The 219,223-nt window shown below is 41.2% G+C and overlaps 4 protein-coding genes and 1 long non-coding RNA gene across 12 annotated transcripts; 2 read left to right on the top strand and 3 right to left on the bottom strand.

Moving 5' to 3' along the window:
- The first annotated feature begins 2,996 nt into the window (after positions 1–2,996).
- Positions 2,997–19,182, top strand: STYXL2 (serine/threonine/tyrosine interacting like 2). The gene is made up of 6 exons (XM_059872196.1): positions 2,997–3,135; positions 3,844–3,981; positions 6,814–6,908; positions 7,757–7,988; positions 8,747–8,964; positions 10,907–19,182. The coding sequence occupies exons 2-6, from the start codon at positions 3,863–3,865 to the stop codon at positions 13,732–13,734; spliced, it is 3,492 nt and encodes a 1,163-aa protein (XP_059728179.1). The 5' UTR covers positions 2,997–3,135; positions 3,844–3,862; the 3' UTR covers positions 13,735–19,182.
- A 19,951-nt stretch (positions 19,183–39,133) lies between these two features.
- POU2F1 (POU class 2 homeobox 1) lies at positions 39,134–152,005 on the top strand. 8 transcript variants are annotated; one of them, XM_059872144.1, is made up of 16 exons: positions 39,134–39,216; positions 99,164–99,229; positions 105,841–105,941; positions 108,760–108,813; positions 110,450–110,605; positions 112,253–112,432; positions 118,249–118,375; positions 125,595–125,689; positions 127,934–128,107; positions 131,815–131,956; positions 134,066–134,211; positions 134,737–134,916; positions 137,706–137,811; positions 138,230–138,575; positions 139,268–139,356; positions 140,520–152,005. In XM_059872144.1, the coding sequence occupies exons 1-16, from the start codon at positions 39,153–39,155 to the stop codon at positions 140,828–140,830; spliced, it is 2,337 nt and encodes a 778-aa protein (XP_059728127.1). In that variant the 5' UTR covers positions 39,134–39,152; the 3' UTR covers positions 140,831–152,005. The 8 variants fall into 8 exon arrangements, with proteins under 8 accessions (XP_059728127.1, XP_059728119.1, XP_059728108.1 ...); XM_059872136.1 differs by lacking the exon at positions 39,134–39,216 and adding an exon at positions 94,193–94,448 and having other exon boundaries at positions 110,450–110,569; positions 118,258–118,375; XM_059872125.1 differs by lacking the exon at positions 39,134–39,216 and adding an exon at positions 94,193–94,448 and having other exon boundaries at positions 110,450–110,569.
- Positions 152,006–152,620: 615 nt separating this feature from the next.
- On the bottom strand, positions 152,621–199,792 carry CD247 (CD247 molecule). The gene is given in 9 exon segments (XM_059872181.1): positions 152,621–154,116; positions 154,820–154,861; positions 156,077–156,133; positions 156,781–156,816; positions 157,469–157,552; positions 158,807–158,860; positions 160,071–160,177; positions 199,515–199,737; positions 199,739–199,792. Coding segments are annotated over 9 exon segments (723 nt in total). The 3' UTR covers positions 152,621–154,050.
- A 10,142-nt stretch (positions 199,793–209,934) lies between these two features.
- CREG1 (cellular repressor of E1A stimulated genes 1) lies at positions 209,935–213,954 on the bottom strand. The gene is made up of 3 exons (XM_059872032.1): positions 213,608–213,954; positions 211,451–211,570; positions 209,935–210,120 (listed from the first exon to the last, which is right to left on the bottom strand). The coding sequence occupies exons 1-3, from the start codon at positions 213,929–213,931 to the stop codon at positions 209,935–209,937; spliced, it is 630 nt and encodes a 209-aa protein (XP_059728015.1). The 5' UTR covers positions 213,932–213,954.
- Positions 213,955–215,893: 1,939 nt separating this feature from the next.
- On the bottom strand, positions 215,894–216,916 carry LOC132340868 (uncharacterized). The gene is made up of 2 exons (XR_009490023.1): positions 216,318–216,916; positions 215,894–216,055 (listed from the first exon to the last, which is right to left on the bottom strand). It is a non-coding gene; the product is annotated as an uncharacterized LOC132340868 (long non-coding RNA).
- Between the last annotated feature and the right edge of the window lie 2,307 nt (positions 216,917–219,223).

Here is a 219,223-nt window from a genome sequence, read left to right as displayed (position 1 = left end):
TATATCATTTATACAACTTCTCTTTCCTCTCTTCTTCCCAGTAACTTCAAAACCTACTTGGCTGATTTCAGTTGAATTTGATGGACAGATGGCAGTCTTAAAGATGGGAAGTTCTTTCTGTCTCATAAAATTCAGTAATCCCAATCAGTTGGGGTAAGAGAGAAATCTGAATGGTACCTCTTGGGCATCAATACTTGTCTTCCATTCCAAGAATCTGTAGTTTCACAACATGATGAGTCTCAGCTTTTGTTCAGCCAGGCAGACAGGGAAATATGGTAGAGTGAATAGTCACAGGGACTGCCTCATCTCGTGTTGGTATGAAAGTGATTCACTGGTGGGGAGATTTTTACTCTGCCTCTATCAGCCACTCTGATGCATCACAAGTAAATAAGTTGGCACTGAGATGGATTATGTTCTGTTGTTTTGGAGGCTTGGCTAAGACTGGTTTCCTAGGTGTTGTGGAGAGCGTATGCTTCAGCACCTGATACTTACAGAAATCTGATATTAAGATGCTTGTTAAGATGCTCTACATTTACAGCTTTTGTTAGTTATTTAAGCCTAGATTGGGAAAGGTATTTAGGCACTTTTATCCTGTCACTTTTCCCTGACAGCTCTTATTGGGGGTCTCAGGAGCTGACTGCTTTAATGTGGGCAATTTTAAGAGATTTTATATTTGTTTCTAGGTTGATTTTCTTTCCCTTTTTCTTATGAGCTGCCAAAGCTCACAAGCATTGGCACCACAGCTAAAAGAGATGCCATTGGTACCAGCAACACTGCCAAAGCTTTGCATATCAACTTCTTCATCCCTCACCTGTGGGCAATGCAAACGTTTGAAGTATTATTTTTGCTGATGGCTGCAGCTCTGGGGAATCCTTTTGCAGATATATAGGATTTTTAGGGGATATTATTATGTTATTTAAATAAAACTGCCATTGACATGAAAAGCTTCAGTACAAAACCAGGGTGACTTCATGGTGTTGCCAAAAGTACACACTCTGATAAGGCCTGCCTGTGAAAGCCTATGAGGAATATGCACAGGTGACAGCGTGCTAGCACTATAAATCTTTGTAACTCCTGCTAGTAAAGAGAAGGAGGAACATCAAGATCCCACCTTTCCCTCTTAAGAGGACAGCACCTGTTTGTGTTCAGTTCAGGGTCATCTATGAATGAATACATTAATTACCAGTGACAGATACCCAGCCACTTACAGCTCTTTTTGCTACATTTGCACTTGCAAACGGTCGTTGGCAAAGATTTCTGTCATCCTTGCCTCTGCCTCTGCTCTGTATGGTCACCTTGATCCCAAAACCCAACAACCTGTGGCCAGCAGTGAGGAAGAGCTGCCAGGTTGCCTGCTTTGAGTATTCTCCACAAGTCTGTAACCTACAGGGTCCTCTCACCATCTCTATATCTGAGGGGTTGCAGTGAGTATGGCAGAGCCTTCGCCATCCTTGGCTGCACTTGTATCCAAAGATTCACTAACAGGATTTTCAGAAGCAGCTCAGTGACTTTTAAAAGTGTCTGCTTTTATTGGATGCCAGTGGTATATGTGCTCCCACAACATTTAGGTCCTTTGAAAGCTCTGTTCTCTAATATAAGGCAGTCTATAAGCAAATATCTTGAGACCACTTCTTGCCACAATTAGCAGTAATTAACAAGAACACATGGTCATTGCATTGCAGAAGCAGCTAGAAATTGCATTACCCAGAGGAGGCATCTGCAGGATCGACACAATTCACCCTCTTTTTGTACATGAAACTGTTGGGATCTCTTCAATCAGCCATCCCTTCCTCCCCTTGCTATGACACCCAAGATTCAGTATACCACCTTCTCCTTTCCCTGCTCACTCATCTCTCTACCTGCATTAACACAAGTCTGGGCTGTGAGCACACCAAGGCTTGAGTGGCTGTGTCACAGCTCTTCCTTGCCATGATGTGGCATCCCTACAGACACAGCTCCCATCCCCATGTGGGGAAGCAGCACTCAAGCAAGAAGGAAGGAGGTGTGCAGGCCCAGCTTGATACAGCACCAAAGGTATCTGTGGTATGAGGTAGGTGAGTTTCATTTTCCACTTCCTTTCTGGTTTGCTTGTTTGTTTGCAAAGGGAATCGACAGTGGGATGTTTCTGCATGACTCACAACTGGAGCCCCCAGTACAGATAAACAACACTCAGACTTTCATCTGGTTCTGTCCTGGGCCAGCCTGGCCCGTGAGCTTTCCTGGGGGGTCAGAAGTTGGGAACTAGAGGCTTCCTTTTTGAAGCCTGTACTCATATTGAGGGCTGCCCCAACCCAGATGTAGGATCTTGCACTTGGCCCTGTTGAATTTCGTGAGGTTCACATGGGCCCACTTCTACTCTGCCCCTATTGAATCCAGGGCACCACTCAGCCTGGTGTCCTCTGAGGAATTCCTGAGTGTGACTCAGTCTCACTGTCTGTGTCATTATTAAAGATACTGAGCAGTACTGGTCCCAGTGCAGGATCCTGAGGGACACCACTTGTTGGCAATCCCCATTGGGATGCTGAGCCATTGCCTGTGTTTGGATTCCATCCAGCCACTTCTTTACTCATCAGATAATCTATCAATCAAATCCACCTCTCTCCAAATGAGAGGTAAGAATATTGTGTGGGACCATGCCAAAGTCAATACAGAAGTCCAGGTAGTTGACAGGTAGCTTACTTTCCGTTAGGTTGGAGTGGGTTCAGCCTGCACTGCATTTCCCAAGGATATCAGAGGTCATACCTGCATTCCAGTTTGTGCCTGGTGGGATCCCCCTTGCCTGGAGGCTCTCTGCAGGCAGAGGTCCAGCCTCACTGCCTCTGGACTCTTTCCTGCAACTGAGAAATGATCCAGCCTACAGCAGGGAAGGAGTTAAGTGCTTGACCAGCTGCTGTCTGTGAGGCACTGAATTCCTTCCCTGTGCAATCCAGCAGCCAGTGTCAGGACAGCTATATTTAGAAAGCTGATAAAGGTTTGGTGCCAACAGTTGTCCTGCCCCTCGATGAAGAAGCAGTAGAGAGAGTGAGAGGGGGGCAGCTGGTTGCTTTCCCCCCCAATACTGCTCCTTGCTGTCTTCAGTGGACTCCTTTGCTGTGTTGCCAGCAGGGACCCCCAGTGGAGCCATCAGGCACAGGGGTAAGTTCCCTTTCCTTGCTCACCCTTCTCCCTGCTCGCTGCCCTGCAAGTGACCACGCGGCTGCCATCCTCTGGCCTGAGCCTGGCTGCTGGGCCCATGGGAGCTGTCACTGCCTCTTGTGGCTCTGAGGCAAGAGTCCCTCTGCCTGGGCCAGGGCAAGTGTTGGCTGCTGTGTTTCCATGTTCCTAACTGAGCTGTGGTGGCCTCACTCTCCCACACCCAGTGTGAGAACAGCAGCCTCCACACAAAGGATTACAAGGACAAAGTCCCAAACCTTCAAGCTCCTTTGGCCTTAAGCTTTAGGAGCATTTAATTTTGGGGACACGAGATCTCATGTTTCTTGCCCCTGACTCTCCTTCCATCCCGCCTCTGGCTGAGTACAGCTCCTTCCAGCCACCACGTGCGGTCAGGCGAGTATAGAGTTTCTGCCCTGCCACCCCTTCCTTCCTGGCCTTCCAGCACCCTTACTCACAGGCAAAAGAGCATTGGTGCTCGCTGGGCAGCAGCCAGGGAGCTGCGTGAGGCCCTGGGAATGGCAGGTGCCCTGGAAGAGGAGCCAGTGCAGCCCTTGTGGAAAGGGCTCCTCACAGGAGCAGAGCGTGGGAGCCCTTCTGCTGTACCCCCCTGTCACTTGTGCCCCAGAGCCAGGGAATGGCCTCCTGCGCAGCCCTGTGTAATGGCTCTCCGTGCTGCCCTGCTCCTCGTAGCGGATCCCCAGCAGCCGCCATGGCCAGCGGCAGAGATTCGGACAGCGAGCCGGCGGTGCCCCAGGAGGAGGAGGAGGTGGAGGGCCCGGATGTGAAGGCTGTGCAAGCCCATTACCTGCGCAGCCCCTCGCCCAGCCGGTGAGTCCACAGGCACTGCCACAGCTCCTGGCAGCAGAGGGGAGCTGCTGCCCTTCCCTGCTTTCCTTCCTTCCTCTCCTCTACCCTGGCACTTGGGCCAAGCTGAGCCCGGGGATTCCCTGCCCTCCCTGAGGTGGGGTCAGTGTGCCAGCTCAGACAGAGCCTGCAGAGACAGGGCTCCTGCACTAATTAATCCACCCTGCTGGGAGAGTGCACAGCAGGGATAAACTGCAGGAAGGATTACTATGGGCTGGTGGTGTCCCTCTTTCCTGTCTCACCCTCTCATACCCCTGTGCTGAAACTTCTGATCCTATTTCAACTCTTCACAAATTCAACTTCATCTTTATGTCCATTATAAGGACTTGATGGATTTATTGAATGTTGATGTTAGGCTTTACCAGTCACAGAAAGACCAAGGGTCTTGGGATTTGGGTTTGATTCAGACCCAACTTTAGCTACAGGCTTCAGGCACTGAACAGGAGGCTGTCACAGCGCAAGCAGAAATTGAGTTACCTCAAGCAAAACAAGCATGATTAGATGTGTTTTCTCCTAACACAAGGAAAAATACATCCCTTTGTTCTCTTTTCCTAAAGCAAAATGCTCTGCAGGGCTTTCTGTAACCTTTGAGATGCTTTAGCTGAAAGCAAGGAGTAAGGATAGTTTGAAAAGAACCTTCCCCAGTGCCCCTCAACAAGTAGGAGGTTATGAAATGTTTCCTGCTAACTGTGGGACACTGCAGAAAAATTGAGTACTTATTTCATTTAACCACATGTATTTCAAAATTGTTTAGGAAGATCACTGAGCTCACATAAAGTAAAATTATGTATTGTAAAATTATGTATTGAGCTTTCTCCTACTGCTCATCAGTCACTCAAAATGAACAGAAACATCTTGCCAGTTCCTTCCCTTCCCTTCCCTTCCCTTCCCTTCCCTTCCCTTCCCTTCCCTTCCCTTCCCTTCCCTTCCCTTCCCTTCCCTTCCCTTCCCTTCCCTTCCCTTCCCTTCCCTTCCCTTCCCTTCCCTTCCCTTCCCTTCCCTTCCCGAAACCTTCCCGAAACCTTCCCGAAACCTTCCCGAAACCTTCCCGAAACCTTCCCTTCCCTTCCCGAAACCTTCCCTTCCCGAAACCTTCCCTTCCCGAAACCTTCCCTTCCCGAAACCTTCCCTTCCCGAAACCTTCCCTTCCCGAAACCTTCCCGAAACCTTCCCGAAACCTTCCCTTCCCGAAACCTTCCCGAAACCTTCCCGAAACCTTCCCTTCCCTTCCCGAAACCTTCCCTTCCCTTCCCGAAACCTTCCCTTCCCTTCCCTTCCCTTCCCTTCCCGAAACCTTCCCTTCCCTTCCCGAAACCTTCCCTTCCCGAAACCTTCCCTTCCCTTCCCGAAACCTTCCCTTCCCTTTTCCTTTTTTTCCTCCCTTTTTTCTTGCTGTCAGTGGCAAAACACAGTGATGAAAATGGCAAGATCCTTCCCACCCAGAAGGGGGTCCTTGAAAGACCCAGGCTTGGGCAGCCTGCGTTTCACAGATGCTCAGGGCAGCTACAGGTAAAACGTGTTGAAGCTGTGGTGGCAGATTTTTGCCATCTGTTACCTTTTTATTGAGCTTGGAGGCAAAAGGAATCAAAGGCAGGGCATAGCTGCAAATTTGTGTCAGCTCCTGTAAATGAGACTGAGACTCCCCTTGCTCATCTCGTAAACTCCTTTGAAGAACTAGAAAAGGATTACTTTCAGTCACGGTTGACAAGTGCTGGAACTCAACTAAATGACCTGGATGAGCCTGTTAAGTGGTTTCCAATGGCTGTGCCCTCTGTTTTGATTCTGGAGCCTGAAAGCAGTTCAGCTCTCCAGACACTGCTGCACCCTGACTGCATATTAATCACCTTCCCTCTCCTGCTTTAATTAAACAAAAACAGTCTGCAAGCCTTGCATTGCCAGAGAGCTTCTGTGATGGCAGCAAACTTGTCCTAGTGATTTGTACCATCTATTTGGAAGGCAGTGTAGAGGGTGTAGATCAGGGAAAAAGCTCTGTGAAATATTTTAAGATGGTCTAACTGAGAGACTGAATCTTCTTGGACTGTATAGGTGGACTCAGAGAGAAATATACTTGTTTTTAAGGTTGTGGCCTTTTTTTGCTAAACAAAAACTTATTACACTATGTCAAATAACACTTCAAATGTGTTTGTGGGTGTCATAGTGGTTTCTGACCCACAATTACACAACACTGAGTGGAGAGACTGACCACAGGTTCATACTCTGAAGTGCCCAAGGTACAAAGTACTGAGGGAGAGATTCATGGGCTTCAATCTCAGTGCACTGCAGCTTGTGGTAATTCAAAGGATGCTTGCAGGCAATTAACTGGTAGAAAGAAAGCCCAACAGTTTTCTAGCACAATCTGTTTTGAATTACTCAATAAATTCTAGTTAGAGCCATGTTTATGTCTGTCTGTCTAAATGGGAGTTACTTGTGAGACTATTTCTTGTCATCCATCCCCCTCCCAGTCTCAAACCAGAAACTGATCTTCCCTGCCCATAAACTCCTCCATCAGGCAATTTGATTGTACTCCCAGCCCACTGCAGCTTCTCCCCATGGGACCTGTCTGCATCCTGCAAACACTGCATGCCAAGGCATCTTTGAAGCCTGTAGTACCATGCTAGAGATTGGGGTGGGAATGAGATGTGGGAGAAGAGCTGGGACTTCCCTTCTACAATCAAGGAATCTTCCCTGCTCCAGTTCCCTGCTGTTCTTTTTTGGAATGGGTGAAGAGGGCTAAAGTCCTGGGGATGGGATCCCAGTGGAGGGCATTTGCTTAACTGGCAGTGTGGTTGTTGGCAGGTATTCAGTGATATCAGAGACAGACACAGAGAGCATCTTCATGGAGCCAATCCACCTGTCATCTGCTGTGGCTGCCAAACAAATCATCAGTGAAGGTAAGAGACTATGTAAGTTACAGAGACCTGAAGTTGCACTTGTTTTGCCTTTCTCATCTACAGATCCTAAATGATAAAAAAACCCTTATGAGAAAACTCCATTTGAAGTAGAGAAAGAAAGAACAACTTACAGAAACGTTTGGTGAACTCCCTTAAAGCTGTGCAATGAATCTGTGGCAGAATTGTGTACTGCAGGGGTAAAAGTTTGAGTGCTGGTTGCTTGCTGCAGCAAACTAAATTAGAGTAGAATGGAATAGAACAGAACAAAATGGAGTATTTCAGTTTAAAGGACAAACGTGATCATCTAAGTCCAACTATCAGGGCTGACCAAAAGTTAAATCATGTTATTAAGGCACTGTCCAATATCTCTTAAACACTGTCAAGGATGGGGCATTAGCCACCTCCCTAGGAAGCCTGTTCCAGTGTTTGACCACCCTCTTAGAGAAAAAGTGGTTCTCTATGTCGAGTCTGAATCTCCCCAGCTCAGCTTTGAACCATTCCCATATGTCTGATCACTGGATACCAGGGAGAAGAGCCCAGCAGCTCCCTCTCCACATCCCCTCTTGAGGAAGGCACAGGCAGCAGCTGCACTCTTCCGGGCCTGGAATAAGGTGCCCTTAACTCCCAGGCCTTTGGCCAATGTGGGGCTGAGTGCAATGTGCCCTTCTCATTGCTGATTACCCTGAGGCAGTTCCTAGGTGAACAAGTACCTGCCCACATTGCAGACAGAACAGGGTGGTATTTCTGGGGAAGAAAAGCCACAAGGCTTGTCCCAGGCACAAGTTATGATTGCTCATACATTTGCATTGTTTTTGTGTGCTTTTAGTTACAATGTCGGTTTATTCCAGAGCTGAAGACAAAGGACATCAGGGTGGACTCGGTGTGTCCCAGGATGTTGGAGTCTGCACAGCAGCTGATGGTGGAGGACCTGTACAACCGAGTTAAGGAGAAGATTGATGACACCAGCTTGTTTAACACGCCGTGTGTGATGGACTTGCAGAGGGCACTCATGAAGGACAGGCTGGAGACCCCCAGGGACGCTGTGGATGAAGTCTGGCCTAATGTCTTCATAGCAGAAAAGTGAGTGTTGGCTTCTGTCATCAAGTTGCACGAGATTCCCAGTAAAGGGTCAAATGGAACCATTGAAGGCATAACATGTATTACATGCATCTAATACCTTTCATCCCTAGAGAGCCCTAAAGTGTTTTTCAGACTGTGCTCACAGAAATCTCTATGCACTGGAAAGTAAATACTTCTGGAATAGAATCCGCAGCTTTCCTATGCCGTTTAGATGCTTCAACAGTTTAAGAGAGGAAAAGACAAATAAGCCCAAATTCCACTGTTCTGATTGGAATTTGGCCCTAAAAATGGAACTAAAGTCTTTGTTATGTGAAAGGGACTTAAAAAGGTAATGTCAAAGCAAATGTCAAGTAAACATGATTAGGTCTCCTGTACCACTGTTCAGCTGTATGAGATACCTGTGTAAGTGACCAGACAGAATTAGAAGGGGATATAGAGTAAAGCATCAATTATGGAGTGGCAAAAATTGATAAATAAGTACATGGCCTGAACCTAGGATGGCAGTATGAATTTCAAACCAAGCTGGAGTGGAAACACAGCATATGGCTCACAGGCGAATGAATGCTTCTTGTTTTCTTCTCGCAGTGGGTATTGGAAAGGGATACCTGTAGAACTCTCAAAGGACATTAAGGTCTGAGTAGTGCCTCATGCTGAATGAGTTGCATGGACTGGGAGTTATGTAGACCTTGTAGCATGCAACTGTTTTCCCACCTGAAATAGGAGCACTGATATCTAACATGTTTTTTCCTTTTCTGCAGAAGCGTTGCAGTGAACAAAAGCCGTTTGAAGAGACTGGGGATCACCCATGTCCTGAATGCAGCTCATGGCACAGGTGTCTACACAGGAGCAAGTTTCTACAATGGTCTCAATATCCAGTACCTGGGCATTGAAGTGGATGATTTTCCAGATACAGATATCTCCAAACATTTCCGCCCAGCTGCAGAATTCCTTGATGAAGCCCTGCTGACTTACAGAGGTAAGAGGAGAAGATTGAAGTGGTTCCAGGTTGCTTGGGAATTAACAGGGAGAAACCTTACTCTGATAAACAGCTGATATGCCACATTTGTAATGGGGTAGAAGGCAGAGCCTTTGCCCTCTGCATGACAGTGAACCTCCTTCTCATTTCTGCCCAGTCTCATTCAAAACAGGAAGGAGCAAACTGGTAAGGGGAGGCAGCCCAGCAGCCCCATGGCTTCAGGTTCAAAGTGGCTGCAAGTCAGCTCCTGCAGCTGATTTGTAAAAACCTGACTAATAGCAAAGAGTAGAATCCCTGCTCTAATACATGTTTTTAAAATATTGATACTTTATAATACTATATATATAGAGAGATATAGGTATATTCCTGTACCCTGCACGTTTCAGTTTCATCATGATGCAAAAAACCAGGCTGATTTACTAGAACAATCCAAGTGGCTGAGTTGAACCTCCGGGTGTCTAGACCCAGGCTGCTGTCAGATTTGCTGGACTTCAATTCCATGGCAACTGTTATTCTGTGGACTTCCAGTGCACACTGGTTATTTTGTTGCAAATTCAGTGGACCTTTAGAAATATCTTTTTGCAGTTCAGTATTGAAAGAAGCACCAGGGTCTGTGATATCACTGATATTCTTCATATAAATTGTCAATTAATCTCATTTCTGTAGAGAGGCAACAGATCACCTCCTAGCAGTAGTGAAAGTAAGAAAAGTGTAAAGTTTTGTAAGTATGCAAGGAACGTTGAGCCAGTTTTAATAGCTCAACAACATGAGGAGGATGCACCAAGGCAGACAAGCCTTGGAAGAAATGAAAGGAAGGAGATCTCCCCCTCTTTGTGAGCTATTAGATTGGCTTAGCTGGCTGGTAAAGCACTTGGAAGGCAACCAAGACTTTTGATGCTAAGGTATTAAAGAGATTTCAGGATTGTTGGAAGAGGTTCATTAGGTAAACCTCTTGTGGTAACATATCAGCAGTTAGAAAGATGATGCTTAAATTGGCTTCCTTAAGTTTCAGTGCAAACAGATTGATTAAACTGGAGTTTATCACACATTTAGAAACAGTAATTTCAGTTGTTTGCAAGCTAGCAAAGCCTCATTTACACTCTCTTCATATTTACAAGCTTTTCTTTTGCTGTAATTTGCCATACAAGTAACTTAAACCCCAAACAATTTGTCTGTGCCAAAGCTTGGTTTTCTGCAAGAGGTAGTAAATGCTATAAAATAAAGCAGATCCTCAGTTTTGATTCTTGCTTATACAGTTACTGGTGCAGGACAGTGGTCCCTGTAGTTTGAAGCATCTGAATCAGTTTGTCAGAGTCAAAATCAGCTCTTTTCTGATAGTTACTTGGTTCTGTTCTTGGAGGACTTGGCCTCCAGCCAGTCTTCAATGTAATTTTTTGAGGGTACCTTGCAAAACCGATCTAGATTCTGGCAAAAATACTATTAGATTAATATAAATTTGTTATTTAAGTCCTATAATGTTTCTTATAGAAAAAATAAGTTTCTTCCTTATCTTCCCATTACCCTCCTGGAGGCTAATGCTAATATCTCACTTTTCACATATTGAGAAAAAAGCATGGAAAGCTTAAATGTCTGACCCTATGTCAGCCAGCAAGTCAAGAATATCTCACTTGCCTTTCTAGTACCTATTATAAGCTTTTTGACTATTTGAGTAAGTGAAGTATGTAGACGAAAATACAAATACTATTTAGATTGTTTAGAAATGTGCCTGCCCACAGTTTTTGAGACTAATGTGCTTTTTATTCATATGCATCCAGATTTTTATTAAGGTAAAACTAGTGAATATTTATTGTTGGTTTCAGTCTCTGAAACATACAATCGGTGTAGTTTTTAACACTATGCAGAGAATGCTTTTGTGCTACATACCAGAGCATCCTGTCTGTTATTGGAGATAGCTGATGCCTTTCATATTCACTGTCTGTAGGCAAAATCCTTGTCAGCAGTGAGATGGGGATCAGCCGCTCAGCTGTGCTAGTGGCTGCCTACCTGATGATCTACCACCACATGACTGTTCTGGAGGCTCTGATGACCCTGAGGAAGAAGCGTGCCATCTATCCCAACGATGGCTTCCTGAAGCAGCTGCGGGAGCTCAATGAGCAGCTCTTGGAGGAGCGAGAGCTGGAGCGTTCTGGAGAGGAGGACGTGACTCCAAGCCAAAGTCCTCTTCCCTGTGCAGGGACTTCTTCACGGCTGTCTGGAGATGGGGACTCAGGGAGCATCAAGGGAGCCAAAGCCCACTCCATCACAGTAGAAGAAGAGGACACCAGCAGCATTCTAGGTAGTTTTATGAGCTCTTCATCTGTGGAAAAAACTAGTTGGGTTTCCAAACACTCTACCCTGATCACTGAGGAGGAAGAGGAACAATTGTATGAGGAATGGAGGAGGAAACAAGGCCTATCTGCAAAGGAAGCAGGAGTTCACCATGAAAGAAGAACATCTCCAAAGCATCTGGATCAGGAAGAGGAACAATCTGATGAGGATGTGGAACGGAGGATCCATGATTGGCAGCGCAGAAATGAGAAATATCAGATGGCAGGTAGAGCCAGGGAGGAGGATGGTGAATGCAGCATGGGAGGAAGACCTTACCCATCAGGTGAATTCAGTGATGTTGAGAGTGTGAGCAGTTTTGAGATCCGAACCCTAAAAAAGCAGCTGGAAGCCAGTAGCTTTAGCAGGATGAGGAGGAGCCGCACAGACTCCATGTCTTCTGAGAGCACCTGGGACATGTGGAATCAGAGGCTTCTGGAGATTGAGAAAGAAGCTGCTCAGAGGTATCATTCTAGGAATAAAACCTGTGGGGAGAGACAATCCCCAGAAACAGGAAGAAAGGAGAGGGATGTGGATGAGGAGAGTGTGTTTTCAGACTCCTCCTGTAGCTCCTTCTACAATTTCTGCCAAAAGAACAAGGACAAGTTGACTCCTCTAGAAAGGTGGAAGGTCAAGAGGATCCAGTTTGGCTTTCACAAGAAGGATTTAGAACCATCATCTGCACCATCTCCAGCAGAGAATGGCAGCCAGGCAGGTCAGGAGGAAACAGAAGGGAAGAGTTTGTCAGATATTGATCTGACTGCTTACCAGGCTTGGAAAATGAAGCGGCAGAAGAAGGTGGGCAGTGAAAGCAGCAAGGAGGAATTTGTGGAATTTGCCAAAACTGAGGATTCAGCTTCAGCTAAAAAGAAGCAGAGGCGTGTAGAGCTCCTTGAACGTTCAAAGAAAATTTTAGAAGAAAGCCAGTCCATGTGCAGCTGGGAGACAGAGAGTACAATGAGTGGGAGTATTCCCCTGTCAGCTTTCTGGCCTTCAGCACCTTCTGCAAGCGCTGCCGACGATGCAGCTTCTGCCCTGAGCATGCAGACAAATCATTCATCTTTGTCGCAGGCCAGGAGTTGTACTGGAGCAATGCAGCTGCCAAATATACCCCTTCCCAATCTCCCAGTTGGCCCAGGTGACACAATATCCATGGCAAGCATTCAGAACTGGATTGCTAACGTGGTCAGTGAAACCATTGCTCAAAAGCAGAATGAGATCCTGATGCTGTCCCGTCCATCGTCCGCCATGGCCTCCCTGTCAGGAGACCTTGGCAGGCGAGCAGATGATGACAAGGTTTCTCTTCTCAGTGCTCAGAGTGGCTCATCCCTCGCTGCCTCTCAGCTCCACCAGCAGGACCTGCGCAGGGCTGAGTCTCAGTCTGTGCTGTCTTGCAACACCTCTGTGAGCGCAAGGACTGAAGGGACTACTTCAAACATGAGCATGACCCAGACAAGCAAACCACTGTACAGCCTCTTTGCTGATGATGTTGACCTAAAGAAACTCAGGAGGAAGGAGAAGGAGATGCAAATGGAAATGAGAGAAAAAATGTCAGACTATCAAATTGAAAAGGTGATCAGAGACAATAAACGCAGCACTTTGTTTAAAAAAAAGGTGACCAAAGCAGAGGAAAATGAAACAGAAGAGGATAGAGAGAGTACAACAAACAACCACAGGCGTCCCTTGCAAGCAGATTTTGACAGAACTGATGCAGTCTTTGATCTGTCCAGTCAACCTGCAACCTCAGGTGCGCCAAAGTCAGAGGTAGATACTGATATTACCAAGTGGCTCAATGGCCTGAAAGCAGAAAGAGAACCACCGTCATATTATGATCAGACTGAGAAAGCTAGAGAGAAATATAGATCATCCAAAGTTAGACAGATGGATTCTGAGACATCCAGTTACAGATTCTGCAGATCCCAAAGAAAAGAGCTAGATAGCTGTTCTTCCTACGAGTCAACAGGAGATTCACTGAGAACCATGTCAAGGTTTTCCTCTGCTTCTGCAAAAGAGGACAAAAAGATGTACAAGTTCACTAGGTCCAGGGTCAGTGAGACAAGTTCCAGAGGAAACAGCCCAGAGCTGCATGTTTTCAGCCAGTCACCTGAACCACCCTTTGACTCTGAATCCCCTGAACCATCTACACAGAGCCGAGTAAGAGCTCATCATGTGGAGGCATGTGAAGAGGAGGCCAGGTCAGACGTGTCAGAATGTGGAGCAAAGAGAAAGTTCACCCAAAGCTTTTCAAAGTCTGAAGAGGATGGAAAGAAGGAGGCAAAAGTGGAGCAAAGTGAAGAAAGGTTTGCATCTAGGCAGGTCTCTCAGTACAGGCGAAGCACGCGTAAAGAAGAGGAAGAAGAGATGGATGATGATGCCATTATTGCTGCTTGGAGAAGCCGACTAGAAGAAACTACAGCAAAGCTCCAGCGGAGAAGGGAAGAGTGACCAAGATCAGACTACAGGAACACAAGCAGAGCCACAGAGTCCCTGAATCACTCACTCATTATATTTTTGATAATCCTTTGTGGTTTGTAGGGCATTTCCTGCAGATAGTTCTCTTCTTAATCAAAAGCAATGAAGGGAAGAGGTCAAGTTCTGCAAGTGTTTGTGGTTTGTCAGAAAGAAGATGCTAGTATTAAATGATCAATGTAGGTAGGAACACAATGTTAGAAGCCATTAGGAGCCAGACGATGTTTCAGCAGCAAAAGCAGGTAACGGTGACACCTCAAGTCAAAAGACCAATCACATCCCATTTTGGTTATTTCAATTTCCTAGTGTCGTTAAAGACTGGACATGTTTTTTCTAGGATCTTTTTGATCATAAATGGAAGAAGCCAACAGCCTTTTCTAGGAACTTAAAGAATGTTTTTCTCTTAATCAGCTTTACTTTATATGACTGAGAAGATATTACCAGGTAGGCTCCATTTTCTGCACCAGCCTTACGAATGTCTAGAGAAATAAGACAGTTCAGGGGAATACATGTTCTACTTTACTAAGTAGCAGAAGCAAAGTGGAATGCTAGAACAAAGAAGATGCCTCCTGTTTAGAAGTTAAGTGCAGTAATGAATGTATTCATTGTTTTCCATTAGATAGAGTCATCTCTGCTCCAGTATGGTTGGTTCCTCCTAATAACTTCAGGTCAACAAAGGAAAAACACAGTAATATTAGCAGCCATCCAAAAATCTTTTTTTGATGTAGTTAAAGAGATAGAGTTAGGATTAGTATTAGTGTAGGCTGGGTTTCTGAGTATTGACTTCTCTTTGGTTTATGTATGCAGCTCAGCTAAATTGGTGCTTTCATGTTTATAGTCAGATTAATTTTCAACATGATTGCTTGAAAGAAAAGAGCAATACACAAACTGACCTCATAATAAAATTGCTTAATTAGACCATAGGTGTAAGGTATTGTGCACCTAAGGAGAAATTGTGTGTCTGTGAAGGCGGCACCTGGAAGCTTGTTTTTAGGAAGTGGTGGTAGGTTCAAATGGCATCTTACAGTTAAAGTGTTCTTTGTATCCTGAGCTACACAGGAAGAAGCCCAGCCTCCATGGTAACTGAGTACTCCAGGTTAAGAGCCTCGGGTCTTTCCATGCCCTACAGAGCCTTGTGAGCTTGTGTGACACAACCCACCAGCTTGCCACAGCATCACTTGTGTGTCTTTCCACACCACAGCACCCAACCCTTACCAGTCAACATCCTCCACCTCTCTTATAAGCACATAGGCCGGTTTCTACTGACTTTGGCTCTGGAATTATCAGTTCCCTCTTCTGTACAGACTGTATTTTGAACCAAGAAAGCCCTCTGGCAGAGCTGAATCTAAAACAACAATGGAGGGATGATGCAGTAGCACTTTCTCACAGGAAGTTTGTCTTTTTCTTGTAATCTCTTCTCCCTCCCACTGTGATGCTTAGAGCTCACCATTACCATTATGCTAGTACCTCTCCCTATTTTAATTGTGTAATACAGACAGCAAGCTCCACAGGGCAAGGGCCTGCTCTTTGTCCCTGTCTGTATGGCGCTACACACATCAGCAATGCTATCTAAATAATGGTTACTGATAACAAAATGCAGCTGGCAATTTTCCTAAACTTAGAATCATTTCTCTCAACTATAACTCACTGATCAGACATTATCCCTGCTTCTCTGAAGATAAAGATGATTCTTTCTGGCAGCCAGGACTGGGGTAAATGATAGCTACTTATTGTCAGGTGAATGGAGTCTCACAATCAGGTGATTAACCAGTAACAAAGGTAGAAAAATAAGAGAAATCACTTACTTGTGTGGGTTGTTTTGGTGGTTTTTTTTTTTTTTTTTAGTAAACTCAGATTACATTTCTGAAATACATAAGGAACATGGTTGTGCTAATGTTTCAGGCATGCAGAGATGCTCTATGGTTTATAATGCTCTTCTACTATAAAATAATATATAATACAATGCATCCCTTTTTCTGCATATTTCTGTGAGTTGCTATTTTTAAAGTAGTGAAATTCCAGGCCTTGAGCCACATTCTGAGAATTTATATTGAATTTCTGCAGTGTGTGTTAGGATAGGCATTTTCTTCTTTCCTTCATCCCTGGTCAAGTTGCTCCGCAGAAAACAGCTCTGCATAGACATATTTGGAGCTTGCTTTAATTTCATCCTAGAAAAGGTCTTAAGTTTTGATGGATCAAAGTGGAAGTGTGCAATACCTTCTGGCACTGAATTTACTTTTTTATCAAAGGCTGATTCCCTCTGAAAAATCCCTCTCCTGCTTCCTGTGCCTGGATGTTCCCAGCAGACAAGCCTGTCCTCTGCAGTACTGCAGGGGGCATCTCTCGCTGTAAAAGACGAGCAGTAGATGATGTAGTAATTGGTTTCATTTTGCACTGTACAGCACAGCCTTTGTTTGGGCAGCATTTTGATTTAAACACTAATCTAGGTCTGCTGCACAAATAAATTATTCAAGACCAAGGGGCAGAATATGGTTCTGTAACAAGTCTGAGCCAGACCATCCTGATAGCGAGTTTTGACCCTTGTGAGAAAGGGTTAAGTGGGTTCTGCTGACTCATTGAGGTAGGTGGCTTATTAGTTCACTTGTGTAAAAGGGAGATAAAAATGGTTTGCTGGGGAGAGGCCATCTAAGATGCTGGCTGAGCAGCCATGAGGGAGAAGCCTTAGAAATAGCTGAACTTTATTTTCTTATTGCTTATATCCTTGTTAATAAAGCCAAACCCCCAAAGCAATAAGGGGGTGGGGATCATTTTGGACTCCATGCAGTATATGGCCAGTGCTTGAAAGCAAGATGGGAAAGGCTCCAGCTCACAGGTATAAATTACATGCAACAGTGACATAAAGACCTTGCATGGTGAAAATATTAAAGCATTCAGTCATAAGACCAATAACCAGGAGAGACAGAAATGGAGGGGTTGAAGGCAGGCTAGAAAGTCAGGTTTTAAGATGAGAATTTAGAAGGAGATAAGGAATTGCTGAAAGGGGAGAGGTCTGCACAGATTGTTTCAGGTGACCAGAGCTGCAGAGTGAATGGTTTCTCAGCAATGACACCAGTCTGACAGTAGATTAAAAGAGTAAATAAGTACCTAAATTTATCTATGAAGGATTTTTCAGCAAAGATGTGCTGGGACTGATATTTTTTCTCCCTCTCAGTTTGCTGCTGTAGGGAGGAGGGGTTTTTTGGCATTGTATAGTGGAAGGTGAAAGTGAAAGGAACATCCGTACGGTCAGTTAAGAATATAAACACAAGAACATAAGAAAGGCTGTATGGGGTCAGACCAAAGGTCCATCTGGCTCAATATCCTGTCTCTGATAGAGAACAACAGCGAATACCTAGGGAAGAATATATACAGTGATAAAAGTGTTATTTCCCCAGCATGATCTTCCAGCTTCTAATCATTTGCAACTCAAGGATTTCCTAAGCCAGGTGTGATATTTTTGTATTTAATAGCCCTTAATAGGTTTTCCTTCTATGTAAGCGCCTAGTAATTTTTGAGTTATAACCACTATAGCCTCGTACCCACTAGCCTCTGTGACCTCTTGTAGCAAGAAGTCCCACAAGTTACTGCACACAAAATGCTAAGCCATCTTCTTTCTGCCTGTTCTGATCCCTCTGCCCACTAGCCTTCAATGCCAATCTAGTGTCTGTTTAGTATCTACATGTCCCACGAGATTTTAGCCCCCCTTCAGTCATTCTGTCCCATCCTTAATTCTCTGGTTTTTCACCTGAATTACTTATTCCTCATATAGGGGCTGCCCCATGTCTCTTCCTTGTCCTGGCCATTTTTCTCTGAACCCTTTCTAGTGCTGCTTTGTCATGTTTGAGATGAGGGACCAAATCCTCATGCAGTATCCAGGGTGCAGGTGTGGCAGGGATTTATCCTAAAGCATATTGACCTTTCTTTTCTCTTTTCTATTCCTTCTCTATTGACTGCTAACAGTCTACATGTTCTTTTGGCTGTTGCTGAGCACCAGAGTGATGTTTTCATAGAACTACTTGTTTTATACACCAAATCTTGTTGGATGGCAATGGTCAGCTGTGAGATCATCATTTTATATGTTAAGTTTTCTTATTTGTAATGTTTTACATTTATTAGCCTTGAATTTCATCTGTCATCTTAGTTCTCAATCTCTCTGTCACATTAAGTCCTTCTGCATTTTTCCACAGCCATCCTCCCATTTCTACTGCTCTGTTTCCTTAATGTCCTTTGAACAAGGTAGAAACTCAAAGGATGTAGGAAGCAAAGAAGTTAAGGAGGAATAGATGAGAGAGAAACCCACTTGATGTTGATCTGCTTGAAGTAAGAAATAAGAAAGTGATGAAAGTCAGAGAGCTAGGAGATAAATGTTCAAAAACAGATCTGAAGACAATAGACAAATTGAGAAGGGAACCTACAGTGGTCAAAGACAGGAAGATACAAATGTAAACCAAAGAAGCCAATGCAAAAGTATTAATTTGTTTAGATGTATCAATGTCTGGGAAAAGGTTAGGAGGCAACATCTGTGGGAAGAAAGGAGATACAAAGAAGTTAAAAGTCTGTGAAAAATGTGAAAGGGACTGGTAGAAATGGAAAGAGTGAGAGACATTAGTGGGACACCGATGATAAAATGACATCGGTGCTGGATTGGGAATTCAGTGTGGTACAAGCAAGTTTGAAGTGGAAATGTGCCAGAAATATGTTATTCCTACTGTAAGAGCTGCATTTTGCATTGTAATACTGATAGCTCTGGGGCCATGGCCCATTTCCCCCATCTAGGAATTTCAGGACAATGTGATTTATTGCATGCAGCACTAGCTTAGACTGGATAATTTTAAAAAGAGTTTAGCACCATTTCCTTCCTTTACAGCTCCTTGAGAAATGCTTACACATTAGCTGTGGTGGAGAGCTAAGTGAATTATGAGACAAAAAGTTTTATTTGGGAAGGTTATGTTGCATTGCCTGCCTTTCCTTAAAGGGTGTAGCTGGAATACATTCAATATAGACATTATAATGTGAAAACACAATATCCATGACCTTTTAAAATTTATAGACAATCCAACAAAGGTACTGAAAGCATGTGATTAATATAGTCTAGGGCTTGGAAACAGACACTGCATACTCATGTAATCCTGCAAAATCTCTTTGAGAGCTACCTACCTATTCTCTGGAATTTCACTTGTCATGTAGAAAAATGAAAGTGGGTCTGATCTCTGGCTGTTCTAATTCTGAAGAAAACTTCCAGAATGGGAAGTATGAGTAACAAATAAACTGTTCTCTAGAGAGGTGAGAGCATAGGTCTAAATGGTGTGTGAATTGCCCCAGTCATTTCAGCAAGGTTCTAACTTATTTGCCCAGAAGTAATAATTTAAATGCCAATATATTTGTCACCCTGTACTTCATGTAATAAATTGAAAAAGGTTGAAAGTGCATGTATTTAGCTTGTGTACTGCCAATACCAGCATAATCTGCTTGAATGAGCACCCTGTCATTGTGGTTGGTTTTGTTGTTTTCTGGTTTGTTTGTTTTTTTGGTTTTTTTTGCTTAGGCTGCCTTTTGTTCTTTGGTACATTTCAACATATTTAGGAGCTGATTTCATGTTGTTTCTAGCTATCCTCCTGTTACAACCACTCAGTAGCTTCTGAGCTTGGTGTTTTCATGTGACTGCTGTACCTCTGCCGCAGGGTGCACACACACACAAAACCACACACAGATATAAAGAGAAAACATTATTTGTGACTTATAAAAGCAGGCAACAATATGAATTCAGTTCTTCCCAGGACTATCCAAGTGTGGTGATGTGAAAACTGTCTTATAGAACTGGAGGAGGGACATCCTGTTTGTGCTTTGAACCTTCCCCTCTGGATTGCATTTCATTTTTATTTGCATGTATCTTTAAAACAGACAATTTTAATCCTTACACAAGAACATAACTGCTTCCACATCTGATTCATATCTGCAGGTAGACTGGTTTACTTTTAGTTAAGATCTGTGTGCCCAGGAAGACACAAATGTGTGTGATAGAAAACTAACTTAATTGTTAACTATAAAGAGAACATTGTCTCTACTTAATCAATCAATCAATCAATCAATCAATCACTTATTTCTTTCCAGTGCACCCTTCATGCTAACATGCCTGAATGCTTTATGGTCATTAAATTAAATCAAAGAACACACCACAGAATGGACAAGGCCAGATCAATAAATCTTAAAACCTGATTCAAACTTACCAAGGACTCTGCACAAGTAACCATGACAGGAAGGATGACTCCAGTCAGGAGGGCATATGTGTTGGCATAAAACTGAAACAAGACTTAGGTGATACTAATTAGAAGACAGAAACATTTAAAGGAACTGTAATTTTTGTAGGATCACCCAGCTGCCAACACCATCAACCTGCAGCTTAATGTCTTAAGAGTATTTTCAGGTTTATGAGTGATATAAGAAAATAACAATGGCTGCAAGAACTTTTTATAACTTTTTACAGCTGTACACTTCAGGGCACCTCTTGCCTCATTTTAAAGATTTGTGATCTCTCCATTTGATTATTGCAAATTTGATTATTTGATTATTTTTATATGAAAGAAAGATGCAGTAAACACCAGTTGGCAATTACTACAGTATGACTTCTCTGTCTTCATGGACCGTCCCATCAATTTGATCTTTGCAATGACTCCATGCTGAACTCAGATCCAGTCAGAAGTCATCCATTAGTTGGGCAGAACATTTCTCCCTCCTTGCTTGAGAGAAGAGCTTTATGAAACTGCAATACCTTTTATGAAACTGCCAATTAATGGGGAGCTTTGTACATTTTGCTCATAGAAATATCCCAGTAGCTGTCACAACCTATGGAGGTTCATTCCCAAAGCAGATAAAATGACCACAGGCCTAACTACGTTCAAAACTAAAAGCAAACCCCAGTTCTTCAACTTAAACTTCCCTCTCTCAATAATGTCGAGGCATGTGCTCCTCAGTCTGTGAATTGGATCAAAAATATTGCCTAGAGGCAAAGGGTCAGAGGAGATTCCACTTATGAAAAACAGGAGGCCCTCAAAAGGGTGCAACCTCAGTTGCTGAACAGACACCACAAATAGGATGGATAAAAGCCCACATGAGACTGGTATGTGAGCAAGCAGAAGCTGACAGTTGCCCCTCAGGAATAGAGTATAAAGCTTTCAGTTCTGCAGGAGATATGATCTGAAAGTCTGCTTCCTGGAAGCAATCGCACCTGAACTGTTGCATGGTGCTGCAGTTGCATAATTTAACAGTTGTCATGTTTCATTCCAAGGTGAGTGTTCTTGGTGGTAGTGTACATAAAAAATTAGTATGTCATTACGGATAAAAGGGTCTATGCCAGACAAGGTCAGATATTATCCTCATGAGTGGCAGAAGAGGTCCATATTAAAACAAAGAAGGTGTTTGATTTCTTTTTGAATGTGGGCAGATGATTCAGACCCACGTGCCCTTCATATGCTCTGTCTCTCCCCTTCCTATCTCCTTTCTTTTGAAACAGATTTAAGTCCATCTACTTTTATATTTTCAAACAAAACCCATAAAAGGGCCATAAATATCATGACTCGCTAAAATGAAAGCTGTTTTCTTCTTCTCCCAGGAGACTCCTGCCTGAGAGAGAGACAGAAAGAGTTCACCTCTTTGAAAATTTCCTCCTCTGTCGAAGTAAAGCTGGTATCTAAAAGCAGCCTTCAAGGCTTTGTTCTTATCATCTTGACCTGGCTTTGTACTGGCTTCTCTCTGTATTGCTTGTGGAAGTGTGAAGGACGGGGCTAGGGGAAGGAGTTTTGGCTATCACTGGCAGAGCAAGGGTCATGCTTGGAAAGGGATTTCATTGTGGTTTCAGAAAACATTATAACTCAGTGCAGTGGCAGAAAGAATGAAGAAACTCATTCCCCTCCTGGATCAGACCAGTGATCCACCCTTTGTGTCTCTGATGTTGGCCAGAACCAGATTCACCTCAGAAGATATAAAGAAAGTTTAAGTGGGTAATTATGGAATAACCTGCCCTGAGTAAAATTTTCTCCCCTTCTGGCCCAAAGCCCTCCTTCATCTCTCCTCCTTGGTTAGAGTTCAACTCTATGCCCTGAAGCATGACGGCTTCTTTCCCTTCCAAACCACTTTTCATCCTGGCCTGTCTCATGTAACTGCCTGTGACAGTGATGGGATGTATAGGTCTTGTCCACTGAGAGTCTGTGACAGATCATAGCCTTATTGGAAAGAGAGGCAGAGAGTCTGAAGAGAAGGCGAGGGAGGAGAGCATAAACTCAGATGAAATATCCATCAGGAAGATGGAAAGAAGAGTGAGTGTCCGGGAAACTAATTGCTGCCTTCTGATCTGGGCTGTGGAGATAGCTTGCAAGTGAGCATTTTTGGTTTTCAGAGATTTCAGCCTGGAGCATACTAGGAACATCAACTCTTGGTTGAAACTACTGTTCCTCAATATTTCCCCTTTTATATATATATATATATTTTTTTTTTTTTTAAGCTGTAGAAGTATGACAGTAGTCCTGAGAAAACAATTCCATTATAATCTAAGGGAGCTTTTTCTTCCACTCAAGTTCACTACTCATTTCTGAAAAGGTATTGGCATAATTTGGGGCTCTTAGACACTGAGCATGGATGAAAATCAGGCTATTTTTCTACTGCCCAAAAACTATTTAGGAATCCAAAGTTAGATATTCCTGCTTAGGTCCTTATCCCTATCACACAGAGATGGCTGCTCATAATCCTGAGTAGAGCAAAGCCCAGCTTCTGTGGATTTGTTTGGCCATTGCATAGGGCATCAAAATTTATGTGACATAATGCCAGATGCCCCAAGGTAAGGATTAGAACTGTCCAGCACATGAAGGCTCTTGACTTTTTGGATACTGTCAACATTATCGCAGGTAGTAGCACTATACCACAAAAAGCAGTAACAAAGTTCCAGGGATTGCTTAGGTGTACTTTCTAGATGGACACTTTCCAGTTATATGCAGGTTGAATGACAGCTTTCACTTACTTGTCCAGGAGCTCAACAATTCCTAGGGAGAGGGAAAGAAGAGCTAGGTTTTGGATCATATCCAAGTCTCAGTAATGATTAATTTCACTCCCACAGTATCCCTTTGCCTCAAAAGTGTGGCAAAGGGATCTGGAGTTTTCCGAGTGATGGGTGTTGAAATCACACCTGATCTCCTGGATACCACGCTGAGGTGTTCAAAGCATCCTGCTGGTGTTGGCTGAGCACAGGAGATTGTTCATTAAGAAAAATGACTGTATCATTCATACTGGGCACAGCTGCAATGAGCAGCTCAGTGGCAGTGTTCAAGGCTCTGTAATCTCCTGTTAGTTGCCACTTGCCATTACATTTTTTTACTGGCCATAAAGGAGAATTGTAGGGGAAATGAGACGTGACGATAATTCCCTGTTCTTCCAGCTCCTTTATCAATTCAGTAACAGGACAAATAGCAGCAGAAGGTAATGTGTATTGTGGAATATTAACTGCCTTACTATGGGGTAAAGGAGCAGCTGTTTGCAACAGATTAGCAGTCAGAGATGCATCTGTAGGAGATAAACTCGGGGACAGAAAGGGTGATGTCCCTATTTCCCATTTTCCCCACGACTGACCCTCCAATACATCTATGCCCACTATATTAAGGGCACCCAAAAGTAAGGTCAGGTGGATTGTCTGTCCTTCAGAATCAGCTTTGCCCTGACCAGAGGGTGGTTGGTGAGTTTCCCATTATGGCCTGCCATAGAAACTTGACTGCTTGCAAAGCAGAGGCTGCGCTTTGTAAGTGTCCTTACATACCTGATTCCGGATATCCTGATTCCTGTGTCAGTGAGGAATGTTGTGAGATAGGGATGCATCATTAATTTGGGACCATCATCTTGGGACTGAGATCCTCAGCAGTGGGAGTAGCACCCACCTTAGTTTCCTAAATATCTAGTCTAGGTTTAGTGCTGGTAGGTTTGGATATATCCCTGAGCTTACAGCACTTGCTTGCTCTATCCCTTTGAACCATATGGTGTCACCCCATCTCCAAACACAGATCCCAGAGGGTTGTGAGAAGTAAATGAGGAAAACTTGACCATTGCCACGAAAGGAAAGTTGGCATCTCAGACACAACTCCTGCTCCTTCCCTAAACATATTTTCCATCATCCTTTACACTCAGTAGTAACTGACCACATTTCTCAATTTCTGCTTTTGTCTTTCACACGGAGGCAGGCTCGCTCTTTTACATTTTCTCTAGCTGAGGATCTCCCTAGGTTTTTACCCTCTGGGATGTATAGCGGTATATCTGCCAGCCTACACTGAAGGACATCCTGGAGAGTAATACCATTTAAGCTTGTCTTAGTGGCCAATGCTAAAGATTCCCACACCCCCTCAGCTTTCATTAGACATACATCAGAAGAGCAGGCTCCAAAATCACCACCCAAGGATGCAGTTCTGCTGGGAGGGGTTGTCAGGCTCCTGGAGCAAGGGGTGCTGGTCCTTCTAATTCAGCTAAAAATCGCTGTTTTCACTATGGCTGCATAAAGGTCCTTTAGTTCTTCCTGGTAGCTGTCCTGCCTACCTGGCTCTGCTTCAATCCAATGCTGCTGCTTCCAGCACACATCAGGCCTTAGCATGAGCTGGATTGGCCAAACCAGGAGCCTGAGTCACAAGAAGGCCAGGGTCTCAAGCAAACAAACAAAAACAAACAAAAGGGCTTGTTTTTATTATTATTTATCAGGAAATGTAGTGATGGGAAGTGAGGTAACAATTTTAAACTGATAAAGTGTAGATTTATATTAAATAGTGGGGTAGATTTATATTAAATATTGGGAAGAAATTCCTTACTGTGAGGGTGGTGAGGCCCTGGCAGAGGTTGCCCAGGGAAGTTGTGGATGTGCCATATCTGGAAGTGTTCAAGGCCAGGTTGGATGGGGCTCTGAGCAACCTGGTCTAATGGAAAGTGTCCCTGCCCATGGTGGGGTGGTTGGAACTGGATGATCTTTATGATCGCATCCAACCCAAAACATTCTGTGGGTCTATAACTGTTTTCTTTTAATCCACTTGCACACTGCCACTGCCTGGTAAGGTAAATATAGGGTAATAAGAATATTTCACTGAACTCACCTTATACATGTGTCCACAGCTTGGTCTGATGATGCTTACACACTGTAAAATAATCCCTTATTTCTGTGGCAAATCTCTCTTGTGTTGACAATTAAGTAACCTTTATAATTCCATTTTTTTGGCTATATTTACAGCAACATAGCTATAACAAATGTATAGAAAATGTAAATAACTCACCTGATATTTTTCCTAGCCACCTTTCTCCTTGGCTCTCCTTTGGTTATGAATGCCTTGGAGAAGAGATCATTCTTGCTTAGTGCCTGAAAATGCCTTAGCTTCTAGGGGGAGCTACAGTAAATTAAAAAAAAAAATAAAAAAATGCTGGATTCTGTTTTCACTAAAAGAAAAAAAGAAAGGCATGTTATAACCCTGATTTGGTGTGATTATACTGTAAATAGGCCATAAACAGTCAAAGGGAAAATAACCCACAATATTCACACCTTTGAGAGACTGTGAGGTGGTAATCACTATTCTTCCCTGCTGTTCAAAATATTTTCCAAGTGTCCTCGAAACTGCATTGGCAGCAGAATGTGGCCCAATTCAAGGGCTTTAATGCTACTGCTAAGTAGAAATGATTTTTGTCCTCGAAATTTTCAGGGAAATAGTCTGTATTTTGCAAAAGAAAAAGCACAGCTATTCACTGCAAAAGCACTAAGAAAAAAGGCAGAGACAATCAGAAATCTTTCTGACAAGACAATTCCATGTTTAAAAAAAAAATTGTCCAATTAAGGAAAAAGTACAAATGTTGAATTTCAAAAATAGGCATTTTCTATATGAAGATGACAGAGAATTTCAGTGTTGCTTGCTGAAGTTAATAGGGAGTATAATGTCCCCTTTATACATGGGGAAACAGGAACAAGATATTTGCCTTCAGCTCATTTTTTCACTTTTCCCCAAGAACTGTTGCACTTTCCATGCCACACACAAAACTGGCATTTTAAACAGGTGGTGTAGCTTACCTGTAAGACCACAACCGTTCTTTACAAGCAGCATGGCTACCTCTGCCTGTCACAACGCCACAGAAGAGCTCTGCAGAAGAGAATCATTCCAAAACCTTGCAGGGAGATGCTGTGCTTTTCCTGCCCTTTGTGGTGAGAATCCTTTTCATCTTATATCCATGCCCATACTCAACACTTTAAAATCTTTCACCTTTATGACCTGTTATTTCTCAGCATCTTTTTGGGCTTATAGATAGCTAAGGATATAGATATTTACTGTCACTACATTAATATCCAGAGGTCTTAACTAGCACCAGGACCCCACTGCAGCACATACAGCATGCAGCACAATTCTAGATGTTCTTGCCCTAAAAGACTTGCAAGTTAAATGAATGAAACAGACACAGGCTGGGAGAAGGAGATTGCATCTGTAAGTGTGTTTGAAACCCAGAAACTGAGCCTCGTGTTGTACATGGATACTGCAGCAGCAGAAGCCTGCAGGAAATTTCAAAAGACAGGGCTAAATTCATCTTGCTAACAAATATTCTCCATCAGCAATCACTCACCTCTCTGTAGCGCAATTAAACACTCACTGGCCTCCAGAGAACACAAGCACAACTTTCTAAACTGGTGATTAAGGCCTTTGTCTGTGAGGGGCAGACATATGTTTCAGGCCTTTTTTCACAGAGTGTGTGATGTGAAAGAGTATAGCACTTATCAGTACAGACTTTTCCCCTCCCAAGTCATGGCTCCTGGCTGCTACCTTGCAAAGCAGCAGTGCTGTGCCTTTTTGGCCCATAGAATACTTAAATAATCATTTCAAAAGGAAATAGTTGATTTGGGACTCTAACAGAATAATCAACAGCACAGGGAAAGAACATGATGCTTCCTTGCACTCAGATTCAGGTTCTCTGAGTGAATTAAAATGCTGTCTTCTGAGATGGCCTGAATACTGAGCTACTGAGTTGGAAAAGGCTCCTCTCTGCCTTTTGTCACCTGCTGCTTATGGGCTGTGCCTTGTCTGTGGATAAGGTTGGCATTAGAAGTGAAGGTATCCTCAGGTCTCTGAGCACAGGCCAGGGAGAAATTCCTCATTGCAGTTTCATGTTTATCCATCATAACCCAGTGTAATTGCAGACTGTCCCTAAAATATGCTGCACTGAATTTTGCAGTGCTTCAATCATCTTTCACATCTGGGTCACACTGATGGTACAGGTGGTTTCAAATTTAAATACAGGCCATCACATGGATGGGACATACACTCCTGGCAAAACCAGAAGCTTTATCTATGTTTTTCTGTTTGAGAAGTAATTCAGAAACAATCAGATTGGTTCTGGCTCTGTGTGGCAGATTGCACTTGAGCATGCAGCAGCCTCCTAGCCAGCAGAAAGCCGGGCTAAATCACCCACTGGAAGTACAAGCCTGCTTTAGCATTTAACACTTCCTTAGCATTTAACAGTGAAACTCAGCAAAACGTCAGCTTTTATTTTTGCATTGTCCTAGGCTCAAAGGCTCCCAAGGCTCAAAAGATTGCAAATGCCTCTGGAGTATCAAAGCTTCAAATCCAATATAGCCTGGCTATTATTCCCTTCAGCATGGGCAGTTACAGAGATGGGATGAATGCTCCCCATCTAGATAATTTAAAACCTGTGTTTAGCATGAATTCTGTCAGTTTGGAAAGCAAGCAGCTAACAACACAGGGCAATGCAATGCCCTGGTCTTCTGCTGGACTTGCGTATGGTAAGAGACCATCGTGTATGCTTGCTGGAATGGGAGGGGTTTAGGTGAGATTAGTGAATGGGTAGAAGAACTTGCTCTGAGGGAGAGGTCTTGCCAAGATTCACGCAGAAAGGTGCTGCATGTGGCACATTACAATGGACACACTAAAACTCTTCCTATTCCCTTATTCTACCATAAGGACTGAGTTACTGTGAAAATCATGTTCCCTGCGTGAAGGGGCAGAATAAAATACTGTTTGGCTTAAACCTATTCCTGCTTGTGAATGTAAATTAAATCTGTTCTCCTTCAAATTTCTTTTGTTCTGCTGCTTTTATCTTTGTGGAAATTTTCTTTGGTGACTCCTCTGTTGTTGTCAGCCTCACCCTTACAGGTGAAAATCATGAACCCTTCTGAAGTTACAAGCTCTAGGAACATGTCCTAGAGGCAACATGGAGTTACAGAACCCCAATGAGAGTGCACTGGTACACTGGCTATTCCTGCCTTCCTGTGCAATTATTTGGGGGAAGGTTCTCTAGGCCAGAGAAACTATATTCATAACATCCACTATTTAAGCCTCTCACTTGGATTCTTTCCTTGCAGTCAGAACTGACATACAGTCAAAGTTGACAGCACTACGCCAGTTTATTGCACCAGAAGACCTGGCTTTTCCTTTCCTCCCATCTGCAGAGCTTGGCTGCTCCCATTATAGGAAGCCTTTCTCATTCCTGCCCCTAATAAAATCTCCATGCTTCACATGCTCCCTCAGCCTCCCTTTGATTCGTGCTCCCAGAGTCTTCCTCGCTGCTGACGTCGGGAGCCTGCACAGCTCTGTAATTTCCCGACAGCCCTTTTCAAACACTGCCTTTTAATCAGGTGCTGTTTTACCAGCACTTCCTTCTCTCACTGAACGCCTTTGAAGCGAGGCTGCCAACACTGGTGGGGTCCCTTCTCCACTGGCCTTTTTCGTTGTTTCCATACAGAATTCTAGGACAGAATTTTGTAGCTTTTTAGATGTTCTGATAATTTTTTAATTTTTTTTTTCTGTGTTGTGATCCTAATTTCCTGCAGGATTTCTTCTTCCTCTCCTGGGAAATTTGTCTCTATTTCTGGCATCTGTCCTTCCTAACCCTTCCCACGTTTCTTCCCTTCTAAAGACAGGGGAAAAAGAATCCATTTAATATTTTTCTGTAGTAACGTCTATCTCATCTGTCAATAAATTACCCTTTGCCATCTCTGGGAGACCCCTTTGTCTCCCTTCACTGACCTTATTCTGTACCTTGCCTGTTTTTTTTTTAAGGGAGGATGCAATATCCCTGGGCTGTCATTCCATGAAGAACAGCTGTCATTCCTCCCATAGTGTATGCGAATGTGTTTGAGGAGGGAGGGGAAAGGGAGGGGGGAATTAGGGGAGGATGGGGTTCTGCTGTTGGGAAATATGATGGTACTATTCAGTGGTAAATGTTTTTTCATTCATGATATTCCACTGCAATTCTGTCTTTTTCTTCAGTGGTTTTAGACATTCATTTTCTTATTAATCTAACACTCATCTATCTGACATATAACTACAAGAATATTTATTAAACATCTTTTTAAAACTCATTATGCATGCATTTTATAAATGTCTAATTTCTTCACAGTCTCTGCAACTGTGAATGCTATCTCACCGTCAGAGCTGCAGTCTAATACTACAGAGGTGGATTCAGAAAGCATTATCTGTGCCTTAAAAACATGGGTTTGCCATATATTTTCAGTGTTACAAATGGAAATGCTCACTGAGAGGGTTAAAGAACATGGTATAGTCCTGCATGTAACTGGCTAGCTGTGCAAACCTGCAGAAGGAAGAGACAGATCCATGAATCCAGCAATTCCTGTCCTGTTCTTATTCCTCCTTGTGTTTTTGAAGCACTGCAGACTCCCAGATAACTCATCACAGAGCATTCCCTGCGTTTCTCATGGTCCAAGGGCTTTGTGCATAGCACAGGAACAAGTTCATTTCTACCTGCTCCTGCTCCCACACACAATCTAACTATAAATTAGTACAGTTTGAAAAAGCAAATATTAGTTTTGATCAAATTCTACCAATGTATTTTAAGAAACAAAGGAAGTAAATCCACCAAAGATGCTCTCACCTCTGAACCTTCTGGCAATTACACTCCTTAATGCATTTATTTTCACAATATGGGCGTGAAATAAGGAAATGCAATTATTATCTATGGTGTGCATAGAAACACACCAAAGCAACCTCAAGGCACAAGACACAGCACCTGCTGGGGCCCTTAATCTCTGAGTACCTGAATCAAAAACCTGGTGAAACACACTGTGGGTCTTGTTTGATCCAGCCTTGGGGTTTCCTTTCTTTGGAAGCCAGCAACAGGCACCATGTTTGTGTCACAGGCCAGGTTGAGGCATGGCCTCTGGATCTGTGGGCTCAGAGGTGTTCCAAAGGCCCAGATTAGCAACACTAGAGAGAGACTGAAGAACTTAAGACTAAGTCAAAAAGAATGTCTCGATACAACATACCTGCCAAGCTCCTCACTTCCTTGTCCTGTGCTAGCAGGACATCAGCAGAACATCTTTTCTCTTAAAAGCACTATAGTAGTTCTTTTACAACTGTTTTGTGATTGATGTCCACTCTGGCTCTTTCTCTCTCATTTGATGGCTCTGGCAGTCCCTGCTTGATTTAGCCATCCCAGCTGAAAAGGTAACCCATCTCCACAGCTAGAAGTAATAAATTCTTTAGCGACCACAGCAAAATACATTGATATGATCTTGAATTATTAAATCACTCATGTCTGCAGTTCTCAGTCCAGGATATCACAGTAAATTGGTATCAGCTGAAATCAGATTTACATTAGTAAATGTATCAGGCTATGAGCTGAACAGTTTGCACTGGCCACACCACTCGTTCAGCCACCTCTTCTTTGGGATAACTACTTCCAGCACCTTAGTAATGCAGCCAGCTGAACAGTGATATCAAGCTTCTCCAGGGAGAATCACTGAGGCTTGGGAACCAGAGCCTTTACTTCCCTAGAAACAATCTGTGCCTTCAAGGACTAAGGCTCTGTCTGCATATGGAAATTGAGTTTTTAAATGTATTCAAATGTTGGTAATACCAACCCTGCTCCAGCACCAGTAAGAAGGTGTGGAGTCTACTGAAGAATGGCTCTTGGCTACTGCCATCTTCAGGACTATCCCATGTTAATTATTCTCTTGTAAAAAGACACCTGTGGCAACTGGCAGAGTATCTGCACAAACATTAGCAGCCTTGAGGCTGAGAAACTGTTAAATAGCCTTAGTAATAGAATATTAAAACCTTGATGATGAGCAAGCTAGCGTGGGTGGAATAATTGTCTGCTCAGAAAGAGGTGCCTTTTTCTCATTCTATTCCTGTTGTTGAATCCTTATCTCCTGGATAAATAAAAACAAACTCCCCAGTTATTGTTCTCATTCACCTTTTGACTCCTGATTAGATTTACTGCAGATACATCTCTTTGGCAATGAAAATGGAATCAACACATTTCTGATGCACTCCAGTGGAATTCTCAGCCCCTGCTCCACCCTCAGACCACCAAGGTCCTCGTTTTCTGAATGGCAGTTAATTACCTGTCCTTCTAGCACATGGATGAGATACAACTTTCAGAGAGATCACTTGCCCTGATTAACAGACTGTTCTGTTTCACTTTGAATCTTTATCTTATTTTTAATCCTCAGCACTTGGAGCCAAACCTGATACCTTTCTGAAGCGAGAAACTCACGGTGATACAAGGTGCCTTGCTCGGGCTGCTTCTCCTTTCTATATTTTTTAGTGTTTTCCCAGATGAGGCCCCAGGATTATTGCAAACGAGTCCCAGGAAGAAATGCTGCTCAATTAGGCGAAAAGAAACTCGAAGGAAAAAAGGAGTAGAGCCAGCAAATTGCTTGAGATAACAATCTCCCCCCACCCGTGTGTCTCTGTAACTAAGAGGATTAGCTGAACTTTCTGTGTCACACCAAAACTGACAATAAGCAACAGTGACTTCCCCCCGCTGGCACTTGTACCTTCACATGTTTCATTTTCTTGCCCACACTACTGCCTTGCCCCTTGCTGATTGTATGACAAACTTGGGGATGAACATGATGGCTCTTTCCTTTCCTTTAAGATTTATGACTCAAAGCCAAATAAAACCCAACTCAAGTTATTACATGCTCTGTTTCCTCCTAACAACAACTCACTTTTAACAGTGTAAGCTAAGCAAGGAAACATGGAAATATGGTCTCCTTGATCTCACCTGATCTATCTGCTGCTAGAGATGCAAACAGCAGCCTCGGGTCTGCCAACACGGGAGCAGGCATAAAGACGTCCCTTGGGAGCAGGACCAAACGTCTGGAATATATATGGAAGAAGTCCCATCAAAATTCAAAGTAACTGGGGTTCTGTGTAGATACAGCACTGCCAGCAAGGAGCTGGATGTTTATTTCAAGTTAAGATTTATCATTCTGTGGTAGGAGGACTACCTAGGGTAGTCTTGCAGTGAAAGGAAATAAACTTTGTTAAAGGACTCTGTCACCAGTTATGGAATCAGCCCCATGTTCCTCTAACAGTGGTGTACACATGATGAAAAGAATATGGCTTGTGGCTGAAGATGATAAAACATCAAATTATTCCGGTTTCTAAGGTAAACTAATTCCTTTTGCTAATGTAGACCTGTGCCCTGTGTAGAACATCACTCTAAACCTGGAGAACAGCTCCTTTCCCTGAGCTTGCCAGAGAATGTGTACAGAGAGACAAAGTTCTGTGAGACCAGGCAAAGGAAGGAGCATTCTCCCAACCCGCACATGCTCTCTCCCTTCTCTTCCCTGAGTTTCCACAGAAGACCACAGCAGAAGGTGGTGAAAAATCTGAGAGATTAATGTCTCTGCTACCTGAAGGGCTACACACAGGCACAATGACTAAGTAAATACCTGTGCCACAGTGAAGAAGGAAGTTGAAAGCAAGAAGGAGGCAGGAGAATTAGAAATGATTTCACACTGATGTAAAGCAGATACCAGCACACAAAAATGGAATGTTGTGATAAAACGAGTTGGGATGTGGGACTCAGGTGATCACCACCAGTGTAAGGATTGAAGGGAAATGCTGACACAGCAAAATCTGCAACAAGTATTAGGGTTGAGTCATAAAATGCATGGGACTTGCCAGTTCTTGTAAAGCATTTTACTGAACTAGGCATCTGTGCTGTGTGCCCTCTCATTGCTACACAACTCCCTGGACCTAAATTAAATCACTATGGCACTTCTGCCATGTTAAACGGTCCGAGCAGGTACTCTCAGGCCACATAAATTCAGTGAAGTAGTGTTTTGGGCGTCCCTGTACAGCTTTATTTGTGATCAAAGGGTATGGTGTTGTGGGGGAGAAATACTTCCAGACAGATTTAGACTTTTACTCCAAAAATCTGTTCAGACTGAGGCATTGAGAAAACTGCCCGGTGTATTGCCACGGGGCAAGACTGCCTTGTCACTCTGTAGCAACCCCTGTCTCGCCTATATGGAGCAGCAGTTTTAGTTCAAAGGGATCCAGGTCCATTCTCTTTCCCCATTTACATGAAATGGGACTAGAGTGGAGCGTGGCAGCCTATTAACAGTGCCCCACAGCACTGCAAGAGTTCTGCCTAGAGAGTGAAGGACACCGTGTCCAATTGAAATTACAGAGGAATTTGGGGTAGGCAGAATGTAATTACACAATTGGAATTTAAACTGTGAAATTAAAAGGAAATATTCAAGGATGAAGGGGCAGAGAGAATCCCTAATCTCCAGCCAGGCTGGGCTGTGTGACAGAAAAGTCCCTTTCTGAAGAGGGAATAAGCAAAGAGCTGTCCTGGAAGAAAGGGAGGTAGAGAATAAAGACAATGTTTTCAAAAGCACCCTAACTCCAGCTGTGTGTTTGTTTCATAGGCTATGTCTATTCTACAGAAAACCTTGCGGTTGCTAAAAGGCATCAGATGTGTCCCTCTTGGCCCCCTCTTCACTGAGGTCAAAAACAATTTGGTTCCTCATGTAAGCAGCACCAAAGCATTCCCAAGGTCTACAGCAGAAAGCGTGCTGTACAACTGGTCAAAAAAGGAGTTCAGCCCTGGTTTTCGTATAGGTACAAACCAGAATTTGCCCTTCTGCCTGAGTTTGTCACACTGCTGGCACTCTTGCTTTAGTATCTGAGTTTTTCCCAAGTCTTAGTTAGTAATCATCCTAACAAAAACCAGGTATTTTTAAGGGTTTTGCTGTAGCAAGGGGAGGAAGAGAAAAACGCTGAAATCAGATCTGTGACAGTTTTGAGTGGCAACTCGAATCAGGCAGTTGCAAATGCCACTCCTTAGAGATCTGAATCAAGTTGTAGGACCTCATTGTTGTCCCTCTCAGAGCAGAGAAACAGGTAAAGATGCAGCCAGCCTTGTGGGTCTCTGAGAGAGGAACAATAACTGCTGAATAGGATCCTTCAATCAAGGCACAACAGAGAGAATTGGGGGCTCATCTTCTTGGGCTGCCCAGCTACACATGCAACTGAAGACAAGTTTCTTAAATTCTCTGCTTTAGTTTGCCATTGCTAAAAAAGCACAACAATAATTTTCTAAATCCTCAAAGCTGGTGATTTTTAAGATGTAACTGGTTAAAATCGGAAGGTTTCGAAGCTGCATTGATGACAACTATTGAAATGCATACAAAAAACTGAGCTAGAGCTAAAGTAAGTGCAGGCAAAGCAGCAGAGAGTGAGAAATAGATTGAAAAACCCACCTGAAAAGATAAGTGTCCTTTTAGTAATTACCTCTCCCTTTCCTGAGGATGTGTGAAGGTTCTGAATTACAGGGTTTTTTAAAAATATGAAAATGAAAAACATGCTTCTTTTTGTTCATGCTCCATTTCTTATCTCCAAAAAAGCAGTTAGCTGCACTTGGGAGGGGCAGAGTATTATGAGGTGGTACAACTTTCCTGCTATAATTTTATTATTTTTAAGATTCAGAGGAGTGGCAACCACTCTCAGAAATAAAAGATTCAGGGTTATCCTTTCTCCAGTCCAGAGACAACAGAATAGAGTCAGAGCCGAAGGCAGAAAGCAATCTGGTCAAAGGCAGCCAGAGGAGTGTGCAAGGGGAAAAGAAACAGCCAATATATGCAGTGGACAGTCTCCATTTCTCTTCTGCTGTTCGTGCTCAGCACTCACAAGGTGCGTAGGAAGGAGATCTGAAGAGGGGGAAAAGTATAATAATGGAAAGACACAGTTCTGGTGGGTCCCAAGCCTTGGGGATAAGGGTGGACTCTTTTCCATGCTTGGGAACAGGAGGAGGGCGGGGAACAATGCAGGAGAGAAAGAAAAAACACCTTTGTGGTTAAAGTACTGAACTGCACAGCCTCCGAGCACCCAGGTGCGAGTCTGTGTCCCACTAATGTCGGCTGTGACACCGGAGGGACTATGCACAGTCTTTACATTGCTTTTCTTCACTTCTCCTTCTCAATAAAGAAGGTACTAATCCTATTTTTCCCTTGTTTTTTCCTGCCAGCTCTCTAAATTGCAAGCTTTTTGAGACGCAGTGTCTTTTGCTATCGATAGCGTGTTCAAAAAATAACACTGTAGCAAGGAGGCTGCCAGTTCCTCTGTCAGGTTGTGTATGACGATGAGAAATAGGAAACAGACAGAAGCACACAGATAAGTTTAATTAAATGTGAGACAATCTGTACAGTCCCCAAGTGAAAGGAATACAGAGGTTTCTGAGGACCTATGTATGAAAACATAACGGGCAAAGAATGACTGTTTTGAGGCAGAAGCCTCTAATTATCTGGATGACCAAAGGGAAAGCAGAAGTAAACGTGATTCTAGTAACAGGCCCTTCTGTAGGAGAGAAATCTCATGTGAAGAAAACAGGATAGAGAGAAGGGGGACATCGTGTGAGAAAAGCAGCATCTGGGATTCACATCTGAGTGGCACGGTGGAACTGGAGCAGAGCAGATAAGTTTGCTCTTAATTTCCCTATACACTAGAGCTGTTTCATGAAAAGGATAATTTCCTTCCCAATGTGCTTTTTGCTTAAACACTGTGATTTGTGTTTCTTTTGCTCCCTGCTTTCCTGCTTCATGTTTCTTTTGTCCTCTGCCTCCCTACCTTAAAAAAAAAAAAAGATCTGTGAAACACTACTGAATTAATTCTAGCAGGAGATAGAAAATTCAGAAGGTCACATAGTAATCATAGAAAATTTGAGGTTATGGGCACAAGTCAAGCAGGCCAATAGGGTTAGGAATTAAGAGGTATCTGGTTCGACATCAAAACAATGGACGCAGATACGCTGCAGAGCTTTAAAAGATCCTCAGATACCATTTCTTCCCTTTACATGTGGTGTTGATTTTGAACACTGTATTGTTTTTCACCACCAGAAAACCTTTTTAAAGCAAAATCCCTGTGAGAGGTAATTCTGTGTGGCTGACAAGTCCAGCCAGAGTACAGAATCACAGGGTGCTGCTTGCTGCTCACTGCTTTGGGCTCTGTTTCAGCGCATACTTCACCACCAGTGTGAGCCCAGTCTTACTGACTGCAGCTGAACAACCAACTTTCTTACTTATGTCTTTTTGTGAAATGAATCCAGGGTGCTCAGCTCCTCATAGGACTAAGCCTTGTATCATCTTTGTGTCCAATTATCTCAAATTTCAAGTATTTCCAGCAAGTTGCTCATGAGTAAGACACCAATCAGGCACTATGTGGCACTCACAATTGAAAGAGAGGTAAAATTTATCTGATAAATTATTCATCACTAATGATTTGGCCAGCTTTCCTGGATATATAGCCACAGGGATGTATGACACCTTGGGGAAGGCATCAGATAGAGATGCATTCAAAGAAAACTAGAGGAGAGGATGCAGACATAGATCCAGACTAATCTTTACAGGGAGAGGGAAAGCACCTATGTGGCTTGAGTGAATTAAGTTCTCTTTATAGGTGGTCAATTAGAAAACACAGAGCAGATTAATAACTCCCAGAAAATGACAAATACTCCCAACAAACAAACAAACAAAAAAAGCCCACCAAAAATAAAAACACCAAGCCACTAGCAACTACTTGTTTTCAGACATCTTTTTTGCGGTAGCTGTGGGTTCCAGCTAAGTGTGCAGAAGCTGAGCGAGAGCAAAGGCTAAATCAGGTGTGGTAATGGGAGCAAATTCTCCCCAGCAAGAAGCTGCTGGGATAAGGGAAGAGGTTACTGGGAAGTGGCATGCCGGACTGAGAAGAGTCTTTGGGTGAGATAGGGAGATAACGGGAGAGAATATTCAGCGTAGGCAGGATTAGAGCTGTGCAGAGTCTTAATCTAGGCAGCCCTTTCTCTACACGTTTATCTGTCCTGGTGCAGCCCCTGCGTGCTGCAGTGCTGGTATAACCTGGCCATAAAACTGGATTAACTGGCCCGCGAGGATCATGGCTGAACTGAAGAGGAGCACGACAATATGCCTTTGTTTACATGTTCGCTCCTGTGAGTGCAACACAGATCTTCAGGAGACAAAGTGCTTAATTGCTGGTTTAGGGTGTCAGCAAATGAATGTGCATGAGTAGGACTGGGAAGGTTTTTGGTCTTTCACAGTGCAGTCCATTTCTGCTAGTGTTTTCTGCAATAACAAGAGGTTATTCTATAGGATGGCAAGAAAAAAAAATCCCATTACCAGAGGACCTTATTTTTAAATAAAAATGACAAAATTACCTTTCTGATTCACCCCTTGGAGATACACCCTGCTGTCTCCTTCATTCAGCCTTCCCTTTTTGGCTCTCTCCTACCAATGAAAAAAATCTAGTGGCTGTCTCTGATACGACTCCTAATTTCTTCAGCAACAGCATGCAAGAACAGATCCCTGACAGCTCCTCTTACTCCACGATGTTTTGCACCCCAGAAGAAAATCCAGCTTGGACTCTGACCCATCTGAGTTAATGACTCTTGGAAAACGTTAAGACCGAGTCCTTAATGAACGCCATTCTACACCAGCCTCCCTTTCTTTTTCTGGAAGTACATTACAAAGCTCAGGGATAAAGTGTATTTACACAATATTAAAATGTGAGTAAGTTTTATTTTTACTCTGCCAAATCTGTCAGGAATTAACAAAGTTTTGCCACTCTGGCTAATTGTTCATCCTGATTGAGAAGCTTTGAATCTCAAGCTAATTTTATTTGTTGGTCCCTCTGGTCTCATATTTACTCCCCTTTAACGAGGGAGGCATGAAACCCGACTCCCCTTCCAGGACAATTTGACGCGGGAAGTGTAAGAAGATAAAGTATTTGAGAAAAGCACCCCAGGAGCATTGGACTGCCCAGAACGAGGGAACGTTGGGGTGGGTTTTTTTGAACAGAGGAGAATCGCTTCCGTGCAATCGCTCTTTTCTGGAGGAAAACCAGACCCTTGCTCAGGCATCCTCCTCCATGGGAACCACAAGTTCTGCGATTCCATTTTCCCTGGATGCAATTCCTCTTTACTCACAGGGGCTTAGTCCTGCCCAGGGCTGGGGTAGTACCTGGGCACAGGTGCAGTCCAGACAGGTATTTCCACACCACCACTCTCAGACACAGCGGCCGTTCACCGGGAGGCTCCTGACAGGCACCTGTCCCTCACCGATTATTCCATGCTTTACCCCCCAAAAATCTCCCTACCTGATTACCTCAGTTTACCTCAAAATCTTCCTTCTCTCCCCTATAGATTACCTCAGGTTTTACCTCCAAAATATGAATTTCACCCCTGATAATTACCTAGATGACCCAGCATGAAAATCCAATCGTACATTTACCTTATCCCCAAATTTTTAATTCTGGCCCTAAAGATTCAATCAGATTTTTCCTGCAAAATACTTATATTTCCTTTCAGATGGCCTCAAGTTTTCCCCCCAGATCTTTCACTGTCAGTAATGATGACCTCATTTTTACCTTAATATGTCCATTCTCTCCACTAGAGATCATCTCAAGCTTTAGCCCCACAATTTTCCTTTCCCTTCCACTACTGACATACAGCTTTGATTTTACCTCAATATGTCACTTCCCTCCCCTACAGATTAAATGACATTTTACCCACCAAATTTCCTCTTCCTCTCCACTCCTGATTACCTCAATTTTACCACAAAATGTTCATTCTCTCCCCTCAAGTTTTATCCCCAAAACCTTTCCTTCCTGCCCACTACAGATAAGCTTGTTTTTACCCCAGCACGTCCATTCTCTCCCTCCTACCTCATTTTTCCCCCAAAACATTCAATTTGTCCCCGTAAATTACCTAGATTTTACAACCATAAAAAAAAAACTAATGACCACGGGGAGGACCTTTTCGGGGGGGGGGGGGGGTCGGACCGCCCCGTGCCCTGAGGGGGCGCGCGGGGGGCGCCTCAGTGCGCACGCGCCTCCCCCCATCGCCCGCCGGCGGCTGAGGGGGAGCGAGACGGTCCGGCTGCGCTGCGCATGCGCGGCGCCGCTCCGCGCCCTCGCCGGGAAAGCGGCCGAGGAGAAGGGAGGGGAGGGGGAAGCTCAGAGTCCGGAGCGCATGCGCAGAGCGGCGGCGGCGGCGCGGGCAGGGAGGGAGGAGAGAGGGAGGGGAAGGGGAGGGGGGAGGGTTTATCGCGCGGCCGATTTTTGGTTAAAATATTCAAAATGGCGGACGGAGGAGCAGCGAGTCAAGATGAGAGTTCGGCGGCGGCGGTGGCGGCGGCGGCAGGTAATCATTACTGCGTTTTACATATTCATATTCATACTCGCGCGCGCGGGGCGCACCCCCCCCCCCGCCCGCCCGCCCGGCCCCGCTTAGCATAATTTATTAGTACTCAGGATTATTATAATTAACGGCACAGGAGGGAGCGGGGGGGGGGAAGGAGAAGGAGAAGCAGAGCAGCCTCCCCGCGCTGGGGAGACACACACACACACGCACACACCGTCCCTCCCGCACACGGAGCCCGCACGCCGGGGCACCGGCCATGGGGGCGATGGGCGGCGGCGGCGCGGCGAGGCGGAGGGGTCGGGGCGGGAGGGAGGGGGGACACACACGCCGGGAGGGAGGGGGGAGGCAGCCCCACACCCAAAAGCGTTCGGGGGTGGCTTGGCCGCCACCCGGCCCGCACGCCCACAATAAACCCGCTTTACATATTCATGGAGTGGGGGGGGAAGGGAGGGATGCTGGAGGAGCGATCCTGGCGGGTCGCCCCAGTGGGGCAGGGTCCCCCCGGCGGCGGGGCGGAGGGGGCCGGGGGTGCTGGCCCCTGGCTAGGGCCTGGGGAGACAGATAGACTCGGTTTCCTTAACACTCTCCTCGTTTCCCCCCTTCCCCGCAGCACACCCCCCCCCGCCCCCCCCAAGCCGGGGTTTATTTCCCCAGAGCCTGGGCCTTGCAGCGTGGGGTGGGGTGGGTGCGGGGAGGGGGGCAGGAGGAGAGCGTGGTTCGGCTTTTTCATTTAAAGCTTCCCCCCTCCCCTCGCAGGGGGCGGGTTCGGTGGGGGGTGACTGCGGGGTGCACGGGCAGAGCCCCCCCGAGCCTTTCTCCGGCACCCCCGGAGGGCCGGGTTTGCCCCCCACCCCCCAGGGTCGGGTCCGCACGCCTCGAGGGCCGGATCTGCCCCGGCGGTGTTTGCCCCGCTCCCCCTTTGCCCCAGGGCACGGCGGTGCCGGTCCCGTCCCTCTCCCCCGCGCTCTCCCTCTCTTCCCTCTCTCTCCTTCTCATTTGAATAATGTCTAATTCGGGGAGGTTTATATTATTGAAATGGCCGCCCGGCTTTCCCCGCCTCTCATGTTTAGTAATTCAGACCTTTAATAACAGCCACTCAGAGCCCAACGCCGTGTTTATATTTTACATTCGCCCCATGTGCTTTTGTGGTTCAATATGATTCTTCTTTCTCGCTCTCTCGCTTTTTTTTTTAAATTTTCTTGGCAAACCCACAGGGCCCCGAGATCAAACCCAGGCTGTGTGAGGAGAGGAGGGGGAGAGCCAGGCCCCGGCTCCTCTGGCAAGCGCCTAGGCCTCACTCTGCTGCTTGATTTATTTACTAATAACCAAAATGACCCCCCCATCTCCACTCCACCCCTGCCAGCAAAAACAAAACCCTCCTGGGGCCTGAGCAGCATCAGATCTGCTCATAGATTCTCAAACACTCATGTCTTTTAAATAAGGAGCTTATTTTTAATTTATAGCAACTCAAGACTGTAAAGCTGTTCCTTTCATATCTGCTTTTCAGAGGCTTGGGCATTTTTGGTCCCTTTGTCCTTGATTCTTTTCCTTAAAGGAGAGTTGCTTCTAATTTACGTTTCCTGGCACTGAGAGGGCTATAGAAGACACACTCAAAATCTAAACAGCTTTCCTCCTCCCTCTGAACACAAACAGAATTGAATACATTGAAGATAATCTTATTCACCTTCTTTTTGCTTAATGTGGATGAGGTCTAACAGTGCACTGTGTCAGATGCTTTTGTCACTGCTTGTATCTTTGACTGTTCTGGGTTGAGGTTTTTTTTTTTTTTTCCTCTCTCTTTCATTTAGATTTTGCTTTCAAGACAGAAGATACCACTAGGCAGTACAGGGTCTAGAAAGGAAGATAAGTTTTCTGTGATTGTGTCATAAGAACGCCGAGTGAAAATTGAAATTAATCCTCTTAAATTGTCTGGAGTAATTCAGTTTTAAACCAGATATTAGTCTACTTAGAAATAAAACAAATGGGCTACTTGATTAGGGGGCAGCAGTAATTTAAAATAGAAAATATTTATGCAGGGATGGGTTTCAAATAAAACTGTGTAGGTTTTCATTAGTGACCATTGTTTTCACCCTGTGGAGAAAAAGGACTGAACAGCAGGGTACTTCAGGGTAGCAGTGCCAGATTAGCATGTAAACATCTTTGAAACACTACTAGGAAGAGCGTTCACGTGCAAGTGCAGATGGCGTATTTCGTAGTTTGGTTCTAAATTTAATTTGTCACAAAATACTGCACTGCAGCTAATGAAAAGCATTTTGATTTAAAAAATAACGACTCAGATTATTTATCCTTTTTTCTTCACCCTCGGCCAAGACAGGCCTTGAATACAAGAGGAAAAAAAAAGCTGTAGAAGCTGTAATGAGACTGTTCAGGTGACTGACTGTTTCACAGACCAACAGCACAAGGCTGGCTGGACAAAAAGCAGTAATATGATTTCATGCCTTAAATAGCATATGTTTTTGCACTCGCTTCACAAGATGTGGTCAAGCCGATGATGTCATTGGCCAGAGGACAAGGTGCAGTTAATTTGATTTATTGACCTGGGGTGAGGTGTAGCACTGAAACCTTCTCATAGGGAAACCATTTATCTGAGGACAATTTCCTTTATAGCAGCAATTTAACCACTGCTGAGACTGTAGATATTTTATCCAGCATGATAAAAATGTACATTGCATCTTGCAAGCAAAATTTCTTTGTCACTGACGTTTTAGTAATTTTTATAGAATGGAGTACTGGACAGTGGCCTTGTGCAGTCTTGTGGCTGAGCTGGGGTTTGTAACACTGAATTCAGGTACTTACATGCTAAAATACAGATGTATTTCTCTTACACATGTATTGTGTACCCGTGTTGCAGCTTAAAATTTTACTGGCATGTGCTGGGGATAGAAATGTGTCTTCACCAGTGAAGCCTGTAGGTAACATGTTAGCATTATGCACCTTTTCCCAAACCTTGGCATCACCTTCACTTGTCAGAAGGTGCCCTGACTGCTGTATGGGTATTACTGCTCAGTCTTGAGTGTTTGTCTGAGTCTCAGACTTCTGTGTTAGTTTGTCACAGGCAGGTGTCAGATTTTAAGCTTCTCCTTGGACCATCTGTGTGTGTGTTGGATCAGAGAATAAGAGTAACTTTTTTTTCCTCTATTGTCTACCTGGCTGTTGTGAGAATGGAGGGTTGTGCTACTGTTACAGTGCTTCCTCTTTTTTATCAGGAGAATATACTCTATTTTGGCTGTCTTTTCAGCTTTTAATTTATTAGAGACAGAAGGAAGTGTCCTCCTGTGGAATAGTTCCACCGCCTGATTACATCTACTCAGTTATTAAGGTGATGCTGCATTTTTTTATCTTATGGGGTTTTTTTCTTCCCTTTTTGAAAACTGACCAAGACTTAGCAGTCTGACAGCTGGTTGGAAAGCAGGCCAAGCAATGCTAGTAGCCGTGCTGCTGCATGTGAAGCAGAATTGGGAAGGTGTGTGTCAGGATGGTTTTAAAACAGGAGAAGTTAGATTTTCCCTCTTGATTCCCAGAACGAAGAGGGGAAAATCTGAGCTTCGCACCCTGTTATTTAAATAGGAAAAAAAAATCTCAGGTTTGCTGTCACTATCAATTTCTCCAAGATTAGCCTGCAGCCGTAATTCAGGCAGTGAATTACTGGCTCCCTGATGCTGGATGTGGATACCTTGTGAATGCTTGTCTTGGCGAGCAACAGTCTGGAGGTGCCTCGTTTGACAGGATTGGTGAGGTTGCTTTCACCTTGGTCTGTCTCTTAAGCCCAAGGAAGCACCCGCATACTGTGTGTTGGGAGTCCCTTTTGTGTGAAGAACTGCTGTTCCTACATTGGCTTGATCATAATAATTTATTGGCCAGAAAAATAAGGTTTGTAATACCATTGTCACTGAAATAATAGTTGTCAGATTTCAAGTAGTAAATTCCACATTTAGACTAGCACACTTTTGCTGTTTTCTTTGTATCTAGATGTGTGAGGATGCAAAGAGTTCTGGAGTAAATGTTTTTCCCATGTTGCTTGGGATGTTTTTGTTGGGTTGATCTGTCATCCAGTTTCTAGCTGTTAAATAGGGTGCAAGTCCCTCTTAGGCAGGTTTGTTTACTCTCCTGGTTCTCTGGCAAATTAGCAGTAGCTTTTTGTAGCATGCACTGAGTTTTCATTTGCTTTCCTTAAATTTTTACTCCTGTGGAGTTCAAGATTTCAAAATAGGTTGCAGCATCATCTTCTATTCCTCTTAAACTCTTGTTGCCCTCGGGACAATAATCTTGATATTTCTACTTTATACAGCTGACAATTAGGCAGCCTCTGCTCCTTGCACTTACAGCTTTATTATTTTTATCTTGAGAGAATCAGTGACAGTCCTGGCAAACGACTGTCTTTTTTGACACACGTATTTTGAGTCTTGGTGACATAGCTGTTGTCAAAAGAAGGTGTTGAACAAAATTAAGTATGACTTGAGTGTCCCAAATGTGATGTGCTTGGCTGTGCTTAAGCTGGAATGTGAATGAAAGACTATCTCGTGTTGCTGGATAGACTTACAGTGCTAGCTGTTCACTGCTGCAGAGATTTGCTTCTGTGTTAACAAATTCCCCCCCTTTTCCAAATGTGCTTCATTGTTATACAGAGCAAGTGTGGGAATTGTTGGGCTAAGTGTAGGAGATAAATTTAAGGGAAGATACTGGTCTCAGGGTATATTAAATAATTGCTGGCATTTCACATGAAATGGTTTTACAATGGAAATCTGAAGGAAAAAGAATCTGTAGATGTATTTTCCTTTCTGTAGCTCTTTGCATTAAATTTCTTGAATTGTGTGAATAGGCCCTCATGCTGCTTCATGTGCACTTATTTTTCTCTATAGAAAAGGAAATAATTACTTAAGATCTCAGTATTATTCCTTTCCCTAGTTTCTTATTTCACAGCTATCTAAGAAATACCTACATTTGTTAACTGTATTATATATGTGAGCTTTATAGTTCTTTAGAAAGTCTTTGCAAAAGGAGTTTTTTTATGGACTGCTACTGACTAATTGAATTCATTTAGGGTTAATAACACAGTTGAGTGATGAAGTGTTGGTTTGGTGTAGAGGATTTACTGGGTTCCAATCCTGAGTTTGTCACCAATTTTGCTTGCTCTGCTGTTCTGGGCTAAATCTGTGTAATGGGAATTATAGAGCACATTTTCACAGGGGTGTTGCTGGGAGAAAAATTAGCTAATGTTTCCTAGTGTCTCTGAGGGTAAGAGAGCTGTGATTCTTCTGCTTTTACATGCAGTCATCCAGGCTGGTGCCCAGGTCGAACTTTGCTGAGGATGTTTCAGTGCTGGCACTGTTGGCACACTCCTGTCAGCGATGGAGGCCTCCCGTTGTACAGGCACAGATTACTGTCAGTTCTAACTATGGTGTGATGCAGATCTGCTCCAGGGTATGCGGTTCAGTGACAGCTTAAATCAGCCCCAGCCCGTCCTCATCTCCCTGTGTGTTCCTGCCTCCTTCCCTGCACTGGTACAGATGCTTGCTGGATTCCTTTGCTGAGCTAGTTCAGGGAATTAAATTGGCAGAAAACAAGCCTCGCCAAAAATAATGAATAGGTTTTTTGATAGTTTAGCTCTTTGAACTGGCTTACAGTAAGATTAGACTAATAGCAGTACCAATCAAGGAAGGGAACAAGAAGTACACATGTTGACCCAAGTCTTCTCATAATTTCATTCTCTCTGATGGCTTTCCTGTTGACATAAATGGGAACTCATGCTCTCAGCCATGTGATCCTACCATTTACTTGGGACCAGTCATAGGACTTAACTGGATTCCAGGATAATTTTACATCTTTGGTTTGTGAAATTGGTTCCAGAAAGACCTATAAGTGCAAGCAAGGGGGTAGGAAGAACCATTGAGTGAAAGTGGAGGAAAGGAAAAGAAGGAAGGAAAGGAAACTTCCTACTTTCAAAAGCAGCGGTTTTCTAGTTACCTTCATTATATAGCTTTGCTTTTAGATTGCTATAAACCACTGTGAAACCACAGTTGATTGAGTTGATGAGCTGCACTTGATTTAAAATGGTACTGGCCAAAGGGAAGTAGTGGGAATGTACAGCTTTGGGCACTATGCTGGACCTTCTCTTTTAGCAGTAGGCTATGTATAGATCATGGAAACCAGAGATGGAACTGCATCTAAGTAGAATAGCAGCTTGGAAACCAATAGATGCTGAAAATTTGGTGTGGTTTGTACTGTCATAGGTATGATTGCATTAATGGTAGCAAGGGCAGAAACTCCAATAAAAATAGTGGATGAGACCATTAAGTAGTTCCCATTATTTTAGTGCTGCTTATAGTGAGACATGTCTCTAGAAGGGACTGTGGCTTTAAAGGACATATTGACAAAAGTACTTGGGGGAAATTACGGACACCATTACTTCTGCTAGATTTTGGACTGACATCCTTGTAAAGCAACCTTAAAAAAATCCCCACCAAACCCAAGCATAAGTGCTTCAGTCATTTAATATGATCACTCTGAGGCAGATTTATCTTTTCTATAAATTGTAATATTGTGACAAGAAACCTTTTGCTCATCATTCCTTTTATTTTTTTCTTCCCAGAAATCTGATTTGGCTGTATAGAGATGAAGTAGCGTATATAGCATGTTTGACACTGTATGACAGGGCATGAAGCTTTGGAAAAGGAAGATATGAACATCTGAGTTACTAAAATAGTAAATACAGATCAAGACTTAAAAATAAGTGTAGAAAAACCTGTTGAATCAGGCTAGAGATGTAGCTTGCTTCTTTTTCCTCCTGCTTTTCGTTGAGGGCTGCTAGGAAGTCACCATCTTAGTTGCAGTGAGCTCCTTTGCTGTTTGTTCTCTTTGTCCTTTCGATGATTCAGTTTTATTTGAAAAATACCACGTGACTTAGTAATTTGTGCCTGACCATACCAGTGTGAAGTTGTGGCTTTATACTACTTGGCTGCAGCAGAGGGAGAGGAGTGTACAGTGAATACAGGTAGAAATGATTCACGTTTGAATCACTTGTTTCTGCATTATTAGTTAATACAGTCTACTGAATGGGAAATGAGATTCAAGTTTCTTTGAGGAATTCTGTTGGCAAAGATTTGTTTCTAAGTATTCATAATTTTGTTTCTTACCTGCTGATCTTTAGTAGGTTATTGCTTTTATTTGAATTTTCAAATGTAAGTTTAAATAGACACTTGAATTTTTCTAAGGCTGCAGAGAGATGGATATGCCAGTAAATGCTGCCTCCCCTCCCTGCTAGCTCCTTTGGGAGCATTTCCCATTTCCCACCCCATCTTCTGATGCATGTACACATACCTGCTTGCACATATGCTTTGGAAAAAGCAACAGAAAGCTTGGGCTGGGGTCAGCTTCTTCTTGCTCTGATTGGAGTAGTAGAAGACCTTACTGTTTCTGATTGTTGGTGTTTTCTCTGCACCTGTTAGTAGGTATTTCCATTTGGGTACTTTTCAATCCATTTCAATTAAAATCAGTTCAGTTATTAAAGGCTGTGATTTGAATTGCCTAAAGTAGCCCAGATCATTCAGATTGAAACTTATGAGGGATGCTTGGAGTTGCTTTGTCATCACACCTGAGGGTGCAGTTCATGTTACACTTAATCCAATTGAAGGGTGGGCTGCTGCCCAAAAGAGGGAACATAAACATGGTAAGTATTTGGCCATAACTCTGTGGACTGTTATCCCTTTTGATAGAGACTGTAAAACTCTGTCCTGGCTTCTTGCAGAAATGTGTTGGGATTGTATGAGGAGATGGGAGGTAGGAGTGCAGAGGGAACAGTAGCTTTCCACTTGTAACATTTGTTTCTGAATGAAGGTATCTGTTGGCACTGTTGGAAACGTGTGGCCCTTTTAAGGTATTACTGACTTTGAAATGATACTTATCTGTTTTTAATGAATTTATGTTGATCTGAACTACACAATTTAAATTGTTGTTTTTCCAGTATCCCAAGTGAAGCATGCAACTTAAAAGTAATTTCCCTTAAATGGATTTTATAATAAGAACATCTTTACCTGCTGTTCCATTTCAGTCCCATTATAGATATTTTAGACAGCTTATGGCAGTAAAGGTAGCTAAACTTGGGAGTTCTGAAGTATCTTTTGGAACAATGGACAACTTCTGCATATTTAGTGTGACATTTAGTAGCTTCTGACTTCAAATCAGTCACTCATCCCAGCTTGAATCTCTTCATCACTAACCTTAATTCAGCTCCTGGTTTCCTGCCAGGATGGCTTTGCTTTGGTTGGGATGGGTGTGCCAAGGTAAGGAAGAGAAGACATCAGCTGCCAGTCTGCACTGCTGCCCATGAACCCTGGGCAACTGCTGCCCTAGACAAACATGACCAAGTAGCCATGACTGTAAGACAGGCTTCTAGTAAAAGTTCTCATGTGAGAACATATCAGGTGGAAGAATGTAAGCTAGAAACCTGATTGGTTTTCTGTCAGTTTTGTAGAAAGTGAGTCTCCTAAAGTTGCAGAAATTTTTCATGTATCTGTTCATCCTGTTTCTTTTTTCAGTTTGTGCAAGGAGGTATAAAGAAGGGCTAAGCATGTTGTTCTTTACCTTTGTCTCAGCCATGTGCTGGCCTGCAACTTGGCATTTGGGAATGTAATCAAAGGTGCTAATCCCTGTGCTTGTCCTGTTTTTATAGTTTTTCTTAGTTGCCTGTTGTTGGACGGAAGTCAGGTAGATAGATTTCTGGTCAGAGCCAGGATGGTGATTTTAGTTCTCTTCCAAACAAAAAGAAAATACCTTCCCCATTTATTTCCCAGTGCATCCTAAATTTTGTACCTGACTCCTTTCCTAAATTGTTCAGGAGCACCAGAAAAGAGTTTAAGCAAGATGATGTTCCTTGTCTCCTCTGCACATTTTCAGCTCTGGGGAACAAGTTTGAGGTTGCTACAAGGGCTTTCCTAATAATTTTTGATTCCCTGCCAGGGAGTTGGGAAGCTGACAGCTCCTTTTGCTCTCAAAGTTTGTGCATATAAGAGGGTGTGTGTTAAAAATTCAGTGCCTCTGTTACTGATTCATGTAAGAAAGAGATCCATAACTGAGCAGATTCTCAACTCCTTAAGACAAGTTGAGGGTCTTGGGTATGAGAATTATCCTACAGACAGGGACTGCAGAAACCTGTAGATTTTGAGTTATTTTTATTTCCAGACTATTCCTTTACTCGTTACACTGGAAGATAGTGACATTGTAAAGAGCATCTCCTCTCAGTTCTAAGAAAGTAAAATGCTGTGTTTTATCGTTGTGTGATTCATTTTGGTTTGGAACCCAGTTGAAACGTGGGTGCATCTTACATGGTTCAGTTCAGTGGTGCATAAGGGACTGGTTCTAAATGTACCAAGGTGTGAATTAAGGCCAATGCCTCAAAACTTGCTGAGGTCATGCATTAGCCATGCCTGATTAGAAAAAAAAATTTCATTAATATCATTCTCAGCACAGTTAAAATTGAAAATGGATCCAGGCACATGTTGTAACCCATTTTAATGGTATCTAGAGTAAACATAACTATTTCTCAACTACCAGCTAAATTTAGTGTATATAGCATTGCATTTGAGTGCTTTTACACTCAAATTTCCTGTAATTGTGGAGGATGGACTCTCAACAGTGGAAAGAATTTGCTATATGGAAGTTTGAATAAAGGAGTTATAATAGTTGTTTGGCTTCTTAAATCACCTAGCCTTTCTCAACTGGATTTGCTGGGGGAGAGAGGAGGGATGGGTGGTGTTTCTTTGTGTTATGCTGTCTCTAGTTAGGTTTCCAAGTGGTTTGGGCTTCTCTACAGATCCTAGCAGAACATTTTTAGTTGTTTAATTATTCTGTTATAATAGTGATACATGGTAATAGTGACACAAGGAAAAATACCATGTACAGAGGTGAGCCAGCACCTACATCTTTGCATTCCCCTATCTAGTATTAACATAAAAGTTAGACTTAACAGAACGACTGTTGGGGAAGACCTAATTTAACAAGTTCATTTTAAAGTCATATTAAAAGCTTTGTAAAGTCTTGAGATAATCCATAATTTTCTGTGTGCACTCAGAGAAGACACATTAGTTGCTTAAGGGATCAATTAATCTGTCAATCTTTCAAACAGCAAAATCAGCTGCAGACATGGTGGGTTTTTTTATTACTTATTAAGCAGTGATTTCATATTGTGTAAGAGCTGGAAATGCAATGTGTACTAATGTGGAAGGGAATGTCATTGCCATTTGTTCTGTGTTTATATCACAGGTAGGTTTTTGTAATATGGACACTTCAGTTTATACTCAGTTGCAGAGAAGAGGATTCTGCATTTGTGATGTACCTTGCTTGAGGTTTTATCAACTTCCTTAGTTTTCTGCATTTGTGGCAGTTGATTTAACTGAATTGGTTGTATTAAGATGTGTGGTTGGAATCACAGTTGTATTCACCAAAGGCAGCATCTGTTCCTAAGACTTTTAAAAACCTATGAAAGACTGTTCATTTCCTTACATTTCTGTGGGAGGGAGCACATTGGCACACTCCATGGTTTCCTCAGAATGTGTTGTCAACTCTAATAATTTACAAAGTACACTTCATATTGTGGAACATGAGTTAAACTTGGGATTGTTGTGCTGTCATCATTCAAGCAGTAGTCATCATTCTTGATTGTGTGAAGTAATATTAAGAGAGCATTGAGGACAGAGGCATATGGGATACAGCTGTCTACTAATCCTCAGTATCTGAAACTCCTGATTTTATTGTTTGTGTTCTCTTTGTCCAGTGCTCATTTGTTGAGACAGTCCTTATAAAGAGGCTGGAGAGAGCAGGCTACTGCAGTAATTCTGGCCTTTCTTTTTGGTGTCATCAGTGTGCTTGATACCAGTGGAGAAAGTGTCCTACCAAGGCAATGTGGAAATGTGCTGTTAATTGGTAACTAGGGCAGTTTTGTTTTCTTAGAAGCTGAAAAAACCCCACCAGTGTGTACTGAAACTGTTTAGACACACTGACTAATTACATGTAGTTATGTGTAAGTATTCTTTGGTCCAGCAATAATTTATGGATTGCTCTTTAAGAACCATTGAGGTAGCAAATAAGTATACTTTACTATGCAGCGTGGTCTATTTGTTAAAATTTGTTTTGAAACAGTTTCTTTGGGGCTAATCAACCATAAGGTTGAGCCGTGAAACACTATCTGCTATTACTGACCTACAGCTCTTGACTTTTGTATTCAGCAGGTTAATTTGAAGAAGTTCATTTTCAGATGTGCTTTCCTTCATGTGCCTTTTTAATACTGATTTATTTCCACAGATATTTCAACTTGCAACATCAAATGGGGCACTTACACATTTTATATGTAAGTGCTACTCAAAAACGTAATTGTGACCTGATAAATTGGCAACCGCTTCTTTTTAGTTTTTGGAGTTTTTATATTTGTGAATGAGGAGGAGCTGGAAATAGCAGATCTGCCTCATGTGAAATAGGACTGTTCAGAGGAAAAGGGTTGAGGTTTTTTATTTACAAGGAAGCTGTTGTGGGAGCCCTGCAGATTGAAGCTCTGTGTTTAGTCAGTGCATGAAAAACAGTGACTGGGGTTTGAAGGCACTGCTGGTGCACTCCTTAAACAAAGGGAACCAGGGGCTTCAAAGGTGGAATATGTTCTTTATCAGTTAGTTCTGCTGCTGTGTGACAGTTCCAGTTTGGCTATCTCTTGCTTGTTGAAATAAGAACTGTAAAATATTGTTTACTGGAGGATTTTTGATTCTTTTTTCCCTCTGTTTCATGTCTAAACTGAGTTTTGTTGTATATGACTGCAGTCATATGCATAGGAGAGTAAAACACAAGAAGAACTACTGTTCTGGAAAAATTGAGGAACACTGGAAGAAAACCATCATTTTTTCAATTAGACTCTTTTTATCATGTATATCAGACCCCTTTATATGTGCCATTGTGTTAAAAAAGTCTTACACCAGGTGAACAAAACAAGAGGTATAGAAAAAGCAGTCCACTTGCAGTAATGTCTTATTTCCTGTGTTGTTAACTGGATTTTTGTTCAAATAAGAACATTTATTTTTGTGGCAGTACGGGTACTCCTTGATTCTGCAGTGAAGGCAGTATTCTGTGCTTGATACTAGCTAGTTGCCATGGCAACAATTATGATGTCATGAATTCAGTACAGTGACTTCACTGCAGTGTATTTTATCTCTATTCTCAGTTTTCTTCAGATCTTTCTAGCAAACCAAAAAGCACCTACATGTCATAGTGTGACTTGTTTATAATGTGATTCAGCCCAGAAAGTTTGCTGATAAGCAGGAAGAGGAGAATACATTTTTTAATCACTCAAATGTGGTTTTCATCTGAGAGAAATGTATTTTTAAAACTGAAAACATGAGAGTAGCAGTGTCCTGTTATGTCTCTTCTATCAGAATTGCTTGTTCAATCCTGGCTTGCCTTTCTTATTCCTGTATTCTATAGAAACAGGTGAAATGTTTTCTTAGTCTCTTTTCATGGGTTTGTTGACCAGGAAATTGTAGCTGGAAACTTCTTGCCCATCAGCTTTTGGAAATGGTCAGCTGCTTTCAGCCTTCTGTGCACTTCCATTTATCACCAGGTTGTGTATCTCCATTTCACAGGTAGCAGAGCTAGCTGTTGAGCACATACTCTGTCCTCTATTGCTTTCTGATAGTCAAAGAGAAGTATTTAGCATTTTTTCCTATTTCTGAAAATGATACAATTTCCAAATTTAGTCCCAATAAAAATGCCAGAAAAAACACTGAGTTTGACTAGCCTGCATTTCTTTTGTTGACTTAACTGTGTGTCTGTTTAGAGCTGGCTTATTGGCTTAACTCAAAGGTTGCCTGAGACTTCTGGGCCACCTGACTTTACGTTATCAGTGAATAATGCATAGTGTGTTAAAGTGGTATGCCAGGTATTTTTTGTACTTTTTTTTTTCCCCCTTTGGTATGTAAAAAGTTCTTCACCTTTGGCTTAGTTTGACAAAGATAGTTTCTTCATCTAGATGAGGAAATGTAGAAGAGGCCTCACTATGTTGTGAGTGTCCTGGAAAGCCTTTCTAGTAACAGGAGAAAAATGTGGGATGTGCTGATTTCTTCCCAAGCCTTCTTGCTGTAGTGCTGATTTGCATTAAATTATATTGAGCATAAAGCTGTTAAGCCAAGTTTAGAATTAAATGGCCTTTTCACTTTTTTCTTCCTCTGAAGAAAAATGAAGATTTGAAAAGCACCCAGTAGGAAGGATACTTCCACTGGGAGGGTGACAGGGACAGCATATAAGGGAGATGAAAAACATAATGGGAAAAACAAAGTTGCAGTTGTTTTTCTGCAGAAGAGAAATAGTACCCTGTATAGCCTGTCATTTGTGATAAACATATCACGGGAGTGGAGTTGACATGCTGCAACTGTAGTTAAGAATATGTGATTGAAATGTTTTTGTTAACGAGCTACTGATGGAGCAAACTACAAAGTAGTGTCACAGTGTTGTTCTCATCAGCTCAGTGCAGAGGTCTTGTACTTTAAGATTTCCTGGTTTTTGTTGCTAACAGCTATGCTTAGTAGCTTTTCTTTAATCAACATAAATGTGTGGGTGATGGGGTAACTTGTGTTAAATTCTCTAAATGCTTTTTCAAAATTATTATCTTGTTATAATGTCTGTGCACGTGGAGGTGTTTATTTACTTAAAGAATGTGCCATGATTTGATTTGTTGAAGTTTTTTTCTTTAGACTCCTTAGTCTAACCCTTTGTCATTCAGGTATTGGAGGTTTTTTTGCTTGTTTCTTTCTGTTAATTTCTTTTCTAGACATTAATGTTTTCAAGATATGATTGGACATGGAACTAGAGAATCTTATCTAGGCTTTCCTTCACACAGAAGGTTGGACCAGGTGATTTCTTGACATTCCTTCCAAGCTGGGCTAGTTTAGGATTCTAGGATTGAACTGATGGAAGGAAGAACATCTTTTTTTATGGCTAACTGACATAACCACGTGTGAAAAAACTGCTAACTCAAAACTAACTTTTTAGTCATGAGATGGAGATGAGATCATTTAGTTCTCAGCAGCATTTGCATGAATGAATGTTGCATTTAGAAATAGTACTATGGCAGTTAATAGCAGACTGAGTATATATGGAATTTAAAGCTCTGGACTATTGGCAATGGCAGTTTCTCTGAAGGGAAGTGTAAAAGTTTTTGGAGTACTTAGGAAAAGTGATCACATCTACAGTGCTTCAGTATGTGAAAATAAAAGGAAACTTGGAATGGAAAAAGCAAAACCAAGGTTTACTGCGTGAATCCCTTGTTCTGTTTTGTGAATGGATGGGCACATGGCCTGTCTATTCTAGATGAGGCAGAAAGGAGCCCGCTTCATTTTTTCAAACTCAGCATTGAGAGACTGGGATGATGATGTGATGGGGAATGACAACAAGAAGACACCCACCTCACCATTTTCTTTTAGAATTATTAAATGAAACAACGTAAACTTAAAGTGCTCTCTTTTATTCCACTCCAAATGCTTCTATGAGAACCAGCTATATTCTTGTCCACTGGGACTCAGAAAATAAATAAGCAAATTGGAATTGCCTCAGTTAGTGCTCTACTTCTACTTAAACATACAACATAAACCCAGTGTAGAGCATTGGCTCCAATTTCACATTACAGGCTTTTTACATGTTCTGTTTATACAGGGATGCTGAAACCGACCTTTTCAGTTATTACCAATACTGCTAGTGCATGGAAAAATGGCAATATTTGTGAAAGTATGGGAAAGTATTTGTCTTGCATTTCAGGATACAGTGACAGATAGTGGCTTGAGTTTGTGTTTAATCAGTCTCTAATGTTTTTAGTTGGGCACTTTTTTGGTTGCAGCTTTGAAGACCTTTTCTGCAGGTCAGTGAGGAGGAAACCTTTCCTCAGTTTCAAGAGGATTTCAGTGAAAAGCATTAAAATGCTTGGCTGGATCTTCTTGCAGTGCTTTCTTCATAGTTGGTAGCCAAATTTGATTCAGAGTTGGAGTGTGAAAGATTAGTCAGCTGAAGAAGTTGGAGACTTGAAGGGCTGCTTGCTGCTGCAAATAAGTTAGGAGGCTGGAAGTGCCAGAAAGGTGTTTCAGTGGCAGTACCTGGTGAAAAGCTGAGCTTCTAAACTTTGTCCTGATCAGGGGTCCCTTGTGACTTATTCACCTGTCTGTGGGTTTGTCTGTCATCTTTCTGGATATCATGTGACCTAACTCACCAATTCTTTGCTGCTTGCAATCTCCTGGGGAAGGCTGTGAACAGCATCACAGGTAGATGTGTCCTGTCTTCTAACAAAAACTCTGTCCTCTTTAGAGGACAGGGTTTTATTGAGTTCATAAATTGCTGCATCTGTTGCAAAGACTTGCATAGAAAATTCTACATATCACCTTCAAAGCAGATTTGAAATTTATTGTTTTGAAAGCAGTTGGGATAATCTTCATCAGTACAGAGGGACTGGTCTTAGCAAGCATTTGTTAAAATCATTAGAGGTGAACTTTGAATTAGAAATTCGTGTTAATTGGGAGTGATGCGAAAACCTCCATGACAAATTTGTAAATGGAGATGGGTGCTTCCCCCCACAGCCAGGTCTGTGACTGGGAGTGAGGTGGGATGGGGGTGACATGGTTATCTTGGCCTCAGCAGGCTGCCTGGTTCCCTTTTGCTGCAGCTCTGATTCAGATTACCCAGCAGTCCCCGTGCTTTGCTATGATCAAACGATACAGCCCTCACGGAAAAATGTGCTACTCAAAGCTCTGTGTGGCTCCTGTAGCCAACTTGATCTATACAATGGGAAATAGGAAAGCCTTCTTTATCTGATTAAACAGCCGACTTTGGCATGAAATCTCCTTTTTAAAATCAACTTACTGGAAGTGCTATGACAATAAAAATGCCTTTTTTTTTTTTTTTCCTCTTGTTGTGAAAGCAAAAAAATTGACTGACGCTTCCTCTTTTCATGTATTACTGCCAGAGCGTTCTCTGACATTCTTTGAGTTTAATCATCAGATACCCTGGTTGTACTTAAGCACAAAACTTTTCAGTGCTCAATTAACTGCCAGTATCTGTGCTACATGAGGGTTTCTTCATGGTGACCTCAACTATTGTTTCTTCTTGCTTGCTATATTGGTGTTAGATGGATCAATAACAAAATGAATTATGTCTCAATGGTAATCATTAAATTAGAGACATCAACTCAAATATAAATGATGTCAGGACGAACACATTTGTGTCCTGAATTTCTCTTTAAAACAAATGCAAATTTTGGGAAATAACTTTTGACACACAAATAACATTTTAAATGTAAAATATATACATGGTTAACAAGAAAAAGTTTCATAAAGCTGACTTTACGTAAAGAAAAAAGGAGCAAGTTAATTGTGTATCTTGTTTTTTTTAGAGAGCTCCATGAATGTGTGTATATAATTTGAACCTACTGGGTCTAGCCTACTGAAGCTCCCTCTGCAGTCAGTGTAGCTGATGATTCAGATGGTGAAGTTGGTCTTTACTTCCAAATAGCCATGAAACAGTGCTCCTTGTGTATCCAGATCACCCTGCATAATAAGTATTCATGAACTTTAAAGGATTAGCCTGGTTTCTGCTTCTGGTCTGGTTTCTAGGTTTGGTTCCTCTAGATAATTTTGATTATTGGGGACTCAGGAAAGGTGATATTGTTTGGGCACTTTTCTTTTTGATGTCTTGCATAAGGTTCTCTCCTTGCTTACCAAATATACACATTCTTGCTTCTCTGCAGTGGTAGAGGAAAGATTTGGGGGAAAGGGAGAGGAAACACCAAGGCAGAGAAATAAGCCTTTGGAAATGGTTTGGAGGAAAATACAAGAAGGAGAGAACAGCTCTGTAGGAAAAGAATACTCTGCATATTCTTTATAAATAATGCATCATGTGTGTGAGCTTCATGTCTGCATCTGTGCTGTATCAAATAGAGATACTTGCCTGGTTGTAAATGCCAAGTGTTGTTGGAGTAAATGAGAGAAAAGTCACAAACTGTGATGGAGAAGTCTTAGGATCAGTGAACTTTTTCTTTTGTCATTCAGTTATCTTTTAGTACCTGTAATTAAAAAAGAGTGGTTGGAGTAAGAGCAGTGTTCAAGTTATGCAACCTCAAGATTTTAGGCAGAGATTGGCATTTCTGGCTCCCTGGATTTGTGGGTTTTGCATTGGCTTCTGCTTCTCAGATAGCATTAATTCAGTAGAAAAAAAAAGATGTTTACAGTAAACACAGTCTTTCATATAGTGTTTGTGAGCACTGTCATTAATTCTAGGCACAATTAATTATAGGATGAGGATAATAAAGTTGATGATAAACAAGGTTGGTATCTAGTCAGGCTGGAGAAGAGTTTCTTTGAGATGTTATCTTGATAAAAGCAGTTGTCCACAGCTCTTACAGAGGAGGGGGTAGCATTTTTTGGGCTCTTGAGGGGATCACAAGGTTCCACGTAAGATTTCTGGGGACGATTTCAGTTTTTAGAGCGTGTAGAGCATTATATGTGGGACATACCTCTTCCAAGCTAAAGGAATTTACCATCATGTTTTACTAAACACACATACATTATAATAGTTTTGTTCTTTGACCCAGAATTAAATTAAAATCTAGAGACTATACAACTCAACTGGTTGTGCTCTGTTGGTGGGTTTGTATTTTTGTATTTTAATTTGGGCAGTCTCCCGTGGGGGAAAGACATACAAACTTTTTAGGAAGAACATGGATGTTTAATATTTCCTGTTCCAGAACCTTTGCTTGAGAAGCTGCATTGGATTTATTTCCCTTTTAGATTTATAAAAGCTATCCTGAACACTCAGCTGTTTAAATACTGGTGTGATGTGCCACTGCAGAGGCGTTTTACTTTCATATTGCTTTCATTCAATAAGATGCGCATTTTTTCTGTATAAATGAACTCATATTCAGTAGTGCAATTGATGAATTCTCCTCCTCTTTTTTTCCTGCTGTAACACTGGCAAACAGTTCAGTTCATCCAGGTGTCAGTGCTTTTAGTTGTGTGATCAGAATTTTCTAATGAGGGGAGGAAACAGTAAGAACTGGTTTGAAATCACTTTTCAAGGTCCAAAAAGAAAAAAGAAAGCAAAGCCATCTTAAAATTAACAGCTGGAGTATTATTCTTTATGGCCTTTCAGAAGGGAAAGAATAGAGGTGGTTTTTTTTGGTTCATATAAGTGCAACCTTACACAGTTTTCCTCTCATTTTTCTCTCATGTTCACCCCTCATTTTTATCCTAGAAATGTAATTCCTCTTCTGATGTCTTTCCTCTGAGGTTTGTCCTCTGTGACGCAGACTTAGTTCAGTTGACACAATCTCTGATTCTGTTCTGCTCTTTTTTTTTCATCATGTCTCACGTTATTTTTGGTCAATTAATTTTAATGATCTTTTTAGAGAAATTCTTTATTTCAGGGTCTTTTTTTTTCTGAAGCCCAAGTAAATTGAAAGCAAAAATAAAGCCATTCCAAGTGCTTTCAGGGTGCTTAGGACAGAGTAGTGTCTGCACAAGGGCACTCCACCCCATCTTGTAAATAAAAAACTTGAGTGAGACATGTATTTCTAGGCTCCAGTTTCTGTTGTCTCTTGGCAATGGAGGTGGGATTAACCACATTTAAATAATATAATAATATGTTGAATATTTTGGGGTGGACTCCTTTTTTTTTTTTTTTTTTTTTCTTCTGTGAAGATGTTTCTACAAGGAGAGTCAATAATTTTTTTTTTTCCTTTCCCTATCCCCAAACCTACAAGACAGAAATGAGGAAGTCCTTCACAATCCAGGCTTGCCAGATCATAGGTGAAATACTGTGCTACCTGAAGTGACTGGCTTCTGACCTTGCTTAGTGGTCATAAGAGCTTTTTTGTCCCTTGATACAGGATACTTGTATCCTGCTTGGAATGACTTCCTAGGCTTTGTTGGGGTCTACTTGGACAACGCTAGAATGTAACACTTCTGCTAGGCAGCTCTTGATTTTTATGCAGTTGAGTTGCTGAGTGGTTGAGGCAGATGATGTCTTTAATTTAACTAGTTTTTTCCCAAAGCCAGTGGTTTTGATGACTTGGAGCAGCAGCACTGATGAGTATATTAGCTATAACTGAGTAAGAAGTATGTTGAAGTGGGAATTGGGACAGGAAGCTGCATAATAGTTGAGTGTGATTTCTAGACACACACATGAGTTCTGCAGACACAGGTTGGTCAGATGAGGATATTTGGTACTGTTAGAGACTTAAGTGTGGTAGGAAAAGTGTTATTCAGGCTGCTTTGTAGCATTGATGCTTCCAGTGAGCAGAAACAAATGTTTGGCATGCAAACTCCTATGACTCTTTAATTTCAAAAGATAGTCCAAGTTTACAGTAATAAAAGCCTATTTTATATTTATAGTGTTCTAGGAAGGAAGTTTTTTTTCCTTTAGAAAGTCCCTGTAGGACTAGAGAGTCTGTAAATGCATTACAAGTTGTGTCTGTAAACTGGCAGCACAGTGCAAAGCTGCAGTTGAGTGCCAGAACTTGCATTTGTAGTAGAAACAGATTTTCATAGGCCTTTGCTGCAAAATGGCGTGTTTTGATATTTAAAACTGCTGCTATGAAGCGCCTTCTCTGGGTTTTCAGAGGATGGCAGTTGGATAACTTTTCAGTTGAGTAGCAATTTGAAGGCAACCTCTTCTTTCCTGAAGTCTTGAATGAGAAGTTAATACTGCAAGAATGTGCTCCACTTGTTAGAGTAGTCGTATCAGCAGGCTGGGCTTGAATTCAAGGTAATAGTGAATGGACAAATAGTCAGGAATTACATGACACTTCCAGGCTTTCTTCCTGAGAAGCCAGCTCTTGGTGCCTGCTGTACTGTCTCAAGGCTACCATAATCCGTGTTCTTCACATCAGAGAAGAAATGAGGACTCTCTCTGAACTTCTCTCTCATTTGGTCGAGTTTTAGCTGTTTCATAGAAAGACTGCTTGCTCTTATACAACAAATATCTTACTAATTGTGCTGTTTAACAACAACTATGGGGAAATTATATGGCAGGGTGAAGACTGGTCCTTTTATGAAGAAGCAAGTGTTTCAATTACTTTGTTTCATTTTAGAATAAGGATCTTGTCATTATAAAATCTAGGATTAGCTTTGGCTTCCTTCAGCACCATGCTATGAATATGTCTAATCCTGCAGAAATGTGGAGTACACACTTGATCTTCATATAAGAGGAGAAAGTATTTCTAGCTATAGTAGCTCTAATTAATTTAATGACATTGTGCCAGTAACAGAGGGTCTAAGAATGCTTTTATAATTTAGTCATATAATTCATGCTATTATAATTCAGTCATAGTTAAGAACTCATTTTTGCATGTAGATCTTGAGGCACAGCATGTCCATTCATCAGGATTCTGGTAAAACTTGAAGATCTGTAAGGATGAAAGAATAAGAGCTGGTGGAGGGATGAATAGGGATATTTAGAATTTCCTCTGTTGCACTGTACAGCAGTTCTAGCCAGGAAAATAGGCTGGATGTTAACTTCTTCAAACAAGAAATTTGGTGTGCTTGTGGAAATTTGTGGTAAAGTTCAGCTTTTCAAAACGACATAACAAACCAAAGGTCTCAGCATTGTCTTTCTGCATTTCAAGTCAGAGACTTCCAGGTCTCTGAGCTTTGATCTTGGAGCCAGCAGTGAGAGGCACTGCCTATTGCAGGATCATTGCAACTCTTGGCACCATCACCAAATTTTAATTTTATTGTTGGTTAGGGATTCTTTTGTCTCAACTGCAATTCCTTGAGGGCTGTTTTTTTCATAAGTATTAGCAGATCTTCCCTGTTTCCCTTGAACATAATTCTGCCCTGAGGTGTTGCTGTTTTCTTCCCTACATTAAGGTCGTGTGCATTTACTTTTAACATATTCAGCTCAAGATATTTCATATCCATAATGTACTTCCTATTTAAGGTTTTGGATGTTGTGAGATAGGAAATAGGACTACCTAGGAATTAATGTTGTTAACTGAGGAACAAAGAAATCAGATACAGAATATGTAGTAAAATAAATGGTTTGCAGTGTTGTTTTGTCAATGAATTTGTGTCTTGACAGAGAAACTTGGAGGCACTAGGTTCCATAACAAAGTAAAACCAAATGAAATCCAATCCTTAAAATAAGGGTTTATTGCCAAGTCAAGTATTAGGATGCTGCTTTCCAATATGCTGCTGTGGGTGAATTCAGACAGCTGAGGTTGGGACCTGAGAGATTTTCACTGGTTTATACTGCCTCCAAATGGTATCTTAAGCAAGTTTCCTTGCCTACATGTTCCTCAGTTTCTCAAGTTACAGTGATTTTGATTTGCTTCTGTTTCCTTCAAGTTAAAAAAACCCAAACAAACCAAATGTCAAACAAATAGAAACCAAGCAAAAAAACACGCCCAAACCAAAATCCTAAATAACTTTCCCTGTTTGATGCCTGAGGTTTTAACATTTGGGATGTATTTTGTGACCCTTGGCTAAAATATACATTCCTTTCTTTCCACTTTGTTTTAAGTATTGCTGGAGTAAATAATCCCTAATGTTGCCCCATTGATCAAAGATGCTTCAAACCAGATAGGGTGCCACAGACAAAGGAATGTTCTTTTACTTTTCCTGCCCAAGAAATGGCAAGTGGCGTGATTGCAGTTTTCAGATTCAGGTTCTTTTTCCTTGAAATCCTGTCTGCTCTATGTTGTTCAATATTCAATTTGTAGTTTTCACAGAGTGTTATTCAAGCCACAACCCTTTGCAGCAGTTGACTTATTTTGCACTGTCTGTTCAGGTTTTAGTCTTCTGATTGCTGTCAAATATCTGCATTGTGTTATTTGGTTAGATTTGGGATAGGTCTCTTGGATATCTTGGAGCTCACTTACACTTAAGAAGTCATAGATGTAGTAATCTAACACTGATCAAAAAAATTTTTATTTACATTCTCAAAAATAAGAATTTGTAAGACTCTTGTTACAAAGTATGGTTTCCAAGGAAGCTCTGGCTCTGTTACATCAAATTCTGAAAAGAAAAAGCCATACAGATAGAAAAGCAATTATAGTAGCTTTTCTGATTGAATTAGTAGTGAATGCACTTCCAAAAGCATCCTTCATTATTAACCCAAATCAGTTACTAATACATGGGGACAGCTGACTGTGGAGTCACCAACAGTGCACTGAAGAAGGTGAGTAATTGTAAGAAGGACTTAAGGAATGCTCTTCCTCACTGGCGTGGTATGAGCTGCTGCTTTGGTGAAGCAGTAACCATTTACCTGTGATATCTTCACCAGTTACTGTAAAAATGGGGAGGTGATGTCAAGTATTTGCTGTTGGCATGTATGGTAAAAGAAGGTTGAATAAGTTGAGAGGAAATGAGCCAGTCTTTGCTCAAAACTCCTGAGCCTGTGGTGCACAAAACCTTGTCATGGGGGAAGTTGGTTCCTCTACTTTGGTTTGCTTTATGAGTCTCTCAGCTTCTCTAAAAGAAGCATGATGAGTGGTTTTAGTTACCATGGAAGTTGTGTTGTGCCAAGGCAAGAGGAAGAACTCTTCTGGCAGAGTAATTTTAGTCAAGATACAAGGGAGATAATGTTCTTCTGGTGTAAAACATAGACTGTGGTGTTATCAAGACATAGTAGATCAACAGAGTTGTTAGAGCACCATTTAACTTAACTGAAGCCTTTGAATTACACTGAAGCCATAGGTCTCAGAGCTGCTCCTTTTATAAGTTTCATTTGACTGTGATAAGGATGGGGTTACTTGGTTTTACCAAATAAACCAGATTTGGGAAGCTTGTGATACCAAAATCAGCCAGGAAATAAACTTACACAATCTGAAGTATTAGAAAGCAGATATTCTTTATTATGGACACATCCAGAGGATATCTCCTCTAATCAGATGTGTATAGTGAGGTTTTACAACAGGGTATTTATTCCATCCTGATCAAACACTCATCACAAAGTATTTCCTAGCTAATACATAAACATCATTTTCTCCTAACACTAATTTCCACACATCCACCTCCATGGGAAGTCCTTTTATGGTCCTGGAGGGTCATCTAAAAGGTCTGTCGTGGTTGTACTCACTGAATTCTTCAATATTAAAGGTGACCTTTCCTTGAACTTCTTTGGGCATGTGCTGTTGCTTCTTGTTACAAAACTTGCCAAAACCCCCACTATATTCCTCATTATCTGTTTACCCACTGGCTCCAGCTATGTTTATCATCCTGTGTGCATACTTTTACCTTCTTTTATCTTGTTGGGGTTTTTTTGGTTGGTTGGTTGGTTGTTTTTTTGGGTTTTTTGGGTTTTTTTTTTTTTTGTTGTTGTTTTTTTGGGGTTTTTTTTGTGTTTTTTTTTTGCTACTTGGTCTCTAAGATCTATCTGGCAACCTCAGGAGAACTGAAAATGTCTGTTCTCTGTGTTATCACTTGTACAAACTCCTCCTCAGAGCATGAGGCTACTTCACAAGTTGTATGGACCAAACCTTACTTATTTGGGAGACAAGCTCTATCCATTTTCTGTATATGTGTAAGCAGTAGTGTGTCCATCTCCATCATTCAAACAATAGCTTCTCTTTTCCCAGCAGCCACAGCTGCTGTTGAGAGAAGGATGCAGAAGCCAAATAAAAGAGCATGCTTACAGCTCTCACAAATCTGAGGATGTGTGGCAGTGTTGGCTTAGGGAAAAATAATGCAGCAATTCCACAGTGTTTTCCTACTTCCTTGGTGTCAGGAACAAGTCTGTCTCAGGGTAAGAGTATTCATACAAGAAAGCTGAGCTGCCTGGACAGTGTTTCCTTCTTTAAGAGAAGGAGCAGTGGGAATAGCTTTTGAGCACTTGTTCCACCATACTGGCTTTATGTTGATTTTTGAACTAAAATAACTAAACTGCTTTAATATTGCTGCAGAACCTTATGATCATTCAGGACTTGCTAACTCACAGTGTCAGGGACAGAATTTGTTATGTTAAAGGGTCTTGTACCAACCAAATCAAGGGGTTTGTATTTTGGAATTTGATGATGATGTTGCCTTTTTTTTGGCTCTTAATACTCTTTTTTTCCTACTCTGCTCCTATAATCACATTGGCCTTAGATTTTGAATAAAAGTTACCTCTAGTGCAGTTTCATGTTAGTTTATCTGACGTTTGGCCCTTGATGAAGCAGATCCCCTTGCCTCTTTGACTGTTAGCTTTTATACCTTTCCACCCTGAATGCTTTATTTTGTAATTGAACAATAGAGATGTAGCTGTTTAATTTGTTAATTAAGTGAAAATCTGTCCCTCATTTCAGAGTTGATTTTTCACTGTATCAGGTGGGGGGACAAATTCTCGTGGTGCCACATAGTAACTGTTGGAAGGGAACTGTCAGAGGAAAGCAAGCAGTGGGAGCATTTGCTCTTTGGGATAATCTTCTCCCTTCACTTTGGTGCAGCCAACTCACACCCTGGCTTACCTGTTTTGGGGAACCTGTTTCACCAGTGTGATGGCCAGCTCTGTGGTGGGGTTGTTTTGGTTGTTTTTTGTTTTTTGTTTTTTTTGGGGGTTTGTTGTTGTTGATTTTTTTTTTCTTTAATACTGACATGAGAGTGGATTGCTGCTGGACAGAAAGGATCTCATGTTTCCCTACCCTTCCAGCATTCCTGTTGTTTGTATTGCCACATGACCATCGCCAGGCAAATTCCTGCTGCCACTGGGAGGCAAGTGCAGTGCTGAGGTCAAGTGTGCAGAGACCAAGGGAGGATGGAAAGTCAGGAACTCTGTGTAATAACCCATTTGTACTTTAGTTTAGAATGGTGCTGTTCCTGGCCTGCGTGAGGCTCTCTTTAAAGAGGCAATCTGATATAAGTAAAGTCTCTTAGCAACAAAGAAATGCTTTTGCCTGATTGCTTTCAGTTCTGGTTTGATTTTGTAGTCATGCTTTTTCTACAGACACCTATAGGAAGTGGGGCTGTGGTTTGACTAGGGAGGAATGCCAGAAAAGTAAAAAGAGGATGAGCATGTGGACGGATGATGATTGTTATGATTATTATCAAGTTTATTTTTGCTTCTTGCTGTGGATCTAGTATCGCCCTGAAATCTGATGTGTCGTAAAGTAAAATAAAAAAGTGAGAGCAATTACTTGGTTTTGGTAGCATGGCAACATTTCTGGAGAGATTCTCTGAAGTATTCCCTGTGGATATGCACAATTAAGGGAAGTAAGTAGTCTGGGATAGGATATATAATCTACATAGTGACTGCTAGAATAGAAAGCCTCTAAGTAGACAGGTGATTACTGTGTGCATCACAGGAGAAGGAGAACTGTATGAAAGCTATTTATGCAATATACATATTCCCTGTCTGAAAGCTAAGTGAGCCTATGCCTGGGAGCTGCAATAACAAAACAAACAGATGAAATTTCTTTTTAACTTCAAAATAATACAACTCCTGCCTCCAGTCAGCGTGAGGATGAATGACTTCTCTTTTGTGATCTGTATACTGGATTAATGCAGTATATTTTATTTGGGTTGCTTTTTGAACTCTTTCTTGATGACTGGTTCAAGTGTGGTATATGACTATACTCTGCTTGTTACCCCAAATACTAAGGGATAGCTGCGCTCTGGAAGTCTTTTCTTAAGAAGCTGTGCTTAACACCTTGTTCTCCTGTGTGGATGTGAAAAAATTATTCAGGACCTGTCTACTGAAGGAGTGATGACTCTTATGTCAGTCAGTAACATCATGATAAGTGTTGCTTGCCAAGTATTTGGTGTTTTCTTTCCACGTACTTGAAATCTTCTGCTGCCTAAAACTTGTTTTTCAATCTTTTGGTTGAGAATTGTCAGAAGTCAGTTGTTAGAATTATTAGGCTTAAGCCAGAGGAAAGGTCTTGTACAAATTGAATCTCTTTTTACAGGAAACAACTAATTTTCTATTTTAGAAAGTTAGTGGTGGTTTGTGTTTCTAGTTCCCTGACTGACTTTCTAATTTTGGTTGTTTTTGAGCAATTTGTCAAAAAGGCAGATGTGCTTTTTCTCTAAGCTCCATGAAACTGAGCTGGAGCAGGAGAGGGATCTTAGGTATGCTCAGAGAAGACAGTGAAATGGACTCATGTTACAGGCATTGAAGAGTTAACACCAATAAATCTGTCTTTAAAAATGTCCCAATGATAAGCTGTGGTCAAATGTAATATATGAAAATCCAGCATTCAAGCCAGTGTTCTCAGAATGAGATGTTGAGATGGTCAAAGCTCTGCATTTTGCCAAAATAGAAGTAATTTTAACAGGTTTCTGTGGGTTTTTTAAAAAATATATGAGAATTCTCCTTAGCAGCAGTAAGCCTCTGTAGTCATTCATGTGTTTGCTTTGCCAGCTGTAGGAGCTTAGGTGCTGTCCAGTATCACCAGGGACTTGTGTCTGTATTTCTCTTCAGGTAGATGTTCCAAGAGAAGACAGTAGAATCTTTGAATTCAACTGTTTCATGCAAAGTTATGTTAGTAGTTGTCTCAAGTATTTTACATTTCTACCATTAGTTCCTCAGAAATACTCCACTGCTGTTGGCTTCATGTGGCTGTAGTACTGTCAGTATTCAAAGTGTTTTATAGATTTAATTAATCTCAAAGACACTCCTGTACACAAAACAGATGGACCTTTTTTTTTTTTTTTTTCAGTTATTTTAATTGCTCTGTAAGTTCTCTACTTCCATCTTTTTTTGTTTCTGTTCAGTATCTACTATGTGAAATACATTCAGTCTGGTTTGTAAAACTGACATAATAGGTTCAGGTTCTGTAGTATTTTCTAGTGGAATTTCCCCAATTTATTACTACTAAAAACCCAAACAAAACCCACATTATTACTTCAGAAACACAGTTCTTAATCATGAACAAGCTCTTGAAAAGGGAATGTTTTTGCCAATTTTGTTTCACGGTGTTTCCCAGGTTACCTTACAGGTGTTGTAACAGAATATAAATATGCTGCCAATGTGAGACAGAAACCTCCCTTAAAAACAGAACTGGAATCTGCTGTGTCAGTGGCAATCTGCTGGAGATGTATTTGTCTGTCAGTTTATGACCTTGCATTTTTTGGTAGAATTTTCATAGTCTAACTGTGCATTGGACTTTTAAAGAAAATTAACCCTGTGCCGGCTAATAAGGATTCATGTCCTTAAAACTGGGTGTACTTTATATACCTGTTTGGAAAAGAAAGAGAAATTAAGTTACAGAATTAATTTGAAACTTTTGAATTTGGATACTGCCTTTGTTCAGATGAAGAAAAGATCTGTCCTCAGAATAGTCAAGAGAGCATTATCAAGTAGCAAAGTTGGATTATTTAATGTTCCTTTCTGCACTCTGGAAATAGTATGCTCTAGGTAGATGCTTATGGTTGTCAGAAGATGTAAATCAGGATGGAGATGGGTTAATTGTTGATAAGGGACAACTTAAGATCATTATGCATTAAAAATCTATTATTGAATTAAGTTAAAGCTATTCACTATTAATAATTTATTGTGGTATTGACAAAAATCTGCACATTTTCCAATCTCATGCTTTATTACAAATACTATTGGCAAACATTTTCAGCATATACATCACAGCTAAAAACCCACAAAGGAATATATAAATTATGTGCAAGTAGTTGATGCACAGTATCAAGGGGAGGAAGTGGTCTAGAGGACAAAAAATGCTTGAGAGAAGCAGTCTGCAGTTATGAATTATTTCATATAAATATTGCCTATGGCATGGATATTTAAAGGGGGCGAAAAGCCGAATATATTACACGGAGCTCATATCAGCCGCTGTGGGAGCGATTCCGAGAGGAGGGACGCAACTTGGGAGCCTCAGATACAGCCGAATGTTTTGTCTTCAGCTGACCAAATCCTCAGGGCAGGCTCCGTCTGGTGCAGGATGGGAAGGCGTGTGTTGCTCGGCGGTGCAGAGCCGCTCGGGCCCGGGCGCTGCGGGCACGGCTCGGGCGCAGCCCCGCAGATGGCGCTGGCCCCGGCGCCGCTCTCCCGGCGCTGTCCGGGCAGGAATCGCTGTGCCGGGAATTCTGATGGGCTCCGTGCAGAACGCGTGCCTTTCAGGTGACTGCTGGAAACCAGATGTTTTTGATAAGATTTTGATAAATGTATTGGGATCCACTGAGAATAAGATTTAACATGAAAATAAATAAAAAGCACCCAAGGGAGTAATTCTATTTTATTTATATTCCTTAGCTCGGATAGATTTATTTTTTAAAATTTTTGTTCCGTTCCTTTCTTCGAGCCTTCTTAATAAGAGCATTGGACAATTTATTCCCACCATGAAATTATATGAAATGTTTTTTGCCCTTTTTTTTTGAATCTAAAACCTTCAGCAATGCATACAGCACAACTGAATTTTCAAAAGAAAACTCTTTGAAGTCCTTTTTTCTTTTTTCTTTCTTTGTGTCTCTGTCTCCCCCTTTCTCCATCTCTCCCCCCTCCTTCTCTCTGTCTGTCAAGTTCAAGAGCAGCTCAGATGCCATGAATTAAGTGAAGCACAAAAGGGGAAAAGGAGACCCTTTTGAAGAACAAAGGCCTCCCATTAGGCTGCCGTGTTCTTTCTCTGACCAAAATTGCTCCCTACATGGTTTTTATTGCTGTCCACATGCTTGGCACATAAGGTAAATACAGTAGGACCCTCGTTACCTCACACTCTCTCTTCCTCTTCCCCCTTCAATAAATGTTTTGTCTCTTTGATGTCCCTAGTAATTCTTATACTGATTGTTCCCACCCTCATAAAAGCCCCAGGGGTAGTCATGGTGGTGGATAGCATTAGATACTGTGTAAATGCTTCCAGAAAAGAAGACAAACTGCAGCCAAAGAATTTATTTCAGGTGGAAGAGAATGGGAAGGAAATACAGATGTTTTCTTTTCAACATGTTGCCTCTTTGCCCCAGCTACGCTTATATTTCCCAGGGAAGTTCATAATTTCTTCCTGCGTCTTTCAAAAACAAACAAGGAAATAGGACTAAGTCAGAAATATGAGAAAATGCATGCCACAAGAATTTAAAGTGATAGGAAACTTCTCTTAAGCCTTCTTGATGATTTTTCTTTGGTTTGGGCAGCTCTCTGTTGCAGAGCTCTATTGAAAAGTACCCGCTAAGATTCAGACTGTGGTGGATTTCAAAAGGTGAACTGTGCAGTGTGTGCCTTTTAAAAATAAATCAGTCAGGCCCTTCCTACTGAAGAGAAATTTAAAAATAGCACTGATATGTATGCATGCATACAAAATACTGGAACCACTGTAAAACGCTATCTTAAACCTATAATTGCAATGGAATTTTTAGTACTTGAATGACAAAATTTGCTAATGGTTTCAAAGACATCTTTTGGTGAGTTAATTTTTATGGCAGAATCCTGAAAAGTGAGAATAATTGATGTGAGATAGCATAATTCATGCTGAAGTTGTCTGGAAATCGTAAAGTATACAAGTATTTCTTGGAATTTGAAATTATGTTCTTCCCAAATAAATTGCATTCAGAGATACTTGTTTTGTTATTTGTACTTGTTTTCATCTTCTGGTTCTGCATTTTCAGTGACATGAAGTAGTTTTATTAGGTTGTCTAACACAATTTAATATGTAATGATTAACAGAATATGTAACTGTTTTTATTTTTGGCACTGCTTCTTACAGCTACCACCTCATCTCCTGGAGTATATGGTTTTATGAGCATCTGCTGTTATGAACACAGTAATTCCACAGAAAATGTCAACAAGGCTACTTAAAGAAATAACAATGACTCTTATCAGTCTATTTTGTAGATTACAAGGCAAGGAAAATCCACCTTGAAATCTGACTTTTCATGGCAAGTTTGTTTTTTTTTTTTTTTAAAGCTTCTTTTTTTTCCCCCATGTTGCATAATAAATTTTAAAATAAATTATTGGTTGTAATCAGTTGAATATTTCCTCACTCTGTGTGAGCAAGGTTTTACATACACATCTCTGCAAAGGAATTAAATTTGCTTCCCCATCCCCTTGTAATTAGCCTACTTAGCTTCCTGCTGTGTGTGGTGTGGGGGGGGAGGTGATGCTGGCACTTACTGAACTTTCAGTATGTAATTGGCATATTTTGATCCATATTTCATGCAAGGATGGTTCGTCTAAAGTGGCATCTGCACCTTCAGGTGTTGTGGTAGAACGCCCCATAGGTAGCAGTGGTGCATCTGCTTTGGTGGATGTGGGTGCTGTGATTAATGGCAGTGGCTATAGCTGCCTGAGTATGGAAGATGAACCTTTGTTCTACCTTCCCCCTCCCTCTTGCCATGCCCCATTTGTCATGTAGCCTCTCCTGTTGTCGTTTAACCTATGTCCCCTTGCTCCGTGGAGCTGTACCTGCACTCATCTTCCCCAGCCTCACAAATCTGTGCCAGACCCTCCCTTCCCCTCTGCCTGCGGGCATGGTTCTGTTCACAGGTCAGAGCAGATGCTCAGCCCGGTCCTGAGCAGCAGATGCAGGGCCATGCTGTGCCAGGATGCTCATGGCTGGAAGTCGAGCCAAGGGAGAGGAGACACAGCTGCTGCAGCCATAGTTTAGCCACAGCAGTGGCTGGTTTGTGTTGCTTACCCACCAAGAGCACTGGGATGCTTTTGTGGGGAGCTGGCACAAGTCTGGGAACAACTGGATTCAAAGGCTTCATGTTGGGCAGAGTAAGAGGAGGACTTTCCGAGGAAGGTGGGGCTGTGTTGCACAGAATCACAGAACTAACAAGGCTGTAAAAACCTTTGAGATCGTTGAGTCCCACCTATGGCCTATCACCCCCATGGCACTGAATGCCATATCCAGTCTTTTCTTAAGTACCTCCAGGCATGGTGACTCCAACACCTCCAGCAGCCCACTCCAATGCCCAGTCCCTCTTTCTGTCAGGAACTACTTTGTTATGTCCAGCCGAAACTCCCCCTGGTGCAGCTCAAGGCCATCCCCCCTAGTCTGGCTGCTGGTTTTCTGGGAGAAGAGAACAATGTCATGCAATTAAGTAACATGATTTTAATACTACTTGGAATTTCTATGAGGATGAATAAAAACTAAAATATAAATCAACTTTACCAACACAATAAAAAGTGAGTGTCAGCTTCTAAGTATTCCTTTCAGCAGTAGTAAAATGATTTTTCTGGGCATGTCTTGTAGGTAACTTTTATTGAATTCCATCAGATTATTCATCCTTATACTTTTTCTTTAAAAATATGTAATATACACCCGAAAGAGAACATTGGGAATTTTCAATTGTATGTCTGCACAAAACAGACTCACAGCCTGAGTTTTGAGTTTTACTTGACAATTTCTGTATAAAGACCAGTGACATAGTAGACATAAAAATTTGATGGCTTCCATTGAAGACTTGTTGAAATGAGTAATGAAAGAATGTGTTAGCAAGAGGCTTAGTTTTAATTATTCAAAACTCTGTTCCTTCCTTACATAGGAGCTGCAAATTTGTGAGAGTAGTACCTAGTGCCTTGGAAACACTGCACAATGAAAACCACTTAGATTGCTACTCTCGAAATAAGCTGAACATCTTAAAGAAATGATGATGTCTTCAGAATGATTTTATTTCTTTGGCACTGATGCTGCTGGAATTTTCTCAGGTTTGTCTTAATTTTGAACACCTAGATGTTGAGGAAAGGCTTAGCAGAGCGCTGAAATGCAAGGCTGGTTATTGTAGTCATTGAATAGTCATATTCACAGTGTAAATCCAGGATAAAGGGTTCAGTGCATCATCTGTTTCTTCCCAAAGGACTAATATTTCTTATTAGATTCTTAGTAGAGCCTTGAAGCTGTGTAACTACTCTCATCTTCATCACACAAAATGTAAAATCTCTTGAGGTAAATAAAATTTTCAGCTCTTATATTCTTTCATTTGCAGACAACAGTAAGCAAGACTCCTTGTACTTCAGGTTGTAGCGTGCATTCTGAGTTCTCTGCCACTGGCACATGCTCTTTTTCACTAGCTTGCTTTAGGTTATAATACAGAGATTATTCTTTTTATGTTTACGTTGCTTGTTTCTTGTATTTAGCATTTTTTTTCAGGCAGCAACATAAAATGGAAACTTGTGCAAAAAAGATTGTGTTGCATGTTGAATTTTGAACACTGAGTAAAACTTTGAAAATGTATTACCCTTCCTCTGCAGAAGGAGATTTTGCATACTGACACTTGATGTTTTCTTTTCTAGGGGCTAAACAAAATGTTAAATAAATCAGAAATTGGTGTAGCAAAATCCATTCAACCACATTCAGTAACGAGTGTTCTCTGGTGGGTGAATTTCTCAGGCTGTAGTGGTTTAGAAAATGATGACCTGTTTTGCCATGATGTTGTGGCCTACCCTGACTGGCCATTAGAGAAGAGGAGACAGGAATTTACATGCAAGTGACCTTATGGTAGCCACTTACTCTGACAGACATCTAAATTATTCTGAAGGCTAATCTAAATTATTCTGAATTATTTTGTACAGTTGCAAGTGCACAGCACAGGTTACTGACGCTCTGTAGTTTGTTCTGCTGGAGACCTGGCCCTTTTTTTTTTTTTTTTTTTTTTTGCGTATAATTTTTGGATAAGGAGTCTGTTTTGTTGATTTTTAGATATGTGTGTAGTGTTCAAGTTTGGGCAGATCCATTCTCAGGTCAAGATTTTAGATATGGAGGACTTCATAAAATGTAGCCTTGAGATGTCACCTACAGAGATGTGAGGTATCTACACTTACCTGTTCTCTGTGGTCTAGATTTAGGGACTACCCCCCTGATTTTTTTCTGAGATACCTACAAACTTGTATGAGCATATATTGCAATATTGTGTAGAAGAAACTGTCAGTTTCTTACTGATGTCTAGAGAGTTATGTAAATGGTTTTTTCACTTGGGATGAAATTTGCCATCTAGGATTAAGCACTCTGATCCCAGATTCTGTTTCTGGGCAGAGTACCTACATTGGAGAAGAGCAGCCCTGCAGTACTCAATTTTACATTAAAGTCTCATGGATGTCTTCCATATCCATACTGGGAGAGCTTAATTAACAGAACTAATTACTGTTCCAGATAGATCTACATGTCCCAATGCAAATTAACAGGGAGTTTAAGAAAGTAGAGGGGAAATGAAGCTGTCATGTGTGTGGCTGCTTATCAGCTCATCCTAAACAGAGTCTGTTTTAGGAGGACATGCTGAAGACACATGTGATCGATCCTTGGCAGCTGAAAAGTGGTGTCCATGCTTGTGCTTGGCATTAGGAGAAGCACAGAAGCCCTATCTGAGGCTAGTCTCCTTTTCCTTTTGCTTGCCTCATAGCCGGAGTGTGGCTTTGCTTTGTCTTTCTCAGGAAAATTGCTGCTGCTGCTGCTGTTGGCTGTGCAGGTTTGTTCTGCGGACACAGGCTGGGAGTCTCGAGAGGAGAGAGACTTGCAGTTGTAATCTCTCCTTGCCTTGCCTCTGGTCAGACAGCCAATTGTTTTTCTGGTTTGGTTCCTCCGGGTGGCATCTGTCTTCAGGAAAAATTTCCTTACAGCCAATTGTGGGCTGCTGAACTGTGGCTGTCTCAGCGCCACTGTTTCTGACTGCTACGCTGAATTAATTATGTGAGCAGTTATGGTGTAGGTGCTGGAAATGTTTGTGGCTTTTCAGAATGGAAGAGCTGCTCTTAAATGAATTTCTTTGCCGTTCTCTGGAGCCTTTTTAGGTTCTTTTTACTTTACTCTTAAAAAAAAAAATCCTGAAAGATAGTATTTCACATTTCATATATGTAAAAGTTGGGTTTGTACCACTTAGAATGCCTTTCCTATCCTGTGATTTTATTCTTAGTATTATGATATGCCTACACAGCATTTCACTCCTGTTCCTAAGCTTTATCTTATTGTAACTTTCTAGATGTAAATGCTTGTTTAATACTAATCAACTGTTTCTTTCTTGTTCAATGTATTATATTTTAACTGTGTGTTGTTGACGCAGTATTACTTGAAGGTTTCTCTTAAATGCCTGTTTTAAAGATCTGGAAAACAGTGGTCTTTTAAGGATTGGGTTAAAATTACTTGTACAGAATTAAAAATATGTGAACAGTGTGGCTGTACACAGCCAGTTGTTGCAAGATCAGCATGAACCTGACAAAGCCTAGAAGGGATTCTGCTCCTGCTAGGTAAAGACTTGAACAAATACATGGGACCTGCAGTGTTCCCCCAAAGGCCAAAAGAAATGAATTCTCTCGAATCAGAATGTGATTTCTCTGGAAAAGTTGGCTCCACTGAGAACACCTTCTCAGCATCTCCTGGGACTTGAGCCATAAAGGTCTTGGGTTCAAAACAAGCTGGAGTTTGCACAAGGCAAGTGTAGAGAAATAATTAATCTAGTGAAGGCTGGGGTACTCAGTTCTCTTTTGTTTCATGGAGAAAATATGGCTGTGTTTTTGTTGTATGAGTTATTAAATTGTTTTCTGTTGCAATATTTTCATTAAGAAGGGGAGAGCTTTAAATGTTCACCTTTTTTTTTCATGTTTAAGAAATCAAGGGCTTTTTGTCTGGCATTGTGATTTATGCCATTCATAGCTGTAGAACTGAAGTTCTTTGTAATACAAGAATCAAACTCGTGTAATGGCAAATGATTTTCCAAATACAAACCAAATGTGTATTTTACTGTGTTTGTATTGCTTTGGCATCAGTCAGCTGTGAGGTGCCTTTGCTGCTGAACAGCTTTATTGGTCAGTGGCTGAGTTAAATTAGTAGGGCTTGCAGGTAGCAGAACCTCTTTAGGCACTATACAAGAAAGCAACATCACATTGATGTTCTTGTTTTTCTTCCTAGGGAAGCCATGACTAAAGACACAAGTTAAAAGAGGGGAAATGGCAAAATGCTATTAAAATAACAGAAATGGTTTTTAACATTTATCAGTGCGTAAAATATGCGGTGTAAGTCTGCTCTCAGAGATAACAACTGTATTTTTTGTGGTGAAAATGGAACACAACTGAACACAATTGTTCAGCAGATACTTAAAGCATTACTGGGACAGCTTTGCCTGCTCTACACCTGCTATAAATTTATGTAAACTGTACCAAAATCTGGATTTTAAGAAAATATGTGTGCTGAAGTTTCCAGTGTTGTTTTTTCCGATGTTTTGAGCTTGTCTTATGTACATAGAAGTTCCAAGTGCTGGTGCTGCTTGAAAGTTAAAATAAATCTTTTGCATTTCAGCATGTGGTATTTTAAAAGAGTGTAGTTCCAAATAAAAGGAGGGAACTCCCTTATGCTATTTCAGAATGTTCCTTGAGGAGGAACCTGTAAAAATGCTGCTTGTGTGAATTTTCTCCTCTTCATGGGTAAGCTGGGGAAGTAGAGACGAGCAGCAGTTGGAACTTGAAAATGGATATTTCCGTATAACTAATAAAATTACTCTTCAGGTCACCAGGGCTGCAGAGTCAGCTGTTGTGTCCAGTGGATTTTGATTAAATTGGAGCGCAACATTTTCTTTTCCCCTTTGTGTGAATCTGGCTCTTTGAGGCATGCCCTCCTAGAGCATGTACTGTTTCAGTCCTTATTTCAAGCATTTCCACTCTTTGTACCTGCTTTGAGCCCTAGGATTTTTTGCCTTATACCTTGACCTTGGTGTACTGTGCATTTGTGAAGCTAATAAGGTGGATTTAAGAGAATAGCCTGTCCCTCAAGTTAAGGGTGAGAGGCTAGGAAATAAACACAGCGTGCTACAGAATGGAAGAGAACAGAAGGAGATATTTAAAGGGAGATTAAATACACCTTTACATACTTTCTAGGTGGCAGGGAAAAAGATGATGTACTGACAAAAGGTCGTATTTTCTTTCTTTGGTAATATATTTTTGTTGTTTGTTACCTGTTTACAAGCTCTAAATTAGATTTTTATACAAAAAGTCTCTGAGCTTCATGAAACCTCAAAGGGTGGCAGGAGTTTTTGGTCAGGGGGATGTTTAATCCTATTTTTAAAAGAACATTGAGATTATTAGGTTATGCTGACTGTTAATTCCATTTCTTGTCATTTTTTGCATCCACTGTCCAGTTGGTTACATTTTTCAGGGGCATGGAAGTCTCAAGGAGACTGGTTTCTTAGGGATTCCCCAGTAAATGGGCAGGTACAAGAAACTGCTACCATTCACATGAAAGGAAGGAAGAGCATGAGATGCCTCAATTGTTCTAAAATACATGCAGAGAAAAGATCTTTATAGACATGCTTATTGCAGAAGTTCAGTAAATCAGAGAAACCCATCTTTAATCTCTCCTATATATATATATGTATATATAAAATGCCCTTAAGGTAGACAAGTCTTTCATATGGTGAACTGTAAAGTTACTTTTAATCTCTATTAATTATTTTACTCTGTTTGTGGGACACTGTACAAATGATTGTACTGGTGAAACTGAGAGTGTAGGGTAGAGCTGGAACAGGGCAGACGCAGAATTGGGTTCAGAGGACATGGTTGCCTAAAGAAGTGCTTGCCAAAAAGGTAGATTCACTGTGACGTGAATTCTTGTTCTGAGGTAAAAGAGATTTTTAGCTTTTTCTGAAAATGAATGTGCAGAACAGCTTTTTGTAGGCTGAGTCTCTGATGTACCTACCAAAAGGGGCAAATTCTTGCTTTAATCATAATCTGGTTTAAAAATCTGCAAAATATAACAATTGCAAGATGCAAACAATTCAGGAAAGAACCTTTAGTAGTTTTGATGCCCAGTGAATTACATTGCCACTATCTGTGTTCTAATAACATTTATATCTTGTGTTGCTTCTAGAGGAAAAAAGTTTTGGCTAACTTAACCAAAATATGAAAACAGTATAATTTCACCATGTTTTCTTGGAAGTTTCTGTTCTGAGAAAGGAGGTAGTGTCTAAATAGCTTGAGATATTAAGGAAAACTGAAATTGAGCAGTGCTATGCAGCTTTTTTTCTGTGAGTTTCCTCTGTTAGACTATTACACATATCAGATACTAGTTCAGTCCAAAATAAATTTGTTTATGGTATGGTAGGCTCTGTCTTGTTCTTCATTATCATGGCAAGTATTAGAAGCCCCAGGAAAAAATGAAGGGTTTATGGATATCTTTTCTTTCTCTGTTGCTGCTAAGCGTTGATAGAACTCAGCCTTGTTATTTTTCATTCAGAGCCGTCTATCAACTAGTTTTTAACATGCTTAACTATGAACTGTTGAACAAAATCTAACTAGTAATTCTAAGAGATGAGAATTGCATCGGATGTCTTGAGTCACTGTTGACTCAAAACACATCCCGATTCTGTGGCTACAGCTTCATAGGTTTCTCTTGACATTGCCTGATGCATTGCATTTTGCACATTGCTTTGTATTTGAAGGAAGCTGAGAACATAACGGTGCAAATGTATTTGGCAGTGTAAGACTTTTGGGTGGTCACAGTTGAACGCTTTATTTAAGGGGAAAGCTAATTTGTTATAATCACTAATGTACTGGAAAAGAGCAGTAATGATGGTGACTTGAGTGACTCCTCTATATGTACATCTGATTGCAACTCTGTTTTTAGGCACTTTACTGTATAGCAATACATCTCTTTCTGAAACAGAACTATCTGTACTTGAGTTATGGTTCCAAGCTTGGCTAAGCCAACTTAACAGCTCTCTGAAGCTGAAATGGGACTGCCCTTGCTCCTTACCTTCAGCTTCATTATCTTGTCTTTGCTGCTCTTCCTTTGCAAAGTCTTCTACTGTTCTAACAAGTTATATACCCTTCTGGAGAGGTGTAGTGACAAAGACAGGACAGTGTAGCCAAAAATGGTGGAAATCCAAGTGTGGAGTGTGGCCTCCTTCCAAGCGTGCTAAGCCATCACATTGCTGTACCCTGGCTCTTCACACTCATGCTGAAGCTGTGACAAACCTTTTTAAGTTTCCTGCCACTGGAAGGACAGGGCAGTTCTCCTTCCTTTCCCACTCCTTCAGGATTCAGCCTCTGCCCTTGTATCTGTTTTCAGTCTTTGACTCCCGCACATAGCTGAATTAACTTGAAAGGAAACAAAATTTCTGTTAGTTTTTTATGAAGTTAGTTTTCTTCCAGGCTGCCATCTAAAATGATCTCCCCCTCTGGTTAGGTGAGCAGTAGGGAGGGCAGTGAGGGAAGAGGGAGAGCCAGCTTGTTGTGACTGGGAGATAGAAAGTAAATGAAGCTTTTTTTTTTTCAGTACTGGACAGTCGTAAGACTGGCTTTGTTATAAAATCTAAAAGTATTGTGAGGCTGTGGTTTAAACAATTCAAACCAAACTAGACTGATTCTGCTTGGTCTCACCCTCAATGGCATTTGCTCTGCAGGGCTTGTCTGATTTTGCAGGCATCCAGGTTGGGAGCTGAGCTGCCAGAATTGTTTTTCAAAAGGGTTAATTTTCTGATGCCCAGTTCTGTGGGCTAATCATGCCAGCCTTGGAGTGAGTTGAATGCTGCTGTGACCCCATGGGAGGGATGGCCAGGAGAAAAGGGGTTTGCCCTACGACTTTGTCAACTTTGGTTGTTTTCACTATCACATTAATAAAATGTTTCAACTACTTCTATATCCACATGTGTTTTGTGGATGGGATAATTGACATAAATGATGCAGACGAGAGGGAGATGTTATGTAAGACAATGTTTCTGCAGCCCTGAGGAAGATTGAGTTACAGTGAGAATAATCAGGGGTTTGTGAAAAATATGAATCAACAAAGGAGATAAAGGAGGCTCTGATGGATAGAAGGTACTTGACTGGGGCTTCTGGGAGTCAATATGAGACGTTCTTGGTATGTTCCTGGCAATCATGTTCCCATGGTGATAGGAAAGCACTCAGTTATCTGTGTCTTGTTCTGGACTTGTATTGGACAGATGGAAATCAAAATACAGATCTTATACTTCTTGCATAATTAACATTTGCATCTCACTGCTGTGAGATGTAACGGAGGCCAAAAGATTAACAGGATCAGGAAAGAAAAGGGATTATTCATTTACAGTACATTATGCTAGGTTAAATGAAAGCTTTGTAAAGCCTTTGTAAAGAATTGAAAAACCATTATACAACAGGGAACAAATAAAGTGCTAACTAAAGGGGATTAGGAAGAAACTTCTCTGGTAAGTGGGCTGTTCCATGGGTGTCCACTGTGAGGTTTCTTGTACCTCATATTAATCGTACATCAGGCAAGTTTTAGGTTCAGCAGTTCATCTCTTTGCAACAATTCTTATGACCATTTAAACAGATGCATCTGTTGATTTGAATAGAAATGTGTAGTTGGAAAGACTCCTTAGGGAAGCAGAGTTTAAATTGACTTGTGCACGAGATCTCTTTCCAGGAGAGTCTCTGGAGAAAGGCCAGGGTCTGTCACCATCAAAGTGTAACCAGAAACCTGACAAAGAAATTGCAAGGGTGATTATTTGCAGTAGGGGTGTGTGGTGAAATTTGTAAGTGAGGAGCATGTTGAACATCGAATTGGTGCTGGGGAGGTTTAAAAATTCAGCTAAAATGGTGGGTACATGATTGAGAACTGAACGGATGTCTGATTTCAAGTGTGATTAAAAAAAAAAAAAATTAGTAAAACTTGGTGCTCAAACCAAATAAGGTGATCTCAGCAGCAATAAAAAGGGCCTTTATAGTGTGATACATATGTTTCTGTAATTAGCAGGACAAAACCCCTAATAAATTAATCATTAATTTGATTGTTAATTTAATAGGCAAACTGATCATTCATTGCACACATAGGGTAGATTATTGTCAACTGAAGTAATACTGAAGGATTTCAAACTTGCATAGTGAAGTAAAGTATCAAAGAGGAATTGTGAGGAATGCTGTTTGACTTTCTGATGTTGTAGCCTGCCTGTTGACTCTTCCAGCCAAATAATCTCTGAAAGAACAACTCGTGGTGGAAGGACAAGTATTGATGGCTGGTATTTTACTACAAAAATAAGGGAAATGAAAAAATAAACTCAGATAAAATTGTACCTCTGCTACTGGGTATCTACCGTCCATCAGCAAAAGCTGCTTGACAGACAAATAGCTGTCAATGCTCTGCTGTTTAGAAGGATGCTATAGATTTTTAGATTCTAAAAAACAAAAGTTAATTGAAGAATAATCATAATAAATACCTTATATGGCTTCCCCCCTCCTGATGAGGCAAAGAGGAGTCCAAATGGTGGTCTGGTCTTCAATATCTTTCTGCTGGCTTAGGAGGATTCCAGCTCCAGCTTTGTCAGTTTGCTCTCTGTACTCTCCTTCTGAAATAGCAGTCTGTTTTTTTCTCTCCACAGTGGTCATGTCCTGGTTAGCAAATAAGGAGGAGAAGCAGTGGCATGGCTTGGGAAGCACTGTCTGATGTAGTCATGTGGAATTACCTTTCTCAAGCTAATGAAATACAAGTACACAGGGAACTGTTTGGAATACCCTGATCTATTTTTCCTGATGGTGTTTTGCAAGCTGATAAAGCTCAAGTATTACCAGTGAATGCCTTTATTTCAAAATTTGCATACAACGCTTGCTATGATTGCATGATACAGAATGAATGTCTCTGCACATAGGACTACATGAGCCAAAGTGAGCCACCACAGCAGCACCTCTCCCTCCCCCTTCTCCCAATTTATCAATTTCTGCACTACTCAGACACCACTCTGGCCTGATAAAGTGGTTCCAAAAAGCCACACCAAGCCCCCAAAATATAGGAAATTAAGGAATTTCCACTCCCCTCTTTGGTGAGAGACAATTGTTAGGCTGACTGACCAACCTGTGGAGTTGTAGTCCTTGGACACTTTCTGAAATGTGCAGAAGGGTGAGGACCTCTGTTCTTACACAGATCACCACCTGCTCGCCTGCTTTTGAGTGGGCTTAAGTGTTTCCGAAAAATGGGGAGAAAATGCCATTTTCAAAGTAAGTGGGACTGGGGAGGAAGAGGAATGCTGAAGAGACTATGAGTTGGATTTCTAAAATCTGCGAGACAAGGCAGCTTGCATTTAGTAGTTCAGACTGACTGGAAAGAAGCCTCTCTAATTTGTTGATTTTATGTGTTTGTTGATGTTGGTAAATCTTAAGTGACCAAGGAAGCTGCAGAGAGGAGGTGGAAAAATGAGTGAGTCAATAATGTCAAAAAATGGGGCAGTTGTATTTTAAAAGCTGGAGGTCAGTTGCACTCGCTTGAGTAACTAGATAATTTTATTTGCTGATAGACAATTTTTGGTCAATAAAAATAATCTAATGTCAATTCATACAATTTTCTGGGATAGGAGAGAAAGTCTTTTCAGATGAATTTGCTGTAAGCCTTTTCAGTTCTTGTTAAGATTAAAGCTCTGTTTTGTAATTGTATTGATAAAATGCACTCTTTTATAATGTATCTGATTTAGAATGGCTTACTTCATTGATTACCAAATTAAAGTGATACAAAATCAATAGTAACACATACTAAAAGGATTAAGGACAGGACAACTGAAAAATTTCAATACAGTTGTTAATGGAAAGTCAAAATCTACTGGCTGTGTCTTTTTCTTCTGCAAGTGCTTGCTGTATCTGCCAGTGATCAGGAAGAAGAATGGAAGCTTTAGTGGTGAAGTTTTCATTGGATGCAAATATTGGTGGAGTTGCTGCTATCAGGTCCATTACTGCTAGACTCTAAAGGGGTCTAAGTCACCAGTTTTTTCTGGGAACTTACCCATGTATTTTAATTCAGCTAAATGAAGTGTCTGCTAAACACCTAGCAAAAAAAGATGTGGGTTTCACTTTTGGTAGAGGAGCTTGTGCTCTGAAACACATGCACTCTAAAAATGAGTTGCATTGTGATGAGAGTCAGGAAATGGCTTTTGGAGTGAGGCATACCTGTGATAACACGATACTTGACTTACAAATATGGTTGAGTCTAACCTTATCGTGCTGCTAGGGAATTTGTAGCATCAGGAGAGTTGCTAACAAAGCCAGAGATGTGATGGATTCAGAATGTGAAAAGCTTGTCAAACTGAAATTAAAATTCAGAATTTTTGGTTACACCAAGTTTGACCTCGTGAACAGTGACTTGCTCAGTGAGTGTGAGGGGTCTTATGGTTAAGGGAGCCTCTTTAACCAGCCCAAGGTGCACAGAAAGATCCAGTTACTGGAAACTGATGCTGGTGATTTCAGTCCTAGGGCATGCCTTATAAAAAATGAACTGCCAGTTAACAAGTGAAGCTAAGAAAATGGTTTATAGCCCTGTCTATTAGAGTGTGTTAATGAGACTGTTCTTAATCCCATCCATCACCTGGAATTTGAGGGTGAAGTTACACAGGAGGTGTTCAATGGCCTCCTTTTATTACAGAAGTGTTGTGCTTGTCTCCAGATCTCATCAGAAGGCAAAACCTTCTCTCCTCCCTATTGCCTTTCCATTTCCCTCCATCCCCTGTTTAAGCTGTTCATAAGCAAGTACCATGTGTAGGGTTAGAGTTGGTCAAATGACATTTGAATTGCAGACAGACAATTTCAGTGCAAGTTTGTCCTCAGCATGCAACAAATATCATGAAAGAAGCCACAGCAGAGATAAGAGCTGTGGAGGACAGAATCAATATGTACTTAAATCTTCTATATTTTTGAGATGTACAAAACTTGCCTCTTTGTTGGTGGAAGGAATACATATGAGTGAGAGCTGAGAGCATGTGTGTGTGTGCTTGGGTAAATTTGCATTTAGAGTGTCTCCTCCTTAACACCTGACATTAAATATTTATTTGTTATACCAGTATTAGCTGGTATTACTACTAATTCTTTCAAAATTGCATGTTCACTTTCAGTGTAAAATCTCTCAATTTTTCAGCCTCCCAGGTTCCAGACACTGCCAGTTGTATGCCCCTTTTATTTCTTCCTGTAAAATGTGCAAATTTACTGGCTTGCAATACAGATTGACTGCCTTCAGTTTTTCAGTCTTTGGCTTTTATTAATATGCAGTGGACTGTCAATGTTGATATGGTGTGGTTCTTAAAGTGCAAATTATGCCAGGTGTGTAGGGGAATACTATTTTTTTCTTCCTTCTAATGAATTGTGATTTTTTTTTTCTTTTTCCCCCAGCTGAGTGGGCTTACAGTCATCATTTTTAACACTAAATGGTGTGTTTCTCTTGCTCAGTGGTTGTGCCCTGCTAAAGCTTTGTGTGTTTTCCTGGTCATTTTAATGCCACCAGCTCAGCTGTTTCTTTGAAGTGCTGCTGATTAGAAAAAGAAATCTGGGAGGCAGAAGAGGTAGAGAAGAAAACTGAAAGTACTTAACTGAATGAGCAGCTTTCAAGTTAGTGATGGATTAAAGTTAGTTCCCACAGGTGGGATAATGGGAAGAGCTCACAGGTGTACAGTGTCTTGTATATGTTATGGAGGAATAAAATTTATAGCTAATGTCCAATATGCACATTGAACTGCTCCTGTTTGTTTATATTTCCCCTTTCCTAGATAAATATACATTCTCATATGGGACAACTGGCATAATGGTGGCCTCTTGTGAAGTTACAGGCTGAATGTTCCTGGGTAAGCTTGCCATGCCCTCCTGGAAGAATAGGGATCACTGAGAGATGATTATGCCAGGTACAAGGACAGACATTTTGTAAAGTCAGCACAAACAGGAGTGACTGATACTGAGGCTGTTTCTTATCAACCTCCTGCTCTTCTGGATACTGATAAGCATTGTGTTGTTATTTTTACTTTACCAGATTTCCAAAGGAAAGAGAGATTTGTGTTATGTCTTTCTGACTTTTCCTTTCCACTCTCCCTCAAAAACAGTTGTCCCATTTTAACCAAATTGAACAGATGTTTCAATGATACTAAGTTCCTGTTGAACAAGAGATAAGGTCCTGAGTTTATGGGCAGTTAATGTAGTGATCCTTCATGTATGAGATCTTTCATGTTACAATTTTTCATGGAAATAGCTGCTGTATTTTCATGGTCAACAAGTAGTCAAAAAGGCAATCAAATGCTAGGACTTAACAAGAAAAGATCAGAGTGCAAAGAAATATAAGAAAAAATAGCATTGTGCCACAATCCATTAGTGCTTCTTTCTCTTAGGTACTAGACTGTGCAGCTCTTCTCCTCAGACATTTAAAAAAAGTATGTAGAAAAGCAGCAGGAGTTATTTTATTTTAATGGGCAACTGTGTAGACTGTTATCCTAGAAGACAGAGCTAAGGGGGAATATGACAGAAGTCAGTGAAGTGTCATGGAGGAGGTGTAGAAGCTTACAGTTCATGGATTCTTATTGTGCAAGAAATAGGGGATATTAAAGTGGTGCTACAGAAGAAGATAGATTCAAAGCAAAATAGAAAAGAATGTTCTTTATTGGATGCTTAGATTGTAGGACTCCTTGCTGCAGGCTGGTTCCTCAAAGTTTGCAGGGCTTCAGTAGGATGTTAGGGCAGATTCATGGCAGAGAAAAATCTGTTGAGGTTACTTCATGTTTAGCAACATCCTCTGTCCCAAAAAGCCTTGGATTTGTAATTGGGAGTGGGAGTGGGTGGGCTGTGTCTTAGGTACCATCTATGTTCCTGCTTCCCAAGAGCTGTAGGATATTAGCAGGGATACTTGGGCCCACCCTTTCCCCTAAGCCTTGTTCTTACCTTGAAACCTCAATCTAAAGAAAGGAGAGATTTCTTGTTTGTGGCTGTGCCAAAGGAAAAGCAGGGAAAGCCTGGTCCTTATCTGTGTGGCTTTTCTGGTGGATTGACCATCCAGTACGTATTTGTGGCCAGTCAGTCCTCCCCTGGTTCCAAACCAGCCCCAGTGCCTTCTCCCTGGTGTTTAGCCAGCTAGTATGGATTTGGTGAGAAATTGTATGGAAACAGTGAGAAGGCTGGGGTGAAGAGCTGCAGGCTAAAGTAGAGAGCCGTGCATGCAGGATGTAGAAAGGCATGGAATTAATAGAAGGAGGGATCTGTGTTTGTAGGTAAGGAACAAAGGGCGGATTTGGTATGGAATGAACAGCCGTTTGTCAGTCACCTTTGGACTTTTACACTGAGACTTAGAAAGCTGATACAGAAAGAGTACAGTAAAAATTTGAAATATTACAAAGCACTTGTCAGAGAGGTACTGTCTTGTGGAAGTCTTATAACTTGTCCAGAAGGATTTGGGTTTCTGACTTTTCTCTTCCAGCTATGTTTTTTCTTGATGACAAGGTACAGAATGACAGGCATTTTCCAAATGCTGTAGTGTTTCTTAAACTTCAGTTCCTTGCAGCAGAAAAGAGAAGCCATTTCCTTCCCGGGCATCGCCTCTTCTAAATAACAAATATTCACTTTACATGCTGAGCAATTGCTGGACTAGGAACATATCCAGAGGTTTATTTTCCTGTGTTAATCAAGGAAAAATGGATGCGCTGTTTAGTAGATGTTTCCTTTACAAGATGCAGTAATTGGTGTTTCACTTGCTGAGTGTTTAAACTCTGTAGCCAATATGAAGCAGATACAACCTCCTTCTCGTGGCCAGCTGTGCAAGTTGCTATGGGAACTCGGTGGGGACTATCTGCAGATTACTGCTCTGGGGACCACACCTGGCTTATTTGCATTCAATTTAAGTTGGGGAAAATTCAAAAGAAGAAAAGAGGAGTGCAGACTCGCTGGTAGGCAGGCAAAAAAGGGCTTGTCGTTTTGAGACTGTGACATTGGTTGGAAAACATGCTCGTATTCATGCTTCTTGCAGGCTCATGCAGTGCTCTGAATTTTGTAACCTTTTTACATGCATTTCGCCAGTGTTGTGAGGCTTGTTGGAACTGGAATGTCACAGAGGATTTTTTTTTAATTGCCTCTGACTTAGTTAAATCCCATAGAATTTGCTAACTTTCTCTGCATTTTTAATGAGTAATCTCTCTGTGGTGGTGAGGGATTGTGAAAGCAATGTGAAATACAGGTCCTTCTTTTAAAATGGCATGTTAGATCAACTCAGTGCAGTATTAAAATGTCAGTGCAATATTGAGTGTTGCTGGAGAGCTTAGCTTGAGGGGGTTTTTCTGAATACTGAATTGCTCTTCTTTCAGTGGTGACTGACTTCCTAAGAAGGCTGGGGAATGATTTTCATTCAAGTCAGCAGTGGTGGTCAGTTGGCAGCTCTTGGGCTGTTCGTGGCTGGATTTTTGGGGATGATGGTATCCTGGCACTTATGGGCTTTACTTTTTTTCTTGCTTGTTCATCCTCACTCCAGCAATTTGCCTTTTGATCAAGATTAGACAAAAGTGATAAAAACAGCACTGTATGCTGACTTGCTCTTTATGCTATTTCTTCTAGTGGGTTGGCACTGTTGTGGTACCTTTCTGCAGGAAAATAGAACATGTAAACTATTTTCAGAACAGTAGGCTTAGAAGCTTTGAGAAATCTGAGATCACGATCTTATTTAAAAAAAAATATATATATTCACTGTGTATAATGTAGTATACATATTTGATATAAAACATAAAATATGCATAAGTAAAAAGGTATATATGTTTTTATATAATGTTCATTATACCCATACATACATACATACATATATATATATATATATATATATATATATACACACATATATATATGAACAATTCTGAGGGTTATTGTGTGGTTGCTTGTAAACAGCTTCAGTTCTGCTCTGTTGTTAATGTCACCAGAGCTGTGTTGTCCCTTGAGAATTCCAGTTTTCAGCCTGGCTTGATGCTCTAGATCAGCCTACAGGGGTTTTATACAGAGGTCTCCGACATTTATGAGGTGTACTTGTTTAATTTCTGTAGATTGGTCTACTATTACATCTTAGAGTTATTAGTAGTTATTTTTAAATTTTTAGGTGAGCAGTTCCTTGAATTTGGTGTTTAGTGCTCTAAGCTGGATCTCTGCTAAACTACTTATTTGTATAATTGTGTTTGTTTTTCTGCTGCTGCTTCTGTCAGTCAACAACTCCCCATTTTCTTTACTTTCAAAATCTTGCAATTCTAATGCCTTCTTCAATGCCTGTGATGGAAATAAGTGAATCTGTAGTTAAATTTTATAGTGTAGGAATTACATTTCCATTTTTGAGCCTGGAAATGGCCTGTGTGAGACCAGAAATCAGAGTATTCTGCAGAGTAGCATTGGTGGGGTATGTGCATATGTAAGTGTACTTGATAAAAGTTGTCAGAATTAGTGCTGAGAGTCAGCGTCCCAAAGAGGAAATAAATAGCTGGTTTGATATTTTAATTTTTAATTTCTTCTGTTTGTCACACAATTTGTATGACAGAATTCATAAGATGGATGTGTAACACAGGAGTGGACTGAAGCTGTAGACAGTGAAAGTTTTGAGGCAATATTCGTGCTGGAACCATCTTTCCCATTTATTTCTGTGTCCTTGCTGCCTTTGTGTTTCACCAGGGTAAGGTAAACATTTCTCCCTCTTGGATTAAAAAACAGATTTGGATTAGTATTTCTCCTTGCAGTTGGAGTAGTTTTAAGGCAGACCAACTCTCTTGTGTATCTGTGTAAGAGGCAGCAGGGCAAGCAATGCTGCTTTTTGCTGCCTCAGCATTCATGACCCATGGCTGTGGTACTGACAGGGCCCTAAATTCAGTGTCCTGGTTTTAATTTTTGATTTCTCTATGGGGAAAAAAAAAAAAAAGAAATATGCATATATGAGACTTGTGTTTTATTGAGGAATTGGAAACTAAGAATTTAAGTATTCTGTGCATTACTCTTGAAAATTTTTAGTTAGGCCTTTTGACCTAATTTTTTCAATTGTCTTCTTTTACTCTGTAATTTTTAAGTAGATTATATATTTTTTTTTTTGAGAGAGAATTCTGCACCTGTCAAGCTAATAGTTCCAATCAAAATAAGTTACAGAAAGTGAGGCACTCTGAAAGAGTTTATCTCTTCTCTGATTTGCTGAAGAAATAAACAAGACATTCCTGCCTTCAGTGGTGTGTCCATGGGCCTGCAAATCCAATGTGCATGTCTTCCCAGCAAATCCTCTGCAAACATAGCCACAGGTGTCAGTCATGCTGCCCTTCAGCTTTGTTTCTAGTAAACCCCTTCTTGTGGTTATTTCCTGGAAAAGCTGATCAATGCCTTCTTTGCTTTAGCACAGCATAGGTGCTAAAATGGGCAAAACCAGGCTTGTGAGCATCTCGTGAAAAAGCTCATGTAGGTCGTACTTTATGTGTGTAGTTACCCCGTGGTTCTCACTTTCTGCTGTTCCTAAATTATTGTAAATTAAAGACCCAGATGCCTAAGCACTCTGTATTTTTTTTTCCCTGGCTGATAGCAAATACAGTCTTATGTTAGCTCTGAGCAGCCAAAATGATAGATTCTTGGATACGTGTGCTGATGGATGGAATCAGTGTCTGCAGTGTGAATAACTCTGTTTCTTTCTTCAGATCTTGCATCCGGCAATTTTTTGTTCAATTTGTAACATACAAAGCAGCTTGTCTGGAATTTGGCCTTTTCCTCTTTTGAGATCAAATAATTTAAGCTTCAGAAAGAAGCATTCTCATGACATGTCTTGTGGTTCCTACAGGTGTTAATAGTGTCTGGATCAGTGTGCTGAGGGCATTAAAGCAATATCCTTCCTTGGATTTGAGATAGTTATTAAGGAAGAGAGAGCAAAAGCAGTTCCTGCAAAGCGTGGGCGCAACAGCGGTGCAACTTCAATTCATAGGATGAACTGCAGAGATTTTGCATGTGCTTTTTGCTATTAATTTGTTTGTCAAACACTCTAATTAGCTATCTAGAGCTAAATACTATCAGGCTGTTGGTATTGATGAATCAAGTTGGCTCCAGCAGGACTCATTGTAGGCTTAAACCCGTGACTTTGATTTATGTATTTTGAGAGTGACCTGTAGTGTAGCTAATGACAAGTGGTGTGGAGGCTCTGGGATTTGAGCAGTGCTGTGTGGTTAAGTCATACACTGAATTAGTCTCTTCTTTGTAGAGCCCCTGTTCATCAAGCTAGACTAGTAATTGCTACTTTGGCAAAGTGGAGAACAGGGAAACAGCGTGTTGGCATAAGGCATTATGTTTTGATTTACAGGTGAGTTTGAAAATAACATTTTAAAGCTTTGAGGGCCTGTCCCTGTTATGTGAGTGGACACAGGGAGGCAAAATTAATGCTTTTGGAATGCACATACAGTGGTGCTTCCAGGCTGTAATAATTCATACAGCAGCTAAAATAAATATTTCCGTTCAATATTTGAGCTTGGCATAAGTACTCTTCTATGTTAAGGCAAGTCAATTGTGTTGTGATTTGCATATTAGATTATATTTATTTTTCTGAAATATTTGGTATTTTTAGTGTGTAATGCAATAACAATTTGAAACTACCTTAATTGCCTAGTGTTTTGGCAATATGAGCTACATTTACCTCTCCCATTCAAATGTGTGCATGATTTCAGTAGAATAGTGGGGAAGACATGTTCCCATAAATGTAATTTGTGGGAACAAATGACCCACCTTAGGTCCAGGAGGTACATAAGGATTGGCTGGTGTTCCCAGCCAGGGGAAATTTGGTGTCACCACATTTCTCATGGAGCACCTGATGGTGCTCCAGGTTCTCCAACTGCCCCAAGATGCACCATCCATAAAAGCTTGCAGGCTTTTAATGAGGTTGGTTTTGGGTTTTGTTTGGGAGAGGGGGGAAGCTGGGAAGGAGGGGGAAGTAATAGGGCCTCTTTTTTTTGCTCAGTAGTACTATAACATAGACATGCACCCTTAAATCCCTTTTTACCTAATTCTGATAGATGTTGAAGTTTTACTGATCTTGTTCGCCAACCCTCCCTTGTGTTTTGTTCATGTAACTTCACATCAGTCTTCTTTTCAGACTTTATTTTGTCCTGCAGTCCCTTTTTAAAAACAATGTGAGGAATGCAAATCCTGTAAAAGTAATGAAATAAAAGAGGAATTAACTAATAGACAAAATACATCTACCCAAGGTGCTCAGTACTTGTCAGTGTGGAGTATTTTGGATTTGACAAATGAATCATTTTAAAGGAGAATGAGACCCACATAAATGGACAAAAATTCAAAACAGGTGTTTCCCATACAGTAGTCACATTTTAAGAAATTTTTGTGTGTGTTTTTAAAAAAATCCTGCTCAAGTTTGCTTATTACTTTTCATATACAAGTTTACTAGAACAATGAATATGTAGTGGTATTGCACCATACCTGAAGTGTGGTGGAATCAGCATGATTTGTTCATTTTATATGCTAACGTCAAGTTAAACTGGAAGGAGGTGAATGCCCTGAAGACAATCAAATGTGCTAATGTGCAGCAGCTCTGTGGCAGGTGGAACATGGTAGTTAAACACAAATTGGTTTTCAAAGGTGTGACACTTCAGGTTGGTTTTTGAATTAAGTTCCTGGAGTCAGTGCTTATGATGCATGTAAATAAACAAAAAACCACAAAAAACATAACAAAAGAGAAAAAGTCTCAAGCCATTATGAAATAGTCATGAAAACCATGAAAACATAATGAGTGGAACAGGAGAGCCTAATTTAGGACATGTAAAGACCTAACATTTACTGCTCTTCTAAATATTCCATAATTTCTAAGTAAATGTGATGACAATAACATTTACTTAGGTAACAAGGTTTGACTTCACTGAATTTGTATACTTTGCTATTGAAAAGAAAACATTCAACAGGATGGAAGAAAAACTTTATTGTAAATATAATATGGATGCTTTCTTACATGCCATGGCTTGTAGGCAGTGAGGGTAGGGCAAGGTGTTCAGATGACGCACCTGAGTGGCAGAATTAGCTGTGAGTTTCAAATAAGGCTGTTTGCTTGTAGACATTATAATTCTGTATTTTTCGAATAAGCATATTTATTTTATTTCTCTCATTGTCATCACTGCCCTCCTTTCTTCTTCCCTCTTTGTGTGGTGGTATTGTAAATTTGTCATCAACACAGTTTTCTTTCTATGAAAAAAAAGACTTAATCCATGGTGGTTGCTACCTTCTGTGGACAAAAATAAATTGCATTAAAACCAAACCCTCAAACAAACCCTTTTATATTAATGTATCAGGTGCTTACAAGTATCCACTGTCCTGCACTGATAAGATAAATTAGCATCCCTGCTTAGCTCTCCACATGCTTAATTTCCTTCAAAAATGTACACAAAGGAATTTTGAAAGGCATTTTTGTGGTTGAAAGTTTTAAAGGATAGTTATGATATGAGTTTGTGAGAAGTAAAATTAGATGTAGACTAAAATTCCAATTCATAGCAATTGCCTAAAAACTGGTAAGTCTAAACCAGGCCAATTTTATTTGACTTTTCCAGACAACTGCTCTTTTTGGCTTTCAGAGCAAACTTACCAATTTTCAGATAAAATCAATTCTGTTAGCTACGGTCAAAGGTGATGGCTAAAATTAGAGTTAGCTTGCAGCCCTAGCTATGAACAGACTGCTGTCTGTCCATAATTACTCTAAGAGGATTGTGCCAACTTTAATAACAGCTTATTTTGTTGAAGTATGTGATTTTTACAATTTTTTTTAATAACACATTGGAGTTCTGTTTGTTGAAATTTTTGTTAGGATTCGTTTGGGTTGTGGGATGGAGACTTGGAAATGGCTTGAGTTACAATGTAGTACCGTCAAGGTAAAATGTCCTAAGCATTGATACACTAATGAAAGCAGCATGCTAATGTTGCATGTGATACTGTATTTCCTTTCCCTGCATTTTGTACTCCATTTGTATGTATTCCTTAGCACTTCCCTCCAAGTACTCTGTTTAAAAGGGAAATAATGAGTTGGCTTATTGGGTAATCTCATCAGAAAGTGCAACCCTGAAGTTTGCAAAGGTCATGCTTGTCACTGAGCTGGATAGGGGCAGAAATTTCTTAGCTGTCATGGAGGGCATGTAGTAAATGACATTTTAGTAATATGTGGAAACACATCCATGTAAAAAAACCCAAGACTTGCATAGTCTACAGGTAAAAATGATGTTCCCTTTCCGAAAACAGAGTTATGAAGGAATCAGGTCTTGTCATTATAATTGAACAAAGAAAGTGACATACTTGTGAGGCAGACTGCAAAAGGAAGACATTCATTTGAAGTGGTATGGTGTGGAAAATGCATAGAAAGTGACAAAAAGAAGTGAACGGGATAGAAAGAGTCTCCTGAAATGTTTCTTCAGGTTCTGAAGTGTCTGGCTGAAGAAAATCTGCCTTTGTCATACCTGGCTCTGTGTTAGTTCCTTTGGTTTTAAGGAGGCGTTTGAATAGGATTATGGGAGGAAAATCATTGATGTAAAAACTGTGGAATTTGCTGAAGAGGAGAGACACATTTTTTGAGATATCTGTAGTTTCATGGTATGTGGTGAGCTCTTTACTTATCACAAGGTGCAGCATTTTCTCTTCTGAGAGGTGCCTTTGGAGAAAAAATGAAATTGTGAGCAAAGCTCAGAGTGCTGTTTTGCTTAAACATGAGTACCAGAAGTATGTCCTTAGTTCAGGGTGTTAGGTAACTTTTAATAAGTAGCCACAAAGAAAAGAATGGGCTGTGTTGTGGCAGAACCTAAAGAGAACATTTAAACTAATGTATTCCTCCACTGGTTTTGGAGCAGAGTGATAGGCACTGTTCCTCCCCAGCCGTTTTCTTTCTCCACTAGAGCAGAGATTAATAGACTGTCAATGGTAAATTTAAGCAAACAAACAGTAAAAAAAACAGAGCAAAACAAAAAGTGGGCGCTCCATCCCTGGAAGTATTCATGGCCAGGCTGGATGGGGCTTTGAGCAGCCTGGTCTAGTGAAATGTGTCCCTGCCCAGGGCAGGGGGCTGGAGCTGCCTGATTAAGGTCCCTTCCAACCCAAACCATTCATGATTCCTTGAGCTTAGATAAAAGGTAAGATAATAAAATTGTCAAAGAATGAAGTGGTCACTGAAAGAACCATTTGGTTTGGGTTTTTTGTGGCGTTTGGTTTTCGTTGGCTGGTTGGTTTGGGGAGGGCTTTTGTTTATTTGTCTCCTTTTTTTTTTTGGCCAGTTGTTAGTTTGACAGGTCAACACAACAATAGTTTTTTACTTCAATTAGGGTGTTAGTGGATGTTACAGCTCCAGTGAAGGTTTGTGTGGGGGTTGGTGTTTGTGAGGCAGATCAGCCATGGCCACACGCATGCCCGATTCTAACGGTCACTTCCTGTACCCTCGGGGCTGCACCTGTGTTCCACCAGCCCAGCACCCTCTGGTTTGAGGAGAGCACCGCTGTCCTGCTCTGGCTGCTGCCTCAGCTCAGCCACTTGCTTTGTCAAGTGCTTGGTTTGTTACACCGTTGGTGTCCAGGCTCTCCGATAAAGCAAACGGGTTATCTCCCAGTGCACTCCAAAAGTATGTATGCAGGAGTGAAGTTTACTGAAGGTCTGTGAACCATGTATGTGTGCCTCAGAGGTCTCAGTGGGACACGTGAGTGAGTAGAAAACCAAGTTGGAAGCAAGGTATTAGGAAAACCTATTCAGCACATGCAGTTGTCTCCCTGTAGTAGGGGGCACCTTCTCCTTCTCTTCTTGCAATCTTTTTCAAGTGTAGATCACTCATGTTAAATATATAGCTGGGAACATCTTGTGTTAAGTAGAGATATGAACCTGAACAGAAGAAGAGGTCAAGCGTAGAAATAAATTCCAGTCAGTACTGGATGATTGAGAAGTCCCTTTTCTCTCACTCCCTCTTGTTTGTAGAGGTGGTGCTTGAATTCACTTGAGAAATAAGGAGAAGAAAAGTACAGCTGCAGTATTTTTAAAGAAAAAAAAAGAAAAAAAAAGAAAAAAACAACTTACTCTTTAAATTCACATTAGCACCTGGAAGTGGGTGGCTCAACCCTGTAATAATCTGCATCATCATACTATCTTTTCCTGATCAGAATATGGAGTAATAAATTTTGTAATGGCCACATCATGCTTGAATTTTTATATACATGTTCTTGCTGTTTAGGGCACAAGTTTTTGAGTGGCAAACAAACTATTTGAAATGGTTTAATAGAGCCTCATAGTTAGTCCACTTACTTCTGTGGACCACTTTTGGAAAAGAAGATTGGTTTCTCCATAGACCAAAGCCTCTTCTCAGTTCTCCAGTGCTCCGGTGCACTTTGTGGTCACAGCAGCAAGCACGTTCTGGTTATCACTGAGTGGTTCAAAGATGCAATGTGGGTGTGACGTGCCCCTTTGAAAAACCATAGCTCTGCAAATAAGCTTTCTTTAGCCATATTGTGTACATGCTTGAAGGGATTAGTAATAGATTTTTGGTTTTTTTTCTTGGAAGTCATTGGAAAGCAAAAGACTAAATCTATTTTGATTTCACTCGGGATAGATTAATGGGTGTCAAATGTTACACAATACTTGACATATCCACTGCTGCTAAGTTGGCCGTGGCAAAGGGATTACCCGATAATGAATCACCAAGCTCTTTAGCCGTTTAAAGGGAATCGTGCCACTTCCTTGCCCTGGCAGGACTCTCTTCCCTGCCTGGGACCTTGCTGAGACAGTGCGTGTTCACGTGTGGAAAACTCCACGCAGATGTGCGAGCACCGGCTTGACAGCTTTGTGTTCAGCTTCTACCTTGCTAATTGTTTTCGTGGGATTATTTGGATTGTGTGGAAAGCTTTTTCCAAATCCCCTTTATTACTGATGTTATTGTTGCCAGCAGGAATAAGATTAAAGGTGCTTAAGTCTGTAGAGTTGTTTCTAATTTGTACGTGTCATTTCAGTGGCATTGGAACAGAACTCTGTCTCTTCCCCTCCCTGATCCCCTGTGGTACTGTGCTTGAGTTAGGGCTGAGAAGCCAAGCTATTGGAAGAAAATTCATTTTGTTCCCTAATTATTATGCTGGCACTCGGGAGATAATTTTTCCCTTCATGCACTGCCAATTAATATGCAAATGAGCTGATAAATATTTATACCGTGATTTAAATTATGCAGGGAGCGCTTTCAGTGTACTCTGCAAATGAATTGTTCATGGACTTCAAAGTGCTGGCTGCTGTGCTAACGAGAGGAGATTTGCATAAGGCCCTAATCAGGCGCATACTGATTAAGCTTCATTATGGAAACTGCCAGCTGCAATCTTTGTTTCTATTTTATTACAAAAAGGGGAACTTTTCACGCTTCAGTCGCCTTGACAATGTCAGACACAGCTAGTAGGAGAGACTAAAACTCCACACAGCAACTGAAGTTTCCCTGTTCAGTTGAAGATTGCTATGGTGTAACTGAAGTTGTATTTCTCCCCCCACCTCCCCACTCCCTTTCATGTTCAGTCAGAGCAGTAGTGTAGATTTGATAGAAATTGCCATTCTCCCGTTCCTTGGACTATCTGAACCTGTAGAGGATACCACAGCAATGCTGGACTGCAGCGACTACGTTCTAGGTGGGTACCAGCTCAGCTCTTTCTTATGGACACCGAGGCTGGGAGATTGACTATGCATAGTGGCTTAATCACATATGCAGAAGGTATTTGTGGGGCTGAAGCTCACCAGTGAATCGGCAGCAAATAGCTGCCTGCTAGATGGATAGCTCGATCTGTACCAGGGAAATACATGCTTTGGTTGGTTTGTTCGTTCGTTTGTTTGTTTTCCCTCTTTTCCCTGGCTCCAGGAGAATTTGTTTCCTTTGCACAGACTTGGGTGATATTAATGCAGACCTTTTGCTTTTAGGATTTCAGTCTGAGAAGCATTTGCCTTCTAACACTGGACTTGACTTGTATGTCTGTGTGTTATGCATTTTAAAGCATTAAAATGAATGAGAGGGAGCCTAAGTGTTGAAGGAATTTAGTAACTGTATTGAGCCATTCCACAACAGAATGTGTGTTATGTCTGTGTGTTTTTAATATAGCAAGGTTCTTCATGTGTAATAGAAAATAAGGGGGAGTGCACAGTGGTTGCCATTGATACCGTTGCAAGCTGTGCTTAAGGTTACTGGGATAATATATTTCCTGCACTGAGATTCCATCAGGACTGCAGAACAGACATGCCATAATTCCTTCTTCGTGTCTTTTAAAGTTATTTATAGTAATGGATCATCTCAATTTTACAATAGGCTTTATTTATTTTCAAGGCTTTTCCCCCCGAAGCTCAAAGTATGTATGTGTGTGTGTGTGTGTGTATATATATATATATGTGTATATACACACTATATATATACACTATATATATATATATACACACATATATATACACATATTTTTTTTAATTCTTTTCATTCCATCATATAAGTTCATGTAAGAACTTATATCTCTAAGTAAAAGAATATGGTTTTGAATGGTAAATTTTAAAGCAGACATTTTAGTATGTTTGTTTCTGAATATGATGTGGTTTTTGAAAATTAATTTCTAAATAATTCTTATCCTGTTTTCACTCACATTAAACTTTGTTTTTCCCATGCACATAAATGAATCATTTTTGCTGCTGCAAATGGAATATTAGGCAGTTCCACTTTAATGGGTGAAAGGAAACAGTTAATGTTGTATACCCATGTTAAGATTTTCTTTGCTTTGCCAGCTGTGTGCAGTCTTTATAACGCTTCAGGTTGGTCTGGTGTCCACTGCTTCTTTCTCCTGAATGCCTTTGGAAATGTTCCTGAGGGTGTGTGAAAGGCTGGCACAGCACTGCCTGGCGACACCTCAGCCCTGCTAGCAGAGTAGCAGCATGGAATGTATTCACTCCTGAGAGTTTGATTTCAATCATGCACCTGCTGCTTTCGATCCTTCCTTCTGGGGAGTTTGTTTTTAGATAATGTTGGCAGAAGTTGTAGCCCAGGGCCTTTATTTAAAACCCAAGGAAGATCTAAAGGAAGGAAAAAAGGTGAAAGCATTAAGGCTTGGGGTTTTTTAGCCCACTTCATTTGTTTATTCTTTTAAGTTTGAAGCAGAAATTGCACGAGCACATATAGACCAAGTAGCCTTTTTATTCAACACAGAATGAATCGGTAGGTTGAGTATCCCGCGGATATGAGCCTGTTTTGCTGGTAGCAGTTTTGTGCTTCAGATGGATGTCATACCATTTGCAATGGAAATAGCTGCATTGTTCTTGATGCTTTACATGCAGAAGGCCCACAGATTGAACAAGAAATAGTCAGCTGGTGAAATAATGGATGCTATCCTTTGCTTGAACCTGAGCACTACCAGAAAGATGTTTCTTCCAACTTGCTGCTTTTTTCAATAGCAGTGTTTGAGGTCTTTTTTAAGGATGGATCTTTACAATAAAATATTCTTCATTTAGACAGGCTTTTTGTAGTTAAGTAAACTTTGTGTATGACTAGTACTAAAAAACCTTTTCTAGAGGGATGTATTTTTGCAGCATAGCCTGACAGAAAAACGTGTCCTGGCTTGCTTTTTGGAAAGAGGTCTGTACAATTATAACTTTGTGTGACTGAGCAGACTTGCTCATCATGTAGGAAGGCTTCTTGTGTGAGCTTCCTCATAGGATGGAACAGTGACTACCCTGCTCAAGTTCTGTGCACAGGGACAGCTGTGTCCCCACTTTGGGTTTAGTTTGCTTTGCTTATTCCATCATTAGTAGCCTGCACATTGGCCCTAATACTTCAATTCCTGCAACAAACCAGCAACAGGAGGCCCTCTGTTGTTTTACTAGCATGAATTTTCTGAAGTGGTTCAGCAAATGAATTCTATGTTTCTGAGACAACTTTCTCAACCTGTGCTCTTCCCTTTTGTGGTCAGTTGTATCTTGAGCTCAAGCTATTCTGCTCTGGGCTTAAAAATTACATCCTATGTCCAGTACCCTCATGAGTTAGCCTGGTTTCCACAGCCAAATGTATTTGACTTGTAAGAGCTCTTTGCTCATTTTCCTGATGAGGACTCTTCATATTTGTGTCCAAGGCAAAGGACTCCCATTTGGTGTTCTCTAAAGTGAAATTTCAATAGCCATCTGTGTGTAAAGGAATGAAGTAATGTTGCTTATCAAATGCATGTTGCCTATAATCACTCTAAACAAATGTGCTGTTGCCACAATAATTAACTCAATTTAAGATATATACAATGTCTAGATAGAAACATAGATCTCTCAGCATAGAGGCCAAAGTCAAGAGCAGACATTGCTGTATAGTCAGTGGAACCCATGTTCTGTTTCTGTTTCAGCTTGAATGTGCTAAGCAGAGGTTGTGAAAAATGGGGCAAAACTTGCTGAAGTGTGGGCCAACAGCACTCAGCTGCAAAGTTACTCCTCATTCCCTCCTTCTTTCAAAAAGCAGTTTAACACATCTGCCTTTATACTAAGGGTAACACTTATAGTCCAGATCTCTTTTACATGACTGAACATTTGAAAGATTTAAGAATAGGCATAGGAACTTTCTGAGAAGAGTTGAGGCTCTAGAGATGTTGTATTAGCTTGTCAGGGGAAGTTTTGTGGTTGTTACATTCCTCTGGATTTTCAAGACTGTATTGGGTTCAACTGCCACAGTTGTTCATGTGGAAAATTATATTAGGTTTAAAAATATTGATCACAGAATCATAGAATGATTTGGTTTGGGAGGGACCTTAAAGATTATCCAGTTTCAACCCTCCAACCCCCCTGCCATGGGCAGGGATACCTTGCTCTAGGTCAGTTTGCTCCAAGCTGGCCTTAAAAACTTTCAGGATGAGGCATCCATCACATCTCTGAGCAACCTGTTCCAGTGTCTCAGCACCCTCACAGTAAGAATTTATTCCTAATATCCAGTCCAAACTTGCTCTCTTTCAGTTTAAAGCCAGTCTCCCCTGTTACTACGTGCCCTTCAAAAAATTCCCTCTCCAGCTCTCTTGCAGGCTTCTTTAGGTGCTGGAAGGCTGCAGTAAAGCCTTCATGAAGTCTTCTTTAGGCTCCACAACCCCAATTCTCAGCCTTTCCCCATGGCTGAGGTGCTGCAGCCCTCTGATCATCTTGGTGGCCTCTGAACTCACTCCAATAGGTCCCTTTCTTTCCTGTGCACTGGTAGTAGCAGGTGATGGCACATGGCAGTAGTCCATCTTCTCATTTCCAGCTTTCATTGACTGCCAGGCAGTCTGGGCATTCTTGGAACTGTCTGGGGTAAAGATGCAGCACAGTTAATGCTGCTCCTGTATTCTTCTTCAGCCTGTTGGTATTTTGGAAATCACTGCTTTGATGAAAGTGCGTGACAGAGGTAACCTTTTAAGCACCTAGTGAGAGAATATCCTGGAGTAAAGGGTTCATTTTAAGCTCATTGAACTTGCTTTTAGCTCATTATGGGAATGGAAGAGTGTGCTCAAGGATTTGCTTACACTTCATTTTATGAGCTGTTCTGTCTTGAGATTCCTTTTGTAATTTTAGTTTGTGATAATGTGGCACACTGGGGTCGGTGGCAAGGAATGAGGAGGTAATAAGCTGGAAAGCTGATGCTGTACACAGAACATCTGTATAGATTCCTATATAAGGAAACTATATTCTCTGTCTGCCATCTGGAGAGGCCCTCTGCATTGCACTGTATTCAGCTGACAGGCTTTGAAACCAGGAACAGACTTTTCAATACATTCATCCAGAGGGAGAAAGAAGAGGAATTATTTTATATTTGTATGGTTTTGCCTGAATATATAGGAAATATAAAATAACTTAATGTCAGTGACATTCTAGTAAAATAGAAATGCAGTATTAGGAAAATGGCATCCATTTAATTATAATGACTGAATTTCCTTTCTTTTGTTGGGGTGGGGTGGGGCAGGGGGAGCAAATACAAGAATAATGTAGGCCATGATGGTCAGACTTAATGTTTTTGAATCTTGGTGTAATCACTGTTCCTTCTTCCCCCCCCTCCTTTATTTTCTTCTGTGACTTTCATTGTATTGAAAATTAAGTTCCTACCTATCATTGCCCTCCAGCATGCTGTCTTTTATTCCCTTAATACCATGTTTTCACATATGGGAATAATGTCATAGAAAATTTTGAAATAATATTTATCTGGAAGATTCACTATTGTGTTCTGGTTTTGGTTGTTCTTTTTTGTGTTATAAATCTAAATTAGGGTAAGGTACATAGCAAATTTCTGCTGTTCTGTACTTCCCTTGAATAAAAAGGTATGAGCAGATTTGGGGATTTTTTGCTGTATTGTTTTATCTTTCTTTCTGTTTTAATGTAGACTCAAGAATGAACAATCCGTCAGAAACCAGTAAACCATCGATGGAGAGTGGGGACGGGAACACAGGTAGGAAATGATCAATTGGTGCAGATATATTCTGGTGGAGTTGAATGGATATTAAAAGCAAAATTTCTTTACCTATTTAGTGAGATTTTAAAAACCTACAAAACCAAACAAATAAAAACCTACACCCTTTGATTTTAGAGACCTGGAAATACTTTTGTCATTAACGCTACTGCATCCAGGGCATTATTCATACCTTCTTTATTAGAGTACCATCCACACTTTTTATATAAGATTTCCCTTCCCCACTTTTTCTATCTGTAATGTTTCTGATACTGCTGAAGCTCTGGTGGCACTAGCTCTCCATAAATAGTCTCATTTTTTCCTGGCAGAGCATACCTTTGGCACTTCTAACTTCATCGTTTATTTTTGGGTTGAAATTTTCCCTGGCAGATGTGGGCCACTGCCTGATCCTGTTTCCGTTTTAGATTTCATTCAAGCTGTCACAACAAGTTCTCGAGAACAAGTCAAATGGAGAAAGCATAATATATCAAAATTTTAAAAAATTTTAGCCAGCTTTTCTGTAATTTCTTAGTGTGTTAGAACAGAACCTTAAAATTTGGTGGGGAAGAACAGATTTTGTGTCAGGGCCAATCTGCCTTTTGGCACAGTCTTAAGATGTGACCAAATTCTAAGCCATTGAAGAAGCTCATTGAGCCGCTATGACTTAACCATGCTATCTCATGCTTTAATTCCTTTCTGGAGGTAATAAAATGCTCATTCTGAATGTAAGAGAAATGACAGTCTGAATGGAAAGTAAGTAGTTTAACCTAGCTCAGAATCTTTTCTCAGCTCGGAATAGCATTTGGGAAGAGAAAATTCTGGTGAGAGGGAACTTGTTGCTTTGAGAGAAGAAAATCAGGTTTTTTCTTCATGGTTTGATAATAAGAGTTTTATTTTAAACTCTGGAGTTGCGATGAAGTTAACACTATTTAATTTTCTTTTTCTGAGAGGTTGGATTTTTTGTGCCAATATATGGGTTCAGTGAAAAGGATTTCTGCCTGCTTATTAATGTGTGTTTTGTTGCTAGCATCTCAGGTTTTGTAATTGCCATTGTATTTTAATGGGAGAGGTATCAATTTTTTTTCTGCATAGAGGTGTTTTATTATGTATTTAAGGGTTTAAGATTATATAAAACATTATTTCGAAAACATATGGGCCGTAAATATTTCATGATCATAAACAGCATCAAGGGAACAATGGTTTTAAATATCCCTGTGGACTCCTTGTAGCTGGAGGATGTGTATAAACTTCTGAGAAAATTCAGATTTCCTCCCCTGTTTGGCCACAGTTCCCTGCATGTGCTTTCTCCAGAGCACATTCCCAACGCACTTCTTTTAGTGCAACTTTAGCAGTTTCACCTCAGCTGAGCTGGTAAGGAGGAGCATTTGTTTTATTCAAAGGTAATCAGTCAATTATCACAGGAGCATTGCATCTGCTTCAGCAGAACTCTGCTCTCTTAGGCAAATATTTCATCATTTTGAAGGTGGGGATCATGACGTAAAATGGATGGATTGTAAAGCTGCATGTAGGTCCTTTCATGTTAAATGTAGATACTATGACTGTATTTTTTTATACTCTAACATTATGTTAAAGTTAGTTATTACAAAAGTTTGACTCTGACTGGTGTTTAAAACTTCTGGAATTTTGCTTCTTTAGTTTAAATGTGTCCAGTCTTTCCTTCCAGTTTTGTATCCTGATTTTTAAATTATATGAGCTAAAGTAATCTAGAATTTTTGAGGACTCTCTGTTCTGCAGTCATTGCTTTGTTTTAAAACACAGTGCTCCTAAACCCCTGGAGATAGTGATTGATGGCATTTGTGATGTTCTTTAGGAGCTCAAGCATCAGTTGTATTAGTCAACTTGGCAGATGTTAGGCTCTGAAAGGAATACTCAAAGAATGCAATTTTAGTCTTCTGATCGGGGTACTTAGATTATGGTTCTGGGCTCAGTGCATACTTGAGTGAAAAGAAGTCAGCTTTCAGCTCAGATGCTGAGGAACTGGAAGTGCCATTGATTTTCTGTCAGTGCTTGTGCTCCCCAGATAATGCCTGATGATGATTTTTATAAACACTCAGAGTTCTTATTTTTGTAACTTTCTCTAACTGTCTGCTTTCCAGTGACATTTGTAAATCACTTGAGTCTGCTGTGTAAACACTAATATTCTATCTTTTAAACTTCAGTGGATGCTTGTTTGGGTCATTCCTGTTTTAAACTGTCGTGAGATAGTACAACTTGAAAAAGTTAAGAGAAATTTCTGTGGAGCGTGAATTTGCATTTGGCAGAGGTGGTGTTCTCAGGAAAAAAAAATAACATTTACCACTGGTTAAAGATGACAACATCAGTAGCTCTCTGAACTATCAGCTAAGTTTCATAGAAGTTAACAAACTTGGGTTTTTTATTTTGAGCTCTGACTATTTAAGAAACATTGTAAAGTCCCCTAATTATATTGGTCACAATACAGTGCCTGAAATATGCTATGACTTTAAATTTTTTGTGTTAACTGGACTTCACTTTTAAGCATCTGAAAAATGAACCCATATTTCAGACCAATTAAAAACAACAACCAAGTACAGGAACTGTTGGATGGCTGTTTTCTTAAGAACGTGTATTGACCGACTGGTCATCAGTGTTGCACAGTTAGAGAAATCTTTTCCAAGCTTCAGTTGTGGGCAGACAGTCTACATAGTATCTGCTGGAGAAAGGGAAAGAAAAATATCTTAGTTACAGTAAAACCCTTTTGATCTCCTTTTTACAGGCAGCATAATTTTCAAAAAAATCTCAGTCTTTTTGTTTGTTTGATGCATCTTCTCTTGTAAGAGCTGTGTGAATGCAGAAGTGTGAAAGTCAAGGTTATATGACTATGGAAACTGTACTATTATGGCATTCGTTGACATAGCAGCAAAATAATAATTATTGTAAGCATAGTATTTGGAAGGATTCTGAGGATGCTTGTTTGAATTGCTTCATTTCCAAAGACTGATTTTCCAGTTTCCATAAGAAGGAAGTCTGTAGGAGAGAGACCATGAACTGTTCTTCAACTGCTAAAATCAGGCAATTATCAATGCTGAACTTGGTATTAGGAAACCAAGTGGATAGGGAAACAACAATTTTTGAGTATTGGGGCTATCTCTGTCTTTCAGCAGAGATGGGGAGAGAGAAGTGACCTGGGAAAATGTGGTGGTGCTGGGAGATATCTCCCAGAGCACAGTGCAGATACCCACTCCAGCTGGTTTTGAAATCATCCTTCTCCTTGGCTGCCTTCCCTTTCTGAGTTCTTTCTTGCATTTTATTCCACATCTCCCCAGATCTGGAGTTCCTCACCCCTCTTCCTTTCTAATGCAGTTTACAAACTCAGGCTGAAGTCTGATTATTATAATCTGGAATTTTGAGAGTAAATTGTTCTCCTAACTGCAGGTGTAATGTTACCTTGCCTGCTCTACTTTGTCATGCCTTTACCCTCTGCAGGTACAATTCCAAAATGCCATAAAATAATCCATCTTCAGTTCTGTTCCTTTCCCTGGAGTAGCACTGTATTAGTCTTCATCCAAACCAACTTTGTGAAGTAGCTGAGCACATGGCTGAATTTATGCTAGAATTTAAACATGCTTGGGTTGCACTGGACCTTGACTGTAAGGGTGAAATTCCATCCCATTGCTGGCTGGGGGTGGAGCACCCAGACCAAAACAAACTACTGGTGAGCTACCCGAAGGGGCAGGACAGGGAGCTGTCCAAGATGGTGCTGGAACCAAGGAGAAAGGAGAGATGGGACATGGAGGGTTACCACTCTTTTTGGGCTGTTTTTGGTGTTGGCAAGCTCTAGCAGTTATGGACATTGGGATGAAGATGGAAAATACATTAATACCATGGACTTTTAAAATTATGATACATGTGATTATCTGCCATGTCTGTTAATCATCATAGGATTTTGTATTTAACTCTTACCTTGAGCAAGAGTGGCATTCTGGTCCTTTCATGTCCTTACAATGTGCTGACCTTCTGCTTCTGACAGCTTCATTATCCTGCTCCTTATCAGATTTCTTGGATTCCATGGGAGTGGTGCCACATCTCACTGAGCACCTTAAAAGCAAGGCCTCTCATATGCTAGACTCACTTCACTTTCCTTGCTCTTCTTCAAAAGACATGGCCATCCTGTGATAAATGCAAACAGCCAGGGTAGCATTCCTTCCAAAATTAAGGCTGCATCCAGAGGGGAAGACATTGGGCCTCCAAACACCAAAGAGAGTTTAAGATGCAAGTAGTAGAACAGAGAGTAAGCAGGTGTGATGTGGATTTTTTCCCCCTGAGTTTGGTTTTGGGAGACCTGGGGAGAGGGAGCTGATATCTTTCAATTTAAATTGATTTAAATTTCAGTTTAAACTGATCTCTTTGAATTTAAAGAAAGTGTTGTTTTCTCTGAGTGCCTAAGTTGTTTGTTGGGAGCCATGAAGATTTTAAGCTCAGTCTTGGAGTTTGCTTTGTTCTAAACTATCACCTAGGAGGCTTTTTTCAGATTTCCATATTAAGAAATGATAACTGGAGCATTTCTTCAGCACACTTGCACAGTAGTGCTCTTTTAAAATGGTATCATGATTTTTGAGGCTCTTTTTGGAAGATAGTTAACTAGAACAGCTTCACCTATTTACCTAAGGTGAGGCCTGCAGCTGCTTTTCTCAGAAACAGATAATTTTTTTAACCCCCACAATTTTCCTATTGGAATGAGGAGTATTTGCCCTCCAGTAGGTTTTCTTATCTGTATTTTTTTCATTCCCTGACCATTGAAAAGTAATTCAAAACCTTTGATTCAATGAGGAGGTGGTAGGTTGTTTCCTTTGACTTATGGTAGCTATTTGTCAGGAATTAGTTTTATATATTTAGCCAACTACTTTTTCATTCCCTTTGTATTTCTGCATGGAGGGAATTCTGAAGTTTACTGGAAAGAATGAAGATAGATGGGATTTTTCTGGTTCTTTCCAGCTGACCTTCTTATATACCATTCTTTAGAGAAAGACAACCAAGTTGCATTCCTTCAGGAGCAATTCAGACCAATGAGAGTCCCTGTATTCACTTTGAATTGGAATTTTAGACTAATTAAGCAAAATAATTTGATGCAGTTTAAAATTGGAACATTTTTAATACATCTGTAGATCTTTGGCTGCATGTATGTCTCTTAAGTTTGTAAACTTGGCCCGAAGCATAGAATTGAAAACTTGGGAGCCAACCAAATCTTCCCACACAGAACCCCCACACGAGATGCATCAAAGGGCCACCTTAGGTATACTTTACCTGGATGGTAGAAAGTTTGATATTATGTCAGTGTTTAATTGAACAGTGGCTTAGTCTTTGGAAATGTGACCTGTGTAAGCTGTTTGCAGGTCAAAATAGCAGTGTGAGGTTTTGGACAGTCTATTTTACTTATCACATTTTATGACTGCTTGCTTTTGCAGATGTTTCCAAGGAGTAGCAACCACCTGTTGTTGTTCAACAACTGTGACTCTTTTGCTCAGTAGATAAGCTAGGTTTTTATGGCAAAGAATGTAGATGATGGAAGGAATTTTGAAGTAGGAGTTACTATGCACACCTGCCTGTGGGCACTGAACAAAATCTGATTGTCATGATGAATAAACATGCAAGTCTAAAGCTGGTTTAGCTTCATTTCAGTCATGCAATTTTAAAGATTGCATCATCTGTTCTAGAAATTCCCTGCAGCTCAATACACTTGGAGTCTCCCTTCCTGTGGGTAGTAACAAAAAAAAACACTTGTTTTTTTCTTTTTCTTCTCACACCCAAATTATTTTGTGGTAATTGGGAGCTTTTCATGTCTTCTGAGCAGTTTAGGAAAAGATTGCAAAAATGTAGGAAAATAACCAGGTTTTAGTTACATGAGAGTAAGTGAAGAAGCAAAAGCAAGCCAAGGCAGTTATCTTACCTAGTGAGACCTCTGAAGAAACTTTAACAGAAATGTAGAGGAGTCATTTCTGGAAAGAGTAAAACTGTGGCCCATAAGTGCTGTATATAGATGGGACTTCTGTTTCTATCAAGTATTATTTTACCTGCCTTTTAGGAAAGGTGTCTTTTATATGAACCTTGCTGTTGGCACTTTCTGAACTGAAGTTCGTCTTCAGCTATTGGATAGCGGGTGCATGGAGAATGGAAACACAGTTTAATCACAGCAGCAAGCACCCATTTGGTTCTCAAACTGTCTAGAGAGTGATGGCATTGTAGTGTACATAGAAACACAGGTCATGGAATCATTTAGGTTGGAGAAGACCTTTAAGATCATCAAGCCCAACTGTTAATGCTGCCAAGTCCCCCTTTAAACTATGTCCCTAAGTGCCCCATCTGCACATCTTTTAAATATCTTCTGGGTTCACAAATAGATGATGGAAGCTAAAGAAAATATGATGTTGATTTTGTTCAGCTGAGAAATGCTCTATTACTGAAGTCTCGACTCTGCTTCCCACTGTGCTTTCACTAAAAAAATGCAATTCTTATTACTCTGAGTGTTTTTTACTATATAATGTAGAGAGAATAGCAGGAAAGTTGGAGTGTTAATTCTTATTCCACTTACTAAAAGCAGTAATTAATAGTTTTCAATATCTCTCTTTCTCCAGGCACGCAAACAAACGGCCTGGACTTTCAAAAGCAGCCTGTGCCTGTCGGAGGAGCAATCTCTACAGCCCAGGCCCAGGCCTTCCTTGGGCACCTTCATCAGGTAAGAGAAGAGACATTTCAAACAGAGGAGACTCAGCTGCCCTGGTGTGTTCCATGTTCTCTCTTTCTGTGAATGACGGGGAGTCATTTATTAGAACATAAATCTGGGTACACCACCCTGGTTAACGAGCGTGGATGGGAAAAATCCTAATTGTGGCATTCACTTAATTGCATTAGGCTGCAGACCAAGATAGGGTGAGACCTCTTTGGGAGAACAACAAATCACATTTTTGGGGACTTGAAAATGCCTAAATGTTGTAGTGTGGTTTTGAGTGGGATTTTTGTTTGTTTGCTTTGTTGTTGTTGTTTTAACCTTAATAGGTTAAAACAACAACAACACATTGAAAGGCAAGAAAAAATTTAAATTTTTTAGGAAAGGATTGTATTGGCCCAATGGCTGCCAAGGTTCCAAAACTGTCACTTGTCTAGCTAAAAACACTCTTACAGATTAACTAGAAAGAAAGTTGATTGTACTTACTAAGCATAAATGGCTTGTGAGGTTTTCTTTTTTTACAAAAAAGTTATTTCAGTGACCTGTTTGTCAGATGATATTCAGACTTCCAATACTATCCCTCTGTTCTGCTGCTGCTGTGTTTAGGGAATCAAAGCTGAACTTCAGATGCAGGCTGAAGCAAAATGGGGCATCCCTAGGTGAAGAGAAGTATAAGGGGCATTTTTTTGTAGTTTTTTTATCTGTTCGCACTTGATGTATGAAAACAAATGTCCTAATTTCTTTCCCTTCCTCTGCACCAAGTTAAACTTTAAAATACTGTACCTAATTGGATGACCTTGAATGTTTGAGGTCTGAGGTTGCACAGTTATTGTGGTATAATTGAAGTACTGAAGCTTTTATGCCCTCTTTTAAGAGCTCTGAACTGCCGTTTTATTGTATGGAACATTCCACACGTCTTGTCACATAATTGCAATTTTCCTAGCAGATTGGTTTATATAGGACTAAGGGAGTGCCACTGTTTGAATTTGCTGAACCAATAGGCTGTTGTAGGCTGCCTTTATGTGGAGAGAAGCTGACTAGTTTTTATGGCTTGCCAGTGTGTGTTTAACATGGAGACAGATACAGCTGTTCTGCAGAATTCTGTTTGTTTTAGTCTTCATTTTGTTCTATGGATTGAACCAGGACAGTAATTGGGTTTTGCACAGTGCTTTATCCTGCTTTGGAAATTTATTTATTTAAACAGTTGTCAGGATCTTTATAACTTCATGTTTGATAAAGTGTGATTCATTTCTTGAAACTGGTTCAAAGGAAAATCTCAGGTATTCTTTTATTCACCTGCAGGTGTGTGGGAATCTATTGTCAATCTGTCCTCTGGTAGTGAGGCTGCTGTTAGTGGGGTGTTATTCAACCTTAACACACAGTGCTTTGCTCTAGACTAATGCAAAATACTGGGCTGTAGGCAGCATTCAGCATTTCTAATTTGGAAATGTTGGCTGTGTGGTGAAAGGGATGTCCAAATTGCATTCACAGAGATTTTCAGGAATGTGCTGGCTGTACCTGAGCAATCAATATGTATTTGTAGTCTTTTATGTGGTGTTTGTAATTTTAAAGTATTATTTTGAGTATATCATTTGGATGTCAGGGTGGTGTTATTTAGGCTATTCTCTGCTGTTAATCCATGGTAAAAGCACAGATTATATTGACTGTGTCAAACTATATTTTGCTTCTGATGAGGAGGGGCTTTTCTGGGAGTGTTTGCTTTGATGTAGATCATGCTTACTATGTCTAGTACCTTCATCTAAAGCAGTAGGAAATATTTCCAAGGTTGCCTGTTCAAAATATTTAGTTATTAATTTTATGTGCTGCAGTTTTTCCTGTGCCTGAAAATATGTGGACTTCTCTATGTGGGGACCATATAAAGGTCCTCCATCTAGAGGCAAGAGTGCTATGTTTTGCTTTGCTTTATTGTATCCTTACATGTCACCTGGTTTTCAAATGAGCAATGGTTTTCAAACATGTCCAGAGATGGAATTCTCTACAGGCTGTTACTCTGACCTTTGAAAGCATTGGTAATTAATTACAGAACATTCCTTCTTTATAACTGGGGTGCTGGTAGAAACAAGGCGAGACTGATTCAAATGGGTTTCAGTAAATGAAAAGATACATTTTTGTACATTTTCCTCATTAGAGATAAAAAAGCACTCCAAAAATCTCACTTTTTGAATCATCCATTTTTCCTTGCTGCTCACCCACAAGACCACCTTTGGGCCTGTTAATAACAAACATCGAATTCAAGTTTTAAGTATACCTAAATCAATACAGCCTTTGTAAAGTGTCTCCGGTGCTCTGCATTGAGATCTTCTTTTCAGTGGCTGAGGGCTGCAAATACTTGAATGGGTTAATTTGAGGGAGTGTGGTTATGCTCTGGGTTCTGTGCTGTGCATGTGCTTGCTCATATCAGAAAGCTGATGAGTGCAGTGTTGGGGTAAGACCCGTTCTGAAATGGGAGTAGGATGACGATGAGTAGAGCTTATTGCCCTGCCCTGGAGCCTGGATTTTTCCAGCAGGGATAGGACTAGTTGGCATGCCCAGTTCAATATGCTCTGTTTCAACTCCATCCATAATATCTACATCCTTAGGCAGGGATACCTTCAGTGAGAGGCAGATAAACAACATCGTGAAAGAGTCTTCCACATCTGTTTCAGCCTGGAGTACAACCCCTATTCCACTGATTCAGATGTTAGAAGGGCATGCTCTGTTCTTGGGGGAGTTTTTTTTGGAATGCGGGTGGGGAGATTGTTCTTTTTACATTACTAGTTTTCTGTGGATTCTACATTATTTCATTTCCATTTTTGCACTGTTGTAGGTCCAGCTCGCTGGAACAAGTTTACAGGCTGCTGCTCAGTCCTTAAATGTACAGGTAAAGACAGTTACCTTCTGCTGCTCATCCTTCTCTCATCCCAAACAGCACCAGTAGAGATAGTTCTTAACCTATGATACATTACTCAGTTTTTTCAGTCTGACTGGTTTGGCAAGTGATAGGTATGAAGGAATAACACTTCTACAACTGTAAATCAGGTTCAGATTCGTAAGCATTCAGGCTCTGGAGTTGTTTAAAACATGGAGTGACCATAATTTAATGCTGAATTTTAGTCAGGTGTGGTATCATGCAAACCTTAAAACTCCAGGAATATTTCATGTTCTTCTGTTTACTGACTTGTTTTAAACATGTAGTGAGTATTATTTTGCAGTTTGTCCTTCCTTCTGGTAACTGAATATAGGAATATAACGTAGCATTAACTATATAATGTGTCTAGTTCAGACTGCTTCTGTAAATAACACACAGCGATTTCAAAGTCAGAGTAATTTTTGTTTAATAATGTACGTGAGACAGCAAAGCTTTCAAACTTTCTTATGATGCTGAACACTTCAGTTTATCTGTTAACATTCTGCTTCCTCTCTGTACTATATTGAGGGGCAAGGGATGCAGTTTTATTGAAAACTGGTTTCAGTGTTGCATGTTATTAAAGAATGTAGGTAGTGCATTACACGAAATGCAATAGAATGTGGACCCACTTATACATAATAACAATTTGGAAAGAAGAGGAGGTATAGTGACCTTCCTTTCTAAGAGGAAGGAGGCAGAAAATTGCCTTGGTTGCCATGGTAAACTTCCATCCCTGAGAGAGATGTTGGCAAACAGGCTGTATCTCCAGTGCAGAATGTTTACAGTCCTGTGCTGTAATTATCGCTCAATGACTGGCAGAATTAATCAGAGCCTTTATGTTAATTAGCCTGCTCTGCAGTCCCCAAAACAGGTGGTGGAAAATATGCAAATCTATGCAGAATTGTAATGTTCTGCATAACCAGTTTTAATTATCATAAAACTCTCTCCCCCTCTTCATGCACTTGCATTTCCTCCCTCATGTCTTCACAATTTCTTTTTTTAAAAAAAAAAAAACAAACAACCGAACCACAAAAATAAATCAAAATAAACTTGAATCTTTTAAAATAAAACATTCAATTAAATAAATGCACTGAGTATTTAAAAGCACTGTATATGTTATATATCTCGCTGTAGGTAGAGAAACCTTTGAGGATTTTTCAAAAAGGTTCTGTATAAGCCAACAGTATGATGACTTAGAGGTACAGGATGGAGATAGAGAAAATGGAAACACAATCTCCTTTCCCTCGTTCCATTGTTCAGGATTTTAGGCAATGAATAATTTTAACAACCTTCTCTTTCTTCATGGTGAAAGGTAGCGTCAGCTTCAGTTGCACGGTGTAAAATTAAGTGGGACCTGAAAATAATGTCAGAGTTACAGGAGACCAGAGAGTCTCTTTGTTTTGTTTAAGCTGCATTACCTACAGACGTGTTTCAGCAATCGTAGCTGAGATGGTGGGCACACAGAGCCATTGCTTAAACACACTCTTAAAATAAACCCAAGGGCTTTTCGTATGCAGATGAAAGATTTTTATTGTGCAGTGTTGAGATAGCAGCGTCATACATTAACATCTGTTTTACACTATAAAGAGTTGTATTTTTTTTTGACTAGTCTAAATCTAATGAAGAATCTGGGGACTCTCAGCAGCCAAGCCAGCCTTCCCAGCAGCCTTCAGTGCAGGCGGCCATACCCCAGACCCAGCTCATGCTGGCCGGAGGACAGATCACCGGGGTAAGAGTTACCCAGGGATGCTGCAGTCCCACACAGGTATTATTGAGGGGCACTGCAACTGCCTTTAATGTAGTTTGAACTTCGGTGGAAGGGGCAACAGAAAATATTTGGCTAGAAAAATAAGCAGACTGTAATATTTGGGGTTTGTCGCTAGGTATTTGCTTCTGAACATCAACAACAAAGAATTCTTTTCTCTGTTCTCAGTATCCCTTTTGACCCTGCAATGAAATTAAAACCTGTTGTTTTACAACAGTTACAAATGAGACAGTCACTGATGTCATAAAGAGATTTTTTTTTTTCAAGATTAAAACGAGGCATAGGAGACCAAGACTGGATCATATAGCTGGGTGAAGAACAAAAATTATGGGAATTGTTAATTTTTCCTCTTCTCAAACACATTTCGTTTCAAGTAACTATTAGTACTTTCCTTAAGTCTGCTGAACCCTTTTGTTCTATCCTACTGATTTTGAGGGGTTTTTAATTGCAACACTTTGGGAGTAAATATGGGATAATTGTTGGTTTACACTTTCTAGTGTTTCTGAATTGTTGTAAAGGCTTTCAGTAATTTCAAAAAAGAGCAAGTGTTGTGAATGGGCTGGTTAAAGAATTTGCTTTCCCATAATCAGCTTTGCAGTATAAGAGTTTGTGTGTTAATAAGCTTAGGGCAGTCGCTCTGACAATATATTTATAATTTGAAGTGTTAGGTTAGATCATCCCTGCACTTGCATGAAATGACTCCTTAATCTCAGGCTCAATTGTTAAATCTTCTCCTATGTTACTACGTAAATAAACATCTTATTTTGTTTTCAGTTAAGCATTGGAAGTTTTAAAAGTGAGACTGTTTCGATATGTTATTAAAACCTGGCATATTTTATTATTTTTTGTATTCTCAGAAAAAATACTGGTTTGTTTTAATTCCTGATTGTCTGCTGTAGTGAAACATTCAAAACTCCAGGCCTGTGCAGATACGGGTTGTAGTAAATATGGGCATCAAGATTAATTTACATGTAAAGGAGAGACTGCTGCCACCTGTTCCACAGAGATAATGTGTGCTTGGGAAAGGGAAGGGATGTAAAGTTGCCAACTCTATTCTATTAAAAAAAAAAAAAAAAAAAAAGGCAGATGGGGAGACTTGGAGAGAAACAAATGGAGCTCATGTTCTTTACTTATATCTTAGGGCATAATGGAAATGATGGAATATGGCAGGGATTCATGCTAATGTGCAGCAGCTGGGGTGTTATCAGTTTGTTCAGTAGCCACAGCCAGCATTCCTGCTTCACATTCATCTGGCTAATCACTTGCTGTTCTGCTGGGTGTAAATTTCCTTTCAAATCCTGGCAATACTGATTCTTTTCTTTTGCTTGCTACTTAATTGCTTTTTCCCTGAAACTCCTGGTAGAGTTGTGAGGAAAACTTTGGAGCAGAGTTAGGTTCTGTAGGTTCCAGTAAGTGCAAATGTAGGTGGTGGTGGTGCAGTTTGGTTTGTGTCAGGCCTGTGGTAGGTTGGTTCTCTCACTGTATCGAGTAGCCAGCTGTCCTTCCTTAAGGCCAGAGCCCTCAGCCAGTTAGTGGAATAGCCCTAGGATTGCCTGGTTAGCATAAGTAGTACTGAGCTATTTAATGACTTTGTAGCTGAAGTGGCTCTTCCCATTATTAATGGCTGTGTTTTCTAATTGTTTATAGCTCACGTTGACGCCAGCCCAGCAACAGTTATTGCTCCAACAGGCGCAGGCCCAGTTGCTGGCGGCTGCAGTGCAGCACTCAGCCAGTCAGCAGCACAGCGCTGCTGGTGCCACCATCTCGGCCTCTGCTGCAACGCCGATGACGCAGATCCCTCTATCTCAGCCAATACAGATTGCACAGGTGAGCCTTGAGGCTTGAGAGGGTGGAAAACAAAGGAGGTTTTTGACTGATTGCACCATTCGAATTAAATTTGTTGTTCTTCGCTCAGTGAGTTCCTAGAGTCCTCGAGTATTGTTAGTCTTTCCTCGTGCATCGTTGGATGATGAGGTTGAAGTTTGATAGTCTTAGCAAGGAATGTGTGCCAGCTGCTCCTCAGTTCCACTGGGCTTTTGAGTTTGTACCAGAGTCTGAGTAGATGCTGTGTTTTCTGAGTTTTCCTCCTTGTAGTTAGTGTGAGAAAGGAGAAAAAAGGATATGGAAAGATGCCCACAGAAGTTGCACTTGTTGAGACCTGCATGGATGGGAAGTGATGCCTGTATATCAGAAAGGATACTTGTCAGACCCAAATAGTGCTTGTTAGAAGCAAAATGATAGAGCTGAAGAACGGCAGTTTGAGTTGACCCATTTGTGTGGTGTTTTGGCTTGGTGTTTAATGCTGCAGCTTCCATGACAAAGAATGGGCACTCCTGTGTGTCTGGAGAAAAACTTGGAGAATGAGTTTGGTGTTGGAATCTGTCCAGTCTTGTGGTCTGGTACTAAAGACTTGTCAGTTCTGAAGAACTGCTCGCTGTGGATGTTCTAGAACCAGTAAGGAACCAGTAAGGAACCTCTTGGGTCTTCCGGGACTGGCTTAATTCAGTGTGGAGATTGCAGCGGCACTAACTCTGTGCTTAGTGTATGTAGTGTGGAAAATACTTAGACTTGTGGACAAGGATAATCAAATGTGCAGCTTAGACATCTTGAGTTCTATGAGTAGGTGATTGTCTTGCTCATGCTGAGGTCCATCTTTCCATAGATTAAAGCTCTTGGCACGTAGTATCAGTTTTCTTAGTCTAGCTGTGCAAAGTGTGTGGGGTATATAATCTTCAAAGTTGCTGTTTCATAGAGTGACCAAGTTCTTTCAGACTGTCTAATGCTTTCTGTTCAGGCTATTTTCTCTTGTGTTCAATCAGGATGAAGTGTCCGAAAAAATGAACATAAGGTCTGATTAAGGGCAAGAATGAAAATGTTGCAATTATCTGTGAAGTCTGGTGGTGAAATGTTCAGTCCTTTACTGTGCTGGTGCACTAGCTGAATAACAACAGCCTGGCTGTGCTATCAGGTTTTCATTAGCTGAAGTGACAAACTTTTGTGGTGTTGGTCTAGAAGTTCTGACCTCTCTGGCTGTCCTTAGAGAGGCCGGTGGTGCCATCCTGTTTTTAAAAGGCGAGTGCTGATATTGCTGTGTTGGTGAGATTGCTCCCACTGAAGCTCTTGTTGCATTGTGAGAAGTCACATCACCAAGTAATACCTTTTTTAGCAAAGGAATCCACTTCACTGGCATGATGTAGAGATGGCTGAAGGACGTGGCATTCAAGGAAACTTGTAATTCTCAAGATCATATCTCAATTTTGTTTAGACTGTCTGTAGGCAATAATACAGACAGATTTCAAGAAGAGAATGGGCAGTGTCCTTGTCAAGGAGGTTGTTGGTTATAGCTTTTGACATCTTTCCATGCACCTGTCACAGAGTTCCCACTTGATGGGATGTGAGTCTTTTAACATACATGTAAGCAATCCACAGGTGTGCCTCTTCTCTTCCAGATGTGCAGCTTAAGATAGCAAAGTCTACTTCACTGAGGTGTGGTGGCCTAAAATTTCTTATTAACAAAATCTGTACCTTGAACTGTCTGGCCTTAGGTTTGTCAAACAGGCCACCAAAGCAGTGGATACCAGTGTGATGTGTGTGTGAGATGTTTCTAATCCTGCTCTCCCACCTCAGTGCAAAGCCCTGAAAATGTGTGAAGCATTTACAATTTAGTTTTGTACTGGCTCTTTCTCCAGAACTTAGAAAATCTTCAGAGAAGTGTTTGAGAGGAGTTGAAAATATCAGGCATGTGCTGTCAAAGAAGAGTTTCTGAAGGCAGCATTGTCTGATTTGTGCACAGAGTGAGCTAAAGGCTCTCTGAAAAATAGCGTGTGATCTTGTAGCTGCCACATGGCAGAACAAATTAAAGTTGTAGTTGTTTTCTGACATTTCTAATTAAATGTTTGACTTTACAATTAATGTCTTTTAGGATAGGTTATTTTGATACATAAATGAGCTTGGTTGAATCTTGTTAACTGCTCCTTATGATGAAAGTGCAGGGCATAAATTGTGCAGGTGTTGGATATAATTTGAGGTACTTATGGAAAACATCTACCATCTAGGTTCATAGGTAGATAGCACCATGCTTTTTGATCCATCTTGACAAGGATTTGTAAGCAGTGCTCAGCTTTGTTTGTGTTGCTATTGTAAATATATAGCTGATTATACAAATAGCTGAATGTTTGTTTTAATTGATGGTTTTTGAATAATTGATTAACTGTCAAGTCTCTGCAGCAGGGGGATTACCATATTTATTTTAATTAACTAATTGCAAAAGCATGACTTCTGTAATGTGCACTACAGTTCACGTAAGGTATCTGCTGCAGCAGCCTGGTGAGGAGCTTGTGCTGCTCCTGGAATGACACTAAACAGTTGTATTTCAACTTTTGGGGTTTTTTATAAACTTCCTTGTTTTCAGGATCTATGCTCTGTATTTATGTGATGTAAATCTCAAAATGAGTCAGATGCTTAAGTTTGTGCTGAAACTGTAATTGGAAATAATGGCATTGAATTTAGAAATTTAGATTTTTTTTTTAAAACAAAAAATCTTCCTCACAGCAAGACCCAGCACTTGACAGATTATTCTGCTGAGGTAGGATTTGGATTGTTTTGATCTTTCTAAATTGCTAGGCAGCACCAGAAGACATGCATGTCTCCCTGAAAGTCTTTCCACCTCTTTCTATGTGCTTGTGCTAGCATACAGATTTTAACACTGAGGAAAAAAAGATCAGTATAGGAAAACAGTGTCAGGTTTGTTTGTGTGTTTGCTATTGGGAGATTTATTATAATGGTATAATTAACTAAATAAAAAAACTTTCCCAAGGTGGAAATAAAGTTGGATTTCAAATGCATTTGCAGGGCTGGTAGGGCTATTTAGGAGTGATTAGCCTTGGAGGTATCATTTTCATTTTGCGTTGCAGAATTATATTTCTGTATTTAAACAAGACTTAGCCAACATACCATTTACCAAGGCAGATGCACAGAATAAGATTGCTTATATCAGTTCTCCCTGAGGCCTCAATTTAAAAACAGTTTTCTCATATTAAAGTGTAAGAGCCTGATGATAAGAGCTGTCATGTCTTGGCTGGGTAGCCAGTGTTATGAATACCATAGTCTTAAACAAAAAGCTCTCCTCCTTTGATCTTACAGATACACTGCCACTGTTTCTTTGTATTCTTTCTTGCATGTAACTCCATCTCCTGTGGGGGTGCTTCAAATCATCTGAGATCTCCTTGGTCATCTGGGGTGATTTCATTTGTTTGCTTTTGATTGGGAGAGGTCCTTAACCTATCTGTTTTTCCATTGATACTTTTTTCTTCCACAGTGTCTTCCCAGCTCTTCCTTTTGTGTTTATGTTTTTTTTCTCTTATCTACCTGTGTTTTCATCTTGCAGCCTCTCTTTATTTCCTTTTCTTCTGCCCAGTGTTCACAACCTGAGTCAGCTTGCCCAGCTCTTTCCATTTCTGTTTTCAACTCTGCATCCAGTCCTTACATCCATTCCAGTATGAGCCCCTCTGAGCTGGAGGGTCAGTACAATCTGCTACCAGCTTGAAAATCAGTGAATAAATGAGTGGAGATCCAAGTTTTGTTGAGCTCAAGAAGTAAGAGGTTTTGGTAGCAGTTCTGACCAATGTGATATTAGGATATGAAGTCATAAGAAACATGGAGTTCTAGGATAGAACTGGAGTAATTATTGCTCTCTTTCAAGAAGGAATTTTGCCTTGATTTCTTTGGAATAGTTGCATTATTTCTGCAATTTTCTGAAAGCAAACAATACAATTGACTTTAAAACCACTTTTTTGCTCATGGGCACTTTTTAAAATTTTAGCATTCTCTTATAAAATGGAAGTTTCCATTTCTTAAAGCACATTGCTTGATCAATCCATCTGGTGTCTGTCTACCATATTATTACACTGCATGCTTTTGACTTAACAGGGCTAAGTAGCCCAAGTGATTGATGACCAGTGTCTGTGTAATGCAGGTTAAGTAGTCGTTTTCTTATAAAGCCTGTCTATGGTCTCATAAATCAGTGGACTCCCTATTTTTTCCCCTCCCTAGTCTTCCTTTCTGACATTCCCCACCCCTCATCTCCTGAAGGAGATTGTTGCAAGTTTCAAGTTACAGTTTTAACAGATTTAAAATAATGTATTGTCACAGATAACAGAATTGTATAAGAAAGAAGTCTTTGTCAGTCTGTCTTGACTTCTCATTGCCAAATCCACTGCTGGCAGTGAATGGCCTGTCCCATCCTCTGGCTGAGCAGGTTGTGGGGGTGGTTAGTAACCTGCATCAGCCCAAGGAACAGCTTTTTGTTCCTCTGGTTCACTTGAACTCAGGTGTGTTTGAGGCTGTGGGAAGATGGGCAGCTCCAAGCAGCCACACTGAGCACTGCTGCAGCTGAACACGGTTTCTCTGCAAACAGAGACCTTAGTGACTTCCCTGAAACAGAGCTTTGGGGGAGTCTTCTTGTCTTCTTGGTATGGTTTGTGTAATGGGAGGTTGCAAGTGGGGGAAGAATTTCGTTCAGGCTTTTTTCCACCTCTTTAGTGAGTATTTTGAAATAGATTCTTCCTGGAAGGATGGAAAAATCCAATAAGTGTGTTTAGATAGTTTTCATGGATTACCACTGTTATGTTGGCTGACTTCACAGTGTGTTTTTTAAATTTCAGTTGCTCTTGTTACTGTGTTGTTTGGAGATGAAAAGAAAAAGGCTGTTTAGGGGGAACGATTTTTAAGCAGTTCTCTATGTTTTCATTCTCCAGCTAAATGTCAAGTTGAAGCATTTTTCTTGAAAACTCAGTTTCTCAGAGATTAACATTTTACATTGAGACCTGTCATTTAATTATAGAAAATTATTAGTCCTGAATGGTTTAAATACATAAAAGGAGGGTTCTTCAATAATGCAGTGTTTTGGATTATTCCTTTTAACCTTTCATTATAGTCATATCTATTAAGCTTATTGTAATTTGTTTCAGAACAAATGAAATATATTTACTAATTGAGTTAGCTACTTTCTGAAATTTGAACTGAACAATCAGAGTGCAAACAAGGAATCTGTAATATTTTGCTTTCCTGTTGTTGATTCAAATGGTAATTGCAGACTGTTGTTACCAAAAAAAAAATAGCTCCCAGCTAATATGCTTGATTTGTAGCAGAGTTCTATCCTCAAAAAATAAGTCTGAGAGATCTTTGTGCTGATAAGTTTAATGTATTTGAAAACTCCTGAATTTGTGGGGGAAGGGAGATTGATTTGGTTTTTTATTTTGTTTTTAAAGCAGAATAGTTCTGGATATACTTTGCTGGGTTATTTAGTAAATAACTTCAGTTTTATGAATGAAAGTGAAATTCAAATTGCCATTTTAAAGGATATTCAGTAGCAGGACTTCTGCTGTGTTTGACATCCACTTTTTTCTCTAAATGTTAGAGTATAGCTGATAGGAAATCTTATATTGGGAATTATTGCTGACTTACATGTCTAACACAGCTCTTCCTTTTCTTTTTTTCTTTTTTCTTTTTTTCTTTTTTTCTTTTTCCTTTTTCTTTTTCCTTTTTTCTTTTTTTTTTTTTTATGTCTTCTCTCTTTTTTTTTTTCTTTTTTCTGGTTTTTTTGGTTTTCTTTTTTTTTTTTTTCCCCTTCCCGTTTCCTTAAGGATTTGCAGCACTTGCAGCAGCTTCAGCAGCAGAATCTCAACCTGCAACAGTTTGTGTTGGTGCACCCAACAACCAACTTGCAGCCAGCACAGTTCATCATCTCACAAACGCCGCAGGGGCAGCAGGGTAAGTGTTCCTTGCCGCAAAAGCAAATCATACACAGCGTTTTTTAGGGGAGAAAGTGAAACCCAGGTGGTTCATACCAATGCCCAGCTTTTTCCCTCTAGGTTTATATCCTGAGTATGTGACTGGGTGGTGTAGAATATCCCTTTGGCCAGTTTGGGTCAGCTGTCATGGCTCTGTCCCCACCCAGCTTCTTGTGTCTCCCAGCCTGCTTGCTGGTGAGATATGTGAGAAGCTGAAAATTCCTCTCTGACTCTAAATACTGCTTGGCAATAACTAAAACATCAGTGTGTTATCAACATTGTTCTCATCCAAAATCCAAATCACAGCACTGTACCAGTGATTAAGAAGAAGATGAACTTTCTCTCAGTCAAAAGCAGTACTGACTGGAAAAAGATTACAACATCAAAAGTCCTTGTGGGAGTCTGGAAAAGTACTTAAGCCTAAAGAGCGTACAAAGAATTTTGTCATAAACTGAACTAATAATTAACACCTTGGGAAAAGTGCTAGAATGCTGGATTTGTTTAACAGCTCTTATAATAATATTTTGGCAATGCACTGGGTATGACTTACATGCCAAAGACAGACAGGGCAGTGGTAGGTGGTGCTGTGTCAGAGCAGTTAAGTTGTTGCACAGTAGCTTTGTTCTGAGGACTGAAGTGTTCAGGCTGCAATGCATCACGGTGCTGATTGCGCCCCATTTGTTGATGCCCACGGAAAACTGCATTTAGCCATGGCTTCTTATGCTGATATACTCCAATGACTTTTTTTCCCCCCTTTCTCTTCTACATGAACTCTACTCAGTTGTTCAGGTCTGGTAATCCAAAGATTCTTGCTCAGAAGGCAAATCCTGTTATGCTTGAAGAGTCCTGCAGAGCCTGGCTGTCCTATAAAGCAGCTCTTTGCACCTCATTTTTTTCTGTTCCTTTCAATTTTTTCATGCATCATTCCTTCTTACATACTATGACTTGGATAGAACTGGCTTTCCATTACGCTGAAGGGCTCTTACTGTCTGAATGCTCTCACATTTGAATAAAGGGTTAGTCAAAATTACCTTCCTTTTAATAGGACTTGATTTAGGAGAGATTTTATATCAACACTGGAAGAAAATGGCTGAAAGGCTATTCATGTGAGCATTTAGTGATGTACTGCTTTCTTAAAATGAAGCAGAACTTGTAAACTTAACATACTCTACTAGAAGAAATCAAACCACTAAAATTTAGTTCAAGAATTCTTCAAAATAGGTGCTTGAGTTTTTTTTTTTTTAATAAATTCTTTTAAGAAAACAGCAAGCACAAAAGCATTGTTTTGTAAAACTCATTGGTATTGTTGTCTGCCTACATTTTTCAGCTAAATTCTTCTGGTTTTATAAAATACCTTTGATGATGCTTTACAGAAAGGAAAACTAAGAGAAGCACGTTGTATTCATTCCCCAAAATGAGTTGTTTGAATTATAGAAGGGAAAGCTTTCTTGTTTGCTTAAAATCTTCTGAAGTAGATTAAGTACTAGATGAGATTTTCATAGTACCTTTTCCAAAGGCCATCTCTGAAAATTCATTTCTTCACTACAATTTAAGACCTGCATATTGCTGTCATCAGTGACGCAGTGCAGGTAGAGACATCATGTTTTACTGGTAATGTGCAGCCTGGACAACTGAAGAGCTCAAAAATGTAGGGAGATTTATATGCTGAATTCTGGCCATAGGCCATTAGTGTGTGACAACCTTCCAAACTGAAATGCTTGAATAGATCTCATTTTCTTTATGAGCACTCAATGATAAAGCAACATGTATGTCATAATACCCCTTATATCACTTTTTGATATGGTTTTTCTGCAGTGTTTCATGGTTATTGTTAGGAGATCTCAAACAGTACATTATTATTGATGAGAAAGATTGAGAAAGTGTGTATTTTTATTTTGTTATTTGCTGTTGCATCTGACTTTTCCATGTTGTTCTTGTCCTATTGCTTCATTAGTCAACTTCATAAAATAATAAATATTCTAAAGAAACTAGCGTAGAGTTTTCTTCAAAACCAATGGCCTTTTTTTTTTTTTTTTGGATGCTTCATTGGTACTGCATGGAGCTTTATATATGTACACATTTAATAATGAACATAAAAATTCAGATTTGTGTATAGGTTATGTATTCTGGAAGAAATTTCTTGCTTTACAGACTACGCTACATATTTTGTGTATGCCATGTAGTCATGTAAATGAGAAACACTATTTTTAAAGGAGAAGAGTTTTGAGGGAAATAAGTAAAGAATTTGTATCTAAACAAGGTTGTAGAAGATGTAAACTTTTGGTGAAGAAAAATGTTTAACATTTGGTGAAGAAAAACTTGAAGAGGCAAAGGGGTACAGAGAAATACAGTTACCAGCAATTGTATTTAGATTCTTGAAGGGGTTGAACATCGTGAGCCAAGATCCAACTTTTGAAAAAGTTTAGGAAATCCAATACCTAAAATATTAATCACTAATCAGGATGTTATTCCACTATCTTTCTTCAACACACACATTATAGCTCCCAGCAGCAGATAGGAAATTTTCCCCATAAATCCACTGCCATATGTCTAATGTAGTCTCTTTCCTTTTCCACACGTTTTCTGGCTATTTAGGGGCTTATATGAAACAAATTTTAAAGTTTCCATTTTTCATGGCTGGTAATTGATAACATCATAACTGAAAGAATTACTTCAAGCCTCAGCAGATATGGAGAAGATTGAATGGAAATAGAAATTTGGAACATTTTCTTATTCAGTGCAGCTGTTGTTCATATTATTGTTAAAGTCACCAGCAGGAATGTAGCACCTTGTAATACCTTTTATATCTCTTGTATCTGTTCTTGTATCTAATAGAGCTGTCTCTAAAGTAATCAATTTAACATCCCTTACTGCAATTAGAACTGCTTCTTAAAAATATTACCCTCATCAGGTGACTCTTCACCTTTTTACTTGTGAGATATTGCTAATACAAATTGTATCAGTAAAAATCTGAACAGAGAGGAAAATGGTGCTGTGTTTAATATAAATTAATCTTGCAAACAGGAGTTGTTGAGATCTAAGACTGTATCACAGTGAGATTTAGAAATAGTACTTACAAAGAAAATATCCAGAAAGGAAAACGTGTAAAACAAGCTACTAATTAACTATAAACATTGAAACTGGATCTACCTAGTCTCAAGTTATTGCTATTTATTATTAAAGACTGCCTTTATGATTTTTTTTATTTATTGTAAAGTTGCCTGGGCCAAATCCTATCCTGTTTTCTTTTTTCATACATGTTATAGAGACTTTGAGACCTCACTCATGTGGAAGTCCTTGTAATGGCTTTGTCTTGCAAGCTAACTTCCAGTGAGAGGATGAACAGCTTTGGCAGAGATAAAGCAGTCAAGTTCTTACATGAAAAAATTCACTCTTTTGGGAGATCAGTTTGGGATGAATTATGCATTATGCTTCTGGGCCAACTTTTTAGAAATTATGCTGAAAAAGTCTGTGCTTGAATGTTTGTTTTATCTTTTGTTTAATTTTAGATGGAACTGAACCCCAGATCAGTCCTAAGGGACTCTTGGCTGGCAGGAAGAGTTTTTTGGCTTGGACCATTATTCATGCTACTCTTAGACATTACAGGAAAAATCCTGAATTACAATAGATCTATTTACTATAACTGTAAAAAAAACACCCAAAAAACTCTAAACTGTCCTACTTCTGCATAGATCCTTATCTGCCTCCATGCAGTCAGTCTTTTAGAGTGCCACATAGGTGATTTATGTGCCATATTTAATGCAATAATACCACTAGACTCTTAAAACCCAGGACAGAGGGTTAGGAATATGACCTATGTAAAGTAAACAAGTTCAATAGCAGCTTTTATAGGTTCAAAAAAATCATGTGAGTTGGAAGGGACCTCTAGAGACCAGGTAGAATTGTTCAAAGCAGGTCCCATTACAGCAGCTCTTCAGCACCTCAGCCAGTTGAATTGAACATGTCCAAGAATGGAGCTTCTGCAACATTCTCAAGTACCTGCCCCAAGAGTTCACTGCTGTCATGGTAAAAAAAAAAAAAAAATCAAATTGTTTTCCTATATCTAGTTGGAGTTTTCCATGTTCTGATAGCAATTGAATCTCATTACAGTGTACCCTCAAGCAGAGTCCATTTCTGTCCTTGAAGAAAGCAGTAGGATCTCACCTTCTCATCAGGCTAAAAAAACCTGCTCACTTACCTATTCCAGCCTGTTATCCACCCTGGTGGGTGATCTTGGGTGTACAAAATCCAGGATGGCCTTGTGCCTTGTACTGGGAAGCCCAAGGCTGACAGTAGGACTCCAGCTGTGGTGTCACAGATGGCATGTGAAGGGGAAGAAGCACAACCCTTGACCTGCTGGCTGCACTCCTGTGAGTACAGCCCAGGATGTGGTTGGCTGTTTTGAAAGGGCACACTGCCAGTTCATGTTCATCAGATTGTCCTCCAGGAACCCTCGGACTTTTTCCTGTGGGACTGCATTCCAGCCAGCCAGTGCCCCCCCGTATTGCTGCACAGGGTTATTGCAGCCCCCATGCAGAACATTGTATTTTCCTGCATTGATCTTCATGAGGTTTAGTTTGTCCAGCTAGTCTAGACCCTGGCTTCTGGCCTATTGACCACTTCCCCATCTTTGGTATTGTCCACAGACCTGCTGAGAATATATTTTGTCCCATCAGTCTTCTTGGTAATAAAGATGTTAAGCAGTATTGGTGGCAGTATGAGTCTTTAAGGAAACAGCAGTGTTTGAAATGCCAGGATCTCAGCAGGTGCCTAAAAGATGTGTGTTTACTTAGAAAAGGCAGTTCTCTCTGCTCTGTAAGTTCAGTCACTGAAGTTACTTTCGACCTCAGTGATTTCTTCTCAGAAAAGTAGTGAAGGAGAAGCTTAGACTGGTTCAAGTCATGTCTTAAAAGAGCACAACTGCAGCTGCCCACCCATGAGAGCCAAGGAGTACCCAAAGTGTGTGCACAGCAGCTGCCTGAAAAGGTGTGATCAGGGGGAGAGACACGTTTCTAAAATATTCCAGCTACTTTCCCCATCCCCTTCAGTCAGCTGCAGGTTGAATTGATTTGTTCTGTCTCCAGTTTCTGCCTGTGACACCTTGTGTCAGCACCTCTTACATAGGATAAAATTATGTAAAAACAGAGTAGATTAAACGTGTTCAGATTATTTTTTTACTGGTAATTGCATTATAATTACTTTAGACCATGTGAGTGAGAATAAAATTAGGAAGAGAGTAGTCATCTTGTGCTCTTTAGCAAAATTGTTTATCCCAGAAAAACATCCTCTGGGGTTTCTCTGGGGACAGAAAGTCACAAAAGGCCAGTCCTAATTACTCTGATTGCAGTCATAAGACAAGTCAGTACCTTGTAATCGATGGTGTTACCAGTGGACTAGAACTCAAATGTCATCACTGTTGGCTGCCTGGTTTTCATTTGTTTGTTTACAGCCACTCTGTAGTGACAGTGTGATGGGTTTGCCCCTTTCTCTTTCAAGCTGTCAGTTTAAAATTCACTATCACTGAATTAAGGTAAAAAACTCTGCACTTAGAGATGACTGTTTACTAATTAATATTTAGATTTGGGCAGCTAAAATCATCTTTTGAGTGAACAAATGTTTGCATTGTAAAAAGCAGTGTGTAGCTGTAGTAGATGGCTGTCTTGGAAGTTCCTTGAGCAGCTCTGTTCCCTCACTGTGGTTTTTCAAAAACACAGCTGGAACACGTTGATTATGTGGTGCAGAGCAAGCTTACATGGTTGTCTGTGGTGTGCTATTATGTTACATAAGCAGCTGGCTGTATTCTGTAGGTCCTGAGCATCTCAATAGCAACAACATTGTTTAAAATACACGTTCAGCTCTTTGTTAAACAAAAATCAAGTATTGCTGTCAGATGATAATTCTTCTATGCTCGTGTATCCCTTACTGAGGATACATTTTCTCCTTCTTTCCATGTCTTTTATGGCCTTAATCTTGCATAAAACATCCAGTTCTTCACTTGGTATTTATCAAGACCTAAATTCTGTTTCCCCTGCCTTTATTCTGCTAAGAGGTAGATCAGGCAGCTGATGATGTTGAATTTAAGTGCTACATAGTTGATGGGGGCAGAGCACTCCATCCATCTGTTGTTCCCCCTGGGTTTTAGGGACTAGGTATATTGAAGTGTAAGTTTAATTAGTTGGGTTCTTAATTATTATAGTGGAAATTGATAGTTCTAGCCATAGTTGTAAAAAATTACAGTTAACATTTTTCACAGTAAAATTGAGGGATTTGACTAACTGTAGGTTTATTTTTGTCAAGATTCTGTCCCTTAAAAATAGATATGTTTTTGCATTAGAAATGAAAAAAAACCTGATAGTTTCTATTTAAAGTATTTAGAGATGCAGGCATTATCTCAGTTTCCTCAGAGATTTAATAAACTGTACAATTAGTGGACTGTAAGGGAATTTATTTGTAGATTGACAGAATATTACACATACTGGTTCTATCAGTTGCAACTGTTCTTTGATGTTGTCACTTTTTCATAGTAGCAGGGTTTTTCTATATTCCTTGTAGTGTTTATTCTATTTGTTAAAGTAGAGCAGTGTTCAGTATCTTACCTAAACTTTAATTCCAATTACTTTTCCAAAAGATCCCTACTTTGTTTGATCCAGGAGGGAGTTATCTAGGTCTTTTGGTGTGGTCTGCTTAAGTCTGCCAGAAAGCTTCCTTTTTCTTAGGCAGCTGGCATAGGGTGGTTTGGAGAGGAAGGAGGGTGATCAAGAAGACAAATTTGTGGTTTTGATTAGTATTCAGTTGTTGAATTTGATCTCATTATTGCTCAGTATTTCATATGGCTCCACATTTCTTGGTCAGTTCTTGGTTACCAGAAGAGGTGCATCCAAACTCTGCATGCTGAAAGGGGCAGCAAATGACTCCTCCACACGGAACTGGGATGACCTAGACCATTACCAACTCTTTCTGCAGAGGACACTTACACACAGTTCTCCCTCTTTCCCTTCCATCACCACTTATACTTCAGGGAAATGCAAGGGGATTTTGGGCTGAAAACACCAAAGTCTAAACATATCTATGCATTGATGAAACAGAAGCTCACATCTCAATTTTTTATTAACTTTCCATCATTTGCCAAGAGCCTTGTATTACCTTGTTTCATGTTTTAGTGGTTTTGAATGACAAAGCAAACACTTTTCTCTCTCCAGGTCTCCTGCAAGCGCAGAATCTCTTAACGCAACTACCTCAGCAAAGCCAAGCCAACCTCCTGCAGTCTCAGCCAAGCATCACCCTTGCCTCGCAGGTTAGGCTTTTCCCTACACTTCATGACTTGCTTTGAGGGGATTTAAACTATGGCAAGTGAATGGACCCTTTGTATTAGTTACCTGAATAGATGTTGTAGCTATAACAGTGCATTTGTCTTTCTAGATAGTTCGGGTTTGTAGCTCCCACCTCAATGTGCCTCTTTCCAGGCTTGAATGTTCTAAAGTGGGTTTTTAGCTGGAAATTTTCATGATTGGTACCTTGAGTTAATGGCACTAGAGCATCGTTTGATTTCCTGTAAGGTTTTCTTGAAAATTCAGAGGAGCAAGGTGTGAGCTCCCTCAAAAGCTCCAAAAGGGGTTCACTGACAAGCCTCTTTCTGAAGATTGCAGTGGTAATCTATCTTTATTTTAGTGTAGTTATTTTGCAATCACTGCTAAGTCATTGCCAGTCCTACCAGTTAGTATCTGTGAAACTGAAGAGATTGTTAGAAATGAAATATTCAAATATTCTGATAGATGTATATTAAAAGAGCTCTGCGATTAAGTTTTCAGACTATAAGAAAAACAATTTTAAGGTTGTATGTGCCTGCAAATTTAGTTGTGCTTGGCTCCGGGTTTTACTGTGCAGTTTAGTTTTATGGCTGCATGCTGTTTCTCAAATACCATGTAATATCACACAGTATCTTCCTGCCACCTCGGTTACATATGAGAATTTTCTAGTCTGCAATAAGGTGCCTGAGTCTATCAGAGTCTTAGAAAACTACATTTTCTATTATACCACCTCTAGTAGTTTTCATGCACCATGTGGAAAATGGAATTTGTCTCACCTCTAGCTCATACCTCAACTTGCAGGATGATTCCACACTGAAGATTATTCTTTGATTAAAAAAAAATATTAAAACCACTAAGAAAGAATAAATTATCTAAAGTGGGTGAAATCAGTGAAGACATATTGCAGTAATTACCCACTATGATTAATATAAATTTAAAAATATTAAAAATCTTTAAGTGTGACACAGGTATCTGCAATCTTAGAAAGATCATATATGATTACATTGTTTCTCAAGTAATGGAATTATAGACCTTGACCTCCCTCTACCATCTGCTGTGCACTGCAAAACACTGCACTAACGCAGGAGGAAAACAACATAAGGAGTTATGTAAAGACCGAGCTATATGTAGGCCATTTCTTTTAGAAGAGCCTTTTCTGAACCTTTGCATAGACTTTGCATAATACTCTAGTGCTGCCTGGACTTGAGGCTGTTCTTGTTTGCCCTGAAGGAGTTCAGAGTTTCAGAACTGGGTGTAGGACACAGAGGCATGAAATCACCTTTCCTGAAGAGCCCCAGCTAAACTGACTAGAATTTAACTGGAGCAGATGATTTGTCTCTGCATCTCAGCTGATCATGGCATGTAAGGAGGTAGAGCTGTGCACTCAAAACATGTTTCCAGTGTTCTTGTTGCACATAAAGCCTGAACTGTGCAATACCAGATCTAAATAGATTTTGTTCGCCTCTGAACATTTTCCAAGATGATAGTTTTTTTCAGATAGTTGCATTGCAAAATGCTTTAGTATGCCAATGTTCAGGAATAGTGAACCTTCCACAGACTTCCTAGAAAATTGCCCTTTATATAGAAGTGTGACCTAAAATGAATCATTTTCTGCAGATTGCCTTTGGTTAATTTCTTGTGTCACCAGTATGTTCATTTTGTTGTTGCAACTGTCAAACGGAAGGGTTAGAGGTAAATCTAGTATTTTCTTCCTGAACAGTTGAGTCAGTCACAAATATGGCATTGGAGGAAACTTGCCATGTTTGCTGCATCTGTATGTGCTCACTCTTCCAGGATTAAATAGGGGATTTGAGTCTTTTGGGCTGATGACAATCTGCCACCTCACAAGACCAGTAGATTCAATTTTAATTTTTTTCAAAAGGGATGAATGCCATAGTGTCTGTAAGTGACAGAAGTATATCAAGTAGAATGTGTTTCTTTGAGCAGCTTCTGCAGCAAGTGAACGTTGTTGGTTACCATTGAACATCTCTTACTTTTCTTTAACTAGTTACGACAGACCCATTAAAAGCCTGTGATACTGTTGTAGTTTTCTGGTTTGTATTTGCTTGTTCTGGAGAGGAATGTTAATAAATTGGAGGAACTTCCAGATTTCAGGAAACATCCAGTCCACTGACCTCTCTCACAAGAACATCACTTACCTTTTAGGAATTTAATTTCTGTTGACTGTCCTCCTAAGTCTGATTTTCATCCTTTCCTTGCTGTCTCAATAGCCAGCAACCCCAACACGCACAATAGCAGCGACCCCCATTCAGCCACTTCCACAGAGCCAGTCAACACCAAAGCGAATCGACACTCCCAGCTTGGAGGAGCCCAGTGACCTTGAGGAGCTTGAGCAGTTTGCCAAGACTTTCAAACAAAGACGGATCAAACTTGGATTCACTCAGGTGAGACTGCGTACCTTAGTGCCTGCCAGTGTGGAACCTGAGGTCTCATCTTTCAAGTCTGGGGGGAGACTACAATTCCATCATTTCCTAGGAGAACCTGCTTAAATAGGGTTATGCTCTGGCCTTTATGTGGGGGATTTCTAAGAAATAACAGAAAAAGCCATACATCCATCTTACTTCCCTGTTGGTTTTAAAGCATAGCCATTTTCCCAGCAGGGGAAAACGTGCATTTACCAGCTCCAGATGTCATTGCATGTGCACTATTCATTCCATGGGATGTGACATGAATGGGACAAAGCACTTTAAAGCTGCCTTCAGAAGTACAAAGTTCCAAAAATCATACAGTACAATTAACTGCTCTGTGTGTTTAAAAAGTGTATCACATCTGTGCAGTTGCTTTGGATGTCAAAGGGTTTTTATCTCTCAAGCGTATTTTCCTATTAAACATCAATGATTTCTGTATTTAATGCTTTTGCTAAGGTTCCTAAACAAAACCTGAAAGGACTGTCACCTTTGAAGTTTTCTCCTTACAAGGGTGAACTGGAGTTGTGGTTTGTTTTGGTTTGTTTAAAAGCTCAGAAATACCCATAAAGCACAAGAAAAATAATCTTGAACATAGTGAAGGTGATTGAATGAAGACCACAATTAAAAGTACAAAGTGCATTTATATTTTCCATTATTCTGTTGAAAGGAACTCAGTTCCAAGAGTCCTTTCTTATTAATATCAAAATTTTTTTCCCCCTGCAAAATTAAAATATCTCCCCAGGTAAACAATTAGTTTTGGCAGGAGTCTGTGGTTAAGCATAAGCATGATTTTACTAGAAGAAAGAGCATGCAAAAATCAAAGTATTTAAAAGTCCAAGCTCAGAGCAGTCAGTCCAACATATGTGATGGAATAGAGTAAGTAAATCTACTCTAGCTGAAAGTATGTGCTGAAGTCAGATTTATTTTTCTGGCAAAGTCCTAAATTGAAAAATCAAAGTTGATAATGAGAGTTCCTGGCAGCATCTTAATTATAAGTCAAGAACAGAATGTTCTTAGTCAATTGAAGTGCATTTTGCTGGCATGTGTGTCTCCTTCCTTCTCTTCTTCCCACTAGAGGGAAGCACAGAAATACAAGTGATGGACACACACAAAAGCTCGAATAGAGCAGCGCAGAATAGGGTAAAATACAATAGCTTCCCTATAGCCTGACAGAGGAGGTTCGTGTAGATCTCTCATTATTATGTTTAATCTGCCCTGCTGTGAGATGATTATAAAAGCTCAACTAGACTTTTTAAGCTATGTGTTAACCTTTCTTTATTGACCTGGTTATGAATTTTCATGGTGAGGAAAAATGAACACAACTGCTCAGGCTTACATTTCAGTATTTGCTTTTCAGATTAAAAAAGGGGAATCTTGAGAATGTGGTAAAATTGCATTCGGTCATTCCTATCCTGCTCTCAGTTTGTATGTGTGTAATTAGGCTGTTCTAATAACTTTAACCTAATTGCATAATTGGATGATAATTAGAGACCCTGATTACTTTGGTTTCCTATAGTTGGATAAATAGACTGCCTTTCTGAGGATAAAAGAAATTTATTTCCAGCAGTACTGTAAGCTTTTTCAGACTCACTCCACCCCTGCCTTTTAAAAATAATTGTAAGATTTAGTTTGCATTGCAAAGTAATCACTTACTACATTCTGTTGTGTGAACAGTAAAACAGGTTTTGAATTTCAGCAGTTCTGCTTTTTCTCCCACCCTGAAATGTGGGTGATGCATTTAAATCCCTTTGTTTGTTTTCTTTAAAAATACCTCCATGTTTGACACACAGGGACACAATGAGCAAACTGCACCTTAGCATCATTGCAGGCCTGGGCCTAATTGTTCAGTACAGGTTCAAGAGACATGAATGAACATTTTAGACAATGTTATTTTTGTTCTGTGAAAGGCATTGCCTCTGCTAGACTATCTTGAGCTTCTTAACAGACCAGTACACACAGCGGTGATGTACCTTATAATCAGCTGCAGTTCATTACCAGAGCTTCAGTCATCCTACAGAGTAGATCAGATGTGTATAAAGTGCCTTTATACTCTGTTCCATCCTGTCTGTGGGCCATCCCAATATATAAAATTCTCATCCCAATATGTAAATTCCTTTGCCTGCAGCTGAAATGCTGCCACCTTTTGGCATTGACAAAGAAATGGTTAACTATTCATTTTAAATCAGAAGGCAAATGTTTGTAAGAACAACATAAGTCCAGAATTAAATTTAGTTGGGGGACTGGAGCAAATTTCATAACTCTTTCCTGCCAAGACATAAATCAACTTATCTCTAAAATGGTTTACATAGCCAGGTTTTCTTCTTCATAAACCTAGAAGAGCATCCACGCTACTCCTCTTGGAATGATTTATGAGTTTTAAAATGCACAGAATCCTGGCATATGAGTAGAGGCATAAATGTGAGTTCCCACGTGTTTCCTCTGATTGAAGGGCACACAAACCAATTGTTCTGGTCCTTTTCTAGGAAGGAAATTGTTTTCTTTGCTCAACCTGCACAATTTACTAAGCTTCCCAAAGGTTGTTTTCTTCCTGGCTTGTGTGTGGCCACTCTGCATGCTGTCAGTGTACTCATACCCAGCTGTGGTTGTGGAGCTGACCTCAGAGAAAAGCGAGCTTTATGCCCAGTCCAACTAACCCATTTGCAATTAAACTCCACTAACTGTGCTCCAGCTTTTCAGCCTCTTCTTCCACACTTCTCATACTTCATTTTGTGCTTAAAAAAATAAAAATCTAAATAAAGCTGCTGTAGACCAAATAGTATACTTGAAATATAAGTGCCTTTTTCTTTTTTCCAAAGGGCAGAACCTTCCAGTTTTAAAGCAAAGCATGAAAATACTATGGTGTTTTTAATGGCCACAGTCAAGAATGGATTGGTTTCTTTTTTTTTAAACACCACTTTCCAAATGTATACTTACATAGCTATATAGTATATACATAAATATTAGGATAAGCAAAATGTCTGCTAACAGAATAGCTAGCTAAAACTGAGTTTAAAAAGCAATAACAGATGTAAAGAGATGATAATCTGCCTGTAAATCTCCTGGATAGCTTTCTGGCAGATAGGTCATAATAGTCAAGACTGCAGTTAATCATTACTTGAAATGGTTCAACTTCTTGTCTGCTTTAAAATTTGTATCTACTGGGGAGAAATTTGGTTTGAACCTCAGAAGATACTAGCAGTTCAGATAAGAATATTTCTGCATCTATTTAAATGTGATGTCTGCAAACCTACATCTTCTCCTGAGTATTTTCTACAAATTTGGGAAAGTAAATTCATTGCATTTCTGCTTTTTTGAACTACCAGTGTGAAATATGCAGAAAAACTTAAATCTGCTCCCAAAGAGAGCTTGGCCTTTACTTATTTTATAAAACTAAGAAAAAATTACAAGTTAACATTCAGTGGAATGTGCTGCTCAGTGATAATGCTAAGAAGACAAAGCATCAGGGATTTCCTGGAAAGAGTTGCAAGCTTAAACTGACTGAGGTTTGACATTTCTTTATGATTATTGCTTTAGCATGAATCTTGGTAGCGCTGAGAAAGCCTCTGTGAAACTGAAATCCCACACAGCAGTGGTGTCACTAAGAGAACACCAGAATGTGACAGGATTCCTTGCTTTGGAAGTGCCTATGTCAGTGAATCCCTTTTTTCTCTTTCTTTGTCCAGGGTGATGTTGGGCTCGCTATGGGCAAACTCTATGGAAATGACTTCAGCCAAACTACCATCTCTCGCTTTGAAGCCTTGAACCTCAGCTTTAAGAACATGTGCAAGTTAAAGCCACTTCTGGAAAAGTGGCTCAATGATGCAGGTGAATGAGTCTGTGTATTTCTTCACCAGCCTAGCAAAATCAGTAGGATCCTGAAAAGCTGCTTCGTTTGTGCCCTTATGGTTTTATGAAGCTACCAGCCTTTGTAGCTGCCCACGGGACAAATGAGGGTGTAGAAATAAGGGTCCATAGTTCCCTTTCCATGTGCCTATATGCATCCAAAATAATTCCAGTGTGAACTTTCAGAAGTGTGTGCTCTAAACAGCTGAACCATTGCATGGGATGAGGTACAATATATGTCATGGTTTTCCTCCTTTGTGTATGTTAATGCATATAACTTCTAATCCTCTTCTAGCTTTCTTTTTCAGATGTGTAGTAGAGAGAGGGTTGCATGATTTGTTGTTTCAGTAGGCAGAGCTTATTGCATCCATCTCCTTCCATACCCCTGTGTGCATTCCTTTTATCTCTCTCCAGTGATTCAGATAAATAATATTTTTCCCTGTAGGAAGAGCTTCTTGTGGGTTAGGTTTTGCTTTTTCCCTCCCATATTAGTTTTTTTTTCTGGGATACGATTTATTCACTATGCCAATGTTGGTAGTGTTTTTTTTTTTTTTTTTTTTTTTTTACTTCCCACAAGCAAAAGGAGCTTGTGTGGTGGTGCTAGGTGTTGGGAGAGAAAGTATTTGAGAGTGCTTTCAGCCAGTTTTTTCTTCCACGTATGCAATTGTGCATAGCATAAAACTGATGTATATATTAAGCAGGTGGCAGGGATGATGTGTGCCTTCCTGTTTTTACCAAAATGGAGAGAGCTTTATGCTGGCACCTACAGCATTCTCTGAAATTTCAAAAGTAATTGCATGGGGTGTTGAAAATTTGTCCTGCATTGAGAAAAGGAAGTGTCATTCTGTTTGCTGGCAGGAGTTATCACTAGGTGTTGTAGGTCTCTGATAAAAAACATAAATACCTCCACACTGAGTGCTCAAGTCCACAGGACAGTGATCTCCAAACCTTCCAGCAACATTGGATGAGTCCAGTGCTGCAAGGAGTGTCATAGGGGTTATTTTTCCTGCTAGCCTGAAGAAATACTTGTCTCTGTAAAGTTGAATGAGCAGTGTCGTGGTTCTTCACATCCTGCAAGCCATTGTCTTTGGCTCTGACTCAGTTCCATGAAAATCCTTGGAAGAAGGATTCAGGTGACTTTAGAAGCTTCTGTTTTAGGTAAAAGTAGGCAGGAGAAGCATACCTATGGCTCCAGAATTTATTGCCATGGAATTCAGCTGGTTCTCAGTGAAATTTTCTGTATGAGGAAGAGTTTCCACATATTTACAGGTGCCATTACTATTTAAAAAAATCTAGAAAATAGTTGCCCATTTGAGTCTGTCAGAATAATGGTGGGCATTGTGATCTTTGACACCTGCTTATCACCCACAAATCCCAGTGCAATGAAGGAACTCCAGCTGCAGCTAATAATTTTGTTTAAATTCCCTGCTGAAACTTGCCATTTGGTTAGATTGCTCTTCCTGCTGCAGAGTGGGGTTAAATGTTCTCTCTTTGCTCCTCTGTGAAGCCAGAAAGACAGGATTAGGGGTTAAGAGCCCTGGTGAAGTTAAGAAGGGGGAGCTGCTTGCTGTGTGGAGTGGTTGGTAGCCCTGAGTGTCTGCTAAGGTGTCCAGAGAGAAGAGACTGAACACTGTGGAACCGATTATGAACTTCTCTTCCTTGAGTGTTTTGTAGAGTGGGTAAAAGAAATTTCAGGCTCCTCAGACTTTTTCATAACTGCTGTGACTTTCAGCTATGACTCATGGATATCAAGTACTCCTTTTTCCTTTAGACTGGGGCTTGCAGTGAGTCAGTGGGGAGTAGAATGAGATATGGGAGACAAACTCTGTATAGGCATTATAAAAGGGATGCTGTGGTAGCATACAGGAGCAGAGGGCATCCTCTGGGCTTACTTGTAGCTTTTTAGTTTCAGGTATACGTTGTAATTTGTAAATACAATGATTAATGCATGTGATCTTCATAAACCTCTATGTATTTGGAATCGATACAGAACAGGTCTTAACATACCTTGCACAGGTGAAGAACACTTGCATTAGACTGTGCTGCATTCAAATGAAATCTCCTGATTTGTATTACTTTCTTCTTTTTCAGAAAACCTCTCATCTGATTCAACTCTCTCCAGCCCAAGTGCCCTGAATTCTCCAGGGCAAGGGATCGAAGGCTTGAACCGTAGGAGGAAGAAACGCACCAGCATAGAGACCAACATACGTGTGGCCTTAGAGAAGAGTTTCCTGGAGGTCAGTGCTCTGCTCAGCCTATGAAAAAATGGAGAAACTTCACTTAACAATTATATGTCTCAGAGTGAACCCATTACTGCGCTGTTTAGGAAATTGCTAGTACTAAACAAGGGGAATACAAAAGCCATGCCAAGAGACATGTGTCAACAAGGGGAATACAAAAGCCATGCCAAGAAACATGCATCAACATCTGTGCAGTTTAAAAACAAACACAAACCCCCTCAGAAAAACTCACTCGTTCTTGCACTTCACTGATTGTGATTTTGCATTTCAGTTTACTCAGACATAGATTTAAACACTACCCTTCATGAGGATGGATAAATGAGGCAGTAGTCTAAGCACACATAATTTGAGGTTTTTAGAAGGAAGGCAAAAGCATCTATTGTGGTTTGTCTCTACGGTATCACTGGCCAGATTCTGGATCTAAATCACCAATTTAGATTTCTGCCTACTGGGGAAGAAGCTATGATGCAAAACTTCAGGAGGTAATTTCAGAGCTTTTCAAATATTATTTTCTTTTGTCAGAACCAAAAGCCTACCTCGGATGAGATCGCCATGATAGCTGACCAGCTAAACATGGAGAAGGAGGTGATCCGCGTTTGGTTCTGTAACCGGCGCCAGAAGGAGAAAAGGATCAACCCACCCAGCAGTGGTGGAACCAGCAGCTCGCCCATCAAAGCAATTTTCCCTTGTCCAACCTCACTGGTAAGAGTCTAAGAGTCAAGAACTGTGTTGACAAAGATCACAGGTGCAGGTAGTTCTGCCGTGCTCACTGTGGAAGCTACACATGCTGCACCTTCTTTGTACAGCAGACTTGTTCTCACTTATTTATGTTTTACTGGCATTTTGTGTTCCACCTGGATCCTGTCTAAGAGAGATAATGCTTACAAATCAGGCACTAGTCAGCCCTTCAGTGAGGGTGTTTTATTTACTCAGCTCACGAACAAATATTCTGACTACCAAATTTGCACTTGGGGTTATTGCTTTGAATTTTCTTCAGATAATGCCTCCAGTTTATATCTGGACTTTCCTTCTTTTACCCAAAAATTTTTTTTATAAAATAATAGTAATTTTTTTAAGTGCTTATTAGCATTCCCCACCACCTCTTATTTTAGCAGTTCTGGTCAGTAAATGAGCAACAGTAAACAGGCTGCCCAGAGAGGCTGTGGAGTCTCCCTCACTGGAGATACTCAAGAACCATCTGGATTCAATTCTCTGCCATGTGCTCTAGGACTGACCCTGCAGGGAGGTTGGACCCAAGGACCCACTGGTTTCCCTTCCAGTCTTACCCATCCTTTGATTCTGTATCATTTGGAGACTTAGGTCACACAAATCCAATGATACCATTGTTGTTACTTCTAGTCAGAAATGATTTATATAAAAGAAAGGCATGGAACAGAAGAACAGTTTAGCTAATAATCGTGTAATTAATTTCCCACACTTGTATTTACCTCAGGTAAACACAAACTTCATGAAAATAAGAGTAACAAAACACATGCATCAAGGTTCCTTCAGCACCTTTGCTACCAATGTCCATGGAGGTCTGTTTTCATAAATAGAAACAGTAGCTATTAGATTTCATAGTAGCTATGCTAATAGGAATGTGGTGGAATTTATGTAGCCTGTAGCTGTCCTTTTGTAGTATTTATTCCACCCTCATCACCGTAGTAGCTAATATCTTCCAGTACTTCATTAAACCATTAATTTTGGTGACGTGTTATTCTCTCCCCTCATCCTTGTCTCAGGGTGTGTGCATGCAACCTTTTGTTTCAGGGGAAGGGCTGTGTTAAGTGTACTTTGTCTTTTTTATTATTATTGTTGTTTTGATTTGGGGTTTTTTTTGCCCAGTTGCAAAGCAAGGTTGCATGCCTTGCTACCAAAGGAGAATATAGTGAGATTTATGATAGTGTGTTTTAGTAACTGTGCAAGTTCCCTCAGACTGCAACTTAAAGGAGCTTTCCTAGGAAATTTTCCTGTTTCTATAATCTGACATTGTATGTAAGAAATTGAGGTGTTAACCACAGTCTCCCTTTCATCAGTGAAGTTTCACTAGTGTTTTCACTCATTCTAAGCTTCTTAAGACTGTGCTGTTACTCAAATGGATGTTCCAGCCCTGCTGCCACCAGCCTTCACTGACTGTGTGCTTTGTTGATTCCTTGTGTCAGCTCTGGAGATTGTGTCCATAGGATGCTTGGACTTTAGTAGTTTGACTGCAAATTAGCCATGTGAGGAACAATGATGAATTTTCAGTATGGTTAGATAACCAGTGTGACTTGCAGCCTGGCTGCACGAGGGCAAGGGCTCTGCAGCAGGATTGGAGGGGAAGGCTCCTTTTGGGGGCAGTCTCCTCTTGCATTGGCTGGAGTCACTCACTGTAACCACGGGGGTGAGCTGTATTAATTCCAGGTCATTCCCTGCCCTGAAATAGGGATGGTGACCTTGGCCTTAACTGCTTGCTGGACAGATGACAGATGTGGTGGCTGGGCTGCATTAGTGGGAGGTGTACTGTGCATCCAGCTCCTCTTAATTTCATACACTATTTGAGATGGGCAGTAAGCTTTCAGATCTGTCCCAGTTGCCCCAGTCTTGTTTAAAATGCGTGAAGCATTTGACTCCCTCTAAGAGGCAGGAGAGATATTTCTCTGATAATAGACTTAAGGTAAGAGAGTGGAAAGGAGGAATGTTTAGCCTATATCCTTGGCTGTGTTCTCTTGGGCAATTCTAAAGGATTCATTTCTCTTATTGATGTATAACAGCCTTCAAATATTACTGTTGGACATCATTTCTTGTCCATGAAAAGTCCTTTCCTTATATTTCATTTTTCCTCATAAGCTAGTTTCTCCAGCCTTAAATCTTTGGTGTTTATCTGTAATGTCTTCAGTTTATTGTAGTTTTCTTGTAATAAGCCATCCACAATTGAAAACTCCGTTTGTATGTTTTTAAATTCAGAGATCCTTCCTCTGGCATAAGGAAGCTTATCAAAGTAAAGTTTATAGTTTGGTTGAATAAAAGTGAAATGTTATTCTGCTTCTCCATATAAACACATTAATCTAAATACCTTTGTTAATGCTGGGGCAATTACATAATTTTATCAGAAAAAGAGATTTGGAGCTGAAAAGATGTTTAAACAAGAAAAAGAAAAGTAGAAATAATATATTTTGTAACTCTGTCTGTAAGAGTGTCTCTATTAAAACAAGCTGCTGTCTTTGTGAGGTGGCAGAGAGGGCTAACTTGCAGTCTTGAGACAATATGGATGGGGTGTATCTCCTTTCAAATACTGAATTATTAGGAATAAAGATATTGCTGGTAATTAGAGAAGATGTATGATTGTTTCATTGAATGATAAAGTAACCAAATTACAAAAAAAAATAGTTTATATGCAGTGTTTTTCGCTGATAACTTCCTCAGCTGAGGGTGGAAAGAATGCAGTCCAGGTCTAGTGTGTAACTCTGTCTTTGAGCAGCTGAGCAGTTTTATTCGTTTTTGACCTCCAGGTGGCAACCACGCCAAGCCTTGTGACTAGCAGTGCAGCTACAACCCTGACTGTCAACCCCGTGCTCCCTCTGGCCAGTCCTGCTGTCACCAGTCTGTCAGTCACAGGTAAGGGCTGATCTCTGCTGCCACCACATCAACCCCTACCGTTTGTCCCTTTTGAATTCTTAAGAGTCATTCGCTATTGGTCACTGGTATCCCAGGACATTCCTGTCATCCTTCCTTGCTGCTGCACTAAGAAGCTTCAGTTTTTGTGACCACTGAGTTGACTTTTCCAGGAATAAAATCACAGGTGGGGCTGAAACAAAATATACTGTATTTCATTGCTGGCTTCTGGAGCTCCTCAGCCCCCGCATTGGGAAGCATAATTTCATTTTTTCATTTGAACTCTTGGTGTTTCTCAGTACTACAGAAATGTGTGCTTGTGCCCCTTTCAGCCTGACATGCAGCTGAGATCAGGTGGGCAGGGGTTTCTGTTGTCTGGTATCCGTGTTTTGTACTGATCTGACCAGAACCATTCTTCCAGGCACAACAGAAACCACCTCCAACAACACGGCAACAGTGATTTCAACAGCACCTCCATCTTCTTCAGCAGTGACATCACCCTCCCCGAGCCCTTCCCCTTCTGCCTCAGCCTCCACTTCAGAGGCCTCCAGTGCCAGTGAGACCAGCACAACACAGACAACCTCCACCCCCTTGTCCTCCCCTCTCGGGACCAGCCAGGTGATGGTAACGGCATCAGGGTTGCAAACGGCGGCAGCGGCCGCGTTACAAGGAGCTGCACAGTTGCCTGCAAATGCAAGTCTTGCTGCCATGGCTGCTGCAGCAGGACTAAACCCAGGCTTGATGGCATCCTCGCAGTTTGCAGCTGGGTAAGGATCCATTTTGCACACCCTTTTAGGTGAGGTGACGAAGAGTGAAGGAAAATTCTTGGGATAAATTGCTTTTATGTATCGCTGTCATTTATCTCAGATTCTGAAGGTTTACTCATAGATGGCAATGGACATTCCCATTATAGTACACAAATACCGTGTTCATTTTAAAGGTGAAAAAGCTGTGTTGCAGTGATGTTGTTTGATAAATCATTCATCCCACTGCAGAGCTTGATTTAAAAACTGCAACTTACCACTGAACCATAGAATCTGTCCTATTAATTGTAAAAAATTCTCAAAAATGCAAAATGATGTATTGTTGAATATATAGTTTTAGAAATGTTGCTCAGACAGTAGTTTCTTTAATTCCTTTTGATTTACATATTTCTTATCTGCATTTGGGAGACGATGATAGTTTTCTAACAGTTTTCCCAAAATACTTTACAAGAATATTTTACACCAACAATCAATGCAAGTCATGTATTTACAGTGCTTGTACTGCAGGCATGTCATGAACCCCTCATGGAGTTAAAAGTAAAATAATCTAAAAATAGCCCTTGATCTCTGGTTTTTCCTCACTCCTTGCCCTTCCCCTGTTTTTAAAAATATGATGGTGTACTTTTAACAGTGACAACCTTTTTTTAAAAGTAACACTCATTCTCTTTCTCACTTCTTCCATGATCTTGCTGCAGAGGTGCCTTACTCAGTCTCAATCCAGGGACATTAGGTGGTGCTCTCAGCCCGGCCCTGATGAGCAACAGTACACTGGCAACTATTCAAGGTCAGTAGTGTTCCTTTTAATGCATCTCCATCACACAACTTCAGTTTATGTGCTCTGGTTTAGTCTACCAGAGAGCACTGACTCCTCAGCACTGGGCATAAATTGTGTAGGAGTAAAGGCTTTACAAAATTAAATGTGCAAATACATTTTGTGGGTCACAGAGATAGGAGCAGGTACAACTTCAGATAGGGAATCAGAGCTGTGTATGATTTAAAGGAGGCATTTAAGATACTGAATATAATCTGGAATTTATTTAGTTGTCCTTGCCTCATTGGCCTGTATCTTTAGCAGGTTAGAGATTTGCTTTTTATAGCTCTTCTGTAGTCTGCTTGAGCAGACTTGCACCATTCTGAGGTCTCTTGGAAGGGCAGTTCTGAGCTAGTCTTGATCCTGAATTCATGTCTTCATATGTATTAGAAAAGAAACATCCTGCCTCCTAAAATCTTTACATAGAACTAGAAATACATAAATCCACATTCAGAAGAGTAGATATTTATTTGTTTGGAAGTAGCACAAAGCCAGAAGTTACCAATGGCTTCAGCAAGAGTTGTTCATAGTTTGCCACCCGTAAAAACTGGGTGGTACAAGTGTCTGAAGAGCTAGGTAAAACCTGTGTGTTCAAATATCCTCTAAACTAGCTGAACAAATCTTGTTTCTAGGTTGCAAGAAAGAACCATTTCATAAAGTGTCACAGATAAATTTAGGAGATCATAATCTAAGGCAGACTGAACACTGTAGACCCGTGAGAGTAAGTTGTAACAGTGGTTGGTTATATGTCAACATTTAAAATGTTACGCTCAAGGTTACATGACCTTCTCCATCTTGTGATGGCTGTCATTTCACGTGAGCCCTCATCTCTACCCTGCCCAGTGCAAGTTGCCTGGATGCACAGGCTCTCTGTGGCAGAAAACACAGACCAGTATTGTGCTAAAAGAGCTGAAGAAAGGCACAGTGGAATTAGTTTAGCAGCAAATGAAAGATGCGTTTTAGTATCTGCAAGATCTTGTCCGATGGTTATTTGGAAAAAAAACCCAAACAAGCGATTTAGAGAGCACACCTATCAGAGAAAGGCAAATGCAGAGACCCCTTGCTTTTAGGCACATTTTGCATTGTTGCTTACTGCTAATGTTATCTCCTCCCTGCTCAACTTTCCCTATTTTTAGCTCTTGCATCCGGTGGCTCTCTTCCAATAACATCACTGGATGCAACTGGAAACTTGGTGTTTGCCAATGCTGGAGGTACCCCTAACATCGTCACTGCCCCTCTGTTCCTGAACCCTCAGAACCTTTCTCTGCTCACCAGCAACCCAGTTAGCTTGGTCTCTGCAGCTGCAGCCTCCGCAGGGGCCTCTGGACCAGTCGCCAGCCTTCACGCCACCTCCACCTCAGCCGAGTCCATCCAGAACTCTCTCCTCACAGTGGCCTCTGCCAGCGGGGCCACATCCACCACCACTACTGCCTCCAAGGCACAGTGAGCCGGGCTGGGCTCTGCTCCAGCAGCCTGGGTCACTGTGCGCTGGGATCGGCTGCCAGCCCGGTCGATGGACTGAAAATGCCATGGGCATCCTCTCACCGTGTTGCTGGGGACAAGAGAGAGAGAAGGAAAAATATTTAAAAAAACAAAACAAAAAAAAACCCAAAAAAAAAGTAGGAAAAAAAACAAAAGCAAAACAGGAAGGATTTAAAGCTGGGACAGACATTTGCCTAATTTTATAATAAACACTGTCTTTTCAGGATCGCTTCATGGATCGGAGAACTTTCTAACCAAAAATGTAAAAAAAAAAAAAAAAAAAAAAAAAACCACAAAAATTCTAAAAACCACAAAAACACAAAAAAAGTGAAAGGACTACTTATCATTTCCAGCAGTCACAATGACAAGTTAAGGTGGGTTATCAGTTCAAACATAGGAAGGGGATTTCCTGGTTTTTTTGGTCTAAATATCTTTCTTTTTTAATTATCATTTTATAGGTCTGTTGTACAGGCCATTATGTCATACAAGGTGTTTATAATCGTATCAATCATGTTGGGGGTTCCTTTCTTAACTGGTACAATTTAGGCAGGCCTGTATTACTGGTGTATCTCTATTATTATTATTATGATTATTATTATTATTATTTTTATATATATAGTTTGGACGCGTTTGTCTTTTGCTCCTGGATTATTTTCAGCGAGCTCCCACACCATGGGGGGAGGGTGGGGGGGTGGAGAGGAAGAATGGAGCACAAATAGACTTTCTAACCTAATCTTCTGGAAATGTTCTAAACAGTTTCCTCATCCTTGAATTTGTCTAATGCCTACTTGTAGGGGTCAGAAGAATTTATGTTATTTGTGCAGGAAGCTCAGTGCAGCAGCAGAGATCATTGTGTGCAAACTTCCAGGCTGGTCTCTGCTTTGTTAGCAGAGGTAGGAATTTGCTCCAAACTGCTATTCTTCTCCTCTCAAATATTCAGACAAAACAGCCAAATTCTGCTCTTAGCTTCGTGTGCTTGGTTCCTTTTACTTCAGAGAGCGGGATGTGACCTCCCGAGTGTGGATTGTGTGACAATACTGATGGCTCTTCTGTTCCATAGATTTCGTTTTGCTGTGCAAAAGCACACACAAATATTTAAAAAACATCATGACCCAGGCTAATTGGCAGCATGTAAAGCAGCATCTAGAGTCTTAGATACCCTCTAGGTGAGTTGGTACCGGATTTCAGAAGGTCACATTCTCCCCATTCATAGCAATATTCCTTTTCTGATGCTTCCAACACTATTTAGAAGAGCTTCCTAGTAAAACAAAAAGTGCTTCTGGCTGCAGAAGACAGGAGCCAGGACTGTGGGAACAGAAGGTGCCATTGTTAATGCCAACACAACGGAGCCACTCTGGGGGCTTTGCACACCCGGGCTGATCTTGTGTGGTATCTGAGCTGCAGGGCCGTTCGCGGGGTGAGCGCGGCAATCGGCGCCTCTGGCCAGCACCCGGGGCTGGCCTGGCACTGCAACTCACTTTTTAAGGGTGATTCTGATCTGTGGAGCAAAGGATATTTTTGTGGATGAGGAAGGAGTAATGAACTGTACAGAAGTTAGGTCTGTATATTCTTAACTACACAATCCAGTATCTGAACCAAAAAAGAGAAAAGATATTTTAAAGAGAGAAGACTGGATCACTGCAATGCAGTTCACGTTAAACTTTCCATTCCTGATGGATTTAAAGGTTTCTGCCATGTGTATAAAACTAAATTACTTTTAGCTAGTGAGGGTATTAGAAGAGTTCCTTTCCCACCCATCCCCTTTTCTTTTGTCACCAGAGTGTCCTAAAATAATGAGCTGATGCGGCTATGTTCGTTTTGTTGATGATTCAGGGGGATCCTGGAGCTTCTCATCCAAGATCCAGAAGGCAGCAACTTTAAGCTCTACACATGCTTTGGTCTGTGGCCTGAGCATGTGGGAGTTGTGTTTGCACTCGAGTGGCAGAACCCCTTATCTCTCCCCCCACCACCATGGTTTTGCTCTGTTCATCTCTAACTCTCCACCTTCCTGTTTTACTGATATTTAAACCAATTACCCCTAAAACTTCAAAACTAGTGAACTGCAAGCAGGGAAACTAACAAATGTCCGTCCACCGTTTCTTATGTGTTTTTGATTTTTTTATGTTTTATTTTTTTAAAACTAAGCTTGAACCAAAGTCAATTTCTAGCAAGCTGCTGTACTAATGGACTAGTTTGTGTAAGTGCAGTTCAGATGCAGAGAGGCGATAGATGCTACTGACAATTTCTTTTTCATTTGTCTTTTGTTTTTATTAATTTTATATAAAAGTTGCTGCTTGTTTTTAATCTTTTTTTTTTTTTGGTTGGTAATTTGTGTTATCCTTGGGGCAGACTCTTAACTTGATTTTAATTTGTTTTCTTTTATTTGATGTGTAAATAGAATGGCAATGTCAGAGGATTGTTATCCAAGAGGTCCCACCTTTATTCCCCCCAGTATGGATGAATCTCTGTATTTTTGATATGTCTCTACGTCTTCAGGCTGTGCAGGAGACTTTTAGGGCTGTGAATAATACTGCAAAAGTGGCAATGGCCCACAGTAAAAGCTTCAGAGCAGCAACAGGTACAGCTGAGTGAGCTTCAGGGAGGTAGGGAAAAAGTAGAAGAGAAGATGCTGGTACCCACTGTGCTGGTCTGGAGGCCACAGCACAGTCTATAGTTTCTACCAAAGGAATGCAAGTCCTTGGACTTGTTTTGAGTGAAGTAAGAGGATGGGGAAAACCGCAGCTGTAGCGTTTGTTCCTGACTCTGAAAGTCCCTGCTTACTTTCACACCTGTGCAAAAGTACAATTTATCAGGAAGCTTTTTTTGTTAGAGGGGGAGACCACCGGGCTCGTGTCCAATGGATCCCCTCCTCCCAAGGGTTTTGTGGTGGGGTGGGGGGTGTGGTCCTTGCAGATATCTAGGAAACACAAAGAAAGGTGGGCCTTAAATCAGTGGAAAATCCTCTCTCCACAGTTCCAGGAGACTGTGCCATTAGCTGTCTGAATGAGTTTTCATGTCCCATTCTTGCTGGTTTGTGGTTGGGAGAGGGTCTTGTTGAGTACATATCTGGAACACTAATGCAGCTTGGATGGTTTATTTATTATAAAAATCTGCTTTTTTTCCTGACTACCTTTGCATTGGTCACATGGCTTTGGTGTGAGCACCTTATACCCCTTTCTTTACCCTCCTCTTCTCTACCCCATCACCCCATCTGGGGCCCAGATTCCAGGGAATTTCTTAGCAAGTTTTTTTCTGAGAGAAGCTGGAAACTCAGAGTAGCCACATATCCAGAAAAGCTTGGTTTTGTTTGCAGAAACTGACATAATACCCGAACAGCACATATCCTATGGCATCCATTGCCAGTGTGCTCTGATTCATTGTCCCCTAAAACATCCCTGTGGCACCCCCCTAAAACTGGCTGTTGTTCCTGGAGCCTACCTTTCATCCCTGTTGGTGTTTTTCCTCATTGATGCTGGCTACCTCCAGTGTTTAGGTGAAAGACAGAAATCAGACTGGCAGCAGGTGTATATCTGCCAAGTTAGAGTGCATGTGCTCCTTCAGAGAAAGAAAAGAATACGAGATCATGTACCAGAATTTAGCAGAAGTTTCTTTTTTAAATCATTGTTGTGCTGGCAGCAGAAATTGATGCATCTGAAAACAATAACAATTGTGTACAGACCCAGTAAATATGATCACAGGAAGTTTGGTGGTGTGTTGGAAAAGGATAATAGCATCTCTTTTTCAGACTTCCATGTCTCTGTATTTAAAGGTGAGGGGGTTGCTTTTCATAGTTGCAAGCATGTCACAGTACCCAGGCAAGAAAAGATAAGGTGAAAAGCTCTCCCTGCAGACAGGGATAGTTCAAAAAGCAAGAGATTTCCAGGAAAACAAATGCAGATATGCCCGGAAGGTCAAAAACAATTTAGAGAATGGCTTCAGGAGTTGGTCTTGTAGCTTGGTGATGACATTTTTTTCTGATCTTAAGAAAAACATGTTTTGCTTTAGCACACTTGGTCTCCTTAGAACCCACTCTCCACAGTCACCGTGGAAGGATTCACGAACAGCCCAAAGAAAGTACACACAGATGTGGCTGCTTACAATTGTTACATCTGCTTAGATTTCCTACAGAGCATTAATTTTGTTTCTGAGTTGCTGTACAACACCTGTTAGTTGAAGTATGTTTTTATCAATCACTCTGAGGTGGTGTGGATGTGACATCTCCTAGAACTGTGACCTAATGTTCCAGTGCCACCTCTGTAAGCCTCACACGGGGTGCTTTGACACATTTCTGCAGTTGAGTTAGTGAAGGACACATGAGAGTTAATTCCTTAACTCTCTGCACATTCCTGCAAAGCAGCGTTCCTTAAAGTGGGAATTCCCTCTTTTTTTGTTGTTGTTGCAAATGGAGCAGCACAGCCATTACAGCTGGAGCCATACCACAGATACTAAACCAAAGGAACATCTAATTTACCTTAAATATTAATTAATATTTTCTTAGATAAAGAAATATATAAAGATACAAAATATCTTAAAGAGACAGGTGGCTTCTCATGATCATTAGAGTGTTTTAGGGCAGATAAAATAATGCATGGTCCAAACTTTCAATGATACTTGGTTTTAAACTGGAAGTTTAAAATGTAGATGTTTTTATTGCCACATTAACTTTACAAAGAGTCACTATTCCCTTTTCCTGTTCTGCCTGAAATGGATAAATGCTGTTTCTCCATACCCTGTAGCCCAGCAGGGCCTGTCTGTCCCTGTTGGATGTTGCCTAGGGTGGAGTATTACCAAAGGAATAAGCTGGCCTGCTGCTCCCCACTGCATTTATGGTTGTCAGTTCTCACACAGCCGACTCAAATCCCTTTTTATTTTTGCAAGCATGACATCTGCCCTCTCCCTCCCAAAGTACTAAAGCAATATAGAATTCAAGATACCTACCTTGCACAAGTTCTGCCGTTCTCACTCATTAAATTTCTTGTTGCTGCTTTTGAGTTTCTCTCTTCTTTCCAGAGGGGAGTCCCCTAAAATATTTTAAAGATATTTGACAGGAAAGATTTTGTCAAAAAGCTGTTGGTTCACAATTCACAGTTTCTTACGATGCTCATATCTTTGTCTCCACATTGTGAGTGGTACCTGGTTCCCTCTGTGTCAGTGCAAGGAGTTTCAGTGCTTTTGGAACGATGAAAAGCAATTCCTCTATTTGCATATCTTCACACATGGACACAGTAATGCACAAAAAAACCCCTTGATTTTTTTCAACTTATCTATCTGCATTTGATCTGTCTGCCACTTCTTCCAGGATACTCCAAGTGGGGACATGCTCTGAATTTTTACCCCTGTTGGGATGCTGTTAGGCGGGCGTTAGGGAGATTGCACTGAAATGACAAATAGTTTAACTGTGGGAGAAAAGACATCTTTTACTCACGTAGACAAATAAGGTCAGCATGTAGAACGTATCAGGTACTTCTTTTCTGACCAAATTCCTGAACATGAAGCAGCTACTGAGCTTTGTCTCAGGGCTCCTTTTAGGTCCATCAGTGATGCCCTGCTAAGAACCGTCCATAACTGGAATAATCTGGGCCCCCTTTCTCCCTCCCTGTCTCCGTCCCTCTGCCTCTTTCCCTCCTTGCTCCTTCCCCCTCTTCCCTCAGCGAAAGGTAGCACCATACAGCTCTGAGAACAATACTTGTGGGTAGCAGCTGGCTTCTGGCACCTTCATAAAATACCTCAGCATAGCTTAGCATTGTCGCAGAACTGGTTTTAAACTGAAAAAATCAGAAGAGAAAAGCAAACTTTATAAATAGTGGAGATAATTCTAGCTGTAGAGTTTAGTTGAACTGATGGTTTATTATGATTGATAAACATGATTATGCTGTATGTATTTGAGATCCTGTTTATAGGTTACAACTTTATAGGGTTGGGTGGGGGTGGGTGGATGTTGGGGGCAGAGAAGGGGGTTTGACTGTGTTAGAAGGAAAATGTTTGCTCATAAATTTTTTTCCTTGTATCTGTCTTGCCAAAGGAAACATTTTGTCGCTCCTGGGTTTGGGATTGTTGTTTGGTTGGTTTATCTGTGGTCTAATCTGCAGCACAGCACGTGGTGACATGCAGGTTACTGATGGGGTTGCTGTTCAGGGTCCTTTCGAGTGTGCGCACACTTCTCTCCGTCTCGGCCTTTCCTTGCCCCTCGCTGGGATCTGAAGATGAGGCAACAAATATCAAGGAGGCTTGGGGGAGAGATGGCTGTACTGGGCTGGGATCGACCTCGGGGCTGGAAATCCGTTTCGGTTGTGTTGAGTTGCTCCAGAGCTGAACTGGGTCCGCTGTGTTTAACTCCAGGGAGGGACAAGAATGGTTGTCGCATCTTAATCTATCTGGGAGAGCAAAAGTGAAACAGGTTCCTTTTATCCCCCTTGTCTTGTTACTGAATGTAGGGCTTGTAGTGCTTGATAATAGGTGGAAAACTTTTTAAACACTTCCTTTTCTAATAGCAATGCTAATCCTGTCTAGACCAAAAACTATGAAAGAAAAAACCAAACTGAGAGAGGTGAAAGCTAACCTACTCCTAACACCTGGCTGGTCTGCCTGAAAGGGTTGAAATACTGTGAGACGGTTGTGGGAGAGGAGCTTTGAGGTGTTGTTGGCGAGGGACCAGGTCGTTCTCCTGGCCGATGTCTCGGTGGTGCGGTGGCAGTAGCAGAAGAGCGAGTGGTTCTTGCCTTGGGAGGGTGTTGCAGCCAGCTCCGTGTGGGCTCCAAGGCTCCCTGCCCGTTTCCCCTGAGGCTGCTGGAGCGGGGGAAGAGGGCAGGGTGTGCGTGGGTGGGTGTGTGTGCGAGTGCGTGTGAGCGCCAGCCGCGCCGGCTGCGCGCGGGGAGTGAGAGCTGGGTTTCTAAAGGAGCTCGACTCCACTGGGGAGGGAGAATTCCCAGTGGCCTCGTAGGGAACCAAAGGCACTGATAAGTTGTCAGCTCTGCTGTTCTCAGAGCGGGTAAGAGGAAAAGCTGGGTGGGGGTTTTTTGAGCTTTGGGTCGGTGTCCCTTCCTCTAAGGACCTCATCTCTTGCGGGTACTCCCACCTTTTCTGCATGGAGTTGCATCGGCTCTGTGAAGACAAACGGTGTCTGGGGTTTGCCCAGTGCTGCAGGTCTTAGGCTGATGTTGGGATACAGTCAGGGAAAACTGTTTCTTTCCTTCAAATGTGGAAGCAGTGTAGTCCAAGGTCAGAGTCTGTTCAACAGCTTTTGCAGATGGTCTTTCTCTTAAGGGAGGGACCTTGAAGACTCCTTTCTTTGCTCCCCAAAGTAGCCTTGTACATGTTCATGTATCGTGCTATTGGGCTGAGCTGTTTTATCAGTGAACTTGGTGAGCTCTTGTGAAGAAAGGGAGGGAGGAAGGGGGAGAGCGGGTTGTCCAGCTACTCTTCCTCCGGACACCAATCGGGTTGCAGAACTTCACTGAAAGCTTTACTAATAGAATTGTTGTTCTGACATTATGTAAAAGTGGTATTAATATTGTGTGACTTTTCAAAGAGCTAGTTAGATTTATAGATAGGTAATAGGGATATTGAAGAAATGACTTCTCAAAGAAAAGAGCACTTGGAACAAAAGAAGTGGAAAACAAGGTGTGCTTTATGGAAAACAAATCTGAGGAAGGAAATGAAACAGCTTGTGGGAGGCGAGGGAAGATGATACCTTTGGCGTTCCTTAGTGCTGCTGAGGCTCAGCCCCAGAACTGGAACATACCCCCTCTGCCTTATTTCATCTCTCTACCAAATAGGACATTGTCAAGTAGCTCAGACCAAAATGCTGATCTGTCTTTAAACTGTGCCGGTCTGCTGGGGAATATTCTCTGGCAGAGCTTTACATAATACCGTAAGTTACTTAATTTATCACGTTAGCTTCCCCTTCCCTCCCAAAATTGTCTTATCTGTTGTAGGCCCCACTTCAGGATTCACACTGCCTTTAGGGAATTCTGTGGCAGCAGCTACGGAAGCCCTTTTCCCTGAATGTCATAACTTCGTGTGCGTTCCAAGCCGGCACGTTGCGGTGCTATAAAACCCTGAGATATTTAACAGTAGGAATCCTAAGACCTTGGGGGAATGGCATGCCAAGGGGCAACTAGTCGAGATCGCACAACCCCCTTGAGAAATGATTTAGGAACAAGAGCACCCGTGACAGTGTCCCGAGAACAAGGCAGTTAAGACAAAACCTTTAGTTCTTCCCCCATTCACTCTCCATGTGTCGGCCTCTGTGACCCCGGTGCTCCCTGCGCCCGAGCGAGTCCGAGGGGAAAACGCAAAGAGAAAGACTTGGAGCTCAGGGCTGCTCCCGGCGAGTTCCCAGGGAGCGGGGCCGCGCCTCCCCGCAGCGCGGGGAAGGGAAGGCAGCGCTGCGGCTCGGGCAGGGCTGGAGCAGCTCCGGCCCCGAGTGCCCCCCGTGCGCCCCCCGAGTGCCGGCGCTCCGTGCGCAGGGCCCGGGCAGGAGCTCCTGCGTCCCCGCCAGTGCCGTTGTTCCATTTCCTTCCTCTGTGGTAGTATCTAAGGCTAGGTGTGAGTAGGTGTGGGGTGTTTATCCGCCACAGGTACAGGAGCTGTCGTATACCTCATTTCTAACTCGTAACTGAGTAACTTGCTTTAACTTTCTCCAAACCCCACAGAGTTGCCAAGTCTGCCCTCCCTCCTTTGATTAACACTGAACTCTGGCCTATAGCACCCCGTGACCTGCAACCTGGGGAGTGACCCCCTAACGCCTCTGAATGTCGCTGCTTAAAAGCTACTGCAAAGTGAGGGCAAATTGCAATCTTATCTTATTTCCTTTGGTTACAAGGGGTCCTCTTGATATTAGTCTGTGAATATCCACCCCCTCCCCTCCACTCTCCATGGAAAAGGGCCACCCACGCTGCCTTTTCCCACCCCAGAGCCACGCTGAGCTCCAGGGCCAGGAGGCGCTCTCAGCCCAGTGCTGCATACATGCTACTCACTTTTTAACATGACCAAAAAAAAAAAAAAAAAAAAGAAAAAAATAGAAACCTCCAAATACTTAATTTTCTTCTTTATTATTTGACAATCCTGTATCCCTTCCCCACTCCCCAACCTGGCCAGAAGCTGCATCCTTAACCCGGTCCATCTTTATTTGAATGTAGTTCCCCTACCCCCATGGGAAAGAGAAGCTTTGTCAGGTCACGGTGGCTGCTATAAGTCGGGAGGGGGCGGTTTCTTTGTTTTGTTTTGTTCTTTTAAAATTTCCAGCCAAAACCAAAGATTTCCTAATGATTGTATAAACTCAAAACAAACAAACAAACCAAAGACAAAGGGCGTCTTCAGCACCAAGCCCACCTGTGAGGCCGGCCTGGCCTGGGCTGGCCGGGCGAGGTTCGGCCCTGGGCTCCAGAACGCCCCGGGCAGCAGCTCCCGGCCCCAGGGTGAGATCTGGGGCACAGGCGCTGGGAAGGGAGGCCGGGGCTTCGCAGGTGGGTTGAGGAGCTGAAGACTTGGGTGCAGGATTGGCTGCTCTGCTGGGTGCTTTAACCCTCTGGGGGCTGGGTGATGTTGATTAATACACGCTGAGGTGCACTTCTGAGCTTCCCCCCCTTCACTGCTTGGAAGAGGCTGTCCTGTTGTGAGAAATCCCTGAAAGAAGAAGAAGCAGCTTTTCATTTCTCCTCTAGTTCCTTTTTTCTAGATTTCTTTTATTTTTGCAGCACCACTGTGCAACTATGCATTGTATTTCTCAACCTTTTATGCTAGGTAGATGCCTGTGACTTTTTAACTTTTGGGGGGGGATTGCAAATGGAGGAACTTTTTACATGGATCTTTTTAATCTCAGTTGATTGGGGGGTGTTTGGTTCTAGGGTCAGACAAGCTCTATCCCAAAGCAAAATCCAAATGTTAATATTATTAGCCTGATGCAGATACCAAAGATAATTTCTTTCCTGCAGAACCTTAGACTTGTGTATTAAGTACGATTACCCAGCACTTGCATTAGTCTAACCTCAGTAATTCCAAAGCTTAGATGTATATTTTGGTATATTTCTGGGATATTAAAAAATTGTCGTTTAAATTCTTGTTTGTTTCAGTGTAATGCTCTTAAAGTCATAGCATGGAGATAACTGAACTTGTCCTATTCTTAGTAGTTTGAAATAATAGTATTTTTGTATGTTTTGGGTGTGTCTATGTATGTATTAACATAACGGTTTTCACTGCCTAGGTGTTCATAAATAATAATAAAAGAAAAACCAACTACAAAGGGTTTTTAAACTGTACATAATATTCCGTGAGGAATTTCCACCAGACCGCCAATTTGGATTGCATTTTCACTGACGGCCGCTCCCAACTGGGATTCTTTCTTTCTTTTTAAAGAGACAGCATGTTCTTTTGGTTTCCCCACTGACCTGAGCTTCTTTCTCAGTGCAAAGGGGGTTTCACTGTTTTTAAGGGGTGGGCCAAAGAGGAATTAGCTTAAATTTTGTTTTAAAAACGTATTTACAGTGTTAGTTTGAAAACTACCCCTTTGTATGAAGAATTGGGAGTGGAAAACCAAGCCCTTTCTTCTAAATCTGATCATAATTTTCAAAGAAATGAGGATTTGTGAATGTCTGTAGTGTCTGGGCAGTCCCTTTTTGCTTTTTTTTCTAAATAAGACAAGTTTTTGGTCCTAATGGTTTCACTGCTCTGTGCAACTGCCTGCTTACACTGGCTGGGAGGTTTTTTTTTCCCTTGGCCTTCCTCATACACTGCATTTATACACTTGAGGTCAGCAGAACACTTGAAATCAAGGGCCATTGCGGGAGTACCCTACCCAAACGCAACCCAAGCTTTTCTGGAGACTGAAATGTGAGAGTCCCACACATTTCAAAACCTTGCTGATCACACTAAGGGTGAGGAGGAAGGCGAAATGCTGTCTCTTTAAAGATGTCCTTTATTATTATTATATTATTATTATTATTATTTTCCCAGTGGTTGCCTACAGATAGCTGTAGGCATTGAGAGATTGTGTAGATTACAGTAAATCAGAATGAAAGGGTAGATTTTGTGTAGATGCATTTGTCTGCTGTAATTTTTTATATATATTAAACTTACTGTAATTGTACAGTTCATTTCTGTTGTAAACATCATTAAACCATTTTCCAAGTGTTTTAACATGTATGCGCTTGTTTGTAGTTTTTAAATGTGTCAGGGGAGGCTGATTCCCCTTTCCCTATGCATCAGACCGGGCCAGAAGATTGATCTGGTGCCCTTTGTCTTGTCAAACTGCAGGAGAGCCCGGGTTTTATGCACTCTGCTTGAAGCTTTTGTTCTAATTCTGTATTTATCAGCTCCTCTCCCCAAAGCAGAAACAGCTTCAGTCGCTTCCTGAAGGCAAAGAGGAGACTCAGCTCAACCCTACGGTGAGTGGCCCCAAAACCAGCATTGGATGCTTTTTGAAATCAAGGTATCCATTGATACATAAAGAGCATAAGGGTGGTTCCCCCCCGCCCAAAGAATTTCATTCCTATTGTTTGGTGGTTGGTATTTCACGCTGCCAAAGCTTGTGACTTCTACGTCTTGCAGATACAGTTATGGTGATTTAAAAAGAGGAAGCTGTTTTCAGCACTCTTTGTTCTTGCATCGAGTGCTTTGCAGCATAGCTTTACTGTAATTTTCAGCTCAGCTGTCTCAGTCATCACCCAGTTCTCTCAATTTTTCTTGTCACTGCAGAGAACAGTAAAGGATCTAGGACTGGTTTTTTTTGCGAGAAGCATTCATTACTCTGTCTCAGTTTACTTTTCTTTTGCTTTAATTTATTGCAAATATTCTTTAAAAGCTACAAGCACCTACTGCAGGTACAGTTTTACTGCTTAAAGGAGTAAAACTGCCTTGAAACTTGCATAGCACCCATTTCAGCAAGTTTTTCTGCTGCAAACCCACCCAGTCCCTGGAAAGAAGACATAACCTCATTTGGCCAGCACCCAGAGCAGCAGCTCTTGTTCCCACAGCCTTGCTTTAGCTCTCCTTCTTCTGTGAGGACTGGTGAGATGACTTGGTCAGCTCCTGAGTCGAGGTGAAACACTCCTGATGTTGCTGGGCTGGATTTGGCCATGCTGAATTCCTCCAGGCTTCCCTGTGCAGCCTTGCGAGGCACAAGCAGAACTGAGGCTGCAGCAGCAGGAGGTGAGTGTCCCTTTGGATGTGTGTAGGAGCTCCTGTTGAATCCTGTCCTCCTCAGCTTCCCTGGGAGACGGTGCTGCCTTGTGCAGGGTGGTGCAGACAGGCTGAATGCCTCAGGTAAGGAGCTCGTGCCATTCCCACTGCTGCTCCCTACACACACGTGGGACTGTGGCACTGTTTTATTAATTCATCAAAAACACATGACATTATTGAGCTGGTACCTCCTTGGAATGATACCTGCACCTTTTAGAGGCAGCCTCATGAGAGACTGGGTAGGAAACTGCATTTATGTTGGCTTTTGTACAGTTTGTTGTCTGGAAGTGATAAGAGGGGAACCCATCTCCTTGTTTTCTTTGTTTTTCTGCCTTCAGAGAAGTCTCTCACTCAGCTTACCTGGCTCATATTTATGGATGAGTGGCAGTGCCATTGCTTGATCTTTTTTTGGATATTGGTGCTCATTTTCTTCCTGCTGGAAGGTTGGCATTCAGCCTCTCTGCTTCACTACTGTAACATCCTGTCACTCTTTATAATTAAAGAAAAAAAGTTGCCCTCCACTGAAGCAGTTTTTTAAAGGCAAATTTAAAGCAAAAAGGGTGGAATAGTCTTAAGATAAATACTACAAGAAGTAAATACAGTAAATACTGTACATCTTTGCAAATTGTTTAAATGCAATAAAGCCGTAATTCCATGTCTTAATACTCTGGAAGACAAAGAAGACCTATGGAAATAGCTGTGTTTGTTAGAAGGTGTGGTCTGGTCTTCACAACACAAACCGGACCAAAGAAAAAAATCAGCCTAATACCCACTATAATTGGAAACAACTTTACAGATATGTACATTCTAATAGCAGAAGCAGTTGCTTAATTCAGGAGGAGAAAGAGAAGGAAAAGGCCAGGTCCAGATTCTGTGCACCAACCCGAGGCGGTTCTTGCACACAGAAAACACACAGTGCTTGTGTCGGATGAAAAAGGCTTTCCCCCCTCTCCTCCCCAAGGCAGGTGGGCATCTCTCACTGTTGCCCATCCCCTCTGAGGCTCCCACTTAGCGAGGGGGCAAAGGCTGCATTTGGAGAGCATCATAAGTGTCCTTGGTTGCTGCACTGAGCCCCTGGAAAAGAGAAAACCAGAAAAACAGGTGAGGGATGAGTGTGAGTGCTTACTTCCTCCTGGCTGACTGGCAGCAGCAGGATGGCAGGGGCTCAGTCAGGAGCAGGAGTCTGATTTTTTTTCCCCCTACAGAGGTTTTTACTCCTGAGTGATTCTTTAGTCTTTGTGTGGTGCAAATAGCTATTACTTACCTGAAGGCAAGGTACATTCTGAATAATGGTTATGAAAATATGACTACAGCAAACCATCCTAACTGGTTCTGCAGATCTTTGGAGTACTACATTTTAGTTGTGTATTATTAAGAGCTAACTGATGCTAGAATGAGCATCCATAATTAAATGAACAGACATCAAATCATGAACTTTGTTCTCTGGACTTCTATTTGGAAGGGAAATCTGGTGCAGCTCTGGGTAAGTTGGCAGTGGGACCTGAGGTGGTTTTGAATCCTGGGAAGCATCCCCTGAGAGCCCTTCCAGTGGTGCCCAGTCCTTTCCCTGACAGCCTGCTTGGGTAAGGCAGCTGTGCCCTGTGTTGAGGATCCCAGAGCAGGGGTAGCTGAGGCATCCAAGAGTGAGGAGTTAGTGAGACACCTGGTGCCTGCTTGGGAAACTTCCAGCTGCCTTTCACTTCTCTGTGCCTCCCCAACAGTGCCATTGGATATCCAACCACAGGTGAGGGGAGCAGCTGTGGGAGGTGGTGCCTACCTGGTAGAGACCTTCATTGCCTTTGCCTCGCCGCCTCTGCTGCTTTGGGAAAATAAAACAAGCATAGACTGATTAATGGGTGCTTTCCTGATTATGCAAAAAGAAAGAAGCCCCTGAGTTTCCCCATGCTGTGCTGAGGGTGTACAGGATGTACCAGCTGTGCACGGCCTGGACTCTGCTCTGCACAGGAAAGCACCTGGTAAGTCTGGACCAGTCCAGACATGCTACAAGGCGTGTTAAGGAGAAAATAGAGAGGATAGGAAATAAAACAAATTGGTTTCGTTTGCTGACATATTTTCCTGTCATACTGTTAGAATGTTGCTATTTCTTTGATTCACTGTATGTATAGAGATTTGGCAACATTTCTGTAGGCATTGGTTATTTAGTATTAGATTGTATCACAAATGTGTCAAGGAGTAGTGCTTGTTACAGTTAAAATTGCAGCAAGCTATTAGATGATCTTATATTTGGAATGGGACAAGGGCTTTGGTGTTCTCGTCCCTCCAGAAACAGAAGCATTCAAAAAACATGGTGCAACTTCATAACCCCACAGCTCACAGACACAGCTTGACTCTGGCAGAGGAGCATTAGAATAAAAAAGGGAAGATATTAAATTTTGGTGTTGCTTCAGCATGTCTCAACACTAAACTTTGTTTTGAAATGCCCCTTTTTTCATGTGTCAGAAGGAAATGAAAGGTTTTATATATATATATATATATATATATATATATATATGACACTTTGACATAAAATAGAACCTGTGTAGGTCAAAGCAATTTTTCATTTTGCCATAAACAAGTGTCCCCCGATGGTTTGGTTTGGACACAAGCCCTCCTCCCCCAGCAGTTTGTGCACAGAGCTAAAAACTCTCTCTCAGCTGTGACTGATGTGTGCCTTCTTAAACATTTGAGAGCAGAGCCGTGGGAAGGAGGATGTTTCCCCTACTCCTTGTCCGAAGTCAGGCACAAGGAGGGGCTGGCACTTGTTCTGCTGATCCTGGAACACCAGCCAGCCTCAGCAGCCCAGGGAGGGGAAACCATAAACCTGCAGCTCCAAACTGCTCTGGAGAAACATGCCCCAAAATCTTCCAGTGCTGCTGGACCATTGCAGCACTTGACAGCAGACCTTCCTTCAGCTGTTCTCACCCATCTCATGCCCTCAGCCCCCCCAGCTAGGGCAGTCATCAGGGGTTTTCTGGCCAAAAGATGAAATGTTTTCTGTTGCCATGGTTTCACCAGGAAGGAAAGTAAAACTCACCTCTCCCTTCATTCCAATCTCGCTGTATGCCTCACCCATCTTGTCCTTCTGCAGTGACTGCAGGCAGAGAAGGGGAAAGGAGTCAGTGTGACAACAGAAAAGCCAAGGCACCCCTGGGGTAGCCACATTTAAAAGCAGCTGAACTCAAGAGTGTCTCTTTCAATAGCAGTAAAGGTCTTGGAAACAAGCTCATTCCTCAAGTACCAAAGACCCAGAAAGACCCAAGTTAAGACATGAGAACGCTCCTGCTTTGGAGCATAGACCACCACATTTAGCCAGAGTCAAATCAATTCCATCAAGAGGTTCCTAAGCAGCCTCTTAGATGCACTGCTATTTGCCAAAGAGCAGGCACAGGGGCTGGAGTCCATGCCCAGGAAATACTGCAGCAGCAATCACATGGGATCAAGGGTGTTTAGTCACTAGCATTAGGCATTAGCAGGTATCTTGCTCCAAGTTCTTTTCCACATCTCCCCAGTGTTTTTCTCCTGTCACTCAAAGTGAGCAGAAATTTTCTAGCAAAAACACAGGGTCTGGGGGAAAGAAGTGGGTGGAAGGGAAGAGAAGTCTTGAAAAGCAGAAAAGCAGCTGCTGAGTTTTGAACCAGAGCTGAAATTGGGTAGCAGGGGGGAAAGTCTCCTATGAAACAGAACCTCCTTTTCCCAGCCATCCCTCCCTCTCTGCTTGCTCCAGAGTGCTCTACTCACAGTGTAGACAGTGTCCTGAGGGTTCTTTCTCCTCTGCTGTAAAACAGAAGAAAGAAGTTGCCCATACATTGCACTACCAGCATCCCCCACCACCTTGTATGTGCTTGTGCATTTGCTCCATGGCACAGCTGCGGCTCTATGGACTTTCCCTGCCCATTCCAGTCCATCCTGCCTCCACCCCTAAGGCTCTGTTCAGACAACTTGTTCTGGGGAAAATTAATTTCACTTTAGCAATTGGTAAAACTTAGTTCTTCTCGGCTCACCCCCTGCAGCTGTCACCTGCTGATGCAGGAGGTTTTCCCTCTCTTTTCCTTTGAAAGTGATGGGCTGTGCGGCACAAAGAGTTGTTTTGGCTGCTGCTCTGCTTTGTGGGCGCTTGTTTGGTGGCATCAGACGCAGCGAGCTCTGTGAAACACCCACCGCTGCCGGGCCTCCTCCGCATCCGCCCCGGGCCCGGGTGTCACTTCCCACCCCGGGTGGCTGCGAGCTCCCAGCCCAGCGAGGGGGCAGAGATCAAAGGGGAGGGGGAGCTTCGCTCCTGCCCCCCCGCGCCGCCCGGTTACGACACAAATCTCGTCGTTCCCTCCCCGGGAAGGCGCTGGGGTGGCTGCCTGTGTGAGCAGCGCTGTGACACGGCGTGGGAGGCACCAGATCAAAGGACAGAGGTGCACATGTGCCTGGAGGTTACCTGGTGTCTCCCGCCCAGCTCGGGGTCTGCTCCTCGCTTTCCTCCCAAAACATCGTAATCGTCTCTGCGCCCGCGGGATAGTTTCTGAAACGGGAGAGCGAAAGCACTGGATGGACACCGTGATAATGAGATAAGAATAGATCTTAGAAAAGAAAGGGAACCCAGCTCAACTCACAAGGACTATCACTGAACTAGAAATTCTATTTAAATGCAACTGTCAACAAAAACGTCTACATTTAAGCCATGGAAATGATACCAAACTGCATGCTGTTGCATCAAGAACCTTTCCTAAGTGGAAATGAGTTAAAAAGTAGAGAGCATGAGAGGGAGGGACTCTGACTTGCATGCTTTCTCTCCCACTGGAAAGCGAAGACCATGAGGTTCATTTTGCTTGCCGAGCTGCTCATCTAAATTTGCATCAAGGAGCTACAGAAATTCTATACCCAATGCAATTCTTAGCTGGAGAAGGTTACCTTGGACAAGGGCAAAGGAGAGATTTCAGGTCAAAATAACACAGCTGATAGAGTGCTGCTTGAAAGGTGATGGGCTACACTTAAACTGAAAAGAAATTGCATTCGTGTTCAGGCATTACAGAGTTAAACAGAACTCATCACAGGATGTGGCTATGGTCAAAAGCGTGAGAAAAAAAAAATTAAAAGACAGCTAGACATAGCAAAAATAGTTAGAGTTTAATGATGCCATGAGTGGGCAATTTAGTGAGGAGGCTCAGGCAGGATCTTGTCTCTGTCCTCTTGCACTGCCTAAAGATGCTGCCCAAGGTCAGGGCACAGGACAAGGCACTTCTCTGGTAAGATCTGGTACAGCAAGGCTTGCTGTGGGGCAACAAGAAAACTTGGGAATGGAGGCACAGGGGCTGTGGTGGCTCAGGCTCCACACACTTGAGAGTGGATGAGCTGCAGGTGCAAAGGCAGCTCCACAGCATTCCTTGGCATTTGCCCTTTGCCCAGCCCACATCAAACAGCAGCAGCAATAGGGGTAGTGCCTGCACACGCACCCAGAGCTCTCACAAACCTGTTTGTTCCATGGGGCAGCACAACAAACAGCCTGGGCTCCTGCCAGCCTAGGGCTCAGTGGGCCAAATCAGGAACCAACAGTCCAAAGAGCTCTCCAGCATCTGGCCAGAGTGGTGACACCAGAAGCTGTCCCTGCGAGGTTTTACCTTTCCTCCTTACAGTTGCCATGCTGCACACGTGTACAGCCTTACTCATTAGCTGGCACATCCGAAGTTTTTCTGACCAGCAGCCAGTTCACTGTCTCTGTGCCCCAGAAGGTCTGTCTGGATGGTGGATTAGGGAACAAAGACCAGCAGTTACTCACGTTGTACACGTCATCCTGGCCGGCCTGCAGCTGTGGTTCAGAGGCCCGGCTGAGCTGGAAGAGAGACCATAGAGACCATTCCATGAGCAGAGACACAGTGGCTCCCCTCAGTCCTTTCATTCCCTCTCTCCTACCAGTTACCCTCATCAGAAACAGGGCAACCCACAAGCAGCTCCCTGTGTGGCTACAGGCAATGCAAACCCCTGCTGCAGCAGCACTTTTATCCACACAGCAGCCTGCTCTCAGCAGCCAAGTAATTTTATTTCACATAACACCAGCTCACAAACATCTGAGTTTGTTCCCTACACACCTGCCCTCCTCAGATTTTGCCTTTCCATTCTCTTCCTGTCATAATCTTGTGCCTCCCTGGGACTTTGGTTCTCCAGCTGCCTGCAAAGTTGTTTGGCTTCCTGCAGGGAATCCCTGCACCCCTCAGGAGCAGCACTTGGCTTGCAATGCTCAGGTGCCACCCCAATAAGTTGATGTGAGTGGCAGCTAACAAAGAGGTAAAGGATTATCCCTTCTGTAACTGCTCTTTGGCTCAGCTGCTCACAATACTTATGAGAAATCAATTGCTAAGCCAAGATTTTGGGTAAAGAGGGGCAGTTTTGGATCAATGAGAGCAGCTGCTTTGTGTTGTAGTGTTTAAACAAAAACCCTGTCAAACTACATTCTGTATTGATTTACTCTTTTTGAGTTATTATCACATTCAATTCTTTATTAAAAGTAACCTTCTAGCTCAGTCTATATTTAGGCATAGAATTACGTTTGTAGCAATTGCACAAGTCCTCTCCTGTGGTTGTTTGGGTTGTTGCATCATCACACTCATAGTATCAGAGATGTCTGAATTGTGGACACATTTTATTACATCCTTCACAAGCTTGCCATTTCCCCTGTATTTTCTGTGTATCCTCTCCTCTCTTTCCAATGACAAAGCAGGTGAAAAAAATTCCCATTACTCTTGAGCAGTCACTTTCCATCTACAAAATCCAGAATCTCTGATGTTTCCATAAGTGTAACATCAAAACACTCTCATATACTCTTCCCCCCTCCATTCATGAACCTTTGGAAAGAACTGCTGTAGGTTCCTCAAGTGGACACCAGAAACAGTGGGGGAAAAAAAGAAAAAAGAGAGAGAGAAAGAAAGCAAAAGAATAGGAAGGTCTCATTCTTAGAGATGGTTCCCCTCCACTCCCACTTTCCAGCCCAGGTCTACTACCTTACACCACCAACTCCAAATGGATCTGTGTTGGGTTACACTGACCTTGGCCTTCACAAAAAGGGCTGTCATGACCACTGCATAAATGAAGAGGAATCCATCCAGCACGTAGCAGAGCCTGGGATCTGTGAGGCCAAGAACTGATGCAGCATCTGCACAAAAATATCAGATCATCAGCAAAGTCATTTTTGTCATGGGTGCTTGGCAGCATAAATGTGGTAGTGCTGCGTAGCACTCCCTGGAAAAATAATAGCCAGTGTGAAGGAAACACTGCCTCTTGGCAAAGGACATGAAATTCTGAGTAGAAGAATTAAAGGATTGATTTGGTCCAAAAGGACCATGGCAGTCCTTCTCTCTAAACAGGTTCAGCTAAACCAGACTGTCCAGGACCTCAGCCAGCTGAGAGTACCACCATGGACAGAAATGTTTGCAAGCTCCCCCAACCAACAGGACCAGTTTATTTTCTGGGAAAACCCAGCAGCATCTCCTGCAGGGATTCATGACTGGGCCTGGTTAAGGCTTCCTTCATCAAGTGTGTGTGAGAAAATAAATTGTTTGGGCAAAATTTTAGGGGAGAGCTTCTCAATTCTGCACTAAAGATAAAGAAAGATTGACACCATCACCTTCAATGCTCCAAGAATAACTTTAACCCCTTGCCCCTCATGTTTTCCATTTGGAGTCTCCATCTTTTCAGCCACTATTTAAGTACTTTTACCCTGACCACATCCAGCAGGACACGTTAATATTGTCAGGTTTCAGCAGATAAACTTTATAAAACTGCCCCTGTATCAGTTAATAAAGATGTAGAAAGTTCACAAAGTATAGCTAAAGAAATCAAAGGCTAAGTGACTATAGATCCAATATACAGCTCCATGTCCATCCCCCAAGGAAAAGCTGTATTGCACAGTTATATAAAAAGCCAAACAAACAAATGCCTTAATATTCATCTGAGTTGTGCTTTGTGCAGATTTGGAGGGAGTTCAAAAGAGAAAGACAAAAATTATCAATAACCTGAAAAGCCCTTTGATGAAGATAAACAATCACTGTTCCCTCTGACAGCCTCACACACCCAGAAAAAATACCAGAGTAGATTTGTTTGTTTGTCTGAACTCAGAGCTTGCATTCATTTTTTCCCTAAATCATGCATTTAGAAACAAATCCATTGAAATAAATTGAGATCTTAGATGGTTTTCCTTCTTCCCTCTCTTTTCCTGTCATTTAAAAATATGGTTCAAGCACTTTATGAAAAATACCCTTCACCACATTTCCTCAGGACTATAAAATTTCATATATATGGGGTAAACAGAGACAGAGGGATAACATTAGTTTCCTTACATTGTATATAAAACCAACAAACGAGCTGAGATTACCTTCCTAGAGATTTTCTTCTAAACAGTTCACAGGACAATATTTTACACCAGCCTGGAGGCATCTGAGATGCTGCTGAAGGCAGCATTTTTGGGTACTCTTTGGGTGTCCTGGCCCTGAATCCCCTCTTTTCGTACCAAAGCCAGGCATATTCATACAATCATCTCAAGTCTAATATTTCTCCAGCACTAATAAAATCCCCAGACCAGGAGGAGACGAAGCAGGAGTCATAGAGGACTGTGGAGGAGATGTCAAGAGTGCAGGGGATTTAGCTGTGGCTCTGTGCCAACCATTGTCAACCTCTGCTGACTCCGCAGAGCCAACCAAGTGCCCACATGGTGTTGTGTGGGGCAGCCTGGCCTCCAGCATCCCAGGTAATGGATTAAAGCTGTTCAGTGAGGGAAAGCCTGCTGCTCTGGCTGTGATTGTCCCTGGAAAAACTTGTTTTGAGACTATGACAAAGTCCAATGTTTAGGAAAAAACCCAATAAAATGAATTGAATTATTAGGGTGGGAAAAGACCTCCGATATCATCAAGTCGAACCTTCAGCCAAATACCACCATGCCCACTAAATCCACATTGTGAAGTGTCACATCTATTGATTTTTTTGAACACTTCCAGGGATGGTGATTCCACCATTTCTCTGGGGAGCCTGTTGCAATGCTTAACCACTCTTTCAGTGCAGAAAATTTTCCTCATATCCAACCTGGTGCAGCTTGAAGCTACTTCCCCTCGCTCTATCTGTTTGTGCTATTCCCTTCCTTTATACATTTGATTTCTGTATTCTTAAAGCAAAATGTACAAAGCAATTTCCAAATAATAACCTTTGAAACGGGGTTCTGGATTAGGAAGTGAGAGAGAGAACAAGACAGAAGGTACAAAGCCTATTGAAAGAAAGGTCAAAGAGATAGGAAGCACAATGGACAAGTGGCAGTTGAAACAGTTACCATCCATTCAGGTGAACAGGACCCGTTTAGGTTTTTAAATCGCCCGAGGAGGGGTTACTGCCTCTTCAAAACAGAAGCCAGTCCCTTAGGCACCACCAAAATGTGCTTTCTGTCCCTCATCAGCCATGGTCTGGGGGCTGAGGCCAAGGTCACAGCAGGTGAGCTGATGATGGGAGTTGGGCACAGCAAAATGTGCCAGGCCTGAGGGAGCAGCCACACTCAGCTGCCTCACACAGAGCAAAGCACAAACAGTAAACAAATAGCAAAGCACAAATAGCAAATATTTCACTGATGATTTCCACTCTGTTAACCTCACAGGTCACCCAGTGCCTACTGGGAGTTGCATAGTGCCTTTCCAATATTCACATACCAGAACTGAGAGGAGACAGTCACTGAGTAGAGCACTGCTCAGGTTTCCAGCCCTCCTCAATCCCAATTGCCAACACCTGGAGCTCTGTCAACAGCTGTGCTTCTGGTCCTGAGAAGTTTCTTCCCAGCACCTCCTCCTTGCAAAGCCTGGATTTTTGTTCCCCCCTTTTCTCTGCTCCCATCCAACAATGTAGCCCTGCTCTCTTCTGTGCCTGGCACTCTGTCCTGCTGCTGCAGGTTCCTGCACTCCCACTCCCTGAACACAAAGCTGGCATCTCCCCAGAGCAGCTCTGCCAGCCCCTCTGTAACAACCCCCTGTGGCCTTCTACTTTCTGAAGCATGGGTGAATTAAAAAAAAAAAGAAAAAGAAAAAGGAAAAAAGAAAGAAAAAAGGCAATGCAGAAGTGCTGCGGACAAGCAAGTGAGAAAAAGACAGTGGTGAGAGGCCGAGAGCAGCCCCAGGAGCCAAGGCAGAGGAAGCCTGGGGCCAGGAGGGAGGCTGCACTGTGGGCGCCCGCCTCGAGAGCCCTGCGTGGTTTCACAGTTTCAAGCCCCTGGCTCAGGCCCAGCACCAGCTCTCCTGCACAGGGCAGCAAACTCAGCTTCAGCCACCTGCCTACACTGCTCCAGTCCTGGAGAGACACAGGGAGTCCCAGAACCCACATCCAGTCACCCTGCTCCAAAACATGACATGAGGGAGGGATGCTGCACCCCAAAGCTGGCTGGGGTCCAATCCACAGGGCTGGCCTAATGCAGCCAGTACCAATGGAGACCAGCTGAACTGAATCACTGGAACATGGCCTGGACCCCTGAAGTGTGCCAGAACATTTCTTTTTAATAGGATTTTCCTCCTCCAATGTTTTTAGTGTGCATCTGGATTGGGTTAGACCATGATTCCTGATAATAGTTTGAGAAATACAGACCGTAAAAGCTGAATTACTTGTAAATCCAGATCACATCTGTCTACCATAAATTTTTTTTCTCTCCCATGGGCCATATTAAGTGATTCATTTAAGGGTTTTACTTTTAGGGGTTACCGAAATTCAGTAACACAGCTATAAATGAAGCATTTTATCTTCCTGGAAACCGAGTTTTTCCGTGGAGCCCAGAAAAACCAATCCCAGCACAAGAGATTTATTGATGCAACTGTGGTTAAACACAAAGGTGTTTAAAGGCAGATCCTGCAGGGCCTTCTCCCAACAGCCCAGAGCTGCCTGAGCTGCTTGCTGGGCAGGTTTTTTCAGGAACCACCGTCTTCCACCAGCAGTGATCCCTGTGACTGGATGGTGCTGGGTGTGATGGGTCTTGCCTCACTGCTGCTGCCTGAGAGCAAAATTCTGAAGCCAAGAGAGCTCCCTGGGCTTAGGGCAGAACAAGGAGAGAGATGAGGACCCTGCATGGTGCTTCACTGTGTACACAGGCCTGCACCTGAAAGGACAGTCCAGACTAAATACCTACAAGTTAGCCAGCTAAAATGATTATAGATAATCCTGCTCATAAAGAATGTATCTATCATGGTGTTTGTTTATATTTATATTTTTCTATGGGTTTTACTCATAGATAGAAACAACAAACCTGTGACTCTTCAGGGATGAAGAAGCAGAGGCCAAATTCTCCTTCACTTGCAGAAGACAGAGGCTCAATTAATTTGCCATCAATATTCCATCACATATTTGTGAAACACAGCATGGCCCAAAGCAAAGCTGAGCCCTTGAAGTTCAGCATTACTGTTCGTTGTTGCTGCCAGAGGAAACTGCTGATATGATTTGGATTCAGGTTACAAGACCAAATGTTGGGCAGCCCAAATAATTACATTTAAAAAGGAAAGTATTTTAGGCTATTAGCTTCAAATTTTTTACACCAATGAATATTAGCCCTATGGAAAGTCAAGGTAAAGCACTTTAGGATTCTTGTGAGCCCTTTGGACTCCATTTAGGATCCCTTTCAGGGAGGCACTAACACAAAGTTCAAATAATTCAAGTTTCCCTCTGATTTATTTGGAAGAAATAGAGTCAAAAGAAGGAAAATATTATAATGCCACAAGGGATTAAACATTAGTGTTCCTGCCCATGGCCAGGGGTTTGAAACTAGATGGTCTTTCAGGTCCTTTGCAAGCCAAATTTTTCTATGAGTCTATTATTTTCTAGCACATCATGGAATAAAGACCTTAATAAAAAAGTCCAGGGTACTGTAACAGGAGCAAGACAAGTAGATCTCCAGCTGCTGTTTGATATGTGGGAAGAGGAAACATATCTACCTTTTCAGTCTGAAGCTGGAGAAGATTAACTTTGAATATATCATTAAATAAGTCAGCCTTTCACCCTCCAAATCCTTCCAGAGCTTTATCAGAAACAGAAAGGAGGGGAGTGCCTTGCTCATCTCTGGAAGGGGACTCCTTGCTTCATCAAAACAGTCAGTCATTCTCAGAAAAAGCAACTGCTTTCACTTCTCAGTTTAGCAAGGACTCAGTGCAAAGGGCTTTCCTGAAGCAAGCCTGATGTTGCCTCCTAGAGACAGCAAACCATGCCCAGGGCAACTGCAGACGTGGATATCCAACAAGCTGGGCTGACAGCTGCAGCTGTGCAGCTCTTTTAGCTTTTGTAGGGGGTTTAGATTAGGCACAAGTGCTTTTACTAGACCCATCTTCATCAGGGACAGCAAAAGTTTAATCCAGCTAATGCAAAAGGTGTTCCCCACTGTAAATTTTCTAGTGTATAATTAAATCTGGTGTTAAGTGTACAAAGAGGCAAGAATTATTATTCAAATGCTTCTAGGTCACTTAGCCTTTCCCTTGCCCTACCAACTCTGTCCCACAGCAGTAACTCACCCCAGACTGATTTACTATCAGGTGGCCTTTTCATTCCAGCTCCTACAACCCTGTGCACGTGATGGAGGACCACATAAAAGAATTGAGCTTCCTTGTCTCCCTGGGAATCCCAGAGACTTCACAGCTGCAAGGCTGAAGGAAGAGACACCCAGTCAGGCACAAGATGATGCTGATCACACTCAAATGTGTTTCTCTGATCAGTGAGCACTTCTCAGAGTGGCAGACATTTCCCTAAGTACTTTAAATTAGCATTTTTAAGTTAGACTTTACAGCTACCTCATGGCTCCAGTAATCAAATCTACTGATAACAAGAAGAACAATTCCCAGCCAGGAGATTTATAAGGCATTCCCACTAGCTTTTATCCTAGTTTCAAACTTCCAAGAGTCATTAAGCCCAGGTGGGCTGTCCCATCTGGTGGAAATGGTGGGAACTAAATGCAGAGATGCACAGGCCCAGCAAGAGCCTCACCAGAGCTGATATCCCAGCCTGAGCTTGATTGCAACTGCCTTGATTTGCTGCAAGCAGAGCAGTAAAAAATCTCTCACAAGAACACGAGCTAAGGGTGGAGGTGCTGGAGGGAGAATTGCAGCTACAAGGCCATTTACAGAGAGCAGTCAGCCCATGAGCAATTCCTTCCCCTGCAGCCAACATGCACCAAAACTGGGACAGTGACAGGAGCCATCCCTGATGTATGCTCAAAACCATGCCTGGACACTCATCACTGCTAACCCTACTGGAATGTAATCGGTTTTTTTTTTTTCCTTTTTCTGGGATCAATTTCCACCTGAACTCACCAACAGCACCAGATCTAACCAACGCCAAAAGAGCCAGAGTAAGGAAGGACAGCAAACCCCCAGCAACGAAAGCCATCCACTTTTCTAGGTTAAGTTCATAGCAACATTTTTCAAAACACAGGTAGCTGTCACTCAAGACTTTCGAAACATTTCTCATACAACGTTTTTCGGCAGATAAAGGAATCACAGAAAAGGGTGACATACAAGATAGAAGAGTGGTGGGAAGGCTGCAAGATTTACTTTAGCAGGACAACTAGGAGCGGAATGTTTGAAGGCTAGCAAAGCCTCAAGATATTTTCAGTGCAACATCCACTTGCAACGAGGCTTCTGAGGGTGAAGAAATTCCTAGTGAAGCTTGGTGTCAAGGAGGGAAATAGTTAAATCATCTGCAGATGCAGTGGGCAGGAAGGAGGTTACACCAACGGCTGAGGCTCTAAACCTGCAGTAGCTGCACACACCGGGAGGGAGAGGTTTCAGAGCAGTGCCCTGCCACTGACCCACTTAGTGGAGAGATGTGTGTGTCATGTCCTGCCCCTAACAGAGGATGCACAGGCCAAAAAAACATCTCCTGTGCAACACCAAGTTATATACAGAGTAGAGAGAAGGGGTGATTAAGGATTTGGGTTAATATAAATTCCCTGCATATTTTTCCTGCAGCATTGTTCAACAAAACTTAGCAATAATAAGATTAAGACCACTGGGTGATATTCCACTCTGAAAGGAACACATGAATCGTTTCACAGGCCTCGCACAAAAAGAGCCAACAGATGAGCTCTCACAAAATGGAAATATCACAACAAACTTTGCCTGGGTCCTCCATGGACTCCTTCGGCAAAGGGGCTCAGAACAAACCCCAACTCCTTGGAGTCACACATTCCACCTGAAAAAAAAAAAAAAAGAATGCTTCTTCCACCTCTGAAATGCCCTTCCTCTGATTTGGGAGCATTCACATTTCCATAGCATCTAGCAATTATGCAGCTGAAATTTTATGGCAGAACAAAGCACTGCTGAGGAGAAAGGGCTTTGTCATGCATCTGCAAGTGGGGCAGGGATTTATTTATTCCTGTTAACACCCCACTGCTGAGGCTGTGCTCCTCTGTCAGGTGACAAAACTATGGCTGGTACATCTCCACTGCTGCATTTTGTAAAGAACTACCTGAGGGACTACGCCCAAATTTAGAAAACATTATCTCAGATGGCATTACAGGATAAGGGGAAAACAAAAAGCTGTATTTTGAATCACACCTTCTCACACATAGGTAGGAAATGGCAAGAATGAAGAGCTTATATAAAAATTTTGACTGGAATAAAGACTGTTAGAAAGCAATACATTCTGGTGTAGGGTGGGAGAAACAGGAGGAAAGAATTTCCTTATCATTAATGACTTTATGTAAGACCTTTATTTCACCAACTATAAGATGAAACTAATACATTTACTGTCAAAAATACTGAAGTGCTCTCAAAAGCTCAGGCACTGGAAGCTGGTACCTTCTTGATTGCTTCTCTATGGAAACAGACTTGTAAGAAAAAAAATCCAAAAACCCAAGGAAAAGGACCCCAATACCTCATCACAAAGAAAATTTCCTGTTTATTTACACTATGGGTTCAAACCATTCTATGGCATTATTTGGAACTCAGATTAAGTAATTATGATTTACCCAATGCATGAAACTAATATTAATACTTGTTAAGTTAATTCCAATATTTACTTGGGAATACATTGAAAATCTGGAAAGGTGAGTTATCATGAGTAATTTAAATTCATTTCTCCACATCACTAAATTTACCCTATTAGTTTTCTTCAAGATTTTTTGTTAAAAGATTTTCCAGAAATTTAGCAAAGAGAAATCCTATTCTGTTGCTTATGACTAGATTTAGTTTAGTCTTGTTTTCCTGGAGGAGTGGCACAGCTGTTTCAGAGGATTTCAATCCTTTGTATTTATTCTTTCTATTTTAACATAGACAAGCAGCTCTCAGCCACTTACCAGATATATTTTACAGAACAATTCTGTTCATACCTTCAAGTTTCAGAGCACCTATCTGAAGCAGCCACTTGAGATGGGATATTATGTTGTCTCTGATTTTTCTCACTCCAACTAATTTTGTAAGTGTAGAATCATGCACTTGTACTGCCACTGCATTCATCTAATTGCCTGTCAGCCTCATAAAACATGTTCCTTTTAAGATCTTTAATGCTGCTTCAAAAATGGATGAAAATTTTGAAATTATGTTTACTTTAAACCACCCCTCTCTCCCACAAAAAGCCAGATTGGGAAGCCTCTGGGATGTAGAGAGAGATAAAAAGGCTGTGTAGAAACTGTATTTGTTTGCTTTCTGTGTGCAGCTGAGATGGATTTAGAATGCAAAGGAAATTTATATGAGCTCCATTTTTCATAGCACTGGGAGCTTAGGTCAGCTTTATTGAAAGCACAGTTTGGGAAAGTGCAGTCACAGAACTGCTGGACGGAGTGAAAAATTGCCAAGTGATCAAATGCCCACAGAAAATAAATTTTCTCCTAAAAGGATCCTTAGTGTTTAATTTACTTTTTGTACTCTGTAAGAAAAATCCTTCTTCTGCTTCTATCCATTACAAGTTTTTCTTGCCATGGAACCCTTTATTGTGTATCGTACTATCTAAAATACCTAACAAAAAACTGAGTAGCCAGAAAATGCATGGGCTTGTACAGAACAAAACACTCTGCTCCCTTAATACAAATGCTTTTCTGAGATTACTTGTGATGAATCCATTGTTCATTCACATCTGGACTTGGTTTATATTCCTAATAGGACAGAGGGGAAGAGGGAAGGTACCAGGGACCCTATTCAAGGTGTTTTGCAGTGGTCTCATCGGTGCCACCAGGAGTTTCTGGCATGATCAAGCCTGGAATGAACCCCATTAAGCAAAGTGTTCTCTCACAGAATTAGCCATTAGATGTGCATTAATTATTTCAACCTATCCCCTGAAATCCATTTGGAGAAGCTGCCCTGTTCTTACAGAAAAAAAAAAGTGAAGCTGTGGGAGCCGATAGCACTCACGAGGATTGTGTTGGGGTTTATCACATCCAAATGGAGGAAGAAACTCAAGTGAATGTAAAATGTCCTGGTTTTCTTCCCAGTACAGAGCAGATTCCAAAATGGGTGGATTCATTCCCCACATTATTGATTTCAAATTAGCAAAGGCCATTTAATTTAATGAGAACAGATTTAGCCACAGAGCAGACACGCACACCTTCAAAGATGCACAAGAAACAGGGAGTGTGCATCTATAATTCAAATATAAATGCAAATGTTTTTTTTTCTAACACACTACATTTCATTATACAAAAAATATTTACTCAATCTAACAAATTTAAATTTGGAGAGTTTACACAATTTTTTTTTCTGGAAAATAAACTTTTTCATTCCTCTCTAAGTTTTTTTGGAGTAACCTGGCAGTTTGTTCTTCTGCAATTCATTTTCACATGCCTACGCATTAGAAGTCAGGGGGGAAAAAACTAAAAGAAAAGAAAAAAAAATGCCTCCAAACCATTTACTTTTAAAAGTATTCTTTTTCTAGAAATACATCCTAAAGCTGTATTTCTGTTTTATCAACAAAAATTATCAGTGGTTTACTCCAAGTCCATTACAAGAATTAGAATTGCAAGTCCATTGCAATTCTAATTCTACATTAGAATTATTTACTACAAGGCAAAAAGCAGGAAGGACTGGATGGTTCAGCTCATTGCACAGCACCAAATATATATATTTAACTCTCCAAACATTTCTGCATTTCCACTGAAAAAGAGCACAGCACATGCACAAAATACAAAGTCTGTGCACACAAAGCAAAAGAAGTCTGGCTTTGTAACCTGCTCTACCTAATACTGTTTAGGATATAAAACCAGTTCACCAAAAATGATGGAAAAATAAAATCACTATGTATTTCTGCTGTCAGTCAATTTTCTGCTTGGACAGGACGAAAAAAGTAATTTCCTAACAGATTCCATGCACCTGAAATTTATTGAACACAACGGCATCCACTGTCACATAGCAAGTTTTTATCTAAATTAAATTATATAGGAATGTAGATACAGCTACAGAGCAAACATTATCTTAATTAATTCATTTCATAAAGATGCATTTAATTACATGTGCTGGGAAAAAACAATGAAACCTAAACAGTGAAATCATAAGCAAATCTGCATAGACCTTAGACAATATTATTTTACCAACCTAGTGCCACAAGCCCCCAGAAGACAAATTTCCCTGCTAGCAACACCCATCCTCCTCCAGTGTCCCTCTGTTAAATATCTCACTCTTGTAAGTTTCTGATCAGAAAAAAGTCCCTAAAAGAGAAGTCTGACCAGCTGGGACAGAGAAAATCTGTTCAGTTATTTTATTATCATGCTAACAACTGGCGATCCAAACACTTCGGTTTCAGATGTAGTTTACAACAATAAAAGCAATTTCTTCTCTTTTCCCTGTAACATTTCTAACACTGTCATAATGGTGGCAGCATAAAAAGTGAAAAGATACTTGTAAAATCCTATGAAAAATTATTTTGTACTCTTTAGAAGCAGCAATTGAGTGACAGTTTTATGCCGCTATTTATAATCTAGGTAAAGCTAAATAAAGTATAACACTGAACATACTGCTTCACTTAAAATTCTCAGCTGACTACAGCACAGAAATACCTTCCTGGTGGGATGTTCAGAAATTAGTATTTCTGCAGCTTTTAAGAGATTAAATTCTGCAGCTGGTTATGCTGTCTGCAGAACAACCCGGTATCAGATATTTGGCGTAGTTAGAATTCATGCACAACCAGTTTGTAATTCCAGACACAACTGTATAATTAAGATTCTTGAAAAATCATATTTCAAAAGTAGTTGTAGTTCCAGTTTTTTGGGAAGTGTCAGTAAGCCATGTTTTAAAAACAAAATAAACTCTGCCATTTGAATTTCTCCTAGCAGAATGCTGCAATTGGAGTGAAGAGGGTACATTTGTCTGTTTGCATACAGACTTGCATCCAATCAGAAACATCTTCTGTTTCTGAAAGATCAGAAGCTCAGAAAGATCAAGCTCTACTGGCAGATGGACAGCTTAAATTTTACCACCCAGAAAGGTACCCAGCAGTGCTGAAATCAATCATAGAAACTCCAAATAATGTTATTAACACATGTGGATCAGCTTGTGAACTCTTGACTCCCAGAAACCCTGACTGACTACTGATTTCCACAGAAATGTTTTGAGCTTATCCTGTTGTGGTGGAGTCTGATGGCACCAGCATTTTCATGGAAATAATGCATAGTCATTTTGCTCAATGACTACTCACTTTACCACTGAAGAAGCAAAATTGATATCCTTACCTTCGGTCAAGATTTGTATTTTATTTTTGTTACTGACCAGAAGCGTAAAAGTGAAAAAGCCAGTTCCACATACTGCTTGCAATATTACAGAGAATTTAGCATTACACTCCCAGTTTTTGTCCAAGTTCCTCAATTCACAAATATACCACCAGGTCAAAAGAGAACCTGAGCAGTTTCTGCAAAACTATGTCTGGCTTTATTTTAAAATATCCTTTTTAACCTCATTAAGTCACATAGGAATCAAAATCTAGAGCACAAGCATGGAGATGATTATAAAGTGTTGAATTCGAATGATCCCACTCAAACAACTGCTCCGCAAACTTCCTGAGTACTTGTCAAAAGGCCAAGAAAGTACATTTTATGCAGACAATCTTAATGGTGGGAAATGACAGAAAACAAAGTAATGTCATCAAATTATTTTCTCTAGTTACCGGAGTGTTCCATGCTGTCTTATTTGTAAAATCACTCTGTGCTGTAAAAAGTTAGACAAAATAGGACTTAGAGCAGGAACAAGTACTTGCAGTGTAATGGTGTTCTCAATGCTTGTCAGGAAAGTTCAGGGAGGAACAGAAAACCCAGAACCATGACATCAGCCAAGGACACTCTTTTATGTTTGCTGCCCCCCTGGGCATTGCCCACCAGACACTCTCCAGGCTGGTTTTAATAATAGCTTTATAGCCATAGTTAAGGAGAGAATGACTGCTTTATTATCCTTCACAGACAGATAAATCACATTTGTTACACCTACCCAACTGGCTCACCTCTGTGTTACAGCTTTCCATCCTGACCATTAATTGTCCTTTGATCAGGTTTCGTTAATGATGCACTCCTCTTGGTACAGACCATACCAGGGGTGCCATATGACTTACCTTTGCCTTTCTTTTACATTCTGGATGAGCAGTACTTTGGTCAGAAAAGATCAGGTCTGTGTTTCAGCATGGACCATACAAATCAGGGTTTGATGCCGCGCTCTCGGAAAAACAAATGCATTTTCTTGCTCCAACACCTTGCTGCTGCATCCTGGTGCAGCCCCAGAAAATCCCCCATCATTTACCACAGAGCAGCTGCACAAAACCAGCCAGGCCATTTCAGGAACTGCTCAGGAGCTGTTCGCCCAGCAGATCATCTGTGATTTTTCTGGTTTATTCTGGCCTGACAAGGGGAAGGACATGGGCTCAATGAAGGAGGAAGCCTTCTCCCTGTATGCTCCCCTCCAGCACTGCACCATCTGGCTCTGGGCCCCATTGCCACAACCAGGTAGATTCTTCTCCATCCTTTTTGTTTCTTTCGTCAGGTTAAATCACTAATCATGTTTATTTTTTTCCTATTCCTTTCCTTCAACTTTTCTTCCTTATTCAAAACACCTGATTTCTGGGAGACCTTTGAGTATTTTGAAGATCTGGCTAAGAAGCTGATCATGAAATGGCTTGAACACTTCACACAGATTTTTCCCCCACTGAAACACTCTTGGGGGCCATGTTCGCCTGCCTGACAGCAACCACAAGGTCCATGCCCACGGAGTCCCTTTCACTTATAAACTGTGGCAACAAAGCCAAGCTCCTGGTCCCTCACTCATGCACACCCGGGCCCCCTCAAACCTCAAAGTGCAGCGTGACGCTTCCCTTCGACAGATACGGATCTACCCCCCACACACCGCCCCGGCAAAAACACATCTGAGGCTCTCCTGAGCTCAGACAGCCAACGCCAGGTGTGTCTGGGAAAGCACTTGCTCAGAGCAGCTGAAAACTCCTCTAACTGAGATAGAAATTGTTACCTCAAAATAAAGTAAGTGTTGGAGCAGGCTTTATAATTTCAGGGCTCTTCAGCCTCTCTTTTTTTGCAGCAGGAATAAAAAAGGCCAACAATACAAACAAAAAAAAGGCAGCACCTTAAGTCTGGGTCACAGGTATTGTTTTCCCAAACTTGGGACCTTAAGCAAGCAATCCTTTGAGAAACACATGGGCAGCCCTGGGGACAGGTGACCCCATGGAGGCAAGAAGCAGCTGCAACATCTGGGATCAGTGTCCCAGCTCTGCTCGGTGGCAGACCCTGCAGAAAGACTGCACAGGCTTTCAACCCACCAAAGAGGCGTCACACCAACCCCACTACGCAGCATGAGCAGGGACTGCTTTTCCTTTGAAGTACCTGGCTCCAAAGAAAGCCCTTCTGACACCCTCCAGGCAATATGTGTATGACACCATCTTACACTTTCTTTTTTTTTTTTTTTTTTAAGTTAAAGGGTGGTGAAAAAGGTTGGTTGTTTGTTTTCAAAACATGACTGTCTTTGTGGGAGTTACTGCATTCATCCATGAAATGGGACATGTCTGCAAAGCTCAGCAGAGAGGACCTAATGCCTCAACACAGAATGTCCTGCACCTCTGCTGCCTGAGCTGGAAAATTTGGCTCTCAGTATGTCCTGGGAACTTGGAGAAAAAAGAAAAAGACAACACTTCAATGATCTTATGTTGTAGCGCCAGACTAAGGCTGCAATAGGGCAGTGTGAGTCCAAATGCTGCCAGACAGGCTAAGGCAGAAAGGGAAGGTGACAAGTTGTTTTTCCGTCTTCTTCCATTTTTTTAAAAGGCAAAATAAGTTTTGGTTTTTTTTTTTTTCTTTCCAGAAGACAGTTTTGACTCTGGATTCAAAATTGCCAGACACAAAACTAAATTCACATCCATATGGAATAGCAACTGATACACAAACTCTCCTCTTTTATGCACAGGACCATGAATTGCAGCATGAATTTTCTGAATATTTCTTGCCAACTCCCACTCCTTCATAATGTGCAACTGGAAAGTTTCAATCTGAATAATTGACTTCATAGATTTAGGGAAAAATAAGTCAATTTACTATGACAAAAGGCAAAAAAAGCCCTGTTTGTGCTGTCTGGAACATACTATATTAGTTCCTGTGAGCAAGCAACAAAACAGTTTGTTATTCAGAAATTTAAACCCAAGTCTTATGATGTTAGGCTATATCTTTCTCATAAGAAATATAAATTCTAGGTAATCACAAAATACAGTGCTGCTCAGAGGTGTGGTATTTTAGAACTGATATTAGCTGCTGCCAGAGATGCAAAAGCATCAAAATATCTGTATTTGAAGGCTTACTTCTTATTTGAGAACATTTCGCCCCTTCATTCCAAACACGTGCTGAAGCTGAAATAATCAAAATAAAAATCTATACTCAACCTTTGATAAACATCTTCAATTTGACAACACTGGCATTGCCTTTGCCCCATTATTTTGCATTTATGTAGCCTCAGAGCATTCTTCTCCTGAAGTGACTATTGATAAGCCAGTAACAGATACACTGAAAGAAATACAGAGATATAAGAGGATTCCCATCCCACCACCTTCTAGAGCTGCAGGTCTTGGCTAAATCAGTGATGCTCTCCAGTTTAAGTGAGCACCTCAAACATTTGGGTTCACCCATTGCCATTTTCTCTCACTTAGATGCAACGTGCTCGCTGTCTTTCCCTTCCACATAAACATAGGTGCAATACCAGAGACCAAGGGTTTATGTGCATGTATTCATGGATACACCACATAACCCTTGCACATATTTTTATATGTGTGTCTATATCTACATACACTCACCCAAGCCATTTCTTCTGTCTGTGGAAAAGAAGAGTAAGCAGCTTTGAATGGATTCATAAAAACAGACAATAACATATTTTCCACTTGAGCGGAGAGGAACTACAGATTCATTTATAATTTTACTCCTCTATTTAAAGGAAGAGACCTAAACAATACAGACAAAACAGTGGAAAATTAAAGCATTTCATCTGTTCAGCATTTTTTGTCCTGTTCTTGCTAGTGGTAAACAGCCCTACCAGTGGGCAAACCTCACTTCAGCTCATCCCTGAACACACTGGTATAGCCAGGGAACAGCTGAGGCACACAGCAAGGATACATCTTACAAAGAAAGACAGGTCTGGTCTCCCTGGCCAAAATCTGTTTTTCTAGATGGGAGTGTGATGTTTTCTTGCATACAGTCTGGGCTTTGCCAGCACTCATAAGCTGCCAACTCACCTACATCGGGGACAGTGCTGAAGCTCAAAACAACATGCACTTGTTAGCACTCACATCCACATGCTAGCTCTGCCTAAGTCACTATCATCTATTTCAACAATCTATTATCTGGGACATCTGTTTTCACAGGCAATCAAAAAGGCTGTAGACTACATTCATTCACACCTCACATCCCAAGATCATGACAAAAAAGCTGCATCCTCTGTTTTCTTTCTAATCAGGTTCTTTGCCATAAACACTTCCACATTTTTCTATCATTGAGAGGTTAAAAAAGGGGTATATTTATTTTTTGAAGAAAAATCCCTAAAGACCAGGTCAACCACATGAACCCCAGCAGCTGAGGTTTGAAGAAAAATTATCACTTTTTTGAGACAGGTGAGAAATTAAGGACAGGTCAGAGATGTGGTCATTGGAGGATAAAAAAATCAGGGTAATAAATGAATGCAGGACATGGTATCTTAGGTTATTGGGGAGTTTGTGTGGTGCTTTACAGTGTGTCCTTAACTGCATGGACAAAAGAGCTATGAAATCAGATGTTTGCTTCTTTCTCTGTTTATTTACAGTGCTCCTAGCTACTGGGCACTTGTCAAAGCCCAGCCACCAGTCACAGAAGCTAAATAGTTAATTAGTAAGCTGAAAGTAAAGTCTGTGGGAGAGCATGCTACATCTCTCCTTCAAAATACTGCACTAGGAGAGCCTAAAAGATAGCAGAGCCTCAAATACCAAAAGATACAGGGCACCAGAAAGCAAGATGATAAAGTACATGAACTACATTAAGTAGAGCCTGTTAATGTTTGTAATAAAAAGGATTAAATTGTTGACAGAGAGAGAGAAAAGACTTCAAAATAAAGTATTTTTAGTAGTATTTTAAATAATATTTTTTAAAAAATTAACACAGTATTTCTCACTTGCTTTTGACCATAAAGTCTTCAATTGTGAGCACATATTATGTTGCATTTGGTATTTAGACCATGTCACAAGAATATTTTTCTTTGCAAAAGTAAGAACACATTAAATTTCATGCTTGACGTGTTCATTTGTGCTAAAGGAGAAATAACTGCCCAGGGCCCAGATTACATCCGCCTCAAAGCAGCAAACCAAAGCTTTAACTTAAACTGGTAGGTTAATTGCCTGCTTGAACATCCTTTTCAACCTTGAGATGAACCTGATAAGTCACCCAAAATAGCTGAAAAGCTCGATTAATTTTTGTCCCAGTGCAGAAATTGGTATGTGTGGTCTAAGACACTCCAGTGTTGCAAATTCATATCTTCTGGTGCCCCAGACTGCTAGCTGAGTTTGCATGCTAAAAGTTCAAGTTATGTCTATCAATTTGCTATAAATAAAAATGGGCTTTTCATTGCAAACACTCCTGTTGGTTTCATTCTAAAAAACCAAGATCTTGTCGCACTAAAGAGTGGCAAAAATGCAATTTTAATACTTCCTGCTGCTGCCTTGCATCCATCGTAATATTAAAAAAGAAGGAATGCTCTGTCTTTGCTAAAAGGCCCATAATGGAGCACAACAGCTCAGAACACCTCTTTGGAGGAAATTACAATTTGCAAACATTTTCTTTCTGAAAAATTGAAACTTTGAATTTTTGGGGTTGTTTTTCTAAAATATCAAAGGAAAGATAAAACCATGTACACTTCCATGCAATACTTCATTTTGAATTCTCATGAAGTCTCATTTTTAAATATCAAACAATACGTCTTTTCTAAATCAAATAATCTTCTGGATGTTTTGAGAAAACTCTTTAAAAAACCCACATTTATACGGATAAAAGGTTTCCACTTGACTCTGGAAAAGTGTTTTTAAGTCTCTCTATTTTGGGATCTAAGTTCTGGTATGATTTAGTAACACCCCTTTGCTATGCTGGTATTAGAAGATCATAACTTATCTATTTAATTTACTACAATTATAAAGAAACCTTGTAGCATCCTGAATTTTAATTTAGTCTACACCATTTCAGATGGAGAAAATTCAACAACTGAATGGCAAAAACCCATTTATTTAAAACATCCCCTGTTTTAGTGCCCCAGGATCTCCTCTGGGATATTTCCCACCTACATCTCTATTGCACAGAGCCATATCCCCAGCCTGCAACCCAAAGGGCAGGTGGCACAGGCCCCCCAGAGTGCAGTTTGACCCAGCTGGTTCAGCACAAAGTCAGCAGTGAGCTGTGTGTGGCTCAGCTCTGCCGGGCAAGCCCCAGCCCAGCTGCTTGCTGCTGTTTACGATAAAAGGTGACCCCACGGGAGGCAGCCTCACCCACGGAAACACCCCAGCTCACAGAAGTCATCCCTTTCTCACTCTCCGTGGGGTTTTCTGCTGCTTGTTTCAGTCCCCACAGTGCCAGGATGATTTTCCAGCTGTGCCCCAGAGTCACAGCTGGGGGATGCTCTGGCTCTTGGTGGAGTTTACAGAACCTTCTCCCACCCAAGACCACCTCCTTGCCACTACATCCCTTCCCATTGCAGAAACCTTTCCAGTTCATCTCCACATCTGCAAATTTCAGACCGATATCCACGAGGTGCAGTGAGGTCAAAAATTTGAGACAGACCACTGAGAAGCATTCAGCAGCTCCCAAAGCTACAAACACAGCAAGGGCTCCTGTGCCAGCCACAGAAGGACAGAGAAAAATGTGTAGAGGCCGGCAAGCACATGACTATTGAAAAGGTAACAGCAAATTTAGATAGGATGTGGTGGAAACAGCAGAGGCACTGAACAGTCAACCCTACATGCTTTAAAAAAAAAGGCAAAAAAGAAAAAAAAAATCCAGGGTTTTATAAATAATTAGTTTGCATTCAAAAGTAAATGAAAACAAAAGCACATGATACTTGAGAAAAATATGACACACTAGCAGTTCTGTAACAGGCAGAACCAAGCAAATGTTTCATGGGACTGTTCAGTTATGCAGCAAGGCAGGGATTAATGCCCATTTTGGATACCTTCAAAAAAGCCAAGCCACCATCTTTGATCTACCACCTTCCTTCCAAGAGCCACATTTCCCTGCAAACTTGCTATGCTTTCAGCACTGACTAAAAATGCAGAAAAAAAAAAAAGATTAGACTAAGATTCTCATTCTCTTTCCTCCAAATTTCACAGTACACTCAAGGAACAGGATCCAATGTTGATATCTTAATGACCGTTCAGTTTATTTTGATAGGCACTGAAACACATTGAAGGTAAATGCATGTGTGATACACCCAATAAAAATCACTAGGGGAAACACCGAGCAGGGCATGGAAGACCAGGTTAAACTGGCAACAGGCTTGAAGTGGGGGAAACACTACAACACACTTCTCTGTTTTTGTTTTAAAGAGGAAACAGTGATCTCCTCTTGTTTACTGAGGCAGAAGGCAGCACAGCAGCAAACATGAGATCTCTGACATATCTGAATTACACTGATCTGATGCCTCATTATTGAGTAAAACATGGTTAAGGATATAAAGCACTGCAATATTTGCATTCAATTTTTTTAAAAGTTAAAGATTTATGTAATTCATACAGCAGTCAGTGAATTGTAACAACATTAAAGGTGGTGCAAACTTTGGCAGAACTTCAGATACCAGCTTACATCCTTGTACTTCTGACAGAAGGGAAGTGAACACATGAGCTAAGCAGTTAAACTCTAAAGACATAATCTGCAGGGAAATAAAGTGATCATATTCTGGTTCTTTTAAACCAAAGATAAATGGCACACGATGGATGAGTTATTGTATGTCTATCATATGTCCATGAAATCCTGTCTGATATTGCAGACTGCTTCTGTGTTGAATATGTATTCCTAGCCTGTGCTGTCTATAAGTTTTATTCACATACTCCTACATTTTTCTGCCATTGTTATTAAACATGATATTAAATAGTAATATCCATATCATTCTTACAGATCCTCACTAATCATCTCTTCAGACCCAAATTTTCACCTGCACATCATACTGGACCAATATTACAATATTTACAGGACCAATATTCCATCAGGTACGATAACTCCCTCCTCTCTGTTCTGCATAGCACCAGGAAAAATGATTCAGAGAAATCCATAATCCATTTTACCAGCCAGTGAAGAAACAGTAAGGATTACTTATGTGCAAATGATGAATAACTGAAATATCTGAGGACACAAAGTGTTAAAAGGTAGGAAAACAAACTCTGGTGTGGACAGTTCTGATGGACAACATATATGTTTATCCAAACCTTTGCACTCACCTGCAAGGAAGGTACCACTATCACAGCTTCATGCTGTGTGAGATTCAACCCCAGAGCCCTCACGAGATAAATCCAGAGCTCTCTCTGGGATTCTGTTCATCCTCATCTGTGTAAGCAAAACTTTAGGAAGGTCATTTCTACCTTTGCCTTAGGGGTCACCATCAAAGCAGTGTTTGAATCTCATCTTGCCTCTGAACCACAGCTTGGCTTCCCAGGATCATTTCTAACATGAAAAGGGTGATATAAAGGTAAGTTACTGGGCTATCATCCCTACAATTCTCCCCTTAACCCTATGCTTTGCTGCTTACCCTCTGATTCTTCCCCTTTTGTTCTTACCTCGGCTGTCTCTGCAAGAAGCCTAACCCTGACAGAACATTTGCCTCGTTCTCTCCTCCCCTCCTTTTAATCTTACCCTTTCTCCACACTCCACATACATCCCACAGCTCCAATTTTAAATCACCCAGTAAAAAATTCCAACCAAACTCAAACTATCTGCAGCCACATAATCCCAGGTAACATCAGAGGGCCTCTGTGCAAGCTTTGAGGTGCCACTTACCCATCCCAAATGGAAGGTCTAGGTGTCCCTCAATGTGTCAGACCAAGAGATTCACCTGTTCTGCCTTATAAACAAAGGACCTGAACAAATCAGGTACTTGACTGAAAAATTTTAGGAAGTTCCTAAAAACTACCCCAGTCTACTTTTGCAGCATTTTAGCCAGCAGAGAGAAACTTTGCTGATAAATTCCCTTTTGTTCAGAGTGCTGAGGGAAAGATGCAGGTCAGATGACTGATGTTGCTTTTCTGTATGAAAAAACCTCCTTATTTTAATTGCCATAATAATAAAGTCTTGCCCCTGAGCCCAACTTGAGATGCAAGCTGTATATTCTCTTGGAAAGCCTCAGCATTATTAGAATACACTTATTTTTAGAATGGAGCATATTAAGGTATTTTATATATCAATGCTGTATTAAAAATAGATGTAACACATAATAATATATTTATCTTAAATGCTTCTTTATCTATGTTGCATTGATTAAACCAGGAGGATATAAGAAAACAGGCTGTAATAGGTTATGTTGGTTTAAAGCTTGAGTTACTGAAATTGCTTTGGATATTTGGGTCATTTGAAGTTATCCAGTAGCAATGAAGAGTTGTGGTATTGCCAGAATTCAGGTAGTCTAAGTTATAAAAAAAATACACATGCACTATTCCCAGTACTAGAACATACTATGAAAATTAAATCAAAGTTTTAATGCATCTGTAAATGTTATCATATAAAAAAATCTATTATAGAATATTTACTCAAAATAACTCAAATGTAGACATTTTCTTTCCTGGGACAAAAATAAATCAAAAAAAAAATTCCTGGCTGGGAGAAAAATAAATCTAAATCTAATTATTCTGTTTTCCCTTAGCTATTCAGGGAGTAGCTGTCTCCCAGGAGTCCAGGTTGGCTTTTTACAAATAAAAGCACAGTACATAATGAAAAATTTAAAAATACTCTTTATTTCCACTTAGCTGTACTAAGTGGTAGGCAAAGCCTGCCAGTGCCAGACTTAAAGCAAGATTCCCACTTCTGAGAGATAAGGCACTGAACAGTATTGCCCTAACACTACAGGGCCAAGATGAAGAAAAAGAAGTTTATCATCCAGAGACATAACATATCTCTGGAAACAAAAGCAAAACATATTTAGTTATACTATTCCAGCGTGAAATAGGTTACACTAGCTGACACTACATATCACCTCTTCTTACATATCTGCCTTTTTTAACCAAAAGTCTGGAATACGAATTCGTAACAAATTTTGTTGAATATATTTAAATTAAAACATCAAGGAGCCTTAACAAAAACAAACAAACAAAAATAGAAAAGAAAACAAAACCCCAGCAATACTAAAAAGCAGTTTCATGTGAGAGAAGGATATGCAAAAGAAAACCAAAGTTTCCAAACAAGTCCAAAATTAGGGTATACAGGAAGTAGAAGGAGATGAGAGCTGCTGTAAAATTTCATTTAAACAAACTCTTAATTTGACAAAACACATTATCCCTGTGAACTGCAGGCCTACTAATTTGTGTCCCCATTTGTTTTCTCTTTCAGCTGAGTCTGCAGCTCCCAGAATAAAGCTGTCACTTGAGCCAGCAGGTGCCTCCATCCCCGCCTCCGACCTACAACAGTTATGACACGAGATTAAGAAAAACAGCCACCCTTGGCAGCCGGGCTGGCACGTAATGAACAGTTTAACCCTGGATAAACCTAATGACAAGTGTGGGTGGCTTTGATTGAAATGACAAGGCAGTTTGTCACCCGTTGCTCTGTCACAGAGATCAGCAGTGCTAGCTGAGTTTTCTGCTGAGTTGAGAGGAAAGTAGCCCGGCACTTGCGCATTTCAGAAGGAGCGTGCAAAAACATTGAAAACAAAAGGAGTCATGGTCTTGGTGTTGAAGCAACTCTCTGACCCTAAACAAGTCAGCAGTGGAAGAGATGCAGCCTTTAAGATGTTCTTGTGAGAAAACAGCACTGTCTCTGGAGACTGATGGAAAATTTTGAACAAAAAACCCAAACCAAACCCACAAAGCTCTTAGTTTAAATTACCCAGAGGCTTTTGACAGAGGTACTCAGCTATCCCATTGACCTCCACGTGAAACTCCCGACAGCAACCTGCTTTGCTGTAAGGCTTGTATTTCTCATTGATGAATGTTCAGTGCCCATAAAACGATAACACCAAGAGTTGATTGCCATTGTAAATCATTAAATAGTCTTGAGGCCCAGCCATCAATCACTGCAGTTTTAGATGATACTATTTATGGTGTTACACATGCACCTGCTTAAATAGAGCAGCTGTCCTCAAAAGACTGCATGTGCCTCAGCCCTGCAAAGACTTGTGTTTCCGGTTAACCCTAGCTTCAATTAGTGCATTAATTAATACACTACGAGGTGCAACACAATCAGAACCCGAGTGAACAAGTAACAAAGGGATATGGCACAGAAACAGGCAATGGCCATTTGATGGTTATGTGGCGGATCAGTGACAGTCCTGGATCCAAAAGGACCACAAATGCGAAAGGCATGTGCCAGCATCAAGTGACAACCAGCACTGTGAGAGGCACCGTGGTTTTCCTGTACAAGAGGAAAATGAATATCACAGCTTCAGACCCTGTGACATTATTGAACTTATTCTCTGTATTAATTTGAAGACTGTGGCCTTACCATGCTTTCGTTTTCTACACCCACACATGGCTTTCCTGAAAGCCCTTCTGATTCTGGTCCTCAACTTAAGACAAGACCAAAGGGGAAGAATTCAAAACATTTTCAGCCTCTGTATCTGAAGAAAATTTATGATGGCTCTTCTGCCACCTACTCTTCCCATTCCTTTTCAACACCTTGGAAAACCCCTGCTGTTTTAAATTTAGAAACCTTTCCAGTTACAGATGCCAGCATTTTGAGGCAGTCAAATGTTCATCATCCTGCTGGTCTGCTAAGATCAGTAGCAGCCCACCTGAGGGTTGGCTACCCAGCAGTAATCCTAGGACAGACATCTGGGTTGATGCAGACACACAATCCAGTCTCACAGCAATCCCCTGGGAACTCAAGATTTTATTCCTTCTTTCCATGCGTATTTTGCTTGGAAACAACAAAGTACTTCTCCTATTTACATGTTGCTAGAAATAAGAAACAAATCAAGAAGGTTGATGGATGCACTTTCTCCACTGAAGCTTCTAATTTAATGCAACAGTTGCAGTATTGCCTTTTCAAGAGAAAAACAGACTCATAGCAAGATTTCCCTCCTAGCCTTAACACCCTTCTGTCAGTTCACTGCAGAACAACACATCCATGGCGGTTTTTTTGGAGGTTGTTTTCACCTTGATACCCTTCAAATGTCAGCTGTTGACGTCCAGCTCCTTCAAGGTAAAGCCAGCTTCACTGTTTCCATCCAACAGATGGTTGCTTAAGCTAAATCCTGCTGCCTTGTGGGTTTTAGCACATCTTTAGCATTGCCAGTAACAAGGATAGTATCAGAGAGAGCGCCACTTTAACCACCACACTCAAACCTTGTTTCTAATATCAGTAAAGGCTTTTCCAATGCCCTTTGTATCTTAACCTAAATCCTCACTGAAGTATCTCATTTACTCCATATCTCCTTTGCACACGTCCTTTTGGACTCTACTGTTTAGTAAAATTTCAGCACTCCCAGCATCCTGTTATGAGTCACCAAATGGATTTTAATAATATTCTGTGGTATACTGCTATGTCTGGGCTTTCCCATGTCGGACATGACACTTAGATATATCTAAGTGCTGTAAATCAGGTTGGCTTTGGTGATGATTTTAAAATTTCTTTCAATTTGGTGGTTGTAGAGGTACACAGAGTATCTTACAACTCACCTACTACACACGTCAGCATTGCATTTATCTTTCATTCCTTTTCATTCTTGCTGCAACAGCTTGTGTGGAGATACTTTTCTTAAGATGCATTTCTACTTATATAGCAGTTTTTGTGCAAAACCAGCAACATGAAACAACTTCCCCCTGCTTTAGCTGAAAGCTCATGAGTGAAGTTCCTGAGATATACTTTTACATAAAAAGTTTCTTTCCTGCTCTAGTCTGGTTTTCCATTCTATTAGTTCATCATGAATTCAAACATGGAAAGATTAAATATGGTTATTTAATGGATAAAGCAATTGGGAGCTCTGTTGCTGACTTTGACAGAGACTTTCTGAAAAACAATTTACCATTCTGCACTTTGATTTACCCCATTAGAATAGAAATTACAAGACCATACTACTTCAGGAGAGAGAGGTGAGGACCTATTATGGGTTATGAAGTATTTCCAATTCCTAAGGAATCCTTAGATTAATGAAAGCAATGAGATGAGTAGTAAGTGCTGATTCATTAAAAGATTAAAAATAGTCTTCAGTGCAGGAGGATAAGGTACTCATCAGATAATTACTCAGACATGCTGGGACCATCATTTATTCTGCAGCATAGATGGTGTCAAGCCACATTCCCAAATCACGTTACAGCCCAGCCAAAACCAAAGGCTATCACATAATTCAGGGATGAGGTAAAGACACAAATCACAGTCCTGTCTGCCTTGCAAGACCAAAACCTGTTAGACTCACTGTAATGTCAATTACCAAGAAGCTAATTTTAGCATAGCTTGACTAATTTGCACCATGGCTTCTCTCTGTCTGCTTTCACAATAGTCAATTTGTGGTGATGCTTTTAAAAGGTGTTCCATTCATACTGCAACACTGATACCTGCTGAGGTGCTGATAAGGGCCAAAGATCTGGTGTAGCCAACCTAGACTACCTTCAGCACTCACACAGCTACTTTTTGATGCACAATGCTAGGCATGGTGGTGACATCTCACATACTGAACAGGGCATTGAGGACTCTGTTCTTCCATGAGTCCACACACCCCATCCACCAGCAGCAGCTCTCTTAGAGAAGAAGGAACACGATCACGACAATGACCTACATCTTGGGATAAACAACATGAGCAGGCCTCTCTCACCAAAAAAGACATAGCAAAGGTGTATTTCCTTATAGCAGAGCATCACCCCTACTCTTCTCTTATGAGAGGGCACAGACACCTAGACTTGTTTGCTCCTTACACTCCAGTATGTCTCACTCTCATACACACAGCCACCTAGATGTATGATGCTGGTTTAGTGGTTTGCTCTCTTGACTTCTTTCTCCCCTAAGAGAACAAGCCATCAATACCTATCTGGAGCTGACAGAACTGCCATGGCCATGATCAGCTCTCTAGGTATCTCCTGTCATAAGCTCAGACATTTGACTGAAGAAGAATCTAAATAAAACATTATGTTATTTCTTAAATTTCGAGTTCAACAGGCAAGCTGTCTGTATTTAATGGTAACTGCACAGGCAGTTACTGCCACGCCAGAAGCTTCAGACCCACTGTTCAGAAAACTGAGGCTTGATGTAAATTTTAGAACCTGCATGTCACAGAACTGCATAATGTTCATACCTGTAAGCCAGCTAAGAAGGTCATCAGCAACAAAAATTTAGGAATTAAACATATTCATGTCCATCATTGTTTGATGAACCAAGCAAGAAGGCTGCCTAAAAGCCCTTTCTTTAAACTTAGTTGCAACAACCATTGCTCTTCCTGCACTGCTGACAGTTCAGAGACCCTCTACATAAAAGGATTATACAGAGGGGAAAAAAAACAACTTGTGTCTCACAATTCCATCAGAAGGATCTGTATTATTCCTTTTTCCACTCACAGTTTTAAATTCTCTTGAAGCAGCAGGAGTTTTAACCAAATCTTTCTTGCAGCAGGGAGGTTATACATCTCTCAAATAATATCAAAGGTGTTACTCCTGTCATTCAACAAATTCAGCATTTTAAAGACAGAAAAGTTGCCAGCCTAAAGTTCCAATAATGTAATTCTAAAAGATGACAGGCACACACACAGAGCCTTTTTTTCTTATACAGGAAATTTGTGTGTAGGAGAACATCCAGGGATATACATGTAGTATGGTCAGAGAAAGACAAAGAGAATGAAAGTTGAAATGATATTAATGAATTCACGTTTCCGGATTTCTCAAGTTCTGTTTGCATATTTCCAACCATTTACTATTACAGAAATAATAATAAATCTCAGATGTTGGGGAGGTAAATAACTAGGAAGATACCCACACCATTTGACTACAGAACACAAAATCCAGGTAGTAAAAAGGAAACAATTAGGAGAAAAACAGAGGAGGTTCCAGCAGCAATAGCCCTCACTGCCTTTGATGCAGTAACGCAAAGCTTAAAAAAAAGAAATATTCCATTATTCCTGGCACTTGCTGAGAAAACATTATTCACTCCACCTTGGGCTGCATGTATCTAATAGTAGAACTTCACTCACAGAAAACTGCTGTTTATCTGATAAAAGATGAAAGGTGATCAGTAGATTTTGTAATTTTATTATGTCTGCAGGCTGCAGTAAACAAACGCTAAAGATCATCTTTGATCCTCGTGAAATCTACATTTAAAAATGGTTTTGATAATAGACATGGAACACATTTTCATGCTGATACACCAAAGAGCACATGTGAATTTAACCATTAAATTAACATAAATATGTCTTTAATGGGATTGATCAAATATTGTCCTTCTTATGCACCTCTCAAATGCGTAAATTAGAACAAATTAGGACTGAGGAAAGTCTCCCTGGCAAACTTTGGCTCCGACAGCCAATCTGGAAAAGTCCATTCCATAAACTCAGCCAATGGTACCCAAGAAAGGATTTGAGTTCTTATCCCCTTTGCCCTATGCCAAAGCTATTTGGATAGTGTGAATCCTTCTTCCTGAAGTAATTCAGCAATCAGTTTATAGCTTTTTTTTTAATAACATATATTCTCATTTCCATTTCATCTTCTCTCCCCCAGTGTATTTTAGGCAGCAATCATTCCCTGCATGAATACTCAAGTGGGTGTTCTTTTACATGCTACATACAGATATTGAAGAGGCAATGTTTTGACTAATTATATGTCAATCCATTCAAAGTGCCACTTGGCTTAAGGGCTCTATCACCAAATATTTCACATTTTTCTTTCTCAGCTCAAGACACCAAGACTGAAAGGCTTGGGGGAAAAAAAAATTACCCTGAAGTAGCTTTCAGTCTAACTCGTGCCTGTCTGGTTCACACACATGACACAGAAAATAGGGAAATGCCAGGTGTGGAGCACTTTCCCAGCCCCGTTACAGGTATTACCCTGGATAAGCCAAAGCAGGCAGAACAAGAGTTCTGCTGAAATACAGCTCCCCTCAGGCGACTTCACTCCTCAGCAGCCCCAGACCAGCGAGTTCAAGACCAAGGTGCTCTGTTTGGTGCCTGAGGCAACAGAGCTCTTCACACTATGAGCAAATAAACTGCGGCCAATTCCCAAAGGAGGGCCTTGCCTTGATGCCTGGTTAATAGTTAATGCATAGGGCAAAGCCTTGGCAGCCAGGGGCTACCTGGGGGGAAAGCAGCATGCAGGGGGAGGCAGGCAGAAGGCTGAGAGCCGAGCTTCAACATCACTGCAACAGCAAGAGCTACTCCCATTCAAAATATCACATTTTAATTAGCCTAAATGAGATATTTAGACATTACAATCATAAGGACTTAGTGCAGATGCTCCTGCAGGAGTAAGCAGTAGGCAGCTAGAATAATCGGGTTTGGATTTTTGTGATGCCAGAAAGGCTGTCTCTAAACAACAACACTTGGTTGCCAACCAGGCTAAACACCATCACATTAAGAGCTGTGACAGATGCATGTGTTGTGTGGAGAGCAATAAATGTTCTTCAGCTCTCAAGCACATTTCCTGAAGAGCTCCAGCTTCTTTGTATCTGTGAAATAACACATAGACATCATTTTTTCCTCTCTGTCCCCACTTGAGGAAGACTAACAACACACCCATAAGCAATCTTTACTTTCTTAATTTTATTTTACTTTTTACTCTCATCACTTCAATTGAGTTTTTAATTACAAAGGCTTCTTAAAGAGTGGGAAGGGAAAAATTGGCTGTTTTCTCAAGGCAACTAAGGGCTGTCCTGTAAGCAGGACATGGCACTGTGTGTGTGAATGTAGCAACAAATTAGATGTAGGCACTATTTAAATTTCCTAGATATTATTTTCTCATTTAATTTCCTATATATATAGCACATTGCTCTGGAGGATCCAAAGGATGCTTGATAGATCTCAGCTTTCAAAACACCATCATGAAATAGGCAAATAAACCTCCGTGTTGATTGATCAAATTCTAAAGTACCATATAGTCTTCAGGACCACGTGTGTTAACACTTTCTAAGGGTTCTTTGTGTATTGACAATCAGATAAGTAATGCAAGGTTAACAAAAAATGCCAAAGTGTGGCCCATTTTAGCTGGAATTAAGCTGGAATTTATTGTTCCAGTTCCAGTTTATTGGAAAGCCTACACACATTCCAGTGGATTTCTAAAGGCTGCAGAGTAAATCATCAACCACAAGTGAAAGTACAAAACCTGCAACCCCCTTTTTCTATTTTCTTGCTTTATCTAAAAACCAGCGCTGTTTCATTAAGGGGAGAAAGACCATTGGGGATGACTGGAATTGCCAGAATTACCTACAAATCCTTCAAAAAAAATTCCAAAGTTCAAACTGCCCAATTTTAAAATGTTACATTTCATTCATATTGATTTTTCTTAGTATCTTAATAGATACCTTCCTAATCAGATGGATTTAAAAGCACTAGAAGATACTTTCAAAATAATCAGAACTACAACAAAACAAGAAAATGAGGAATTAAAGATGAAAACCTCAAAACAAAAGTGCTGTAGGAATTATACCTTTTTTAGCTGCAGATCTCATTAAACTGCTTTGCATTATCATTTATACATGCAAATTGACAATAAATGCTAGATAATATAACTACTTATAGGCACTCATTTCCTTGTGCATAAGATACCTTCTAACTATGGATGAGGCTGAACACTATCCTGTTTTTATTGTAGTGTGACACTAAAGATCTAAAAGAGGTGAAGACCCCACTGAAGCCAAAGGCACAGAATGAGAAACTTTCTCCTTTCCAAGTGGTTGGCATATACTGCAGTCTTTGTGGAGGTGGCAGCAGCTCAAAAAAACATCACTAAATTGGTTTCCAGCTATCTGATAACAGCACCTTTCCTTCAGCACAGATCTTTGTGCGAGCTGCAAAAGTCTGGCTGAGCAGCTGGGTAAATGCCCAAGCAGTTTGTCTGAAGTAAAACTCCTGCTAACACCATTGGGCAGCTGCCTAAGCAAGATAGCCAAATTAGTTTTAAATTAGCTATGCTTAAATAAGTGGTGCTTACTAAAACACTGACATGAACTAATTAGAAGGGGAAAGTTTGACAGAAATTAATTACCATCCTCACATTACAGTCACAGCACATCTAGAGGTGATATTGCTTGCCAGATCTTTTTAAATACCTGAAGCCCTCCAGATAATCCTTCTGTTCAGGAAAGGTCAGCACATGTGCTGGGTTTTCTCAGACTGCCTCTGCTGATCAAATTTCATGTTGCTGAATCCCTGAGACCCCTGCATATCTTTAAGATTTGCTAGCCACCTTCTAAATCTTCCTGTGTCATTTCATGTGGTTTCAGCAGTGGCAAAACCATCCATATATAAGCATATATTATCAGTCCTCATAATAATGCTATTTTTATATTACCAAGCATGAGAAACAGCCCCACCCCTGTGCACCATTTTGCAGAGTGTCTCACATAGGAATCTGCTCAGTGATCCTGGTTGTGCTGGAATACATATGCCACTAAAGAGAGCACAATTTTTGGCAGTGTGGATGGGAAAACTCTTAGAGACACATGACCCGTTAATCAACTGCAAGGATTAAATTGATTCTGTAAAATCCTACAGCTGAGGTTGAGATTTTTTTAGTAGGTTTGTCAAGTTCATCATGAGCAAATTCTGATGACCCATTAACTAAGGAATTTTTCTGGACTCCATTAGAATTTCTCACAAAAATCAGCAAGAGTCTCTCATATGGCTTAACATGTGGGAGCCCCATTCAAGCTCCTGCTCCAAATCCTTCAGAATAAAGACCTGAATCTGCATTTCCTTCTTCCCAATGCAGAACACAAATTTCTCACTGACTTTTTGGTGTCTGACAAAAATACTTTGGAAGGGTTCTGACTAACTTAATAGAAAATAAGGGGGGAGGGGGGAAGTGTTAAAGTATTTTGAAGTTTTGCAGAAATTGCTTCCCTTTAAGCTCTGTTTTAAACCTGATATTTGTCCTACTACAACCATTATGTCTAACAAATAAACATTTGGCTCAGGATGTAAAAAGAAGAGCAGGAGAGAAATGGGGCAAATTTTTTAGCTAGTTCTCTGCAGCTGAGGTAGATAAAATCAGAGAAAAACACTTTGGAAAAGATGTTACCACAAGATAGGGCTGAAGGTTCATATCTGTAACTTCTTTAAGAGAGTTATAGGAAGAAGAAAAAAAGTTGTCTCAAACCTGAAAATAAGCAGTTCTCCTTTTCCATCAGGAGAGACAGAGCTAACAGCAGAAACAAATGCACTGTAATGCAGCTGGGGTTTGAGTCAAGTAGTGAAATAACATCTGAGTTATTAGGAAAAAAGAGATTAATTTAGTTGCATGAATAGGAGAGGGAAAATAATACTTCTGCCTAGTTCAAATTAATACTAGAGACATCTGAAATTTAGGAGAGAATTCAAACCAAGATAAATTAAAACTGCTTCTTCTAGAAAGAAGTAATTTTGTGAGAGAATTTTGGGGTTTTTAAACGTTTGAGTAAAGGAGAAACACTTGGAGATGTGATCAGAATGGATCACACTGTGGAAATTTTTTAAAAAGTCAATTAATTACTCCAGTTGGCACGACATTGAATATTTCACTATGTTTTAGGTAAACCACTTCGGAAAAAGAAAAGTAAAACCCTTGAAGATCTGTAGTTCTTTCCAAACTTTTGGGAGCAGACCATAATTCTGAAGTTACAAACATTCTTCATCAGAAATTTAGATCACATCAAGACACTCAAAAAAATTACTCTCTCTTGCAAACTTGCTGTATTTAAAAAAAAACACAAAAAAACAAACAATGGACAATGTTGTGCTATTTCCAATAAAATTAGGAATACTTTTCTGGAGAAAAAGAAATAGGGATTGTCAGCAAACTGTACTGGGCCTGATGCAGAAAACAGGGGCCATCTGCCAAAATTGGGGGTGGTTTGGGCTTTCAGATGAAGGCATTTTATGGCTCATCAGCAGTGAACAGCCACCCATCTGTGCCTGACCCAGATGGAGCAGGATGCAGCTCTGTGCCATGGGAATCAGCATTCCCTGCACCACTCTGCTCATCTAGAACATGGGGTGTGGGTAGGTAAAGCTTCCACCACCTCCCTCCAATAAAAATGAGAATGGATTCTACTGAAAGCATAATGAAAACTAATTTTATCCAAGAGATTTTAGAGATTTTTTTTCTTTTTTAGATGTGTATTTGAAGAGGGTAAATTTTAGACCTTTCTGACATATATTAGAATCTCATTTTTATAACTAACTAGAATGGTGTTTGACTTTCTGCTTGAAATCCAGATGGGTTAACCTTGTTTATCTTCTCTGGCTTGCTGGCTATAGTTATGCTCATAACACATGACTTTAAATGATCAATAGTTATCAATAGTTACAAGAAGTTAAAAATTAGGCAACAAGTGATGGGGTATAGTGATTCCTGTTCCCTTCTCTGAAAGATTTTCTCATTTGCTTTCACTAATTCTCTTTGAGATTACCACCTGCAAATATTTCATTCTTCCACATCACTCATCAGAGAAACCCCTCAGAAAAATTTAGGCAGGGAATTTACATGTCCTGAAAGAGACTGAAAGGACCAGGAGCCCCTTAGTAATGAAGACATGACTGATAAATAAGCAGGGAAAAAATGCAGGTAACAAACAAGGATGAAGTGAAATCCTTCCCTAGCATAAGCCTCCAGTTAATTAGCACATGGGTTACTTTGGTTGTGTTGCATTTGTATCTCTTCAAATTCCAACAGACTATTAAGTGCTGAAGCAATACTAATAGCAAGAATTTTTTAATTTCCTGAAAGATATGAAAATTAAAAGTTGTAACAAAAAAAAAATCAAACAGAAAAATGTGCCCTTACGTTACTTCATACAGCACTGCCTCCATATACTTTTCTTGAAAATATTTTTATTAGAAATTGCCTTAAGAGTTTCTAGCCTATAATAATTTATACTTTCAGAATGAGTTCCCCTCTGGACACTAACTCAGGTATTTTACCTCTAGGCAACAAATCATAAAATAACATAAAACAACAAATGAATCCTGAACATTAGCAGTAAGTTGTTAGAAAGAAATACATAGAATTTAAACAACATTCTTTCAAAAATTATCCAAAGATACTAATTTGCTACATGGATGATATTTTATGAACAGAGCAACTATTCTCATAGTAATTCATAAGAATTATTTGCTTGTCTCTTAGAAACTGTCTTTAGGTAGAGGTTTTTTACAAGATACCAACGATATAGTACTCCTCTCAGTCTGTATCCCATCTTCCTCCCCTTAGGGGATGATTATTAATCCAACTTGTAAGACTTATTCTATTTTTGCCATCTCCAGAAATGCACCTGCATGCGTTCACAAAGTGCTGCTGAAATTACTTTACTTACATTAAAGCCCAAAGTGATGACATTGTGCAAAGCTGCATCATGGAGAGAAAAAGGTCCATGAGAGAGAGAAAGAGAGGGAGAGGACTCCCAATTCCAGTAACACTTTCTTTCCTGGAGCTGGCTTCATATGGCAACAATCCAGAGTGGATAAAAAGAGGAATAATTTTTGCTCCCAAAGACTTGATGTGGGATTCCTTGACTGAAGCTTGCTGGTATGCAACTGAAGAAATGACCAAATGTTGTAGCAATCTTATTTTATAACTCAATATAATACGACGCACACTATAATTTTTCTTTGTAAAGGTTTAAAATTCTGCTGCATTAATTGTGAGCTGCAAGATCCCAGCTTGGGAATCCAATTTACATATTTTTTAAGGAGTAATTAAAATTTTCAGCTATTTGAGTGATAAAATGAACATTTGATACCTAGAAATACACAATATCCACCATTAGGAAGTTGAGTTTGCTGAGAGTATTTAAAAAGTGACATTGTCAGATTATACCAAACTCTTCCTTCAGATTGATCTGCTCAGAAGTAAAATACTGGATGTTCGATTTTAGTTTGAGCTGGATTTTTACATTAATTCAAAATAAATGTTTTGAAAACAAAGTACTTCATTAGTTTGAGCCCTGCTCCAAAATCCACATGCTCCCACAAAGAGCCTTGATTTGCTCCCACCCATCCAGTGGCCATCACCTGGAGATTTTTTTGTTCTGTTTCCCCCAAGCCTCAGTTTGCTTCGGAGGAGATGCACACCATGGGGAATTGGAATGAATTTACAACATACACTGAAGTGTTAAATATCTGGGAAGCACTTTTATAAATATTTGGCTCTGTTTATTTCACGTTTGGCTGTCACACAGATGACAGCAACACTTTAAGTGAAATGAATGCAAAACACCCATGCTCTTGTCTAGAACAAACTCATTATGAAATTTGGATGAACAACAAGGAAAAGGGGTTTTTAGTTACATAGGTCTTTATTCAATGGCCAGCGTACACATACTTGAAGTAAAACACCACCCAAATTAACATTCTCTCATTAATTTCCTGGTTATTGCGCCTTATCCCATTAGAAAAGCGTTTCAGACCATTACTCTGATGTAAATAATAAAATCTATTAATATATTTTTATTGTACAAACTTGGAGGGGTCTTAGGAAAGCTTCTCTAAGTGTTCTCTGGGTCAAAACGTTTCATGTGCTTTTCTTTTTGATGAGGAAATTATTTTTAGTGTTTGCAGCCATGAGCATTGCAGCACGCTATCACCCCCCCCAAAAATAGCAATTGCCTAAAAAAAATTATAAGTGACAAGTTCTATAGCTAGTTTTCTCTTATTTTTTCTGGAGCCACGCAGGCTTGCATTTCAAGGTTAACTTAAAAGCTAGAAAACATTACCAGGAAACTAGAAAAGTTTATTTGCACTGAAGTTAAGTTTTTCACTTAAGACAGCAGCTTGAATTGTAGATAAATCATATACTGAGAGATTGCCTATGAAAACCAAACAAAACAAAATAGCCCACAAGTATTGACAACTGGCCACCCTCTAGACTTATTCAGTATGTTCTGCTGCTGTTTATTCTATCGTTTGTTGAAAATTTTCCAATCTTTTTCCCCTATCAGCTTCCATTGGATTCTAATTCGGTATATATTTCACCTCCGCATTATCTGAGTTTTCAGAGAGTTGTATTATCATTACGGCTTCTCCTTCACTTAAAAATTACAACAAAATGAAAAGAATGGTCTGCTACTCACAAAGAGTCAGGATAGAGGTGAAGTTCTCACTACAGATACATCTCACAAAAGAAATAGGCCAGATAGTACAAGTATTTCATCCGGCTCCACAAGTACATATTTAACATACTGCCATATACCAAAAGCACAGAACAATGGAAAACTCCAGAGCTGCTGTTCTTGTAAGACTTAACAGATATATAACAAAGGATTAAGAACAAAATACACAATGGGCTTCTAAAGGTTGATGATTTATTCCTAGGGAACTTGTAGGACTTAAAATATTTCCAATCTACACAGCTCAAAAATTGAGGTGGCTTCTATCACTTAAGCAGAACTTACACATACCAGTGCTTGTGACCTCTGAGGCTGAGGAACTAGTTGGTTTCTACTTCTATTTTTTATAGTTATATTGGCAAAGGACTGAAAAAAGTCTAACTTCCACAAAGATGGATGTACCCACTGTTTGGGGCTGAACACAAGCATTGTGCTGTTTTCCAAGGCTTGTGTGTTTGGGTGAATGGATCGAAGAACTGCAAACCAAGATTTTCATTTGCCTGCACATTTTATCTGTTATATTTGAAGTTATAAATCAAAGGACAGAATGGAGATAAATGTTTTCATTGCTTTCCTGAAAAAAACTCCTGCTTTGGACTGCCATACTTTAAAAGCTAAAAATGCTATATACTCCTTAAAGGATCAGAGCTTAAGTTAATTAAGAAAACAATATTCAGTCCCAGTCTCAAAATATTACCTTAGACAACATCACAAATCAGAAAAATCTGCAAAATTTCATCTTCTCACAGACTCTAGAATAGCATAAATTGCTCTCTTAACACTAAAAAAAAAAAATCAGTAGTGAAACTTAAATTTATCTGTTGACCAAAGTCAGCAGAAGAGTGAAAAGTCAACAATACGCTTACGAGTTTAACATGCGCACGGAGAAAGTAAATACCTTTAGCAGAATACACATTTTAAGTATTTTTAAAAAGCTGCATCTTCCATTCATGCCATCTAAAAATATCCTGTAGTTTCTTGCCAGAATAGCTGGTGCATCTTAAAATTCTATGTACAATATAGACACTGAAATAGAGGATTAGTTGGAAAAGGGGAGGAGGAGTCGATGGTTGTCGGCAGTTGTGCAAAAAAAAGTATTTTTCCTTTTTTTTTTGAAAGGATGTTTGGTTAGAAATTGGAAAGAGTTTGAAATAACCCATATTTCCTAATGGAAATATGCAAGAAAAAAAATTAAAAATTTATTTCTCATGCTAGTCACCATTCAAAATCTGTGTGAACAACAGAAAATGGTTGTCAAAAACATTCCTCACATGAACATTCACTTAGACATCAAATTCTTGTCCCCTTAAGGTGCTAGTGAACCTCCTTTTTAAACTCCACTTCAGCTTTTTATCCACATGGTCTTACTCAGGAAGGACACACAGAGGAAAAATATAAATATATTTTGCAGGTAGACTTCTGTATTTTGTATATCTTTCCTATCTAGTGCACAGAAGAAAGCAAAAGGAATGTGATCATTAATTTGTTACTTCACTGATTAGGAATTCTGCTTGGAAGGGTTAAGCTAGAAAGCACTTGCTCTGTAATAAGCATTACAGAATTGAACGTAGCACTGCAAGGGCTCAACAAATGTCTCTTTACAAAGAAAGGCTACATTGCCTACATTTTGTTCCATTCTGCCAGTTCATAGGGTTTTTTCCATGAATTATTAATGAATCATTGTGAACAGGCAGGAGAAATAAAAGAAATAAAACATGAAAATTAAGCCTTTAAATTTTTTTCCCCCTAGGTGTAACAAGAAGGCAGCTCGGAGAACTTAAGACAGCGCATAAGGACACAGGGATGGTATAAAAAAAAAAAATCTGAATTTACTAGTTTGGATTCCTCAGACAAGCTTGTAAACAGCTCCTAGTTTACAAATCTTGTCATTTGCAGAGCAGCTGAATCATCTGATGAGAGGAAAGAAAAGAAGTAATGGTAAGACCTATTACCTGTCCCTGAACTAAGAAAAGGCTGATGGCATCACGGCAACCCAAAGGGCAGGAGATAGAGATATGCAGAGCAGAAAAACAGGGTGGAAATGAGCTGTGCAAGTAACATCTGGTAAAGACCAACATTGCTGTAGTTTCCACAGAGTTAGCTGAAAACAAGGCACTGTCCAGTTCCATTTAGCAGACAATTCTGAGAAAAGTGACTCTGTGAAGAAGTGTAGAAGAGGGGAAGGCTGTTCTTAAATTCTTGCACGTACATTTATATACATGCATATGGCGTGTATTTGTATAAATCAAAGCATCATCTCATCAGCCTTGAAAAAAATAGGGGGGTAACTCTACAGTATTGCTCACAGGACTATTTTATTGCTATCAAACCTGTCATACTTCAGTACAAAAGCTGTGCCAGCCGTATGAAGGTTTTTGCCATTTTAGTTGTGATATTCAGGTACAAGTCTTCTATTATTCTTGTCTCAACAAAAGATGGGACTAACAAAACCATCTGCTCATAATTAAAATTATTACTTTTCATTGACTTTTTAACAGAAGGGCTATAGGAGGACCTCAGCTAGATTTCCAGATGTACACTTCTGTGCCTTTGAAGAGGGAAAATAAAGAAAATTAAACCTGTATATATATAAAATATGTAATTTATAATGTGAGATGCCTTCCCTCTGTAATTGCTCAAAGGCCATTCTGAAATTTGTGGTCTGGTGTCAATAAATTCAAGGTCTGCATCAGAATTCATGGCTTATCTCTAGAATTACTTTTAAACTTTTTTTCCCTCATGCCTGATATATTTACTTCAGAACTCAAAGATCAAAAAGAAAAGCTTTGCAAGTTCCTCAGTGCTAATCTTGGTGGCATCTTTCAGCTGCCCTTTTAAAGAATAAGCACAAACACTTTATAGTGAAGTGGAATTAACTCTCTGTGAGGAGGTATGCAGCTTACTGAATCTGTGCCGAATATGAGCTTGTTTCATGAAAAAATTAAAAGCTAATTTCCCTAGAAGTCCTTCTAGAAGTGAACTCTGAGAAAGCTTGAAAACACTCCAGGCAGCAGAAAATCTTTCTGCTCACAGCTCTGAGCTGAAGAACCCAACTGTTTGGTCTCATCGTTGAACTAAATTAATGACAGACCTTACATTTTCAGTTTTGTCTATTCTGTATCAATAACGCGGCAACAATTCCACGAGTTTTGATTTATATTTCTTCTATTTTATCTACACTCTTTGGCTAAATGCTGCTATACTTCAAACTATTATAGGTATCCAATCAAAAATACTTCCCCTGAAATCCACAGGCAGCCACTTCCGAATCAGTGACAACAGTATCCGGTTCAAAACTTGAACCATGTACTCTTTGTTAGTGTGAATACCCCAAGAGCTTTGTGCCAGAGACCTCTGCAAGCTGCATTACATATTTTTCAAAGTTTTCTGCTGAAAATGCACAAATAGGAGCCTGAACCACAGACATTGTGTGACAGGTTAAAAGGAAGGAAATGTAAAAAAAATGGTTTTCAGATGGATTTTGACCTAAAGCAACTTCGATACTTTTGTAGCCTTATACATATCTGTGGATACAAGATTTTGTAGAGCAAGGCACAAAATATGAGAAGTGTACTAAGATACAGGATCATATTTGGGTATCAGAAAGGGACAGAGGCCCCAGGGGTTGAAGGGAGGACAAACACAAATCATGGCCTGCCACGGAGCATAAAACCCCCTCAAAACCCTCTTAAAAGAAAAAAAACCCAAAAAATCACCAGGACTGGTTCCACAGCATTGGAAAGCAGCTGCAATCCTCCTCTCATTCCCAGAGAACTTTCCAACAAAAATGTCTGTGGCAGTCACTCAAGCTCTTGAGGATGCTGGGTTTAAGTACAGCCAGTGTGTACATTGAGGGGTAAAATCTTCTGGAGGATTTGGCTCTAATGCACGCTCAGATGTGGCCTACGGCACATTCAGAGCTTGTCTGAAGCCTTTTCCAGATGTAAATTTTGTTGCCCTTTTCATCTACTGTGCTCCTAGAAAGTAAATTCCTCCTTCTCAAACTTTACGTGACTTTGGAAGATCTGTGCACAGCGATGCTGCTGCGCTCGGGGCCCAGGCAGGGCCGGCCTGTGCACCACACAAATAAATAACACAAAGGAAGAAATGACTTCGTTTTGTGCTATGTCTGGTGGAGAGGAGCAGAAGGCAGGGACGTGAGGGGAAGGGCCCTGCCCTTTTGTCACCACCAGGCCCCATTTCCCGCCTGCCGGCTCTGCTGTGGCCCACAAACCCGCAGCCCAGCTCCATGAGAAGCCTCTCCATGCGGCTTACTTCGAGTGACAACTTTTCCATCACCGCCTCAAACCTCCCCTTTGGAATCGCAGGGAAAGCAGCCCAGGTGAGGCCTGGGAGCTTTGTTTAGTTACTGTTCAGCTGCGGCGTCGCTCCAGCGGGAGAAGGGCCCCTCATCCCAGCCTTCCAGAGGCTTTATCCCAGGCCATTTCAACACAGCAGATCCCTCTCCTCCTTCACAGGGGGGCAGACACGGCTGAGGTGCTCACACAGACACCTCCTGCTACCGAAATGGTGGCGAATCCACCACAGAAACGTCGCACCCTTTCCTCAAAAGAGCTTTACGGGAACCCCTGGCAAACCCAAAGCCTGCCTTTACCTGTGGCTGGGAGCTGGGCCTGCAGGGTGGCAAGGATGGCGATCCTCCTCCACTTCATCTTGCCAGGCCAGACAGTCCTGGGGATGGGAGAGAAGAGGAAGAAGAAGAAGAGGCTCCTCCACGGGCTGTGCTGGTGTGTGGCCGCCACAGGAAGAGGCTCACCTCCTATGAGGGCTTTCGGAGTCCACCTGCCGGCTTCCTCTGCCTTCACAGCCTCCGAGTGAGGGCTGGGGTTTGCCTTCTTGGTACTGATGTTTGGGGTTTCCTTTGTTATTCATCCTTTTCCTCTCTGCAAGATGGTTTTTTTCTGTGAGTTGGGTTTTTTTCCACTTTGTCTGATGGTTCCTAGATCATCCCCAATCAGCGACTGCTGGTTTCTGTTTCTGGTATCGAATTTGACCTGACTTCAAAAAGGGGTTTATGCAACTATTCCCAGTGGACTATTGCAACTAATGCAACTATTTCTATTTATTCACAGGGCATAAATAGAAATTTAAAACTGTAAGTTACAGTCACTTTTGAACAATGTAGCTGTCTAAACTCACAATGATATAAAACTCATTTCTAACTCCCACTTTGTAAGACATCTCAGATTATTGTGCTCTTTTAGAACGCGGGCAAATAAAAATTTTCACTTTTTCATTAATGAATGAAAGTTCATTTTAGACAACTGTGAATTAGAAAAGCTTGAAAATGTAGCTTAGCTAATCCTAATGGCTTAAAGCTCAGCCTCATTCCCATCAAAATACATCTGGCTCAACAGATCACTGAATGTTTAATGTTTACAACAGTAATACTAACAATGCACTTGAGGATCAGAGCTTAGGCTCTGAGAGGAAGTACAAGCGTCTCAATGCATAATTTTTTTTCTCCTCTCTCTAATTCTTTGAAAAGAAAGAGGAACGTGCATCCCCAGGAGGTTCAGAAACTGGTGATAAAAATTTCCGTAAAGTATGGTGGGATGAGAGTTATCGTGCACACAAAAAGTAAGGCTTTTGAAGGCAAAGTAAATTGAAGTTCTTGGAAGAAAGTCATCATCTTGCTGTCTGGAGTAATAAAGGCTAACACATGGATAAAGCAGTCTCTTCCTTTAATTGAATAATTATGTGTTATGCCAGTTAATACCAAAAGTACAAGACACTAATAGTAGTCTAGCACCAGGTGTAATAGTACAGCATACCCTTCTGTGATAACGAGTCTCTGCTCTCTCCCAGCCCTGGGGAGGGTTTTTTTGTGGCTCTTCTACCCCAAAAGCTCCAACAAAAGGCTGGAGATGGGCTCTGGCACCACCAGGCAGAAAGCAGAGCACAGCCCAGGAGAGCTGCCATGCACTGAACCTGAACGAGGTGTCATTAGCCCCAGAAATGGCTGTGCTCAGGTACATGTTCTATATTCCAGTGCAAGCTGGATAAAGCCCTTTCTGTCCACATCTCTGTGTGACAGAAGATTGGCTGAAACAAGGAATTAGTGAGCAGAAAAAAGACCCCTGCTCTCACTGCTGGCTGCTTCAATCTCAATGATGCCTTATCCAAAAGCTGAAATATCATCCTAGTTATTGATATTTTTGGGTTACGGTGTTTCCAGAGAAGCAGATGGCACTGCTCATCACTATTCCACTGACCTCTGTCTCCTCCTGTTATTGATCATAGCTTCTCCCTCCGGCAGAAAGCCAGCAAATTATCACTTTGAATAAAGAGCTGAGGCCAAAGGTAAGGAAAAGAAATGAAGAGCTGTGTAAGAAAGAGAGATTAATAGCAACAGTAGGCACACTGGGAGAACAGCAGTTGGGCCAGTGTGTTTTGATGTCTAGATAGGGAAAGGTCAGAGAAATTGAGTATATGGACTTCACTTGGAAGTGTGGGTAGAGTCGGAAACAGGCTTTGCATGACAGTGCCCCTAGAAATTCCCACCTCCCCATCCCTCAGCTTTTGAACTAAGACAAGCTTATCATTATCCAAATATAATCAAAGTACACAGAAGAGCACTCATGCTTGTCTTATGAATTATTCTCACAACAAGCATGGTGTGGGAGAGATGCAAATCACAAGCAGACAAGCAGTAGAGGAAAAGATAAAGGGGAAGTGGTCTCCTCTCTAGGAAAAAGTTTTTTGGTGTTCATAAGGCTTGCAATTCTACCATGAGGAATGGTTTGCTTCGAGTGTCACCTTCTTTTCAGCCTTTCTAGTCTTTGCATCTCCAGGAGCTACACAGCGCTGCAAAAACTTCAGCACCTCCTGCCCACATTGTGCATTGGCCACTCTTGCAAATGTGCTTCTACCAACAGTTTAAACCATACTGATGTTTCAGTTTACTCACTTCAGTCAGATTGTAAGGACTTTGTTAACCCTGGACTAGAAATGAATGCCAACCCTCATTCAGCTGAACCAGCAGCATTTTTTCTCAATACAGACAAGGCCACAGTGGAAATATAAAACCCTTCCTGCTGTGTTAAGAAAAGCCCTCAGCTAAACTTGACTCTTCATCTAAACATATGGGTGGAGGGAAGTACATTTTTAAGAATTACCTGCACGGGGAAGACTACAATATTTGATCTGTGGTTCCTGAAACAGAATGGGTCAGGGAACTGAAATGGTCCCCAAGTACAACTCAGTGTGTTTAATGCTGGTTAAGGTGCAGCTCATTATCCGTAAGGATAAGATCTTTCATAAAGTAGTCAAGGCATACATTCAACTGGTTCTGTGCATCCATATGCCATCCTTTCTCTGGACACAAAAAATCCTGGAACAGCTCTAATGCAAGGGGCTGATTCATTCCCAGAAGCATTCCCTTTTCACGCTTACTGGTTCTGCTTTGACTGTACTATAAAAAAAAAAAAGCAGCAGGGTTTGCAGTTTTAACAGGAAATAAATGAAAACTAAAAAAAAAAAACAAACCCACACCACAGTCAAGCTGAGGATTAAAAAAATATATATAACTACACACTGCCCTCTGGCTCCTGTATTGCTACCACAGAGATATGCCTGTAATCATCACTGCAGACTGCTGGGATTGAGAACAGGTCAGTTATCAGGAGCTCTACTAAGCCTATTTGATACAGCTAACACTTGCAGGCAAAATTAATTCCTACATCACCTGATGAAGGAGCTGGCCGACTTCAGAGGTGAGAGAATCCAGACAGACTACAGAGCCTTGCCCCTGGTCCAGCAAGGAGTGATGCTTGCAGTGCCATAATTAACTCAACAAGTATTAAAAACGTTTCTGAGATGTTCACACAAAGACAATGGGTGTTTAAAAAAGCAACAATTTTCACTGGTGAGCAGGCTGTAGCTTCCAGCCAGGCATGCCACTCAGACTAAGACACTGAAAAGAAATGGTCTGCTGTTTATAGTGTATAAGCCCACAATTTTTATTGATAAAATGTTGGAGACTGACAGTCCTACACTGCTTCACTGCATCTCAATGCACTGTAGTGCCTTACAGTGCAGCTTCGATTTGCTATAATTGGGTTCAACTGTGCTAATCCCCTTGGAATGCAGCAATTAATACTTATTTAGTGGTGATGGCTGCATTCCAAGAGGATTAGTCCCTGCCCTGCACTTTCGCCAGCAAATGGAGAGCTAGAAAGAAGACAGTGTCTAACTACGGGTCTTGCTTTGCAGCTCCCAACAGGGAGACAGAAGGAGTTGCTTTGTTACAACTGCTCCCCTTTGTGTATGAAAATACTGCTTTTCCAAGGAAAACCCACCTGACTGTCACTACTCCTTGCAGCTGCATTGAGCAAATAGAAACCCTGACATGTGCAACAAGAAAAAAAAAAAACCAAACCAAAAACCCCAAACATAAAAAGGGACACCTGTGCAGGAGCACAAAGACAAATATGGCCAGGAGCGCACGTTCCCGATGGGAGATTATAAACAAGCCCTGATGCGATGCAAAAACATATCTCTAGTCATTATTTCAGGGATTTTTGTGACTGGCAGTTTCCTTTTTCCTGCTATGGTCTTAAAATCTTCTATGCAACAGGGTTTTTGGAAACCTATAAAGGAGTTGTTAGGAGCAAGTTAAAATGAACCCTCTTTGAATGCTCAATTTTGAGACTACTGAATCTGTAATACCCAATTTTTCCCTCCCTAGTGACACCTTTATGATCTGCTCTGGATTTTGTTGTTGTTAATGTACTCAAGAGACCACTGCTTATGTCATATTTTAAGGAGGAGGAACAGAGCTTCTTTTCTTTTCAGTTACTCAAGCTACTCTCTCTTGCATCATCAACAACCCTTTTAATTGCAGGTGAATTTCCCCAAAAACATTGCAACTTATGTAGAAAAATTCTGTGACTTTATCACTACACACATTCTCAAAACACTCTTTTTTAATTATAGAACATCTTCAGTATTTTCTTGCATGGCTGTACAGAATATGACTTATCAGGCTATGCCTTTTATAAAAATACTGTGAAGCCAAATTTTAAGGTCTGTGGCAAGTATCTACTCCTCCTTTATTCTCTTCTTCTCTTAACCCCTAACACACACCTCTCCTGCACGCTTCAAATGCTTACCTGAGGAAAAAAATTAAATTAACTGAAATTAATTTAAGATTTTAAAACAAATAAAAATATCCAATTCATGCTTGATTAGGCAACTGTTTTTTGGCTAAAAGACAACAGGAAATTAGTGTGCAATATTCCTATAATCATACAATGCAGGGTTTGTGCAACTGTTTCTCTGTCTGATCTCTAAACAATTGCCATCTTTCAATCTAGAAACAGTTACTTGTTAACACTTGAAGATGTTTAACAGGTTCCATTGGCAAAACAATACATAAACACAAATTATCTTCAATGTTTTCGCATAAATATACGTGCTTAGATATGCAATTACACACTATTTCTTGACACTGTCTCTCTCCCCCTTTGTACACACACCCCCTCTGTTTGGTTTTGTCAAGTTACTCTGTGCTTGTAGCAATCACAGATTTATTTTAAAAAGCCTTAAAATTAATTACTCACAGATTAAAACCAAGTCATCTTATTCTTCAAATAAAGCATTCCTGTCATCTAAGGGTATCAAGATGAGTTACAAGTATTTTACACGAGTTCTACAAACTGGTATCTACATTTCTTATAGATAAGGGGAAGGGAAACGTAATCATGCAAAGTAAATTTACAATCTGAGTCAGTGACAGTAGCAAAAATAACATGAAGTGGTTCTAGACCTGTGTGAATACACTGACAATACTTCTGAGGTCAAGGGAGAGACTCTCCTCTTTCCACAAGACCCACAGCAGCTGTTGGGGCCACCACCAGAAATGTGGCATCTCTTTTGTTTGAACTGGAGAAATGCCGTGCAAAACTAAGTCTAGCAGCTGCAAGAATCAGAAGCAAATAATAATGGGAAATTTTTGAGGCTTTTAAATGTAGGATATTAAGAACTAGAGGAAGAAAATAACTCAGAGTCATCATCACAGCTCTCAGGTTCTTTCATTACAGCCTGATATCCCCTGAACAATAGAGAATTACACCCCTTCTGGTACTAACTGCATACCCAGTAACACTCAACCAGGGCACTCCAACTCTAAAATCAGCACAACTAATGAAACTCAAATTTTCAAAATATGACTTTAATATATGTGAACTAGGGTTTGTTTCCTCTCCCCAGCTCACAGTTGTCACGACATTTATAGGAGCTTGCTAGCTTTGAGGTCAAACTCCCCATTTCAAATCTGAATCCAACAAAGTAAAAACAAATCTGACAAAGACAAGTACCCGGAAATGTTACCTAAGCCTTGTTTCCACAGAATATCAATCTGTAAAGAACATTAACCCCTACACCCAGAATTAATACAGCCTAATCTTTTTACACACCAATTGAAACTCTGAGGAAGCTTCTAGACACAGAAGTTCTTGAGTCAAAAAGCCCTGAGAGTAACTGCAAGAGGCTTGCATGAGAAACTCAAGGGCTGAGCTCCCCAGCAGAGAAAATACAATTATTAGAGAGAGCCAAGGATGCTCCACCCAAGCAGAGGAGCTGGCAAGGATGGCAGGGCAGTGATCTCAACCCCAAAAGAAGCAGTGGCACAGTTCCTGGAGAAGAGCAGAGGTTGCATGACGGCAATCAGGGTCACTCAGACTTAAGGCCAACACTGAGGACTGAGCAAGCAACAAGAGCCTGAGCTCTACCACAGCCCTCGTGGAAAAAGGGAAAGCTTCAGGCTTTTCCCAGCTCTGCCTCATCACCCAAACACCTGCACATCATCAGGGCAGCCCAAAGCACCAGAGAGCAGCCTGGGGGCACTTGAAGAACCCAAGATTAATTAGCTGTTGGAAATTACAAATCAGAGTCAAGTGGTTTAATTCAGCTCATAATAAGCCTAAGCCAAAGCATAGTCACACTAATGAACCCCCTCTCTCTGGATTTGACAGAAATAAACATTGTTGAGTCTGGAGCCGGCTGCTCCCAGTCGATGTTCCGAGGCATTCTATACCTGCCTCCATTTCCTTTACTAGAGTTACTTAATTTAAAAACCTTTAAATCATTTTCATGGATATTACTTCTGAGCTCTCCGTAGCACAAAATGATTACAAAACACAAAAAAATGATGAATGCTCCTTTTTTTTTGCAGCCAGCAGGCTGCCGTGTTTATGGAGGGGAGCATTCATAATGTAAAGCACTGTAGAAAAAGAATTTGTTCATATTATGCCCCCGTCGTTTGCTTTTCCAGCATCTTTGAGTTATGATGAATTCAATAACCACTTTTAAGTATTAAAAATTTAACACTCCAGCCGAATGTAAGTCTGTGGCACCCTCTTGTGTTCAACAACAATATATCACTTCATTGGGTTTTATCTTGATTCAATATTTTTGCTCAGGAAAAACCTTTGGCAGACAAATTAATCCATTAAGTTACAAATAACACTTTTTGTGTAGTCTGATACTCTGCTTGACCTACCTCTATTTTATTGTGAAGACCACAGCTAAGAAATTAATTCCAGAGAGAACTGAAGAAAGGATTAAATGAATACTTGATATATTTAAGATCTATTGTGTAATGGTGTTACATGCTGCAAGAGCCTACTGGGCACAAGTCCTTTAAAACATAAGAAACAAATTGAAAATCAAGAAGTAGAAACACAAACACGTCAATAAGCAAGATCAATAGAAGGAAGAACATGTAGTAGGAAGTAGAACATGACAGGTTGTGATTACCCTTATTAGATTCCAGCTAACAAACATCCTGTGGCTTAGTGAGGTGCCTGCAGTTATCCTGTGTCAGATTCCCGTGAGTGCAGGTGCCTCCCAGCTGGGGAGGCTGACTTCATTGCTGTTGAGGATATGCTCAGGTACTCCAAGAATGCCCTGGCAGAGGATACACACTGAAATCAAAACACTGATTCATTTCTTACAGCTGTATCAATTGATTACACTCAGCCTCTTCTGTTCTAAGCCACAGTATTACTCTTGGATGGCAGGAAAAAAGGAAGTATGCTCTCAAACAATTCCTGAATGAGCTGAACAGAATGAAGGTGAGCACAGGGAAAAAAGGTGAGGAAAAACAGGACCAGCTGATAACTTTCTTGGATTGGTGATATAAACATTTACACACCTACTACCAAGGCAGGAGATTGATAAGCTGAACTGCTTTACATTCCACTACTACATATAAACCACACCAAAAAGTATCCAGTGAGATGCACACATACAGCTCCAGAGTTCTTCTCTAATTGACCCTCAAATCCAGGTCTGTACATGTAGCTTAACCAGTCTACTGTTCACCATTTTCCCAAAGAAACAACTGGTTGGGGTCTTCCCAGATTTCACAGGTGAAGAGATTTGGATGAGCTACAGCTGTTGCAGTAGCATTACAAAACTGTTTTAAGATCTTACTGTTACCAAAAAAGGCCCTTCCACTTCCAAAGAGAAAATACTTGGGAATTGATAGTAAAAGGAAAAGAAAACCACAAACAAAGCCAGCCTTATTCTACACCAAACCCTCAAGTGAAAGCAATACTTTTGAAAGTGGTGTACTGGTTTGGGCTGGGATGGAGATTTGGGTTTTGTGGTTGGGGTTTTTTTGTCTTAGTTTGCTTGGGGCTGTGTTTTGAATTTGTGCTTAAAACAACCCTGATAACACACCAATGTTTTATTGTTTATGCAATGTCAGGACCGTTCCGGCTTCTCCCCCTGCCTTACCAGCCATGGAATCTGGCTGCAAAAGCAGCTGGTGGAAGAAAGAAGTTGGGGATGTGTGGAATGATGGCATTTGCCTTTGCAATTTTTCATTTCACAGCATTAGATGCAGGAAAGCATGTGAAGTATGAAGACACAGATTTAATCCAAGGAGGGGAAGGCAGGTGTAAGTAGGGACATTTCCCCATTAATTCTAGCAAGAATGAAAGACATCAGAAAAACAGTAAAACAAGAACACTGAAAAGAGAGTGCTTGTATGAAAGAGAGCAGGAGGGAGAGAATAATTCTGGGACATGCAATAAATAAAACTTGACACCACTTGTCAAAAAAATATTTTAATTTTAACAAAAGCCCAGCATCATCAGTCTCACACATCAGAAATTACAGGGTTAAACGTAATGCATTCAGGTGTCCTCACAGAAAGTATTGAGTCCATGACAGAGATTCATTTGAGTTTTCACAACTGTCATACCTTATACAAGTTTTTTTTCAATTTCACATTAAATATCAGTGTTACCTATTCAACAGAAATGGTTTCTATATTGTAAGTTTTTTACCCTAAATTAGTTTTAAAATAGTAGAACAGAACAGTAAAACAGTACCAAGTAGCTTCCTTCCCCTTATGAAGAAAGAACTCTTAATAAGTTACATAAAAAATACTTTCACTAATCATCCCAGTATCTGAGAAAAGGAGTGATATAACAAGAACATTAAGATACAGGGATCTTACATGACAAATCCCACTGTTTTATATATCAGCCTCCTCTAAGGAGTCTAAATTCATTACTCTAGGTCAACTAGGTAATATTTGCTCACTGTAAAATCAACTTGTTTGTTCATAAATACTTTTTAGTGCTGGTGAACTCGGCACACGGCAAATTGGAGAGGATGTTAAAAAGGTGGTTGTTGTGGTTGGGTGTAACTTACTTTAACACAGAATTAAGCACACCTTTCATTAATTTTCATTCTCTACAAATCATGAATCATTTGTGTCAAACTGTATTGCTTCTTTTTCTTTTCTGAGTTACTAATCCAAAATTGCTGTCTAAGGCTTCCAGACCTCAAAATCTGCTCAGTTCTGCTGTTGAGAGGTACAAAAGCTGATGAACTGCCATTTGATCAGATTAACAAAGCTGAGTATTTCAGAATCTCAATCAGAAAACATTTATCCTTCACAACATTCTCACTGAATTTACAAGACACTACTCTTCTTGAGTCAGATATTTTAGGTACAACTGATCTGCTTCTATTACAGAGTCAGGGCACATAATCAGCTGAGGAATTACCAAGAACTCATCCTGAGGTATAAGTACAGCTGGCACGAACACAACTGGATTCTTCAGCACATTCAATAAAACAGAAAAATGGCTCAAAAAAGTGAGTTTATCAGCGTGTAGAGAAAGTTCTTAACAGGATTTGGAAACTCAGCACATCATTTGCCACTGTAATACAGACAATGCCTTCCATTCCACCAGCTGAGCCATCCTGTAGAACTTCACCATAAAATTCTAAACTATTAAAAATGAAATAATATTGGAAAGTGCTCAGAAACATTACTTAACTAAGGCACTTTAGAACTGGACTAATCCTTTAGATTACAGTAAACACAACATTTCTGAATGCACACTGTCAGATACCTTTCCAAATTCACATCCAATGAATAAAATTTAGTTATTGCTTATGCCCAAAAGTTTTTCATTGTGACATGATTCAAGTTAGTGAGAATTTAAATCTGCTTCATAAGGGTAATACATGCTCATTAACAATGCAAGGTGTTTGATTTATTATATTATTATTTCAGCTCTAAACTACATAGAAAAAATAAATCTTTCATGAAATAGCCAAAGTCATTCATTTCCATATCAGCATCACCAAGGATCTTCTTCCACCTACAAAGAGTAAGAATAAGAGTGAAATGAATGCATAATTCATGTTGACTGTGCTAAACTATATTTAAAGTTTTGAAGACTTGGTTTTATGTAGACAATAGAAGACAATTTCTCTACACTTCAAAATCATAAGGACAGATTCAACAGCAATTTTCTTTTGAAAGTATCAGCAATATTGCTGCAATCCCATTAATAAAGCTTCAGAAATGCTGAAGAGTCTCACTATTATTAATTATTAGACCAAAACATCATCTGTCTTGCAATTAATTCAAACAGAGGACAGTGACTGTGCCAATTCTACAGGAGTCACTCCTCCCTGTTAACAACAGAAGTTTACAGTTGTGAAATATAATGAGAGTTAGCCATGAAAAACTTCAGTACTTACTAAGGCTTGACACTGTAGTACTCTTCTGGTGTCACAATTTTCAATCCACCAAAGTAGTCCAGGACCCAAATATTGGTGATGTTGAATTTGGCAAAGAACCAGTTGTGATCCTTGGGCCAACTTTCCATTTCAGGGTGGCGACTGAACAATGCTTTTTTGGCTAAGTCTGCTTCTGAATCATTTACCTAAACAAAACTCAGAAAAATAGTACAGTAAGATAGCCATGTAAAGATGAGTTTTAGCTAAAAAACCACTGCTGACTGCAGTGTGGTTTTTTTAGTCCAGCCATGCCTTGTCCCAAGGGGCTCATTACTGTGGCTGAGTCTGCTCATCTTCAGTGTGGTGGGCAACTGTGTGCGACAGACAACACTTACAAAGTAGTGGATTTCAACATTAAATCAAAATGCTGCTTTTAGAGTTAGCATGAGCAAGAGAGTATTTCATCAACATAAGAATAAATCTTTAAACAAACCACAAAACAGAAAAGTATGGATGCTAGGTGAATTATTGTAATGTGATGTTTTAGGTATAATTTCACCTCCTCTGCACCTGCTCATTCAAACTGACAGAAAGAGATACAACTGCGCTCAGACACCTGCAAACACACAAACACAAATGGGATGGTATAACAGAATCTACAGAGAAGGGAAGCTAAAAAGTGTGATGGCACTGAACATCTGCACAATGGGCAGATATTTAAAGGGTGAAATCAACAATTTAGAGCTCTGGGTATATATACAAGAAAAAACACCTAAATCAAATCAACTCCATTATTAATGAGAAACTCAGGAATGAAACTACAAGACTGATGAGTGCTATGTGCAAATATCAGAGCTGTGAAAACACCAAATAAGAATTGAGACAAGTAAGAGAGAGTAGTGATGACTAGTTCTTATCCTTCTCATCTCAATCATTACCCCAATAACAGGATTAGGATCTTCAATGAATAACACATGCAGTTCTCAATTCCTCCTACAAGACACCAAAGTACTGGTGCACAAAAGAACACTGCCCTGGCAGCAATGCCACCAGATCACACAATGCGCACTTTTTGTCTATAATATCTGCAACTGTGTAGCTCAGGTTAGTATTTATTTCAACAGAGTTTTTACTTCAACAGCGTTTCAGAAGAAGGCACATCACACTGCTTGAACCAAAGAATTTAACTGAGCAAGAGAGATGTGAATGAAGTATAAAGGTTTTTTCAAAATAATGGCCTCAGACTTCTTAGTTTCAGAACACATTGACATGAATAAGAGAGATTTCCTGCATTATTGTCTCCCCAAATTCCTTGCTAAAGACATGTCAACAGCGCTCCTGCAATAATCAAGGGTTAACTTTTTTTTCCTTTTAGTTTCCTCCCACAAACTATGAGCTGGCCTTTGGGTATCACAGCACAGAACACCTCAGCATATGCTTCTGCACAGAATTTCTCACCTTTCTCCTCTCCCTCCACTAAACAAATCTCTATTTGATGCACACAACCCTGCCCAGTGTCAGCTTTCAGCTGCTTACCTTTACAATGCTCCCAACAAAGATGATGTGGGCACAGAGGGGGTTCTGGGGATCATATCTGTGCTTCCTGCAGTAAGGAGTCTGTGCCAAAGACACAGTCAAGGAGGCATTTGAGTTGACCTGAAATGGAAGAAGTATGGTAAGAGGTTTATGCTTACTTTTCTTATGGGAAAAAAATGTCATACCGACCACATTTTCAGCTCTTGGTATTTTACTCAGCTCTTGGAACTTTACTCAACTCAATAATACTGGCAAAAAGAGCAGAGCCGTCACCACCTTTTCCTAACTACATCTGAAAGGCTCCTTGGGTGAGCTCTGAATCTGAAATAAAGCCCAGTTCAGAGGTGTGCTGAAGCTTGTTAACATAAAATGCAAACATCACAGAACAAGACTCCTTAAAACTCTGGATTCAACCCACCTATTTCACATGCAAATGATGATATATTACAATTTACAGACACAAAGGACAGTACAGAAGACAAGAACATACAGTGAACTTCATCAGGTAAATTCTGGAAGGGTAAAGTGTTACTGAGAAGGCAACCAAGTGAACTTCACAACTGTTGGTAAAATTACTTAGAACAAAAACAAACATCTCTTCATAACAGCCTCCTAGCTCTCCCAAACAGCTCTTTTGCCATTTAAAGTGAACTTTGAAAACCAGGTTTAAAAAAAAATTCAGAGTATTAAAGTGAAACACCTAACTTGAAGGATTAAAGAACCCATATCTGATTGTTTTTCTAAAAACTAATTTGGTGACCATGGCTTGAAAAGCACTGGTGCCAAACAGGATTGCAGAATGCCATGTACTAAGGGTCATTATCTCCCAGTAAGGGAAGTTCCCCTGCTTTGAGAAGTTTCATTAGAAGGGCTCAAGTCCAAGAGAAACCCTCCACAGTCACTTGAACACTACGGAGAGCACCGGTGACCTCATGAAACAGAAGCAGCCACTTGAGAGATAGGAAGTTGCCTAACTCCCAAAAAGCTGAGTCATGATTACTCGCACCTTCTCCCTTGCCTGTGACTATCACGTGTCAAGAGTTTCTGTCCTGAAGCAGCAAAATAAGGACCTGTTGAGGAGCCTTCTGAAGGAAATAGTCATTACTAGTTTATACCGTGGGTTTTATGTTATTCTGAAAGCAAACAGCTGTATTTGGGACAAAAAGAAAGGTATCAGGCAAAATGAATTAGACTCTCTACAGCTTAATTATATGTCTGAATGCTATCTTAAGGTAACAAACTAAAACCTGACAGGGAACAAACAAAAAATGATAAAACAGTCAAAAAAATTACCATTCTTTTGTGTTGACTAATATTGTAATTTACGAAAACAAACAAACAAACCCAATAAAGGAGGCATACAACTGCTATTTCATTAAGTTTTTTGCAAACTCTTGGCCACAAAAGTTCTGGGACAAGGCAAATTACAGACTCAGAGTCTCAGCATGCCAAAGCTGCCTTTCCATGTGTGCTTCCCTTTACGGTAAGCTCTAGAGACTTAATAACTATTCCTTCAGCTGGCTCTGTAAGAACTCTCTTTGCTTAGGTCCCACACTGACAAGTTCCAGTCCTTTTGACTTTGTTGTGTGTGAAATTTTCTCAGTTCAAATATTCCGTGGTGCCTCATTTCTTTGCTCAGTGCTTCTGGAAGCTGCAGACACTCCTCTGCCTAATTCTGCCCTTTCTCAAGACCACGATCAGCAGGAACCTCTCAGGAGCCCTCCTGGCTGTCACCACAGACAGCACTGCTCAAGGGCTAATAATTGTCCCCAGGGGTGACAAACGGGGCGACATCCCTGGAAGAGTCATAAACAGAAACACAGATGAGGAAGAATTGTACGCTGAGGGTGGCATGGCACTGGAACAGCTGCCCACGGAGGTGGCGGAGTCTCCCTCTCTGGAGAGCCCTACCTGGACACGTTCCTGTGACACCTGCCCGAGGTGACCCTGTCGTGGCAGGGGGTTGGGCTGAAGGATCTCCAGAGGTCCCTTCCAGCCCCAGCAATTCCGTGGCTCCGTGAACCAGCGCTGTCACACTGCCTTGCAATCACCACCTGCTGCTGAGCGCCGGCCTGAGTACCCCGGGTGCTTCTCCGAGCGTCCTCCCTGGGGTCACTTCGCACCCGCGGTGTCACCGCCCTCCCAGGCCCCGCTCACCTCCAGGTCCTGCACGGAGATCTCCATGTCGGTCAGGTACAGGTAGGGGACGCCGCTGCCGCCGCAGGGCCCGGGCGGGCCGTCGCTGAGGGAGAAGATGTTGGCGAAGGGGCGGCCGCGCAGCCCCTCCTGCGCCGACAGCGTGGCCAGCGCGCCCCAGTCACAGCTGTGCAGGACGTAGCGCGCCATGCGCGCCGCCTCCTCGGGCGGCGGGATGGCCGCCAAGGCCGCCAGCAGCAGCCCCGATGTGGCGCACAGGAGCAGCAGCCGCGCCATCGCTGAGGACACGGACATCGCTGCCCCGACAGCCGCGCACCGGGACATCCGACTGCCGGGCCCGCCCGTACCGCCCACCCACCCGCCGGGAGGGGCGGAGCCTCGCCCTGCCTCACCAATGAGAGCATCACTGTCCGCCCCCTCGAGCCAATGAGCGAAAACCTCGGGAGTGAAGAGCCACCACCCCCGCTTCCAGCCAATAGACTTGCGAGGTTCGCTGTTCTCAGCCAATGAGAGCCGCTGAAGGCGGGTCAATGAGCGCAGACGAGGTAAACAACCGGGACAGCGCGGCCCGGGAGGGGGCGGAGTCACGGGCGGCCCGGCAGCCAATGAGAGCCCTGCTGTGCGTCACCGAATGGATGGAAAAGACCCCAAAATCGCCGAGTCCAGGCTGGGACCCAACACCGCCGAGTGCCCCGGAGCATGGCACCGAGTGACACAGCCAGCCCTTCCCTGGACACCTCCGGGGCGGTGACTCCAACGCCTCCAAGGAGCAGCCCATCCTAATATCTAATCACCTTTTCTGTGAAGAAACTCTTCCTGGTGTCCAACCTGAACCTCCCCAGCACAGCTTGAGGCCGTGTCCTCCCATCCCGTCCCTCGTTCCCTGGGAGCAGAGGCCAAACCCCACCTGGCCACACCGTCCTTTCGGGTGCTTGTAGAGCAGTAAGGTCCCCCTGAGCCTCCTTCTCTCTAGACTCACACCCCCAGCTCCCTCAGCGCCTTCTCACAACACTCGTGCTCCAGACCCTTCCCCTGACTCGCTCCAGCCCCTCAAGGCCTTTTCCGAAGTGAGGCCCAGAACTGGACACGGCATTCGAGGTGTGCCCGGGTACAGAGGGACAATCCCTGCCCTGCTTCTGCTGGCCACGCTACTCCTGCTCCAGGCCAGGGTGCCACTGTTGGCCTGCTCGGACCTCACCGCGCTGGCCCCGCCCCACAGAATTCCCGGACAATCCCGTTTCCCTGAAGGACCAGCGCGAGAAGAAGGGAAGGTGGTGGCAGCGCTCCCGCTGGCCTGCGGGAGGCGCTGGCGGGACGCGGCTCTCGGCGATGTCCCGGGATGTCCCTGCTGTGTCGCGGAGATACCCCTGCGGCTCCCGCCTGTGCCGAGCCAGTTCCGCCCCCTCCGACACCCTCCGGCTCGGAGCCGGCCCGTTCTGCGGGGTCAGAGTGACGCGGGATAGGCCATGGCGCGGTGCCCGGCAGCAGCCGGCCCCTGGCATCGCCCCTGCTTTGTGTGCCTGGGGAAGTCTGTCACATCCTGGAAGTGTCCCAAAACCGCGTGGATATGGCGCTTGAGGACATGCTTTAATGGTGAGCCCGGGGTGCTGGGTTAATAGGTGTACTCGGTGATCCTGAAGTTCTTCCCCGACCGTAATGATTCTGTCATTCTACAATCCTTTGGCCCCACTATCCCTGCCCACTGCTAAATCAGCTTCAAAGGTGGTTCTGTGCCACCACGGGTGTTTGAGGCCCAGCCTTCCCTTGGGAAAACCTTATCCTTTAATCAGAGCAGCAGGGACTAGCTGTTTTGGGCCACAAAGCCCACAGAATGATTTGCCACCAGGCAGAGCTCTGGCGTTACCTCTTGCACACTGCAGGGTGTATGTCAGAGCCCTTGCCTCTGCAAGACTTGGTTTTGTCAGTTGAACACCATTCCACCTTCCAGTGAAGGCTCTTCCAACATTACTTACCCAAATAAACAGCTTATTTTATCCATCACTTTGTGCTCAGTAACCTTATAAAGGTTTGTATAAAGAGATGCTTTAAACTGGGGTAATACTGAGACTTGATTCAACTTATCCTAAAAGATGGTGGATTTTCATATTTCCACCTGGACCGAAGTATGTCCACACTATGTAAGTAGCAATGTATCACTGAGAAAGCCAAATTATCTTGTTCCTGTTACCATCATCTGCCCCAGGTGCCCCACAGCACCCACAGCTTATAGCAGGCCAGATGGATCATCCCGTTGGGCTGAACTCAGCAAGGAAAATACACCACCCATCTATTCCCTACTATTTATTTGCTGTCCTGTACAAGTAGAACAAAGTCATTTTTCCTCCAGTATTTTCCTTGCCTGCAGAGCATGGTTAGAAATCCCTGCCTCCTCTCCAGCACACATGGAGCCTCCTGCTGCTGCCTTCTCCTGGAGATGCTCGGGAGAAACTGAAATTTTCATAGGGAAAAAAGAAAGAAAAAAAGGATGCTCTAAACCCCTGATGTACAGCCACTAGGCTCTCTCACTTCCTCAGTTAGATCTGAGAGAAAGGAGAAGGATTCTCTCTGTTGTGCTGCAATATCGTCTTGGAGCTCTCAGCATCCTTGCATAACAGGGTCAAGAAAGTATTGGTAGGCACTACTAGTTCTCCTTTCCAAATCATGTGCTTCACTGCATTTAAAATCCAGTAAATAGACAGTAATATCTCACCATAAATGGAGCCAAGTTTACTTCCTCCAAGGTCGAGTTCATGGAACTATCTTAATTCCAGTGTGTTTTATATGTGATGAGCTTCAGGCTGTATTCCTGGAGAAGATGTATTTTAGTCAGAAAGCGGGCAAGGTTTCCATCCTGGCTTGTCTCATGTTTCGTCTGCCCTCTTCAGAGCTGGTTTTCCCTGAGCCAGCTCTCTCTGCAGCCAGCCTGGTTGCTGCATGGGCTGGGCATGGTTTCTCCTCAGACACAGCCTAACTGTGCTCTGGTCCAGGCTTCCTGTCTAGGTCATGCAGTCTGTCCGTGAACAGAAACCTTTCTGTGTCCAGATAACTCTCGGGGGCTGTGCAGTCTCGCTGTGTGCAGCGCTTGATTCCTGAGCCAGGGCGGCTCTCCGCATCCAAGTGACAGCCAGGGTGATTAAAGTCACTTGCCGGGGTGATTAAAGTCACTTGCCGCTGCCTGTGACAGAGGAGACTGACATGTGAGTCAGCTCTGGCAAAAGCTGAAGTGCTCAGTGCTTTGAAGTACCAATGCTTGCTGCCACATGAGACCCACCATGCAAATTGTTTCTAAAAATGTTGGTTGGATTCTCTCCTGAGGAGGTATCAGCCCTGCTGCAGCTACAAGTGGCACACAGCACAAACCTTTGCTGAGCAGAGAGGTGTTGCATGCTCGTGCACAAGACATTTATTTGTTCTTGCCCTCAAACTTCCTGAATTACCTTGGTTGGGAATTTGGCTTCTGACTCTTTCTTTGCTGTATTTTTTAGAAGATAGGCAAAGTTATTATAGCGCTGGCCTGGTGTTCAGCCAAAAGTCCTTTTACTTTTTTGACAGCCACCACACAGGCAGTGTCAAGGCAAGCTTCCTCTGTGCAGAACCTGTTAGGGACAGAAATATTGTTCCATTTTCAGTCAGAAAATCCTGTTCAGTCAGAGCTTGGGCTGCATGCTGAGGAAGCTGTTGGCAAGGGCCACTGCTTGTGATGCTGCTTTCTAGGACACTGAGAGATGGGCAGTAGGACTGGCCTGAGAAGACTAAGAAACAGCACATATACCCAGAATTGTGTGAGCAGCCAGGTTCTGGCTGGTTTTGTTGGTTTATATTAAGCCTGGTGTACTAAAGCTAGTAACCATAGAGGAACTGCCCAGTCTGGAAGCAAGCTGTCAGTGGCTCATGCTGATAATATTTGTTCCACTACTACATGAGTACAATAGGATGCAGCTGTGCCTCTTAACACCCCACCTCAGTTTGTTCTCTGAAGTCAAGCAGATTGGGAGAAAGAAGAGCTCTCCAAAAATATTCAGGTGCTGCAAGAGATGACACCAGTTATCTGAACACCACCCATCAGCCCCTGGTGGGACCAGGGTGATCTACCTCATTGTGATCTCATTATTACGAGGTGACATGCTCCCTGTGCCATACAGCATTTTTTAACTTTACTCTGCTTAGGGAGAGGCCTTTTCCCAGAACCTGGCAATAAGGAAACCCTAATTAAGAAGCCTGGTTAGTCTGAACCTCAATGTTAGCACTCAAGCACCAGCTGACAGTCAGGAACACGTCAACTTATTCAGTTTTTCAGTTAGTCTCTACCACCTACTTTTTTAAGTGGCCAGCACAAAAAACACACAAACTCACATTCCAATTCAGCTTAGTGAGAGCCACTTTATAACCACATCCCTCCATTTAACTCCCTTTGGTAACGGGACTTTCCCACTGACATCAGTTCCCAGGGGTGCAGAGAGCCTGGCACACGTGTGTCCGTGTGTCTGTTGGCACGTGTGTGTTTGTGTGTCTGTGCTCTCAGAAGCACTCTGCTGCAGCTGCAGGACCCGAGCACAGAAATGTCAATGGTACAAAGCGTTCCAGCTGAGTTCATTTCCTGCTGATAAGTCGCCGAAGAAGAGGGCGAGGCTCAGCGTCCACGGCGTTGGTTTAGTGCTGAGGGCCACGGGCAGACAGCTCGGGGCACACTTAGCAAAGGGTGGGCTCAAAACCCGAGTTTCCCATAGAAAAACGCTGCTCACGTTTGCTGGCTTCCTGTCGGGCTGCCAAGTGTCAGACCTGATGTGTAAAGGCAACCCAAAACAGGATGTTGGCTTTTCGAGTTGATTGATCTTTGAAATGCAAATGTTGTTTCTTTGGTGGTTACCTTATCCCCCCCCCCCACTTTTTTTTTTTTTTTTTTTAGTTTAGAATTGAGCTGCTTGAGTGGGAACAGAAAGGGTTGAAACCCCATTTTCAGGAGGTCAAAAGCCCAATATAGTAACAGCTGCTGGTTAGTGGTGTGAATTCCAGGAAAGGATGTGGGTAACAGCAGCCAAAGCCAAGCAGAGAGGTGGACAGAACAACCTCAGATACTGGCACTGACAGGTGAGCTGTACTAAAAACCTCAACAAATGTCTTAACAAAGCACAGAATTGCAATCTGTCTTGCAGAAACCCACAGCTCCCTCCACCCTTCGCTCTCCCACCACTATGACAAACATACCTTCCCAGATTTGGCAGCTAGGCAGACACACCCAAATGAGATAAATGAGATAACTGCACGGACACAAATGCCAGAGACAAAATTTCAGATGCCCTCCAATGCACTTTTAACTAACTGGTTTTTAAGTGAAGCATAGCCATGTCTCTGCATTTCCTTTTTGTTGCTCCCTCCGAGCACCCTGCAGAGGCTCCATTCCCCATCCTTCATAATACAAGAAGCCAGCAAGTGTTGCCCATGGTGTTTCCAAGCATGGCAGAACCTCTTACACCGCCTGTTTTGAAGGAATGGCAGGAAGAAGGAGTTCCTTGCACCTCTTCCCCACGTGCTGCCTGTAGCAGGAGTGCCAGTCATTTCTTCTGAAGCAAACTTGCTGTGTTGGCCTCGCATGTCTTGAAAAGAATCAGACAGGAA

This window comes from Haemorhous mexicanus, chromosome 2 (genome assembly GCF_027477595.1).
Source record: "Haemorhous mexicanus isolate bHaeMex1 chromosome 2, bHaeMex1.pri, whole genome shotgun sequence".
Classification (NCBI taxonomy): Eukaryota; Metazoa; Chordata; class Aves; order Passeriformes; family Fringillidae; genus Haemorhous; species Haemorhous mexicanus.
The sequence above is the reverse complement of the archived record's forward strand: the minus strand, read 5'-3'. Positions and strand labels throughout refer to the sequence as shown.

Excerpts from the sequence above, each read along its gene's own strand:
- STYXL2 (XM_059872196.1), top strand. The coding sequence starts at position 3,863 with ATGGCCAGCGGCAGAGATTCGGACAGCGAGCCGGCGGTGCCCCAGGAG. Across the intron at positions 6,909-7,756 it reads CAAACAAATCATCAGTGAAG|AGCTGAAGACAAAGGACATC; the intron begins GTAAGAGACTAT and ends GGTTTATTCCAG. Across the intron at positions 8,965-10,906 it reads AGCCCTGCTGACTTACAGAG|GCAAAATCCTTGTCAGCAGT; the intron begins GTAAGAGGAGAA and ends CACTGTCTGTAG.
- CREG1 (XM_059872032.1), bottom strand. The coding sequence starts at position 213,931 with ATGTCCCGGTGCGCGGCTGTCGGGGCAGCGATGTCCGTGTCCTCAGCG. Across the intron at positions 211,571-213,607 it reads TCTCCGTGCAGGACCTGGAG|GTCAACTCAAATGCCTCCTT; the intron begins GTGAGCGGGGCC and ends CTTCCATTTCAG. Across the intron at positions 210,121-211,450 it reads TTGTTGGGAGCATTGTAAAG|GTAAATGATTCAGAAGCAGA; the intron begins GTAAGCAGCTGA and ends AGTTTTGTTTAG.
- POU2F1 (XM_059872109.1), top strand. The coding sequence starts at position 94,331 with ATGTTCAGTCAGAGCAGTAGTGTAGATTTGATAGAAATTGCCATTCTC. Across the intron at positions 112,433-118,248 it reads AGCCAATACAGATTGCACAG|GATTTGCAGCACTTGCAGCA; the intron begins GTGAGCCTTGAG and ends CGTTTCCTTAAG. Across the intron at positions 134,212-134,736 it reads TAGAGAAGAGTTTCCTGGAG|AACCAAAAGCCTACCTCGGA; the intron begins GTCAGTGCTCTG and ends TTCTTTTGTCAG.